Source organism: Notechis scutatus, chromosome 2, assembly GCF_049901735.1.
Source record: "Notechis scutatus isolate UNSWTSFEM ecotype Mainland chromosome 2, rNotScu1.2, whole genome shotgun sequence".
In the NCBI taxonomy this organism is placed as follows: domain Eukaryota; kingdom Metazoa; phylum Chordata; class Lepidosauria; order Squamata; family Elapidae; genus Notechis; species Notechis scutatus.
Genome location: NC_142010.1, coordinates 139,048,899 through 139,337,256, shown reverse-complemented (window position 1 = coordinate 139,337,256; position 288,358 = coordinate 139,048,899). Strand labels below are relative to the sequence as shown.

Here is a 288,358-nt window from a genome sequence, read left to right as displayed (position 1 = left end):
AATGCAGTACTTTGGTGGGTAATTCTGGAGGGGCTTTTGAATCCCCACCCAAGGTTATTGGAAGTCCAATGCAGATCTCAAATTGTGCCATGCTAGATAATGATGTGATTGTGGTTGTTTCTCTTTAAAAACTGGCTAACTGCAATCTTCTCCTTTCATTTTAGAAACACATCTCAGTATTATATAAGCAGTCAGTTTAAATGGGGCATCAGCAATGTTGAACTGACGAATGAGAAAATGCTTCTTCCAAAAGCAGAAATTTGGAACACATTATGCAATATATATGTAGTATGATCTTTCAATACCCTGGAACAATTTACTAAGCTACTATCACAAATTAAATACAAACTTCAAGCAAACTAAGACTGCAGCCATGAACCAAGCATTTCAATGAAGCAAACCAAGAGCCACCAAAATGTTTGTAGGCTGGAGAAATTTTCTAAAATATACCATAAATACATGAATGTATGTTTATTTCTGAGTGACAGAGAGAAGGGAATCTCACAATAAATTTCTGCATGCATACAGTTATGCCATTATCCCTGATTCAGCACATTTTGTGATCTTTTAAAAGTGGATTATTCTAGTTTATATTAAATAAGCAACAATTTCCAAATGCAGTTATAATATTGAGCAATCTCCCCTGTTTTGTCCTTTTCTCAGGCATGACTACATGAACATTCAAAGAACTACTTTGGTGAATGATTGATAATTTTTAAAAGCACTTAGGTAGTTTTAGACCTCCCAACCAACCTCAAAATAATCGTTTGATTGGTTCCCAATAAAACATTTGGAGCGCCAGGACAGTATTTGATTGGCTGCAGAAATGTAATCACAATCGCCAACAGCTGCAGATGTACTGCTTTGGAGCCCAATAATGGTGTCGCCCTCCCACCAAACAGTCGATCACAGTAGGCTGGTTAATCAGCAGCACCAGTCCTATGGATAAGCTTGATGCCTGGCCATCTTGGAGGGCAGACAAAAAGCAAGCAGATGTCATTTTTATCTATTGGGGTAGTAACCAATCTAGTTAATTTTCTATGAATGCAGGAAGAACAGTGCAAGGATCAGCCATGGTGGAAACGGATGCAGCCGGAAAGTAGGGAGACACATCAGTCAGTCACTGCTGCTGGAAGAGGATGAAGAGGAGGAAGAATGCTGAAAAAAAGAGAAAGTTTTCAATTATTTAAATGTGGATAATTATGACACAGAACAATTAAATTTATTTTCATTTGTGCACATTTGCTGTTTTGCTCTTCTTTTTTGTATATATTTTTAATTGTTTACAACTGTAAATATACAACAGTGCTGCCGTTTTGGTGTTACATTTACCATACATACAAAGATATTGCTGGGGTGGCATGCTTTTTTATGGTATAAAGGAACTAAAACATAGGGGTACTTTAGAAGACATTATATACGGGAGTCTCTGTGGTTAAATTGGGAGACGATTAAAAGACAATGTTATTTGAAAATTCCAGTTTGGCTATCGACTATTGAAGCATTTTCTTATCCTATAATATACAAAAAGGAACAAACAGATAGATATGGTGAAATATTGAATGAAAAGGGTGAACTTAAATCTATACAAAAACTAGAGGAACAAGGTATAAAGATGAATTGGTTTTCATATGCACAAATACATTCAGGGTATGATAAAGATTCTAAAACAGAAGGTTTCTATGATAAATTGACTCACTTAGATAAGATTTTGACAGGTACTGGTGAAAAGGTGATTAAAAAACTGTATGGATATTTATTAGAAATTAAACTAGAAGAAGAACAAGTTAAAGAAACTATGATTGCTTGGGGGAAGAATTTTGGATATGGGATTGATCTAGAGAAATGGCAAAAAATGTGGTCCCAAAATTATAAAATGACAATGTCAACAGCATATAAAGAAAATTTGTATAAGATGTTTTACAGGTGGCACTTTCCCCCGACAAGAATAGCAAGAATGTTCAAGAATAAATCCAAAAACTGTTGGAAATGTCATCAGATACCTGGCTCATATTACCATATGTGGTGGACTTGTGCGGATGCTAAAAAATACTGGACTAAAATCCACATCTGGTTGGAAAAAATGACAAAAAAGCATATAGATTTGAAACCAGAAATATTTTTATTGGGAATTTTACCTGAAATATATAGTAAAGACTTGAAATACCTGATTGTAAATGTATTAACAGCAGCTAGGATTGTATTTGCTAAAAACTGGAAAAATGAGAAAATACCATCACAGGAGGAAATCATTAAGAAAATATTGGAATGTGCTGAAATGAGTAGATTGACATTTGAAATTAGAGAACAAGATGATGAACAATTTTATAAAATTTGGGATCTATTCTATCAATGGTTAGACAATAAATATAGTAATGAAATATGTAGACTTTTAGAAAACACTAAATATATAAAGATGTACTTTTTTCTTATTATATCTACAAAATGATTCTAGGATAGATTTGGGATGATAATATGAACTGTCATAAAACAAATTAAGTAAAATATGATTATTTTGTAAAGCATGAATGAATAAAAGTATAGTCAAATGATTAATAATGATATTAATGTATTTAATATTTGATTGAAAATACGAGATTATATACAATGTAATTGTAATTGAAGACTACGAAATGGAAGCACAAAACAATTTGTAAACCAACCGGCACACTGTATGTACATATATCGAAGATGATTTGATGTTTTTATGTTTTGTTTGTTTATGTTTGTTTTAAAAACCAATATATTTAAAAAAACAAAAACAAAGATATTGCTAAACCATTAACTTTCATATTATTAATAGTGTTTGCTTTTTGGTTCTATTCATTCGGGTTATTTTTGTTCCAACCTTCCCTTCTTTTTTGTAACCACTGATAAAACTTATTCCACGTTTCATAGTAAACCGAGTCCCCCTTATTTTTCAATTCTAAGGTTACTCTATCCTATTCTGCTCAAGCCATTATTTTCTTTATCATTGAACCCATCTCTCCTTTCCTATTACCACCACTACCGCTACCCCATTCTAGATATCTCAGGGTGGGTGGGTAAGGCTGAGCACTTGAACATTGACAGCTCACTCTTTGAAGAGTGACTCTTCACTCTTCGAACATTGACAGCTCACTCTTAGAAGTAGGGCAAATTCTTTTTACAAGCAAAGATTGCAAGAGAAAAAAAAATCTAAAAAGTTTCATTTAGCGGTTAAGGCATCAGGCTAGAAACCAGGAGACTTGAGTTCTAGTTCTGCTTTAGGCATAAAAGCTGTTTGGGTGACTTTGGACTAGTCACTCTCTTCAGCCCAACTCACAGGTTCTTCTTGTGGGGAAAAGAAGACGGAGAAGTATAAGGCATGTTTGCCAGATTGAGTTATTTATACAAATAAAAATTTTAAAATCTATAAGTAAATTTTAAAATCCCATTAATTCCTTGTCAGTTCTGCAAGTCACATTAATGCTAAATAAAGTAGAACGCTATTTTGCGAGGTCTCAATCATACTTGTGGAACTGAATTCAGTCATCTATATGGCCACCCAACAATATGTTTTCTGGACGGCTTAACAGAATAGCAAAAGAATAAAGCAGTGTTTTCACAATGGTATAAGAAGCAAAGTAATTGTCATGGAATAGTTTGGTGATGGTGAAGTCTATTTCAGGTACTCTGGATTGTGTCTATTCTCTTGGTGTTTTTTTTATCCCAACAAATATCTTCTGCCAGTCCTGCATGTATTTCATATCTTTTATCTTCATTTTTTTTCCAACTCTACTAGACATCTATAGGCCAGTAGTAGCGAGAGAGCACACTTTAAACAGATACCAAATAGGAAGAATGTTTTGAACCCTGTTGCACAGTGGAGGGCCCTAGGATGTAGCATCTCCACTCTTCTCTACCACTGACTAGTATCTTCCCCTTAGAAAGACAACTCTATGTAAACAGTGCCTCCTTCTCCCTATAAAAAAAGTTGAAGACTGGATGATAGTTACCTAATATGCTGGGTCAAGCAATGGCTTCTTGGGGAGGGGGCACCATCGCCTCTTTCAAAGCAGACAGAAGCACTCCTCCTTTCAGGGATGCATTGACTACTGTCCTGACCCAGCCTTTTGGTACCTCTCTGGTAATATTCTCCACACAGCAAAGGGATGGTTAAAACCCCTGATGGCAGGACTAACGTCACAAAAAACTTTTACCAATTTCCTTAAGATTAACAAACTCCTCCCGGGTAACTTTAATTGAACAAGGTTTCAATAATCTCACTAGGAGATGCCTAGCTGGTGGTAGCAAACTCCAAGCAAATCTAAGCAATTTGATCCTCTACCGTGAACATTTCACACAGAGGCCCAAGAAATAATGTCCAAACCCATTACTCTCTTAAAAAAAAATCCGGGTGACTTTAAACAGGGCTGTCAGATAACAATTTATGTATACCATATGAACCGAAAAATTACTGATGTTTCATTGTCCTTATATCCAAGACGCAGTGATGCGGTGGCTCAGTGGCTAAGGCGCTGAGCTTGTCGATCATAAAGGTTGGCAGTTCGGCGGTTCGAATTCCCTAGCACCACGTAACGGAGTGAGCTCCCATTACTTGTCCAGTTTCTGCCAACCTAGCAGTTCGAAAGCATGTAAAAATGCAAGTAGAAAAATAGGGACCACTTTGGTGGGCAGGGAACAGTGTTCCGTGTGGCTTCGGCATTTAGTCATGCCGGCCACATGACCACGGAGATGTCTTCGGACAACGCTGGCTCTTCGGCTTTGTAACGGAGATGAGCACCGCCTCCTAGAGCCAGAAGTGACTAGCACATATGTGCAAGGGGAAACTTTACCTTTACCTTTACATCCAAGGTGTAGACTCAAACCTGACTCAAACCTGACTCAAACCTAGGTGTGACAGATCATTCTTTGTTTTTAGTCAGGACCTTTCTAGGTGTCCTCTCTGCTAATTATTAATAAATAACATAATTGCTTATCATTCTTGAAGTTTTATTCCTTTTCTAGTTTTATAGGGAACACCAACCCGGAAAGTACAGTTTTAAAACATATAGTACAGAAAGTACAGTTTTAAAACATTTAGAAAACGTTATTTGCATTCCATGGGGCTATATGGATCTGATGAGTGAACATAAATCTATTACATTTATTTTAATTTTCAAACAAGCAAAACTGTAGTCCTTTGAGTGTAGAAACGTGCTGGGGCGGTGGGGGGTCGATATCGAGTAAAATAAATGTGGGCTTTTCAAGACTGCCCCAAGTGGGGGTCTCTGGTGGAACATGGAACAAGAGACACCCATCAGTAAGACGTGAATAGCCGCCCCTCCCAATCCAAATGCTGATAACTGCACATGGAGCTCTCCTCTTCAGTCAACACCAATGGTGTTGATCCGTTGTTTGGAACACAGCCAGACCAACAAAAGCAGCCTCTGTTTCAGATTGTCACTGTGGTGCTAATTGGTCCATTGACTGTTTCTGAAACTTTCCTTCATGCATAGCTGCAGTATAAATTGAGAATCAAACCTCATTGAGCAGTGCTTCTCCTCTCCCCATCCCCCAAAACACAGCAAGTTCTTCCTCCTCCTCCTCTTCCTCCACCTCCACCCCCAAGGAGCCATGGAATGAATCCTAGATTCCAAATATGGATCCCAATCAAGTAGCCTTTGAGGTTTTCAAAAAACGCAAGGTACACAGATTTGTGACATAAAAACGTTCTTTGGCAGCAGTTGGAAATAAATGATAGTTCCCGATACAGATAGTCCTCAACTTAACCACCGTTCTTTTACTGACCGCTTGAAGTTACAACGGCACGGAAAAAAAGGGACTTAGGATTGTTTTTCACACTTACAACTTATGCAGCATCCCCAGGGTCACGTAATCAAAGTTCAAGTGCTTGGCAGCTGACTCATATTTATGATGGTTGCAGTGTGCCGGGGGGTCCCATTTTGCAGCCTTCTGACAAGCAAAATCAATGGGGGAACCAGATTCACTTAACAAATGTGTTACTAATTGCAGTGATTCACTTAACAAAGCTCGCTTAGCAACAGAAAATTTGGACTCAATTGTGGTCATAAGTCGAGGACTACCTGTACAGCCTAGGTTTGCCATCCCACTCCTCTACTGACCTTTCCATGGTGTTTGTGTGGTTTATGCATCTTGTGTGCCTTCTTCATCTTCTTCTTCATCTTTTTAGCAGCTTTCTTGTCCATCACGCAGGTGCCCACAGCAGCCCCGGGCACCAAAGGATTGAATCCTATTCCTCCTGGCATCCCAGGGACAGGTGGGGGCAAAGGACCACCAGGCAGGATAGGCTGATGACCAGGATATGGGGGCTGAATGGGATGGCCTGAGGGATAGGCAGGTTGCCCTGGGATCCCTACTGGGGGAACAGGACAGGGGCCAACAGGCATAGAGCCTGGAGGGAATGCAGGGTTCACAGGAGGTGGGTATGCAGGATTGAAGCCACCTGGGTAAGAAGGGTTGGGGGGATGTGCTGCTCCAGAGAAGGCACCTGGCTGCCCTAAAATGGAAGGTAAGAAGAAACAATAGATCTGCTACTTGGTGAAACAAATCCAGCTATAGCCATCTTTGTAGAATGCCTATCACTAATGGGCTAATTTGCTCACAAAATTCCTGGTTATATTTTGTAGCTTTAGACAAGTGCTTATTCTATACAAAACTTCATTCCTTCCTAACTTGCTACACCCGTATGCTACTAAACTGGTGTGTCCCATGACACCGTCTGACCGTTTGGATTAAGATCAGACCGGGAAAGGACAGTTATCATCCTCAACTCATGATGGATGTACATAGCACCAGCTCCTATTTTCCCACAATTTTATAGGGTGCTCAGTGATAACCATATAAAACCTCTCAATCCAGCAGCTTCTCACCCAACGGCAATCGCAAATGCTTTTGCTCTTTAAGCAACATCATAAAGATGCTTTGGCTTGGGTGGGATTTTTTTTTTTTTTTTGGTAAATAGAATTTATCCCAAAGGTAACCGAATCTGAAAGCAAGCCCCCGTTAGCAAATGAGATTATCTTAGGTTCCATCTCTTAGGGCAAATTCGGGGTGAACGTCTGGGAGACCATGACAAAGGATTCCTCCGTGTTTGTGCTGTTTCAACCTTAAGCATGTCTCTTAAAAGGAAAAAACCCGAATGAGCCAGCGGTGAAGCATATCTGGCAGGCAGCGGTAAGGAAAACACACAGGAAGTTCTTCCACAGATTACTGGAGACAGTCTAATTCAGCTGCAGGAAGTGGGCTGGCTGAAGTTAATTGCAACCGGCCATAAATGCGTACGATTTGCTTCTGGACAGATTTCCTTTCCACAGGAAATTTGCAAGACTTTTGCCACCAGTGTGCTAATGCTGTTACAACGATAATGTAGGAGACATCAACAAATTGGCACTTTAGGTATTGTTGAGGGAGGGGGGGTTGAGAAAGAGAGGGAAGGAGGGAGAGAGAGAGACAGACCATGGCCACAAATGTATTAATTCAGGAAGGATCCTGCATTCCAAACCTTTATGGGTAGCTGCCAAATGTTGGTCTCCATTAAAGCCTCCAGTCACAAGAGGCCAACTACTTGTCCAGAGAGATTTAATAGGCAATGACACACTGTACTCAGTTTGTGCTTTTAGAGAAGTATCCTTGAAAATCCCATTAAAATCTCCTTGCCTTTTTACCTGCATTGGGATTCCACATGGTCCTTCACAAGAGAACAATCTGCCAATTGAGAGGAAAAGACACAACAAGTAAGACCAACAATGTAAAATTAGAAGGCCATCAGTACTGAACAAACCAGCCATAGGGAAAGATGCAATGCAGCCCTTTTCCATTCAATCCATGGTCAGGTTGCACATGGCAGGTGTATATCTACGTATTTTAGATATACATCATTTGTTTTCATCATGGTTTGGAACAAATTATAGTGCCCTGTTTCATTTATAAAGCCAAATGATAAATCATGAGTTATAAACAAACATGGTTGATTTCACACATCTCATTAAGAACCTTCTCCCAACCACCCCCGCTCCCCCCAATACAAAAACGTGAGGTATAAATTCAGCAAGGAGTACTTTGGGAAAACAGCACAGTGTGAATTTCAGGATTCTTGACATATTTTTTCATTTTTTATTTTTGTATTTGTAGTTCTTACTCATACCGATTTAAACAATATCCTTCACAGCAGGATAGAAAATGCATCCAAACACAAGAAAGCAGTTTTTAAAAAATGAGATGAAGTTTTCTTATATTCATGTTTTATACCGTAGGTTTGAAGAATTATAAAAAAAAGAAACATTTTGAATTTTGAGAAACTACTCATGTTTTTTATGCCCTTTTGAGATAAATCATGCTATCCAAAATGCAGAAAAATATCAAGTTGTAGTGATCAAAATAGACAGTCGATAACAAAAAACAGCAATCTAAACATAGTTTTACAGACACCATTCATTATATAGCTGTTGGAAGAATTATCCTTCTGGGTTCAGTTCCAAGTAGGGGAAAAGACACTGGAAACATGGAGGCTGTTTGGAAGGTTTAATGGTGAACAGGATCACATGGCCTGAAGGAAAACGACTGATATGCTGAGAGTGCCTGGGTTTTATACCCTCTGTTGGGATTTGAATTTGAGCTTGTATTCTGATTGGTTGTCAGACTCCCATGGGGCCACGCAGGAGCAGCTCTGTAGGCTGTCCTGAGACTCAGGCTTGGTTGAGCCTTACTGGATGATGATGTCATGAAAGAGCTTTGGGCAATTCCAATAGCTCTATCTGGAGATCTTTGTTATGTAAAATAGGCTGGCCTAAGCAAGAGTAATGGCCGGGGTAGGATGCTACTGGTTCTGCCCGGCTCTATAGAACCAGTAGCTCTGAAGAGCAGCAGACACCAAACCAGTTCTGTGTTCGCTGCTGTTTGGCCCACCCGCCCACCTGGGCTCTTACCTGTCCTTTATTTTCTGCTTTTTCAACCTCAGCTGCTTTGCATGGCACAGCTGGGGTTGAAAAAGCAGGAAAAAAAAAGAGGCTTTTCAAACACTGTGCACCTGCGCGCAGCACTTTTCAGCTGTCCGGGTGGCACAGCTTAAGGTTTTTGTACATGAAGCATGCATGCATGCGCAAAACGTAGTCACCAAACCGGTACTAACACCGGTTGAATCCCACCTCTGGTAATGGCCCATTAGCAAAGGGGAGGGGGCTGAGTTTCTGATTCTGAGGTGAGTTTCTGCTTCTAAGTTTCTACTCTTTTTAGGGAAAATATTCTGCCTTTTTCATATTTCCTAGGATATTTCATTTTTCTAGGAGAGGGGTGGGTGCTAACTTCCTACATAGCCTTTTCTCCTTTTCTATCCTTGAATCATCTTTGCTTCCACTAAGTCCATGCACCACATTGCCTTTTGCTCTTTAAACTTTTCGGGGTCTCCTTCAGCCATAACTTTCTCAGTTTTCACACTTCCTTCATACACAGGCAGTCCTCGACTTACAACCACAATTAGGATCAGAATTTCTGTTGCTAAGTCAGGCGGCTTTGAGTCGTGCCCAATTTATGATCTTTTTAAACCATGTTTGTTAAGCGAATTGCTGCAGTTGTTCAATGAGTTGTGTGGTTGTTAAGCAGATCTAGCCTCCCCCATTGATGTTGCTTGTCATCTCCCCATCTTTGGCAAGTTTCCACCAAGATATAAAAATCCTCCCACTTGCTCTAGGGTTTTGCCAATTATGTTAACTTCCAATTATTCACTCCATTTTCAGTCAGACCCTGTTATTTTCTAATCCATATTCCATTTTCAACTGTTTTGTATGTTCCATAATTTAAATAAAGTCTATTCATTTTATTCTTTGACTACATTTGTTGCCATTTTTTTCTTCCTAAACACATTATATCGTATCTTTCCCTCAGCAGGATCCATTACCTTTTGGGTTTTTTTTTACCCACATCCTTTGGTGTTTTTTTTCACCCACATCTCAAGGGGCCATGAAACATTATTTCTTATGTCCGCCATTAGCGTATCTACAGACTTTTGTTTTCTTTCTCTCTCTTTTTTTTTTTTAAAAAAACACCATTTTAGAAATCCTATCTTTGGTGTGTTATCTAAATGAGATTAAACATTCAGGGCAAGAAATATATTATTTCGATGTTTAGAATTCCTTTTGGCCATGAAGGCCTTAAGGTATCCCTGAAATGATTGAAATACAAAATGCTACTTTCTTTTAACAATGTCCTTACAATTCCAGAATAAGTATTACAGCTTTTCATTTCTAATTGCGTTCATGTATACCCCCAAAAAAAAACATTTAAAAAGGACCAAATAGAATTGGCATCCTCTGGTTTTAAGGTTGTAATGTTCCAAGGCCAAATGATGGGAACACGCATCGACCAATACATCTCCATCAAAGCAAATCAATTTTGTTATTGCAATTAGACTAAAAGAATACATGACTGAAACCTGGCCAAGAAAGCTACATAAATTACTCTGCATTAGACTAAAGCAGGATGAAAAGGCCCACTCTTTTTCATTTACTGAATCCAAAGAGGTTAACAATTTTCCTGCCAAACACTGTATATTTAGATCCTCCATCACAATTGGCTTCTTATGCAGACTCCGACTGCAAATGCTATTCGAACAAATCCTCACCCTCACAGGCAGGATGATTCCCTCACTGGCAATTTCTGCATCGAAATACACTATCAACCCTGAAATGGTCATTGTGAATGTATACATTTTTTTTCTCTATGAACATTTGCACGGCTGCTATTGTAGGCATCTGGGCTCTAAAGCAGTGGTCGCCAACCACGGCCCACTGGTGATCCGCAAGAATATTTTGGTGGTCCGCAGAGAAATGCCACCTCAAAGCACCTCCCCAAAAGCAATTAATCCAGGCTGCGGGGAAAACAAGGCTGCACCGCCCACATGGCCCGCGGGAACACAAGGCTTCCGTCACTTGCATTAGGAACAACACGAGGTAGTGAGGGGAGGGGGGAAAGGGTGGGCGTGGGGAACTTGACTGGCCACCGGGTTGTTTCTTCCGCTTCTTTCTTCTTCTGCTTTTGGCTGCACGCAAGGAAAGCAGCAAAAGTCTTTCTTTCTCTCCCCCAAACTCTGCCAGAAATGAGTCTTTGAAATGAGTCCTGCAAGGCAGTGGTGGGATTCAATTTTTTTCACTACCGGTTCTGTGGGCGTGGCAGGGGAAGAATACTGTAAAATCTCCAGTCAGAGGTAGTGTTTGCCGGTTCTCCGAACTACTCAAAATTTCCGCTACTGGTTTTCCAGAACTGGTCAGAACCTGCTGAATACCACCTCTGCTGCAAGGCATTTTGCTCCAAGAGGCTGCACTGGTGAAGACTCATTTCTGACAGAGTTTGGGGGGAGAGAAAGAAAGACTTCTGCTGCTTTCCTTGCGTGCAGCCTGAGAACGGAGCTCAAAGCAGGCTAGGAATGGGGCTGCCTTGGAGGAGGTGTGCGTGTGTGTGTGAGGGATGTGTGTGTGTGTGTGTGTGTGTGTGTGTGTGTGTGTGTGAGAGAGAGAGAGAGAGAGAGAGAGAGAGAGAGAGAGAGAGAAAGAAAATGAATGAATCACCAGCCCTCCAAGGTTAGATCAGATTTTTCTCTCTCTCTCTCTCCTTCTCCCTCCCACCAATGTCAGCAAGCCACGTTAGTCAAAATTCACATTAGTGGTCCCCGGGATTTAAAATAACGAGTTTGGTTGTCCCTGAGGTCCAAAAGGTTGGCGACCCCTGCTCTAAAGGACTAAGTGCACAAACCCCCAAATGTTGCAGGTCAATTATTTGCAGCTAAGGAAGCAGTAAGTCTTATAGTGCTGAAAAAAAAAGAGAGCTTTATCTACATCGTCTCAACCGCTCTTCTGCCATTATTAAAACGAACATTATCCTTTCATGATGCAACAAGTATGTTGACAGAATGAAAGGATAGGCTTGTTTAAGGCAGGATGTTAACAAGGGAAATGCCTAGCACACAAACTAGCTCCTGTGTGTTCTGAACTGAAGGCTTTGTCTCAGACACTGTACGTTTTTAGGTATGATTTGTATCTGAAATGTTTATTAATCACATTTAAATTTTCATCACAACTCTCAATGGCATACAAATAATCAATATTCATAAAAAAAAAACATAGAATCATGGGGGTGGGAAGGTGGAGGTCTTCTAGTCCACCCCCTGCTCAAGGCAGGAGTCTTATATCATCCCAGTCAAATGGTTGTCCAAAATATTTTTGAAAACCTACAGTGATGGAGCACCCACAAACCCAGGAGATGCGCTATTCCACAGATTAATTGCTCTCATTGTCAGAAAACTTCTCTTTACTTCCAGGTTGGATCTCTTTTTGACAAGCTTCCACCCATTATTTCTTGTTCTGCCCTTTGGTACCCTAGAGAGTAAATCAATCCCCTCTTTGTGAAAGCCCCTCAAGTATTAGAAGACAACTATGATATTTCCCCCAATCCTTCTTTCGATAGGCTAGACACCTATCTCAACCATGTCATATCCAGATCCTTTATCATCTTTGTTGCTTTTCTATACACACTTTCCAGATTCTCAACATCTTTTTTGCATCGTGATGACAAGAACTGGTTGCAGTGTTCCAAGCGTGGTCTCACTAGCATGATGTAAAGCAGTATTATCACTCCTTGTCTTGATGCTATTCCACTGTTGTTGCATTCTAGGACTGCACTGGCTTTTTTTGTTTTGACAGCTACAGCACACTGCTGGTTAATACTTATGTAATAGTCCACTAGGACTCATACATCCCTCTCACAGTTACTATTGTTGAGCCAGGTACCATTTAAAATGTACTGTACCTATGCATTTGCCTTTCCCTGTCTAAGTGTAGGTTTTTCTTACTTTTCTCACCATTGAACTTATCTTGTTGGAGAGGGACCAATGTCAAGTCTGAAAAGACCCTTCTGGATCTTCTAAAGCAGGGATGTCAAACTCAAGGCCTGCGAGCTGGGTTCAAACCGCAATGTGGTCAGATCTGGCCTGCAGGGCCATCCTGGAAAATGTAAGGGGCTGGCCTGCATTGCTTCGGCCTGGTCTACCCACGTCGCTTCGGCCCAGGTACTCAAGGTGAAGAGGAAACATCGGGCCAGCGTGGCTTCGGCCCGGTGTACTTAATGCAAAAAGGAAACATGCCAGCAGTTTGGGGAGTGGCGTCAAGCTTGCCATGCCCACCTAGTCAGCCATGGGCCCTCTGAGGTCAACCACAGCCCTGATGTGGCCCTCAATGAAATTGAGTTTGACACCCCTGTTCTAAAATGATGGCTATTTCCCACCTACACATTTAATGAGTTCTCCTTCCATCCCCTCATTTACATAATTTGTGCAGATGTTGAAGAGCACTGGATCCAAGACTAAACTTTGAGGTTCTCCTCTCCGTGCTTCCCTTCATGTAGATGTAGTTCCTTTGTGGACTACACATTGACTACGGTTGGTCAGTCAATTGCGAATCCATCTGGTGGTGACATTGTCTATATCTTCTTACCAAGAAGTAGGCTGCGATCTACTTTGTCAAACTCAATATAGCAAAAGCCATAAGAAAGCAAACACTTGGGGAGTAGCAAACTAATAAAAAAAAAAGCCCAGCAGCATCTACAAGTATTTCCTAATCCAACACCTGAGGAAAGGCACAGATCTTCAAGGCTCAAAGGATGAGAGGGTTGGGGATAAGGCCCATGACAGAGAAGAGAGATTGACAGGATTCCATCAGATGATGCTGTTTTAAGGATGGGATCTGAGAACCCCAGGGATGAGCGAACTTGTGAGATGGCCCATTAGTGATATCCTTCCAACTATTATTTTCCTTTTCTTGTTTACTTCTACTTTTGTAGTTGTTAATGTTTCTTAATAACTAACTGTAATGATTTTAGGTAATCATTGTTTTATATTGATCTTGTGAGATAAATGCTGCCCAGAGTCCATTTCCATGAGATGGGCAGCCATGAAAATTTGATTAATAATAAACAAATATGCCTACTCTGTCAGATCTTACTGGAACAATAGGGGAAAGAAAGTTCTTCAAATAGCCAGAGATAGACCAACTCCCACTTTGCAGTTTTAAGTACCCACCAACATTTCCTCAACTTATGACCACAACTGAGCCTGAAATTTCTCAGTTGAGTTGAGTCACCTCATTTTACAATCTTTTTGCTACCGCGGTTAAGCAAATCATTGCAGTTGTTCAGTGAATCATGTGGCTGTTAAGCAAAGCTAACTTTCCCCATTGACTCTGCTTGTTGGAAGCCAGATAGGAAGCTTAAAAATGGTGATCACATCACCCTGGGACAACGCAACTGTCATAAATACATGCCAGTTGTTAAGTGCCCATGTGCTGATCACGTGACCATGGGGATGCTACAACGGTCTTTAAGTGTGAAAACTGATCATAAGCCACTTTTTTCAGTGCTGTTGTTCAAATGGGTCACTAAATGAATGGTTATAAATCAAGGTCTACCTGTATGTAATTAAAGAAAGCTGAAAAAAAATTCAGATGAAATGCTGCTGTTCAGTGATCAACTGGATTTTTGCAGCCTAGATATCATAATCCTAATTACAAACTAGCACTATGTTTTTGTAAATTCTCTTAAGGGTTGTTGTAAAAACACGTGTTTTAAGCTCCTTCCTGTCTGTAACAGGGAGGAACCAGACTCAACTGAACACTAGGCTTATAGTCTAGAGCAGCGGTCCCCAACCTTTGGGGCACCAGGGACTGGTTCCATGGAGAGAGGTTTTTCCCATGGACCAGAGGGGGTGTGGGTTTCGCATGCTGCCTGCATCCCACAGATGGGGCTTTGCTTGTTTGCACTGGCCGGGGTTGGGGAACTCTTGTCTAGAGCAAGGGTGGCTAAACTTGGCAACTTTAAGACTTGTGGACTTCAACTCCCACAATTCCCCTGCCAGCATTCCATTGCCAAGTTTAGAGAGCCCTGTCTAAAACTTGCAGCAGAAAGAGCTCTTGAAACTAAGACCCTAAAGGAAGTCACCTGGCAATCAGTACAAAGACTATATAATTAAACTAATGAGGCTACAGTTCTGTACTTCTTCCTTCCCTCTCAGTTGATCAGATAGAAATGTGGGATCTTTTTTTAAAAAAAAGTTGAATCAGAATTTTTTCCTACACAAATGACTATTATTGTAATTAGTATCATTGTCTCAATTTCTATAATCTACCCAAGTGTTTGGACTACATTATTTGATGTAGAAAAAACAACAACTCCATTTTATGAGATCCGAGGAAACTTTTTGCCATAATGTCCACAGCTGAGGGCTATATATAATCTTGGAATAGTGATTGTTTGGCAACTCAATGTAAGTCAACTACTGTGTGGCTAGGGGGAAAAATGCAGTTTCAGGCTGCATCCACAAAAATATAGGTTCCAAATTACAAAAAATAATTATTTTGATTGGTCAGATCCCACCTGGAGTATCTGTACACTACCAGTTTTACACTTTAAGAAAGATGCAGACAAGAAGACAAGCTCGGACAAGGGAAACAAGGATAATTAGAAGATTGGAAAGTAAAGCCAATGAAGGGAAAAGGAATAAAATAGCACCAAATACCTGAAAAGATTTCATAGAAGAAGGTAATATTTATTCTCCATGGGTCCAGAATACAGGTTCATAAATAATTGTATTAAGCTATAGGTAGATTTTGGTTGAATGTCATGAGAAAAATAAACTCTACCAATAAGAACAGTTAGACAGTGGGTTTCAGTCCTTCGTTGGAAGAACAGAGATTATACAGCTTTGGTAGGGGTGCTTTAATTGGAATTCTAGCACTTTATGGCCTCTTCCAATCTATTATTCTGCAGACCCACATCCTTCATTGTGTAATTTTAATATCTCCTTTACTTTTTTCCACTCTCTCATATCTTGCTCTTATTTGCCCAACACAGGCCCTCTATACTCTTTTACACAGGGTGTACTTACACTGTTGACATTAAACAGCAAGTGGAACTAAAAACAACACGTGACAATGTATGCCTGCTAAAGCTCAGCCAGCTGTGCCCACCCACTCCTAGGCTGTTCCATGCCATCCTTTCAATTTTCACCAGCCCCCAACAGTCAGCCAGCATCCTACATCTGCTGAACATGCTCAGCAAGGTGGGAGTGCTTTTAGGTTTCTCCAAGATTCTTCCTCCTTCACATCATTTTGGTTATATAAACTCAAGAATGAGTCTGCTTCTATGTTACATCTGGGATTTTAGTACAGGCCTCTTTAAGAATCCATAGTACTCCAAGGCAGGGATGGGGATAGACGGCCCTCTTATGACTGGCTCAGGAATTCTGGGAGTTGAAGTCCACAAGTCATAAAGGGGCCAGAGTTCAACTCTGCTCTAAGGGAAAGTAAATGAACTAGCATCCATCAGCTAAAGATCTCACTTTTAGAATGAAACTACAGTAACTCCAAGTCTCACACATCTGCATGGATTAACAAAAGGCTCATCGCCAGGATTATTAGTTAAATGCTGTGATATATTGGTGTCCTTATGACTAATAACCTGATTGTATTCCTTAGTTTAAAGACGGGTCATAGCTTTAAATCTGTGTTATTCAACCATGGTAACTTAAAGATGTGTGGACCTTCCAAGAATTCCTCAACCAGCATGCTTTTGCTGGGGAATTTTGGAAAGTGAAGTCTACACAGATTAACATTGCCAAGTTTGAAAAACACAGCTCTAAGACTCCAATTTTACTTTCTAAAAAGGTGCTGGGCTGCCAACACTTCATTTTTTGGGCGTGGCAATCCCATTACTGTAATTTAGAGATAAAAATTGGGTAAATCTAACCCGATCAGCAGATGAATTGAGGTAGGTTTTTGCCTCGGCAAGGATGTCTTGAAAACTGCATTTCCATTTAAGTGTGCAAGACCCGTTCCCAGTTATATTTACGTGGTGGTAAAATCACATCAAGTGAACAACCACCAACTCACTTCAGTCTCAACTACCTTTTTATTTAAGCCGCTTCCTGGGTGCTCAAGAGGTGCAAAGTGAATCCATGCATCATGCAATTAGTTTATGGTTCTACGTCTTGAGAACCCAGCAAAGTAGCTTAAATAAAAGGTGGTTTAAACTAGCCATGGCTAAATGTGCCGTTCCTTAAGTCCACACCCAGAGGGGAAACACCCATTTTCCTTCAGAAAAGAAGACAAACCCCCAAACAAACAATCCCACCCAAAGAAGAGTTAACTACCTTCAGCGACTCTCCCTGCAGCAGCACTCTCTGAACTGCTCCAACTATCACTTCCTGGATCCCTTGGCACCTGACACCATTTCCAAATTGCTCGGTCCCATTGGCTCAACGCGCTCCTTTCCAAACTTTCCATTGGTCGGAAGCGATGTCCGTCACAAATCGCGTCTCCATCACCCCGCCTTCTAGCTTTTCGAGCAGCAGTTACGGAAAGGAACGGCGTAATAAGGGGAGGAATTGTTGGTGATTCTCTTTGCTATATAAACCCATGGGTCTTCAAACTTGGCAACTTTAAGACTTGTGGACTTCAACTCCCAGAATTCCTGAGCTAACATGACTGGAAGAGGAATTCTGGGAGTTGAAGTCCACAAGTCTTAAACTTGCCAAGCTTGAAGACCCCCTGCTATAAACAGTTGCGGTCCGGTTTAAAAGTTTTTCAGTGGATATGCACCTCTTTTGTTTCCGTTCAAATCTTGAGATAGAACTTGCAAGTGAACGGGAAAAGGGCATTATATAAAGTGCAGAGGTTTGAGACTGCAAACGCCAACCGAGGGATGGCGGCGGAGGGACGAGAGCTACCGTGGCCTCACTTGCATCCATTGCTTATCGAAACATTAAAATCACTAACACGTGGGGAGGTCCCTGTTGGTTTCTTGACGAAGATGGCTTGTTACTGCCTCCTTCCAGGATGCTTTTCTATAGGCCAGACTTTTGTCATCTGAGGATCTCCCAAGATACCCTGCGGGGAGGGGGGGCGGTGTCCACAAAACCAAAACGACTTGCCAAATATTGAAATCTGCAAAAATTTAGAACAATATCACTTATTTTTCCTTGTTTTTAGGACTTTTTCATGAATATTTTTTATTTGTGTTGTTATCTATTCTAAGGGGTTTAATATTGCTATTTTAATGGGATTCAGTGTTTTACACACGCACCAATTGAATTGTTAATATGCTAAACATAGATAAATATAACCCGTACAGATAAAAGCTCTTCTGGAATTCTCCATAATTTTTAGACATGGGAAGCAGTCCTGAGAGCAAAGTATGAGAAACACTGGTCTAGAACAACCAGGGACAACCTTCTACCCAACTGCTGACTGAGACTAACTACAGTAGTTGACAAAATGTAAAAGGAAGACTGAATATAAATCAAATAAATTAAACTACAACTGTATACTTACTATTTCAGGAGGAAGACCTGGTGATCTTAATATAGCTTCCTTCTGATCAGACTATGAAAATCATTTGATTCCAATGGACTTTGGAAGAGTAGTGGTGAGGTGTTTTACATTAGTCTGTTTAATTTATTATGCCTTTATAGTATATTTTATACATCATGTATATGTGTGTATGTATACATATCTCTCTCACACACATATACACACACATATACACACTAGCTCTATACCAGTGCTTCGTTACAAAACTATGTGATTGGGCTTAGTTTTTGGGGAGGAAAATAAGGGGGGGGATTGTGCCTCTGCCTATCAGCATCCATCAGTATTCATCTGGCTAGCGTCTTACCAGTATTTAAGAGAGTTGAGGGGTTTTTGGAAACTGAAGCAGTATTTGCTGTGTGAGCAAGAAGGAGACAACAAGGAGCCTGGGCGTGGCTTAGCTCAATTGTTCTGTAGTAAAGCTGGTTGCTGCTGTGAAACTGAAACTCCTCTGCTTGTGTTTTTCATTTGGAACAGATTTCTTTTCAGATGGGGAGGGGGAGTAGAACTCCTTAGCATCAGAGCATGTTAATAATAATATATGAAGTACTAATGCTCTGATGGTCGTTTTGAAAAATCCTTTCTTAGTGAGCACCTAGAAGCCAAGAGGAACATACGTGCCAAATTTCAAGTTTGTAGGCTTTACGGTTCTGGAGATTTTGTGATGATGCATGACTGGTCTTTCACTTTTATATATATAGATACATATTATATCATGAAAATAATATGGCATGTTGTAAGTTGCCCAGGGTCCTAGAATTAGCATAGCCTACAAACAATATAAAGAAATTACAGGGCAGCTGGTGTTTGCAGAACATGGCCAGAAGTAAACAGACTCATCCAAAAAAAAATGTGAAAAACGGGTTGTTCCCTCTTTTTCTTCTGGTAGTGCTAACTCCATGTTTCAGAAGTTCTTTGCAAGCAAGTGGAGCGATTATTATAAAATTAAGTACATGGCTAAATCTAAGTGCAGTAGAAGACCTATTTTTCTCCACAACCAACACCAGCAGCATATAGTTTGCTCATTGAATGTGCACATGTATACATGGAATTCCCTAAAGGCCCCCTCTACTAGTGGTTGTTAAATATGGAAGTTACCGGCTTCATTTTCCATTGCGTCCTGAAATACTGTTGTGGAAAATTAAAATGGCAACTCCTAGATCCAGTCTTGCTTTGCTGATCAGGCAATGGCAGAAAGAATTATGAAGTGGAGTGGGTGCTTTAAAAGCTATTGATGGTATAACATTGATTAGGTATAACATTGATACCAAATATGGTTTGGGTGAATAAATATATAAAACTTAGATATCATGGTTTAAGTGCTTATCACTTTAAGCAAAATGCTGCAGGCAATTAGCCGATTAAGGGTGCGGTTAGAAGTTACAATATAAGGAAGCATTAGAAGCTGGAAAGCTTACTGTGACTGTAACTTACTGTGACTAACTGTGAATACTGATTGTACTGTGCCTGTGACTGAGATGATCCTGTCTGCTACTGTTTGCTGATTTACTGTGGAATTCAACTGTTCTACTGTTTGAGCGTCTTGCTGAATATCCAGCGATTGTTCCTCTGGAGAGAGGCACCGGAGGAGGAGAAGATATCTTTATCGGCTGATAAAGATATTGTAAGGACTCTTAACTTGGACTGTAATAGTGAGTCTTACTGGATGGAAATATAGTGAATGACTAATGGACTGAATGACAATGCTTTAAACTCTAAATGGATTAAAAACTATTTAAACTACAAACAGTGTTTGTGTTCAGTGTGTGTATACTCTGGGGCCCTTCCGCTCTGTTTGGCTGCCTGGCTTGACTACTGCTGCAATACTCTGCTAGGGGTTAATCCCCAAACACTAACAATGGTTATGGGCCCAGCAGCATAGTCTAACTAACCAGGTTATAGCAGAGAGAGTTGGTGTGAGTTGCACATTACTGTAAAAACAAACTGTTTTAATTAGTTTAAAATAGTCAAAATATCTGAAGAGTAATGGCACAAGTAAATTTGTCACAACTGTCCATGATATCCAGGCTGGATGGAACAAACTATGTTTCATGGTCAATGAAATGTAGTTTACTTCTACGCAGAGAAGGTTTGTGGGATATTATAGCAAACCCACCAGATGTGAGTAGCTGGGATCCTGCTGATGATGATGATAACGAAAAGTTACAAGACTTTAAACTGAAGAATGAGCAGGCTTTATGCATCATAGGACTGACTCTCTGTGATCAGCAGCTTGTCCATATTCGTGGAGAAGAAAATGCTGCAAACTGCTGGGAGAACCTCAGGAAGATTTATGTTCGGGACAGTGTAGGAGCACATATAAATCTTACACGGAAGCTTTTCGAACGCATCTTCAGAGGAACGGAGATATGTTAGTTCATTTAAACTGTATGAAGAGCATTTTTCAAGAATTGCAAGAAAAAGAGCTTATATTTAATGAACTGCAACAAGTCTACATCATATTATCTTCATTAGATCAAAGATATGATGACTATGTGACTTCGTTAGAGGTATTGCCAAAAGAAAGCCTCTCATTAACCGAGATTACAGGCGGCTACTAGAAGAAGCCAGAAGAAGGCGTGAGCGTGACGAGCTGAGAGAAGATAAGAAAGAAGAGAAATTATCTTCAAAGCTTGAAAGAAACCAGCTTAGTAAAGTAAAGCACCCGGAAGAAGAGAATTTATCTTCGACGGCATACACAATTAAAAAGTGTTTTAATTGTGGAGGCAGAGGACATTTGGCAAGATTCTGCGAGAAGAGAAAAAGCCAGAAAGTAAAAAAGCCAAAGAAAGCATTTGAACTAGCCATGTTTAGCAACTCTGATGTGAAGAATGATCTATGGGTGGTTGACAGTGGCGCATCCCACTGCATCACAAGAGATAAGACAAAATTTATAAAAATGTCTAAAAGCTCTCAACATATATCTCTTGCTAACGGCTGGAATCTGAAAGCGAAAGGTGAAGGTCTTGCACATTGTCCGTGCATAAACCAGGATATAAAAATGTTGTATGTACCGCAACTAAAGTTTAATTTGCTTTCAGTAAGGGTATTAGATAAATTAGGTTATGTAATTACTTTTAAGGATAATAATTGCATAATTGAAAAAGATAACAAAAGGGTAACTGCAGCTTTAAATGGAACATTATATGTCTTAGATAATAGTAAGAAAGGGGAAGCACAGACTGTATTTAATAATATAAAGCCTCATAATGAATGTATCCATTTATTGCATAGGCGTTTGGGGCATGTAAATTTTAAAATGCTAAAACGTACAGTTGAGTTATCTGAAGGAATAAGGTTAAAACCTTGTGATAAATATTTGCGTTGTAATGTTTGCTGTGAAGATAAGAGCAAAGTATTGCCTGCAAATAGGCTAAATGGTTTCAAAACAAAAGAACCTTTAGAAGTGGTATTTGCAGACATCATAGGTCCAAAGAAACCCAGTATGGGGGTGCTAGATATATACTGAGCATTATGGACCATTATTCTAGATATGGGTTTTGCTATTTAATGAAAAGCAAAACTGAAACATATCAACATTTTTCAATTGGCTTAAGTTTGCTGAAAGAAAGTCTAAACGGCAACTGATAACCCTGGTGACAGATAACGTGCGGAATTTATTAATAACAAATTCCAGAACAGACTTAAGGTAGCTGGAATAGAGCATAAGAAGTCTGCTCCATACAGGCCAGAACATAACGCTTTTATTGAAAGAAGAGGCCAAACACTACAGGCAATGGTTAGAACAATGTTAAATGATTCTGGGTTACCTGATTCTTTGTGGGGGAGGCTACAATGTGTGCTAATAACATATTGAACAACGTTGTTAATACAACAACAGGTGAAATACCATTCACCAGGTGGCATGGCAGGAAACCCGACCTAAGTTACCTGCACACATTTGGTGCACCAGCATGGGTGCATATTCCTGCACAACTCAGAAAAAAGGGCAACATAGAGCTAAAAGATTTTTCTTCGTTGGTTATCAGGCAAACCATAGGGCATATAGATTTTGGGAGAAAGGCACATCTAAAGTGTTATGTAGTGCTAGTGCCCAATTTCTAGAACATGAAGGATGGGAGAAATTAGAACAGGATGCCAATAAAGATGTAATTATTGAATCCTATAGAAATCCCATTAGTTATCCCTGTAACTTTAAAAATAAAGTAAAGAGACAAATACAGGATGAAATAGTGCCCATAAAGGAAGAAACAGATTCAATAGCTGAACTGGATGAGGAAGATGAACAGATAGTAGTTCAACAAAGTCCTCCTGTAAGCCCTGTAATTCCCAGAAGAACTACACGTGTATCTAGACCGCCTGATAGGTACCAGGCTAACACAGTGTGCCAGATTAATCAAGTTCCTAATTCTGTTGAAGAAATTAAAAAGTATCCTACTAAGGAAAAAGAAAGTTGGTATGCAGCAATGAATAAGGAACTGAATTCATTAAGAGATATGAAAGTGTATGAAAATGCCAAATTACCTGTAGGTAAGAAATCCATTGGCTGCAAATGGATTTTTAAGGTAAAAACAGATAAAAATGGTAATTTAATCCATAAGGCAAGGTTAGTAGCCCAAGGTTTTAAGCAGAATGCCAATGACTACGATGAGGTGTTTGCACCTAGTCTTAAGGCAGCAACCTTGAGGGCAGCTTTAGTGTGGGCAGCTAGTAAAAACTATATAGTTAACCATCTAGATGTGGAAACTGCTTACTTGCACGCCCCATTAAAACATACTATTTATATGAAAAAACCTGTTGGTATTAAAAGTGAAAATAAGGATAATAATGATTGTTGGTTGTTAAAGAAAAGCCTATATGGTCTTAAACAATCAGGCTATGAATGGAACCAGTATATTGTAAAGGAACTAAACAATATAGGATTTAAAGCTGGTTTAGCCGATCCATGTCTGTTTAAGAGGAGACAAATGGGAAAGTATCATTATTATTGTTGTTCACAGATGATATTGCATTGATAACTGAAACTAATGATGAAGCAAATAAAATAATAGCATCATTAGGAAAGAGAATAAAGATCAAGCAATTAGGGGAGATAAAGAAGTATCTCGGTTTGAATATAAAGAAAACACGGAAAGGTTTTAAGATATCTCAGGAAGATAAGATAAGCAAATTGCTAAAAGATTACAAGATGGAGCTTTGTAAGCCGGCTAAGACTCCAATGAGTCAGGAGTTTAGCAACACTGATGAACAAAGCCGGAGTTTGATAAGGTGATTTATCAATCTTTCATTGGTAGTTTGACTTATATAAGTAATTGGTCTAGACCAGATATTTCGTACTGTGTGAATCAGTTGGCTAGATTCAATTCTGCACCATGTGAAAGACACTGGATTGCAGCTAAGAGGATATTAAGATATCTTAAAAGACAATGAATTATTCATTGTATTTAGAACCAAAGGGTGATTTAATTCTGAGTGCTTATGCAGATGCTAGCTTTGCATCAGAAAGAGACACTAGAAAGTCGACTTCAGGAACAGCCATAATGCTGGGTAAGACATTAATAGGCTGGAAGTCAATAAGACAACAGCATATAAGTTTGTCTACTATGGAGGCAGAATTCTCCTGTTTATCTCTGTTATGTACAGAATTAATAATGTATAAACAAATGTTAATTGATATAGGTATAACTGTGGATTATCCTATAATTATACATGAAGATAATCAGGCAGCAATTCAAATGGCCACAAATATTGCAGTAAAAACAAGGAGCAAGCATACAGATCTAAGATACCTAAACGTGAGACAATCTGTAAGAAGTAAGATGATTCAGCTAGAGTACTGTATGTCGGAGGACAATTTAGCCGATAATTTACTAAAGCCCAAGGTGCCAGTAAACACCAGGAGAGTTGTGAAAACTATGGGGTTAGATTGTAAAGGTATTATATATTTATTTCACCCAAAAGGGGAGTATGTTAGGTATAACATTGATACCAAATATGGTTTGGGTGAATAAATATATAAAACTTAGATATCATGGTTTAAGTGCTTATCACTTTAAGCAAAATGCTGCAGGCAATTAGCCGATTAAGGGTGCGGTTAGAAGTTACAATATAAGGAAGCATTAGAAGCTGGAAAGCTTACTGTGACTGTAACTTACTGTGACTAACTGTGAATACTGATTGTACTGTGCCTGTGACTGAGATGATCCTGTCTGCTACTGTTTGCTGATTTACTGCGGAATTCAACTGTTCTACTGTTTGAGCGTCTTGCTGAATATCCAGCGATTGTTCCTCTGGAGAGAGGCACCGGAGGAGGAGAAGATATCTTTATCGGCTGATAAAGATATTGTAAGACTCTTAACTTGGACTGTAATAGTGAGTCTTACTGGATGGAAATATAGTGAATGACTAATGGACTGAATGACAATGCTTTAAACTCTAAATGGATTAAAAACTATTTAAACTACAAACAGTGTTTGTGTTCAGTGTGTGTATACTCTGGGGCCCTTCCGCTCTCGTTTGGCTGCCTGGCTTGACTACTGCTGCAATACTCTGCTAGGGGTTAATCCCCAAACACTAACAAGGCAATGGCAGAAAGAATTATGAAGTGGAGTGGGTGCTTTAAAAGTTATTGATGGATTTGTTGGGACCAAGGCTCTGTGGTGGTTGACTGAGGATAATGTGTACTAAGAGAGTGTAGGTTTGTGTTAGAAAATGTTATTATAGGATGCTTCCTTGAAAATCTCAAGAGCTTAGTAAATCATTTTTTCCCATTGTGAGCATTTTGTCCAATGTATAATGTAGGTTAAATGGGCAAACACCTTTGCATAATTCTGAAAGCAGCATATAAATCTTGCCTACTTTTCATTTGATTTGGAAAAGAAGAGAGCAGAGAGATCTTAGGTATTACCAGACAATGAAGCCTGGTGTTAGATGTAGCAATGAATAATGGGGCAGGAGAAGTAGCGCTAGCAGTGAAATAAGACGTGTAAGGCTGAGCTTCTGCAGAAGGGAAATCATAAGTGGTTAAGCCCGTACAAGCTTTTATTTAGCTGTTCCTAAGCCTAAGGAAATAAATAGATTTCTGTGCACCGTGGAGTGTACAATCAGGCTGACAAGAGATGAGCAAGCAAGGATACATTATAAACCATTGTCATCTCCCCAAATCCTAGATACACTTATTTCACTCCTGTCTGACTTATTTCTGAGTAGATGTGAATGAAACTCAAACTGGAGGCCAGAGGATGGTTTTCTAAATATTGTTTCCTATTCGAAGCCAGTTAGGAACTATGGCCTTTTTTTATGATTTGTGGACTTCAATTTGCAGAATGCCTGAGCCAGCCATCTTGATTTTCTTGCTGGCTCAGGGATTCTGGGAGTTCAAGTAGACAAGTCGTAAAGGGGGCCAAAGTTTCCCACTTCTGCTATAAGCATGAGAGGGGATTTCTGCTTGATTTTGAAGAAGGAAGGCTTTGCTTTCTATGCCTCTGTTCACACACTGAACTAAGCCAGGCTTTCTTTAACCAGAGCTTATTGCAGCAATCCCAGCTGACTGGATTCACCTAGCACACTAAGCCTTAAAACATGATTTATAACCACATATTAACTTGGACACAAACAAAGCACATTATTATAGTTTAATGTGTTGTATGAATTAGGTCTCTATGTAATGGATAAAGCTGCTCCCAGAAGCATGGATGAAATTTATAGTCATAGAAATACTGTAAGTCAATAAATAACAGATAAAACAAGCCGAAATCAGTTGATTTGCAAGAGTCTCTAGGGGTTCTGCGAGCTATCATGATGGGGGGAAAAAATAAACATTGCTTCTTGAACTTCATGGACTGCGCAATGCAAAAAGCTCACCTTGGTAAAAATTTTATGTGCTGTGACTCATATGCTCATCTGCTACTTTATTGCTGTTGTAAAGGTTATAAAACACAGAGCATATAGGTTAGAAGTGAATTGTCTTGTAAAATTGCATGTTTTATGATTTTCATGCAAGACTTTCTGAGACCTTACAATTATTCCAGCAGTTCCTATCAGCATTATTTCTCTCAGCCTAGCAACTGATGTTGGCTAGGGGATTCTGGGAGGGAATGATGTTGGCTAGGGAATTCTGGGACTTCATGTCTCTCAAAAGTTATCAAGGTTAAAAAACGCTGCTCGAGGATAAAAAGGTGAAGAAAGGCTGTTCTAACCCAAACATGTTAAAGTGTATAAACCTTGAATACATAATTACAATACAACATGTAGACTGGCTAAGCCAGCATACAGTTTCCTTGCTTGTTTGTGGCTTAGTGCATCTGATTCGCCCCAACCACTGATATTTAAAAATCATAGTTTATGGTTTATTGTGTTGCGTTTTGGAGCCAGTTGTGGGTTATTTCAGAAATTATAATTAAACAAATCACAGTTTAACATTTGGTGAATTCTCTGTCCTATGAGAAGCTGAATTAAATGATATAGAGTGAGATACCGTAGAGCAGGCAACATGAGCCCATCCAGTCAAATCAGGAGAAGGCCTGCTGAAAGTTCCCTTTACTCCTGTACTTTGTGGGATGTGAGAGAAGTTAATGCTGTTTTATGCTTATGTGCATTTAGTTGTCAGTAAGTAGGTGCATGTATTGGGTTCTTTGTTTTTCTTTCATATTTAATTTTTATTTTTAATACTGATTTAGATTTAGTTACAATGGAGTTTTTTTTCTCTTTTTGTTAGATGTGGTTCATGGGAGACTTCTGGGATTCAGACATGTTATCCAATCTGGTAAAATAAATACATTGGTATCATGGTTAAGGCACTGGAAACCAGGAAACTGTGAGTGCGTGTCTTGCCTTAGGCACAAAGCCAGTTGGGTGACACTGGGCCTCTTTCTCCCTCCCTCTGTCTCTCAATCCTAGAAAGCAAATAAAAGAAAGCCACTTCTGAAATCTTGCCAAGAAAACTGCAAGGACTTGATCAGGAAGTCGCCAGGAGTCAAAACAGGTCGGAAGGCACCTAGATAAATACATAAAAATGAAGTATAGAACCTGAGCAGATGACACCTGGGCCAGTTTAACTGTGATTGGAGGCCAAGAAGGGCATATCTGCTGAGATAGTTATTAGTTTCAAAAGAAGGAGCTTGACTGGGTGATCAAATACTACCACTTTTTTGTGTATGTGGCTTCAGAAGAGCAATTTTGATTCAATCAGAATAGCTTGAAGATCTTCTAGTATTCCATCCACCTGCTCAAGCAACAGACCCTATACCATTTCAGACAAGTTGCTGTCCAATCTCTTCTTAAAAACTTCCAGGGATGAAGCACCCACAACTTCTGAAGGGGAGCTGTCCCACTGGTTAAGTGTCCTCACTCTTAGGAAGTTTCTCCTTAATTCCAGGTTGCTTCTTCTCCTTGATTAGTTTCCATCCATCGTTTCTTGTCCTGCCTTCTGGTGCTTTGGAAAATAGGTTGAACCTCCCTTCCTTGTGGCAGCCCCTCAAATACTGGAACAGTGCTATCATGTCTCCCTTAGTCCTTCTTTTCTCCAGAGTAGCCAAATCCAGTTCCTGCAATCGTTCTTTTTGTCTGGAGACTTTTAATTGTCTTAGTTGCTCCTTTGCACTTTTTCCAAAGTCTCAACATCTTTTTCCCTTCCACATCCTGCATGATGTGTTCTGTGATCATCTCCATATGTCTCACATTTTTAAAACTGAGCTTCTAGTAGTTCAAACGTGTGCCTTCAAGGTTTTGTTTTTTTCCTGGTTTAATTCAAGGGTTTGGAGAACCCTTGAAAATCCAGTGAGGTAAAGAGTTATATTTGCACTGTGCAGCATAATCATGCAGGCACAGATTAAAGAGCAGTTTGCCTCTTACAAATCGTGGAGCAAAAATATATTTTTAGCCCCACAGCATTCTGAAACCTTGGCCAGCATTAAGGAATGGAGCCTGCTACCAACATGACATCCACGCCCGTTTCTGCTAGCAGCAATGTGACCCAAGGAGAGTATCCATTTCCTTGCTCCATATTATTGGACTGAATATAGGGAGAGGGAGGAAGGATAGAGAAAGGAGCAATAAATATACTTCCGGGGGAACGGGACTTTTAATATCAAATGTCATTTTTTAGTTATCATCTCATTTAGAGTTGCTGTTAAAAATATGCTCTATTTGGGCTTATTTCTATCATTACGCAATGGTGAAATTACTGTAAGATGGCAGGTTCAGCCTGTTCTTTCTGAGTTCTGCTTACCCTGGAGAACAGACTGGGTTCACTTGGATCGGTCATAAAATGGCCTGTTCTGGGTTTGGCTTAATGTGATTTGTATGAAAAGAATATTTATGTATTTAATGAACCTGTATGCTGTCTCAGTCACAGAGGCAAGTCTAGGCTGCTTATGTTTGTGTGTGCCTTTGAGTCGGTTTTAACTCCTGGCAACTGTCTCGACTAATCCCTGATGTTTTCTTGGCAAGGTTTTTCAGATATGGTTTGCCCTTTCCTGCTTCCTAGGGCTGAGAGAAAGTGACCGGCCCAAGGTCACCCAGCTGGTTTTGTGCTACGGTGGGACTAGAACTCCTGGTTTCCAGCCTGGTGCCTTAACCACTACACCAAAATTGGATCTAAAGTGTTTTAGATATCCTAAAAACTCGATTATTTTTAAAAATGTCAGCTTTTCCAGCATTATTTCCCCCAAGTGGTTCTATTCTAATTTTTACTCTGTTTTTATTCTATTTTTACCCTTTTTTTAAAAAAAATGGTTTCTATTGTGTGGAGTTACATTTTCAGCTTTTAAAATGTTTCCACAAATGTTCGTACAAAAATCATACATAGGATTCCACGTTCGGTGAATGCGTGCACAGGAAATGCTTCTGGTAAATCGCTATCCCCATAATCAGCAGCACATGTTCGTATAGTCCTTAAAAAATATTCAAAATACTGCTTGTGTCAGAATAACAGGTTTGCTTCTAGCAGTGATTCATTCCTCTCGCTGGCTATATAAAGAAAATCTGAGGCTCCAGTACGAAGAGCGGAGCCTGTATATGTAAGCATCTGCGTCAAGGACAGAGGCCTTGCATTTCTGGTGGCTGTTGGCGTCTGGCCAAGCAGTTTGGTGCATGATATAGTAACAAATCGGCCTTTTCTCTTCTGATGAGATGGCAAGAATGCAATTCTGTCCCACAGCTGAAGGTCAAAAGGAGAACAAAAGCTGAGCAGCTGGATCTCGTGCTCTTTATTTGTTGCTTTCATCCTGCGGTCTTGAAACGGCTCACAGGGAATCTTTTACTTTCTCCTACCTTCTTCCTGGAAGTTGAATGTGTGGCGATTCCGTTTGAAGGGAAGGAGATGAGGGGGAAGGTCATCCAAGTATACTTGTGGTGGATTCAGGGAGATTTGAACTCTGTCCGTCCTTATTCAACTCTCCTATTGTGATCCATGCTGGTTCTTTACCTTATTAGGGCAAGGTAAAGAAAGAAAACAGATGTACCACATTAAGATCTTATCGTCAAAGCAATTGAATTTCACAAGGTTGTAGTGCCATCTCTGGGGAAATAATTTTTCCTCTGGCATATTTATTGTGATTGTGATTGCTAGATGGAACAGACTTGTACGGATGACATAACCACTTTGTGGCTATGCCTCTGCCTAATCCCGACAATTCACACACACACACACACACCCCACACACAGCATGTTGCCTGCTGTCTTAAGACAGGGTAATCCAGCCCCATGCTAATGCCTCAAACTCCCACAGATGCCATCTGTCTCCCAGCCTCACTCTTGACTATCTTGCACGTTTGGTTACTACAAGGTTTACAACAAAATGCCATGCTGAGTTTACAGCTAGATGGATGATCTATATTGTATGCTAGATATGCTACAGGCAGTCCACAACTGAGCCCATCATTTCTGTTGCTAAGCGAGACAGCTGTTCATTGAGTTTTGTCCCATTTTACGACCTTTCTTGCCACTGTTGTTAAGTGAATCTGGCCTCCCTATTGACTTTATTAGGCAAAAGGGGATCCCACGACCCTGGAATGCTGCCTGCAACTGTCATAAATGCGAGCATCTGAATGTTGATCATGTGACCACGGGGATGCTGCCACGGTTGTGTGAAAAATGGTCAAAAGTCACTTTTGTTTAGTGCTGTTGTAACTTCAAAAGGTCACTAAATGAACTGTTGTAAACTGAGGACTACCTGTACTGGGTGTGCCCTCTCGTTAAATCTGCTAGATGTTTGAATTCTGTTCATTTAGTTTATTATTGCATGCCTATTCTCTCTTTTTCTCTGGATTCTCAAAGGCTCCATCACAGTTGCCCTGTTGAGTAACTCTAGTTGGTTAAACGTGTCTCCCCATCCCATCTTTAACTCATGAACCTCCCCATTCCACTGGCTCTCATGTCTTTGGCAAGGAAATGGAAGAATATTCCCAACTTAGTATATTCCCAAAAACTGGCTAGGAATTATGGAACTGGTAGTCCCAATTTATCTGGAACAAGGCTGGCTTCCTAGAGGAATTCCTTCATCCCCTTCCTACCATTCTTTCACCAGCAGGTTTATTAAATTGCTAATGCCTTAAATTTCCTAATTTTCCTAAAAATGTGTGTGGGAGGTGGTTTTCCATTATTATTATTATTATTATTATTATTATTATTATTATTATTATTATTATTATTATTTTGCGCTAAAATGGGTACGTTTAAGGTGCTGTCATTTGCTTCTGAGCATCTTAATGGCAGAGGGGGATATGCATGTTTTAAATCAATGTAAAACCTAGATTACTAGTGATATATTTGTTCAACACTGACCTCACATTACATTCTGGAGAGATAAAAATAAACTAAATACAGCCTTGGTTGTAGCTTTTAATTTTAAAACAAAGTTAGATGAAAAAGAGAAGGGACCACAAAAGAATACATGGCAAAAGAAAAGAACAATAAGGTCACCAAACAACCACATACATGTCTGCATGTGCTTCTTTATAAATCTGGATGAAAGTTAAGAAAAAAAGATTTCTAATACAAATATAAGAAGTCTCTCCACCTTGTGGTAATGGATAGGTGACTTGCTCCCCTCCCTCTGGATGGTCTGCTTGAAGACTCCCTTCCCTCCTTCTCTCCCTTTAAAACAGGTATAGACTGGACAGCCCATCAGACCAAAAATGCATCAAGTTCATGATTGAGCCTCCATCAACTACTGGGACATATAATCTCAAACAATCTTGAACAATTTTTTTGGTAACAAATTATTGCAAAGAGAAAGCATAGAGGTATTGAGTTGGATGCAGGCAGAAGAATGCATTTTTTTCCAGTGGAAGAGAAGCCCTAGTCACAGCACTTAGACTTATATACTGCTTCGCGGTGCTTCACAACCTTCTCTAAGCGATTTACAGAGTCGATATATTGCCCCCAACAATCCGGGTCCTCAGTCTTTTCCAGTTGTATGTCCTTTAGGGCTGCACCTCCATAGTTTTCAGCAATTGCAGAGAAAAGGGTTTCTTAGGAATCTGAACTCTTTGTTTAAAACTGTTTTTTGCGTTCAGATAACACATGCTATAAACTGTGCGTATAATATCTGCTCAGAAATGTTCCGTTGGGTTCACTGGGAGTTATTTTGAAGAAAGGGTGCTTAAGGTTCCAGAAATATATTGTAGGAACTGAAATAATGAAAATTCCAAAGTCAAAGGCTTGGTATAGGATGGCCCCCAGGTTAACAGTAATTAACAAATAGAATTCAAGTTGGTTTAGTGGATAGCACTTATAAAGACACATCCACTCTGACAATGGCTTGGTAGGGTCCTGTTGAGAAAATGGACCTGAATGGACGTTTCTTAAAGGCCTCTGGCTCTTCTCAGCCAAACATAAAGTTCTTCTAAGCAAAGAAGTCCAAGCAAATCTGAGTGGAAAGCCTAAAATGCTTTGACCTCAGTACTCTTTTACCAGATCCTCAGTGCCCAGCCTTTGCAGCCTTTGCAGGGCACACTCAGCTTGCAGACGAGCCTCTGGTTCAGGGTCCCAACAATCTTCTAGGAGCTCTTGCAAGGAAATAGCTACCTAGGGGACAGGAGAGAGAAGAACAGCAATTGTCAAGAAAAAACAAGAGGAACTCCTACTGGAAGACTTAGAACCTAGAATAACAGAGCTGGAAGGGACCGAAGGTCTTCTAGTGCAACCCCCTGCTTGAGCAGGGGACCCTATACCTGTGATGGCGAACCTATGGCACGCAGAGCCATATGTGCCAGCACACGAACTGCAGGCAAACTTACCTCACTGTGCATGTCCGGGCCTCACAGCTGATTTTCCACCTGTTTGAGGCCTTTTTCGGACTCCCAGAGGCTTGAGGAAGGCTTCTGCAGGCTTTTCAGGCCGAAAACTAGGCCTGTTTGGTCACTTTGTTTTTCCGGAAATACCGGAAGTGACAAAACGGGGCTAGTTTTTGGCCTGCAAAGCCTGCAGAAGCCTTCCTCAAGTCTCCGAAAAAGGCCTCAAACCGGCTGAAAATCAGCTGTGAGGCACAGTGCAGGTAAGGTGGTGGGGGGGTGGGTGGGGATTGCACGTGCATGCGTAGGGGGCGTGGGAGGCACACATTGCCTTCTGGGTGCTGGCACGCAAGCGCGAGCATGCAAGTGCGCACACAGTTTTTGGCAGAGGAGCCCCAAAAGGTTAGCCACCACGGCCTTATACCATTTCAGACAAACAGCTATCCAGTCTCTTAAAAGCCTCCAGTTATGGAGTACCCACAACTTCTGAAGGCAAGCAGTTCCACTGGTTAATTGTTGCAACTTTCAGGAACGTTCTCCATAGTTCTAGGTTGCTTTTCTCCTTGATTAGTTTCCATCCATTGTTTTTTGTCTTGCCTTCAGTTGCTTTGGAAAATAGGTTGAATCTCTGTTCTTTGTGGCAGCCCCTCAAATACTGGAACAGTGCTATCATGTCTCCCCTCGCCCTTCTTTTCACTAGACAAACCCAACTCCCACAACCATTCTTCATATGTTTTAGTCTCCAGCCCTCTAATCGTCTTTGTTGCTCTTCCTTGCACTCTTTCCAGAGTCTCAACATCTTTTTTGTGTTGTGGTGGTGACCAAAACTGGATGTAATATTAGAAGTGTGCTTTTACTAAGGCTTTATAAAGCGGTACTAGTACTCCACATGCTCTTGATTCTATCTCTCTATTAATGCAGCCTAGGATTGCATTGACTTTTTTTGGCTGCTGCCAGCGTCCTGCTGGCTCCTATTTAACTTCCTCCCTAGTGTCTTATTCTAGGTGTTTGCAGTTTGCATCCTTCCCAGCCAGTGCTGATGAAGCGCTGGGAATCCAATGCATCTGGAAGACGTAGCAAAAGCTGTTGCAGGAGATGTGACATTGGGTGCAAATAAGCCTCCTGCATCTGGAATAAGGAATGTCAACAGAGTTTTTTGCGGCTAGTCATTCTGGTGAGTCCCCATCTCCAATGCAGATGTTGGGAAACATGATTTCTCTGCACATGACTACTGTGGGCAGACTTTGGACTTGAGAAAGCTCATTCTTAAAAAGAGAATCTTGACATCCACCCAGCTGCAAAGAGACCACACTATTCTGACATCAGGCTTTCATATAGTGTATAAGAACCCTCCTTTCAAAGCAAAATCTACCGTTGGTTACTCCAAGCTGCTTCTATTTCAATCTTTTTTTTTAGCACGTCAAGGGAGTTAATTTTGTTTCTCCTGCCACTAATAAATAGGGAATAAAATTCTTAATGAGCTAATATAAAATTCCCAGAGTTCCACCAGTGGATCCAGATTTAACTTCTACTCTCCTTGCTGCTGTTAAAAGATCATGGTTCTCTGCACTGGCGCTCCCTTCTTGCCTTTAGCTTCAAAACTTTTCCCTCCATTAAAGTTCTCTAGGGAGCTTGTTCCATCTTCTCCTGCTTATAATCACCGGATGGATTTGTCCCCATGACAATTGCTCCTGCATCATTACTCTCTTTGGCTATCTTTTTTTCTTAGATTAATCCAGAGGTGGCCCTTTTATGACCTATGGACTTCAACTCCTAGAATTCATGCTGGCTTAGGAATTCCTGGAGTTGAAGTCCACATGTCATAAAAGAGCCATAGTTCCCCACCCTGGATTAATCTTCCCCCATTCCTTTTAGTGTATCTAGACTGGGTCCAAGGTTTTGTTGTGCTTCTTGCCTAGTTCCACCTCTCAATTAATAGTCCCAAACCTCCATGAGCCACGTGGTATTCTTGTTCTCCTCAGCTTCTGCCTCAAATTGGAGCCACTATCTCAGGGCAGGAAAAATATTGTCCAAGAGTCAAACACAGGCTTCTCCTATCTGTAGCCTCCAGAACTGACAGAGCCAACTTTTCAACCAGTGTTCTCTCCTTTTCCCCATTTTTGGCAGAGGGGCAGGGGCTAAGGCACAAGCTGTGTTCCCTTAGCCTTGCAGGGTTTAAGGGACCCCATTATATTTCTTAATAGAATAGAACAGAATAGAATTTCTTTATTGGCCAAGTGTGATCGGATACACAAGGAATTTGTCTTGGTGCAAATGCTCTCGGTGTACATAAAAGAAAAGATACATTAATCAAGAGTCAAGGATCATAAAGTACAACACTTAATGATAGTCATAGGGTACAATAAGCAATCGAATCATACTAGGAAACAGTCAATAAAAATCATTAGGATACAAGCAACAAGGTTACAGTCCTACAGTCATAAGTGGGAGGGAATGGGTGATAAGGAGTGATGAGAAGTAATAGTAATGCAGACTTAGTAAATAGTTGGATAGTGTTGAGGGAATTATTTGTTTAGCAGAGTGATGGCATTCAGGAAAAAACTGTTCTTGTGTTTAGTTGTTCTGGTGTGCAATGCTCTAGTCTATAGCATCATTTTGAGGGTAGGAGTTGAAACAGTTTATGTCCGGGATGTGAGGGGTCTGTAAATATTTTCACAGCCCTCTTTTTGACTTAAACTCAACTCCTGGTCCACCCTCTTTACGAGTGTGGCTGCCAACATATTGTATTCAAGTCTACGTATGTTGTGGCTTAACATACTTGCCCAAATCTTGTCCAAGCTGGTGGGACAATTGGTCTTCGCCTTTGCTCGACAGCCAACCTTCGCAGTTCACTATATGTAGGATTGCTACCTAATTCTGCTTCATAGGCAAGCTGGAACGCAGGAATGCTGTTCTCTGAGGAGACAAAAATGGCCTGTCTTATCAAATAGGGTTTGTGTGAGCGCACCTGTGGGCCAGGCATATCCAGTGCACAAACAGTGGAAGTTTTGCTTCAACTGACTTCTTCACATTTCAATGTTCCCATCCTATAGCAAAGTTTCACTTCCAAGTGATAGCTGCATTGTTGGACTGTGATTGTCCGTGGGCTCAGAGTCCTAATCTGTTAGTCCTCAGGTAGTCCTCCACTTATGGCCACGACTGAGCCCAAGATTTCTGTTGTTAAGCAAGGCAATTATGAATTTTGCTCCATTTTATGACCTTTCTTGCTATGGTTAAATAAGTCACTGCAGTTGTTAAATTAATACCACGGTTGTTAAGTGACTCTGGTTTCCAACCAGTTGCCAAGCGTCTGAATTTTGATCACGTGACTGGGGATAAGTGTGAAAAATGGACATGTCACTTTTTTTAATGCCCTTGTAACTTTGAATGGCCACTAAACAAATGGTTGTAAGTTGAGGACGACGAAGAAAGGAGACTCAGCAGGTTGCACTGCTATTTAGTGGTCATTGATACCCGGTGTACCGATATTGATTCACAAAAGGAAAGACCTTCACACAGAGACCAGCTATCCATTTACAGTTGTTGGTACTGAAAATTATCAAGGGATTGTGATTCATAGGAGTTCCTATACCAAAAGCGATCTTTAGTGTGTTGCTTCTTATTTTCATCCTATCACCCTTTTTGGGGGGGAGAGGGGGGGTTTGAGCCTAGCATGTATTCCTGAGGGCAAAGATTGCCTTTAGTCTCAAAAAATGTGCACTTCCTCACTCTTACTTGCAGAGCAAAGCAACCTTTCTCAACCTTGTCAACTTTAAGACTTGTGGATTTAAACTTCCAGTATGCTGACTGGGAAATTCTGGGAGCTAAAGTCCACATATCTTAAAGTTAACAAGGAGAAACACTGCTCTAGAGGGATAAAAACTTTCATATTGCGGACGTGTACTGCTATTAAACGTTAGTGGCCTCTCAGTAATGCATGCTCAGCCAAGGCGTACAAGTCGTTCTCAACTTACAACAGTTAATTTAGTGACCGTTCAAAGTTACAACGGCACCCGGGGGGAAAATGACCGATGGCCATTTTTCACACTTTCAAGCATTGCAGATTTGCCCCCCCTCCCGTGGTCATGTGATCAAAATTCAGACGCTTGGCAACTGGCTCCCATTTATGACGGTTTTGCAGTGTCCTGGGACCATGCGATCCCCTTTTGCGACTTTCTGAAAAGCCAAGTCCATGGAGAAGATAGATTAACTTAACTGCATTACTCACTTAGGAACTGCAGTGATTCATTTAACAATGGTGCCAACTGCATTACTCACTTAGGAACTGCATAACTGCATTACTCACTGCATAACTGCGTTACTCACTTAGGAACTGCAGTGATTCACTTAACAATGGTGCCAAGAAAAGTCGTAAAAATGAGGCAAAACTCACTTAACAAATGTTTCATTTAGCAACAGAAACCTTGGGCTCAACTGTGGTCGTAAATCAAGGGCTACCTATACTCCAATCCAGCTAATACTCTTAAGAAAAAGGGTGTTGCATGGAGGACACTGTTTACTCCCTGGATAGAAGCTTCAACTTATTGACTTGGAAAATGCCACATTTTTTCCTCCTTCAACAATCTTTTCTCTTGAGCAATGGATCTTGCTAGGAGACTAGGGGTCTGGCTGGTGCCCAGAGAGGCTGGGGCCCTTTTGCTCATGCTGCTCCATCCATGACTCCATCTCATTGTACAGAGATGAGTCACAGTACTCCTGGAAATGATGTCTCAGAGCAACAGAAGCCTCTTGTCTCCAGGGGTTTGAAAGGTCACACAAAGTCTGAAGAAGAGAAGGGGGAAGAGGAAGTGGAATGAGGCTGAGTTCAATAAGACCAAGATCATATAACCCCACCCCGGAAGTCTACAGTTCAGCTTTGTCCCTTTCAAGCTGAACATGTCTGGCATTTGTTGTTGATCAAGGGCGGGATGAGCTCCTAAATGGCCACCAGATGGCAGCATACCCCACCCTTCCTTCTTTATATCTTGGCAGAGCTGGCTAGCCAAGGTAGGAGAAATCCATCCTTCTGCAACAGAACAGGAATAACTATTTGCCGCTACCCGAAATCAGACCAAGCTACAGTGTGGTGCCTCAAACAAGCCAGGGTTGGGGCCATTCATGACTTCAGCCTCGGTTATTAGCGCAACTGGTTGAGACCATGATAAAGGACAGAAATCAGGTCTCCTCAAAGGGAGCTATGGAGATGGGTGGGAAGGGAAGAAAAGCAGGTTGAAAAAGCTCTTTGCCCACCACGCCCGTTATGGATTGGCCGCATTTGTGAAGAAACGCAGGACTATGGATCAGTTTCTCTTTACTGATCAGAACAACAGGGTACGACAAAAATAGGCTTATCGAGAATATTCGTGGCTCGGGATCGAAATGAGGGGGTCTTTGATGCTCTCTGAGATTGGTTTTCTTGCAGGTGTTTTCATTACCCAAACTAGGCAACATCACTCATGAAGTTACCTAGTTTGCGTAATGAAACATCTGCAAGAAAACTGAGCTCAGAGAGCACCAAGGACTCCTCAAAAATAGGCTTCTTTTTTTTTTTTAAAACTTGCATGCCAACGCCAGTGAAGGCAAGGGTGACTGCATCTTGGAGGCTGCCAGCACAGGGGCCTTCCCCACTCCTGTCCTTTTGCCTTAAATCTTGCAATGACAACAAAACACACACACGGTGCCTGGGAGCCTTGATAGCAGCAGCAGCAGGCAAGTAGCATGGAGGGAGGGAAGGAAGACAAACCGCTCTTCAGCCCCCACAACCAGCTGTCGCCTCAATCGGTTACACCAGCACTGTCGCCTCATCTTATCAGCTCTTTTCAGGAAGACCCGGTCAAGAAACAGACACTGTGAACTAATGGAACTCTACTGTATTATTATTATTATCACAGGGTATACTAATCAAATCTTGAAAACCCGAAGGAGATTCTCTTTTTCCCTTTTATATTAGCCAGGTGCAACTATCTTGAGGTTTTTTTCCTTCCCGCCTGCATCCCCAATCTGGGCCAAGTAAGTTGATGCTTACAAAGTGGCCCTTGGATTCCTTCGTCAAGGCCATCTCCAAAATCCTTTGTACCTCTCCTCAGTCAGGAAGGGAGACTGAGAAGTGGGGGGTAAGGGAGGGGAGATAGCTACAGGCTCAGACCTGCTACTGTAGCCATAGCAGATAAACAGAGGGTTTAGGACACCCCCCCCCCTTTCTCCTGCCCCTACTCAATGGTAGCAGTTGGGGCAGGAGGCCTGAGTTCTCTCACTCATTGGACAGTCAGTCTAAGAGGTTTGCTTTGGAGCCCACTGCCATCATGTCTGCATCAAAAGGCACATGCCCTCGAAACAATAAAGAAGATGCATTTATCCTTACTGTGCTAGATTTGCGAAATCAAAACTTGTTAGGGGTGTCACTTGTGATACAATCAGAGGGGTGAGTTCTGGATTCAAATACAAATTTAAAAAACTCCGTTTCAGTGCCAGGTCCTTTATTAGCAAAGAGAAATTCCTTCACATCCCATTGCGACAGCCTGCTATGTATAAGATTATTGACAGCCTGTAATAAATGAATCATTTTTTTACTAGAAGTAGTAATAATTGAATTGATCCTAAAAGAAAGGAAAAAAAAAAAACCCTCAAATACTCAGGGAGCCTACACCTTATTTATACACCTACTGTGAAGCGATATGTAAATCCAAATGCTATGACAATTATTTAGGCCAATTTGGCTCTCAAACTGAATCTTATCGGATGTAATTTCAGCGTCTGGTTATGGTAAGGGCTCACGACCTGGAAGAAGTGGGCAGATGCTTGTACATTCTCATTTCTTAAAAAAAAAAATCACTGGTTGAAATCAAAACTATTCTTATCCTTTGGGGGGGAGAAAGAACCAACTATACATTTCAAATTAAGAAAATTGGATATCATTAGTCTTATAAACCTAGTTAACAGTGGGAGGGAATAAACCCCAAAACAACAATCAATACATATTAAGTATTGTGACCTTTAAAGAAGACCCAATGCTTGGAAAAACTGAAGAAGATTGAAAAAGAAGCCACCAGAAGACATAAAGTAATTGAATACTACTATGCATTATACAAGCCCAGGCTTACAAAGACGGAAAGAAACAGTTATTAACAGAAAATAGCAAAATGATATCCATGAGTCATAAAGAAAGTTGGAAACCAGTGAGTAAGTCTTGAGTTTCAAAACAGGTGAGGACTGTCTAATCTGCAAGGTATCCCCATTGTCAAACCCACCAGTGGTGGGATTCATTTATTTATTTTTTACTACCGGTTCTGTGGGCGTGGCTTGGTGGGCGTGGCAGGGGAAGGATGCTGTAAACTCTCCAGTCAGAGGTGGAAATTGCCGGTTCTCCGAACTACTCAAAATTTCTGCTCCCGGTTCTCCAGAACTGGTTCAGAACCTGCTGAATACCCACCTCTGAAACCCACTCAGATGAGTGAGCTACCAAGATGTCAGAGGTAGTCCTTGACTCCAACAGTTCATTTATAGTGACCATTCAAAATTACGACAACACTGAAAAAAGGGACATGACCTTTTTTCATACTTACAACTGTTGTAGCATCCCCATGGTCACGTGATCAAAATTCAAATGCTTGGCAACCGATTCACACTGATGACGGTGGCAGTGTCCCGAGGTCATGGGATCCCCTTTTGTGACCTTTTGATAATCAAAGTCAATGGGGGGAAGCCAGATTCACTTAACAACCATGTCACTAACTTAACAGCAATGATTCACTTAACAGCGGTGGCAACAAAGGTCGTAAAATGGGGCAAAATTCATTTCACTTAGCAACACAAAAACTTTGGGCTCAATTGAGGTCGTAAGTCAACTACTTGTATATTTAATGTTAGCCTTTGGTAAGTACAGAATCTGGGAAACTATGAGAGGAATTTCTGCACCCTCAGTTGTCTGCATAAATTCAGGCAGAGTCTCTTTGAAGGGTTTGCAAGGCTTCCTCCCCCTATTTCTTGCCATCTGCAGTAAGTTGCCATTTACAAGATAAGCTGCCAACTAAATTGCCTTCTCTTTCTTGATTGTTTAGGTCTGCTTTCCAATCTTTTTCTTTCCCAGCCTCCCCACAGCCTCTCACACCCATCTGCCCCAAAATTACCCACTCTGGACCTGCTGCCTTATTTTTTCTGCTATTTTCTAGGTATTTAACTGAGCAGCAAAATTTGAACAATGTTTTTCAAACCTGGGTAACTTTAAGATGTGTGGATGACAACTCCCAGAATTCCCCAGCCTTAAGTTTGAAAAACACTAAGCTAAAAGATTGTAGGGAGAACTGTTTTTCTGCTGCTTAACTGATATTCACGGGAGATTTAAATCATTCTTTGCCAATTGTATTGCTCAGCTGAACAGCAGAAACAGCACAAGGCCCTGGATTTTCCTTTCTCCGCTGCCTATCTTTCCCTGTGACCTTGTTTCTTAAGACTCTAAGGTTGGGTTCAAACATCATGCTGCCCAGCCTCACTCTTTGTAAAGCACCGTATATATTTGGACCCAGAAATGATGCTTTATTCTAAAAAGTGTAGCTGAACAAACCATGATTTTGCACCATATATAAACTATGTGTGTCTATTTCTGTGTGCATAATGGAATTAATTAGAATTGGGAATAGAAAAGTCTAGTTCTATTCTAGTCTAGTTAGAATAGAAATAGAATAGAATAGAATAGAATAGAATAGAATAGAATAGAATAGAATAGAATAGAATAGAATGGAATGGAATGGAATGGAATGGAATGGAATGGAATGGAATGGAATAGAATAGAATAGAATAGAATAGAATAGAATAGAATAGAATAGAATAGTATTCTTTATTTGGCCAAGTGTGATTAGACATACAAGGAATGTGTCTTCAATGCACAAGCTCTCAATGTACGTGCAAAGCAGCAGAGTAATAATAATCATAATAATGATACCAATAAGGGATAGAATATGATGCAATGGTATGGCAAGAGGTAAGAGAAGAAGTTTAACTCTGGGGAATGATTCAAATGCAGCTTCATACTTAGAGTCTTGTTTTAAATTGCTTTAGTGCTAGTTCAATCCAGAAAAGTTTGGCATTCTGAGCTTTCCAAGAATAAGGGGGAAAGGGGGCTCATCCTTTCTATACTTCAAAGGACACTCCTGCATTCCTCCGTGGTCTTTCTAAATTAAGAATATACTTTACCATGATACAGAAAAATTCTCAGGTTGGATTTAATTTCTGTTTTCTACATAGATATATCTGTACAGGACTTCTTTTTACTGATGATGTGCCACATAGATAAATTTTCTCCATGTGTTTTTACTGTAATAGAAAATTCAAACACACATGCGCACGCACACACACACACACACACACCATTTTTCTATCCAAGATAACCAACAATAAGAATAAAGTGATATGGGCAAAGATAGTTTACACTCTTTCTCCCAGCTTGCACTGAAACTTTCATTATAGCGGTTTCCTCCTTTTGTTATGCAGCACACATTTACCTTTACCCTTTACCCTTTACATTTACCCTTCTCTAAAATCTAGACATGATTTCTCTTCTACATAAACCACAATGGCTTTAGGTTCCAGTTTATCTTTTCCTTACAGCCAGCCAATTGTGGGACCGGCATTCTTTGGAAGGGACCTTGGCAATTAAATGATTGCAAAGGCAAACCTACTGGACATCAACTCTTGTAAATTCTCAGCCAAGGTCTTCGGCCATGCAGGCTGGGAATTGTGGAATTCCATAATGGTTTACTGTGGGAATAAACTTTGACTTGAGTATTGGGTAATGATTAGTCTAAGAACTTATACATACATGTCTGCCTAAAGGTCACCGAGATAAAGCAAGGAAATTAAAAGCAAGGAAATTAAAAGCAAACACCAGAAACAATTAAGCAGCTCAGACAAGTATAAACAATTCTATGTACTATATCTAATTATTGTAATCCACAATGTGAATGCTTACTATGTACAAAATTCTCAATAAAAGGGAGCACTGGGATTTGCTCTAGGCTTCCATCCCGAGTACACACGTTTGTGTCTCATTCTTTCCATGGGAGACCACCACAGTTTACCTGGGAAAAGTTCAGAGCATCTCATCAGGATCTCCCACAGCACCAGTGCCAGGGAATAGACATCCGCTTGCCTCAGTGCCGAGCCCACATCCTGCAGATTCAGGTTCTCGTCCAAAATTTCGGGAGCTACGTAACGCTGAGCTCCTGCCTAGAGAAAATGCCAATGAAAGATGCAGGCAGTTTATGGATAATTCCAATGCTTGGAGCAAGAACTGGTTATGCCCAAATTGAATATGGTCCATCTCAAAACGGTACAATATCAGAGAGAAAGAGAGCCATGGTTAGAATGCAGTATTGCAGGCTAATTCTGCCGACTGCCAGCAGTTTGATCCCGACTGGTTCAAGGTTGATTCAGCCTTCCATCAGCACTGTGAAGCGGTATGTAAGTCTAAAGTGCTACCCGGATGCTGTCACATCTCAAACACCATGCTGGAATCGGACATACTGATCCTGCATCTCTACGGGAATAAATATCATAGGGTAATCTCTTGTTGTTACTATTGTCTGAACTGTGTTACGATGACTGTTGTCATTGTGTGAGTTTGGATATTAGATGCCTGGAGCTTGACGTTCAGTGTAAGCAAATGAATTTAAAAAGAATTATTGATCAGATTTTTTTTAACAATAGGCATCTCTTTGGAATTTTCTATGTCATCTATGGTATCTTGGGGGAGTGGTGTGGTGGCCTAGAGATAGAGCTCTTGCCTCACAATCAGGAAGCTGTGAGTTCGATCCTGGGTAGAGGCAGATATTTCTCTCTCTGGGCACACTTGAGAGTATATCTGCTGAACAAAACTCTGCATTGGTGACAGGCAGGGCATCCGGCCATTAAAACACTCTTAGCTCCATTCAGTTGCCCAGACTCCATCTCGCAAGGGATTATGGGGTCATTAAATGAAGAAGAAGATGATGATCTATGGTACCTTGTGCACGATGGCTTCTGCAGGACCTTTTCTTGACTGCTCGTGTCGCAGAGGGAGTGTCATAGCAAAGCCAAAATCAGTTATGGCACAAGTCCTGTCTTCCCGGACAAGCACATTCTGGCTACTGAGGTCACGATGGGCCACCCCAGGTTTATGCAGGCCTGACATCATGGAAAAAATAATAAAAAGTTTCAACAACATTGTCATCTCAACCACATGTGACCTTATTAAACCATGAACAGCACAGTTAAGAGTGGAGAAAGGAAGACTGGATTCACACATCACACCATTGTTTGTTTAAACGTGGCTTATTGAAACATGAGAAGAAACTGCACGGTAAGGAAAATTTGGTTAAAATCCATACTGCCTAGTATCACTTTGTAAGTAAAAATCTCACAAACCAGATTATGACATAGTGAACCGAGCTAAAAGGAGCCTAGGCATGTTAACTGAAGAATAGATATTTTCCATCTATAAGGTTCAAGCCCAGATATTTCCAGTTAAAAGACATGAGGCAGAATATTCTCTTTCTGCTTTGAACCCTAGAGAGCTGCTGGCAGTCAGATAACAGCCAGCATGGCAGATCTTTGGCACTATAAATATCACTGAATCTCAGTTCCCATTAACTCTGATTGTTTGCTCTGGTAATGATAGAACATCTGCATGTTACCAAAGTGGTAAATTTTAACTAGGCTCAATAGAAAGTATCAAAAAGATATTTTGCTTTCTAATCATGGTACTACATCTCAGTCACTGAAACTGATGTACCAGGCAAGTTCACCACTGACGATATTAGCTCTGGCATTATTTTATTTTAAATATTGATGTTATTTATGGAACTGGCCACTACAAAATGCAGTAGAAACTCAGGAAGGATCTCTGGATGCAATGCCAAAATGGAATTCACTCATGTCTGGCTGTAGAGCAGCTCAATTAAAAAAAACCAACCCACTGAGAACCAAATAGACTTGACTATGGCTTTCACCCAGGGGTGGGATTCTACCAGTTCGCACCTATTCTCTAGAACCTGTAGTTAACTTTCTAAGCAGTTCAGAGAACCGGTTGTTAGAAGAAATCTGCTTTTGTTCTTTTCAACTTTACAGGCCCGATCCTGTAAGGAAGGCAGGAAGGAAACATTCTGGTGTTGTTGCTTACAGAAACTGCCTCTCCGTAACTAACTGATGATAGTTATCATTGCATTTTAGCTATTTTAATTCCTCATGGTAACTCTGGCTTGCAGGTATTTTTAATCTAATGATTGGTATTTATAGGGCAGCTTTTTGCAAGCAAAGAAGCTTTTTGTATTTTTCTACAGGTAATCCTTGACTTACAACAGTTCATTTAGTGACCATTCAAAGTTACAATGGCACTGAAAAAAGTGACTTATGACCATTTTTCACAGTTATGACAATTGCAGCATCCCCACAGTCACGAGTGGCCAGGCGAGGAGAAGCGCCCCTTGATGTGAGTGATGTTGAATTGGCCACACCCACCCAGTCACATGACCACCAAGCAACGCCCATCAACTAAGTCACGCCCACATAACCGGTTGTTAAAAAATTTGAATCCCATCTCTGCTTTCACCCTGACTTCTGAATCACATCTCTTGGATGATTGTTAGATTCCTCCCTTCTTATCCAAGAGGAAAACACATTTTCCCATTTAAACTTTTCCCAGGTAAATTTAAAACTAGAGGAGGCTCTGTGCATGTTTGAAATGCAGGTGGTTATTCAGAGAAACACCTATGACAAAGCCTCTCCCTCTCTTACAGTACAGGTAGTCCTCAACCTACAATAGTTCATTTAGTGATCGTTCAAAGTTACAACGGCACTGAAAAAAAGTGACTTATGACTGTTTTTCGCACTTACAACCATTGAGGATGATCACATGATCAAAATTCGGATGCTTGGCAGTTGACTCACGTTTATGACGGTTGCAGTGTCCCGGGGGCATGGGATCACCTTTTGCGACCTGAGGAGCAAAGTCAATTGGGAAACCAGATTCACGTAACAACCGTGTTACTAATTCAACAACTGCAATGATTCACTTAACAAGAAAGATCGTAAAATGGCAAGAAAGATCGTAAAATGGGGCAAAACTCATTAAACAATTGTCTTACTTAGTAACAGAAATTTTGGGCTCAATTGTGGTCGTAAATCAAGGACTATGTGTGCTTAACAAATGCTGAAGTTTCAAAAGAGATTGGGGTTTTTTTAAATGTGAATAAAGGAGTACTGGAATATTCTTGCTTTGAATTCATATCTCTACATAAGTTTCTTTGTATAAAAATGTACACACACTTAGGGAGTGTGATCAGGGAGAAGAAATTAAATTGATAGTTCTTTTAAGATTGAAGCCAAACGTTCAATTAATATTTTACTTTTTGAGGTTCAGAAATAAAGGAACAAAACAATCAGACGAAGGCAGCGTAGGATTATCTTGAGTGCAAACATTCGCACCGAGAAAACAAATGCCTCAGGGAGATTACCACCCTTTTCCCCCTCTGGTTTAACTGAAGCGGGAACATTTTAACATGCATTCTCCCAAAGTGATCCTAAAAAGGATTTACTATCTCCACTTTTTCCCTGATTCTAGCTACTCTCCCTTTTCTTACAGGAAAAGTAATAATACATTTAGAAGGCTGGTTTCACTGCTTGCCTTAGAAGCAGATATATTTTACCCACATTCTCAGCATAGTGTCCGGAGAGATTGCAGAACTGTAGCATGCACTGAACATCATTATATATATACCCCACTCTGATTTTTTTTAAAATAAATAAATAATGGAATTTGTATATACATGTTTTCCATAAATACAATTAGGGGTGGGCTGCTGGGGGTTCGCAGGGGTTTGGGAGAGCCCCTAGCTAAGATTCTGTGCAGTTTGGAGAACCCCCAAATCCCACTCCTGGCTGACCCCACCCCTCCCCTCCCCGGAGTCCCCATGTGGCATATTTTGGATGCAGGTAAGTGCAGGGCCTGCGTGGAGGCTGGGGGAGGTCAAAAACAGGCCTCCAGGAAGTTCAGGAAGGCCGGAAATGGGCCCGTTTCTGGCTTCCAGAGAGCCTCCAGAGCCTGGGCAGGCTGTTTTCGCCCTCCCGGAGCCCGGAGAGGGCGAAAACACTCCCTCCCTGCTGCGGTGCAGGAGGCTGACTAGGCCACACCTATCATGGCCATGCAACCAGGCATCAACCAGGCAGAGAAGAACCCTTTGCTAAAGTTTTTGATACAATAATTGCAAACTCTCTCTCTTTTTTTTAGAAGAATGTGAAGCCAGGTGCTAAATGATGTTTTGGGAGTGATAGCGGGGGAACACAGTTCTTAGAATTAAGGAATAAAAAGGTGTCTGAGCATATGCTGAGTTCGGTGTTGCTTTGCTGTCCACCTTTCTCACCAGCCCAATGTTAAAAGGAGGAGGTTTTTTCTTGGTATTACTCTCTGAGTAATGTTGGCTAGTAATTTAGCCTGTGAGAATTGGATGCTCTTTGGGATCAAGCCAGATCCCCTGGATATCAATGCTGAATTCCAACATTACTTTCTGATAATTGCTGTTTTCTTATTTGATCCTACTCCCATGATGAACCCACCCCCTCCCTGAGTGGGTAGAGATAATATAACATAAACAAGAGCTCTTCCCTGCAGTCGCTATTCCCACTTTCACTATATAATCCGATATAACATTTACATATTGGATTGAGGGTTTTATAAATACAGATTGTCCTCCACTTACGACCATAATTGAGCCCAAAATTTGTGTTGCCAAGTGAGATAGCTGTTCAGTGAGTTTTGCTCCATTTTATGACTTTTCTTGCCATGGTTGCCAAATGAATTACTGCAGTTGTTAAGTTAGTAACGTGGTTGTTAAATGAATTTGGTTTCCCCATTGACTTTGCTTGTCGGAAGGCGGTAAAATTTGATCACATAACCCTGGGACACTGCAACCGTCATAAATATGAGTCAGTTGCCAAGCGCCTGAATTTTGATCACGTGACCATGGGGACGCTGCAACAGTCATAATAAGTGTGAAAAACAGTCATAAGTTACTTTTTGCAATACCTTGGTGACTTCGGACAGTCACTAAATGAATTGTTGTAAATCGAAGACTACCTGTGGATAGCAATAGCAGTAGACTTATATACCGCTTCACAGCCCTCTCTAAGCAGTTTACAAAGTCAGCATATTGTTCCCAATCATCTGAGTCCTCATTTTACCCGCCTCGGAAGGATGGAAGGCTGAGTCAACCTTGAACCAGTGAGGATTGAACCCTTGGCAGTCAGCAGAATTAGCCTGCAACACAGCATTCTAACTATTGCACCACCACAGCTCTGGTACCCAACTGGCTCAATCCCCTCCCTGATGGTGCTTCAAATTTTTTTACTACCAGTTCTGTGGGCGTGGCTTGGTGGGCGTGACAGGGGAAGGATACTGTAAAATCCCTATTTCCACCCTACTCCTGGGGGAAGGTTACTGCAAAATCCCCATTCCCTCCCCCACCCCACTAACCTGCTTTGCAGCTCTGTTCTCCTCTGCAGGGCAACCAAAGAAGACCCAGCCAATCAGCTGGGACTCGGGAGGCAGAGAATAGATGGGGGGCGGGGCCAGTCAGAGATAGTATTTGCCGGTTCTCCGAAATACTCAAAATTTCCGCTCCAGAACTGGTCAGAACCTGCTGAATGTGACCATCTTTGGTCACAAGTGGTCCATCTGGAGGTCTGCAGGACAAAAATCACCCTGTGGCTTCCTGCTGAATAGTCTGGCTGTCTTACCTTCCTTCCGTTTCTCCTCATGTAAGAAAGCAAGGCCCCCGGCAAGGGATGATCCGAGCCGGATGCTGATATCCCAGGAACAAATGTGATGGCTGAGGAAGTTCCGTAGGGATCCCTTTGAAGAAAAGGCAACTGGTTCAGTTTAGGCCCAAACACAAGATGGTTGACATCAGTGTTCATCTTTTCGTGACTACAGTGAAGGATGAGTCTGGATTAAGCAAACTGACAGAATAATTTGGGATAATAGGCTCCTCCGATGCCCAGGTATAGTTCCCCCCCCTTCCTTTTGTTTTATTGTAATCGTTATAAATCTTGATAGGTTGTATTATTTCACTGCACAGACTTCAGTGCAGCAATATTTATGTACTATGATTAAAATGTGTAAACGTACAGGTAATCCTTGACTTACGACAGTTTGTTTAGTGACTATTCAAAATTGCAATAGCATTGGAAAAAGTGTCTTATGACCATTTTTCACACTTACAACCATTGCAAGTTCCCCCGTGGTCATGTGATCAAAATTTGGACGCTTGGCAACTCGCATTTATGACAGTTGCAGTGTCCCAGGGTCATATGATCACTTTTTGCAACCAAACAAAGTCCACGGGGAAACCAAATACACTTTAACAACTGTGTTACTAACTTAACAACTGCAGTGATTCACTTAACAACTGTGTCAAGAAAGGTCGCAAAATGGGGCAAAATTCACTTAACAAATGTCTCACTTAGCAACTGAAATTTTGGGCTCAACTGTGGTCGTAAATCAAGGACTACCTGTCCTATATTCTAGAAAGCTTAAAGTATTGAGGATAAAAATTAAATCAATATTAACTGCAGTTGTGAATATCAATATTATAGATTATAGGTTTGTCTGGCTCTTCATCCAAAGTTAAGAATAACATTTTTAAAAAATGGCTTTTAAATTATTTATTTATATTCAAATTAAGGCTTTGAAGAAGGAATGGGAATGGAAGACAACTTACTGGATTGTAGGGAGAGGAACTGCAAACCATGGCATCTGCTTCTGATTGGGCAATGAGGTGATGGCTCAAATTCTCATATCTTATTTGCTTATTAAATGTACTAGTGGGATACAAGTAGTCCTCAACTTACAGCAGTTCATTTAGTGTCCATTCAAAGTTACAACGGCACTGAAAAAGTGACTTCTGGCCATTTTTCACGTTCAGGACCATGGCATCATCCCCATGGTCACGAGATTTACATTTGGATGCTTGATAACTGCTTCATAGTTATGACGGTTGCAGTGTTCCAGCATCATTAATCCGCAGTGGCACAGTGGTTAGACTGCAGTACTGCAGGCTACTTCTGCTGACTGCCAGCTGCCAGCAGTTTGGCAGTTCGAGTCTCACCAGCTCAAGGTTGACTCAGCCTTCCATCCTTCTAAGATGGGTAAAATGAGGACCTAGATTGCTGGGGACAATATGCTGACTTTGTAAACCGCTTACAGAGGGCTGTGAAGCGGTATATAAGTCTAATTGCTATTGCTCACATATGATCACCTTTTGCAATCTTCTGACAAGCAAAGTCAATGGGGAAGCCAGATTCACTTTAAAAACCGTGGTATTCATTTAACAACTGCAGTGATTCACTTAACAAATGTGGCAAGAAAAGTCATAAGATGGGGCAAAACTCACTTAACAAATTTATGGCTTAGCAGCATAAATTCTGGACTCAATTGTGGTCGTAGGTTGAGGACTACCTGTATTATACTGCTGCCTACTGTAGTTAGTTTAGCAATTAACAATTCCTTTTCATCCCCATCATCCCATGCTACTATATGACATTTTAATTTGGAAACAGAGTTGAATACATATCCTATTTTCTAATACTTCAGCAAAACCTTAAGATGTAGAATGTACTCTTTATAAAAATTTTAAAAAGCCAGTAATCTGAGAAGCCAAAAAAATCAAATTTACTCCTAGAAATTCCACCCCTATATCATCCATGACAAAAATAAATAAATTAAACATCTATTCCTGTGATTTTAATGACCATACCCATGTACCTTGGTATACACTGGTGAAAGTTGTCGTGTATAATTTTTATTTATTTATATACTGCCTTTATTGTTTTTACGAATTATTCAAGGTGGTGAACATATCCAAGGCACCCTCCTATTTTCCTCACAACAACAATCCTGTGAAGTGAGTTGAGTGAAGTGAGTTGAAAGAGTGATTGGCCCAAAATCACCCAGCTGACTTTCAGGGCTAAGACGGGACTAGAACTCCCAGTCTCCTGCCTTCTAACCTGGTGCCTTATCCAAACTAGCTCCCTGCCCATAGACACATACAAGATCCCTTTTATTTTGTAACACCTAACCCCAATCACTTTCACCCATTCTTGCCCATGGCTCTTACCAATGGGTACAGTGGCAGTACCAGGAGACCACAGTGTTCTTCACTTGGTCCTCCATATCCAGCAGTCACAAGTCGTGCCACGTTTTCGTGGTTCATCAATGGGAGGCTGTAGACGGCCCACTCAGATGCAAATTGTTGGTGGCACAAAGGAGGAAAGACCTTGATGGCCACAGGTTGCTGGCCGAAGGTTCCTTGCCACAGTTTAGAAAGCTGCCCTTCGTGGAGAAGCTATTCCAAAAAGAATTAGGGAAAATGATTAAATTCCTATCAATGCTTGAGGTAGGAGATGGTTGTTTTTCAATAGTACCAAGAAAGTACAAACTCTTTCCACACTGATCTTATTTTCTATCCCTTAGGACAGAGGTGGGCAACTATGGCCCCTTTATGACTTGTGGACTTCAACTCCCAAATTCCTGAGCTAGCATGGCTTGCTCAGGAATTCTGGGAGTTGAAGTCCATAATTCATAAAGGGGCCATAGTTGCCCACCCCTGTCTTAGGAGGTTCCGTCTGCTGGCTGGGGAATTCTGGGAGTTGAAGTCCACAACTTTTAAAGTTGCCAAGGTCAGATGCACCTGTTATAGATAAAGCTAGCTTTCCAGTGGTGGTATTCTACCGGTAGCTCTGAGGATCATCTGTGAGCGAAGGTTCGCTCTGATGATCAGCTGTTGGGCCCTCCCACCTGCCTATATATGACCTTTATTTCCTGGTTTTGAAGCTTAACTGCTTCGCGCGGCACAGCTGATTGCCAGACGTCAGCTGTTGAAGACACATGGAGAGTGCAGGTTTGCAGGAGAAGGTCAGTATCAAACCCTCTGCGCGCACACAAAGCACAGCCACCAAGCCATGCCCACAGAACTGGTGGTAAGAAAAGTTGAATCCCACCACTGTAGCCTTCATCTGATACAGGTAGCTCTTGACATACAACAGTTCATTTAGTGACTGCTCAAAGTTACAACAGCGCTGAAAAAAGTGACTTATGTCCATTTCTTATGTCCAGTTTTTCGCATTTGCAGCCATTGCAGCATCAATGCAATGATGTGATCAAAATTCAGATGCTTGGCAACTGACTCGTATTTATGATGGTTGCAGTATTCTGCAGTGTTCTGGGGGGTCATGAGGTCCCCTTTTGCGACCTTCTGACAAGCAAAGTCAATGGAGAGGCCACATTCATTTAACAACCGTGTTACTAATTTAACAACTGCAGTGATTCACTTAATAACTGTTTAAGAAGGTTGAAAAATAGGGCAAAACTCACTTAACAATTCTCACTTAGCAACAGAAATATTGGGCTCAATTGTGGTCATAAGTCAAGGACTTCCTGTACTGGCAAGCATCTCACTCTGGTCAGTAGCACATGTTTTTACGGCTGTATAATTTGGTCCCTGATTACTTCTTTAGGATCATCAGGTTGCCAAAATGAGGAACTTCCTTATTTTAGAATTGCAGACATGTAAGGAAACCTCTGACCCAGAGGTGCTATTCAGCAGGTTCTGACCAGTTCTGGAGAACCAATAGTGGAAATTTTGAGTAGTTTGGAGAACCGGCAAATACCACCTCTGACTGGCCCCGCCCCCATCTATTCTCTGCCTCCCGAGTCCCAGCTGATCGGCTGGGTCTTCTTTTGTGACCCAGCACAGGACAACGGAGCTGGAAAGCAGGTTAGTGGGATGGAGAGGGAATGGGGATTTTGTAGTATCCTCCCCCCAGGAATGGGGAGGGAATGGGGATTTTACAGTATCCTTCCCCTGCCACGCCTACCAAGCCACGCCCACCAAGCCACATCATGCCCACCAAGCCACGCCCACAGAACCGGTAGTAAAAAAAAAATTGAATCCCACCACTGCTCTGACCACCCCAACAACTGTTATCTTGGCATCCCCATTAAGATTGAGAGAAGAAGAGAAAAAAGCAAATTATGGTAGGGCTCCCACATCTGGCCTGCAGGGTTCCAGGTGACCTCTAGATGACAGTAGAGAGATACAGAAATTCCAATGCTTGCCATAGAGTGGTCATCTGTTTTTTTTTGCAGGGGATTTGGTAGGCCTAGTGCTGGCGACTCCCAGTGGCTTGGTTCCTCCCGAGATTGAATCATACCTGAATGAATTGGAGATCCGGAACCTCTAGCCTGGGCAATTTTCTCTCATCCTTTAGTTCTGAGCCTATCGTTACCTTGTTGAGTTCTCCAGTTTCTTTTGGTCTTAGTAGCACTGCATGAACTTTCCGATGCCTTAGAACTAAAAGGTCACATAAAGAGATTTGCTTCTCAATGACATACTCCATATTTTTTTACCAATATTATATCCTCCCTAAATTAGGCAAATAGTAATCTATTTGAGAGAAAATTTTTTTGCTATTTAAGGAAAAAGTAAAAGTACAGGGCAGAGAAGCTGTATCATCTGACCATCTGAGCATATAAGAAGCTCCCTTACTTTGCACTTATATGAAATTTCAACTAGAAAAACCCATTGAGCAGCTTAACTCAGTTTGCTAGCGGTCATCCAGATTTTTGCAGCCCAGTTTTTCATAGCCCTGTTTTATATTGAATCGGATCACTGGTCCATTTAGCTCAGTGGTGTCAGCACCGATTGGCAAGTTTTCTGACATTTCCATCAGGGTTTTTTCAACTCTACTTGAAAAACTTGCTGAAACTTGAATCAGGGACCTATTGCATGCCCAACAGGAGCTCCACGACTAAATGCAATTTTATACTCTACAGGTAGTCCTCGACTTTCATTTAGTGACTGTTCAAAGTTACAGCGTCCCTGAAAAAGTGACTTATGAACATTTTTCACAGTTACGACCTTTGCAGTGTCCCCTATGGTCAACCTGATCAAAATTCAGATGCTTAGCAACTGGTTCATATTTATATGATGGTTTTTGGTGTCCTGGGGTCACGTGATCAGGTTTTGCAACCTTCGGATAAGCAAAGTCCATGGGGAATCCAGATTCACTTAACGATCATGCTAGTAACTTAACAAATGCGCTGATTCACTTAACAACTGGGGCATGAAAAATCGTAAAAAAATAGGGCAAAACTCACTTAACAAATGCTTCATTTAGCAACATAAATGTTGGGCTCATGTGTGGTCATAATTCAAGGACTGTCTGTAGGCACAAAACTATGGCTTCCATGTAGTCCTGCGTTCTGCTTTTAAAAGTACATTTTCTTGCAAACAATCATGTGTATATACTCAGGATAATGTAAGATATAATGATGAGGTCCTGGTATAAGGACAGCCTGAAAACAAGGTTGCAGTTTTGTGGAAATATCTTGGGTGCTAGATTATGGTGGATCCTTGAGTAAGATTCTCTGCATTGTTGGCTACCTTTCTTATCACTGCCACCTTGCTCATTGGCCTGCTTTTTTACTTTAGAGCAGGAGGGTCAAACTCAAGGACCGGGGCTGCATCCGGACCACAGGGTGCTTAGATCTGGGCCGTGGGGCTGCTCTGGAAACAGCAAAGGACCAGCCCGTGGTGCCTCTGCCAGTGAAAACGGGCCCTCCCGAGCTCTGTTTTTGCAGGCAGAGGGTTGCCATCACAGCCAGAAACAAAGCACAGGAGCCCATTTTGGGTGATAGAGCACTCGGGCCAGCACAGGTGCCCCTGACACGAGTGATGTCGAGCTGGCCACACCCTCCCTGGCCACGCCTACCCCAGCCCCCTAAAGTCCAACACAATCCTGATGTGGCCCTCAATGAAATTGAGTTTCACACTCTTGCTTTAGAGCTACTATACTTCATCACTTACCAGAAAAGCAAGGACAAGGCCAGAGGTTGGTATTCAGCAGGTTCTGACCCGTTCTGGAGAACCGGTAAGCAGAAATTTTGAGTAGAACCGGCAAACCCCACCTTTGACTGGAGATTTTACAGTATCCTTTCCCCTGCCACGCCCACCAAGCCACGCCCACAGAACCGGTAGTAAAAAAAAATTTGAATCCCACCACTGGGCAAGGCCAGTAGAATCTCTTTTCTGAATCTTTATACAGGTAATCCTCGACTTACAAGTTCATTTAGTGACCGTTCGAAGTGACAGCATCACTGGTAAAAGTGGCTTACAGTCACTTTTAAAAGTTTTTCACACTTACCCCATGGTCACACGATCAAAATTCAGGGGCTTGGCATTCATGAGGGGTGCACCCTGGGATGATGTGATCCCCTTTTGCAACCTCCTGACCACCAAAGTCAATGGGGTAGCCAGACTCACTTAACAACTGGGTTACTAACGGTGACGAGAAATGTTGTAAAATGGGGCAAAATTCTTAGCAGCCTAAATTTCGGGCTGAACTGTGGTCGTAAGGCGAGGACTACCTGTTAAAAGTGGCGAGGAGGAGAGGAGAGGCACTCAGAAGTGGGTTCTTTGGTTTTTCTAGTGTGTCCCCCAAATTTTCACCCGATGGATCTGCTCAGTATTTATATCTTTTCCATCTCATGGAAATACTTCATCTGAACATGTTGCTAGCGTGTTTCTCAGGGGTGTCTCAGGCAGTCGGGGAGCTTTTCTTCACTTCCCCTATCTCAAAGCCAGGCTGGCTGTTGTGCAGCCAACTCTTTTTTAAAAAAAAAACGCTTTCCTTGAAATTGCCCTACCTAGAAATGCCAAGAAACACAGCAAGATCAGTAGGCAGGTTACGCTGATCCAGGTAATCCTGACGTGACTAGGCAAGGAGTCCCCTGCAGAGATAAAACAGGAGAGCATCTTATAAGGGGGGAGAAAAGGGAGGAGAACATTTCACGTTTCAGAGAAGGCAGAGCAATCCCTGGCAACTATCTGCCCTGTAATAGCTGTGTATATATTGTTCAGCATCTTGGCTCAAAGTCTCGGGCCCTCCTCCACATCTCCAGGTGCCTATGGGCCTCCGCACGTCCATCTCCAGCATCTCTGCCCATTGTCAGGTGTCGGCTTCTTGCCATCCTCTCCTAGCCCTTTCCTCTGAAGTTTTAATTAAAATTAAAGCAGGGGAAAGGACGTTTCCCTCCCTCTAAGAAACAGCCCGTTCCTCCTCATCTCCTCAGCCAACATTCCTATGTCCTCCCCATAGGTTTTGAAGTTTTGAAGGTCGCAATATGGCAGCATAACCACTACAGAAGGCTGTGCATATGGGAGTGTGTGTTTGTGTGTAAGCACGGGAGAGATGGTGAAACAGCAGAGCGGGGAGTATATTTTTGTAAAAGGGGAAGTGGAAATTATAAGGACTTTTGATTACAGAATGTAGTTCTCTCTTTTTTTTCCCCTTGAAATGGGCCCAAGCCACTAAGAAAGTGAAAAAGCCAATGACAGACAATGCTTAGGCTGCACAATGCTGAAGTGAGAGATTAATATTTCTTTTCTTGTAGGATTTGATGCAAAGCCCTAAAGAAGGTTGGAATAAGGAGAAGAAAGTCCAAGCTGAGACTTCATTTTAATCGTTGTTCTAACTTAATCATTTTTGGGAATCCGGGGCTAATTTTAATATCAGGGTGGGGGGAATGTCAAAGATGGTTGGAGATTGGTATCAGCAGCAGACAAGCAGTTTCGAAAGCACGGGGCTGTTGGAGATTGGGGGAGAGAGAGGGGATAAGAAGAAAAGCTTTAACCTTAAACTTTAACCCAAAAACTTTAACCTTAGACTGTCTACTATTGACCTCACCCCTTTCCTAAGAGGTCTGTAGGGGGCGTGCATAAGCGCACCAACGTGCCTACCGTCCCTGTCCTATTGTTTCTCCTATTCTTTTATTTTTCTTATATGTAACCATTTCATGTATTCACAACTATGTATACATTTATACTTATTATCTTGTAAACAATTGGCAAATCAAATAAATAAATAAATAAAATAAATAAATATTCTTCAAGTGATGAGGAGGGGCTACTTCCCTTTCTTTCTTTGCTAGGCTCCCTCTATCTTTCAGTTCTGTGTCAAATTAAAAACGGCAAGAAATATTACCCCGAATAAAGGAAGGTTCTGTAATTCACAAGACAAGATAGAAAGGAGGGAAATCTGGGGAATGTCATAGAATCCCTGATAAGTTGGCTTTGAGAAGTTACAGAATAGAATTCTTCGGTTGCCAGATCACGATAGTCATCTTTTTTAATATACAGACTTCCCAATCAACTCCTATGAAATGTAACCCCCTTCAGTGTCATCCTACACGAAAAGCCTAAACGTAGTGGTATCCAATCTGATGTCCTCTAGAAGTGTAGGGACTACAACTTCCAGAATTATTTTTCTTATATGTACCCATTTCATGTATTCACAACTATGTATACATTTATACTTATTATCTTGTAAACAATTGGCAAATCAAATAAATAAATAAATAAAAATAAATAAATTCCCAGTCATAACCCACAAAAAGCAGCAAATAGGAGGATTTACTCCTGTTCATAGTGCCCCCTCTTTCTTGCCTCGAAAGGGCCTACCATTCTATAAACAGGAGTTTTGCAAATGAACCGTTTTGTTGGTAGGGCTTCTGTACTTCAAGAGAAGGTATCGTCATGCCCTGTGTATCCTTCAAAGAGGAAACAAATATATCCAAACCTTCTAGCTTCACAATGGAAAAACGACCATTTCTTTCCATCCTCTCTATTGCTTCACCAAACTGATTACTTTTAGCAAAGTGATTGGATTATTATCTGGACCCTTTGGGAAATTGCAGTCGGACAAAAGCTTAATCTGAAAAGCACGCTACATTTGAATATTCCCAAGAGAATGATCTAGAGATGGAACAAAGCAAGGGTTAAATCCAAGGATCCCATTAGGAAACGGATATGAAGCAGAGAGGAGTGCCTGCCTTTAGGATGAAATTCAGGCATATACTATTATATTTGTTGCCACAAGAGAGGAAGGTAACTTTTCCGCCTCAGCTGCTAAAATCATAGTTGGACTTTGCATTTTATACAGGTAGTCCTCGACTTACAACAGTTCATTTAGTGACCATTCAAAGTTACAACGGCACTGGAAAAAGTGCCTTATGACTGTTTTTCATACTTAGCCATTGCATGATCCCATGATCAAAATTCAGATGCTTGGCAACTGACTCATATTTATGACGGTGGCAGTGTCCCAGGGTCATGTGATCACCTTTTGTGACTTTCTGACAACCAAAATCAATGAGGAAGCCAGATTCATTTAAACTAACTTAACAACTGTAGCGAGACATTTAACAACTATGTCAAGAAAAGTTTGTAAATGGGCAAAATTCACTTAACAACTATCTCTCTTAGCAACATAAATTTTGAGCTCAATTTTGATCATAAGGCAAGGACTAGTTGAAGATAGGGAAAATGAGAACATATACTGGTCAGCAAATCCACACGCTTTTAAACTAATTCAGTTAACCTATTTGTATCCTCCTTTTTAAACTTAAGTCAACATTCAAGCTGTCGCTCTCTTGAAGTCAAAACTCGGTCATTTTCCACCCTTTACATTTTTAGCTGTAAGTTTAAGAAATTAGAACGAACCTGCCTCTTATTATTGTATATGTAAAGTGGACTATGGTGATTTACAACCGGAGAAATTCAGAACAACAACATTTGATCCTAGCTTGCCTACCAGTAGATACCACTCTACTTCCAGAACTGGAAAACCCAGGAAGTCAAATGCATACCATTCTCTTCCATGTCAGCCAAACTGGAAGTCCCAAATTGGCTTAGCACATTTCTTTAAGGGGAGAAAATTTTGTTTGGGAGCAGCAATCCTCCTTTCCACCTGAGAGCAGCCAGGCAGCTTGCCTTCTTTTAGTAGGCTGTTATCAGCCTGACTCAAGAGACCTGGCGTGGGCTTTCTCTAGGCATCCTCAAGGTCTCTCCTGAGTCAAGTGCTCTTCTCAAACAAAGGCAACTCTCCTCCCTCCCACCATCTATCCACTCACACCCAGCTCTGCATCTCTTGGTGAGCTTGCAGGAAGGGGGGAAAAAAAACCCCAAAGAGTCTCAAGATTTGCAGGAGAAGATTAAAAACAGGAAGAAGGAGAAAGAACTGTGAAAGACCATCTGCATAATAGTAGGGGCAGAGATGGAGGGTGAGCACCAGGATTCTTATATACTTAATTTCCCTGCCACCTTATTTATTTTGCTGTGTCTTCCACCTGCGACCCATAAATCCTCCCCCATCTTTCTCTCCCCCTGTCCCACTCAGCATTTCCTCCCTGACCTCTGACCCCCCCAGACTTCTTACCAGGTTTCTTTCCAGGCTCGGCGTAGCTGATGTTAGCGTTGCACAGATCAGAGTGGCACCTACAGGACAAGGTGATGGCAGCCGAAGAGCGAAACTCACAAGCTGGAGAATCACAGGCTTCCTTTTCACTAATCCAGCAACCTGAATGGAGATAGATGGATGGGGGGGAGAGGGAAAGAAGCGAGGAGAGGAGGGGAATTCAGGAGGACAAAGTTTGTGAGAGCTTCTCTGCAAGGACTAAATCTTACCCCGGCAAGTGTTGGAAAGGAAAACAGAACAGAACAGACCCAAAGGTGCTTTTTCAAGAGGCAACTGGACTTGCTTGTTATTCTTTGAAGACGTTTCGCCTTTCATCCAAGAAGCTTCTCTAGAACTCGGATGAGAAGCAAAATGTCTTCAAGGAAAAAAAAAATAAAGAAAGTCCAGTTGCCTTTTGGAAAAAAAAAAAAAAAAAAAAGCACCTTTGGGACAACCATGGCCTGGATGACTGAGAATCTCCATAGTGTAGACATTTAGAACAGAACCGAATAACAGAGTTGGAGGGGGCCCTGGAGGTCTTCTAGTCCAGCCCCACTGCTCAAGCAGGAAACTCTATACCATTTCAGACAAATGGTTGTCCGGCCTCTTCTTAAAAATCTACAGTGTTGGAGCACCCACTGGAGACAAGCCATTCCATTCCAAAGAGTGTGTGAGATTTGACCTGCCTTTTATTTGAATCCCGACTTCTTCATTTCTCCAGCCTACAGTGTTAACGGTATCCACATGCCCTCCACCAAATTGTATTATTCGATAACTTTTCTATATACATTGGTGCTTTCTCTTTCCTTCTTCACTGTAGTTGCAACAAGCCCTACGTTTCTAACATACTGTATTTTTCGCGACAAATTAAATCTTACAGAAATTTTAATTTCTGTCACCATCAGGCTCAGGACCTCAAGGTTAGAGATTTGTTCAAGTCTTAAGTCTTGAATGAAGTATGTACATTGGCACATATTTATTTAGGAAAGGTTCTGAGGCAGAGAGGATGGTTGTGGCCCATCCTTAGTTTTGTTGCAAAAACATACATAGAGGTACTCCTTGACTTACAATCAGGAGTGGGATTCTACCGGTTCGCACCTATTCGCTAGAACCAGTTGTTAACATTCTAAGCAGTTCGGAGAACCGATTGTTAGAAAAAATTACTGGCCTAATCCTGTAAGGAAGGCAGGAAGGAAACATTCTGGTGTTGCTTACAGAAACTGCCTCTCCGTTAACACTTATAACATTCTTGGCGGGACTGGACTTCCTGTCTCAGGAACTTCTCTGGAGTTTTTTTCCCCCCTCCTTTGCTGGTACTTTGCTTGTGTGGAGTGACCATTCAAAGTTACAGTGGCACTGAAAAAAGTGACTTATGACCATTTTTCACACTTATGATTGTTGCAGCATCCCCACAGTCACGAGAGGCGAGGCGAGGAGATGTGTGCCTCGATGTGAGTGATATTGAGTTGGCCACACCCACCCAGTCACATGACCACCAAGCCATGCCCACCAACTAAGCCACACCCACAGAACCGGTTGTTAAAAAATTTGAATCCCACCCCTGCTTACAACCATCCATTTCAGTGACATTCAAAGCAGGAGTGGGATTCAATTTTTTTCACAACCGATTCTGCCTTCCTTACAGGATTAGGCCAGTAATTTCTTCTAACCACCGGTTCTCCAAACTGCTTAGAATGTTAACAACCGGTTCCAGCGAATAGGTGCGAACCTGTAGAATCCCACCCCTGATTCAAAGTTATAATGGCATTGAAAAAAAGATGACTTACAACGGGTACTTATGATTGTTGCAGCATCCTGCTTGCTTAAAATTCAGGCGACTGGCAACCGGCATCTATTTAAGACAGTTGCAGCATCCTAGGGTTGTGTGATTGTCATTTGCATTCTTCCCAGCTGGCTTCCACAACAAGCAAAGTCAATGGAGGAAGCCAGATTTGCTTAACGACTGCGTGATTTGTTTAACAACCGTGGCAAAATAGGTTGTAAAATCAGGCCTGACTCAGTTTAGAATTGCCTTGCTTAACAATGGAAATTCTGGTCCCAGTTGTGGTTGTAAGTTGAGGACTACCTTTACCTACATACATTTGGGAGAGGCAGTTTGGTGTAGTGGTTAAGGCAGGGCTGTCAAACTCAAGGCGCGGGGAGCCAGATCCGGCCCGTGGGGTGCTTAGATCTGGCCCATGGGGGTGTCCTGGAAATAGTGAAGAACTGGCCCACGGTGCATTTGCCAGTACTGTATGCGGCCCTCCTGAGCTCCGTTTTCACTGGCAAAGGGTTTCAGGAAGCCATCCCAGCCAAAAAGAGAGCTCGCAAAGGCCATGTGTGGCCTCTCCGAAGCTCCATTTTCACTGACAGAGGATTGTAGGAGGCCGTAGCAGCCAAAAATGGAGCTCGGGAGCCTGTTTTTGCTGGCAGAGTGCACGGGCCACCACAGGCGCCCCTGACATGAGTGATGTCATGCAGGACACGCCCCCCTGGCCACACCCTCCCTGCAACTCCCCCCCCCCAAGGTTAAACAGAACCCTGATGTGGCCCTCAATGAAATCCAGTTTGACACCCCTGAGTTAAGGCATCCAGTTAGAAACCAGGAAACTCTGCATTCTGGTCCTGTCTTAGGCATGAAGCCAGCTGGATGACCTTGGTCCAATCTCTCTCATCCCTAAGGAAGAGGCAATGGAAACCACTTCTGGAAAACCTTGCCAAGAAAACTGCAGGGAACAGTCTAAGCCAGGGGCCTCCAACCTTGGCAACTTTAAGACTCGTGGACTTCAACTCCCAGAGTTCCTCAGCCAGCTTTGCTGGCTGAGGAACTCTGGGAGTTGAAGTCCACGAGTCTTAAAATTGCCAAGATTGGAGGCCCTGGTCTAGGCAATCTCCAGGAGTCAAAAACTGACTCAAAGGCATAATATAATATACAGTTGAAAGCAGGGGTAGGCTGCTGGGGGTTCGCAGGGGTTCGGAAGAGCCCCTAACTAAGATTCTGTGCAGTTCAGAGAACCCCCAAATCCCACTCCTGGCTGGCCCCTCCCACCCCTCCCCTCCCAGGAGTCCCCACGTGGCCCTTTTTCGATGCAGGAAAGTGCAGGGCCAATATGGAGGAGGGCGAAAAATGGGCCTCCCAGAAGTTCAGGAAGGCCGGAAATGGGCCTATTTCCAGCTTCCAAAGAGCCTCCGGAGGCCGGGGAGGCCATTTTTGCCCTCCCAGAGGCTCGAAGAAAGCCTCTGGAGCTCAGGAGGGTAAAAACGCCTCCTCCCGCTGTGGTGCAGGAGGCCAACTTAGGCCACGCCCACCCAGCAACCAGGCAGAGAACCCTTCGCTAAATTTTTTTGAAGGCCACCCACGGTCATAAGTCACTTTTTTCAGTGCTGTTGTAACTTTGAGCAGTGACTAAACAAACTGTTGTATGTCGAGGACTACCTGTCCACCAGACCTGGGTATTTTACAGACCATCCTGGCCTTTTGGCTGTCCCTTTCTGGTCTGCACGAGGCCAGTCAGAAATTAGAAATCCTACGTAAATAAGATGTAATGTGCATTCTTACCAGTAGCAGCTAATCAAAACCTTTTCAGCCTATTGGTTCGGCCCTCCATAACAGTCCCAGTTTCTCAAGTGGGAAAATTAATTGCCCGCCCCAATGATATACAGTATATGTGCAAGAGAGATTTCTGTTGATAGCTTGCCCCAACGCAATATTCAGGGGGGGGGGAGACTCATACGAAGAAGAATCTACAGAGTCACTCAATGGAAAATCAACAAAAAGTTTTCCCGCCCAAAATGCCCGTGCCCTCTCAGACCTCTTCGGATGACCTTGACCTCTGTTAGTATCTCTGTTTCCTTCAAACCAGATACTCTCCTTCTCTAGAAGCATTGTGTGGCGTCCGACTTAGCATTCCTTGGGGAATCATAGTCTAATAATTGGTGAAAGGAATCCCATGGTAGAAAATAAGAGCCTCGGTCTTTACATGGAAAGATCAGGAAATGCTAAGCTCTCCCGCTCAAGTCTCTGGTAGCCAGCCCAGTGCAAGTGTGGCTGTTAGACAAAGAAGGCAGGAATGGTGGGGGGGGGGTTTGCTACACACTTGCATAGTGCGTACTCTGACCTTATCTTCCTTGCTGCTCTCCATGGTAACTGCTGCTCCCGGGCGGGATTCAGTTGGAGAACAGAGAAAGCAGTAGATATCTCTGTAAAAAGAGCCAGTTTGCAGTCTTTTTCCCAGGGAGGGATGGGCCAAAAATAGACTGGAATGTACTGGGCGAGATCTCTAGATGACTTGCAGAAGATGTGCAAAACGATTGGCTTTTCAGTTTAACTCCAAAATCTTTTGCTGGTTGCTGAAAGCAAGAGAACCTCCTTGGAAGCATGGGGAGGGGGGATTCAGGGGAAGAGGAAAATCAGGAACTTGAATATTTGGATGAAGAGGTTGAGAGTTTTGCTCTGGCTACTGTGAGAGATTCCCAAGTAGAGCAAATACTCATACTTGCCATTTAATGTGTTTACCTGTTGTGCTATGTTTATCCCATTGTTCATCTCAGTGCATATTTGCTCAGCGAGCTACTAGTCAAACACTTAAGTCCTAAGTACCACTTAAGTCCTAAGTAGTGAATCTTAAGGATTTAAAGTTGGGGATTTTTTTTTTTTTTAAAGACCATACAAATCTGGAATCTCTTTTCAGTCTGCTGCTCTGCAGATATTTTGGTGTATAACTTCCCAAATTCACAGATTAGAATTATAGCCCAACATGCTTATTGAGGAACATATTTCTAGAGATGCAAACACCCCCTCTATTTCCTAATCTCTCTTTCCTTCAAAAAGGTAAAGTTAAATATTATTAGAATAGCTGACACCTGGGTGATTGTGGTCAAAAGAATAGAAACGTGAGAGAAGCAGATTCAAATCTTCACCCAACTATGAAACTAATTGAGTGGACCTCAACCAACTAACTAGGCATTATTTTCTTAGGCTACTGTACCTTCAAGAGTTGTTAAAAGGAGAAGATGAAATAGACAAAAGTCCTGCTAAAGTGAGTTCCTTTCAGCAAGAATGGAAGTAGAACAATCTCTCCAAATAATCTCACTATGTCTAATAAAACATGATTGATGTACCGCTTAATAAGAAACTTCAATATTTGAGCAAAAGATCATAAAATGCGCCCACCTCGGAGATACAAGGTCTACTTACAACCTACCATATCTCTTAGGTTTAGGGAAGATGAGTTAAAACAAGCAGAAGTGTAAAGCTACCAATGTGAAAAGGTTCCATTTGTTGTTGGCATGCATTTGCAAAAGTAAGTGAATACTTGATGTCTACAAATTTCAAGGGAAGAACATACATTTCAGTGAGGCAACCTCAAATTTTATCTCTTTACTTCCTATACTCCAACAGGGAGTATAATTCAGCCATTCAGCTGGAATCAGCCAGAGGTGAGACATCAGTTGACCAAAATGCATGAACAGATCAATCCTCAGAAACCTTATCCACACATACAGTGTCTTTAAATTTGATGCATGTCAGACAAAGAACCACAGAAATAGCAGTTGCATCTTGAATTTTGCCCTCTAGACTCAATCCCCATTTCCAATCTGGGCTAGTATGATTGGTTAGTAAAATTTTAAGCTGATGAAACCTACTTAAAAAACATACCCTGTGCTTTATGATCTCCTGCTTTATGGCAAAAATATAAAAGATCCTGAAATGTATACTTTTGAACAGGAGCAGATGACAGAATTATTTCCCTAACTCACATATTCTTACATTAAAAAAAAATCCCACTCGCCTTTGCTAGCAAGAAACAGAAAATACTCAACGTGCTTGCTGATATTCTGCTTCCATTTCACCCTCGCTCCCTCGTTCCATCTTCCATTTGTCCTCACCTTGCACCTTGGCTTGAAGTTGTCCTTGGTTCAGGTCCCAGATGCCAAAACAGCACTGGTTGTGAGGACACTGGATCGTGCCATTGCGGCCATCTTCCAAGATTAAGCCCTGAAGATGCTCCAGTCCCTCAGTCAGAGCATTGGATCCATAGGAGACACAGCTACGGTTTTTGCTCAGGGCATCCATATACCTACTTTGCTGTTCCAGCATAAAAAGCCAAAGGAGAAAGCTGTGGAACCCCATCTATCTTCCAACAGCACCTGGTCTGGGCATATAAACCCAGCTTGCCCGCTTTGGTGTCTTTCCTCCGGGCCCAGGTGGGAAGGACTTGGCAAGCTCCGGTGTGTGGGATGGGACTGACTCCTATCAGCTAGTGACCACAAACGAACAGGGGAGGGAGGCAATGAATGTAGTCAAGGAAGGACAAAATGAACCTCTACTAGATCTGCCTTTATTCCTATGTTTCTGAGATACCATAGAAAGAAAGAAAATCACCTCCCACAAGACAGCTGCGTTCATCCTAGGAAAAACAACTCCCCTGCAAACTCAAGGAGAGAATTTGAAATGCCCTAAGTTGAGATATCAACTGTATAGGCCAAGGACATCTTTTCAGGTTTAGAGACACATGTGAATGATGCTTGTGGGAGGCAGGCAGAATAACATTTGGAGGTGGTTATCAGCAAACATTAAAACCCACTTAGATGGATGTATTTAATATGTCACAACGTGCATGTTTCCAAGACTAGAATTTGGAGGGGAAGGACAGAAGTACAGTATTATCAGTATGGGACAATCCACCTCCCATTTATTGTATCTTGGTTACGCATGTCTAGGGTATGTAGTTATTTAGCTTTGTAGAACCAGTTTATTAGCTAGAACTACAGATGACCTTGAGAAAGTATCCAGCTGCTTTGAAACACTGATTAGAATTGGGGATGTGTCCCCTCCCATTTTGACAGAGTTCTGACGATAGGAGCGCTTCAGCACTATAATAATACTGCACGTTTCCATCTTATTCTTCTTCACATTTAATTTTTTTTTCTTATTTTCTAAATTTGAGGAAGGATAATGGCTTCAAGTATGCTTGTCATTCAAGCATGACAAGGAAACAGCTTACTTAAGAATTTGGAGACCTCTCATCAGTCATAGTAGATTGTTCTGAGCTATTTGGCCAACTGTAGGCCAGCTCAGCCCAGCTGTATACAGGCAGCCTTTGAGAAGCCTAAACTTGGGTTTGACTCTCATGTATAGGCTAGGCCAGTGATAGCGAACCTTTTTGTTGTGGTGTGCCGAAAGCGTGCATGCATGCCGGTACCTACAATGCAATGCGCCCCGCCCACCCTGCGCATGCACATCCACATGCAACACCCCCACCCCGCCCTCTTACCTGCACTGCAGGTAATACCGGAAGTGCCTATTTTCAGCCTCTGGAGGGACTCAAGCCTGGGGAAGGCCATTTTCGCCCTCCCGGAGGCTCTAGGGAGGCCTCTGGAGCCCCAGGAGGCTGAAAATGGGCCTGTTTCGGCACTTTCGGTATTTCCAGAAGGCCCGTTTTTCAGCTTCCCGAGGTTGCAGAGGCTTTGCTCGAGCCTCTGGGAGGGCGAAAACGGCCTCAAACGGGCTGAAAATCAACTGGGAGGCGTGCACATGTGCAGTGCAGATAAGTTTGGCTGGGGCTCACGTGCCATAGGTTCTCCATCAAGGGGGTAGGCGAATGTCTGTCTAGAAGCTAGATTAACAGATTAACAGAATTGAAAGGGACCTTGTAAGTTATCTAGTCCAACCCCTTGCCAAAGCAGGAAACTCTACACTATTTCTGACAGGTGGCAGTCGAGTCTCTTCTTGAAAGCTTCCAGTGGTGAAGCTCCCACAACTTTCGAAGGCAAGCGGTTCCATGGGTTGATTGTTCTCACTGTCAGAAAATTTCTCCTTATTTCTAGGTTGAATCTCTCCTTGATCAATTTCCATCCATTATTCCTTGTCTGGCCTTTGGGTACTTTGGAAAACAGGTTGATCCCACTCGTCTGTGTGACAGCCCCTCAAATATCGGAAGACTGCTATCATGTTTCCCCTGGTCCTTCTCTTCACTAGACTAGCCATGGCCAGTTCTGTAACAGTTCTTCATATGCCTTAGTCTCCAGTCCCCTAATCGTCTTGGTTGCTCTTCTCTGCATTTTTTCTAGAGTCTCAACATTTTTTTTATAGTGTGGTGACCAAAACTGGATGCAGTGTTCGAGATATCCCAGTATTGCCAGAAATGCTGCCTTTACAACTCCTTGGATTCTTTTTTTTTTAAATAAAGTTTTATTTGGATTTTCACACACAAAATACAAGTAAAACATCTTTTTTGAAAATAGCATGGTCCCGGGTTGAACTTCTTTATACAGACACAAAACTCAATTTCATGTTCCTTTTTGTGTTCTATTCCATATCTATATTATTCTACATTTTCTATATAGTTTTTCCCCTCTTTTAATTTTCTCAATTTTATTTTGATTATCTCATCTCAATTCAAATAATTATATTTATACTTTTGTCTGTTCTGTTTCAATTTCATATTATCTTTTCTCATTAAACAGATTTTCTCCTGTAGTTACTAATTGGAGTATGACACCTTTATATCTTTTAATTACATCCATTCAACTCTTATTTAAACTTCAATATATACCTTCAATATAATACATAATACATAACTTCCAATCGAACTCTGCTTGGTACATTCTTATAATACACACTATATTCTTTAAAAAAAAAAAGGATTGTAAATATATGTAATTATAAACCCTCATTCCATTCCATTCAGTTCTATCATTAATAATCATTAAAATCTTAACATGTTTAACACTTCTTTTCAATTAAATATCATACTTCCATAAAGACACATATAATCTCCATAATTAATTTTTCCCTTATTTCTCTTCATGTATGTTTTGTAAATCATTAAATATTCATTTTGTTACATTTATTTATTGACAAGCATCCACTGAATTACGATAGCTATTTTATCAAACATTTTAATCATATATTGTTTCATATTTTCTAAAATTATTTCTGTTTCTAATATAACAATACTATCTTATGCCTTTGCAGAATCCCTTTTTTCATTAAATTTTCACCCATTATCTCCAAATAGGCCCTGTTTCTCTATATTTTGTTTCTGTCCTTTATAACTTCTTTTCTTTTCTTTCTTCCCTCTCATCTTCTCCCTCCCCTTTTTATCCCCTTGTCTCTCTACTTCTAATTCTCTCTTCTGCATTTCCCTCTTCTGTTGCTTTCTGATTTTGTACTTATTTTTCACTGTTTTTTTTTTTGGAGTTGTTTTTCCCAATCTTAATCTTTCCATTCTCTTCCCCCGCTTTCCTTCCCCCCCAACCTAAGATTACTTGTTCATTAAAGATGGCTTCTTCTTTGTCGCAATCTTCTTGTTCTGCAGGCATTTCTTGTTGTTTCTCATAATTCCAAATCTCCATTTCTAAAAACTGAAATACAAAGCCAAAAGTACGTCTCCCTTCTTGTGCATCTTCTTTGTACTTTTTAAGTTCCATTTTCAGTTCTTCTAAAAGTGGAGCCATTTTAAACAGTTTTAAACAACCACCCGATTGATTTTAGTCATTCAAATACAATAACCAAAAATCCAGAAATCTTCAAGTAATCCAAATAGTCCCAAGTTATATCTTCTTATTTCTTTTTCCACTTTCTCTTCCTGGGGTTTTTGTTGCGATATTTCAGTTAGAATGTATTTTTTGGAAGTCTTGTTGAGATTTTGCTGTAAGTTCTTTTTAATTCCAGGCAGTCTCCTCCCTTCCAGATCCTGCCCTTTTATTCTTTTTCTCTCCTTTCCTGTTTTCAAAAGCTTTTGATTATCCAGAAATCTTTATTATCCCTTTGACTTTTTATTTTCAGCATTAAATGCCTATTAATGTCAAAGTGGATTTTTTTCCAATTTCTTGCTTAAGTCTCTTAGCTGTCAGTACAGGAAAAGGAGAAAAAAAAACCAAATCTTTTCCCTTTTCTCTCTCCTTCGCAGCTTAAAAATCTTCTTAGGGAACAATGTTATTGTTTTTTTTTAATAGTTTCAATTCCAGGGTACCTTATTTGTTGCTTTTGCTGTTTGACCCGGTCAACCAAAACTTTCTCTTCTTATCTTCCTCCTGCACATTCTTTTCCGGTTGAGTTCTTCTTTGTGGTGGCCATTTCTGACCACCGCTACAACCACCTTCGGGAAAAGGAGTAATGGCCAGCTGGGGAGGAGAGATGCGGCTCTCCTCAACCCTGCAAGCAGTCTCCCCCCTCTTCACCACCTCTACAGGGTGGCTTAGCCCCAAAACCAGCCGGCTGGGGGCGTCCAGCGGCGAGCACAGATCGAAGCCTCGCAGAGATGAGGTTTCGGTCTGTTGCCAAAGAAGCTCAAACTGGAAGTCCACAACTCTTTGGATTCTTGACCATTGTAGAATTTGGGAGATGTAGTTGAATCTATAGGACCCCAGGTTGGAGGGGGCTGATCTGGAGAACTGAGGCACAAGTCCAATTGTGGCTCCGATGGAATTAATTTCTCTTGGGTTTTAGCTCATTTTCTGTATAACAGTTCGAATCCCTAGCGCCATGTAACAGAGTGATTTCCCGTTACTTGTCCCAGCTTCTGCCAACCTAGCAGTTCGAAAGCATCTACAAATGCAAATAGAAAAATAGGGACCTCCTTTGGTGGGAAGGTAACAGCGTTCCGTGCACCTTTGGCATTTAGTCATGCTGGCCACGTGACCATGGAGATGTCTTTGGACAGCGCTGGCTCTTCAGCTTTGTAACGGAGATGAGCACCGTCCCAGAGATGAGAGTCAGCAGGTTCTGACCAGTTCTGGAGAACCGGTAGCAGAAATTTTGAGTAGTTCGGAGAACTAGCAAATACCACCTCTGACTGGCCCTGCCCCCATCTATTCTCTGCCTCCCGAGTCCCAGCTGATTGGCTGGGTCTTTTTTTGTTGCCCTGCACAGGAGAACGGAGCTGGAAAGCAGGTTAGTGGGGTGGGGAGGGAATGGGGATTTTGCAGTATCCTTCCCCTGCCATGCCCATCAAGCCACCCCCAGAGTCAGTAGTAAAAAAATTTGAATCCCACCACTGCACCACCCCCTAGAGCTGGGAATGACTAGCACATATGTCCGAGGGGAACCTTTATCTTTACTTTTACCTGCATAACAGAAATCCCTCTGTATTGAAAAATTCAGGTACACAGACACATGCATAAAACTCTTTCATAAAATAGGCACACCACACAAATGGACAGAGAATATAATGACTGCGTTGTGACTATTACTCTGAAAAGCCACTTTCAGTTTTTAATTATTGTAGAGAGAGATGAATGTCCCTGTGTTCATTACTGTTACAATCAGAAGTTTCAAGTGATGTGGAAAAAAATTATGGTCAGTTGTTACATACACTGTCTCTGTACAGGTAGTCCTCGACTTACGACCACAGTGGAGTCCCAAATTTATGCTGCTAAGTGAGAAATTTGTTAAGTGAGTTTTGCCCCATTTTATGACTTTTCTTGCCATATTTGTTAAGTGACTCAGTTGTTAAATTAGTAATACCATTGTTAAGTGAATCTGGCTTCCCCATTGACTTTGCTTATCAGAAGATCACAAAAGATGACCCCAGAATACTCCAACAGTCATAAATATGAGTCAGTTGCCAAGCACCTAAATATTGATCATGTGACCATGAGGATACTGCAGTGGTCGTAAGTATGAAAAATGGTCATAAGTCACTTTTTTCAGTGCCGTTGTAACTTCAAATGGTCACTAAATGAACTGTTTTTAGCTGAGGACTACCTGTACACGAGGTCAGCTACAATGTAATGTCAAATGTTTTCTTATGAACAGGTTACCGAACAGATGATGATTTGAATGGGTATCTGATGGCAAGCACTATGTGCTAATCATGTACTTCCGCGAAAGGACACTTGTGTAAGAAGATAAACTATTTTTTATGAAATTTATCATTAAAAATCTGCTTTTGGGCATTGGAATACATTCCCGTGGCAACTTTTAAAAAATTAAAAAGGCAAGACAAGAGGTAACAGATGGAAACTTGTCAAGGAGAGATCCCGCCTAAAACCAAAGAGAAATTTCCTAACGGTGAGAATAATTAACCAGTGGAACAATTTCCCTCCAGAAGTTGTGGATGCTCCATCACTAGAAATCTTTAAGAAGAGATTGGACAGCTATTTGTCTGAAATGGTGTAGGGCGTCTCCTACTTGAGCAGGGCTTTGGATTAGAGGACCAACAAGGTCTCTTCCAACTTCGTTATTCTGAAAGTCTAGGAATAGACCTTTATGCCACATACTTTTCCATTGAAATTCCCAAGGTATTTAGAACTTTGTTGGAAATTCATCAACGTTGCTAGGATGGCACGGGAGAACAATTTTTATGTGAGAATTTTCCATAAGAAAGGTGTATTTCCCAAGCTTCGAGAAATATGGAATACAACTCCCAGCATTCACAGCTACTTAGCGATTTGGCTAAACATCAGAGCTGCTGTTAAGCCTACATTTAAGCAATGATGTCTGAGAGTTAAAAGTCCAAGATACCCACAAAGAGGAGGGAAGTCTGATCTATATCTGGAGATTGGACTCTGGTTTTATCCAAAGCTACAACTTAAAGAGTATATTTGTCTCAGTTACCTCAAACACCATTTCCCCATCCAATAGTACAGTATGCAAAGGTTTCTGTATTCTCCTATTTTGGCATAAATAGAGCTGAAGTAGCTTTGATTGGTGGTGTAAACATTTCTGCGGAATGCACTGATTTACCTGATAAATAACTTTTCTGTAGTCAAAGCATACTCCCTTTTCAGTACTCAGCGCTGGTCCTTCACAGGTTTGCCTGTATCTGCTCATTTTAAGAACAATAAATATTCTTCAAATGAGGACATGGGTGTTTATCTTTGCACTAGAGTTCTCGAGACCCCACAAAGTGGCATAAAATCACCAAGAATTATCTCAAAATTGCAGAGCTTAGTTATGCCAGATCAGGTGGGAAGGAAACTGGTCTCCAGGTGTTATCTTTGCTCACCCGATTGGAGCTGCTGGGACTGATGATTAATCCAGGAGGCCATAGCTATAAGTATACCCACTATAAGTAGCGGTTAAATGATCTTGATTATCTCAAGGGCATTATTATCTTGATCGACCCCCCCCCCCCAATCTTTCAATAAATCCCAGCAAGCAGCAGACAGAAAACACGGGGGAAAAACGGGCAAATGATCTCTCACTTTCAACAATATCATCTGGATTATAAAGTCAGCTGTTTTATTTACAGGACATAAGCTACAAGCAGTCACAGATTTATCCAGAAAAGCCTCAAACAGGTTTTGCCGTTGGTCTGAGCTGAAATTAACATTTTGGCCAAGGGCTTGGTCAAATTCTCCCCAAATACCTACAACTAATCTTTTTCTACAGGTTTTTAAAATACCGGTCCCCCTCTGTATGCACTTTTTTGTCCTCATTTTTATTCTAGATTTCCAAAACTCTTCACAGTGGTGAAAGGACAGCCAACTTTCCTACAGCCAACATAGCAATACTGCCCTCTTGAGTTAATTGCAGTGTAAAAACAGCCATGTTTGAATAGGGCACTCTGATTCCAATCATTACGGTATTCAGCTGGAAGTCATACCTGAAGCACTGGTCATAACTTGCTTTTAATCTTTATATTTAAAAAAAAAGATTTGTTTTTTGTCACATGAAAATTATCCTGTGTCTCCAAGTCAGAGAAATGGAGAAGGACAAATATTGCAGCATGCTAAGACACGGTGGCTCAGTGGCTAAAATGCTGAGCTTGTTGATCAGAAAGGTCGGCAGTTTGGAGGTTCAAATCCCTAGTGCCGTGTAACGGAGTGAGCTCCCATTACTTGTCCCAGCCAACCTAGTAATTCGAAAGCATATAAAAATGCAAGTAGAAAAATAGAGACCACTTTGATGGGAAGGCGTTCTGTGTGCCTTTGGTGTTTATTCATGCTGGCCACATGACCACAGAGCCGGAAACGACTAGCATGTATGTGCAAGGGGAACCTTTACCTTTTGAGAGAACTTCCATGTAAAGTACCCAGACTATCTTCTAGTATAAAAATAGCAATAACACTTAGGCTTATATACTGCTTCACAATGCTTTTACAGCCCTCTCTAAGCAGTTGACAGAGTCAGCATATTGCCCCCAACAAACTGAGTCATTTTACCGACCTTGGAAGGATGGAAGGCCGAGACAAAAATGATCCCTTCATATGCACTTGGAGGTTGGTTTCCAACCAAAACATTAAGCTAAGAGAATGATGTTGGTCTATAAAAATAAAGTCACACAATCAGAATACAAAAGGTTTGGAACTTGGAAGCAACTTGAATTCATTAGAAATCTGCACCTACAGCATTCCCAACAAATGGCCATCCAGTTTAAATAATATCCTCCAGCGAAAGATATTATTTAGAGTCTGCCAGCTTCCATAGGACTGACTCTCTTGTAGTGCTTCTATCATTAGGAATTTTTTCCTCATGACTTACCCCCAAAACAATTTTTACTACTCAGCCCTACATTTGGCATGACAACCTTCCTGTCCGCCTACACTCTTTCCCAGTTAAACATACTCATCCAACCTTCTTTCATAGCTTATTCTTTCCAGGTCCCTTCACCAGATTGCTGTCCTCCAACATGCTCCAATGTGTTAGCATTCTCCCTCAAATACAGGTCCTAAAGAGGATCCAGTGTTCTAGGTGTCCTAACTAATGCAGAACAGAGTAGAACAATGACTTCTCGACTCGGTTTCTGTTGATGCAGCCTAGGATTGCTTTTTGCAAAAAATTTTGGAGTTGTATCGCACTCTAGCTTTTGATCCACAAGGATACCACTTCCTCGGCTTCATCTCAACCCTACCCACCCACCCACCACCACCGTAGCATTCAATTTATGGCTATCTAGATGAAGGTTCCAAACACATTTTTCCCACTTCCTGTAAGATACAGCTCATCTATTGCCAGAATCTCAGAAGAATCTCTCACATATAAAATAATCCAAAACTTTAGAATGGCACCTACTGTATGGCCAGCTGTCTATTTTTAATATTGTTCTCTCTATTCCCAAGTTGACGTTATGGAATAAAGAAAACATCACTTGGGCTTCCAGGCCCTTCAGCCTCCTGCCCAGCACTTCATAAACCTTTCATATATGTTGCCACATGGATCAGGAGAAATAAATAATGGGCAATGGGGACAAAGGATGTGCCCCAATGTAAGATGAAATCAAGAGAAATTAATTGAATTTTCCATGGCACAGCATAACATGGCATCTGGAATTGTAGACAGAATTTCATGTTGAATTGTATACAAATGATAAACGTATAATTGCCAAAATATATAAACTCTTGCTGAAATTTAAAATGGGGGATGAACAAGTGAAAGAGTGAATGATAAAATGGGGTAAGCATTTTGGTCCTAACTTATTGTCGGAACAGCAGGAGAACATGTGGTTGAAAGGATTGAAATTCACATTATTTTAATCCACAAGGTAATTTTTACAAAATACATTACAAAATATCATATGCTGTTGGTATACGACTGCAGAAAAATTATCTAGAATGTAGCTCAAAATTGAAAACATGGACAACATTGAGGATTATTTTATCATCTTTGGAGAACTTGTAAAAAAGCCAGAATATTTTGGGTTCTATTACATTTATTGATTACAAACACTTTTAAAGGCAAAGATTTAACTAAAACCATAATTTTGTTTTGTTGGGATTAATGAAGAGACAAGTAGAAAAAACCTATGGAAGATTATTTTTATATATGATCATTGTTGCAAGACAACTATATATATGCAAATAATGGAGATTCTGAAACACACAGAATGAAGAAATAGTTTGTGATGTAAGTAGAGGGATGGCAAAATTGTTTACTTAGAACAAGATGATTTATTATATGTCTCTGGAAACCCTTACGGGCTTTTTGCTGAAAAAAGGAAATCAACTGATTATATATGGATTTGATGTTTAGAAAGAAAACCCTGATGTGACAATAAAATACTTATAACTGTTAATGAAGATTGGAAACCGCTTATTATTTTTCTTCTTCTTTTAATCTATTTCCTTTTCACTTTGTTTCTATCTCCTGCCTTTAACTTAAAATTTGTATTATTTTTACTCTGTGGAAAAATTATACAGGTAGTACCCGACTTATGACCACAATTGGGCCCACAATTACTGTTGCAAAGCAAGGCAGCTGTTCAGTGAGTTTTGCCCCATTTTATGACTTTTCTTGACAGTTGTTAAATGAATCACTGCAGTTAAGTTAGTAACATGGATTTTAGATGAATCTGGCTTCCCTACTGACTTTGCTTGTCAGAAGTTAGCAAACGGTGATCGCATACATGCCATCTGCCAAGCATCTGGATTTTGGTCACGTATCCACAGGGATGCCGCAATGGTTGTGTGAAAAACGGTCATCTCACTTTTTTCAATGCCATTGTAACTTCGAATGGTCATTAAATGAGTTGTTATAAGTCAAGGACCACCTACCTATATAGCGAGTAGGTCTCCCAGAAAATAGGATACTTGGCAGACTATTTTGTCAACAAATTGTTGCTTCTGTGCCTCGAAGTAGGAGGTCTCCAATCACTTATTGCCTCACTTCCTCCTCTTGGGGATGGGGGAAGAAAGCGTTTCCCTTTCCAGAGTGTGTGGAGTCCTCTTCCTCACTTTTGTAGCAACTGCTCTTCAATCAGGGCTCCATCTGAATCTCAATTCTAATTCTAATTCTTGTTATGGACTCAACCAGCAATGGATAATAATCAAATCAGCAACACAAAAAAGGGAATGGCTTTAAAAAGAAAATATTTTAATAGATTGGAAAACATAATCCGAAAAAGAGCAGAGGTGAGTGAGGGCTTCCAAAAATAAAAATTGGTACATTTAGAAGAAAATCCACACCCAAATAGAGTTATGGGGCCAGTTTGGTGTAATGATGAAGGCATCAGACTAGAAACCAGGAATTCATGATTTCTAGTTTCCAGTCCCATCTTAGGCACAAAGCTTTGCCAATAGAAGAGAATAAACATGGCTCAGAATTGAACTGTGGAGTCCTTGGTGCGCTACGAGCTTGGTTGTTTGCTTACAAACATTTCATCACCCAGCTAGGTAACACCATCAATGCTGGTTAGCGTGCGATTAGCTTCCTGTATATATGCGGTATTTACTCTGCCAGCATTGGAGGGGAAATGGCTTTCTCTTTGGTAGTTCTCAATTAGGGTATTGTTTTCCACTTAACAATTCTGCATGATTAACAATCAAACAGAAAACAAAGAAGCAGAATGAGTAACAATCAAGCAGAAAACAAATCATATGGGTTTATTTATATTCATATTGTTTCCTTTTATCAAATACACACAACTTGATTGCTGACCTAAGATATACCAGTAAAAACACTTCTAAAGGGATGTATTTTGACCACATTCCTTTGTTATATTTTTCTTACACTGTATAAATTTCTTACCCATGAAATTCTTTCGCTTTTGTAATTGTATTCGTAAGATAATGTTGCTTCAGTATCTCATTTATTTTCAACGATGACTCTGAGCCTCATGTGGATCCTAAAAGTATCCTTACAAAATTAAGGTAGAGGATACTGCAGTTCAGGCACTGTATCTAAATGTTTAAGAACACGATTAGATGCTTAATACCTGGCTGTCAGTTTCCACATTAGTAAAAAATGAACCCAGCCATATAAAATAACCAGAAACATGAAACAATACGAAATCACATTTTTTTAGTGAGTTATAGCAAAATACTAGGGCAAAGTAGAAGAGAAAAGACATACACAAGCCATATGGCCAGCCAGATTAAATACAAACTCTGTAGATACTTGTTTATTCCTTTCATTTAAAAAATGTAATCAGTATACAAAGGAGGCAAACTATTTTAATCTTTGTACAAAAATAGCACTTTTTAAAAGTGTTTCAGACATCATTACATAGGTAATTGGATTTTTTTTTTAAAAAAAGCATATACATTATTACAAGATAAAACAAACAAGTCTTTTACATAGAATAGACAAAATTATTTTATTGCCAGTGTTACAGGTTGGCTTAAGTGACTGCAGAGCTGTGCTATAAGCACCAGAAAAAAAACAAAAGTAATAATTAAAAAAAAATGCATCCACCTTAGATCACTTCTCACTTCCTGGGAAAAAATATAAAGGCAACCATGGAAGGGAATTACTATCTGTTGGAGATGATGTAAAAGCACATGCATTGTTTAATGGAATCTGAGCCGAAATTCCCTCCTGCCCAACCATCACCACAGAATATGTGAAAAGCAAGTGCTCATCCTTTTGCCAGTGGATTAAGAAAATTAAATTAATTACTGGACACTCGTGGACCATTTAAACTGGATTGTGACAAGATTTTAATATAGAAAAGTCTGGCTCAAGGCACAAAATGCTAGAGATCTCTTAAGGCTGATGGCATTGGCTTAACTATATACAATTCTTGTTTATAAAAGGAAAGGCACATTTTATTCCAAAACAGCATTGCAAGTAATTTGAAGATAATATAAAAATTAAACAAATTTTTACCATCTGGAAGAAGGAGGTTCCTTTTATGTACACATTTTATATTAAGGCCAGTTTGTATTAACAGCGGCTCAGTAAAGCTTTTCCAAGACTCAGCTTGCAACTACATGTTTAAACGATCCTCAATTAATATTCTTAGAATTGAGACACATTCACACATGCAGCATGCGTCCAATAAATGGCTTACCCTGCCCTCTCTCACTGGACAGTCATTTTCAAAATTCATGAAGCCCTTCCATCTGGGATGGGAAAGTATTCAGTAAGACAACAAACCTCACCCTAAAGAAATAGCCTCCAGAAAGGGATGCTCCTTTTATTTAAAAAAAACAAAACACAACTCAAGTCCACCAATAGTGCTGATCATACAAATAACTAAGCTTTGTTCTGAGCATATATACACACAGAAAAGGATGTTATTTTAGTTTGTGTGTGTGTGTGTGTGTGTGTCCCCTTTGTAAGCAGAGGCCATCTTTTGGAAGCAACAGACATTCTCAGCCCAGCAGTTAACCAAGGATCACGCTATCATTCTGACTGGGTCACAAGAACAGTCACTGCAAACAATGTTATAAAACAAAACTGAACAATGGAAAAATGGTGGCCCCAAATGGGGATGCCACTGCCGCTTAAAAGTGTGGACAACACTTTAAAAAAAAGAGAAAGGGGGGGGAGGGGAGAAACAGAAGGTAGGCCAGATCCTTCTGCACCAAAGACATTCCTACATGGCTGCCCATGTGGAGAGATCAAATTTCTCCAAGGGCACCATTTCAAATAGCACACATCTCTTATGCATTCAAAGCAGACGTAGTAAACAGTTGTGGTTACATTAAGACTTTAAAGATCTGAGTTCTTGTCTGCTGAGCTAAAACCAAATAATGCAACAAACCTCTTTTACGACAGAAGAAAAAACTAAGTGATGCTACAGTACTGGTGCCAATTCATGTCTCAGGACATTTAAAAACAACTAATCAGGAGTTTAAATGAAATGCAAAATTACAAATTTAATACAGTGCTATTGAAAGTGTCACAGGCTTACCAAAAAGGCAACCGAGGTGGTCTCAAGCCAATGATAATTTCCATTTCCACTTTTGATTCTGACTTTTTTTTTTTTTTTTGAGTTCCAGGAAAGGCACTTACTACATGTTCTTCTGTCAATTTTTCTGTAACTGCTATTATGTTCAGTGATAGTACATATAAGAGCCTATTTCAGACAATATTATTTACACATGAAATAAAAAAAAATGACCTGAGTTGAATATTTCTCTGCTTGGTTGAAAACCAAAACAGCATTTTTAGATCAGGGTGATGGCGGGAAGAGGGATACATACGTAAGGAATTCAATACTACTATGCAATATATAATCTTTGTAAAGACCACTTTCCGCAATACTCTGCTAAATATTTGGCATATACCATGCATAAACATTTACTTTGGACATTGCAGAAAATACGTTCAATTCTAGCAGAAACACAGAAAAAGCGTATGACCAAAAAAAAAGAGGCACAATAGTAATTGTCACCGGGTGCTGCAATGAGATATTGTTTACACTACTTAAGAGAAACAAATACTGCCATCTACCAAGGGACCTCAAATTCTGTATTATTCCCCAAACAGAATTCTTCCATGCACCCAGTTCATTTTTAAGATTTAGATTATTACAAATAAAAATGCTCACCCTCTCTCCTTATTTCTGCCCTTCGAAAGTAAAGAGATTTATAATAGCATCTTCCCTTCCCTTAAGGGTTCACGCTTCACAGATTTATTGGATTTCTATCACTAACCGGGAACCCTCCTTCTGGCTTCCTGACTTGTAGCAATAGCTGTAAACTAAATATTGCTCTTTAGAAAACAAACAGGAGGAGCTGAGAAGAGAGAGACTCATAAATCTGTGATGGGCAACCTGAGACACCAGACTCAGAAAGTCTGTTAAGACCACAAAAAAAAAAAATAATCATTTACAGATGAAAGATGGATTCCTTCCACAAGTCACACTGAACTGAGTGAGAAAGCAATGCTCAAAATAACAAAAACTATCCAGTGCATTTTTTTAAAAAAAGGATGCTGTTTCCTCAGCTGCGAAAATGTGTAAATGTGAATAGATAGGCTTTTATACAGACCAGTGTAGCACTTGAGAAAATGCTAGTGGTAATTTTCTGTAGCAGAAGAAAAATGATTAGGTCATAGCAGCATTCCATTAACACCACATCTGCTAGGAAAACAGATACTTGATAATGGATGCTATTAACAAGCACGATCTGGCATTATAGGGAAGTTTAAAGGGGAAAAGAAACAACGATTCTTTCAGAAAGTGGGAACTATCTATCCTGCAATCCGACATATTGTGTAATGTCTTAAACTTGCCAAGGTTGGAGACTCCTGATCTAGAACATCAAGCTCCCTTCGCTATGGCAAATAATGCCTTTATCCAATTATTTCAGTAATGGTATTACAGTACTTGAAGACTCTGGAACATCCAACTCCAAGACCCTAAAATATTATCTTGTTTTTGAGTTGCACTGTGTTAGAAATACAATCTGCTTTACCTCTAATCTAACAGCAATATAAGATCACAAATCCCTACTTTCTGGACAAGGAAACTCTTTCTTCATAAAATGCTCGAGTTACATACTTACTCAGTCCTCCTGGTTGTACATTCCTTTATATTTGTTGTAGGTTTCTTATGTTTGCTGTATGTTTCTTACATTACTCGTATAAGTCTGCCCTTTACAATCCAATCCATCAAAATGAATAAAGAAATCATAGAGAAAAAGGGAAAAGGCTAAGCAAGGAGTGATCATTTCATCTCAGCCAATACAAATTGGGCAAAAGCAATTCACCAGTGCAAATAATTCACAACCACTATAGAAGTCAACGATTTACACCATGGCTTTTCTGTTTTTGATACGCTTTAAGATGCTTATGCTTTTTGGTCTTGTTTCCATCCTCTCTCAGCTCAACCAGCAGCATTTGTGAAACAAGAATATTCTTGTTAAAAACTCACACAAGATCATGAAAGCGTTATCCAACTCCAGGTAAGGATCTGCAGATGCAAGCACCTGGACAATTTTGGGGACTGTTAATCTTAACTCGAATGTTGTCCTGAGGAAGGAAAAATGATGATCTTTTCTCCCTGTCCCTGATGAAAATGATGTTGTAATTCAGCTCTGCTAAACCACTGCAACATGCATACATACATATATAGATATAGATATATAAATCATATGATTCTGGTACACGGCTCCAGATGGAGGCAAGAGAGGAGGGTCAACACAATAAAAGGAAAACAGAACAGGACATGGCAAGAGGGGCATCAAAATGTTACCAACACAACACTTTATAATGAAGGCAGAGGAAAAACAACAATAAACTGGCTTTTAAGCTACTGAGGAGTGAAGCGACGAGAGAAGTTCAGAGCAAAGCAACGGAAATAATGGCCAGCTATATAATACCCCAGCAACAATTCATGGACCCTTTGTGAACTTTCTGGGGCATAGAAATTCACCATGCACATGACCAGCACTGAAGTATGCAAGAGGCAGGAGCTTCATGAAGGCTATGTAACAATTAAAAAATTTCCCTCAATACTTAATAAAACAAAATCTGTCACGCTACCTGTGGAGCTGCTTGTTTTAAGTAGCAGAGGGAAAAGGACATAGGACTGATCAACCTGGTAAGGTACTGAACAATTTGTCTAAGTGGTTCACTCTAAACAGAAGAGACTTTAGGAACAAATCCTGAACTGTCTGAAGACTTCCTGGGGTGGAGGCGAGTGTCATAAGGCCCCGTTCCTTAACAGAGATTCCACAACTACTCTCAAGCATCACTTTTTCTCCCCATCACTTTTTTTAAAATCTCCTAAGCACTGGCTTTCTTCACTTATTTCTTTGGTATCTGAACTTCCACTTTAGTTCCCTTTGTTGCAATTTCCTTATAATTGTTCTCATAAGGGTGTATGTAACCTTGGAAAGGGAGCAAGCTGGCTAGCAAGCACTAAATTGCTAAAAAGAAGTTACAAATAGGAGATACAAAAGCCAATTCATAGTTTATTCTCAATGGAGTGCCCAGCACCTGAGCCAAATATTGGATCATTTGTCAATTTGGAAAGACCTGGGCAAGTCCCTTAGTGTTTCACAGCAATGCAGTATCTCAAGCTAAAAGAACCCAGACTTCTTTTTTTCCCCTTTAGCTACATGGCCATAACATTTGTCAAGATCTTAAACAAAGCACAACAGAGTCCAATACTATAGTTCCAACTTGCACTGTAGTAAAATGGCTTGAGTTGAGCCAAAACACATACAGAGACCTCTCCAGCACTCCTGGTGTTCAGTTCCCCTGGATTGTATGCATGCACAAATATTTTTAAACAAAGAGGATTCACTGCTTTACACTGGGAACTGGAAAGAATCCCCCTTAGGCTAAAAGTTGAATTCATGCATTTGGAAGGCAAGGAACGTAAACTGTGTGTCACGTTTTCATCTTTCCTAAGGCTCATTTTCCCTTGCAAGTTCAGAACGCACAGTGGGTCATGGACCCTACCACTTTGGGTAGAAAAAAAGGCGACAGGGACTTAAATAGACACTCCTTTCTCCAAATAGAGAAAAGTGGAAATTATCAGGAAGTAACTTTTTTTTTTGTATGAGAGTCTAATCAAGTAAGGAACAGAACATTGGGGAAGGGGGGGGGAGACAAAAGTTAAGCATAAGAAAAGCTAAATTTATATTTTTATAGTTACAATTAAAATGCAATATAGCATCTGAACATAAGCCTGAGCGCCGTTTAACAGCTCAATAAGTTCCAAGTTAAGGCATCTGAACTACAACCAAAGACTTTGGTTGCAGCACTTTTTAATCTCTTTCATCCAAAAAAACATATTTTATAATTTTATATAATTACAATAATAACAATAATAATATAGATTTTTTTCTGCTAAAAAGTATTTCAATGATCATATACATTTAGAACCAAGGCATGATGGCATTGGGGTACCTAATAAAGGTGAAGAGACCTAATGGGGGAGGGGAAGAAAAAGCAAAATAAAAATTAATTAATCAGTTCTGGGCCATTCCCATTTCCCAAGTATTCATTCTAGGCATCACCAGGCTGACCTATACAGCAAGCAGACCTTATTCTGCACACAATATTCCTGGGAGACAGAAATAGTATCTGAAAGCTATATGTGGCAGCGGAGTCCCCATCTTCCGTCACACTTCTGTCGTGAAAGGCATCTCTTGGATCTTGAGACTCTCACGTTTGTACAAGATCAGACAGATCCTCAGAATCCATTGCCACTGATGTTGATCGACTGGAGATCAGCCACTTGCATGACATTGATGCCACTGCTTGCAAGGCGTGCAATGCCTTCTGGGCAGATGGCTTCCATGGCCACCATGTTGGTTGCAATGAGGGCTGAAGGTGTTGCCCCACCGGTGCTCTCGGTAGAAGCATTCGCATCAATGGCGACTGCAGAGACGTCCATAGCCACGCTGTTGGGAGCGCCTGCCTTCTTGTTTTGGTGGGTCTTGATGTGCTTGGAAAGATGGTCGCTCCTCATGAAGCGCTTGGGACACTCAGGGCAGGCAAATTTTTTCTCTCCTGAAGGAAGAAAACATTCATGAAGCCATTCACTCATTTCATTCTTAAAACATAGTCCAACATCTTCCCATCAGCAACTGTGTCTTGTTTTTAGGCAATCAGCAAAAAGTGTATCAAGCCAGCCAGAGTTGGCTATCATTCACCTCCAGTTTAAGGTTACCGAAATCGGCATATGCAGGACCCTAACTTAGCAGAAAATACCTACAAAGGGTAAACTCAATGACACCGATTTTAGCTCTATTTCTTTCTCAGAGGTGTACAAACTTTATTATTTTATACAGCCTTATTTATATCAAGAGAAGCTTTTATCTACATAAGCCCTTTTTAAAGATCTTTAGGGTAATCTACATAAAATAATAATAATGCCTAATGTGGGAGCCTATTTTGTTGTGCTTTCTTTTTGTAGACTTCCTCAGTCATCAGTCTTATGCTGTCCAGATTTACCAGTCATATCCCTACAATCACTTGCTTTTCCCCATTCTATGAAGGTATTTCAGCTTTGTTACCGTCAACAAATATTAGACATCCAAATAAGTTTTTACAAAGTAGGCCTCTAAAAATGAGACATTTTAAATGCTATGTCTTTGCATAGTTTTATTTTATTTATTTAGTCATTAAATTTATATGTTGCCCATCTCACACTGCAAAATGACTCTGGGCGGCTTACAATAAAAGTCATAAATATTATAATATAAACAATAGTATATACAAAATTAAAAACCAATTCTTAAATTTCATTTTGGAAAAAGGTCCAGTTTTATTACTGATTACTGATAATGTTGGGCATTATTTACCCATTCATATGGCTCTTTATGCCCTGATCCTCATTTTTCAATTCAAGGCTCATTTACAAGCCCTTAAAGCAGTGATCCCCAACCTTTTTGACGCCGCGGCCCGGTACCGGCATCAGCTGGGCGCCGCGGCCCGCACCGGCATCAGCTGGGCGCTGCCATCTTTTTGATGAAAAGCGTGCTTCCGGTGAGCTTTCTACCGGAAAAGCTCACCGGAAGCACTTTTTCATGAAAAAGATGGCGGCGCCCAGCAAGCTGCCCCGGTAGGAGTTGTTCCGCGGACCGGTGCCGGTCCGCGGACCGTGGTTGGGGACCCCTGCCTTAAAGCAAAAAGCAAATTAAGTAATATTTCTGTTTTGTAATCACACATATATGTTTGCCTGCTGTGTTATTTTGTTTACTTTCTATTTAACACTTTTAAATTCTCTGTTTATATTCATTTACAATTACAGTTGAGTTGTTTTGAGTAACGCAGATACATTCCGGAAACATTATTTTCAAAGCACTTTCTGTCTCCACATCCCCCCTGCATTTTTATAGCAATGTTATTTCATTTTTAAAACTTCGAAGGCAAGGAGGTCTTTGTTCCAAAATACCACTGCAATTTTTTAAAGCAGCAATGCTGCTTATAATAGCTGTAACTGTAGGCAAGCCTTGACGTTATACCCATGAAAAACTTTACGAAGTGCTTGGGAGCACTTTTACATGCAGTAAACCATGCAGGGATGTGTAACACTCTTTACTTAAATCTTCAAATTAGTTCTGAATGACTTAAGATGTCACTCGACTTATGTAGCTGTGTTAACAAAGAAGACCCCAATACAAAACTCTTTCGAAACCTCTCCTTCACCTCAAGCTACACACAGCACTTGTTGCTCAGGCCCAGGAATTCCTTGCACTTACCAGTGTGTGTTCGCTTGTGTCGTTGTAGCTCATCACTGCGTGTGAAACGCTTGCCACAATACGTCCATGAGCAAACAAATGGCCGTTCACCAGTATGCCATCGAAGGTGAGCTCGCAGATGAGATGTCTTCCCGTACACTTTCCCACAGCCTGGGATGTGGCAGATGTGCTGCTTCTTTTTGCCAGGGTCCCCGGAGCCTCTGAAAACGGTGATGTATATTAAGAATTAATCAGATGAACTGGCTGGTTTACCATTTGTTTTGCCCCGTGACAAAAAAATAGAAAAACTACTGTCGCATAGAATTATCCATCATCTTCCTGGGTGGTTGCCATGAACACTAGAATTGAAGTCACAGTCTTCCACTAAAATCTAGTACTAATCACAAACTCTCCAATAATATAATGGGGGTAAACTGGGTGCAGGTTACTTTTTAATTAAGTGACCAAAACCATCCCAAATTTTCCCAAGTCTTTTGCACAAGGAAGACACTTTGTCAAGACACACTGGACAATCTTTAAATCACATATTATTGTCTCCGCATTGTTTGTTCTCCCATACTTTGAAAACTTCTATGCATTACATATCCCAATAGCAGCTATTTGCACCTGCTAGAAAAGCACAGAAAAGCAAGGTGCAACTCTTTTCAGAAAGATAATGCTTTGCTAAGACAGAGAAAGAGAGAGCGGTGTATGCTTGCACACACTTGGTAGCTACTAAGCATGGAGCAAAGTAAATACTGAACCAATTGTTACAAGTTTCTAGACGTAATCTTTTCCCACAATCTATACAATACAGGAATTATTTAATGTTCCGTGTTTACGGATCTTATATAGGTAGCCCTCGACTTACGAGCATAATTGAGGCCAAAATTTCTGTTGGTAAAATTCACATTTATTGAAGTGAATTTTGTCACATTTTACAACCTTTCTTGCCACAGTTGTTAAGTGAATCGCTGCACTTGTTAAATCAGTAACATGCCTATTAAGTGAATTTGGCTTCATTTGGCTTTGCTCATGAGAAGATTGCAAAAGCTGATCACATGACCCCCGGGGCACCGCAACAGTTCTTCCAAGTGTGAAAAATGGTCACTTTTTCAATGAAGTTGTAATTTTGAATGGTCACTAAACGAACTGTTGTAAGTCAAGGACTATCTGTATGTTGTAAACCACTTTGAGGCTACCCTAATCAGCTGTCTATTAAGCAAGCAAATAGTGCCACTTTGTCAAAAAAATTTATTTTTGTGAATCTTTTTTCCTCGCAGGTCAATAGACACAGGAGAGCTGAACTCCATACATGTTGAGGTTTTTGACTTAAAAGTTTGTGTCCCCAACAGAACATGCTTCCCAAACTGGAAATTCTACTTCTAAAGCAGGGGTGTCCAACCTTGGCAACTTTAAGACTTGTGGACTTCAACTCCCAGAATTCCTCAGCCAGCAAAGCTGGCTGAGGAATTCTGAGAGTTGAAGTCCACAAGTCTTAAAGTTGCCAAGGTTGGACACCCCTGGTCTAATCTAAAGCACTAAACCAGGGGTATCAAACTCGATTTCATTGAGGGCCACATCAGGGTTGTGTTTGACTTTTGGTGGGCCAGGCTTGACCTCACTTGTATCGGGGAGCGTCTGTGGTGGCCCGAGCACTCTGTCAGTGAAAACAGGCTCATGAGCTCCGTTTTTGGCTGTGATGGTCTCCCGCTGCCCTCTGCCAGCGAAAATGGAGCTTGGGGGGAGAGGGGAGAGGCACCGCAGGTCGGTCCTTTGCTGTTTCCAGGGTGACTCTGCAGGCCAGATCTAAGCACTCTGCAGGCTGGATTTGGCCCGTGGGCCTTGAGTTTAAACCCCTGCAAGAGTCTGTGATAATCCCTTCCTGTATTTATTGAACTTTGCACCAGAATCCACTCAAAATGTACCGCCAGTTTTCCTTGCATAAGCTTACCTGCCATCGTTGTCTTTGCAATAAGGGCAGGTGCAGGCTTCTCTGCGCATTCTTCGGACTTGCTGTGGCTGGGCATCTGGACTACCTTCCCCTTCTTCCAGAGTGGTTCCATCATCAGCCAGCCCATCACCAGCAGTACTATGGAGGCTAAGGTGGGTATTATGATCACCTGTAGAAGAAACTGGGATTTTTACTATCTCAAAAGCCAAAAGATCATCTTTCACCAAATCAGTGATATTTAAGAGCATATATAATTTCACTACCTGAAAGCCAAAATAAAGAATGAATATATCCAAACATAAGAATATGAATATATATAAAAAAATATAAAAATAATATCTATCTATCTATCTATCTATCTATCTATCTATCTATCTATCATCTATCTATCTCAACTATATTATCATTTGTACAGAAGTTGTTCTAAGTGTTATTCCCAATTTTCCTTTCACTTCCTTTCTGACTTTTCCTAGTTTATTTTACATTTTAACTGTTAAAAAGAATGTCTTAGAATTCTCTGTATGACACGTTTACAAGCAGACAAAAGTAAAGAACACAGCCATACTTTGGGGTAAATGCTTGTGTATAATTGTTTAATTAAATTATTCTCAGTGTCTAGTGTCATGTATGAAATTAGGATTCTTAGCATTGTATTACACAGATTGCATCCTGATGCCATCATCGGCCTTATGCACACCACAGGCTTGCATACTTCATTCTTGTCTTTGCACTTCAAATGTTTGAGTAAGCACGACTCAGTTTAATGATAATACATAAAATGATAAAAGCTCAGTCTAAACACTGAAGAAGCTACTTGGATAGAAAGTAAAATATTTCAAACCAAAAAGAAAAGAAGTCTTAAAATGTAAGAAAGGGAAATAAGTCAAAGTCTTTTGAAACAAGAAACTTATTTATTAAATTTAGAACCACCCATCTTTATTGTCCAAGTGAATCTGGACAGTTTGAAGTTTACAGATACAAACTTCTTAAATCATGCTTTGAAACTGGCTTATTCACAAACTAATCAACTTTTAAATTAACCACACTTTTATAACCAGATTTTGGAGGGAAGATGGTAGACAGGAAGCAACAGCTGTAAAGAGTTCTTCCAAAAGTAAACAAGTTTTTTTTAAATTGTATTTTTAACTCACTTTTAACCCATTTTTAATCCATACCTGACTTTTTACAAAAGCGCATATAGAGAAGCTATCAATTTGTTTTAGCTACAGTTTAACAATACAATTCAGGATTTTTAAGAACGGGGAAAAGGAGAAAGAGACAGCGTACGCAGTCTGAAGCGCAGAGTTCACTCAAACCATTGAACATGGGAGATTATAATGCAAAAAGACAGTCTGCTCCAATAAGTAACTCATCTGCAGTCTCCTTACCAGATAGATCTAATTTATGTGACTCACTGGAATGCAACTTACAAACTGAACTTGAAAGCAAACAGCATATAGAATTAACCACACTTCCTCAGATTTGAATGACATTATGAATTACAATTAATATTCCAAAACTTCTCACAACTAGATATGATGGGGGTTTCTACAATCCCAATAGTTGTACAGAGCTACTGGGGTATAACCAAGGAATAGAATCTCTTCTTTGGCTTCCAGGGGAAGTAGACATTTGGGTTGTTTTTAGTATTTTGGAATTTTTAGGGGTAAAATTTGTGGCTTAATACTTGGATATACGTAATCTGCTCTTAAAATCTCAGAATTCTCCCTCCAAATGATCCAATTCCTTTCCACTTTTGAAACATGGCCACAGTGGTGCCATGCAGAGGCAGCTATGCCCTTTGGATGACAGAAGCCAGCCAATATCTTTGTCTTTTACAAAGTCTGCATGCAGACATTGCAATAGACAAAGATATCCATTATTAATAATCTGAAATGTATTTCAGCATTTACAAAATGTCAAATGTTTGATTCTTGCTGTGAGTTTCTGAAACCTTTTTCTGTTATATATGCATGTATGTATGCATGTCATATTGTTGGAGTTTATTTTGGAACTTGGAAAATGCTAGGCTTAACAAAAGCTGGAAATGATAGCAGCAAAAAACCAAGAAAGCTAATCTGCAAAGCAGATATGAACTAACCCAATGACAAAGGGAGGACGGGGAATAGTGCAGCAATACTTCTCCTAAGAAAGAGGTCCAGAGGATTTTTTTTGAAGCCTGTTAGCTGGCTTATTAAGGTGATTTCAGATAGGATATAAACTTGAGAAATCATCTGTTAACTTCTGCACCACATTCTCTCTTCTTCCTTCCTGAAAGCTAATATCCAATTTCAAAAACTATGGAAATTATAGCTCAGTGCTTATGAGTAGTCCACTGCAAGATAGAAAGCACTTCTTAAAGGGAGGGGAGCCCAGGAAGAATGGCAAGCTCTAAAGCCTGTCAATTTTTCTTCCCATTTTACTGGCCTAGGCTCAGGCTGTCATTTAATTGCTTTTTCTATAACTCCCACGTCACCTTCCCAAATTAGTTTATTCTCCTACAAGTTTCATTGCTTGATTATTTTCTTGCATGGGGGAAAAACCTGGCACATACTGTTACAGATGTAAAACTCAGCAAGCCAAGCAATCTGTTTTTTGAGGAAATTGGCATATGCCAAGTACATTTCAATTGAGCCAAGGGTTATGAACCGTCTTCAAGAGTGCTTCATAGCTCAGGCAATGTGGTTTCTATGTAAAAGAAAAAATTGTCCTTAAAGCCAATGCTGCCATGAAGATTGCACACACATTCTATGCATGCCAGTGCTCAAAATACAAGATAAACACAGAATATTCTTTAATAGGTGAGGAATTCACAAAATATGTTAGTGACAAGGAACTAAAGATTGTATTCATTGTAAGGCTTGACCCCACATAAAGCTTTTTATACTGTTGACAATATCTCATGTAATTTATTTAGAGTGACACCCACACAGGAAAGGCTAACCTATGATGATGCCAATTGCAAAAGAGATGGCCAAGGTGTGGTTTAAATTGATGACTTTACTTCCAATTGATGCTTTCTGTTGCCATACTAAACCAGCATTTAGTATAACAGGAAAACTCCAAATCACAACATTGGAAATAAAGTCTTTAAAAGCTTCACAGTCAACTGTTTGCCTCAAGGAGAGAGGGAACATACAATACCTGCACTCCCCATCTCTTCCTAAAGGAGAATTTAGATAAATCAAAAGCTTATCCTATTGTAAAGGAATAATTTTTGCTTCATTATAGCTTTGCTAAATAAACTTTGCCTCCTTGATAACAACTATGAACTTTGTATCAACAATTTAAATAAGAAACTCCTGATGCTAAACAAGCACTACAACTATATAAATTCAAACATGAATTGTAAAGTATATAAAATTTCAACTTTTATTCTAGTGATTCAGTTCTCCAGAGAAAGCTTCAGTTTTAAGCGAAACTTATAAAGAGCAAGACAGACTGTGATCTTTTTGTGCCAGATTCATAGAAATGATAAGTTTCGTGATTTTTGTGCCCAAGTGCTATTGATTTTTGACCAAATAATAGGAACAAAATCCTAGCAGCTGTCATATTTACAGATTTAATATCATGTTCACAGATACTGAAGTTTCACCTTTCTGGCCACTCTATTTTAATTTGAGACAAAAGAGACCAAATGTAAACTCAAACTAAAGATACAATTATGGGCAATATTACTGAAGTCCTACACATCCAAAATGCTTAATCTTGGTTCTGAACAAGCCATCCATTCCGAGAAGCCAAACGTAACCAAAAGGAGTAATCTAGTTCACACAGTGACATCATGCAATTTTAATTGCCTTCCCATGGGATGGAGATATCAGTCTCCAAACGAATTTCATTTCTTTTCCCAAATAGCAGAGTAAAATGGAAATAAGATGATGGACTGGATTATATTACTTCAAATGGGAAGTAAAGCAATCTATACTATTATATTATATTAACATAACCGAAATAGCTTTACAATCCCCCAAGGCACGTTGCAACTTTTGAGCACCCCCCTAATGTTTGCAAATTGAAAGTTGAAAAATTTGACGCACCAGGCTAAAGAGGCACAGCATTAACCAGAAGGTAAAACAAATGCTTCAGACAGCTTTGGAAGGTAGTAAGCTTGAGCAGGTGGGACCTGATTCAGATAATGAGAGGATAGATTCTGGCAGGGCACCTAGCCCAAGAATATACCACTGGAGCAAAGGTAAACAGCACACCTGCTATGCCAGCACCTTGGGTTATATAAGAACAGCCTGGGTCCCTTATAAATCTCTAATTCTGGACCCAAGTTCCTCTCACTCTTGGCCCTTGCCTTGCACTCAGAACCTCAGTTTGATATTCAGACCAGCTAGTATAATTCTCTGGTGCCAAGACCTTGGGCTATCATGGATAATGCTTGTGGATATTTTAATATTTGTGCTATTCTCTAAGGAGCTCAGAGAAGGCAAACGTATGAATTCTAATAATAAATATAGGAATTGTCTTTATAAAAGGAGTAAGGTCTTTGGCTAAAACCATTAAGTAAGCAAATTGATTCTAGGGTATGTCACCTGCATGCTTTGTTCAGTTTAATAGCACTGCTCACTTGCAGCATTCATTGCAGGTTGTGGAAAAGGGAAATAGACAACAATTATATAGTCTGATTTTGACAAATTCAACTAGTCAGCAGGGAGAGGGATGCAACCTCGACCCATTAGGGTGAACATGGCATGATATGTGAAAGTGCAAAACTAGTCATGCAGATTCATGTTCATCCTACGAGACACAAGCAGATCTTGAAGCAGCCCTCAAATGGCTTAGCTCAAATTCCCATCTGTTCAGTTGTTTGCTTAAATACATAAATGCTATCAATTTTTCTTTGCAAGGAGTGGCAGTAGGTATTCTGCCACTGAGACATCTTTGTTTTCAAACACAAATATGGTTGACTTGGTACAGGAATGCAATCTTTTGATTTAGTTACTGAGCATTTTACCTATGTGAAGGACTAGGTTTAGTTTTCAAGTTCTGTATTATGATATATAGCTCAGGTACAGATCTTGTGTTGTTTCTTTACAGCAAGTTTATCTTAAAAAACCTGTTTACCTTAATTTCCTGGCAGATAAAGTTGAGATGTTACTAAGAAGTAACCTATATTGCTAATACCAGCATTAAAAAAAAACTATGGTAGCTGGAATTTTAGGGTTCCTTTTATTATTAAGTTGCATTTCTATTTTTAAAAAGATTTTTAACCCACATTTTTCATAAACAATTCAAGGTGGCAAGCATACCTAGTACTCCTTCCTCTTCCTATTTTTCCCCTAGATAACATCCTGTGAGGTGGTTTGGGCTGAGAGAGTGACTGGACAAGTTCACCCAGCCAGCTTTCATGCCTAAAGTGGAATTAAAACTCTGGGTTTCTAGGTCAACACCCCCACATTATACTGGGAGACACATAATCTTTCTTACTGCAGGATATGACTTCTTGACTGCTGCACGCTTACCAAAAAACAGGGGCAAGACATAAACAACAAATAAAGTATGAACTGTGATATCTATGTAAAGCACAACGTATCTTGTTCCTGTTTGGAGTATAGGAAGTTCACACAAATGAAACTAAAGAATATTTAACCTCTTATTTGCCATTATTAAAACATGTCATACAAGTTTTTTTGACCAAACATTATGTTATTTTCCCTTTTTTTAAACATCTGTACTTCTTAGCAATAAATTATTTCACTGTTGTCAGATTGAGAATCTGGATAATCAACTTAAAGCAAAGAGCCTAACCATGGCAGAATTTATTCTTACTAGACGCTGCTCAGCCCTGAGCTAACTTCAGTGCATTCATCAATCATGGTTATTTCAAACCAATTAGTCTGAGCATTCAGGACTCATCTACATCATTTCTTGGGCATTTCAATTAGACTTTTTTACAAAGACAATATACAGCAGTAACTCAGTTACCATTTTCCTCTTAACAGTCAGTGACACTTCCTGCTTATAAAGTCCCAGGTTTTTTTTTTCTTTATAACTACTGAAGCAAGGATAGGTTGCACCCCATTTGAAGCCAATATTCAAGCATGATGACAGCCTGTATAACAGCATTGATAACAACTAGGTCAGTTAAAATCTACCTGTCTGATCACTACAAAGCCCTGACAGACTTAATTTTGCACATTTTATAAACAGTTATAAAAAGCAGGAAGCAACTAAAGGTAGTCTTTGACATAAAACCACAATTGAGACCAGAACTTCTACTGTATGCAAAGACTACCTTTGGTTGCTTCCTGCTTTTTTTAACTGTTTATAAACTGCAACTGTGTTATAAATTGTGTTTAACAAGATTAAGTAAGACACGCCTGATTTTGGGTTTTTTGCCACAATTAAAAGAATCACTGAAGTTGTTCATGGCCATTAAATGAATCTGATTTCCCCGAATGACTTTGTCAGAAACTGGCTGGGAAGTTTGCAAATGGTGACCACATAATCACAAGGTACTGCAACAGTCATAAATACATGTCAATTGCCAGGCACCTGAATTTTGATCATGATACCATAGGGATGTTGTGACAGTCATAAGTATGAGGGCCATCTGTAAAGCTACTTTTTTCCAGGTGCTGTTCTAACTTTGAATGGTCGCTAATGAATGTATGGTTTATCATTTCTCCTAATTGCCACACTGCCATATCACTGAGAGAGGTTTGGAGCCATTCATGTGCTAGTGAGGTCAGACTATAAAGTACTGACTGGTTATCTGGCCTGCAGCTGGATTAAAATGCATTGGCATAAAATAATACGAAAGCACTTTTGTAGAACAGAATGAAAATTGTAGTTCAATTGAGGAAGATCATGCTAAAAAAACACCCAGAAAAAGTGACTGAGGCTGGATAACCCAACATTTAATTAAGTAGGTACTTTATTTCTTTCTCAGCTCTTTTGTACATTGAGGAAGAAAACAAGGAATTTTGATATATGCCAATCAAAGCAGTATGATAACATAGGGCAGTTATTGTCTGAGAATTCTTAATTAACATTCATCAATAAGCTGAATGACAGATCTCTTTTAGTCATACACTCCTCCTGCTGGGAGTACTTCACTTCAAGTTTAAAAAACGGCTAAATCAATACAAAAAAATTGATTTTGTTAAGTGCTAGTATTTAGCAGGACCGTGCATGATTCAGAAGACCTCTGCTATTCATCAAAGGTTTACACCTTTGGCTACATTTCTGTGCAAGCCTGAAAAAAAACCCCTACTTTAATTAATCAAATCTTTAAAACAGCAGATATTGATTGAAAACTCTTAAAGCTACCCTTTCCCCAGGCTTGTATAGGGGAAAAAAAAAGTCTTTTAATGAATGGAGAAGAGTACTAGGCTGAAGCTTCCAAATCGTTTCCAAAGCATGGAAACACCCCCCCCCCCTAATATTTAACAAGCTGGGAGTAAACATCCAATCTTATGCTAAGACTTTTAATATTGAATACATTCGGGAAAAACTCTGTCCTCAATTTTTTGAAATAACTGTTTCTGTGCAATCATTTTATAAGTAAATTGATTAATGGGGGGGAACCATTCATAACCCTAAAGTATCAACTAGGATGTGCAGCAGTGTAGATTTGAAAGTAAAAAAGCTGAATTGGAGCACTCTGGTAGAAATGCAGCATGTCTGCAACATCTTAAATCAACAAAGCCTTTTCCCCAGGATTAGGGGCTCGCCCTCCACCTCAGCTGCACAATGTGGGAAATGGTTTGGCTCCAGGAGCTCCAAAGTCCCTTTCTGCCTTCAACTCTGAAATGTTGCACAGCTCTGTTACTGATGCCATTTGCACCCGTAATTTAAGTAACTACGACTTAAGTAACTTAAGTAACTCCAAGCCATCATCCCCTTTCATAAACCATGCTTACAAGACAAGAACCCCAAACAATGGGTACATCTGGGACACTAGGCGTTTTTCAAAAGCTAAACAACCTTTGCAAGAGGCACCCGGAAAAATGGGTGCCAGAATGGATATGACAAATCTATTTTAGTTATACACTCCCTCCTGTTGGGAGTACTTCACTTCAGGTTTAAAAAACGGGTAAGAATGGATATGGTCAACCACAAAACATCATATACCACAGGCAAAGTCAGTACTGGGACAGAGATACGCGCGCGTGCACAAACACACACAAATTTACTAAAGCTATTTTTTAATAATGACAATATAAATTTTAAAAGAGAAAGAGAAAAATAAGAGGTGAAAAAATGGCAAAGAAAAAAAAAGGCAAGGTTTCTGTATTTCTTAACAACAGCTATACTTATATTTTACCTTGAGGTTACAACATAGTTTTCTTCTCTCCATAGTCTTACCCTTTCTAATCATCAAACACATAAATCGGAAGTTTTTTTTTTTTCTTTCCAGCAAAAAAGGGGTTTCCCCATGAGGGGTTTCCAATCACAAATAAATGTAATTTTTAGATACAAATCGCTTTTAAAGAATAACATTGTTTAGGTTTAGGTATGATACAGATGAATTGCTGGAAATACAGATTATGCGCGAGGCTGAGGCTTTACTTGCTTTCCAGTAATATGTTTTGTGTTCAAAAATCATTCAAAAACATTTGAACAAACAGAGAGCTTGGTGAGTGCCAAGAATCACGCACACTGTGCTGTGATGCCACTGTGGGGAGCCAAGATATAGGCCAATGATGGCTAACCTTTTTGTTGTCGTATGTCAAAAGTGCGCATGTGCACGCACACCTGCCCCCATAATGCAATGCACGTGACACCCTGTGCTCCCCTGCCCCCCTGCGCATGCACGCGGGACCCCTCCACGCTCCCCCTGCTGGCTGGCAGGAGGCGCACATTCATGTGCAGTGATACTGAGCTGGGGCAACAGCTCGTGCGCCATAGGTTTGCCATCACAGATATAGGCTATCCTCTCAGGACAGCCTTTCATTTTTACCGCTGAAGATGGTAAAAGCCAGTCAGCTTCTTAAGAACCCACATCAGAAGTCACCAAAACGCAAGATTAACATCAACAGATATGAGGAGGATGAAACGATTAACTTATCATCCTCCTTTATTATGGAAGAACCCAGAGAGGCGATAAGGAAGAGTAGGCCACAGAAAGCTGCTGGTTTGGACAACATCCTTCTTGAACAGATAAAAGCAATCTGGACTGAAAGCAAGATAGTGGCTACTAGAAATGTTTAATGGATGCTTGGAACAGTGTAGAACAGGAGTGTCCAACCTTGGCAACTTTAAGACTTGTGAACTTCAACTCCCAGAATTCCTCAGCCAGCTTTGCTGGCTGAGGAATTCTGGGAGTTGAAATCCACAAGTCTTAAAGTTGCCAAGGTTGGACACCCCTGGTGTAGAAGATTCCTAGTGTCTGGCGAAAGGCTAAAACTGCCTAATGTAGCAGTTTTAAAATCAGGTAAAGATGCCAATACTCCTAAGAACTACCATCCAATTTGTTTCTTGTGCCATACCTACAACCTTGTTGAAAGAATGATACAATGAGAACCGACTCTTCTCATACCGCAACAGGCTGAATTTTGCCCTGAAAAAAGTTGTATCGCACAGATCTGAATTTAAACCCAGTATATCGAAGATAGTTTCCAAAAGGGCAATGTAACAGGAACTGTATTCATAGACCTCCCGGCCGCGGGATACCATCAATCTTAGAAGATGGAAGCCGAAAGTTTATAATATGACTAAAGATTTAAAACTTACAAATATCACCAGGAATCTGCTTTAGAACTATATGTTTTTGTGGAGTTCCAGGGAAGGCAAAGTAGATGGAGGAATCAAAGGAGCGGCTTGCCACAGGATAGTATAACTGGCTCAAACTCTTTTTAATATTTACACCAGAGGTCCCTAGCCCACAGCCCACTACCAGGCCGTGGCCAGTTCGGAACCAGGCAGTGGAAAGTGTTGGGCGAGTGCACCTGCACAGCTGCCCTTTGCAAGTGGCAGGCCCTTGCGTGAGGTGTGTGCTTGTGCTCACATGCAAAGCTCTGCTCACACATGGTCTCACTGCCTGCACAACATCATTCCCTTCCCCCTCCCCGGGTTGCCAAGCTGAAAAGGCTGGGGACTGCTGATTTACACCAAGGATCAGCCGCTCCCTGAAAAAGTATTAACAACTGTATGTATGCTGATGATTGAGCAGTGGCTGTACAGGGAGAAACTTTTGAGGAGGCTGAACAACAAAGCTGGATCGATACTATTGTGATAACCAGTTAAACCAAATCCAACAAAAACTCAGGTATGTGCGTTTCATCTTCGCAATAAACAGGCTGCTAGGAAGCTGCATATTATATGGAAAGGGACGTTACAGGAGCATTGCTACAGCCCTAAGTATTTAGGAGTCACTCTAGACAGGGCCCTAATCAGGGGTAGGATATGACAGGGTTAACTACCAGTTTGGAATTTACGAGCTTCACTGCACGCTGGGAAGGTGCGCCTCTGTAAATCATCAGCAGCAGTCTGCGTTCAGAGAAGCAGCCTTTGAAACAGCCCTCTTTTCCTGGTTTTTTAACAGCAGCTGTGCCTCGTTCGGCAGCTGAAGTTGAAAAATCAGGAAATAAAGATCAGGTAAGAGCCCGGATGAACGGATGAGCAAAAACATCAGCAGACATAGAACCGGTTCTATGTCTGCTGCTCTTCAGAGCTACCAATTCTACAGAGGTGGACAGAACTGGTAGAAACCCACCTCTGGCCCTAATGTATAAGCAGCAAAATAATATCCTCAGGAAATTAATGAGCTCTACGTGGGGTGCCAAACTAAGCTAGGACAATAGCTCTGGCTCTTTGATATTCAGCAGAATGCGCCTGCCCAGTCTGGTGTAAATCAGCACATGCTGGGAAAGGAGATATTGCTCTGAATGAAGCTAGCAGAATTATTACTTGATGCCTTAAATCTACCCTACTAGATAAGATCTACCACCTAGTGGCATTGCCCTACCTGCTGTTCACAGAGAAGAAGCAGCCTACACAGAGAGAGGTTTAAATCAGGTATGTCTAGGCAACATCCTCTCTATGGCCTACAACCAGTTCATCAGAGATTAAAATCCAGGAAAAACTTCCTTAGGTCAATGGAAGACTTTGAAAGCAGAGTGACCCTATGGAAAGTAACGAAGAACCAACACTGGATGAAACCAGTGGCAAAGCTGGCACCTGGGTCTGATGAAAGCTGGGAAGTATGGAAATAGCTGAATAGACTCTGCACAGATCCAAGATCCAGAGACACCCTGAACAAATGGGGTTATCTGGTGTCTTTTGCCCTTTCCAATTGTGATGACATGCAAACAACAATATACGTGCTGTTTGTGTCCTGATCAGTGTACACTTGATGGAACACAATTGATGTTGTAGGCAATATTTGTTAACATGTACATATTTTACTCTTGTATTTTATATTTTAAATGTTATGTTGTATAGTATGCCTTATTTTAATTGTGATGCTTCTGACTCGAACAAACAATTTTTACCACATAGAACCTGGTGTAAATATCAGTAAAAGGGTGATTATGGTGGGGCACAATAGTTTCATGTTTAGTTCAGTGTGTATATCAGTAGTCGGATTCAAATATTTTTACTACCGGTTCAGTGGGTGTGGCTTGGTGGCCGTGCTTTGCACGCATGCACACACTCTATGTGTGTGTGTGTGTGTGTGTGACAAACGCGCACTTTGCGCAGGCGTAGAGGCATTTGAGTAGGCGTAGAGGCGTTCTAACTTGCCTCCTACAAGCCTGCATGATCCCGGTTGCTTCAGCAGCTGCCGCACAGCACTCTTCTGTGCCCCGCAAAGCAGCTGCACTTCAAATTCAGAGGATCAAGGTGAGTATGGGAGCCCGGGCAGGTGGGCCCAACAGCAGAGCGACGGTTCGGTCTCCACTGCTCATTGCTGCTACTGGCTCGGCAGAACTGGGCTGAACTGGTAGAATACCACCACTGGTGTATATCAACAAGGAAACACAAGGATCAGCATTTTCTAACTCCTTCTCTTGATATGTTGATCTACAGCTCAAATCATTCTAAACCAGTATGACTAGGGAGCTATAGGAATTCTAGTCCAACAGAACCTGAGGACATACAGTTCAAGAAAAAACTGTGATAGATACAAATGCAGGCAAAAAACAACAACACCCCACACAACAACATTACTTGTTTTCTTTTCTTTTAGCCAAAGTGATAGCTTGCAGCTTTTTCTCACAGTCTTCTTCTCCAGAAAATCTGGACTAGCAACATTATTAGGGAACATAATTGCCTCTATTAGAGAAACGCTTAATTGCACCCAAGGTACTCATTCAAATGCCACTTTAGCTTTCAAAACCAAACTTAAAGGAAGCAAACATCCAAAATACCAACATTAAATATGCAAAAAGAGTGTGGTTTTGGCTAAGTGTTTTTGCTAGGAGCTTAATGATACAACTTCTGCTGAACTTCAATACTGAATATATTTGTACAAAGAATTGAAAGAACAAAGTTGTCTAGGAGCTTAGACTAGCTCCATACACAAATACCCTTAATTCTTTTTAAAAGCACTTTACAGTATCAAGCATCTTGTGCATTAGGGGGGGGGGGGGCAGGAACACAGCAGCTCACCCAAAAGTAAAAGAAGAAAATTGAAAATTACAATGTCTGCCCTTCAACAAACATCCCTGTATTTTCAGGTTAAATATTTTCAAACAAGACTCTCCAACTGAATTTCTACAAATTGCAGTGCTAGAAAGAATCATGAAGGGGAGTCATAACTCCTTTGCATTGCTAGACACAGGTATGCAGAAGTTACATGTTTCAACGTTTATTTCACTGAGCAAAATACTTTTTTTTAGTAAGTTATTTAGACATAAGTCAATAGTAGGAAGCAAGTACAGAACATTTATGGTCTCCCTACCCATATTTTAAATGCTTCTGCTGATAAAATACCAATTATACATTTCCAAGACCTGTAGTTAGCCAGGACCTTTGCTCATTGCTCAGTGAATGATTTTGCTTATGAACAAACTGGTCAAAAAAGACCAAACAAGTTTTTATTACTAACCATTTGTATTTGTTTATTCATTCAGTTCAGGTTTGTCTTCTGTTGAAACTGCCCCTCTTTTCATTTGTTATAGTACAAACCAAACAAGTTTAAACAGTTAAGCAGGTTGAACTCCAATTCAAAGGAAAAGCCAAAATAAGATTTATACTGGAATGAGAATCTACAAAATAGGATTCAGTCAAACTCAATTTAAAGCATCAATCATAAACTTTAAGTGCTATGAATCACAAGTAACCTAGGAACTAGATAATTTAATATAAAATTATCTAGTACTATGCTTTTAATCTCTACATTTACTCATAATTAATTTATGCAACATTGCAACAAAGTCTTGTGCATATCTCTCTGTCTTACCAATGTCTCTTTCCTAACAATTAAAAAAGACAAAAGGCAAGAAAATACCAATCTATGTAAAAAATCTTCTAGCTGTATCATTAAATCATGGTGTATCAAGCACATGGTAGCTCTTTAAAACCTTAAGCTTTTAAAACTAAGAGAATGAGCAGCCAAACTGAAAATGAAATTCAAGTTAAGTAACTGGAAACTGATGTAAATTGGGACAAAAAAACTTAACTTCACCCAAATGCTGATTGGGGCCTGTACCATAATTTAGTAAGGATACAAGATAAAGTACAGGAAAGTATAAATGCCTTCCATTAGAAAAAAAAAATACTAGTAAATTGTGGGATTCTTTAGCTTAGGAAAAAAGGTAACTATAGTAGTACTTTATTATGTGTATAAAAATCTTGACTACCATGGAAGAGGTAGACAGGAAGAACACTTTCTTTCTCAAAATATTAGAACCAGAGGTCATTCAATGCAGGAGTTTTAGAATCGACAAAATGCTTCTTTAGAGTATATAACTAGTTGCGAAATTTATTACCACAAACATTTATTATCTACTTAATTAGACCAATATCCTGCTTTTATACAGGACACCATCCCTTATCTCTTCCCACAAAAACAGCCCTGTGAGATATGTGGGCTGAAAATTACTAAGTGAGCCAAGAACACAGGTCTCCAGCCACTCCTAGGCCCCTGCCTAAACCCCAACTTTACTTTGGCTTCAAATGGTAATCAACTTTTTGCTTTAATAAATAGCCCTATACCATTAGTCAGGTAAATCAAGGATTTATTGTAACAGCTTAGAAGAGTGTCCCCTACTTCAGTTCAACTACCTCAAAGGTTCCTAATTAGTCATTGTGCAAAAAAAAAATGTGGGCCAAGTAAAGCAAAAGGCCATTCCATCCATTTTTACACAAGGGTATTTTATATATTGGGCACGTGTTCAAGGGAACTGGAGTTGTATAAACATACTGTACATGTTTTGTTTTATAATATAGTAGAAGGAAATTTATCTAAGAATATCTGAACTTGGATAGGAATTAATCCCATTCAGCACCTGAAGTTACACTTCATGTTTTTTTTATGTGAAGGAAGGTTGCAGTTGGCAAGGTAATATAAAAACATGGCACTGCGACAGATTTTTCATATTAGTAGGGTCTAGATTCTCCATTTTTGCTAGGTTTCCATTGAGAAGGGTTGTGTAAAGCTGTCTTTAATATATTTTAGTTATACATACTATAGTTTTGTTTCCCAACTCAGTACAGTAGGACATCTAATTGTAGATTTTCTTGTCAAGTCTGTCAGAATTGGCTTTAGGAACTGAGAGAAATGGATTTAAGGATTACAGGTTACAAGTTCCTACATTAACTGAAGAGCACAGCTACATGGTAAAGAGAAATGTCTGAACTCCCAATTATTCCAAGGTAACTGGAATTATGTGCCCCCACCCTGTTTTTACCCTCCCCTTAGAAAATAACAGATCTTGAGAGTTTAGGGAAGTGAGGGTTATAATGATTAAATCACTTAGTACTATAGACATACTTGAACATTTCTTAATTTTATTAAATTTTGGAATACAAAAAAGCTACTGCTACCTTCAATGAGAATTACAGAAGGAATAATTGAATGAACCATTAAAAGTTAAAATTTGGTCCATGTGGCAAGTTACAAACCCAAAATATAACATATCACACATACGTGTGTGTGTGTTTTTTGGTGTTTGTGTGTGTTTGTGTGTGTACCTGGCCTTTAGTTTGCCTTATAGGCTTAATATAAAAAGCAAAGTTCAAGGCTGCATGAATGCAAATGCTAAAGGATACAGAAGACTTTGAAAAAAATATTTTTGAAAAAAATACAAAACACAGCTTTTATATTCCATTTTTATATTTTAAACAGTAAGTTTCTAGACCTTGTGATAAGATTTCTGAAATCTTTGCTTTTAATTGTTCTTTTCTCTTATTCTTGATCTACTAGAATTAGGTCAATATTTTTTTTAATTTTAAATGTAACTAAATATAAACATGGAATTAATAGGGGCTAGAGAATTTAACTTCTCATTAAGAAACTATTTCAACCTCCAAATGAAGGTTTTTTAAAAAAATACCAAACAAATAAGTAATATAATCATATCGCTTTTAACCTTAACTTGAAAACCACCAGTGCTGTGAAAAAAAAATCAGAGTATTCATTAATCCAAAATTATTAATGAGGAAGTCTATCATCAGCTTCGTTAAGGGGTTTCAAAAACGAAAACAACTTCGATAAATAGCATACCACGAAACACAATTCTTCAAAAAAACCCAACCCCATAATTATTCTTTGTGGAGGAAACAGTAACTTAAGCCAGGCAATATTTAACCACCAACACTAAAGCTCTCAAGTGCAGTTAGAAAACATAATGTTTAAGTGTCCTCCAAAATGAATGCAAAGCAGGAATAAAAAAAAAAAAAACAGGGTTTCCAAAGATAAATATTTTCATGATCTTTTATCAAATCTCTTTCAAAAAAAACATACCAGGTTTTAAGTGCCAAGAGCTAGTTTTAGAGAACAATGACACAAATCTATTGCATCACATTCTTTATCTTCAGTGTGGAATCTTTGCAACTTAAGTATACTTTCTACTTACAAATACAGATAGTCCTCAACTTACGACTACAATTGAGCCCCAAATTGTCGTTGCTAAGTGAGGCAGTTAAGTGAATTGCCTCAGTTGCTAAGTAAATCACCAGTTATTGAGCAAGTAATACGCTTGTTAAGTGAATCGGGCTTCTCCATTGGCTTATCAGAAGGTCGCAAAAGGGGATCACATGACCCTGGGGACACAGCAACTGTCATAAATGTGTGTTACCCAGTTGTCAAGTTTTTGCATTATGTTCACATGACTATGAGGATGCTGCGACGGTCGTGTGAAAAACGGTCCTAAGTCCCTTTTTCAGTGCCGTTTTAACTTCAAATGGTCACTAACGAACTGTTGTAAGTTGAGGATTACTTGTAGCTATTTTAAAGGGTAAATCTTCACACTACTCTGAATGTTAAAGACATTTCAAAAATAAGTTTATAGCTGTACTATATTTATCCCATGTTTAAAAAAATTATGCATACCCTCCATAGCTAAATTAAAACTTATTGCAATGAGTGCTATACAGACCATCAGCATTAATACATAATATAGAATTATGAGTGGTCTTTAAGGAGTAAAACTGCAAGGCCTAGGCTGAAAACATAAAACATTCACTGTTCAAACTGAGCACTTAAATGGCACTTAAATGATATGCCATCAACCACTCTCTTCAAAATTGATAGGTCCATAATAAAATGGGTGAGATCAAACATTCCTGAAATAAAGTTAATGTGATTAAACTTACTGAATATATGGGGAATGCTCTGTGTGCTTGTGTGCACCTTCAAGTCAGTGTTGTCTCCTAGCAACTGACTGAACTAGTTGCTGTGGTTTTCTTGGCAAGGCTTTTCTGAAATAATTTGCCATTGCCTGCTTCCTAGTACTGAGAGAGAGAGGGACTGGCCCAAGACCACCAGGCTGCTTTTTTTGACCCAGTTGGTTTCTTGGTGGGTAACCTAATGCTACAAACTATTACTGATGTTACAAATGACTATTGCACCAAACTGACTTTTCTACAAAGAGTAACTCACATTAAAAATAACAATTTGGTGGCAACTTCTACAGGCATACTGGGTCTTCGGCCAAGCCTTTGTGGATGGTACAGGGAAACTGGGAAACATTACACTTCGGAAAACTTTACAAGCCAACACTTTCCGGTTTCCAATTCTAATTACAAAGTTTTATAAAAATTAGAAGGCTGAGAATATTTTTTTTCTCAGTTTTACAATTTCTGTTTGTAGAATTCACCACAAATAAAAGTTGCTGGATTCCAAAACTGTATAGTTTTATGCATAACACACACACACAAAAAATCATAACTGAAACTCATAATGTAACACCTGTAATATAATGCAAGTTTCCTGAACCTCATATTCTCAATATAAATGGGTTTTCTCATAAAGTAATTGTTATCCAGGGTGGTCGGTTTAGGAAACTGCTATAAAGTAAGCAAGAAAAAGAATGAATGACAATACACTTCATCCCTACATTCACAGAAGCAACAGAACTAGTAGCCACATCCATGCAATTCATCCAAATAAGGGGAAAAAAAGTACACTGCAATGAAAAAAAATCCAAAATCATATATGCAGTAAAAATGAAAATCTCCTATAACTTTACATTTGCTTAATTGTGTGAATCTTTGACTATCTGCTTAATAAATATCAAATACTCTAATAAATACCATAAATTAAACAAGTCTCTTCCTGCCCATAACCCCATTTTGTTCTGCAAGGCAACTTTATTCTGTTATCTTCATCCATGCAAAGTCTGCAGCATAGTGGAAGGGTGCCTAGTTTTTCCACCAACCTTCTTCAAACATTTTCAATACAACAGTTTGACCTTCCGCAAACACCACACAATGATTTAAAAGCACATTCTGTACTACTTTCATGGGCCAGTCATTCCTTAGCATTAAGAGATGTTTCCAGACATTAGAAGTTTAATCTTAATTCTCTAGCATCAGCTTGAGTTCTAATTCAGCATCATAGAATAAAAACTTAGTAAGTCCAAAACTGTCCATCCAGAAATTGCCTTGAGATCAATGGCTCTTTTGACTCAATGTGCATGCATTATTCCCCTACTTCATTTGAATTATTTCTTGCATTTTCTTATCTTTTTGCCCACTGTGCGTGATCCTCAAATTACAAGACTTTACTTGTAAATGTTTACTCTTCTACCCACATAATTATTGAATAATTAGGGAATCAGTAATGCATAAACCATTTCAAATGAATTTTGGAAACTATGAATTCAAGGATTTCTAATGGTTTAATCATCTTGTGTTACACTATGCAATCATAAAGACCTGAAGAAAAAAAGACCTCATATTAATGAACATTTTGCAGAGCCAATCACTTGGCATATGGGAGAATACAACAATAAGACCCTATGGACATAATATATTTTACTCTTTGTTCTTCATTCAATCTTCTTTACTCTGATGACCCTGGTGTTATGATTTTGACTCCACGAGATTTGCCAGGTAGGAATTCTGAAAGTTGTTAATTCCAATACATTTGGAAGGTTACTAATTAAGAAAGGCTACAGCAGAAGACCCATTTTTTCAATTTCTCACATCCACCGTACACTCAAATCTTTTAAGAGATATTCACATATGGCATGCAAATGTGTAGAAGCTGCTGCCTTATGGCCTTATTCCATATAGCCGAATGTGTGTCACAATATTTCAGCCTTAAAATTCCTTCCCTATATTTTATCCAACTAGAAAGGTGCCTGACAGCTAGATTAGCAGATTCCAATCTAGCTCTCTTTGCAGGTTACTGCATTCAGTACCGAATAGTTTTTGAGGCTCCACATAAATTGGGGTTTGGCCACACAGTACACAAAGCTGCCATAACATACTGTATGTTGTCTCTCCATCAGATGATATTGATAGGAATCTAAACATGTATGAACATGTTTAAATTTTTTCTTTGAAGTGGCAAAATCTCACAGAATTACCCCAAGGTAAGCAAAGTGGGAAAATAATGGCACATTGCCACAAGTCCCTAGTTTAAAATGGTTCTGGGATCTATTACAGTAGCTTTTCTACATACAATACTGTACCTAGTTATGCTAAATGACTAATTCTTCACAGTTGCCATTCATAGCATGAATGACCATCTAAATCCAACTTGAACATTATTTCTCAGTAAAAAATAAAAATAAAACATATGTTTTAACGGATAATTCTTGGCAGACTTTTCTATAAAAAATACAGCAGCTATTACAGCAGATACATCTCTTCACTATACTTTTAAAAGTTCTGAGGGTAGCCCCCTTCAACTTTTGACAGATGCACGTAACCTTAAAAGAAAAATGTTTTAAAAACTGTTATGTGAAAAAGAATTAGAAAAGCAGGTTGTTTCTTCATGTCCAACCTTCAGTATACTTGTTCTTCATGTTCCAATTTATTCCTTCAGTAATGAAAACTTTGTTTCAGTAACAATTTAAAATGAATAATGTACATGGAAACCAACAACATGCACTATGAGAACATGCCACTTACCAGAGGCATTGGCTATGGTGAGAGGGAGCCCTTGCAGCTGATGAACTTGGATGCCAGATCCCAGGGCCCCAAGGTTGATGGTCTGAAGGCCCGGTACAGAGGATAGCTGAGCGGCATTTACAGTGACTGTGCCACTGGGTAGAGAGGCCGAAGCTATCGGTGTGAGTGTTGTGCTGGTGCTCCCCGTCTGCCCCAGGGACACCCCCTGCACGGGAGCCAAAGCGATTGTCTGAGCTTGCGGATTTTGGACCTGAAGGTTTTGAAGTTGAATAGTTTGCCAGCTGACTTGTCCATTTGGCCCTACAGTGGGCGTTCGAATGAAGATCGGACCAGTGTTGGGGAGGGCCTGGATCTGCAGGTTCTGCAGGGCATCTTGAGGAGCAAAGGTCTGGCCGCCTTGTCCTCCTTGAACAAGTTGAGGCTGCACTAGGATCTGCTGCTGCTGCTGCTGCTGCTGCTGGTTTTGATCAATATCTTTCTGTTGTCCTTGTTGGACTGCAACTTGCACAGCATCGGCATTCTGAGTGCTGTTTGTCCTCCCTGGCGCCTGCACCTGAACGTTTGTCCCCACACTGCCGCCAGTAGAAAAATTCATGATGCCCAAATTACTGGTGGTGGTAGTGGCACTGTAGTTGTTAGCATTGGTGAAAAAACAGGCGGTATTGCCTTGAGTCGCAGCCATACTTGAGGAACTGATTGACGTGACAGAAACTGTCTGAGCGCTATTCTCCGGAGAGCTAGAATTGCTTAGAGTAACTGACTGAGATGTGGGGGCCAAACTGGCAGCAATGCTGTTGACAGGCAATAAGGTGATATTGCCGTTCAAAGCCAGGGGGACGTTAGTGACATACTGGGTTTGCCCTGAGAGAGCATTTACTCCCTGAATGGGGACAGCCTGCTGCAGAAGATTTGGCATGGCAGCCAAGATATTGCCTGTGCCAGACCTGTTTGTAATGAGCTGTTGGTTAGTTCCTGGAATTATCTGCAGTTGGCCAGAGGCATCTTGCTGGACACTCACTTGAGTGGGAGCAGTGGTAAACTGCAACTGTTGCCCATCCACAGTTTGAAACTGGGGAATCACCTGATACTGAATATTCGGCAACATCCCTGATAAGCCCGTCAGAACTTGTTGGTTCTGCATATTTGGGGTGGCAGCAACCACATACTGCCCAGTGGTGGCAGCTCGGTTTTTGGATGATGAATCGTTGTCTTCATTGCCGCTATTCCCCAAATCTTTGGGAGAATCAGACGTTCCAGGAGCAGTGGAAATTATTTGCCAGCCATTTGCACTTTGGGAGATTTGAGTTGCAGCAGCAAGGTCCAGTTCACTTGAGCCTCCCTGTTGCCCCTGTAAACCATCAGAGTTCTCATTGGGAGATTCAATCCTGCTGCATGTGGCTGCTAGCAGGGCCAGAGGAGAAGGCTGAGACTCCTGTCAGGAAATAAAGAACAAGACAGGAGGAGTCAAGTATCTGGCCATCCCAGATGACAGTAGAAAACAACAGCAATTGGGAAGGAGCATAAGAAAGAAGGCAATTAACAGAAGATTTACCAATCTCCTAAAGCAGGGACTGTACACACTGGTCTAACCAACATAAGACATTAACAACCAACATCTAATAAAATAAGCATCCCGTCACTCAGGTTAGACTATTTTACTCAAAAATATTCACTTTGAACTTGCATTAAACAATTTTACGCTCCAACAGTATTTCATGAGGAAGTACAGAAATACTTCTAAAATTTTGATGAACCCTTAACCTCCAGATGTTGTGAATGCTTCAACACTGGAAGTTTTTAAGATGGGATTGGACAACCATTTGTCTGAAATGGTATAGTCTCCTGCCTGAGCAGGAGGTTGGACTAGAAGACCTCCAAGGTCCCTTCCAACTCTGTTACTCTGTTAACCTAACCTGTCTTAAATTTACTCATCCCCTAACTCAAGGACCATAAGATTATTATCACTTTTTCAACTGTGCTTTAACTATAGAGGATTGCAAAAATATTGAAGATTTTTTAAAACTGCAAAAATGAGCAATCAACCTTTTTCAAAGAAAAAGAAGAGAATGTTCCATCACCACCTATATTAAAAAACAAAGGTATCTTTCTACTGCAAATTGAGATATTTTATCCCCCAACCCATCTCTCCTTCTTAAAACTCTTACTTACCTGGGCCTCGCAGTTTCCTCCATCATTACTGCAGCCTTCATCCACCTTCTCAGTCTTGATAACAACCATGTCTTGTGAAATATCATGATCTGCGTGGAAATTAGAGGGTAAGAAAGAAAAAAAGAATACATGAGTTAAATAAATTATATAAAGCACGAGGAAGCAGAAAGGCTCACAGCTTATTTAGAAAAAATAGCATTAGATCATCCCATGCTATGTAGCATACAGGTAGTCCTCGATTTACAACAGTTCACTCAGTGTCCATTCAAAGTTACAGTGGCACTGAAGTGTCTTATGACCATTTTTCACACTTATGACCATTGCAACATCCCCATGGTCATGCAATTTACATTCAAATGCTTGACAACTGACTCACATTTATGATAGTTGCAGTATCCCAGGGTCATGTGATCACCCTTTGCAACCTTTTGACAAGTAAAGTCAATGGGGAAATTGGTTTCGCTTAACAGCCATGTTATTGATTGTACAACTTCAGTGATTCACTTAACAAACATGGCAAATGTGGCAAAACTCACTTAACAAATTTGTCACTTAGCAACATACATTTTGGGCTCAGTTGTGGATCATAAGTTGGGGGGATTGGGCAGCAAGAAATCTCCAGCATTTTTTATTTAAAAATACAGGTTTAAAATTGAAGGCCTTTAGCAGAAGTTAAATAAAGTGGCACACTTAACAGAAAGTAAAGCATTATGACTATAGATTATGCATTTAAGTGATATACTTTGGAATACACACGTACACACTGCATTTAGAATTGTCTTTAAAATAATCTAGCACCATAATGAACTAACCATAGTTAAAGTCCTTAAGAGGAAATGTGGTAAAGAGAACATAGAAATATAAAATGTCAATAAAGACAGTGTAATCTACTGAGCAATTCAAATGTAACTACAAAAATCCTATGCTCACATTTTTAATAAACAATAAACAAGCCATTTTACATGACTGTTTAAATAATGAGAAAGGATATGATATACTACTGTATTCTCCAATCTCTTTGAATAAAGGCCAAGATGCAAGTACAACGAATAACTATGATTAAAATTTAAAGAGCAACTTTGCATTAGCATCCCGAATAAACTGTATGCACTGCTCATCAACAAGGAAAACAAAGTGGGGCAGTGTGATCATGAAGAATTGTTGTCAACAATAAGTAAGAATAAAATACCGAGAAACAGAGGCTTTTATGACCAAATCAGATTTTACTATTAATTGCTACAGTACACATTCACAAACATTCATGAAAAGAAAACATCCCAGGAAAAGGTCAGCATCAAAATTGCTAGGTGGATATCTGTATTGTGTCATATTTACAGCCTTCTCCCTCACCCCACACTGCCTCAGCCACTTCCTCAAACCGATGATGCAAAAACCAACCTGATTTGAAGCCTGGTCAACGCATATTAAATAAATACCAGAGATCTGTTTACAGCTTTTTTTTTTTTTTTTTTGGCAGTCTCTCTTAACAAGGGTTTTTCTGAGGTAAAGGCGGCTACACTCATTTAAAAAAAAAAAAAAGAACCTATCTGTCATGAAAATACTCGTTTTCTCTGAAGAGTTGCTATTATTCCTTCACCCCCCCAAAAAAAAAACAGCTCCATTTTGGCTCCACTCTTCATGCAGAGCAGGGCAAGGCCTAGGACAGGGGCTTCTCTGGGTAAAAAGGCAGGTGCAAAACGCATCTCTGAAGGCTGGGAGGAAAAGGGGGAAGTAGTTGCATGAGTCACTCCCCAAACTTCTGACTCGCAGCTGGTTCGACAAGGAGTTCTGCACCCAGCGCACACAGAAGCAAAGCCTGCCAAACGTAACGATTTCCTACTTTAAAATTCCTCTCCCAACAAAGGGCTTTTTTTTTTTTTTAAGTGGCCCGGCATCCCACACGCCAATGTTAATAATAATAATGAAGGAGGAAGGGGAGACGACGACGACGACGCCTCCCTTTGCATCGGAATCTGAGAGAGGGAGAAAAGAGGCCTAGCCTAATCGTTGTGGAGTTGCCCCTGCGGGTTTGCATTTCTTTTTTCATTTCTTTCCCCTCCCCCACCACACACCCTTTTCCCCCTCCCCCCCCCCAAGAGCAGAAGCAAAGTTTCGACCGAAAGGCGGATTTCTTCATATTTTGGGCACGGTACCAAACAAGGCCTTATCGTTTCTCAGAAGTGCCTCCGGCCTTCCTGGGAAGCCAACGCAGGGCCTCTCCGGAACTGCAAGTTTGGCCCTTTCCCCCCTCCCCCTTTCAACCGGGAGAGAGGCACTTTGCACATGGCCCGAAGCCGCCTCTCTCCCTCCAAGGATTCAAGGCAGTGGGGGATGGGATGGCGGAATAGGAAGGGAGGGCACCATATACATACACACAGAGGCTTTTTAAACGTTTCCCTTGCTACTTTCTCTCCTCCTCCCTCCTTCTCCGGCCTCGCCTGCGTCTCCCTCCCAACCTCGGACAGCAGCAGCAGCAGCACCCGAGAGAGGTAGACGGAGGCTCCATCGGGCTCTGCTGCTTCTTTCCAGCGGAGAAATTCCAGCCCCCACCTGGTCCCGCCCGATCCTCCTCCTTCCTGAGGCAGCTTGCCCTCCCTTCCCATGGCCGCTTCCTCCACCCTCCATCGCAAGCCCCGCTCCCCTTCTCGGGGCCCCTCCCCCAAAAGGCTTCCCCTACCACGGCTCCTGTGGCTGGCTTCCCCTCCCCAGAATCGTTACCCCTCCCCGTTCGGATCTCCCCCCCGCCCGGGGGGCTGGTCTGGGCGGGGCGGGAAAAAGAGAAAGAAGGCGGCGCCCCCCGCCCGGCCACGATGGTCCCTTCCTTACCGCTCATGTTGCCTGACGGGGAAGGCGAACCTAAGTGGTGCCGGAGGGGTGGGCGGGGCGGGGGCAGCGAAGTCGGTGACGAGACAGCCTAACCCCACCGGTGACCGCCAAAGGGTTGGCGAAGGGAGGGAGCTGCGCCGACACGGCCCAAGCCCAGGGACACGCCTCCTGCCGCTCTGCCCAATCACGAAGCCTGAAGGAAACTCCGGAAGGCGGTACTAGCAGTGAATGACGTGTCCTCCGACTATTCAAGCAAAGCAAGGCGGGGTTTGCCGCGGGAATGATGGTGGGGAGGGGAGGGGGGGGAAGAAAATTGAAACAGATTACGAAGAGCTCGGTGGTGGCACTCCTTCCAGGAAACGCCTCTGGGTGAGGCTCCGCCCCCTGGAGAGAGGTGGAGCTTCGACCTAGCGTTCGAGTAAGACGGGCGAGGAAAGGACGAAGAGACAGGAGTAACTGACGTCGCGGTCTGCCAATCGGCTGTCGCGCGAAGTTTCGGAAGCTTCGCGCGTATGATGAAATCGTACCACTTGACTCGTGACCGACCAGCTTGTAACCCAATCAGAGCTCGAGAAGGCCGCGAGAGGTTTTCATGAAAGGAAAAGAAGGCGGAAGCAGGACAGGAAATGACATGCGCAGCGGCTACGGAGAGCCTATTTGAGGGGAAAAAGGCCCTTCCGAGCGATTAAGCGTTGACACGAAGGGCAGCAACAACAGGGAGGCGGAAACCCGCCTACTCCAATGAGAGACGTGGACGGCCTTAAATTGGCCAATGGGGGATGACGGAGCTCGTGGGCCTTAGCAAAAAGTGACGGATGTGGTGCCATTTTAGCTCGGATGTGGAAAGAGAGGTTCCGCTTTTGCCTCCATTTAATGAAAGTCTTATGTAACGCCTAGAGACGCTTGAGCTTTCTGGGAATCGGTGAAATGGGGGTTGGCGTCAGGCCACCGATTCAGTGGTTTCGCTAGAGTTTCTCTCTCACACCTGTCAGTGCAAGGAAGGTGTTAAAAAAAAAACGGATTGGTGTGCAGAGTACTTAAGCTTTTGCTTGCTCCTGTCAGTGAAACACGCATTTTTCAAGAAAATAATAAACGAAATAAGTCTCGTTCAGGGCCACTTTTCACATGTTGAAAGATATTGTTTATACACTGATACACAACACATTCGATAACATAAGTTGCTCATGCTATAAATCAGGTTGCAGAATCTTCACAAATGTATGATCACTAGCTCAAAAATGATGCTTTATTAGATATGTGTATAATAAAAGTGAACTACAGGCAGTCATCGACTTAGTGTTCACTTAGTGACAGGCTACAAAGTTACTGTCAAAGTTACAACTGAAAAGTGACATGACCGTTTTTCACAGTTGCGACCTTGGCAAAACTCACTTAACAAATGTCACTTAACCACAGAAATGTTAGGTTCAGTTGTTTTCGTAAGTCGAGGACTACCCGTACAAAGGAAACGAACACGATAGGTCACTGAATGTTAATATATTTACATTTTAAAAAGTGTAAAAAAGATTTTTCAATCATTTAGTCTACAGCGTTTTTCATTAATCATTATTTTAATAATATTTTAATATTAGTTCTAGTAGTAGATATATAATAGTTTTCCAAATTCAGTGCCTACAAAATACTTCAAGCTACAAAAAATGATTTTGGGCTCTGCATGCAATCCCACTTGCTGTGGTTTAAGATCACTGTTCCTTTGGCCTCAGAAAAGTGCCAGCGGATACTTTTCAACCCAAATCCTCTGCCCTATGTTTATTATTATTATTGGTTAATCTTTAGTGAGATTCACAGTCTTTGGGGCTGGTTGGTAGCTCAACAGCTTGAGTCCTAACCAAGAACCTAGGAACTGTTCAGGTAGCATCGGAGGATATAAGCTGTTCCAAGTAGGGTGGTTTTTTGTAGAGTCAGGGAATTCAAGTCTGATTATTATTATTGTTTGTTATCATCATCATCATCATTATTATACGAAGACAAAGGAATCCTGCCTCAGTAAAGGAAGAGAAAAAAAAAGGCAAATTTGATTGCCTTTGAAAGCCAGCGCATAGGATATTTGAAAAGTCTCTTGCATAAAAGGGGAAGGGGGAGATTCTTGCCCCTCCCTGCAATTCAAACTGAGGCACAGAGCTTAGCCTTGCACATTCACTCCTGGCCTCAACATTACTTTGCTTTATCACAAATCCAAATTAACAGTCTTTATATTGATGGGCTTCAGGACTTCAAATAACTATCTTTTTACTATTCTGTATCCTGTACAGATGCAGATAGATAAGCTCCACAAAACATCCATAACAAAGTACTTTTATTGGTTCATCAGATATCCTCATAACTCACATTTGTGACAAAGTTCTTCTTTAATGACCAATCCTTTGCATATCTGTCTTGTAGGTAAAAAGATGGTTTATCTCCTATCCTTTTTCTCCTATCTTGTAACGATAGAAGTAGAACAGTTACCACGAGTCCATGAGTTCAGCCAAGAGAGAGGAAAACTCCCCCAACCCATCGAGGGTCAATTTAGTGACCAATTAGGATTACAGATGTGGTCACGTGACATGGACTACATTTCCCAGGATACCTTAACTACATTTACCATGATGCATTCCCTTAAGGCAGGCTTGTCCAACCCGCGGCCTGCAGGCCACATGCGGCCCAGGTCGCCTCGTAATGTGGCCCAGTGCCCACCCCAACCTTCTGGCAAGGGCCAGCGAGGAGGAGGAGGAGAGAGGCAGGCGCGAGGTGGGGCGGCGAGCGCCACGCCAAGCAGCAACAGAAAGGCGGGCGCCGCCTTTGCTGCTTCTGCCCCCGCCGCCACCGCTGCTGCTACTGCACCGAGCCTTCCGGTCCTCGCCTTCCAGTCCTCGCCTTCCAGTCCTGCCGCATCCAGCCGGGCCATTTGCAGGAGGAGAGGTAGGCGCGAGGTGGGCGAGCTTTCTTTCCCCCTCCCCCCACCCTGCAAAATTTGGCCGGAAAATTAATAAAAATACATAATTTTTAATAAATAATTAATAATAAATAATAAAAATAATTTATAATTTATTATATAATTTTATAATATAATTATTTTATAATAATATATTATATGTGCGGCCCAAACCAAATTTTCATCTTCTAATGTGGCCCAGGGAAGGTGAAAGGTTGGACATCCCTGCCTTAAGGGAACAGCTCACAATTGCTACCTAACTATCCAATTCCCATACACTGGCTGGACAGCACAACAACAACAACAATAATAATTTATTATTATTATTATTATTATTATTATTATTATTATTATTATTATTATTATTATTATTATTATTATTATTTGAATGGGAACTTAGAATACTGCAAATAAAACACTCTCCAGAAGCATATCCTGTATTTCCAATAATGTTTTTTGTGCATTTATAGATCTCGAAGGGTTTCTTAAAAATAAATGGTAGGTGGCTGCACAGGTTCAAATAAACTATACATATTTAATAGGAAAAGCAATAACCTGCCAAAGTGTCTCCCTCCACGGATCAATTGACAACTTTTCTATAATACAGTAAATGGGGAAACTTGTTGGCCTTGTGTCATATAAACTAGGATTGTATTTTCAGTGTCTTAAGTACAGTAGTTAAATGTCAGAGTGAAGCGTGGAGATCCAGGTTCAGAATTCCCTAATGAAATGTGAGACAACTTTGAATCAGTAACCATATTTCAGTTTCCCAAAGGTGCTTTTTCAAGAGGCAACTGGACTTCCTTGTTTTTCTTTGAAGACATTTCGCTTCTCATCCAAGAAGCTACTTCAGCTCTGAAATGAAATATCTCCAAAGAAAAGCAAGAAAGTCCAGTTGCCTCTTGAAAAAGCACCTTTGGGACAACCATGACCTGGATGACTGAGGATCTCCATAGACATATTTCAGTTTGTTTTTACTTGAAAAGTCAAGTATATAAAACAGAATATAAAGATCTATATATGCTTCCGGTTCTTTGAAGGAAATATGGGAAATAAAGTTTATAAATAGAGGAATATGAGACCCAATTTTCTGTAGTGGTTAAGACATCAGGCTAGAAACCAGGGGACTGAGTTCTAATGCCCTTTAGACACAAAGTCAGCTGGCTGACCTTGGGCTAGTCACTTTCTCTATTTATTTGTTTATTTGTTTACTTACTTATTTATTGAATTTACATTACCGCCTGTTTGCCATGGTGACTCAAAGCGGCTTACAGAATATAAAACTACATTTAAAACAATAAAACTAACAAAAAGAATCAAATAAATTAATATGGGTTAATATAACAAAATCACCCCCCATCTGCCACCCCCCCGCCCCAGCGATCACACAAACCATTTAATGGGCTCCATCCCGCTCTGGATTCCCCAGGCCCGCTGGGTGCCTTCCGGAAGAGTATCAGAGTGGGGGCCATTCTAATCTCTGGGGGAATGATGCTCCAGAGAGAGGGAACCACCATGGAGAAGGCCCTTCGTCTGGGTCCCACCAGGTGTATCTCCCTCAGGGATGGGACCTGCAGCATTCTCCATCTCCCTGCTCTGATGTGTTGGGTAGATGTGACTTGCAAGATATGGTCACTCACATAACCTGGTCCCAAGCCATGAAGGGCTTTAAAGGTGACAACAAGCACCTTGAATTGCACCCGGAGGTAAATCGGCAACCAATGCAGCTCCCGCAGGAGAGGTGACACATGTGCACACTGGGGCCTGCACAAAACCTTGCGGGCTGCTGCATTTAGCATCTTAGCCCTAGAAAGCAGGCAGTGGCAAACCACTTCTGAAAAGCCTTGCCAAAAAAACTTCAGGGACTTAATTAAGCAGTCTCCAAGAACCAGACATGATTGAATGGAAAAAAAATAAGAATAGAATAGAATACATCTGTGTAAATGCATAGGATCTTAATACTGATAGAAAAGGTGGGGACCTTCTGTTTAAACAATTATATTTAACAGTCTTCATTTCAAGGACTACATTATTTAGAAAATGAAGCATACCAGAGATAAAATGCTAGATTTGCTTCTTGAGAACCTGAATCTTTATTACAGTGCTTTCAGAAAGGCATACTGTTTATACAATGAATAAGAGCAAACTTATAATTATCTGAAATTAAATGTTTATTAAAAGTGTATTTCTTTAGTCTTCTAAATGTGTTTTGAATTATTGCATATGATCACATTGAAGTAAATAATACAAAGAGTAATGCATACAGTACTAATTCTAAAATTCTGTGGTGATCCTTTGACGAACAGGAATGATCAGTACTCAAAGAAAGCACAGTATGTAGTTAGGATATTGCATAGTACTTTGCATGTATATTGACATATGATTTGGATTGTGTTTATGCTTGAATTCCTTTATACACAGTATTCATTGGATACTTTTCTGAAACAATTCAACAAATACATATATGAATACTACATATTCTATATCTCTCCAGACTACTAAAGGCCTCCTGGGAGTTGGCCTGTGATTGGATCCATATGGTAATTAATGTTTCTTTGAGGGAAGGGTAGTTCTTCCTGCCTTCAGGGAGGCAGTAATGGGTCCCCTCCTCAAAAAGCCACTGCTGAACCCAACAGCACTGGACAAGTTTATCCAGTCTTCAACCTCTCTTTTGGGGAAGGAGTTGTAGCTTCAAATGGCCCAGGAGGAAGTGAATTGTCTGGACTATTCTTTGGTTAGATTTCAGACCAGAATATGGTATGGTGATGGCATTGATTGTGCTTGTTGATTACCTATAAAAGAGAAGGGATGGTGTGGTGCTATTGTCCTGATTCTTTTATCTCTCCGTTTTTAATACTATCAATCATGGTATATTTTTCTGAATGGGAAGTATAAGTTTGTAGTGGTTCACCTCCTTTTTCCCTGACTAGTTCCAGTTGGTGGTGATAGTAGGGAGAACATACTGATGATATCTAGCTATATATCTCGGCTGTTGGTCAACCAAATGATATTGATAGAAGACAATATTTGTGATCTGGTCAAGGTTTTGTCCCAGTGCTTGTCTTGATGGGAAATAACATACTTAAAGTCTACCCCATGTGACTGGCCATGTTCCTACATTTTCAGGTGGCCATGGGTCTTCCATCTTTAGTCCTGAATGGGGCACTCTCCTAGAGAATGGGACTTCTTTTGGACTTGCAAATCCTGCTTCAAGAGCAGGTGGCAGATGTGACCAGAAGGCCCTTGGCTCATATCCAATCTGGAGCACTTTGTTCCCTTTCCTTCCTGCTGTATACCTTTGTATAGACCATTGCAACACACTTTAAGTGGGGCTGCCCTTGAAGACGACTTGGAAACTATATTGGTCCAAAATGCAGCGGTTGCAGGTGTGCATTCTATATGCCAGTGCCACTTTTGTGGCTCAGCAAGCTGGACTTGTTACTAGCAAGCTGCTATGTGTGAGGCAAGATGATGGTTGTTTCCCACAAAGCTCTTTATGGTATAGTGCCTGACTGTTTGAAGGTTTGCTTTCCTCATTGTTACTTTCTACCCACCCTGTAAAACCTGACAGATTTGGCATGTTCCATGTTCCATCTATTAAGCAATGCTATCTTCTATATAAAAAGCATCAAATCCTTTCCAAAAAGAGGCAAAAATATCTTCACAGCAATTAGAGTGTGCAGAGGTGATTCCGTGTAATTTGTGGGTATATATGGATCAATAAAGTTCAGTACAATTCACCTCTGGTACCTGGCCAATGATTTTTTTCAACCTATCATCTTTTGGCTCCAGGGTTCTCCCACTGTCAAAGAGCTGCCTCTCCCATTTCTTTTTCCTCGGAACAAATCCAAAACTGCCAAGGCTTGGATGATTGACTATATATACAGTATATGTATATGTATATATTTATAGGGTGGAAGGCATCACTGTACCCCAATTCTCCTATCCGATTGATGTGCTCTGTGAGATCAGAGGATTACAGGTAGTCTTCAACTTAGAACAGTTCTCTTAGCGACAGTTTGAAGTTACAACAGCACTGAAAAAAGTAACTTATGACCATTTTTCACACTTATGACTGTTGCAGCGTCCCTATGATCACGTGATTTACATTCCAATGTTTGATAACTGACTCATATTTATGACAGCCGCAGTGTCCCGGGGTCATGTGACCCCCTTCTGACAAGCTAAGTCAATGGGGAAGCCAGATTCACTTTAACAACCATGTTACTAATTGAACAACTTCAGTGATTCACTTAACAAATGTGACAAGAAAAGTCATAAAATGGGGCAAAACCAGTGATGGGATTCAAATAATTTAACAACCGGTTCTCTGCCTTAATGACTGGCAGGGTGGGTGTGGCCATGGGGTGTGACAGGCAGCACTTGGCCTCCTGCACCCCCCTGGGAACAAAAACAAGCCGTGGGGGGACCGTTCCGCACCCTCCCTGCACCCCATTTTGGGCCTAGTATGCCTCCCTGCAGCCTCCTGGGAGCAAAAAGTGGGCGCGTGGGGACGTCTGTAAGGGGCAGGGCAGGGCGGGATGGGGGCCAGCCAGCAATTTAACAACCAGTGCAGCCAAAGTGGTGCAAACCGGTTGAATCTCACCACTGGGCAAAACCCACTTAACAAATTTCTCATTTAGCAACATTTGTGCGGCTCAATTGTGGCCGCAAATTGAGGACTATACCTGTATTGAGGGAAGTGGGGACTGGCTCTTTACCTCACTTAAGAAAACTGCTTTCCCTCAACTTTCAGGCACTGGAAGAGCTAGCACGAAAAATACTTGCTTCTCCTTTTACTGTTCCCTAACTTTCCTTGTCATGGGTGGCAGGAAGAGTTAAGAAACAGGGTTTCCTATATTCTCCACTGCTTCTTTTAGTGACAGGAGAAATGGGGGGGGGGGGGGATGCATGGGGAGGGAGAGAGCTGCAAGAGAACCACTCTTTGGCTGCCAGTTCTCTTATCCATATCTGAGTGATCATTGTGTGGGACTGGAAAAGTGACAGCAAAAAATATATAGCAATCATCTGTTTCCAGTAACTGGCACCAGAGAAAACATGCCTGGCCTGTCTTTCTCCTCCCTCCTGCCTCTTGCATGAACAGGGGCCTTCTTTTTGCTTCACTCTTGAGGCAGAACAGAGTTTGGAAATGTGGTCAGTGCACATTTAAACCAGCATACCTTTTACTGTCTCCTGCACTGGAAAGCTGTGTTTTGATGTTGCTGTTATGAACTAACAAAAAACCATGTAATAAAACTTATTAACATTATGTTAAGCAGGCTTGAAATCCTGCACTTTGGATTGGCCCTTGGATAGCAAACTGGGATTGGTCCTCACGGAGCAACCTGATTGGCTATTAGTTTAACATCTTTCATTGGCCAAAAGTTAAGCATGTGGACACAGGTCATTGGTTAACAGGTCAGTAGCTAGCTCTATAAAAGGGCTACTGCTGCACAAGGGTTTTGGCTCTCTGTTTCTGATCCTTAATAAAGAGTTGAAGTTCACTAAGTCACTGACTCGTCTCAATTACTTGCACCCATGCCCAGAATATAACACTGGCGACGAGGATGGGATGCAAGAGACAATAGAGCTGACTGAACACTAAAGAGCGCCAAACAGAGCACGTGGCTGAACACGCACCAACGACGGCAACATGGCCAGCGGTGCTATACTACCCGCTCCATTTGACCCGGCAAACGAAGACTGGGACTCATATATGGATCGGTTCCAGATGTTTCTGGAGATCAATAACTTAAAGGATGCGACAACCGGCAAGAAACGAACAATATTCCTGACCCATTGCAGGCCAGCCGTATTTAAAATGGCAAAATCACTTGCAAAACTGGCTGAAGTGAAATCAATGGACTGGGACGCCCTCGCTCCTCTCCTAAAGGCCCACTATGCACCCGCAGTGCCCACACTTGTCCGAAGACATGAATTTTACCAGAGGGACCAACGGAAAAGCGAAAGTCTCGCAGACTACATCGCTGACCTCCGGAATTTGGGAGGCCTCTGTGGGTTTTCCAACCTCGAAGAAGCTTTGCGAGACCGCATAGTTCTGGGATTAGATGACCAGACGGTGCAAAGCAAGATCATGGCCAAAGGGGACATCGATCTTGCCAATGCCATCGTAGACGCTACTGCAGCAGAAGCAACCAGGAAGTCGGCCGCTTGAATGCACCGCACCAATGCACCGCTCCGTCAACTCGCGAATGATACCTCACCTCGCCCGAGAGGCACTCAACAACGGCGCATCATGAAGACCTGGAATCCCCATCAGAAAGTGATGAGGAAGAGGTCAACTGACTCCGTCCGAATGAGACCAACAAAACCAACGATTCCCGCGACAATGCGCGGGTTGTGGGGCAAACCACCCACGATCCGATTGCAAATTCCTCGATGCACTCTGCCGTTCCTGTGGAAAAAGAGGCCACATTGCAAAGGTCTGCAGAAGCAAGCGAGGGTCCAGTCCCAAGCGCAGGGAGAATAACTGCAGCCAGTCTTCGGGATTCGCACCCGCGAATTGGAACCACCCGAACCACCAATGGAACAACCACTCCTACAGAAATAAAGCACCTGCCTCTTCAACGAGACGGGAAGAGGCACACCAAACCATTACCATCGGCCATGCTACATCCTTAGACGCAAGGAAGATCCGAGTAAAGGTCGCCATCGAGAACCAACCTTGCGTGATGGAAGTCGACTCGGGGTCGTCCCTCTCAATGGTTTCCTGGAAAACCTTCAAGCAACTAATCCCGGCCATCCGTCGACAGGACCTCAGCCCCCAAAGGATCATACTCAAGGATTACCAGGGCAACAGAATCCCAGTCGTCGGTTCCAGCCAAGTCCAAGTCTCCTTCAAGAACCGTATCGCATCACTACCGCTGACTGTCGTCGATCGTGATCGGCCTAGCTTATTAGGCCTACAATGGTTCGCCCCGCTCGGGATCGAGGTAGCCGGCGTCCACCGAGCTGAGAGCAACGACTGGGAGGAGTCTCTCGCCCAAGAATTCCAGGACGTTTTTTCAGACGGACTAGGCAAGTACAAGGGGACCCCAATATCGTTTAACCTCAACCCTGAAGTAGCTCCTATCCGCCTTAAGCCTCGTCGGGTGCCTTTTGCACTAAAACCAAAGATTGATGAGCAACTCGATAAATTAATAGCCCAGGGCGTTTTAGAACCAACCGACCACGCCCATTGGGAAACCCCAATTGTAACACCCATTAAACCAGATGGATCGTTAAGAATTTGTGGGGATTATCGGGCCACTTTGAACCACGCACTTCAACAAAGTGCTTACCCGGTACCGGTGGTTCAACACCTTCTCCACTCCCTGGGTGGTGGGAAGATATTCGCTAAATTGGATTTGGCACAAGCGTACCAACAGTTGCCCGTTGATGCGGAAACTGCGGAAGCACAAACTATCGTTACGCATAGAGGCGCTTTTAAGTCCAATTCGGAGTGAGCGTAGCTCCGGGAATTTTTCAAAGTTTAATGGAGAGACTCTTACAAGGCATAAAAGCGGTCGTACCATATTTTGATGATGTGTTAATCGCCGCCCTAATTGAGACATCTTAGAAAAGTGTCTCAGAATGGTTCTAAAGAAATTTAAAGACGCCGGCCTGAAGGTTAAAAAAAATAAATGTCAACTGTGTACTGAGAGGGTGGAGTTCCTGGGATACCTTCTCGATAGTCAAGGAATCCATCCCACTGATAACAAGCTAAAAGCGATTAAAAACGCCCCAACGGCCAAGAATAGAACAGACCTTCAAGCCTTTCTGGGGCTCATTAACTTCTACAACATTTTCTTGCCCCAGAAGGCGACTGTAGCGGAGCCCTTACACAGACTTCTTGATAAAAGAGCTACCTGGGTCTGGGGACGTCGAGAGGAATGCGCCTTCCAACAAGTGAAAGACTTGCTAACCTCCGACGCTGTTTTGATGCAGTACAACGAGACTTTACCTTTAACTATTACTTGCGACGCTTCACCGTTTGGAGTGGGAGCAATCTTAAGCCATGTACTTCCAAACGGAAACGAAGCACCTATTGCGTTTTTCTCACGAACATTATCAAAGGCCGAAAGGAACTATAGCCAACTCGATAAGGAGGCCCTTGCTGTTGTGTCTGCTGTTAAGCGTTTTCACGAGTACGTGTATGGACGAGCATTTACGATAGTTACAGATCACAAACCATTGCTTGGTATTATAGCGGGAGACAAGCCAACCTCCTATATATTATCGCCAAGAATGATGGTCTGAGTTCCTAGCTGCCTACAATTACGTGTTGCAACATTGCCCAGGGAAAGCCATTCCCCACGCTGATGCGTTGAGTCGTTCTCCACTTCCGGAAGCCGTCGACGACCCAGCTCCAACCCTCACGACGCTCCAAATTGAAACGCTGCACTCGCCGCCACTAACAGCGAGAGACATCGCGATCAAGACAAAATGGGATCCTGTCCTGGCACAAGTCCTCAGCTGGGTCGAACGAGGATGGCCAGCCGACCAAATCCACGATGATTTCGCACCATTCAAGAATCGGCAGATTGAGCTTTTCTCCCAGAGAGGTTGCGTTCTCTGGGTGGATAGAGTAGTCGTCCCAGAGAGGCTACAACAGACTGTTTTAAAAGTATTACACGAGGGACATCCGGGCATCGTGCGCATGAAGGCGCTCGCACGAAGCTACGCATGGTGGCCGGGCATTGATAAGCAGATTGCAGACTGGGTAACCACGTGCCAGAAGTGCCAAGACGTTAGCAACGCCCCACCTAAAGCGACGCCAACCGAGTGGGAAACCCCTCGAGGTCCGTGGTCCCGTATCCACGTTGATTTTGCGGGACCCACCAAAGGACACACGTTTTTATTAACAGTTGACGCCTATTCAAACTGGCTAGAAATTCAAAAGATGAAGACAACCACAACAGAGTCAGTCATTAATAAACTGAATAAATTATTCGCAACGCATGGGTTACCAGACGTTTTAGTTTCTGATAACGGGCCCCAGTTCACGGCCCTAGCTTTTGAACAGTATCTAGCGGACCGGGGCATCCGCCACGCGCTCACCTCGCCAGTGCACCCTGCGGCTAATGGAAGGGCGGAGCGAATGGTACAGTTCGTCAAGAAAACCCTACATAAAATGGACTTTGGGGACATCGACGACAAGCTCAACCGAATACTCCTGCTCCAACACATCACCCCACACAGCATCACGAATAAGACGCCTGCTGAACTGCTAATGGGGCGGAGACTTCGCTCTCACCTCGACCGCCTCCATCCCTCTTATTCACCAGAAAAACCCTGTGGATCTAGCGGGAAGTGCCGCGAATTCAAGGTAGGCGACTTGGTGTTTGCTAAAAACTTTTCAGGCGACCCATTATGGGTCCCTGCAACTATTACCCAACCCACCGGCCCCAGATCCTACCGCCTACAGACTAATGACGGGAGATTTTGGAAACGCCATATAGATCAACTTCGATCCAGAATGGCACCCACCTCCCGTGACTTCCATAATTCACAAACTAAGGGGGGAGGAGATATCGAGGAGGCCGAAAACGGGCTAGATGACGACATAATCACGGGGACCCAGCAACCTAACCAAAGAAACGCGCAACCTGAAGAAGAATCAGGGAGCGAGGTGATATCTCCGCCCAGAAATAGCACGAGGGAGGCAAGCCCACGGGACCCGGAAGTAAGCCTAGGAGACTGGGATAACAACAACGAGAGCCGTGCCGAATCCTCCCGCGTGGAAACGGAACTAGCCGCACCAGAAACCCTTAATAGCGTTCCACCGGAATCGGACTGCAGACAAAAACCGGTGGAACTGCGAAAATCAAACAGGCAGGTGAAACGACCTGCATATCTACGCGAATATGTTACCGCACCCCTCAAACGGAACCTAGGGGGGAGGGGTGTTATGAACTAACAAAAAACCATGTAATAAAACTTATTAACATTATGTTAAGCAGGCTTGAAATCCTGCACTTTGGATTGGCCCTTGGATAGCAAACTGGGATTGGTCCTCACGGAGCAACCTGATTGGCTATTAGTTTAACATCTTTCATTGGCCAAAAGTTAAGCATGTGGACACAGGTCATTGGTTAACAGGTCAGTAGCTAGCTCTATAAAAGGGCTACTGCTGCCCAAGGGTTTTGGCTCTCTGTTTCTGATCCTTAATAAAGAGTTGAAGTTCACTAAGTCACTGACTCGTCTCAATTACTTGCACCCATGCCCAGAATATAACAGTTGCCTTGTGGAAGAACTGTCTAACTGGTCTAACAGTGGCTGGAAGGATTGTATTCCTTTTTTTAAAAAAAAAATGGCTGTTCTGTGGCAATATTTACATTTCAGCCAAACCATCAGCAGATGAAGCAATTCCGGCTACTGTATTGCATCTCTTTCAGGAAATAGTTTTAGTTGTGAAGTTTATAAAGGCAGAGGTCACTCCCATAAAAACAGGGGTGGGGGGACACTTGCTCTTCCCCTTCCTTGAAAAAGAGTACTGTAGGACCGTTGCCAGTTGCATTTCAGATTCCTGGAAGTAATCTCCAGATTTTATAGTTTGGAATTGCCAAAGAGAGCTAGCAAAGAGCTTGCTAGCTAAAACTGGATTGGACATGGCAATAATTCAAAGTAACCTTAATCCAAGCTCTGTCTTGTTGATTACTGCAACAATTCTACTTCTTAAGTAGACAAGTATGAGAAAGAAGAGTTTGAGTAAGTACAAGCTGCCTCTGGAAGCATGATTTCTAGATCTGGATCTGCCAAACCATCTAGAACTGCTGCTTGTTTCAAACTCTAGATTGGCAACAGCAGGGTTTGGTTTACCACAGGTTTTCTCAATTAAATGGCAGTTCAGAAGCATTTGACTAGTCTGAAGCTATTGAGTCATAATTACAAAGAATTGCCTGTTTACTAAAAATACAGATTTTACCTAACATCTTTTACAACAATTATATCTCCCTGGGGTGATAGAACCGAGTTAAACTGCCTTCCTCTGTTATTATTGTAGTAAATAATTATAATTGGGGAGAGGGAGGATACAGTTAGTGAAAAAGGAATGGAAATAGGAGAACCGTATCCTGTTCGTTTCCATCGGGGCAAGAAAGAGACTTATTTTGTAGTCCTTCAATCCAATCAATCCAAGCAGTTGCATACAGTTATGCTAAATTACAACAAAACTATTTATGGAAGCTCATATGATGAACTAAAAAGTGTATTTTATCCCAATTTAAATTCTGTTCCCATAATGGCACTCTATACATTGTTTTTCAGAAGTAAGTCCCATTAAGATCTGTTAAGTTTGGAGAATAAGGAGACCAGACATCTGACCAGTGACTTCAACTCTTTAATAATAACAGGGATCAGAATGGAACAGAGCAAAGCTATGGGCAGCAGTAGCCCTTTTATAGGGTTAGCTGCTACCTTATTAACCAATGAACTTGCAACAGGTTCAAACTATTAACCAATGAGAAGTATTCCCAAAGTGGCCAATCAGGGTCTAGCTCTGGCCCAATCCCAAGTTGTTGTACAAGGACCAATCAAGTCTGCAGGTTTTCAACCCCTGATTTGCATTTAGAATATCAACTTTTATTGATTCACAACAAGATCATTTTGTTGTTTTCTAGTAAATGTGTAGAATTTCAGCCTAATTTTGCTGAAATTATAATATTTCAGTTTAGGTATGTTTGATTTCTCTATAGTCAATACAATTTCCCTTTTTCTCCAGTATTCTGCCTTCTCTTGAATCATTTCCATACTTTCTTCTTCCATAATATAGTTATTTAGAATTAGAATATCAGAATGAATGAAGAGTTCCTTTAAAGTATCTTCTGAGTTGCAAAATCATAACTGAATACTTTATTAGAAGTAGTGAGAATAGCTTCAGGATTTTGTTTTTATGTCTCTGGAGATTCTCAGTTATCCAGGTCATGGTTGTCCTAAAGGTGCTTTTTTCAAGAGGCAGAAACCAGAAAGTCCAGTTGCCTCTTGAAAAAAGCACCTTTGGGTCAGAGTTTTTTACTTTATTTATTTTAGGATAAATGTGTTACTTTTCTTTTTAAAGATAATCATAAAAGGTGATGAACATAGGAGATGTAGTATTTGTTAGGTTTATTTTAATTATGCATATTAATGATTCAGGGCTTGTATATTATGAATTTAAATGTATTACAAAAAACCTTGGGAAAATTCAATTTTGAAAGGCAGCATACAGGTTTTAAGATAAATAAATAAATGGATAAAATTACTTTTCCTCACTAATCTAGTTACTATTCTTTCCATTTGGAAGCCTGAGGCTAAAAGAACATGTACATGTGAATTGTAAAAACAGGGGAAGTGCTTTTGTACAAACTGTCCTTTAAAACTGCTCTAGCAATTTACTGGCTCTCAATCACGTGAGTGGAGAGCTTTTTTTAGGTTCTTACCTGGGGAAACAATCTAGGGGGGAATCAATTTTGTGATGTCATCCAATTGGCCCTATTAGGCAGTTTTACATATAAGTGTGACATATAACAACATCGTGGGAAGCTTTTCCTATCATTTTCTAGTAATGCTGTGAAAAACTCCTTCCTTCCTGAAAACAGGTAATCTTGGGAATTCCATTGTGCTCTCAGATGAGTCCACTTGGCTTCTTGTCTACCTACTTTATTTGCTTAATTTTTATTCCACACTTCTTACTTTATAAGTAAGAACTCAAGTGGTGAACATACATAATACTCCTTCTTCCTCCTATTTACTCAACAACAACCATCCTATGAGGTGGGCTGGAGTGAGAGAGAATAAGAGAAACAACAATAGGACAGGGACGGTAGGCACGTTGGTGCGCTTATGCACGCCCCTACAGACCTCTTAGGAAAGGGGTGAGGTCAATAGTAGACAGTCTAAGGTTAAAGTTTTTGGGGTTTGGGAAGAAACTACAGAGTCGGGTAGAGTATTCCAGACATTGACCACTCTATTGCTGAAGTCGTATTTCCTGCAATCAAGTTTGGTGCGGTTAACTTTGAGTTTGTATCTATTGTGTGCTCTTGTGTTGTTATGGTTGAAGCTGAAGTATTCATTGACAGGTAGGACATTGCAATGTATGATTTTATATACCATGCTTAAATCAGACCGAAGACGGCGTAATTCAAGGTTTTCTAGTTCAAGAATTTCAAGTCTGGTGGCATAAGGTATTCTACAACGAGTAGAGGAGTGGAGAACTCTTCTTGTGAAATATTTCTGGACTTTCTCAATTGTGCTAATATCAGATACGTAATGTGGGTTCCAGACTGATGAACTGTCTAGCAAATGTTTTGTATGCTCTGGTTAGTAGTGTGATATTACCAGAGAAAAAGCTACGTAGGATTAGGTTAACAACTCTTAATGCCTTAATGACTGGCCCAAAGTCACCCAGATGGCTTTCATGCCTAAGTCAGGACTAGAACTCACGGTTTCCTGGTTTCTAGGTAGCACCTTCACCACCACACCAAAGTGGTTTTGTTTAATTAAAAAACAAATGGAATAAGGGCACTGAATGCTGCAAGCAAAGCAGTTTCCAGCATAATCTTCATTTTCAAAAGTGCCCCTGAGTGTTTTGATTTCACCTACCCAGAAACATCCCCCCCACCCAAAAAAAACATGACCATTCTTGGGAATAGGGATCTTGATGGAGGGTAGGAAGTGTACTAAGCTACTGAAGTTTTGTAATTAATTATACGTTCTCCATTGCAGCCATTTTGTTAGTGGCTCCACCTATGACAAACAGTTTATGAGATTCTCCATAGTATAATATATTTTGTATAGTATATATAGCAAATGTGCTTTCCAGCGCAAAATGATTTAGTCTATGAAAGCAATACAGGTAGTCCTCAACTTACAACAGCCCATTTAGTGGCCATTCAAAGTTACAATGGCACTGGAAAAAGTGACCATTTATGACCATTTTTCACACTTATGACCATTGCAGCCTCTCCATGGTCACATGATTACATTTGGATACTTGCCACCTGACTCACATTTATGATGGTTGCAGAGTCCTGGGATCATGTGATCACCTTTTGCGACCTGACAAGCAAAGTCAATGGGGAAGCCATATTCACTTAACGACCGTGTTACCAATTTAACAACTGCAGAGATTCACTTAACAAAGGTGGCATGAAAAGTCGTAAAAAAGGGCAAAACTCAGGTAACAAATTTCTCACTAAACAACGTAAATTCTGGGGTCAATTGTGGTCATAAGTCAAGGACTACCTGTACTGAATTAGGAGCACTAATGATAATTTTCTCTGCTTCCTCTAGAACAAAAGCAGGCTGACAACATGGCAGTAAAACATGTCTTGGCTTAATACATGGGTGATTATGTACTAATCATTGCTGTTCCTTGTGCCTGAAGCAAAAGGTAGAAAGAGGCGTCATGTATTTGAATGCATGTCACCTCCCTCTGCCTACAAAGCAACATGTGGAAGCCAAGAAACAGGATCTGTTTTCAGTTTCCCTATCTCTGGATCCTTGTATAAAGAAATTCTAAAGCTGCTCTTCTCAGCCACATAATGGCACAGCAAGGGAGTGACCTCTTCCTTGCTCAGAACTAGCAGTGATCAAGTTTAATCACTGCAGTTCATTACGCATATGAGATGACTCTCTTTCTAAACCTGCTATGGAGGAAAAATGGCCTTCATGAAACAACCCCAACCTCATCTTTCTTTTGACGCAGGTTGGAGAGGGAGGAGGCCTCTTTGGGAGTGACGAGGGAAGAACTGGGTTGAGCGCTGTCTGTGGAGTGCCCACAGAGGTGTGGCTTTTGTTAGCGTGAACTGCTCCAACTTGTCCTGTGAGACTTGCAGATGTAGCTTAGCAGCTCCTGGGTGGCCTAAGAAGATATTTCAAGCAGCTGTTTGATAATATTACCTTTTCAAGCACAAGAACAGGGCGTGGACAGCACGCCATCAGAAGCAGAATGCCAGGGTAGAATATGCTTGGCAACCAAAGTTGGATTCCTCCCATAGGCACAGGCCTGTGTTTGTTCATTGGTGCTAGGGCTACCAAGTCAACAGTCTGAAATTAGAGAAGTTGTTAAGCTGTGGCCTTCTATGTCTACCAAATATTATTCGAAGGCTTAATGAAAGTTGGGGCTTAAGCTGTAATCAATTCTTAAGGATTGGGCTCAATTTTGGACATATTACTAGACAAGCCAGTGGATTGTGAATTTTAATTCTTGGGTGAGAGGGGTTATTGGCAACATATTGTCCATGCGATCACCTTTTTCTATTCATTTCCAGCTACAGGAAGAGGAATAAGCTTTAAAGAGAATATCCTGCAGTAACCTATCAAATATTACCAAGCCATTTTAGAATCTTGAGCAGAGCTCTTCCTGCAGGAGAGAATAAAAATCTAAATGGCATTTCCTATATTGCCGCATAAAATTGGAAAAAAGTGACAAGGATATTGCAGAAATTCAGCCAATGGCTTCCAAAGATGGAAGGTACTTTCTCTAATACTCAAATGTTGTCAAGTAATGACAATCGTCTCAATGTGAACACAAAGACTGCCATGCCTTTATTTTAAGTTGGCACGAGTCTGAATATTTATCCTATATTTATATTCTTTATTTATTCATTTATCTGTTCGTTTATATACCCCTGGATTCAGAAAGTGACTCCAAGCTATTCATCATAAAAGCATAAAAACCAGCATGATATTACTGCAAAATAATACACACACACACATGGGTATCTGCTGGAGGTGAAGCGACAAGGACCTTACAAGTAGTCCTTGATTTACAACCATTCATTTAGTGAACTTTTAAAGTTACAACACCACTGAAAAAAAAAGTAACTTATAACTGGTCCTTGTACTTATGACTACTGCAGCAACCCCAAGTTTATGTGATCAAAGTGTGGGTACTTGTCAAGTGGCAGGTATTTATGACGGTATTTATGATGATCATTTGTGCACTTTCCAGTCAGCCTCTGCTCTGCAAAGTCAGTGGGGTACAAGATTTGCTTAACAACCATTGCAAAAAAAGGTCATAAAATTGGATAAGAGTTAACAACCGCCCTGCTTAGCAATAGAAATTCTGGTCCCAATTGTGACAGTAAGTCAAGGTCTAGCTGTACTTCTGGTCCTGGTCTTTGCACATAAGCAGAGGGCCTTTCCTTGCATCAGAGGAAGGGAAAGGCTTCCAAGATGTGCTGTGCTTACCATTTTAATACAGAACAAGTTATGGAATATAACTCATGAATTCCTTTGATTTTGTTTCCACTCTCACAAAGTGTTACCCATCAATCTCCTTAAGTGGGATAGGCAGGTACTAAACCTGTATCCAAAAAGTACTTGATTCCCTCCTTTTAGAAATGACCAGTGTTCTGTATTAGAATACTCCAAATCCTGAAATCCGATTGGTCCTCACAAGCCGCAACCTGATTGGACAACTAAACGGCCGTGATTGGCGTGCTTAGAATCAACCGCGATTGGCTGAGCCGATCGCGGGAGATTCAAAGCGCTGTCATTGGCCGCTGCGCCACGGACAACTCCTATATGAAGAGCTGCCACGAAGCGCAGGTCTTGTACAGAACTGTATACTCAATAAAGAGCTGAATGTTCACTGTTGGTCTCGCGTCTCTATGGGGACCGATCTACCGATCTAACAACCAGGGCCAAACTCAGTTCATAACTTTGCCTAATCCTATCAGATCCAAATTGATCCTTTCTATCCCCAGACAACTCTCCCCTGCAACTCCATCTAAACCAAAGAATAAAGGCCGCCTCCCCAGCTCACAGCATGGCCCAAGGAAAGCCCTTATAATGGAACTGCAACCTAAAGAAACCCCAAGTATTCCATCCGCAATCAGCCTGATGACCTCAAAGTCTCATCGTCTTTAACAATGAATTTCCTCAGCACTGCTGCCCTCTTGAAAAGCCCAGTTTGCGTAATAATAGAAGTAACCCCATGTATAGGAAGAAGGATCAGCCTAGCTTCAGTAAATTGGCCAGCAAATCAGATCCCTAGGATATCCTGTCTTGTAACTCTCAATTTCTATAAAACATTTGCTTTTCCATTACTGGGGTCCCTGTTTGTTGTCAAGCAAGCACCCATTTCATACAATAAACACTCTGTCATGCCCCTGATGGAGACTGACTCTGAGGAAGAGGAGGAACAGCCAACAGGGAGTGGGAGTGTGGCTCCAGAGGTGGTGGAGGAGGCTGGGGAAGGGCAGAGGCCGGCTGAGCAGTCAGAGGAGGATCCAGGCCCATCCCCTATCCATCCTAGGTCATGCAGGGAGGAGAGGATCAGGGAAAAGCGAGGTCTACTCAAGAGGAGATTACCATGATCCTCCTCGTGGCTTGCAGCTGGGAGCTATGTATATAAGTTTGCAACTGCGCAGTTAGAATTTGCAGGAGTCAATTTAGTGTTCACCTTGAAAGAGGTTTATCTTTGCTGGCGTTCTTCCCATGGACTTTTCTCGGTTATTTTCCTGGAGTTTATGATTAGTTATCTTGGCTTGCTCCGGAACTCTCATCAGTGCGGTTTGTTTTGGTTTTCTGTTTGCCTCATTGTTTACTTTTGTGACTTTAAACTGTGCCTAATAAAACAGTGAAGTTAAGTTGAAGGCTTTACCGGACTTTAATATATGTTTTGGGTTATTTTGAGAGACTACGGGTCATCACACATGCCTTCCCCATGTTATGCTCCTTCTTCAGGCTGAGTCTACAACAGGTACCCAGGAAGGCCGTACATGGAAGCAATCAATATAATGAGTCTCTCAAAGGAAACAGCAATTCTGGCAGATCTTTGGAAAGCTACAGTAAGTTAGCCATTACATGGGCAGATGCCTCCATGGAAGTTTGATGTCTCCTTTCTTTTGCAGCCCAATCAAAATGGCCATGGAGGGAAATGCCCAGCAGCCAGAGACGAGTGGTCATCAGCCTAAAGTGACCAGAAGAATCAGGCAGTTCCCTGATTGTGTCACTAGCCACATGGTCAATGAAATCTGCTGAGTTGCATAGATGGCAAAAGTTGTGTTGGGAGAAAAGGAAAAATTAAAACTGGACAGCTGAAGACAACGTCAAGTTTCCTCAGGTAAGGTCTGGAGATGAAACAAATGTAACATTATAAAGGCCTGATGTATAAACAAACTTACCAGAATGTACAGTTAAGGAAATGATAGTATGAGCTTTGAATCAGCGGAGGCCTTGCTCACTGAGAAAGGCCGCTCTAGGAATATGTTCCCTCAGGAATGTAAGAGTTTGGTTCTCTAAATGAGTTCCATAAAATTTAAATCCTGAATTTATTTCTCTCATTCTTTTGTTATAAGAGACTGCAGGCAGTCCATTTTCCTTGCCAGCTGGTTGGTTTCACTTGGTGGATATTTTCAAAATGGCATATCTGGGTGCCATATGCTTGTCCCCCACCTTGCTAGCTCATCCTTTCTCCACATCCTTTCTACTACAGAGTTTGACTTTAGATTGGTCATTCTCTCACAGCTGACAGCCTACTTCATGGGTTTGTCATGGAAGGCAGGGATATTCCATATGCTACCTTAAGCCTTGAAGAGGAAAGGTAAAATATAAATGCAATAATTAATAATAAATTGTATACATTTTACAAAGGGTGATGTTGGGACTCAAATATTCCTTAGGACAACCTCTCAAGCCAGACATGTCCAAACAAGGATGTATTGTTTGTGTTAAATGTCAACACAATTCCTTGTGTTTCTTTCCCACTCTAGCTCAAATGGGATGCTGGCTTGAAACTTGCTGCCTGAGTTAAGCTGCTAATAGGAAGGTGGTATGAGAGAACTCCCCCATCCTTACTATACTTCAGGTCTGATATTGGAATTTTTGGGTTGGCAGCTTTGTTCTGGTTTAAACTGGAACACCCGATCGAAGCCAGATATCTGTGCATCTTCAAGGCACAGGCACCTTGCTAAGTTGTGGTTATGCATGAACTGTGCTGTCTTATTAATCAGTAGCAGGAAGGGAGTTTGCAAGAAAAGAACGGAAGCAGAAAAGTTTTATCTTATCCTTGCACAGAGTGACCAGGTGTGGGATGAATTTTCCTCATTTGCTGCAGTTCAGGGTTTGTCCCTCTTGGAAGGGAAAAGAATGGGGAAGCTGGGAGACAGAGAAGTCTGTTTCCACGTTAAAGTCTACAACTGTTGCTTCTGTTCTGCCTCCCACATGATAAGGCATGTTCGTAGTTGCGTCATTATTGCAAAATCTAACTATCAATCTCTCTAGTTGCTGACATTCTTCTTCCTGGTCCTGGTTGCTTAAATGACATACCTTACAATGGAAGCCGAGTGTCACAGAGAGAATTTTTAGCCTTTGTTTGCCAAGTGGGAGTTGACCTTAATAGGTGGCTAAATTTGTCTACAATTTAGAACAAAATTGTATAGCTATATTCAGTGTCTTCTTTTGAGTTTTAAAGATGGAATCATAGGATCTTAGGGAGATGCAGTAAAGGTTTACGGGCTGAGAGAGGAAGGTTAATTTAAATCGCCAGTAGTACTAATGCAACTCTTGTTTCAAGGATTCCCCAGTAAAAATTTAAACAAAGCATTGCTGTAAGATAGAGGTCAAGCAATGAGACTGAATTTTCTGATCCCAACTACTTTATCCAGCTGGTGGACTTTTAGCCCATCCATTCCAGATTCTCCTTTCAGCCCAGTTTTAGAAAGATTAGGAAAGAAACCACATTGAATTTAGTTTAATTCAAAAAATAAACCTTGTGGGAATCCTGTAGCACAAAGGGCCACTGTGCAACATACAGTTTTATATGTGGAGAATATTTTAAGGAAAAATAAAATATTCTCCATATGTAAAAATAAAATATTCTCTACATGTAAAACCCATATAGCAAAATCTCTTGATTAAAAAAAGTTTATTGGAAAAGAGAGAAAAAGAAAGAAGGCACCCACCACATACGTATATAGCATTCCAAACTAAATCAGCTATTGTAACTATCACACACTACCTGCTAGAATTAAGATACCAGACCGACAGATACCGTATGTGCAGAGTTTATTGCATCAAAGTTGGTTCAAATGATTGTCTGGGCTTCCTGCTTGAATGTTGGTAGGCAAGCCGCCTCCCAACTTCTACATGCTCCTTCCCTTTGTTGGGTACTAGTTTTATGGTTGCAGAGGCACCCAGAAAGCTAACCTGTCAGCCTGATCTGAGCTCTTTGATCTAGCCAACACAGCCTCTGATGCCAACTAATCAAAAACCTCCTGGTGGTTTGACTCACCAGGTATTGTAAAGGGTTAAACACAAAAGGGTTGCACGCCTGTGCTGTAAGGTCAAGTGACTGAGTTGCCACAGCATGACAACAAAATGTATAAATCACAGTATATTCCTCACTCAAGATTCATTGGTCGAGCCCTGTAGAAGTGCTTTATAAGGTGTGTGTGTGTGTGTGTGTGTGTGTGTGTATATATTCATTCTTAAGTTTTTGCGGGTACTTACATGTATGGCATTCAGCTTTCAACATCAACCCCCACATGCCCCAAACAAAATGTCTTATGATCAGGGGTTTTGTAATTCAAAAAATCAGGAGGGAAGTAGATTTTCCTTGGTAGTATAAAATGGCATATTATAGTACTTCTGTACCATGAGAAAAGCAGAAGAGTGGCTGTTTCTTGTTTCCCTCTGACAAATAATAAATAATATCACCCCAAGGAAAAGTTTACAGAAATCCTAAACTTTCCTAAGATTAGTTGGGCACTAACTATTGCTGAAGAACAGCCAGAAAATACAGATCTATTTTTGATCTCTGAGACTGGGCAAAGGGCAGGAGACAAAGAGGCAATTATTAACCAAAGTATCCTGCAGGGATGGTACTTGTCCAACATTCTGGGATCTGGCTGACTGTGAATCTCTTTTTAGCGTAGTAATCACTCTGTATTTGCTTTCTTCCCCTCTGTGCAGACTCTGTTTCACTAATCAGAGCACCATTGCCAATACATAGTTCTTGGGCAATGCCTTTATTGCAGTCATTTTGCAGACTTGTTTTATGAAGGCCATGTTGTTTATTGCAATTTTCCTGCATTATATTTTCTGTGGAGGACAAGCTATATTGAATTCTATTATGGTGAAAATAGTTTTAGCCCACAGTATCAGTGTACCAACATTTCTTCTCAATGTTGTCCAGGCACCAGAGATTTTCTGAGTGGGAAATAATGGTTTGTCCTTTAAAAATCTTTTATTTAAAAAAAAAAAGACAAATGGGATGAAAATTTACTTATTAATATAGTCCCCCCCTCTCCCTCCCTCCCCCCTCCTTCATTTTTACTGCTTTCCAGTAAAAGCTTTAAATCTTCCATTCTATAAAACCTCTAGATGCTAGGCTTTCCATTCCAAATCCACATCCTCTCCAAAATATTAATTATTGTTTGTAGCCTTTAGAACTTGGTGGTCCTGCAGACTTGATTCTGCAAATATCTGCCCAAGATGCCACTGGAACCACTGGAGAATTCCTGATTCCAGGCAGCAGGTAATTCCAATGAGGATCTTGCTGGATAAGAGTGAGGATAGAGGGAGGGACTGAAGTGAGAAGGGAATGATTCTCCCTCTTTGATCTCTAGCCAGAACTATAAACCAGCCTTGTCAGCTTTCTTGTCTCCTCTTATGCTGACTGCATTTTCTTCCTTCCCAGCTCTGTTCAATCTCATATTCATGGCATAGTAATGAAATAATGGTGGTGATATAAAGTGAAACAGATCAAGGGCTAACCTCTATCTCGTAGTTCTTGTAAAATAATTGTTTTCTTTAATTATGAAATCTATCTTACTTGCTTTCAAAGAGGGGTAAAGGCATTTTAAAGCATAGAGGTTTTAGGGTGAAAATGTTAAAAGTGAGGCAAATGATAACCAACAGTTATTATTTATTTTATTAATGGCCATTCACAAAACAGAACTTGGCACTTAAATGGGTTCCGTTTGATCTCTTCCCCTTCTACACTCCCCTCAAAAAACCCTTAAAAATCAAATCAACAATTTCAGCCCTGTTTCAATACTATTACGTTAAGATTATACTCTCTGCAGTCTTCAGAGGCTTAACTTAATGTGGTCTTCTAGAAAAACATTTGCTACTGCACTAAAACACATTTCATTTTAACTGTAAGACCCAGTTCAAACTGCATAGTAATCAATGAACTAATATCGCAATAGATAGGTTCAATTATTAAATACCGGTAAGACTACCAGATCTGAGTTTCAAAAATCCAGATGACAGTAGCCCTTGCAGCCAAAATCTCTTAGGCTAACAGTAAACCATAACCACATTATGGCATTAATGGATGAAGCCAACTGTCTTTCTTTTAAATTCTAATTTTCTGTACAATAGACAAAAATAGCTAGAGCAGCCACAACTAAGATAAACATGTTCTGTGTGGCCTCCTTTTTCACCAAAAAAAAAGAAGATTCCTCTAATTGAGGGCGTAGCCATGAAACATCGTTTAAATGTTCAGACACACCTTGAAACAAATTAGGTTTACCAACCCTGAAATTATTTATATTCAAGGGCAACAATATCAATGTTAAGTAGTTTGTCAGTGGGAATACAAAAGACTAATCTCTGACGTTGACATGCTTGGTGATCTACAGCCTAACCCAGGGGTGTCCAACCTTGGCAACTTTAAGACTTGTGGACTTCAACTCCCAGAATTCCTCAGCCAGCAAAGCTGGCCTAACCTATCTCTTCTTTTGCTCCTGTGTATGACTGAGGAAGTTTCAGCTCTGTTTAACCTTTAGCCACCGTAGACTCTTACTGCATTTATAAGAAGCAAGCAAGCACAATAGCCAAACTTCATCCAAAGGAGTCCTCTAAAACAGGGCTCCCCAACCACCGGTCCGCGGACCGGTACCGGTCCATGGAACAAATCCTACCGGGCCGCTGGTTTGCTGGGTGCCGCCATCTTGTTTTGATGAAAAAGTGCTTCCGATGAGCTTTTCTGGGTAGAAAGCTCACTGGAAGCACTTTTTCATCAAAACAAGATGGCGGCGCCCAGCTGATGCTGGTACCGGGCCGCGGCATAAAAAAGGTTGGGGACCACTGCTCTAAAACAGAGCTCACTACTTGAGATGAGATGTTTTGGTGCCATTTAGGTGCAGGAACATGAGCAAAGATGAGATGGTTGTTCATAGTTCCCTTATTCGTGATTTGTTCAATTAATCCAGTTGCCCAAGTGTGAACAAACAACCACTGACTGAGATCACACTGGCTGGATTCATGCGGAGCCACAAACTAGACAACAATACTTTAGCCAAATGTTCTGGGTGAACCCAGCAAGGTGGGTGGTGTGAGGCTACAAATTGTCCGTTCTATGGCTATTTTGGTTTTTCAAGGGAATGCAAAGATGTCCGACCTAGGCACGAAAGCTTCTTTGTAAAGGGGACAGCAATAAACATGACGTTGATAGATCCAAGTGGCCCGAAGGTCTACCTTATTAAAATAAGAGCAATATGTTGGTTCAGCAATACTCTTCACCAAAACTATGACTAGATAGAGCTTCAGTTCTGCAAATTGAGATAATCGATTGGTGGTGTTGGTGTTTGGTGGTTTACTTACACCAGATCATGGCTGTCAGGATTCCAGCAATCACTCTAATTAAATCATGATTCTTGAGCAAAATATCAAAGGATTCATTAGAGGCGACATACTGGTACTGCCCTGTATGAAGCCAACTCTGGCATACGTAATTTACAGTCACCTCTGACTCTGTTTCTCCCCTCCCTCCTGGGGGTCTCATAAACCAGATTCTCCAATTGAGCACATTCACAGGCTGAGTGTCATCATTCACATTGTCCAATTAAATAGATTGCAGGAAAAACTCTGGTATTTTAGTTACAATCTTTTAAAGATAAGGATTGGAATGTACTTTCGCTTTCAACTATTCTTCCAGATATCTTTCCTCCCCCTCTTCCCAGGAGTGGGATGCTACTGGTTCTGCCCGGTTCTATAGAGCCAGTTCTTCTAAGACAGGGGTGGGCAAACTTTTTGGCTCGGGGGCTGCATTGACTTTTAAAATTTGTCAGACGGGCCGGGTCAGCACAAGATTTTTTGGGAATCGCCCCCCCCCACCCTTCCCCCCCCTTTTCTCCTCCTTCCCCTCCCCTCGGAGGCCCCCTGAGTCAGGAGTTGCTACCGCCGGCGGGGCTCCGCGCGGCTCCAGTCCCGCGTTGCCTCGGGAAGGGAAAGGCAAAAAGGAAGAGCCGCGGTGGCGCTTTGCAACGGCAGCAGCGGCACTGGAGGCTCAGGCTCAGCGGCTCCTGGTTTTGCCTTTTCCTTCCCAAGGCAACGCGGGACTGGAGCCGCGTGGAGCTGCGCCGGCGGTAGCAACTCCTGACAGCCCCAGCCGGACACCTGAGCGGAGCCCGGGCGGAACTGCCTGTTGCTGCTGTGGGCGCTGCTGCGGGCATCTGGCTGCCCAAGTAAAGAACTACACCAGCTCGATTTTTTGGCGCGCGGCGCGGGGTTTCTTTTGGCCAGCCCCGATTTTTTTTTCAGAGGGGAATTTTTTTTTCCAGAGGCGGGCCGTATTAAAAAGACCAACGGGCCGGATGTGGCCCGCGGGCCGTAGTTTGCCCACCCCTGTTCTAAGAGCTGCAGACACAGAACTGGTTCTGTGTCTGCTGCTGTTTGGCCACCTGGGCTCTTTTCTGTCCTTTATTTCCTGCTTTTTCAACCTTAGCTGCTTTGTGCGGCACAGCTGAGGTTGAAAAAGCAGGGAAAAAGCAGGCAAAACATAATCACCGAAGCGGTAGTAACACCGGTTGAATCCCACCCCTGCCCCTTCCCTATGGCAACTATTAAAACAGGCATAGGAATGTTTTATGAGTTGACAATGGCTTCCTTCTATTCTGGTAGACAGGGTTTGTTCCAACAAGGAGCTCACGTCTTCTTTCTGTTGCAGTGGCAAAGTTTTGTGCACATGGAAAATTGTAGAACCCAAATAAAGCTGAATATAGGAAGCAGATATCAGTATTAACATTAATTATATTAGGAGAGCCTTCTAGGATGCATTACAGAGGTGGTATTCAGCAGGTTCTGACCAGTTCTGGAGAACCGGTAGTGGAAATTTTGAGTAGTTCGGAGAACCGGCAAATCCCACCTCTGACTGGCCCCACCCCCATCTATTCTCTGCCTCCCGAATCCCAGCTGATTGGCTGGGTCTTCTTTTGTTGCCCTGCACAGGAGAACGGAGCTGGAAAGCAGGTTAGTGGGGTGGGGAGGGAATGGGTTTTGCAGTAACCTTCCCCAGGAGTAGGAAGGGAATGGGAATTTTGCAGTAACCTTCCCCCAGGAGTGGGGTGGGAATGGAGATTTTACAGTATTCGTCACCTTCCACGCCCACCAAGCCACGGCCAAAGAACTGCTAGTAAAAAATTTTTGAATCCGACCATTGATGCATTGCAAATTCAAATTCTGGTTAGGTTTGGAGCAGATGGGAATTATCTGAATTAGAAGGGAATGGCAAGGCTGTGCCCTCAGTTGAGGTAACTGTGATTACAAAACTGCCTTTTCTCTCCTGGAGGAAGCATTGTCATTATAATATATTACTTTTCTTTTTTCTTTTTTAATTAGTGCTTGACTCTATACCTAAAGATAGGCTCTGAAGATAAGTAGCCAATTCATCTATAGTCTTTTTAAGATTATCCAGCCTAAATAATAACTATGGTCTGTATGCTGGTGGCATGACTATCCAGTGTACTACACTGACTGAACTCTAGAGAAATTGTTGAGCCTTAGTAACATATTGCCACTGACATCAGCTACTCCAAAATCAAGATTATGACTTTTTTGAAGAAAGTCTGGTACCATAAACTTTACTAACTTACACCTGAATACCTAATATAATAAATCAGGATTTTTAAATTTCACGGACAGATGGACCATTTTTCCAGATTATGAAGAAATTAGATGAACTCCTGAAAGGGCAGAAATGTATGGACTGTATTGAGTTTCTTCTGTTTATGGGGAAGGTGTTATACAGCAGAAACCATGAAGACATTTAAATTAAACATAATTTCTCATATGCTATATGATTTTCAAGTTTGCACCTTACTAAGGGAAACTCCTTCACTGTGCCTCAAACTTATCTGCATGGTGTAAAAGGTAGTGTTTGTGAACTCGGTTATTGTTAGCTAGGAATTCTTAACTGCTGTGATTCCCTTTGATAATTTCAGGTCAGCCTGGAAGATCTAGATCTAGAAGTATATTTGCTAGGGCTTTTTCAATCCAATTTTTGCTAGTACTGATTATTGATGTGACCGAAACTGACATTAGAAATGTCTCTAGATAGGTTATGAATCTTAGATACTTAAGAGTTGGAGAATAATAGAGAAGAGTTCACTCCATCAAAGTAGCTATATGTACTTAACGTACATACTTAAGCCATTGCAGAGCTTTCTCTCAAGCTCACTTCAGTGGTCTATCCTCTAGAGCAGGGGTCCCCAACCACGGTCCGCGGACCGCCACGTCCGTGGAACAAGTCCTACGGCGCTGGTTTGCAGTCTTTTGATGAAAAGTGCTTCCGGTGAGCTTTTCGGTGAAAGCTCACCGGAAGCACTTTTCATCAAAAAATGATGCCGAATAAAAAGGTTGGGGACCACTGCTCTAGAGGGAATGTACAACCTTCAGTCCCATTTCAGAGTGAATATATTATGAGAAATTTAAGAAACCGAGGCTTCTTAAATTGCCTCTTCTACAAGATTTCAGTCACTGACTTTAGAACTCCTCCTGTTTCTAATAGAAAGTAGAACAGAAGGACCTCTTGCTGTCAAACCAGCACTCTGAAATCACTAGAATTGCAAGCTTTCTGTCCTCACTGTATTGCATCAAAACCCATTAGAACAAGCCTAAGCTGTTTTATTGCTTATGTGCATATTTATACTTTCTTCTACAATTTGGTGTTTTTTTTAAATTTTTTAAAAAACAACTTGCTTTTTGTTTTTTGTTTTGCATTATATAATCTTTGGGTGAATAAATACTTCTACAAAGTAAGGCCCAGGAAATGCATCAGTACCTATGGAATTTTCTGATTGCCAATTCTCAAACAGGTGCTGGGTGTGGGTACAGGTTCTGTACTCTGCAGTGCCAACACTACTACTGACAAAACATTCATTGGATACCCAAAGCATTTTCCAGGCTGCAAAATAGAAAGTGCAAGAATGACTGTTGAAACATGGGTCAATGTAAAATCAACACTGAATTCAGAATACAGGTAGCCCTCAACTTACAACAGTTCATTTAATGACCGTCCAAAGTTACAACAGCACTGAAAAAAATAGTCCAACATTTCAACCACTGCATCTATTGTCTCTGAGCTCCTATTTCCTGATAAGACAGGCAGGCCTGAAATAGTTTATCTCTAGAACTCTTTTCAACTTATTGATGCTCCTGGGATTCAGAAAAGGAAGGACACTCTGCTCCAATATTCATACCAGTTGGAAATAAGCCAATCTTTTCTTCTTAATAGAGGGGTAAGACGTTCTAGGGACAGCAAAGGGTACACAAGCCCAACTCCTTTGGAATCCTTCATTTCTGCTAGATGGCCAGTATGAGATTTATGGATCTGGGATCACCAGGACAGGGCAAATTTTGCACACAAGGAGACTCCAGTTGTGATCATTTTCTGGCAGTGCTTTTCTAGGGGTAAGAGTTAGGTGATGCAAGCCTGTGATAGGGCAGTATTGTAACAGTTCGTGTCCCAATTATCACCCTTTCTCCTCAGCCAGCTGCTGCTTTATCATATAAGCAGTAGCAGTAGCACTTTAGTCTTATATACTGTCTCACAGTGCTGTACAGCCTTTTACAGGCAGCAGCAGCAATAGGTGACAGTGGCAATCAGCGGCAATGGTGGCGATAGGCTGCGGCGATCCCTGCCACCTAGAACAGCTGATCGGCAGCATTCCGGGAGGCCGGTCCAACCCCCAATCAGCTGCTCAACAGCGAAGGCTTCCGGCGGAGGCAACAGACACAGAGGAGGCAACAATGACAGCATTTCTGGTCGGCCAGCCCACTGATCAGCCAGGCTACAGGAGGCTGGGATCCAACTGATGTGCTCAGCTGACCAGTGGTGGGCGCAATGGAGCGGAGCCCTGTTGAGTCATGTGCTGGGGCTGCAATAATGTGCTGAAGCTGACCAGGCTGTTTGCTGTTTGCTGCAAGGATGCTAGCCAGATGAATACCGGATGGATGCTGGGAGCCAGAGGCAGATTTTCTTTTTTTCTTGATTTCCTCCTCTAAAGCGAATGTGCGTCTTATGGTCCGGAGCGACTTATAGGCTGAAAAATACGGTAGTTCTTGGAATTGAATTGAATTTGAATGCTTTATTTGGCCAAGTGTGATTAGAGACACAAGGAATTTCTCTCTGGTATAGAAGCACTCAATGTACATGCAAGCAACAAAGAGAATAATAATAGCAATAAAAGGGAGAAATAAAGAAGATAATAAAAAGGATAAATAATAATAGTGAAGTCACACTATGTGGCTTAATATACATAGAAATTAGACACAACTGCAAGAATGAGATGTTCAGCAGAGTGATGGCATGAGGGGAAAAAAATAGTCCCTCTGTCTAGTTGTCTTGGCATGCAATGCCCTATTGTGCCATCCCGAGGGAATAAGTTAAAACAGTTTATGTCCAGGATGTGAGGGGTCTACAGTTAATATCTTTTCAGCTCTCCATCTGACCCATGCAATATATAGTCCTTCTATGGAAGGGATTGTTTGTCATAAGAAGTAGCGTCCAAGTCTTTCCCCATCTTCATTGACCTTCTCTGCACTTCCTCAGGTCTTTTAACATTTCTCCTGCATTATGGTGACCAGATATAATATTCTAGCTGCAATCTGACCAATGCAGCAAGAAATACGACTATCCCTTCCCTTGATCTCACTATATCTCTGTTGATTCTATTAGCTCTTTTGGTAGCTGCAGGACCCTACTGGCTCATGTCTGATCTGCAATCTACCACGACGCCTAGATCCACCTCACACATCCTTCTGTAGATTGTTCAACCAGGCGCAAATCCATCTGTAGCAGGTCCTTCCATCCCCATTGCCTCATTTTATCAAGAAGCCTGTAATTAGCTTTATCAAATGTTTTCTGAAATCTAAACACAGTATACTACAGCATTCTCTTGGGCTAATCTAGTCACTTTATTTAAAAAAAAAAAACATTAAAAGCTAATCTGGCTTGACCTGCTTTAACAAATCCATGTTTGTTTTTAGCAATCATCTTTTTTCCTGCTTGCAGGAAGCCTTCTCTTTGATCGTCTTTTCCAGGATTTTCTCAGGCATTGAAGTTCAACTAAGAGGTTTTTTTAAAATGAAAACAACACTAGCTTCTCTCCAGTCTTCTAGCATTTTCTCAGTATGTCAAGACTATCTGACTATCTAAAAATGCCAAATGACCTTTTCCCCAACTAAGCCAAATCAAAATAAGCACTGCATTCTGTAGATTTATCCCTACTTAGTTCAGCAAGTATAGCAATATGCTCAAACCTATAATTGAAATCCGCAGGACTTAAAACTGCTTAACAGTGTGGGGTCATATGGTTTGACAGATTGTATTACCACTGTCTCAGAATAAAGGTTAGGTTGTTTTCCTTCACTTCAAACCTAACAGAATCCACCACCCCCCTCTGTTATTCTGAATAAGTGCTACTTGATTTCCAGAGCTATTCAATATCTCTTGAACCATCTCCCTCAGTATAGGTGAGTCACAAAGGAATACTTCCAAAAGTGCCTTCTTGAGACTCCAGCCACTCCTCCTTTAAGGAGGTTGCAACCATATGTCAGTGCTGAAATAGAAGCCAGTTTGCAACTGGTGAATTCAGGGATGTCTCAGCAGGACCCTAGGCCAGTGTTTATTTTTTAAAAATCCCTTATAGTCTCAAAATCCAGTTCAGAGCAGAAGTCTATACTAGCCATTCAGGTCCGTCACTGGCTCCCTTATGAGAGAGTGTTGTTAAATTTATTGTGTAACATTTGAAATGACCAAAGGAACTGGTGTTACAACTTCCTTGACAGTTTATTGACAGGAAGCAAATGAAGAGCAAGAATGGGCTTCTCTCCTTTGGAATGTGGATAATGCTCAAAAGAGTAACAAGGAAGCTATTAAAAAAAATCAGCAGATCAACTACAATGTTGCGTGTCTCATGAGAAAATAGGGCATCACCTGGGGGTACAGTTATGCAAAGACATGGCATTAATAAATCCTTAAGAATACGCAAACATATTTGTTTGCTGTGATACAGTTATAAAGAGAATCCTGCTGGGTTCCAATCAAAATCTTTGTAGCTCAAATATCTGCCTCTGGGAAATTTAGATGGTCATGTTTGTCCATAGCATCTGGTAATCTCACTATGATGGCTTTATATCATACAGTCTCTTTGAGACAATATATATAACAGACAATAATAAAAATTCATACTGGGACATCTAGATTTAAAACTTTGTTTAGTTCTAAGTAACATCCTCCCAGTCACATCCATCTAATAGACTTATGAGTCATATCCATCTAATAGTCTTGTGAGAAGTCAAAAGAGGCCAAAATCCATTATGCATGATGCTCTAAGCTTCTTGGATGCATATTTTATCATCTGTACCAAGTTGAGGATTTTACAATTAAAAAAAATCTCTGTGGCAAGAAATGACGCATAATTTTGTGGAAGCATTGAAATTTATGAAAAGAAGTCACAATGCAGTAGAAAGTTTAAAAATGAGGAGGAGGGTGTGTTTAATACCGTTTTATGTTTTCAAAAATGTTCTTCAAACGATGAGATATATAAAATTATTTGTTAAGAAATAAAAGATTTCCATAAACTATCACCAGTTACCATGGGAGTTGATGAATCTTAAACTACAGTCATTTAAAAATTCATTCTCTGTGGAAAACTTCCAGTAGAAGCAAGTCCAATAAAAGTCTTTATTATTTTGGACAAATATGGAGAGAAAATCAAACATAAGGAAAATAAAATGTAATGTTCTGTCAACAAAATCCCTAAACTCAGGACTACCATAATGAGTACTATAGAGACAGATAAGTGTGCAGCTTCCAGATTTTTCGAAGTGTTTTGTTATGGGTCTTGTATGAGATACAGATATTTACAGATTAGTAAATGTTAAATTGGTGATCAAGCATAAATCCAATCTGTGTTTGTTTCTTGTTTTGATAGCAATAAATAATACCTGATGTGCATTCAAACAATTGCGAAAATCTGTGCTGGACAGAGGAAACAATAGCACAATTTTTAATAGAGTCCAATGAAAAGAATTTGTTTTCCCAACATTTCTGAGGATCCAGTGACACTTAGTGGTGAGATTCAAGAACTTCTGGAGGTTGCGATTTTTAGAACTAGGTCATTATAGAATGAAGCAAGAACTATAATAACATTCCTAAGGTAAATTAATGTGTTACTTCCTGAATGAAAGAAACCCAGAGACAATGCTGGCGATGTTTTAGTTCTAGTTAGATTAGGCTTTTAGATAACTCAGAAATACTGTTCAGGCTTCCAAAAGAGCTGCCCTATAGCTGGATTTCTGTCTCTGAATTTCAAGTACAGGTTCTCCTCGACTTACAACTGTTCATTTAATGACCATTCAAAGTTAAAACAGCAGTGAAAAAAAGTGACTTCTGACAATTTTTCACAGTTACAACCTTTGTGGCATCCCCATGATCATGTGATCAAAATTCAGATGCTTGGCAACTGGTTCACACTTATGACCATTGCTGTGTTCCCAAGGTCATGGGGTCACCATTTGCAACCTTTTGAGAAGCAGAGTCAATGGGGAAGCCACATTCACTTAACAACCAGGTTTTTAACTTATCAACTGCAATGATTCACTTAATTACTGCAGCAAGAATGGTCATAAAATGGAGCAAAACTCACAAATATCTCACTTAACAACAGAAATTGTGGTCGCAAGTTGGGGACGACCTGTAGATTACTCAAGGGACTGGCAGCACATTGCCCATGGGCAGCTGTCTGCCAGTGAACACCTTTCTTGCTCTCTGCTGGTTTCTCCACCCCATTTGATATAAAAATAAAAAAATAAAATCAGATCAGGTGCAGCAGAAAGCCCACCAAGTCTTTTAATGAAAGAACAAAAAATGTAGACAGCTGAAAGGTTGCCAAATAAAACAACAGCTTCTACCTTCCAATTTATTTCAGAGAATGTCTCTGGATAGCCATTCATATGAAGTAAAAACATGGTGGCTAGTGGTCTTTTGGGAAAGCAACTAACCTAAAGTATTGGTAGTAAGCATCCTGGGAAATTAAAGAGCATGTCAAGAAACAGCTTTACCAGTTTACCTTTGATAAATTGCTACTTTATAATTGGCTATGGGCATCACTTATGGGTCCTTTAGTTCGAAGCACCTTGGAAGCACTAGAAAGCTTAGAATATGGATCATGGTCGAACGGATGAATATAGTGAATGGATACCAAATGGGAAATTTCCATTGCCAGAAGCAGGGAATAATGTCCTATGTTCCATTGAATATTTCTGGCAGACATCAAGAGGAAACATAAGACCAAGCAGCAGAAATGTCGCTGAAGGAGAGGAGGAAAAAGAGGTGAAAAAGAAATGAAAAAAAAATATCTTTGGTCTCTAACTTTTTAAAGAGGTTTCCAGTAAAAAAACCCACAAATAAATAAAAATGTAACCACAATTATTTAAATTTACACATTAGCATTAAGTTTTAAAACCTGACATGAAACTGGTTAATGAAAATTTGAGGATTTAGGACTTTTAATTGAACTGTGTTCAATTCTCACAGCTTTGGTTCTGAGTGTATTTAATTTTAGACAAAGGTGTAACAAAATGGAAATAACATTGAACTAATTAAAAAAAGGTCCCTCCCTCCCGCCTCCTAAACACTATAAAGATTTCTTTGTATTGTAAGGATTAAAGTTGTAAAAAAAAAAGAAAGGTAGAAATAATAGCAGCCTTTTCTTTCCCTGTCCATATACACTTTCATCCACTTAGTATCTTCCAGATTTGTGGGTTTCCAATCTTATCAGATATGTGGCGTGTCCCTATTAGTGTTTTATACCGTATCTTAGCATTACTGAGCCATCACTTACTTGACCTTGTTGCTCTTGCTTCGCCACAATGATCGTTCAACAATGTTAAAAGATGCTGTAAGTTACCAGTCTAACACAGCTTAGCTCCTTTATGCGCTACAGGCTATGAACAGGAGTTGAAAACAGACTGGTAGAAGAATAAGCCTTTGCTGCCACCTGGAGGATAAACATGATTGCTTTATGGTATTCGTATATACCATACTGATATACTACATATACATACATACTGATTAACTATCATCACACTCCATTTGTGCATGCATAACCATGATACAGATGTGCTCAGATGTCATTTTTTTCCTGAATGGTCCTATGACCTTGCTATAACCTTGCCTCCAGCCAATGGTTGAGATAGCTTTCAGTTGCCCTTATTCATGTTAAACTAGCGTTTTCCTCCTTGAGCCCACATTTCATGAAACCAATATAGGAGAACATGTGTAGCTCAGGGTCAAAATGAGTGGGGTCCTTGCTGCCCTCTGAGCTTGCTTTTTTTTCTTGCAGATGTTTCATTATACCGGGTTACCCTAACTAGGTAATATCAGCACTGATGATGTTACCTCGTTAGGGTAATGGAACATCTGCAAGAAAACAAGCCAGCTCAGAGAGCACTAAGGACCCCTCTCATTTCATGAAGCTTTCAATGAATGTGAAGCAGGAAAGAAGGAGCGCAGACTAGGGTACTTCTTGCACCAGGAAAACTGGGAGGTAAAGATGTTCCTATCCATTGAAACCCTCTCAAAGTGACTGCTAAAGCATACCCACCAACACTTAACTTGGAATTGCTCAAAGAGTCCATTCTGGACTCATACAAATTGGCATTTATACATTGAAGGTGTTAAGTTTGGAGAGTCATGGAGACCAGACATCTGACAAGTGACTTCAACTCTTTATTAACAGTAAATAGGACAGAACAGAGCAAGGCTATGGGCAACAGCAACCCTTTTATAGGGTTAGCTGCTACCTTATTAATCAATGACATGTGCAACAAGTTCAAACTTATAACCAATAAGAAGTGTCAAAATAGTGGCCAATCAGGGACTAGTTATGGACCAATCCCTAGTTGTTGTATAAGGACCAATCTGGTGTGCAGGTTTCCACACCCTGATTTGCATTTATGCCAATAACTTTTATTGATTCACAACACCCTCCCCTTGGGTTCCGTTTGAGGGGCTGTAATAAAATCCTCAAGATAGACAGGCCGTTTGGTCTGTCTGGATGATTTCTGTGGCTCCACCGGTTTTGGTCCAAGGTCCGGTTCCGTGGAGTGTTTGGACGATCTTTATTAAAGTCTGTTTCGCTGCACGGTGATTCCGTGCTGTTTTCACTGTGGTTGTCTTCACTACTCCGTGTTTCTTCGGGGTTTCCCAGCGGCGTGGTCGGTGGGCTCCAGCACGCCTTGCGCTATTAGCTTATCGAGTTGTTCGTCGATTTTAGGCTTCAAGCGAACGGCACCCGACGCGGCTTAAGGCGGATGGGTGCTACCTCGGGTTCAAGTTAAATGAGATCGGGGTCCCCTTGTACTTGCCTAGTCCGTTTGCGAAAACGTCTTGGAATTCTTGCACGAGTGCCTCCTCCCAATCGCTGCTCTCGGCCCGGTGGACTCCGCCACAGTGATTCCGAGCAGTCTGAACCATTGAAGGCCTAAAGACTAGGCCTGTCGCGGTCCACGACAGTCAGTGGTAGTGCGACGGTGCGGTCCTTGAAAGAAACCTGGAATCTGCGGGACCCGACGACAGGAATTCGGTTACCCTGATAATCTTTGAGTATAACCCTTTGAGGGTTAAGGTCTTGGCGGCGAATCGTTGGAATGAGCTGTTGGAGCGTTTTCCACGACACCATCGAGAGGGAAGATCCCGAGTCCACCTCCATCACACAAGGTTTGTTTTCGATGGCGACCTTTACTCGGATTTTCCCGCATCAAGGGATGTAGCGTGGCCTATGGTGATTGTTTGGTGGGTCTCTTCCCGCCTGGTTTCTTCACGCCTGGTGGAAGTGGTGGACGGTTTGTTTCTGTAGGAGTGGCTTCCCCATTGGTGATTCAGTTTGTCTCGGGTGTGCCAAGAATCCTGAAGACTGGTATTCAGCCTGCCGGGGTTTGGAGTTTTGTTTACTTCTGCAGACCTTTGCGATGTGACCTCTTTTCCCACACATGCGGCAGAGTGCGTCGAGGAATTTGCAGCTGGATCGTGGTGATTCGCCCCACATCCTGCACACGGTCGGGATGAGGGTTGTGTGAACTGGTCTCGTTCCGTTCGGAGTCGGTTGACCTCTTCCTCATCGCTTTCTGATGGGGATTCTAGGTCTTTGTGGTGAGTCGATACCGGTGTCTCTCTGGGCGGCGAGGTATCCTTGGCGAGTTGACGTAGCGGTGCGTTGGTGCGGCGCATTCGGGCTGCCGACTTCTTTGTCGCCTCCGCAGCCGTGGCTTCTTTAAGGGCATCGGTGAGGCTGATGTCCCCCTTAGCCATAATTTTGCTCTGGATCGTGCCGTCTTCTAGGCCCAGAACCAGGCGGTCCCGGAGGGCTTCTTCTAAGTCGGAGAATCCGCAGAGGCCTCCCAGGTTTCGGAGGTCCGCGATGTAATTGGCAAGGCTTTCGCCCTTCCGTTGGTCCCTCTGGTAATATTCGTGTCTTCTGACTAAGGTTGGCACGGTGGGCGCGTAGTGAGCCCGTAGTAAAGGCTCGAGGACGTCCCAGTCCATCGCTTTTACTTCGGCTGGCTTGGCAAGCGATTTTGCCATTTTAAACACGGTAGGCCCGCAGTGAGTTAGAAAGATAGCTCTTTTTTTCCGGTTGTTGCATCTTTCAAATTGTTGGTCTCCAGAAACATCTGGAACCTATCCATGTATGATTCCCAGTCTTCGGTTTCTGGGTTGAATGGAGCGGGTGGTACGGCACCGCTGGCCATGTTGCCGTTGATGATGCGTGTTCGACCACGTGCTCTATGTGTTGCTCTGTAGATCAGTCAGCTCTTCGGTCTCCGGATCCCATCCTCGTCGCCAGTGTTAAGTTTGGAGAGTCATGGAGACCAGACATCTGACAAGTGACTTCAACTCTTTATTAACAGTAAATAGGACAGAACAGAGCAAGGCTATGGGCAACAGCAACCCTTTTATAGGGTTAGCTGCTACCTTATTAACCAATGACATGTGCACAAGTTCAAACTTATAACCAATAAAGTGTCAAAATAGTGGCCAATCAGGGACTAGTTATGGACCAATCCCTAGTTGTTGTATAAGGACCAATCAGGTGTGCAGGTTTCCACACCCTGATTTGCATTTATGCCAATAACTTTTATTGATTCACAACAGAAGGCATCACAAACATATCTGTTACCAGATTCCATTCCATCCTGTAAAATGGGCACGTTGAATTGAGAGGCAGGACAGAAGAATGCAGGAAAACTCTTTATTTCAGGTCCGGAAGAAAAAGCGGTGAGCTGCAACAGACGCCAGCTTTTATAGCCGGCACTATCCAACACTTCAGACACTGACGTCGCTTTATTTCTCCCGCCAGTGGCTGGACCAATGAGTGGAGTCTGACATCAGACTCCACTCACGTACATAACGTATATACATATTTAACACATCCCGCTTTCCCTCCAAATCATTCATTTGGTACTCCTTGCTTACCCATCCTACAGCACATTTCGAGAAACAGGGAGGGCAGCCACGTAAAACTTGTGCAAGATGTTAAAAAGACTTGCTTCACTAACAGAATATGCTTCTATTGTTTATACAAGATTAGTTCATTTATACGGTTAGTTCATTTTTGCAGTAGTTCTGGATGAACAAACCAATTTAATTGGTTATGAGCCCAAGTCTTTGCATCCCCTGTGCACAACTTTACTTGCTGACCGGAATGAGCCTTGGATTCAACTGCAATATATCCAGGGAGATTTAATGCCCCTTTTTAATGTCCCTTTGTCCCAAAGGTGCTTTTTCAAGAGGCAAGTGGACTTTTTTGGTTTTCTTTGAAGATGTGTCACTTCTCATCTGAACTGAAGAAGCTTCTTGGATGAGAAGCAAAACACCATCAAAGAAAAACCAGAAAGTCCAGTTGGCTCTTGAAAAAGCACCTTTGCTTTGCATCCGTGACCTGGATGACTGAGAATCTCCATAGACATTTAATGCTCCTTTGTAAGATCAGCCATCTTTTTTTTTTTTTAATGTTTTCAGCCATCTCAAGCTCACATGAGGAGTAGGCTTCAGCCCATATTGGTCACTGGTTATTAGAAATTACTTTGAAATTTGTACTGCCATCATTGTTTCTCCACCATCTCCTTTAGAAAAAGAGGCATTTTCCAGAATCTTTATCCACCCACCTCAAACACCCACAGACATCTCACAGCCAGCAGTAAAACAAACTGAGTTTCAATGGAAGATAAGATGCCAAAGCTGCAAGGAAGCTGACGGGCTTTTCTGGACTGCTTTACCCCCCCCACCCCAAAGAAGTGGAGTTGGGCTCACTGCCCAGGCTGCGCTCAGTCCGAGTGTGAAGCTAGTCTGTTTCCCCCTTCTTTCTTCTCCCAATTCAGTCCTCCCTTCCTTCATACTGACGCCAGGGGAAAAACTTTTTCCAGAGCCACAATCCCTGGGCGCGTGGGGATGGGGAAAGACCAGCAGCCCAGGCCATAAGCCATCAAGAGCCCAGCAGAGGGTAGCGCCAAACAGGCCACAGTCAGCACCCTTTGCCTTTGTAACAATTTCCGATTGGGCTGCCTGAATAAATCCAAAGAGAGAAGCCACTTCCTGGAACATTTTCTACATCCGAAACCACAGAAGAGAGCCTCGTCGCCAGTGAGGAGGGGGGGAGTGATCAAAGCCAGATGGTAGCCTGGGCATGGAGACGGCAGGGAGGGGGGCAGGCGCACCCACACAACAAGGGATCGACAGACATAGGGAATTTCGGCAGGCAATAATATTTGACACAAGGACAAAGTCCCTATTGCCTAGACACCCACCAGCTGAAACAGCTACACACAGACATTGCATTGACAGAGATAAAAAAAAAAGACAGAGAATTCTCTGACCAAAGCATTATCTGCATTATTATACACAGAATGCATGTACTACATTGCAGTCAGTGGGGAAAGTCAGAAATACTAGGAATTGTGGGCCCGGGGTTTGTAACCTGGCCTTTCCTCCTCGAAGCACACCCATGTAATTTTATTTTCCCCCTTTGATAGCTGCACCCCCTTCTAACTTGAGAAAAGCAAATGTGAAATATTTTTAAGGGAAAAAACCAAAACATCCCAGCACTCATCTCAGTGGTTATCCCTATATGTTTAAGATTACAGTTTGTAGCTTTCTTGCAAGGCAGAAAACAAGACTCAGCAACATCTTTTAAAAATTTGCTTTAAAAAAAACCACACACACACAGAAAATCCTGCTGTTTTATCCCAGATATGTAGGTGGTTGGTGTGCTTCTTTACAGACCAATAAATATACTCTGTATCTGCTTAGAGGCACTCTTTAGTCATTTTTCAAATATATCTTATCATTCAGAATAGGTTCCAGTGTTGGCAAATCCTGGGGCGACTGGGTTCTTTGTGCAGGGATGCATCACCTAATGCTATTTATGCTACAAAGAGAGGGTGGCAAGGATTGTGTGTGTGTGTGTGTGTGTGCGTGTGTTTGTACACACATACACACACACACACACACACACAAATGAAATATGTAGAAATATACTTACAAATTTGTTTGTTTGTTTGTTTATTCATTTATTCCTGGCCACTCTCCTTTTGTAGCATTAGGTAGTGTATAATAGCAGCCCAATCCATGAAAAGAAGCCTTTTGAATTTCAGCAGATAGTGAACGATGGCACCTATAGGTTCACTGCTTCACAAGCTTTTCCAGGTTTGGTTTCATTTTGTTCTGAAGCCACAGATCCCAGTGGATTCATGCTATAAACAAATATCACTTTCCAGCCAGGGGTGACTCTTTCTTTTGTCATCTGAGCAAAAAGTCAAAGCAAAAAATAAATATATCTCTCATTTCAAAAAGCATCTCTGTGCATTTGGATAGAGGCAGGTTACAAATGAAAGTAAGAGAGTAATTTGATTCACATAACATGTTGAAACTTGACGTGGTTTGTTTATTTCAGCACTGTGCTGTATGAAGTTAGTTGGTTGTAATTGATTTAATAATGGTTAAAAGTCAGACCACAGGGCAATACAGGTAGTCCTCATTTAGCGACCATAAATGGGGAGAAAATTGGGACTGGCATCTCAGTCATTAAAAGAAGCAATTACTAAGTGAAATTGCTCGTGCTTATGATTTTACTTCAGCTTTCCTTTGTTTTACAGATCAGTTAGAGGTGTAAATGTGAGGACTGGTCATAAAGTTATTTTTTAAATCAGCGTTGCAACTGTGAACAGTTGCTAAACAAGGCAGTTGCTAAATGAAGATTACTTGTATGTGAATATAGTCATTGTGCAAAATAGTATGGGAAAGAAACAGAAAGAGAAAGAGCTGGAATATGAATGGGGGAAAAAGAGATGAAATGTGAGTGAAAAAAAAAATGTTCACTTGCTTTCCTAATTGTAGATGTAATGACCTAAAAAGGAGCATAGACCAGCTCCCTGCAGGGTTTGAAATAGACTTTTCCTACCTGATATATCAGAATAGGTCACACATCTCCATGAATCTTCATCAGCATGATTAGCAATGTTCAATGCTACTGGGGCATTGTAGTATTTGGAACTCCAGCGTGTCTGGAGGGCACCAGGTGAAGACAAACCGGCCTGGAATAAAAAACTCACCCATCCAGAAACTGACTTACAGATGGCTGGCCAACTTTAACTAGCCCAAAACTCCTTTCAAGTAGGACTCTCTGACTTCAGTTACCTTTATTCTGCACAGCATTATAGCTTTTATCTGAAGAAATTTAAAGAAAAACTGTATGAAATACCAGAGTTATCACCGATATATTTCCACTTATATTATTAAATTCATACTGAGATTTGAATAGTCATTACCAATCTTCCATTTGAGCCTAATTTCCTGCCACTTTATAAGCTGAATGCAGAGTGAAAATATTTAGACTTCAGAAAGATCTTCATCAAACAACATGTTATACATATGGAGGGATATTCTCTCTCAGATAAAAATGGTTGGTATAGAATAGATTAATCAGATAGAGAGTAAAATCATTCTCTGTGGAACTGCTGTCATGAAATTTAGGAATTTGTATCTGACACCTGATAAGAGGTGTGGAAATGCAGGATATTTTAATATATGGGGTATAGCTGCATCTACAGGTTGAGTCAAAACAGGCAAGATGGTGGCAGCAGCAGTGTGATTCAAGCTCCTCCCACCCTTTTGTATGTGCATTGCTGTCACATGCATGTACAAAGAGTCAGGGCTTCACTAAGAGTGCTTAATCCCACCCATCACAGATACCACTGATGTGACCAAAATAAATGCAAAAATAAAAATTATTACTTGATATGACTTTGTTGGTCAACACAAACAGTTATACTAGATAGCTCTGGAGTAGGAATTTGTCTCCCAAAAGCAGGCCATGACCATTTCAGCCTATTTCAAGCCCATCTGTTTATCTACCGACTGTAGACTTGAAATTTGCTTTAGACTTGAAGACAAAATCCTAAATTGCCACTTGAGATAATGCAGTCCTTGTAAGAAAAAAATAGGTATTCATAGATCTGCAGGGTTGCTTTTTTCTTCTTGTTTACTTAACTTGTTTTGAAAAGTTCCACCTCCATGTCAGGCATATAAGAATTATGGCTGATAAATAAGCATGGAATATTCAGACTGAAATCTGTAAATAATTTCCTCTGTAATATTTCATTTCCCCTAAAAACAAGGTGCTGCATAATTTCTTAATATGGTAAATTCCCACCTATGCTGCAACTTTTAGTTATGGCCTGATTTTCAACGATGCTGAATTCACATATTCCATTCTGAGGCCAATGGCTGATGTCTACTTGGTTTTCTTCCCAAGTCCCATGTTTGACTTTGGGTAAAAATTCCTTCCAATTACTAAACAGTGACATAGCCCCAAGTCCATGGAATTCACATTAAATCATCTTTATTTCCTAAAGAAACCCTAGTCTATTTGCTCTGAACACTGCCTGATGCCAAAGGAAGCTTAAGTTTGCTGCTGTCAAATAAAGCCTATACAGGACCTGAACTGATGCCTTAAGAGATAAGTTGAGAAATAGCTCATAAGAAACTGCTGAGATCCAGCAGTCTTGTGAAGAAAACCTCGCTTGGGCCAACAGAGAAGACCTAATGAACTGGTTATTTCTTCCTGTCCTTGGAAGAGGTTGTAGATCAGGGTGGTGGTTTTTTTCCTTCCCTTTCTTTAAATTAAGCATTTTTTTTACTGCCTCTACTTTGGTCACAGAAGCTAAATTGATGGATTTTAGCAGGTGATAAAACTTATCCCCAAAGCCTATTTAGATTGAACTGTCTTTAAAAGCTTGAAAATAGGCCAGGCTGGTTTTTGGCAGTCCAAAGCAATCCACTCTACTCTCTGTCAGGTGTAGACATGCACAGAACAGCATTCACACAATACACTTAAGCTAACTTGGTGGCACATACTACACCTAGCAAATCCAGACTATGGGTCAAAGTGTGGGTAAGGCAGTGTACTGTATCTTAATCATAGTGTACAGCTGAAGTTTCATTATTTCCTATACACATAATTAATATCCTCCTCCCCCCTTTTCCTTCTGGTTTCCAGATAGAAAGATTGGACCCTAAAGTGATAAAGCAGAATGTTCTGTCTGTGAAGGTTCTTTTTATTCTTGGGTTTTCTCTCACACAGATAATGTCCACCCATGGGCATACAGGAGGATGAAATGGGAATGAAAAGGAATTTGTGGTAATACTGCACGCACCAATTGCCCCTTTATATTGTTTATTTATTGCACTATTGAAAGAACAAACCTGGACTTCTTCTACACTTAATATTTCAGATAAGGTAATATGCATTTGTTCAGGGCACACAGAAAAGCTCTACAGACCACTCCCCTCTCAATTATATTCCACCATTGAGAACATTAGAGCTGTGTTATTTACCTCTCCTTAACCTGGAGGATAACTATACTGACATTAGATTAGCTGCTCCTATTGCCGATCCCTGTCCTGTCTCAGCTACCTCTGTTGTGGTGTGGCATCTAGCCGATCCTTTAGATCTCGGACTACAGTAAGGAACATTCAATATACTGAATACAACATACCAGTACATATACCCAATTCCAAAGCCTTCTTCAACAGGCATATTGTGAGAGCATTTCTAAAAGCCAGCAGGGTTGATCCCAAGCAGATCTCAGGAACAATGTTTTTCCAAAGAAGGAGATTGTTGGCAATAGTTGGAGTTTCAGAGGAGATATGGCAAACTAAAGACAGTTCCGAGACAACAGAGCCAATCGCCATGGCACAAATCAAGGAACCGGTGAGTAGACTGGTTCCTTGGAACCTCTCCTGACAAGGAGAGGACGGGAGATCACTCACACATGCTTCAGACAGCTGCTCCACGCAAGCAGACTGCCGGACAGTCATTTTCTGCAAGTTTTTGAATGCTGGGAGACCTTCTTGCTCACAACTGTTGCAGAGCCCTTTAAAGGACACTAAGTTGTCCTGATGTTTCACCAGAAACTGGGACTGGCATCTTCAGAGGCAAGGTAGTCTGATGTGCAGGGTTGCACTTGTACCGCTTCTCTAAGCCACTTGGGAGAGGGGATTCATGTGGAGAGAGGAGATTGCTCAAGTTCATGAAGGGTAATCACCTGGGTGATTAAAGGCTTTTACTTGATCCATTTTGTTTCTCTTGATTGTACAAGTATATACCTTTGCTCTCCTAGCACAGGTAAAACGTTTTATTTTCTAGTGGTTGCTAACGGTTCCTGGTCTTCACAATAGCATATGGATTCTTTTAAAACTCTTGGTCAAACCTATGATGCAGCATGAGAGGATGATCATATTGTCACCCTCACTCCCCCCCCAAAAGTTCAGGAGATAATCAGATATCTTGGGTTGAGTTTGGAAATGAATTTGCTGTAGAACCCAGCCATGGTGGTTTGTAAATTATTATGGGATTAACCACGCCAATGGAAGATTCAGGTAATTCTTTGTAACTGGGGATCATTAAAAAAAAAAAAAAAAACCTGTTTTATTTGGGCAACGAAGGCCATAGCACTGATATAGTAACTTTCCAAAAGAAGAGTTTGGGGACTCTTCTTCTCCATTATTATATTATTTGAGGGTTTTTTAATGTTAAAAAGGTACAGTCCAATAGAGGCTTAATACACTTATTTTGCTGTTATATTTTATTATAATTTCGCAGTTTGTCATTGAATTTGAGAGGTTTCAGTCTGGGGAGTTCTGCAGATTTACGGCCCAGTGTACTATGTGAAACCAACCTATTGCAGATCATATAACAATAATTAAGCAAATTATAGCATAACATAAAACTTGCTAAGCCATATTTAATTCATCCATCTGTGCTTTTCTGGATCATTCTGTGATTCAAATGGAGGGGAAACAACATATACTGACTGAGTTTCTTGAAGGCAGATATAAATGTGTTTTTTTTTAGTTGCATATTCATAGTTTCTAATCAGGGATCAGTTTAAAGACTATATTTGTCAATTACAACTAGTATGGCTACTTTCATACCACCAGATTCCCAGAGGAAACAGTTCATCTGGGAAAAACGGAGGGAACAAAATATATAGATTTGCTTAAAATGTGCACATGTGTAGGAAATGTGTAATGATGTCTCCATAGGTACCAAAAAAGAAGGATGCAAATTTAGAAAGAAGCACTGTGGTTTAACTAGAAAGCAATTTTTATAATAGAGAGCAAAACCGGGACTTGTTACCCCAATGCAAATTATTGATGAGCTATCTCAAAGAGACCTTGTTATCTCTTGCAGGGATTCTTCAGGTTTCAACCAAACTTGTATCAAAGGGCCCTTGAATAGAAGGCACCTTTAAATAGAAGATTTTCCTTTGTACTGTAGAACAGAGGGCAACCCTCATAGATTTTGCTGCCCATGGAAATGTAATAATCTCCGTGAAATCTATTCTACACCACAAATCTACTCTTGCTGGAAAGTTTGTTTTGGCATTACTTGATTATTAAGATTCCATCCAGAACTTTCCTCTCCCCATACCCCCACCTCAGAATAACGTAGAATAAGGGGATGGGAAGGGACCTTAGAGATCTTGTAGTCCAACCCCCTGCTCAAGCAGGAGAACCAGAGGTGGTATTCAGCAGGTTCTGACAAGGGGTGGGATTCAAATTTTTTAACAACCGGTTCTGTGGGAGTGGCTTAGTTGGTGGGCATGGCTTGGTGGTCATGTGACTGGCTGGGTGTGGCCAACTCAACATCACTCACATCATGGCACGCATCTCCTCGCCTGGCTTCTCGTGACTGTGGGGATGCTGCAATAGTTGTAAGTGGGAAAAACGTTCATAAGTCACTTTTTTCAGTGCCATTGTAACTTTGAATGGTCACTCCACACAAGTAAAGTACCAGCAAAGGAGGGGGAAAAAACTCCAGAGATGTTCCTGAGACAGGAAGTCTAGTCCTGCCAAGAATGTAATAAGGGTTAACGGAGAGGCAGTTTCTGTAAGCAACACCAGAATGTTTCCTTCCTGCCTTCCTTACGGGATTAGGCCAGTAATTTCTTCTAACAACTGGTTCTCCGAACTGCTCAGAATGTTAACAACTGGTTCTAGAGAATAGGTGCGAACCGGTAGAATCCCACCCCTGATTCTGACCAGTTCTGGAGAACTGGTAGCGGAAATTTTGAGTAGTTCAGAGAAACGGCAAATACCACCTCTGACTGGAGATTTTACAGTATCCTTCCCCCTGCCACGCCCACTAAGCCATGCCCACAGAACCAGTAGAACTTTTTTTTTAATCCCACCACTGAGGAGAACATATACCATTCCAGACAAATAGTTATTTGGAAAATACACTTTCAACCCATCTTGTAGCTTAAAAAGATGCTATACAACAATCCTCTCTCCTCCTGTCTCCAAAGCTAGAGACTTATTTCTAGGATGCTGAATTTTGCGTGCATATTATTTTCTGGAGAAGAGGCCCAACTGTCAATAACAGGAGTTTATAGAGTTAGTTCATTGTCAGAAATGGTGGAACATTGCCAAAGAAATAATATCTGGAAGAAAAGTTGCTAACCTAGGATTAATTTGCTGGAATGGGGCATGCGCTGGAGTCCCGGCCTGTCAGCATGTGGTTTATAATTGCAGGCTTCACTCTTATTATGACATCAGCGCTTTTATTAGCATAATTCTTCAGACTCCTCTGCTAACCTGTTGTGTACAATACAAGCATGCCTGGACTGACAGGCTGTGGGGTAAGGCAGCTTTGGATACAAAAGGCGTCAAATTTTTGATTGCTGGCATGATGATCATAAATAAATACTTGTATGAAGGAAGTCCAATAATTCTCTTTGTCTTGGTGTTCTGTTGGATCTATGCATCTGGGAAGTTACATATGAAATCAAGTAAAGTCGTTATGCCCATTTTCCAACTCTTTGCAAATATGTTAAGGAACAAACTAGGCTCAACAATTATTCTTTTTTACGATCATCCTGACAAAATTAGCCTCTTTGAGGCTATAGCCCTCTCTGAGAGATTTCCTCCAATCCAGATAGAAGTTCCAGGAGAGTAAAGGATTTTTATTTTATTTTTCTTCCCTGCCTATTCTTATTTTAGTCATTACTGTATATCTATAGCAGTGATTTGTACTTCCTTTTATTCATTCTGTAGTTCTCTCTGGATCTCTTTTTTACTTTCAAACAAACCATGAGAAGGTGAAGCTGAGAGATCGTTACAGCTTGTGTTACATTAAGACATGATAAATTCTTTTAAATTGCAATGGGCATACACTGATGGAATAAATGATGTCTCCAGTGATTGGCTGTTATGGATTTAAGGACCATCTACAAATGCTAGAAAGACAGACATGTATTGTTTGCACTGCCTGGAAACAGTGAGTGCCTCCATTTGCAAAGTTCTCAACAAGAAGGATTTCGAGTACCTATTGGAGTGAGTTAAATCCCATGTCATGAATAAAGGTAACCATAAAAAGAAGTCTATAATGCAATATGCATTATCACTGTAGTTATTTTCCATTTCACAGAGCACAATTTACAACAAGGTGCAATGTTCCAAAGGTGCTTTTTCAAAAGCCAAGTGGACTTCGTTTTTCCTTGAAGACATTTTGCTTCTCATCCAAGAGAACTGAAGAAGCATCTTGGATGCTTGAAACGTCTTCAAGGATAAAAAAAAGTCCAGTTGCCTTTTGAAAAAGCAACCATGACCTGGATGACTGAGAATCTCCAGAGACAAAAGATACAATAAAATATCTACAGCAAAGTAATAAAAGCTCCTAAAATACACCAAAATGAAACACCAAATGCAGAACACAAATACCTTCAATCAGTGCAAATGTACAAAAAACATCTATCATACATTGGTTTCATCTGAGTTCCTTCAGGTCCTGGGTTTGAGTCTTTAATGGTTTGGGACTAGATCATTACATGACATGACATGGGCGCAGTTACGGAAGGACAATGGCAGAATACTGTCTTGCTGCAGGAGTGGGGCACAAGAAGGATTTTCCTATTTATTTACTTACTAAATTCATATCCCTATTTTATTTTGTGCAAAGTAAGGCAGTGTATGTAATGCTTCATCCTCCCATTTTCTTCACAAACCTTGGGAAGTGGGTTGGACTGAATGAGAATGACTGGCCCATAGTCACCCAGCTGGCTTTGATGCTTAACAAGAGACCAAAATTACAGTCTCCCAGATATTTTTAATAAATATTAATAAAATGTTTTATTCACCTCTTTTTAGGGATGTGCAAATGTGTACTCCTTTGGAAACGAAAACTTTCATTGTTCCAGGGTTGTTCTGTTTTCTTTTGGAATATATCAATCTGGCCATTCCAGGAGTGGTTTGGTAGTTGTACAGAAATAAATATTCTGGAACAGAAAGATCTTGTCCCAGAGTGGTGAGTTTTAAACACAACTATATTTAATTATGTCAACAAGGGAATTCCTAAAAGTTTACCTCTGTATATACAAATGTCTTTTTGATAGAAGTATTGAATATAGATGTTTTAAATTTCATGTCTCTCCTTAACATTACAAATCTCTCTATATATATATGCCAGGTTTTAAAAAACATTTACATTTTCTAATTTTTGATGGGGTGGGGGGTGGGGTTTCTCGTGTTGTTTATTTCAATGCTTATTGAACATTGTGTTTGATAATGAAAAATAAATTTGTAAGATAAGTAAGAATGTTACCACCATATCTATTTGTATGTAGTATTGATTTGTCTTATGCTATAGATCATCATTTTAAAACAATTTACCAAATGCATTTATTTTGAATTGTAAGCTGCCCAGAGTCACTGACTGAGATAGAAACTGAATAAATAAAGTGCCTACCACATAGCAACCTATATGTAACCCTATATGTTTACATCCTACGACAAAATCTTTAACGCCATCAAACAACAATATCTGCCTGTCTCAGGTCCTTGGGAAGGACTTAATAGGTGAATAAAAATGCCAAATCAGTTTAAACATCTGGCTTACTGTGTAACCATAATAATCATAGAAGGTGGCAGAATGTTTCTATGTTACAAATCACATTATTTGTTAAATAAATGAATAGTTGCCAAGAAAATGCATGCATATTCCTATAGCAATAGCAATAGCACTTAGACTTATATACCGCTTCACTGTGCTTTACAGCCCACTCTAAGCAGAGTCAGTATATTGCCCCCAACAATCTGGGTCCTCATTTTACCCACCTCGGAAGGATGGAAGGCTGAGTCAACCTTCAGCCTGGTGAGATTCAATCTGCCAAATTGCAGGCAGCTGGCAGTAAGCAGAAGTAGCTTGCAATACAGCATTCCAACCACTGCGCCAACGAGGCTCTTATAGAGGTGAATGCCACTTAAGGTTTATTATTTGTTTGCTATTTCCTGAACAACTCTGCTTTTTAGATTCTGCCCAGGACTCTTAAAAAGAACTGAAATTCTCATTTATTATTAAAGTGGCTGGAACAGTCAGTGAGCAGACTCTACTAATATCCTCCAATGATAGCAGCTGAAACCACAATGACATCATGTCATAGTATTATTGCACAACTGACACAAATTGGCAGCGATCGGGCATAATACATTAATTCTGCCATCTGAACATGTCATGACTCCCATCTGCCTCTTTCTATGTCAGTTTTCCTTTCCTAGATCCCAACTTAGGATCCAGCCTAAGTTCTTTGCACTCCTACTTCTTTGCACTTCAGCCCTCTGGACTCACCCTTCCTGATCCCCTACTCTTTTTTCTCATCCCTCCTTCCCAGCTTCCTTCCTATCTCTTATTGTTGTTTTTAATACAGGATGGGAAGGAGAGCAGATGTGCGATGAGGAATATGTATCAGTATATGTTGTGTTTTCATCAACTAAAGAAGTGAGCTTATTTAGTGAATTTGGGCTAATCACAATTTTTCACTTCATCCTATCTCACCAGGTTGCTGTAGTGCAAGGGAAATCCCCATGTAAGCTGACTTGAATTCTCAGAAAAAAGTAGACTATAAATGCAAATACAAATACATTTCCTATGCTGTATTAGGTTAAAGGAACTATCCCTGACAACATGCCTTTTTTTTAAGAAAGTAGAAATATACTAGCTCTAGAACTTCCAGCAGAATGGACTGTAATTACTGTATGGGCTTTTCATGCCTTACAATGTTATGAAGAGGGGGCTTTTCCTTCTACCCCTTATAATTTTGAAGCTGTATGAAGTAAATGAGTTTGATAGCAGAAGACATTTACAAACAGTACATCAAAAGGTATTCTATTCAGACCCAATTTGAGCATTTGGATAATATTAATTAGAGATCAGTTTTGATAAGCCTGTGGTACTAATGGATCTAAAGCATGTTATTATAGATACAGACACAGTCCCTGATTTTGGAAAGATCTGCCCATGAATTTAAAACATTTAATGCACATTTTACGTGCACTACTGCCCTCTACAGGAAAAGTGTTATTTTTAGTGAATTCAACAGCACAGAGAAGCAAGTTTAAGTAGTTAAGAAAAATAAAATTTTAACACACTGGAGATTGCATAAAAATGCCGGTGTAGCTGTGAGCAAATGATGAGGATACAAATTATTATTTTATAGGTTGCTTTCTTTTGTGAATGAGTATTTGCTGAATAGTTTTATATATTTACATACATGTGGAGAGGAAATGTTGGTGCCTGTCCCACAGGCAGACATGCAAAAGTTAGCAGGGAATGGAGGGCTAACAGCATGAGACATGGCTAGGGCAATCTTATGTCATGACTCAAGTAAAAAAAATATGGAATTGCAAGGCAGGAAGAATGAGGGTAGGTTTGAATTCACAAGCAGTGCCAAGAAAACGTGCTGCAAATTGCATGTCCATTTGTTATGCCTTTTGTGCAATATTGTGCCTCTGTCCTCTTGCATAAATGCTGTAAGTGTTGAGTTCTGGAAAAGAGGCATGGAACATTATTTTTAAAATGTGAATATGCAGATTGGTTCCCCCCCCCCCTTTCAGGGACAGCATGCTCAGAAGCTCTTCATAACCACATGTTCCTATCAATGGCATTTAGTATTTGTTGAATTGTCAACAATGTATAAAGGTGTTTCAAATGTATGTTGGAAATAAAGAACTTTTTATCATCTTCTTTGTGAAAGAGCAAAGAAATATTCGGGCAATATTCATATTTTAATACAGAAAATTCTCAAAATGAATATAAAAATCAAATCTTTTAAGACTTTGTTTTAGATTTAATGGACAAAGAACTTGAAGAAAAAATCCAGAACTTTGTTGTTATTCATGTCAACAGCAGCGAGAAACTCTGTGCATAAAAATGGGGAAAATGCCCTAATTTCCACAACTGGAAAAACTGATGGAATTAGCAGAGATGGCCAAATTAAGTGTTTTAATAAAAGAAAAACACATCCAACTTTGTCTCTATTTGGGAAGCGTTTCTGAATTTTTTTGCTTGAGATAGAAAAAAAAAAACATTGACTCTGGGCTTTGCTGATTAGACAAGTCTGTTGTTATAGAAATGGCTAGCGCATATTAAATATGAAAAGTAAAAAGTTGAGGCTGTAATGTTATTTGTATTTTACTGCACTGAAATGAGTCAGAAGTTAATGCTTTACTTTTTCCTCTTTATCCTACATTATCCCGCTTTTTTATCCTCATTTCCCCACTATTTTCATTTGTATTTTATATTTTGTTAGGTTCGATAAAACTATATTTCTAAAAAAAGGTAATTCACATGTTCCAAGGCTGAGCATTAAATTAAATTAAAACTTACATTACATTGTACTTGAGTAAGTGAAATATCTGCATCTCCCCCTTAAATACTATCTAGTGTATTGATTTCCTCCATACCTACTTAGTCAAGGTTTTTTTGCTTATTTCACTTGTTTTGTGCTTTGTGAAAATCACAGTTGCTAAAATGGGAATGGATGAGGAGAAAGCCACTGCAACATCATTCTAGATAGAATGAGGAATGGTAATATGTTTGCATCAGTGGTGGGATTCAAATTTTTTTACTACCGGTTCTGTGGGCATGGCTTGGTGGGCATGGCGGGGGAGGATACTGTAAAATCTCCAGTCAGAGATGGTATTTGCTGGTTCTCCAAACCAGTGGTCCCCAACCTTTTTTGTACCACGGACCGGTACAATCCATGGACCAATCCACGGACCGGTACTGGCATCAGCACGCACGACCAAGGTAAGGCGAGCCAAGCGACCGGCCAGCCAGCCGTCCCCCGCTTCTCCCCGCCACCTTCAACTCCTCCTTTGTACCTTCTCACGGTCGATGGGCTTTTCGGGCTCTTTCTTAATCTCCTCCTGAGTAACGCGAGACTCCACTGCCATCGGGACGACTCTTCGTTTGAAGCCATCCCCCCTCTTCGACGAAACTAAGGTGCGAGGATTCCTTCAGCACCCAAACGCCGCTTTCCAACCGACGACCGACAAGCTCACCCGGAAGCACTTTCTCAAGCGCCGTTGAAACAAGATGGCGCCCAAGCAAAGTAGGCGGCCTGGTACAAAATCATCCATGGACCGGTACCGGTCCGGGGCCCGGTGGTTGGGGACCCCTGCTCCAAACTACTCAAAATTTCCACTACCGGTTCTCCAGAACTGGTCAGAACTTGCTGAATTGGTTTGCATGATTCCAGTGGGGCTGAATCTCTGCAAGGAAGGAAAAGGCTGAGGAATTAGGATTTTGGCTTTGACCCCCAGGCTCTGTGGAATTTCTGCTTTTCAGCGGGAAAACCAGACTTTCAGAACAACACAGTAGGATCACAAGGATGCAGAGCTAATGCAAATACTGCATGTTGAGGAATCCATACTGTACTTTTTTTAAAAAATAGATCTGATAATGCTGGGTTTGTAAATCGGATCCCTCTAGAAAACAAGAAATCAGATTAGACAATGCGAGGATAGAAGGTGTACTAATATAAGGTAATTTTTTTTTGCTCCCTGTGCATTTAAAATAGTTTTATCCTTCTCTTTATAAGTCTTTGCTTCCTCATACAAACAGTGCAAAGAATAGGATCTAGCACATGTGATTATATGTGGAGTCTCTTTATGCTAGTCATTTACAAAAATAAAAATAAAAGTCAACATCCCTCCGCAGCCCCCAACAGAAGTAGCAGCAGCAACAGCAAAGAATCCCTGAGTAGCAAATTAAAATGCTGGGACCCCTTAACCCTTTAAGACAGCGTCCTTTCCCTCCCATCTCCTTCTGCTTATGGCATTTGTTGTGCAGTGGAGCCCTGGCTTTGATGAGGTCTTGCAACCACAGCTCAATCACTGCCACATGATGTCTGGGGTTGGGGTGGGGGTGGGGGCTCAGAGCCAGCACAGCCTCCCCTTACCCTGATGTCGCTTCTCATGTGGCTTGCAGCAGCCTGGCCTAGCCTCCTCTCCCTGGAGCCTGCAATTAGGGAACCATTCTCAGCATGCGGTCAGAGCCGGGATGGAGCTGAAGGAGTGTGGTTTGGAAGCATTGGGGTGGGATAGGGGGAACAGAGATAGTCCCAGACTTTACATGATCTCACTTTGCTTCTGCTCCCCTGTGCATCATTCACACATTCTGCAGGCTGAGTAAAGTCATGTTTCCTTCCCAAGTTGGATACATACAGACAGGAGCCATTGCAACCAACATCATCTTCAAAGGCTAGCTAATCTTGGATATTAAATCAGAAATGTATTTCTTTCAAAACAAGGGGTTCTTAGGTTGAATTTGTATCTGTGGTCAGCCATATACAGTCTGTGGAGTCTATTTTGGTTCTCTGAAGGCTGCCCATTGCCCTGCCACCTAATTATGCTCACATATGTTGACACAGAACTCAAACGCATTACTTCCTCCCAATGCCCTTTTCAAAAGGTACCCTGCAGAATACTCAGGACACAAAGTACAATATAATGGTGCAGTGCAAAACCTTTTAAAGAGAAAATATTGCTTTTGATTAGCTAAGCTATGTTCTTTCTATCCTTCTGTCCATCCATCCGTCTATTCGTCTATCCATCCATCTGATTGTATTGCATAATATTTTTGGAAACTTGGCTAATTTAAAGAACACGAAAGAATTAAATTTTCTTGAGACACTATTGAAGTCAGAACTACCTCTATATTATTTTAATGGTATGATTATCAGACGTATGTTTTCCCCGAAAATTAATTACCTAACGTGTGGAAGGATTAATAGGAGAACCATAGTACATGGGGAATTTCCTAGGGGCAGCCTTAGTAAAAATGGCTTCCTCTACAGAATAACAGGCAAGAAAAAGAGCAGCCTCCCTTTAAGTGCCTGTGGGAAGGGTTGGGAAGTTTGTTTTTGTTTGCTTTTGGTTTTACTGACTGTCCATTTTGTTTATTATATTTTTATCCTGCCTTTATTATTTCATAAGCAACTCAAGGTGACAAATATAAGCAATGCTCCTTTCTCTTCCTATTTTCTCCACATCAATAACCATGTGAGGTGGGCTGATCTGAGAGAGATAATAACTGTCCTAAAATCACCCAGCTGATTCGCATACCTAAGGTACGATTAGAACTCAGAATCCTGGTTACTAGGCTAGATTTTCATCACTGCATCAAACTGGCACTTTCTGGGTCAATGACCAAGAAACCTGACCATTGCTAGATTCACCAAAATCATTCCCTGGAAGGGAGATTTTTCGTGGCTCCTCCCTGTGCTCTAAAGTTCTGCTTCAACTCCTCTTGCGATCATGATTTAGTTTTTAATATCTGCAATGAAATACTAATTAAATTGTTCATGCTACATGTTACATTAGAAAAAGAAATTAGGGGAAGGATGTAGGGGTTTGCATGTAACATGTAACATGGGTTTTATAGGCAAGAGAGCTTTAGTTTCCCCTCCACTTGAGTACCTTTTGTGAATGATGCCTGTATCTGGGAAATGTCTCCATGATGCAAAATCTCTCTCTGTGAAACGATAAAAAATCTCTCTCTGTGATGATCTGAGAACATCCTTTGAGTTAGATGAATCCTAAGTATACAACAGTAACAGTAACTAAGGGGCGTGCATTAGTGCACAATCGTGCCTACTGTCCCTGTCCTATTGTCCCCATTTATTCGTACCTATTTCCTGTATTCACACTCATGTTTATTCTTATACATATTATCTTGTAAGCGATTGACAAGTCAAACAAACAAAAAAGCAAACAAACAAGACCTATTCCGGATCCAACCAAAGCTCTAGGAGGAGTTTTCTAATTTTGTAGTATCATATCAGATGACTCTAGAATAGTGTTTCCCAGCTTTGGCGACTTAAAGTTGTGTGGACTTCAACTCCCAGAATTCCCCAGCCAGCATGCCAGCTGGGGGATTCTGGGAGTTGAAGTCCATACATCTTCAAGTTGCCAAGGTTGAGAAATACTGCTTTAGGAGGTGTAGCAAGACGTGAAAGCAATGGCTTCATTTTGAAATATTTGGAGGCTTAAAAGAGAGGGAGAATACAGGCAGGGATTCCAATCTGAGGCAAATTCAATATTAGAATTATTCTTCAAATGAATAAATATGCCCCCTCATTTTTATGGCACCTCCCAAGCTTATATCGCTCCAGTCTTTGCTGAGGTAAATATTTGACCATTTTTTTCCTGCTGCCTCCTTTTTGTGCTCCCTGAAGGCCTGAAAGCTGGGACAGGCTCTGTGAAGAGCTCCTGTTTCTCCTCTGAGGAAAAAAGTCTGGTCCCACAGCAGCTTCCCTAAGCAGCTGAGCATCTTCTCCTGAACCTCCACCTCTCCCCTGCCTCGATGTCCCATAAATCTCCCCGAGTTTTATTAAAATAACTGGAAAGTGAGGCCCTTTGTTCAGAAAATAGCTGTGTGGAGCAGCCCGGGTGCAGATAATGAGCCAGGGAGCTATATTGGTCAGTAACATTCGCCGAACTTTCCATATTTATATTCCAAAGCTAATTATGGTTTGCGTGTTCACTCAAAATGATGATTCATCTAAACCAAGCCTGGGCCACAAAAAGATGGAAGGCCCCGGCACAGAAAAGGGACTGCCTGGCTGTTCCTCACAAAAAGAAACATGCCCCCTGCTTCTCTCCCCCACCCCATCCTGCACAATAAACACCCCACCCCACTTCAACACATCCTGCTTGCCACACAGCTTCCTTGCACTGAAAGTGACTTGTTGGCAGTGCCAGTTAGGAAAGGCTGAGGCATTAGAGAAGCATGCTTGATAGCAGGAAGATCGTCAAAGACAGTTCATAACAATAGTAATAGCAATGTTTGCAGAGTGTGTGTTTTTTTCCTCTGTAATACATCATGTACATTACTTCAGTACCCCATGCATGCAACAACAATCCTGGTAAGTCAGCATTTATAAAAACCAAATGGTAGATCTGGAATTGAGGGGATTTTTTTTAGATTACCACCATTTCCAACATATAAGATCTCAGATTGCATCCTTGATAAATATTGGAAGCCCAACATGTCAATACTTTCATCAAAGGTGCTAATTGTGGACAGCAGATGTGGTAGAATAGGAAAAAAAAGTGTGTGTGGGAGTAGACAAATCATAATACTTGTCAACTCTCAGTGGCACCTTCTTGTTGCTATTGGAGGTCCGCACCAGAGCTAAATGCAATCTTGATTTGATCTAAAAATGTCAAACTTAGCGCAACAAGGGAATTTAACTGGAATCACTGGTCTCAATGGTATTTCCTCATGAGTGTATCTTAGACTTTGGCTACTGGTCCATATTCAAAGGTTCAAGGCTAAGAAGTAGGAAAATGGGTGGAGAAATACTTTTTTCATTGTTGTCACTGGGAGATTTTCTCCAGTTTGCACTGCGAAAGACACCCCATTGTTTCCCCAAGTTGCACTGTGAACAAATTATCTGTTAAAAAAAAAAGAAAACGAATTACTGGTCCTAGCTTCTGTAGAATCAGTTATGGAGGAGCAAAACCTTAATTCATGTCCCAATGGAATAGTTGAGTCCATTGTTACCAGAGTGGGGCAGTATATTTCCACTGCCGGTACTAAGTAAATTTTTATGTTTTTTTTCTTCCCTACAAGCAAATGGATTTACATGATTTCCCAAATCACTTTAAATGTGGAAAATAAAGTTCCTTCTTTGTGTGAGTACTCAATATCAAGAACTTTCAAAAAGGAAGATAAGGCAGATTACTAAATTTATTTATATTTTATAGCAAGAAGCAAAGAAAAAGCTTTATTCCCATCAGCACTTCCCAGATATCTCTGTGACTTCTGAACTTCTTTAAATGTGTTTTCTGAACCTGAGGCTGCAGGCTAGAACCCCACAAATAATCCACACAAAAGGATAGGAAAAAGAAAAACAATCAGTGCAGAAGGACAGAAATAGATTCAGCAGCGCAGCCTTGTGGGCAGTGTTTGCAATCTGCCAGGTTGGCATGGGAAGGTCTCACCCATTCCTCATGGTGACCACACAGCCTGCAAAACAAGCCTGCCCAGCCCTGCACTGAAAAGGTATTTTTAGCCCTAGGCCTTGGTGCTAATTAGATAGTAGGTCAGAGGAAACCAGGGAAGGGGAGCAAGCCATAAACTGTGAAGCCCAGTTTCCAGAACTTCAGGAACTTTGTCCAAGCTATTACTGAACAAATGTGCCAACCCATGAGAACCCGCTTATTTGCTAATGACTGCAACTTAATTACTGTGATAGCTAATGGTATAAGCTAAGGTTCAAAGATGGTTTGTCTTGTGCTCATGGTTTGAGCTTGTATATAAGAATTGCTCCTGCGTATTTTCTGACTCTGGCACATGGCTGAGATGTTGCAGCTGAATTATACACAAAGCATTAAGTTTGTTACCCAAAAGGAAGGTATCAGAAGTCCTCTATCACAGGGGTCCCCAACCACCAGTCCGCAGACCGGTACCGGTCCGCGGAACAAGTCCTACCGGGCGCTGGCTTGCTGGGTGCCGCCATCTTTTTGATGAAAAAGTGCTTCGGTGAGCTTTTCCGGTAGAAAGCTCACCGGAGCACGTTTTCATCAAAAAAATGATGCGGCGCCAGCTGATGCCGGTACTGGGCGCGGCGCCCAGCTGATGCCGGTACCGGGCCGCGGCATAAAAAAGGTTGGGGATCACTGCTCTATCATCTATCATCTAAGCAGGGATGAGTTATGACGCCTGTCTTATGTGCTGACTGTAGAATGGTTGCCTCTAGAAAAGAAGCTATTCAGGGCATATCAACTCCCATGATTCTACTTTAATTTTCAGGTGTTATATGGGAAAATAAAGGCTATGCAAAAAGGGAATGCTTTTTTAAAAAAGCTACAGTGTTCTGTCTGTTAATTAAAGAGGGAGTTGAGCCAGAGGTTTTGGAGAAAGATCTGAGCCATCTCTGGCTAAACCCTCTGTGGATAAGCCATGGGAGAGGCAAAAAAGGGATCCAGTACAAAACACACAATGTGGTCTAGTGGCGAGCTCCTGGTCCTGGCTCCAGAAGCTGTGTACTTTTACCCCTTATCCTTCTAGATGATTTGGGGGCTACCTGTTCTGTCCTCTGAGTCCAGGGTAGGATAAACTTGTGGTTCCTATACCACGTGCATCTCTACTGCATGATCTTAATAAGTTCTCTGCTGTTAGTAGATAAAGTGATTGCAGCGCAGCTTAAGGAGTAGCATCAATTCAAACTATGTTGCATGTCTTTTGTGAGGTATGCATGTTCTCAGAAGCAGATGGGTCAATGGCAAGGCCAATAAGAAGGGTGGAAAGGGGGTGCGCAAGAACAAGAACATTTCTTCAGAGATTTAACTGCTGGGGACCACTCCCTTTCTCTCAGCTCTAGGAATAAGGCAATGGTGGACCGCTTTAGAAAATGTTGCCAGGAAAACCACATGACATCAACTCAACCATGTTGTCACCAGGAGTCACAACTAATTCAAAAGCACATGCTTACCTTTGAACATTTATATTATTCTTGTTCAGGCATCAAAATAATGGATAAATGGAATGACTCGTGAGCTAGATTTCTCAGTCATAGGACTACTGTTTAAACAATGGTCCAAGGGACATGGCTGAAGTTCCTTGAGCTTCTCCCCAAATGCTTTAATGTGTGCACAATTGTAGGAAGCCTTCTATGAACCAATGTTATTCTTCCCTTTCTCCCTGGCTTTCTATCCCATTCCCCCCTGCTCCCTGCTGTCCGAGTATTTCTGTCCTTGGTCCAGCAGGAAAGCGATGGAAGGAAGGTTCCACATGCTTGTGGCCTCCCCGATCCTCCTTGCTGCTGAGCTGTCTGGAGCCCAGTGGCAGCTGGCAAAAAAGAGTTGGGCTTCGGGTGGAGTGAGTGGCAGCCACAGCCCACACACCCATTAGAGAAACTTATTTCAGGGCCTCTGACCACAAAGGAAACATCCGGGGCTGAGGGAGGCTTTTTGCATGTTGAGGATTGCTCTTTTTTCATGGAGGGAAAGAGCACAAGGGGTAAGGACAGACTGTAAGCCAAGCAAAAGGCAAAATAAAATAGATGAAACAAGATGGAGGTAGTTTTCATCTTATATAGCTCAAGCACTTAGAACTGATTCATGCTGTTTAGACGTTCCTTTACTCTAAGGGCCAAGTGAGAAGGGTGTTAATTGCAGCTTTGTTATTGTACCAGTTAAAAATGCATCAACTTACAGAGGGAGAGACTCTTAATTAAGGGGTCAGTGAAGAAAAAGGCAATGTAACTCATATCCCCCTGCTTTTCTGATGAGGAATATATTTTTCTAAATGCAGTTTTTGTACCAGGAGGATATTTTGCCCCTTAAAACACAAAAGAGCTCCATGCCCTATGTTAGAATAATATCTCAGTGGCAGAGATTGAGGGAAGTGATTCAGAATATTCCAACTTTCACTACTCTATTAGTTGTTAAATTAATGGGCACATTTCAGAAGTTGTGCTGTTTGCCCAATTAAATAATATCTGATAACTGTCAGTGTTAAATACTGTTATAGAAAAGCTTCCTTCTTGTTGAGCTTGACTGCTTGTGGCTCTATGGATATGTCCATGTGAAGGTTTTTTTGTTGCAACAATAGAACAGTAATTCAAGAATAAGGCTAACAAGGCAAGAGATGGAGATTGTGTGGGCTTCTAATGACAGTGACGAGTCTAGGAGTACTTGGAAATTATGGACAGGTATTTCTTAATGAATGCAACCCCACTGAGAACATGCTAACTGTCCAATTTTTTAACTCAGAAATCACTCATTTGCATTGTCTCCTGACAAAATACACCATGATAGCCCGTATCCAGATGCAAGTTCAGAACAATTATTTACATGTTATGGAAAAGTAGAGCTCAGTGTCATAAGCATATTACTGACACCCAATTCCCAATCCCCTTGGTTCTTTCCTATAAATTTTAAATCGCATTGAAACCCATTGTGCCTTATTAAATACCGTAAGACCCACAGGAACAGCCATTTAATACTTTCTGTGAAAATCCCAGCAGATTAGGACTGGAATTACTATAACATAATAATCCCCAATTCTTGAAAATGTTCCAGAAGTATATTATGGTTAATACAATAGTGTAAAAGAATCGTTAAATGATCAAGCAAGATCAACAGAGTCACAGTTGCTCTGATTCTGTCTTGAAGTAAGTCATTGAACAATTTTAATATAAACAAACCAACCAACAAATAAATCTAAAGGGGACATCATGGCTAATTCTGTCTTACAACCATTTAGTGTTAAGTTAACTGGTGCCCTTAAGACTGTGTGTAGCTCCATAGACATTCCTCTTTCAGGTCCTTTGTGGAAGGAAGGAAGGAAGGAAGGAAGGAAGGAAGGAAGGAAGGAAGGAAGGAAGGAAGGAAGGAAGGAAGGAAGGAAGGAAGGAAGGAAGGAAGGAAGGAAGGGAGTGAGTTATATTTGTGATTCAGTTGTAGTTGGTAAAATGCTCTTGATTCAGGGAGGGATTCTTCAGGACCTCTCTTTTCTTTACAAGTGCTGGTACCATTCCATAATGTAAAGACACATTCACCACTCCCTGCATTCACCCAGTCATCTTCTCTCAACTAAAAGAATAAGAGAGTGTTGTAGGCTGGACAGCTACAACTCGCCCATGTCCTCAAATCTCATAAACTGAAAGCAAACCTATGCAATTAGACTAGACAACATACAGGACACGTCAGCATCATCTGTATCGAAAGCAGTGTTCAAGTCAGCAAAAGACAAGTGATGTTATCCTCAAATGTTTCGCAGAGGTTGCCTTCTGAGATAATGAAAGAAGTGAGAAATATTGTATAACTTAAAATGAGTAGCCACTTATTGTAGGAAAAGCCGTTTTTAAACATTTTCTTTCCCGTTCTATGTAAGCATTGTGTGCTTCAGACAACTTCTTTAAACGATTCATTAACTCCATAATGATGGTTTTTTTTCTTTACTGATAGGTCCTAAAATTGGGCACTCTAATCCTGCCTTAGGAATGGAAGCTGGCTGACTTTGTGCCAATCACACTCTCTTTCAGCCCAATCCATCTCACAAGGTTGTTGTTGCAAAGGAAGGAGTATTAGGTATGTTCACTATCTTGAGTTATTTACAAAAAATAATAAAGATGGGATAAATATCTAATAAATAAAGTGAGAATGCCAATTCTGATGGTTTTTTTACATTTTCCTTTTATTTTTTTATTGTATAAAATACAAACAAGAAAAGAAAAGAAAACAGGAAATTAAGGGAAGGAAAGAAAACAGGAAAAGGGGGTGCGAAATACAAGGGGGAAAAGAAAAAGAAAGAAAAGGGGGCATTGACTTCCAACTCTTCCTAGCACAATACAAGATAAATACACTCCAACCTCAACTTTTTGCTTTTACATATTAATATATAACTAGCCATTTCTATAACACCAAATCTTTCTAATCAACAAAACCAATGTTTCATATTTTTGCCTTCACAAGCACAAATTCCAGAAATGATATCCAAATAAAAACATATTTCCTCTTCAAATAAAGTATTCAATTTAACCATTCCTGCTTTATCTTCCTTGCTATAGAAATAGTATGTATTTCTATTTACACCTAGTAATCTTTGTGAACGATTAAAGCTGAGGTAGATAATACAGACAGTACTAAAGATGATTGGAGTAGTAGCCCCAAACCACTAGAAACCACTAGAAAATATCAAATATCAATATCAAGTATAAATACTTCTGAGTTAAAGAATCTGTATTATAAGAAAGAAAAGATATGCTAATAAAATACACAGCTTGGAAAGGTAGTTGTAAGTATATTGAACATACTAAAACCATACATTTAAAAAGAGAATGCTGGCCTTTTGTAAAAAGACATTGAAGACCTGGATATGTTCCACAACTACCCGATCAGGAGGTTAGGTTAGATGGCCTGTTCAGAGATTTTGTTGAAGTCTGGGTTTACCCTCGGTGACCACTACAGGTTTTTATTTGTTTGTTAATGTTTTTTTACACCAGGGTTGTTTTCATGTCCATTTTCCAATGGATGGCCATATACATTGAAATAATAATAATAAATAAATAAATAAATAAATAAATAAATAAATAAATAATAATAATAATAATAATAATAATAATAATAATAATAATAATAATAATAATAATAATAATAATAATAATAATAATAATAATAATAATAGTCCAACAGAATGCAGAGATGTTGCCACATTTCCTTTTCTGTCTTTTGATACATATAATAGTGTTATACATAAAAATGAAGGCATTTCAAAATGGAATGTTCCTAATGCTATCACTCAAAAGTTCTTATGGAATTAGGGTCACTCTTTTTCATATATATAGATGAAAGAAAGAAAGAAAGAAAGAAAGAAAGAAAGAAAGAAAGAAAGAAAGAAAGAAAGAAAGAAAGAAAGAAAGAAAGAAAGAAAGAAAGATAGATTAGATAGATATCCTTGAGTTAGGCAAAAAATAAAAGTGCTGGTGGTGGATAGGAAAACATGAGAGGATTAGAAATAGAAAATGATAACACCCAGTGCAATTTTGTGAATGAAGGAAAGGGATCACATAATAAACGTTTTGCCTGGAAATAAGCCTGGCAGTTCACGAGAAAAACTAGGGAAATAAACACTCTTACAGTACTTAGCGTCCTATCCTTTTTCCCAGTACAGTATACATTTATTATGTAACAATGCTAGTAAAATCATTCTGGCAAATGTGCCATGAGTCAAATCCAAAGAATAAGATTTGCAAAAGTTCCAAAAAAATAAATGTTTCATTTGCCCCATTTAATTTCTGGTTTGACTTAAAATACTTGGAACATGTATACTTTAGGATATTATATATTTAGCTGGTTTAATATATTACTGACTACCACTCCCTGAGTGGTTTACAGTATCAAATGAAATTTATTCCCTATTTACACTTCCCAATAAAATGTGTGTCTGTCTATTTATTTTGCTACTTTCTATGACAGTCATCTGGAAAAACAAGTTAATTACAAATTTGAAACAGATTGCATAAATCTACATGCTGTCTTTTAATTGAATTGTTAATTACTTCAGTGCAACAGTAGATTTTTAGTAAAAGAAACATTAATGTCAAAAACAAATATAGTCTGCTTGCAAACATAATCTCAGATAATCCTGTGTTTGGCTCTTGTCTTGTTTCATTTTTGTTTTGCTTTTTTCTACCCATCCAAGGAGTTTTTCCTATTTCCCCGTTTATGCTATTTCCTGCTCACACAGAGGCATAAACATATATGCCCATATGTGCACATGCACACATATAGAGCTACCTCAGCACACGGAACTCATTCCACAGTTTATTTTGATTCCCCTTTGAAGGAAAAGTGCCTGTTCTGTTAGGAATTCTCTCAGATCTCCAGTTCCTGGGGGTAAACTGATTGGCAGTAGCCCCTCTACACACAGAGATGAGCACACAGACACACGGATGCAGAGAGGGGGGGGGGAGGGAGAGGGAGAGAGAATAGAAAAAGACAGGAAAAAGGAAACCCCAATCCCCATTATACGGCCTCTCGACTCTGGTTCCTGAGCTTTCTTTGAGTGTATAGGTTTAGAGACGTGTTTTCAAAAGATACAGAGAGGAGATAATTTTGTAAAGAATCGTGGAATCTTAACCATAGATACATTGATTATGATGTAAACCTTTCTTGAGGAATAATAGAGTCTTGAGATAGACTCATTGAGGAATAATAGAGTCTTGAGATAGACTCATTGGCGTTCAGGCATGGTGAAAGACAAAATATTAAACAGCGAGTCCAGAAGGAAATGAATTTCAGAAAATGCCAATGCTGTCAATTACCTTTTTTAAAAGTGGCCATTCATAAAACTAACATTAGGAGTAGTGAAAGCACTCTTGCATTAGTGAGATGATTAACATATGAAGCCCTGTAAGACATGTGGTACACCCTGCATTTGCACTAGGATGTGTCCAGATACTTCTACATTGCTGCCTAGGGATTAGTGGTGCAATACAAGAAATTAAAAAAAATCTGGCTACACTGCCATTATCAGTTATGAATTTTTCCTCTTGCATGTCTTTGTCTGGAGAAACATGCAAAAGCACACATGTGCTCAGTTAATACTCCCTCTGACTATCAGAAAAAAGCTTTCTTCTGCTTAAGAGCAACAGCAGTGGGAATAGGAGCTCAAATAGTCAAACTTTGCTGGTGGTAGATTGATAGCAAAATTAGTCTTCCAAATTTCTTAATCAGAAGTCATATGAAGAAACACAAAGTGTATTAAGATTTAATCAAAACTGGATTGATAAATATGTGGGACCTAAATTCTTAGGACAAAAAAAATTAATTATTGATTAAGGATGAACAAAGGAAGTAGAACCATCTTATATAGCTCCAAATATTGCCTCATCTCCTATGTTCTTCTGTGGTGCCTGACAAAAATTGGCAGTGTAGTTTGCCACTTTTTGCAATGTTTGTGTGCTCTCACTTCTCAACACTTTAATACATGTCTTAAAAGTATCACATTCCTAATTGTTTGAGAAACTGACAGGGTTTAGAATGGAAAACTACTAGAATCTCACACATAATTATAAATTTTCTAGAAAAAGGGGCTTTTTTCTAAAGATATTGTTTTTGCTAAATATTTTGCACATTCCAACTCTAGAAAAAAAAGCTTTAAACTCCATACTTATATAACTGAGTGGGGAGTGGCTTGTCATAGAGTTGGAAGATAGAAAAATATTTTATTAATTAATTCATTGGACAAATGGCTATTTAATGTCTGAAGACCTCAAATGACCTCCTAGAACTTCATGAGGTGACCTATTCCACTGTCAGGAAACTTCTCTTAATATCTAGCCTGAATCGCCTTCCCTATAACTTGTATCCTCTGATTCCAGGGTGACAGTGAACCAAATCCACTCCCATTTTTGTTCAGGTTGCCAAGATTTTTGTGAATCTTCTTTCTCTCTTCTAAAGTGTTAAATCATTCCACTTAATTTTGTGTTATCTGAAACTCTGATACTTATCCCCTCAATTCTTTCACCCAATGATGTTGACCTATCAGCATTATTATTAAAGATGTTGAACAGCACAAGGACCAAATGAACTCTGGCACGCCATTCAATACCTACTTACAAACTGACATGGACCTATTAGTTAAACAACTGTTACATGATTTGTGACTGGATAAATGACTGTACTCTGAGACTATTCGAAGAGTATGTAGCCCATATTTTACCTTTTGTTTTAAAAAAATGAGGCCACCCTGACAGTCTTTGTCAAACGCTAAGATGCACAGCCACATGGCACTGGAACAGAACCTTTCCAAGTGAGGCTGTGGAAGTTCTGTTCCAGTGCCATGAGACAGTGCAGATTTGGATGGGGAAGAACTGTCTCCTACCAAGATGAGTAGCTAAAAACGTTAGGGCACCTAGATCTGGGGATATTCCATGTTTAACCATGGATAGGGTAGCACTTTCCCATTCATTGGGATGCTGTGCAATCTTCCTAGATTCGTAGCATCTATTAGATGAGTAAATGCTAAATGCTAAATGCTATGGTGGCACAGTGGCTAGAATGCTGAATTGCAGGCTAACTTACTGCCCAGTGCCAGGAGTTCGATCCTGACTGGCTCAAGATTGACTCAGCCTTCTATTCTTCCGAGGTCAATAAAATGAGAGCCCAGATTGTTGGGATCAATACGCTGACTCTACAAACCACTTAGAGAGCTCTGTAAAGCACTATGAAGCCAGAGGTGGTATTCAGCAGGTTCTGACCAGTTCTGGAGAACCACTGGTGGAAATTTTGAGTAATTCAGAGAACCGGCTAATACCACCTCTGACTGGCCCCACCCCCATCTATTCTCTGCCTCCCGAGTCCCAGCTGATCGGCTGGGTCTTCTTTTGTTGCCCTGCACAGGAGAACGGAGCTGGAAAGCAGGTTAGTGGGGTGGGGAGGGAATGGGGATTTTGCAGTATCCTTCCCCTGCCACACCCACCAAGCCATGGCATGCGCACTAAGCCATGCCCACAGAACCGGTAGTAAAAGTTTTTGAATCCCACCACTGTGTGAAGCGTTATATAAGTCTGAATGCTATTGCTATTGCTAAATGGTAGCTGTGGCCGTAGGAGGCCTTTACAAAGTGTCATCTGTTGTGCCAGTTGCACCATTTCCTACATCCAAAAGCCCTTCTGATGACTATGTCCTATAAAGTCTTACATGGTATAAAGCCTGGTCACTTGAGGTCTCCCCCATGGGATCAGTCTGGCCAATTCAATCCAGCTGGTGTGTTCCAGGTCAAGAAGTGCCATCTATCAGAAGCATGCCTTCTCTGTAGGGGTCTGTATTGGTACCTGCCCTCTGGAATGAGGCTCCCCCCTGAGATCCCGATGGCTTCCACTCTCATGGCATTCTAGAAGGCTTTAAAGATCTGGCATTTCTCCCACACATTGGGCTAGAGTAGCTGTAGAGTACGTGGGCTAGAGTACTTCTTGTGAGTATAAGACATGCTTGTCTTGTTGAATATTTTTGGCATCTGATTACTGCTAATGTCACATGCTTTTTGAATGTTTGTTTGTTGTTGTTGTGAACCCCCCCAGAGTCAGATGGGGGTCAAGTTGAATTAATTAACTAAATAATGAACAGGAGAGGCAGTTCATTAACATTCACTAATATAGCCCAGTATTTATTTAGATTGGCAACTTCTGCCCATGCCACTTGGAAAAAAGATTTTCTCATGACCTGTTACCTGGTCTCTTTTACTCCCATTGAGAAGAATCACAATTGCCATCTACGTGTGGTAACTTTCTCCGGGGTTGTAAACAGGATATCCTGTGAACATTACCATCCTCATGTGGAGCCTGAGCAGGTGGAAATGATTTTTGGTGGAAGTGATTATCGGCAGTAGCTATGCGGTTGAGATAACATTTGGATTTCCCTTCAGCTGCTTTTAATTTCATGCACGCATATAAAACATTTCATAGTCATCTACTACTGTGTGTGTCTTTAGTCATTATAGTGTCCCCAGAGAGGGCATACAAGCCTCTAACACCTTATTTTGCTCTGCTTGTCTATAACAGCATGCAAAGCAGTGCCTTAAATCAGGGGTCCCCAACCCCCGATCTGTGGACCGGCATCGGGCCATGGCATGCCAGAAATCGGGCTGTGCAAGCAAGCGAAGGCCCACCAAGGGGTTGCAGGTAGCATGCAAAACCACGTACCCTCTGGTCCATGGAAAACCCTCTCTCCTCGGAACCAGAGGTGGCATTCAGCCAGTTCTGACAGGTTCTGGAGAACCATTAGCGGAAATTTTGAGTAGTTTGGAGAACTGGTAAATACCACCTCTGGTTGGCCCTGCCCTCATTTATTCGCTGCCTGCCAAGTCCCAGCTGATCGTCTGGGTCTTCTTTTGTTGCCCTGCCCAGGAGAAGGGAGCTAGAAAGCAGGTTAGTGCAGGGGTCCCCAACCACCGGTCCGTGGACCGGTCCCGGTCCGTGGAACAAGTCCTACCGGGCCGCTGGTTTGCTGGGTGCTGCCATCTTTTTGATGAAAAAGTGCTGGCTCGGTGAGCTTTTCCGGTAGAAAGCCATTTCTACCTCAAAAGCTCACGAAGCGCTAGCGCCGCCATCTTTTTGATTAAAAGTGCTTCCAGTGAAGTCACCGGAAGCACTTTTTCAGCAAAAAAAGATGGCGGTGCCCAGCTAATGCCGGTTCCTGGCCGTGCCATAAAAAAGTTGGGGATACCGGGCCGCGGTATAAGAAAGGTTGGGAATCACTGGGTTAGTGGGTTGGGGAGGGAATGGGGATTTTGCAGTAACCTTTCCCCAGGAGTGGGGGAGGAATGCAGTATATCCTTCCCGTAGAGTAGGGCGGAAATGGGGATTTTACATATCCTTCCCCTGCCATGCCCACCAAGCCATGCCCACCAAGCCACACCACACCCACCAGGCCACACTATGCCCACCAAGCCATGCCCACAGAACAGGTAGTAAAAAAAATTGAATACCATCACTGCCTCAGAAATGGTCCCTGGTGCCCAAAGGGTTGGGGTCTGCTGCCTTAAATGATCCCCTCTGTCCCCTGCAGTGAGGCATGCAACTTTGAACTGCACAGAATACCGCTACATCTGACTATGGAGAAGTTACCTTGGCTGTGTAAAAACAGGTTTCAAGGACTCAACGCTTAGCAGTAGTTTAAAGAAATCTGGCTCCATTTGAATTTGATTTGTGGTGGCTTCATGGACACATTCATGTATTTTTTTAAGCAACAATCCAGTAATACAGTGACTGCCTTCTACTGGGATTTTTTTTTAAAAACTTTCTAGCCTATTCTCTAGCCCTAGGATTTCCTGGTGATCTCTCAGTCAAGTACAGGTAGTCCTCTATTTATGACTGTAATGGAGCCTGTCCATTACAGTCATAAATCATGAGGGTCATAAAGTGGGCTATCCATGTTACCAATGTGATTTTACAACCTTTTTTGCAGTGCAGTTGTCATTAAGTGAATGCCCTGGTTACTAAGTGAACCAAATGTTTATTCTAGGCTGGTTTTGCAGAAAACTGAAAGTAAATGCTGTTTTTTGGCCAAAATGTTGTAAAACACATTTACGTGACCATGGGATACTAAAAACAGGTTAAGATTGTTGAAGGGAGGTATTTGTTTTTCTATTTTACAAGTAGTTCTTATTTAGTGACTGCCTCCTACAGTGACTGCATGCATTTTTACCTTGATGATGAAAAAAAGATAACACCGTGACCAGTCCTAACATTTATCACTTTTGCAGGTCTGTAAAGCAAAGGAAAGCTGAAATAAGATCTTAAGCTCAGTAGTGGTTTCATTTAGTGGCCATTTTGTTTAATGACCGAATTGCTAGTCCTAACTGTGGTTGCTAATGAGGACTACCTGCATTTTATGTTTTACATCTAAAGAATGGGATTTTCTGCCTTGGATGTTAAAGTGGATTGAATGCTGAGAGGAAACAGTGCATTTTGATGGGTTGTGGGCAGAAGGATAATAGCATATGAGAAAAGGACACTGTGGAAGTACTCCAGGTCAAGATTCCAGAAACTTTATTCCACTGACCCACTTCAAAGTTTAACAATAATTCTCAGCTGTGAAACATGCTTATTCCCCTTGGCTGCTCCCAACCTTTCCTGATATGTGTGAATAATAGCGCTGCTTCAGCTATCCTAAAGACTAGGGCGCAAGTTATTAGGTTAAATGTAAAATGGGCTGAAATGAAGTATGGATCCGGGCATTAAAGAAAAGAAACTGTATGGTGGTTTGAAACAAGAGAAAAGGAGGCTGTGGAGGATACCAGTATGAAGAGGAATTACATCATTTTCCAAGGAGGCTATCCTAGGTGAGATTGAAAACAGGCGCAAGATAGAGAAATGGGATATCAAGAATTCTATTCATGTCTGGGTTTAATCATACTTTACATAGCTGGTAAACTGTGTTTGGTTTGGAGGGTCAAAAGTTACATAGGAATGTTTTAGGCATATGCAATACTTCGTTAGTGGCAGATCAAGTTGCTAACAATCCACCGGGATTATCCTGGAGCCTCCAAGGATTAACAATTTATTTCCAACCTCAATTCAACAAGAAACCCAGAATTAAAAGCAGAGGGAATTATCAAAATGTGTGCTGAATGGAGAATTGGAATGATTTTTGTTATCAGCTTTTCTCACTGAATTTTTATACAGTTCTAGAGGTGTAACCAAACTACTGATTATACTATATAATCTGATACATGAACTGGTCCACCCTTTTCCACTGTGGGCAAAAAATCCAATTGCTCCACAGCAAATTAGTTTCAGAATAGCTCAGTCCTTAAAGACATTTCTTCATGATATGAAACCCCCAGGAACACATCCAGTAATAACATTGCCAAGAACCCAATGGCAAGGCTGGGGATAAAACCCAGAAATCTTCCAAATTCCTCTCCTATTCTAAGCATCTAAACCTCACTTCCTTTTCAGGGCTTTATACCATTCTACTCTAATGCATTAGCTCAGAGCTGGAAATATAACCCAAAAATCTCCAACCACCAACTTCCACTGCAATGATATTCCAGTTTTGAAAATATTAGATGGAAGTTTCACTGATTTCATACCACTTTCTTCCAAGTAAATGTTCTTCAGATGGTAAACCTATTTCCAGTAATGAGGGTTTTTTTTTAGTTCTAATATTTACACTTGGGATTTTGCATAAATGGTTTTCATTTGATATATTCCCTAGTCAGTCCTGCTACATTAATTTTCAATATTTCATTCTAAACAATTTGACAACTTGAAAATGGGAAGGTTTGCAAAATTCTGTGACAACTCAATCAGTAGCTGTGGAGAATGGTAACTAAATGTTTAGAACATCCACAAGCTTCTACATTTGGTTGCATCTTATAAGTTAGGGACAGAGGACATTTTTATATACCAAACTGTACCAAAGGTACAGTTAAAAGGGATTTTTAAAAACCCAAAGAATACACTTTGCTTTACTTGAGGTCTTGGAGTGTAGAGGTCAAAGTAAACAGTAGAGTACAGTACATACAGCTTCCTAGTCTGACTAAGAAGTAGAGTACATTGTGTTACACCTTTGAGAAACAATAAGAAAAGGACTTTACATTTTACGGTTCGGTTACATATTTTTGCACATGAAATTATGATTTTTCTGATGGGAGTGATGTGAAATTCTTCCTACATTTGTGAATTAAATCAATTAAATGAGTCATCTGATCATTTTGAATGGATAAACTGGTCTGAAGAATAATAAGGACTTGCCTAGTCTGAGATTGGAAAAAGAATGCTGGGAAATTTTAGTTTGAAGAATGAAATTGAAATGAGCTATTAAATCACAGAAACTTCCAAATGAGAATGTGTTGCTATTACCGGCAGTATCATGTGTGAATTTATCCATCCCTTCTTACTGACTGGTTCTCATTAAGTCAAAGAGGCTTCCACTCTTGTGGCATTCTAGAAGGCTTTAAAGATCTGGCATTTAAGATATTTTCAATTACTGTATTCTTGTAAAGTTAAGAATAGAATTGAACAAAGGATCCAATCTGGGTCAGTCACCAGGACCAGAGGTTTAATTTTCTGAGCTTTCAGACTTGTGCTGGAGCCTATCCATGAATGCTTACCTCAGCCAACTCAAACAAAACCAACAGTATAACGGAGAAGGAATGATGGAAAATGAGAGGAATAGATGCCTCTCATGTGAGATTCCATGGACACCCCAAGATACACAAAATAGGAGTCCCCCTTAGAGCTATCATAGTGCTACGAGACATCCCTATGTTTAACTTAAATAGCTGGCATTAAATAGCTGGCATAACATAAAAGAGCCTCAGTGGTGCAGAGGTTAGAGTGCAGTACTGCAGGCTACTTCTGCTGATTGCTGGCTGCCTGCAATTTGGCAGTTCAAATCTCACCAGGCTCAAGGTTGACTCAGCCTTCCATCCTTCCAAGGTGGGTAAAATGAGGACCCAGATTGTTGGGGCTATCTGCTGACTCTGTAAACCGCTTAGAGAGGGCTGTAAAACACTGTAAAGCGGTATATAAGTCTAAGTGCTATTGCTATAACGCTTAAGCTTCCTGACCCAACCCTCGAACAGCATGATCACATCACACAATTTCTGAAAGAATTGACCAAAGATCAGGCAAATCTGGACTTATGGTTCCCAAGGCCTTGTACAAAATGTGAGTATTTTTAAACTGTCTGGAAATTGGGTTTACCCATGCCATCAAATTTAATTTAACTATAAGTGGAAAAATTGCCAATGGGAGGGAGCAGGGGAAGTCCACAAGAATCACATATGACTTTACAAGGACAAACTGCAAAAACGATTGCCAAAAAAGAAGATAAAAGAAGATCAAATCTCTCTCTCAAAAAAGCCTGGGGATTAAACCGCAGTGATAGAAGCTCAGCTGGAATGGAACTTCACAATAAGTCGACTTCAGCAGATTGGAAAAGATACTATCCTATCCAGGAGGTTACCTGCATGATTAATCAGCAATATTAAGGGTTGCATTAAAGAAAAAAAAATCTTCCTTCAGAAAAAGAAGCTTTGAATAAGCAAGGAGAATGAAAAGGTACAAAAATTAAAACAAACGATTAGTGGTGCCATGGGGTGGGAGCAGAGGTTTTGAGAAGCACATTGCTAATTATATTAAAATTGACAATTTTAAAAAAAAAAAAAAATAGCAGGAACAGAGAAACAGATATGGAGATAGTGATACTTGTGGATAATAAAGGAATAAAGGAAGTCCTTGAGTGAAATAAAAAGGTCATTGAAAAGCTGGCTGAAGTTATGTAGAAGTGATGAAGCAGATATCAATGCCCGAACTAATATTTCATCCCAACTGATATCCTTACGAAGGGAGTTAGTGAAAATAGTAGCAAGAAGAAATGAAATTCTGGAGCTTATTGATAAATTGAAAACAAATCACTTGAGCTAGAGGGCATCTCTTTATTTCATCATTTAACTTGTGAATCAAAATAAAACAGGCCCACTGTTGCATCAATGAACAAATAAAATATTAAAATATCAGTTTTTCACCATTCTACTAGTGAAATTGTAAAAACAATGTGGGGAGAGTAGCAGGAACCATTGACTAGAGGGGAAGGGGTCATTGCTATGACATAATATTGTAACCCATGTCTGCATGCAAAGCAGTGACTTGAAGCAGATGAACTGGACAGTGCTGCTTGAACTGGCACAAGACATAAAACGCAATTTGTTGATGTGGAATAGAAAAAAAAGATATATAGAGGTTGCCTTCCCTGAAGCCTAGAAGTAGATAAAGGATGACATCATACATTCCTGCTCTTTAGAAATAGTGACCTGTACTAGCTCCAGGCAGGCTACACATGTGGGTGATCTCTAACTACTGTATATAGATATGAGGGATCCAGGAGCCACAATTTTTGGATCTTAAGAAGCTCTGTATGAAATCCCTCACCAAAGATTTTACAGCTAATTCAACTGTAACTGGATAAGTAAAGAACTCCTTAGGAACTGATAGCTGTCCAGACTTTAAAGATACTTGCCTTAACCCTTACCAATACCTAATAATGAAGCTGCAGCATGAATTGCTTCATACCTTCCAGAGCTGTGCAGTCCAGTCTCCTCGCCTTGAGCAATGGAAGATTTACATTTACAGCAGAGGGAACTGAAATGGCTTCACATCTAAACAAGACTCAGTCCCTTCTTCCCCTGACGAACAAATGACCTACCAAGGCCATTGCTAAATCAAACCCATCCTCCCTGCAAACTGAGCTGGCTGGCATTTCCCACAGAATGAACATTAGAAGGTGAAGATAATCAAGTTAGTAGCTGTCAACCCGGCGCTGTCTGCTCCAAATTGGATTCCAGTAGAAATCTAATTTACAAAGTCTACCCCAAACAGCATACTCCCTTCAATTATATTCTCTTTCCCCCACACTGGGCCTTCTGCCACCCAAAGATGTACCCTCCACACAGCTCCTACCTCCCCTGGAGAGACCGGAAGCGGCCAAAGAAGGAGGAGGAAATGTCCATTCATGCTTGAAACGGAAAAAGTAGCATTCTAAAAGGGAACACGCTGAAGAGAGATCAGATATACATACATCCTTTATTGGGGAGATCAAATGTTGGAAAATATGGAATATACTCAAGGGGATGCAGGCATCTGAAATAAGAGAGACTTTTATGCAATAATGCATATCTGATATAATCAACCAACCAGGGATTTCTCTTACAATAGCTGACTAACTGCAGAAGCTTTGAGAATTTTCTCTGAAACTTAAGTGGAAGAGAAATAGCATTTTTAGATCACTTTGATATGGTCTTAGTAAAACAAGTCCTGATTTGGCCTGTCATAATGTATCCCTCGTTCCTTTTCTGTACAAATGTAAGGTTTTCATTAAAGCACTGAGACAGTAATTCACTGCTGTATATGTATACTTTTTTCTGGCTATTATGGGCTCTGATCAAACTGGTTTCCTAGATTTTTGGCATGCTTCAGTCTAAACCTGAAAAATACCACTTTTCTGTTCATGAAAGGAGACGGTCGTACTGCAGATGTATGTACAAGCTATCATTTTCTCTTGATCACACGCATTATTGGAACAAAATCCCATTTGCCCTAGCAGTTGTGAGATTTCTTGAAGCATTTAAAGTTTTGTTCTGATCTTGAGAATGAACGGGTCACTTATTAATCAGAGAGAGAGAGAGAGAGAGAGAGAGAGAGAGAGAGAGAGAGGATGGACAATATATGCAGTAGCTGAAATAGAATTGTGATACCTTTTTCCCTAATCATCATCATCATTTATTCAATATATATGCCGCCTGATTCCTAGTGATTCTAAGTGGCTTACAAAACTGTTTTTTAAAAAAGCATTAGAATAAGGAAAAAACAGAAAACAAAAAAGAATGAAGATGGCAGAGATAACAAATCCAGATGGGAAACAAAGAAAAGGGGGGGTGGGAAATCACCTTTGCCAAAGGCCAGGTCTTAGGACCTTTTGAAGTATCAGTAGGGTGGGGGCCATTTGAATTTGAGGGGGGGAAGCCTCCCTCCAGAGGGCTGGCAGAGAAGGCACACTTCCGAGGTCCCTATAAATGGCATTGTTTAATGAAAAGGAAACCACAGTACACATAACTTCTGCCAATTCAGATCAGCTGGAGAGATACCAGGGGAGATAGGCAGTCCCTCAAATAACCAGGCCCATAATGTGGTAGATTGTCACTATATAACTTTTGAGTTACTAATAACCATCTCAAGGCTGCCCCTATTATCTTTGACCTAAGGCACTTCCAATCAGTCACTGGACTTATCCCTCTTATTATTCCCTACAGTAGCTTTGTGCTGCTTAGCCTGTGGCCTTAATCCTGTCCCCTTGTGTTGTGAAGAATGAAATGGGAGAACAGAGACAAATTCTCCTGGGCCAATGGGAAGTAGAAAAATGGAGCTCCGGCCACTGCCCAGCGCCTGGCTGTGTTTCCTCAATATATTTACAGCATGGAAAATTAAAAATAGTGATTGCGAAGGAGAGGGCAAGGCTGTTCTTAAATAAAGCTCCTAAACAGTGGGAGGAGAATGGTCAACTTGTTTTTGAAGAAGCTGGGAGGTGGTTCAAGGTGGGAATTCCTGAGAATGAACTGCCTGCCCTGCAGCACGAAAGGAATTGTAGCTTGTTCCTTAGTCGTGTTTCCTCTGGTCTAGACTCAGTAGCATTTGTAGCATACCATGATGATGCTAAAACTGGGACATGCATATGATGGGGTAATCATGTAACTGTCCCATTTATTTAACTGAAGCAAGTATGTGAGTAGCAGCATTTGTGTGATTATATCACACAAATATCATGTGTATTGTCCCCCTCCCCTTCTTGTTTGGGCAGCAGCTGATCTGGAAATTAATAATCTCAGCATGCAGATTATGTAGAGTTCTACTTTGGAACCCTCACAAAGTTATAAAATCCCAGGGGTGCAGATTGGTACTGCCTTATATATGAAAGAAGACTTCCTTCTCCAAAATTCTTTGTAATTCTTGGGATGTACTCTCATGAAACAGATCTCCCTTCCACCCCAATTGAATTTCCTTATCAAAGTGGAAATTAGAATGAATAGAATAGAATAGAATATTCTTTATTGGCTAAATGTGAATAGACACACAACGAATTTGTCTCCGGTGCATAAACTCTCAGTGTACATACTGTACTAGCAATGGATAAATCATAAGATACAATCATAAATCATAAGATACAACCAACAAAGTGATAGTCATAAGATACCCAAAAGAGCAGGTAGTAGGAAAGACGAGAAGGAGAATAGTAATACATAGTAGAATAGCCCTACTACATGGGTAGATATCCTTAGGCATAAGACAGTGCTGTGAGAATTAGATGTTAAGCAGAGTGATGGCACAAGGGGAAAAACTGTGTTTAGTTGTTTTGGCATGCAATGTCCTATAGCGATGTCCTGAGGGAGAATTTGAAACAGTTTATGTCAGGGATGTGAGGGTTTCTGGATATTTTCTCAGCCCTCTTTCTGGTTTGTGCAGTATATAGCAATGCTTTCAGTTATTTTGGGAGAAAAAAAATGTTCTGTTTCTAACCTTGAATTTCCACCTATAAATTAATAAACCATATTGGAGAAATGTGCCTGGACATATCATAGACTGGGCAGGATGGATCGGAAAAAGCTACGAGGCCAGCACATTGTTGCTATTGTTGAGTTATATCAAACTTTGTACTTCTACCGGTTTCAAGTCCATCCTTTCCCTCCCCCATAAGCATATAGATCCCACTCACTGACAAGGAATAAGAAAATCTTGATAACAGAGACTGCCTTCACTTGTGGCCCTGAGAGTCAGGTCACCCAAAACACAAGCTGCTAAAATAAGAGAGCAAGTTTCCTGCACAGCCAGACTGCGGCTCTGCCCTGTAATCAGCAAAAGGACCTAAATGTTGTGTTTATTTATAACCCTTTCATTTCTTCCAAGCTCACTCCCTTTGGTTGGGTGACCACAAAACTTTGAATGGACCAAAGGATCCCATGGGCCAGTGTAGCTCTTGCAATCACTGCTTCCATCTTGGTTAAAAATGGAGATATAAGAAGAAATAAGGTGCTGATGGATTTCTATGTTGATTGCTCCAAGGGTTTGTTGGCCCTTTGGACCATATGGAATAAAACTGGAATTTAATGTTTGGCAACCAAGATGGAATACTAAACTCCATGCTTGATACTGATTTTCAGAGCAGTGTGAGGCATCTGGACAAAAGGGAGAGAGAAGTAGGAGGGATTCTTAACTTGTTCTCTGCATGCTGCTAACTTTTGCTGAGATGGTATTTCTCCAGACTAGGGGTCTCAAATTCATGTCGTCACGGTGGCATCATGTGACATATCAGGACTTCCCCCCCCCTTTGCTAAATCAGGCGTGGGCATGGCCAGCACGTGAAGCATACAGCCCGCAGGCCAGGAGTTTGACAGCCCTGTTCCAGACAGTGGAGAAAAAGCCTTGAGAAGTTGAAGTACTTGTGAGGGAAGTATGTATTAAGCACCCTTTCTCAACCACTAATTCTGTCTAGCAAATACTCTCTCCTCCAACCACTTCAACCACTTAGAGTTAAGGGTATTGGAAATCCATCTTTCTTGTTGAACATGTACATCCATGTCTTTTTTTTTTTACCATCACAGCAATATGAAGTACAATGAGTTGCAACTTGCAAAGAGTGGTGTTGAGGCACCCTAGAATTGCCTAGAATGGCTCCATGTGAACCACGATGTAAGCCATAATTCTTGTACTTCGCAACTACATACGTTCTCCCATACAATTTGACAGGCAAAAAAAAAAAAGGCTCTAACACTCTCCCTTTTAATATGAACTACTAAGTACAATATACTTATGGAGATCCGCTGCTCGTTGTCACATATAAGCAGAATTCCCAGCTGAAGTGCAATTGGAAAGAGTTGGGCCAAATGTCCATTCTACTCTCATTGGAAAGACGAGAAGGAAATTATTTTACTTGTGTCTTGGCATATTGAAAACTGAGTAAGAGAAGCCATAGCCAATATTACAGGTATAATGATTACAGTAACTGTAATGTTTTCAACTACTGGAACAGTAGATTTTCATCCCCTGATATGGGCAGAGGACAACTCTTGTAACCAGCAGACAAATTTGCTCTTCTTTCAGAGTTAGGGATAAAGTCTAGGGCAATGTATGGTTTCAATCATGCTGCAAATACTTAACATGAACTTTCAAAGGAGATTTGGGTAGCTGCTGTGGAATCCTGAGAATTTAAGCTTTGAGATTTAATATTTTTTGACAGAGTAAAATTTCAGGCCCTGATTGCTTCAGGGGTGGTAGAGAGAAAGCTTGAAAGCATATGTGCAGGGTTTTGTTTGTTTGTTTTCTTTTGGCTAAACATTAATAATGGAGGATTGGTTTGGGGCTTCTTGTGAATCCATAGTAATGCCAGTCATCACATATAGGTTTCACTTTCTCCCCAAATTCCCAATCCAATATGAAGTTGTCTCTTGATATTTTGGATTCCCAGTGGAACTTTCTCAGCCTACTACATTTGTATGCAAGTGAACATTATTTATTTAATCAATTGGTTGGCTCCCTCAATTGCTGAAGCAATCTTGACAGTCCCATCAGCAGATAAACCAAAATAACTTCAGTAATGTTGATTAAGAACAAAAACAGCAATGTGCCTTGTTATTCCCCTTCCTCTTATACCTGCAATTAATTCATAAGAACACTGAAATTTCTGCCATTTTGATTGCAATATTATTGTGCACCTTGGGCCAGCTTAAAGAAGTACCTAATTATTCCAGATCCCCTTGTTAGACTAATTCTAGCATGGACACTTTGGGGTTTTCTAGAAGTCTTCATCAGTTAGTAAAATAAAACAAAGAAAAAGAAAAGAGGGAATTATTTAGTGATTTTTAAATCCTGGAATTTACATTTAGTCTTAAAGCTGAATGTATTCAGGCTGAAATTTTAAATTAGGCATTATCTGGTACTGAGAATCTTCAAGCTGCATCTAGAAATATCAAGAAATATTATGGTGATGAAACAGATTTCACCCATTTTTGAAAATAAAAAAGCTAATTGCTACTCATAATCACCCCTGTGTTGTTAGATAAGACAAATGAGTTCTTTGGTTACATCTCACCTGTTGGAAAATTTCTGTATTTGTATAATTAGGAGATGAGCAACCAATCACCTCCAGGACATCCACTGAAGACGGGAGAATATTTGTGTTGGGGATTTTGTTCCCCACTCTCTCCCCGCTTGTAGGACTGTATCACATCTGCACTAAGTTTTGCAGAAGATATCAAAGGCACATTCAAAAAAGAAATTAAGAGAACGGGGGAGCTGTTCAGGTATTTACTGGTAAAAGGTTTAGTGCATTAATTTTGGCCTTCAATCTCCCCTCCCCAAAATGCAAGAGAGAGAAAAAGAGAGAATGAGAGAGTCAGTGTAAAATAAGATAGCCACTGATGATGTATGCTGCCCAGAATCCCTTTTTGAGATGGGTGGCTATGGAAATCAGAGAAACAAATAAACAAGAGTTAAATAAAGAGCACCTAACCCAAGTTAATTTGTTCTGAGCCTTAAAACTAGAGTACTAATTGAAATGTATTTTCCTGAGAGAGGCAATCTTATTTTGGGAATAGATATGATGTAGGGATGATCAATATATGGATCATCAACATCTTCTGCAATTGTGCCCGAGTGCCCTTGGGCCACTCAGGGAACATCCTTTATTTGTGGTTATGTCCTATATGGCCTCTGATCCTTCCTTTTATTAAGCAGGAATGTGGGGTGTTTTTCCCCCCCTCATGCATCTTTCCCCATGGCCTCTTTCATCTCTGAAGTCTTTGTCTCCTGCCTCCAAAAATAGCAATCTGGCCCAAGATTTTCTCATTCAGGACCTTGTTGCCATGGTGTTGGCATAATGAAACAGGACCTGAGGAGAGAAAGCATTCAAGCAGAATGGTTCCATAACAAGCAATCCTACAAGGTGCCTCTCTAATGCAAATGAGGATTATAGCAAGGGATACCTGCTTCTGTCTCTGGTAGGACACCTGAAGGGTTACAATCTCAACCAAGTGTAGGACATTTACAGTTATGACTTCATTTGCCTAGATTCATCATGGTGAAAGGTTGATTTTTCTGAACCAAAAAACAAATCAAAGTTACCATGGAGGTTTTAATGATCAAGTAGATTTAAAAAGTTATCTTCATTTAACCACAACCATTTAGCATAACTTCCTATCATATGTGAGACTTTTAACATAACATTAACATTATGGTTTAACTAAATTATTATATTTATTAAGTCTAAATCAGAGATGAGATAATCTTTCACTTCCTTCAAACTACACATAAAATATGAAAATGGTAAAAGGACACCTGTGAAAAATCTAATCCCACCTCAGAAAATATTTAAAATGCCTCCAAAAAATGTAGATCCTACTTTCAGCACCAAACAATACTGGTAATATAAGTCAGAAAGAAATAGATGAACTAAGTCAGATAGAAATAGATGAAATAATAATAATAAAATGGAATAAGAGTAAAGAGAAATAAAGAGAAAATGGATAAGAGGTTTTTGTATGTTTATATGGAAATGGTTTAAAACAGAATTATAGTTCATCTGACTTGTTAAATTTATAATGGAAAAAGGTTTAAATATGTAATGGATAATGATGACTTGTGTGTTTTGAAAATTAATAAAACTTGTTTTAATAAAAAAAACACAAATGTAGATCCTACCTTCAACACCAAACAATACTGATTCTTTCAGTCTCATGGATTTTTATGGTAGATATCATTTGGAAGCTACATGAAGAACATGAAAGCTGCAAATATATGAGAAAAACCATGTGTCCCTCCATAAATTTCTGTGACTGAAGCTGGGACTACTATAAAAATCAATCCATAATTGCCCTTAGAAACTGGATCATAATGAACCTGCTCAATCATTATGAGAAACAATTTCTGTCCCAAATGATAAGTACAATTTTGTAATATTATTATTAGTGCTATACATCTGACTATAACTACTTGTTTTCACTGTATTTGCTCCATACAGTAGTTGCCTCTAACTAGCATTTCATGTAGCCCATTCCTACAAATGTCTCTAATTCATAGCAGAATCTTATATTCATTATCTGTCTTTATGCTCTTGACAGGGAAAAGAAATAACAGATAACAGATAATCAGAGTTGGAAGGGACCTTGTAGGTCATCTAGTCCACCCACCCCCCACCCAAGCAGGAGACCCTACACCATTTCTGTCCAATCTCTTCTTGAAGGTCTCAAGTGATGGCGTTCCCACAACTTCCGAAGGCAAGCTGTTCCATTGCTTGATTCCATTCCATTCTCATTGTCAGAAAGTTTCTCCTTATTTCCAGGTTAAATTTCTCCTTGTTCAGTTTCCATCCATTATTCCTTGTCTGGCCTACAGGGGCTTTAGAAAATAGCTTGACTCCTTCCTCCCTGTGGCAGCCCCTCAAATATTGGAAGACCGCTATCAAGTCTCCCCTGGTCCTTCTCTTTACTAGACTAGCCAAGCCCAGTTCCTGCAACCATTCATTGTATGTTTCAGCCTCCAGTCCCCTAATCATCCTGGTTGCTCTTCTCTGTACTTTTTCTAGAGTCTCAACATCTTTTTTGTAATGTGGTGACCAAAACTGGATGCAGTACTCTAGGTGTGGTCTTACTAAGGCCACACCTTAGAGTATAAAAATAATATCCTTTCAAGCTAAATCAGTTTATAGCTTTTATATTAAAGTGCAAGAAGCTAATTGCATGCTTCAAGCAAATGGGTCAATCAGAGTGAAGAAAGAATTATCAGTTTTATAAAAGAATGCTTCTTCTTTGACTTTATTAAGCCTATAAAATGCTATGGGGCTGAGGACAGAGACTTAGGAAAGTCTACCATTTACAATTTTCTTGGCATTCTTTATAAAAAAAGCTGTCTAATTTTTGGGGTTACTATTTTGACTTCCCATAATGCACCAAATGTGAAGGCATTGTGGGGATATGTGAGAACATTGTGGGAAATGAAAATGATGGTTCCATCTTGGCCTCCTACTGTCGCACCCACTATACTTCTTCTAGGATCCATAAGGTGCATCTTGTTTCTCAACAGATTTTATCCCTATCTCCTTATGTCTGTAAACCATTGCTTGGCTGATTATACCAGATGGATGCTGGCTAAGATGGGGGAGGATTGAGGGGGAATTAAACAGTTTGAATCTCTCCCAGTACCACAGCAGTTGCTCTAGAGTCAGATTGGTAGATGAAAAATAGTTCCTCAGCCTGTTTCTTCTTATATATGAGAAAAATGTATATTAAATAAAATTCACTCAATGCAATTATGCAGGGAAAAATAATAAAAGTAAAGTATATTATTCCACTTAAATGATACAAAATAGCTGCATATATTGCATTGTGGAAAATTTTATTATTTATATTCTCCAAATTCCAGTCTTTATAGAATATAATAATACGAGATCATGATTTTATTAAGCATAGAGCACATTTTCTGCCTGTTTAAAATAATGTGTAAGCATCCTGTGAGTTTTGCTATTTCAGCAACTTCTAAAACCTTTTATATCTGTTGTTTAATACCAGAAGTTTTTGAGGGCACAAATTGTTTGAGATGCTATTAATAACTTCTAAATCTGCTGTAGTAACTCTTCTTAGTTTTTACTATTTCATTGCAAAGCCCTAGAGCAAAGATCCACAAACTCTAGCCTCAGGATTACATTCTAGAATAGGATCTATTTTTCCCTTTCTCTAACATGCCTTTGGCTTTTTTCCTTTTCCTGCATTTTATATATAGGATGTCTTAAAGCTCTGCCTGAATCTCTTTTAAAGAATAATATAAATAATTATTAAGGAAAGATGGGGAAAGACAGCAGACTAATTAGGTACACAGGGTGCCTTATCATTATTCTTCCTCATAAAGTATGCTATATTAATTATTGCACATCAATCAATCAATAGATCTTTATTTAATGTAGTTCAAGACCAGTACAATTATTGTATATTTTATGAAAATCAGTGCCTTCTATTTGATGATACATTTTCCTTGTTTGGCGATGCCTCAAATCTTAATTAAAATACATTATCTTACATCAAATATTAGTTAAAATACATTCCTGATATAGTGTGAAAACAAAAAGACAATTAAAAGGAAAAAGGAGGGGAAAGAGCATTATAATTTTTACATTATTTGTTTTGGATATGATTATACAATTACACAATGTGTTCAACTGGATGATTACACAACGTGTTCAACTGGATTCTGGCAGAATCCCCCAAATTTGGATTCCACAGGTCTTTCCCAGCCCTGGACTTAGAAACTGAGAACATTGACATGAAAATGTGTCCCACCACTGACTTGTGACTGTGGCCCTTCAGCACTAGGTGGAGAGAATAACAATCTTCGGAAAACGAATTGGTATATGTAACTGCAGAGACCATTTATTTTGAGGAACTATGCGCTACATATAAATTCCTAAATAAAAATCAACCACACATTCACGTCTGGAACACCAATACCCTGCTGCTGCATGTTCTTAAACTGTTGATAAAGAGTGCAAAAAAACATGTGGGTCAATGACACACATGCAGTGTGGTTTTTTTCCCTGATACTCAGAGCACTCTATAGTGGCAGGAGTTAATATTTGACCTATTTTCTCCATTTTACTGAAGGTTTGGCAGGATTCTAAGGGACAATAAGCATGCCTTAAGTCTTGCAAAGGCACCATTTCACCTCTCAAGTCAACAGGGACTATGCACCCTGAAGCATCAATTATTCAGAAGTACCTTGCAGCCCATAAGTAGATCTGCATTACACAACAAAGTAATTAGAATCTAGAATTAAAATCATGGTTCTTTAACATAAACAATGTTATCAGCCTAGTTTTAAAAGGAGCGGTTTAAACTAGGAATAGCCTCTGTTCATTACTCTTCTCTCTTCATTTTGCTTTCAGGATAGATATGTACTAGATGGATGAGCAGATAGATCTGAAGAAAAACCAGTTTACTACTTCTTTCTTTGATGGAAGGAGGAGAGAGAAAAGGGAAAGGCGTTCTTTTAGGTCGGGCTACGTAGCAACTTTTCTGTGCTCTTCTGAATCTGTCCTTCCCAGCAGTTGACTTTAAGTGCTTGTGCTTCATTCCAGGATTTTCCTTGTTGCCACTCCAAATAGAAGCCCACTACCCCAAGTTTAGTTCTTACCACATGCCCTGCCCACTGGATTTATGCTGAAACAAATAACAATGGTGAGATGCCCAGGAACATCCTTAGCTGTTTTTCTAAAAAGTTCTATTTGCCCTATTTTAAGAAGTCTAGTAATAATCTTGATGCTAATTTTGGAACAAGCCACATGTTTATAAGAGCACTTCTATTATGATAGACTCTATGTTTTATGAGCATAGAGATTATTAAAACAGAACAGAGGCTGGTTTGTTCCATTAAGGAATAGGCATGCTAATTCTCTTCTCTTCCAAGGTCAAGGAGGCATAAAATCAAAACATTATTTCTCCGATCTTTCCAACTTCAATTTTGAATCCTCATTCCATTCTGGAAAATACACAAGTACTTTGAACAGAGAAGATACTTTTAAATTTAGAATGGTTTAGAAATGAAGAAAGTGGATTTATTCAATGTTGGTTTGAATATGAATCTCTCCTGAGCCATGAAACTCAACAGGGACTTGAAACCAGCTAGAATCATTGCTCTGGGAGAGATTGTGGAGGAATATCAGGATTAGTTTACAGTACACAAAACAACCAAAATATGTGTTGCTGTCAATGGCCAAAGAGCCCAAACTCTCCCTCTTCCCCCCAATCCTTTATTATCCATATAATAGAAAACTCTTTTATCTAGAAAATGTTGAGTGGGCTGTGTACCTTCAGTTCCTGAACTCTAGTAGCAAAGATTGCATTAGCAGTGGCAGTAAAGATTAGAACTTAAAGAGAATATATCCCTTGTGCATCAGTTCATTTTGTAAATGTGTTCCTGGGCTGAGAGTCCCCATTTTTGCCTTTCTGGCTTGTGTGTGTGTGTGTGTGTGTGTTTTAAGGTCTTTAATGTCATGCTGGAAAATCAATTTGAGGTCAGGAGCACATGCCACTATGATCTTTGATTTTTTTTTCTTCCACCAATCACTGTTCTCTCTCCCGCCCTCCCCCTTCAACTTCAGATGCACAAAAAACTAAACACTTCCAAATGTTAGTAAAGCGCAGACTCCAAATGACCACAAGAACTGCCGTATCTTTAATTAGTGGCTTTTTCTTTTCCTAACTAAGGAGAAAATCCAAGCAAAGGGAAGGCTCATTGGCTCCACAGCAAGGTCTCCTATGTCAGGCATAGAGGATGAGGGTGATCATAAAAATGAGAGGGAAGAAACTTTATATCGGTCGGTGATGCCGATACATAGCAACTCTCATAGGCAGATGAATATGGCTTTTGGTTCACACTGAAGTGACAGAACTTACTCTGACTACATATTCTATGATTTTTTTAAAATAAAAATAATCAGCCCTAGACACATCTGGAAGATAGTGATTATTTGGACCTATTTCATTCATACATAGTTTTCAAGGGTACTTACATGTATGGTATTCAGCTTTGTTTGGGTATTTTCCCACATCATTATAGTTGTGCTTTTAAAGTTGTAGCAACGCTTCGCATAATCTCATCTGCCATCATCAGGCTTCTGTATTGTGTTCGCCTGTGTTGCTGCAACTTTAAAAGCACAACTACAATGACGTGGGAAAATATCCGATATATATATATATATATATATATATATATATATATATATATATATATATATATATATATTCATTCTTAAGTTTTCGTGGTATTATGATATATTAAAGTTGTAGATTTTCCACGCAAGTTGTTCTTTAAGTTGTAGCAACGTTTAGCAGATCTCATCTGCCATCATCAGGCTTCTGATGATGGCAGATGAGATTCTGCTGAAATGTTGCTACAACTTTAAAAGAACAACTACAATGACGTGGGAAAATACCCTAACAAAGCCGAATGCCATATATATATATATATATATATATATATATATATATATATATATATATATATATATATATATATATATATATATATATATATATTTGAAGAAATGAAGAAATCCAGCAAAGAATCATACCCAGAGAGAAATCATCCAAATGCCCTAAGCTTTATGGTCTCCCCAAGATACACAAAGAAGGAACCCCACTTAGACCAATAGTCAGCTCCATAGGCTCACCTCTACAAAACCTAGCCAAATTTCTCACCAAACAACTACAGCCCTATGCAGAATCCATCAACTCACATGTCAGAAACTCATTCCAGTTCATCGAGATCATAAAGAAACAAAACTTACAACCCAGTGACCTACTAATGAGCTTCGATGTCATATCCTCTTCACCCAAGTGCTAATAAAAGAAGCCTTGACAGCCATCCAAAACAAATACAACCCCCAAGCACATCCTAGATCTGACCAACCACTGCCTATCCAATACATACTTCACCTACAACGGACAAAAATACAAACAAATAGAAGGAGCACCCATGGGATCACCCTCTCACCTGTCATCGCAAACCTCTACATGGAACACTTTGAAACACAAGCTCTAGAAAAATATGATCACAAACCCAAACTCTGGCTCAGATACGTAGATGACACCTTCATAATCTGGCCACACGGGAAAGAAAAACTGAACAACTTTCTCACACACCTCAACAGCCTACACCCCAAAATACAATTCACCATGGAAACAGAAGCTAACAATCAACTTCCCTTCCTAGATGTCTTGGTATACAAAAATCCAATGGCTCCCTAGGACACACCATCTACCAGAAGAAAACACATACAAACCGCTATCTACACGCACTCTCACACCACCACCCAGCACAGATCAATTCCGTAGCTGAAACACTCATCTCCAGAACAAAATGCTTAGCCGACGAACAACACCTAAAAACCGAACTACACCTCTCACCAACGTACTAACAGCCAATGGATTCCAAAGAAAGAAGATTACCCACCTAATCCAAAAAGAAACCCCAACCAAAATCCAAGACAGAGAACAAGAGAATGGCAAAGCCCTCCTCCCATATATAAAAGGCACTACAGACAAAATCAGCAAGATCCTCCAAAAACACAACATTAAAACAGCATTCTGCACAAAAAGAAAAATATCCACCATCCTAAGAAACCCTAAAGACAAAATCGAGTTAGAAAACCAAGGAGTATACTAAATCCCGTGCACCGCCTGCCCCACCACATACATTGGACAAACTAACAGAAGAATAAGTGCACGCATTGAAGAACATAAGAACTCAATCAAAAAGAAGAACCGACCTCTTCCCTGGTCCAACACCTCAAAGCCACAGGACATGAGATTGACTTTAAAAATACCAGAACTATCGCCAAAACCGAACACTTCAACAACAGAATAATCAGAGAAGCCATAGAGATAGAAAACGCCCACACAGCATGAATAAAAGAGATGACACCTCCGCCTACCAGCCATTTGGAAACCCGCCTCATGAACAGACGAGTACCTAACAAGAAGAATGACACCAGACCCACACCCACCAGGGCCACACAAGATGCCACCACCACACTTCCACGTAAAAAGCAGACTCACACCCACACAGAAGATGAGACACGACCACGGACCAGAAGCCGCACTGCAGCTGCATCACTACCCACTTCAAACCCCTCTGAGCCATACATGAGCGAACTGACCCCACCATGAAGATGCGGCACGACCACGAACTCGAAGCCAAACAGCAAGATCACAGCTCACCAGCTCAAATCTCCCAGCAACTAAGACTAACCTGAGCACAACCAAGCCCCCACCTGAACAGAACACACCTCCAGCCAATCAGAACACGGCCAACCCCCAACCAATCAGAACACAGCCAAACCCCAACCAATGAGAACACACCCCCACCCAATCAGAACACAGCCAAGCCCCCACCCAATCAAGTCACACCCCCACTAGCAGTTAAAAGGAAGAAGCAGCTGCAAGCTCACATCACTCTAAGAAGCACAGAGCGGAAGACACAAGCCTGAAGATGATGAATGAGACTTCATCGAAACGTTGCCTAGATACTTCCATTCTTACGCGGAGAAAACCCGAATAACCAAAGATGTATGTATGTATGTATGTATGTATGTATGTATGTATGTATGGCCTTCAGCTTTGTTCAGGTATTTTCCCATGTCATAGTAGTGGTGCTTTTAAAGTTGTAGCAACGTTTCAGCAGAATCTCATCTGCCATCATCAGGCTTCTGTATTGTGTCCTTCTGTGAGTCAGACTTTACAGTGGTTTCAGATTTAAATTTGGGGCAGCCTATTGTTGTGCCAGAATGGTTTTTTCTTCATCCTGATTGGTTGGGAGTCTTGGTCTGTGTTTATTGGTCTCGGAGTCTCTGAGAAGCACAGAGCTGAAGACAGAAGCCTGAAGATGATGAATGAGACTTCATCGAAACGTTGCCTAGATACTTCCAATCTTACGCGGAGAAAACCCGAATAACCAAAGATATATATATATATATATATATATATATATATATATATATATATATATATATATATATATATATATATATATATACACACACACACACACACATCACACATACATATATATACATATATATACATACACATACACATACACACACACACACACACACACATACACACACACACACACACACACACACACATATATATATATATATATATATATATATATATATATATATATATATATATATATATATGGTGGCACAGTAGCTCAGCAGTGAAGTTAATAGGCTTGTTGGCTGGAAAACTGGCAGCCCAGGTTCGAGACCCAAGCGCCATGCGACAGGGTGAGTTCCTGTCTTTGTCCCAGTTCCTGCAAACCTAGCAGTTCGAAAGCATGCAAATATGAGTAGATAAATAGATCCCACTTCAGTGAGAAGGTAACAGTGCTCTCTGATGTCATGCTGGCCACATGACTGTAGAAATGTCTTCGGATAGCGTTGGCTCAATGGCCTTGAAACGGAAATGAGCATTTCTTCCCTACAGTCAGCAATGACAAGCAGAGTAAAATCCACTTACTACCCTTGAAAAGAACCAAAATTTGCAGTTGGTGTATACTGCAGAAATTAGTCTATTAAGAAGTACTGTTATATAGGCCACCTGAGATCTGAACAATTTAGAAGTACTGTAAGATCTCCCCTGGTTGTTAATTGGTTGTCAGGAATAATTATTAGGGTTCATATTGACTCTTGAACATTCTAGGCATAGAGCCAGTTTAATGTAAATGAGGGTGCTGGCCTAGAAACCAGGAGATTGTGTACTTTTAATCCCACCTTAGATATGAAAACAAGCTGGGTAACCTTTGGCCAGTCACTTTCCCTTAGCTCAACTTACCTCACAAGGTTGATGTTGTGAGGAAAACAGGAGGAGAAGGAGTATCAGGTTCACTAAGTTTTCTGCCTTGAGTTATTTATAAAAATAATAAAGGTGGGATATAACTAACTGAATAACTTCCCAATATGAGCCTGAAAGAGTAGCCCTCCTGAAAGATACTCCTGCTGAGTTTGTCTCACTCATACTATAGGAGACAATCCCTTGGATTCTTTCCAGATTATGAAATTCATAGCTGCATTTGGCCTTCATTCTCTCAACATTTAGAAATCCATGAAGACCCATAAATTTTTCCAGGCTTTTATCTATGAAAATAATATAATTTAGATTATTAGCTTTTAATTTTGCTAACTGATTTGAATGCTCATCTGAGCATAAAGAAAAGAGCATGATTTGAATAAATAACTAAAGCTGTCCCCAAATATAATTGCATTACAGTTTATAGTAATTATACCCAAACTCTGAGAACCAACATGTGCAATGATAGGTACCTTACTATTGGACAAGGTTCCGGTTCTACTCTTTGTTTACTATTTATCCTCATTAGGTCATGTGGATTCAATCATTTTTCTTCAGCCTAATCTACCTCAAGGGCTGTTGCAAAGGCTAAAGGGATAACTGCATATCCTGGGATAAAGTTAATCCCTCATTACACACTAAGTCCAATTCCACTACATCAAATGAAGGTGGATTTTAGCCTGGCTTTGTGATATTTTTGTTTTATGTAGCCAGTCTGGTGCAGTAGTTAAGGCATCAGGCCAGAAACTGGGAAATTGTGAGTTTTAGTCTTGCTATAGGCATGAAATCAGCTAAGTGGCCTTGGTCCCATTCTCTTAACCCTAGGAAGGGAGCAATGACAAACTACTTGCCAAGATTGCAGGGATTGGTCCAGACCCTCACCACTGACTTGAAGACACACACACACAAACACAAATCTCTAATATCCACTTAGTAGAGTCAGGTGAAATCTGGTGTCTGAGGATCTGAGCCCAACTTTCTGCCGCATTCACATGTACAAGTGAACCAGGGGTGGGATTCAAATTTTTTAACAACCATGGCTTGGTTGGTGGGCGTGGCTTGGTGGTCATGTGACTGGCTGGGCTTGATCAACTCAACATCACTCACATCGAGGCATGCATCTCCTCACCTGGCCTCTCATGACTGTGGGGATGCTGCAACAGTCGTAAGTGTGAAAAATGGTCATAAGTCACTTTTTTCAGTGCCATTGTAACTTTGAATGGTCACTCCACACAAGCAAAGTACCAGCAAAGGAAGGGGAAAAAAACTCCAGAGAAGGTCCAGAGACAGGAAGTCTAGTCCTGCCAAGAATGTAATAAGGGTTAATGGAGAGGCAGTTTCTGTAAGCAACACCAGAATGTTTCCTTCCTGCCTTCCTTACAGGATTAGGCCAGTAATTTCTTCTAACAACCAGTTCTCCGAACTGCTTAGAATGTTAACAATTGGTTTTAGCGAATAGGTGCGAACTGGTAGAATCCCACCCCTGAAGTGAACATCATGAGTTATTTTCTAATGGAGGAGAAATACACTTTTCATTGTTAATCATTTGGTAGTAGGAAAGAAACTGATCTAGCTACAAATCATCCACTATAAATAATTGACAGATCCAGCAGTAGATCTACTATCCCACAAATTATATAAAGGAAAGTTATTTCTGGACTAAAATCTACCTTCTTCTAATTTGAATGTATTCCTCTAAAATATATATTTTTTCCAAGATAGATATATTTAATACTACATTATCCATGCCACACACTGGCTTCTAGATAAAGATAATAGGTCTGGCTGCTTTCTGAATCTTTCCTTATAACTTGTAATGCTGAAGCAGTAAAAATGGCAAAGCTCTAGAGCCGGGGTCTCCAACCTTGGCAACTTGAAGACTTGTGAACTTCAACTCCCAGAATTGCTTTGCTTTGCTTTGCTTTGCTTTGCTTTGCTTTGCTTTGCTTTGCTTTGCTTTGCTTTGCTTTGCTTTGCTTTGCTTTGCTTTGCTTTGCTTTGCTTTGCTTTGCTTTGCTGGCTGAGGAATTCTGGGAGCTGAAGTCCACAAGTCTTCAAGTTGCCAAGATTGGAGACCCCGGCTCTAGAGCTCTACTATTGCCAGCTTTTGAATTGACTTGGCTTTCCACCATCTTAAACAGTTGTCTGACTAAAAATTGCATCTTATGAATCTATTTTATACTTTGGGTCAGCTTAGTTGAAAAGCAACTTAGCAGAAGTCCTCTGAGATCTCTGGGGAATTCCACTACAAGATTTTAATGAGAGATACCTACAGTCTTTTTGAAAGAACTCAGATGTTGCACTATGACTCATAAGAAATTGTGACATTCTGTGGAGTCCTTGGTCCTTTCTGAGCTTGACTGTTTTCTTGCAGATGTTTCATTACCTAACTAATTAAGATCTTCAGTGCTAGAAGGGAGTGGGGCTTGCACCAGCAACGAACATTCAGATAAGCAGAGAATAGCACCAGACCAAGAATAAAGCAATAATAATGCCCCAATGAAAGAACTGCCAACTCAGACATACAATCAAACAAACAAGCAGGAAACAATATCCTAATCAAAGAACAGCCAAGAAGAAAACAACACTCCCACAAACACTGACAGTGCAAGCCACTGTATAAAAGCAGAAAGTAAACACCACTCTCTTCTAGCTCTGAAGATGTTACCTAGAGGGGTAATGAAATGTCTGCAAGAAAACAACCCAGCTCAAAGAGCACCAAGGACTTCACAGTTCAACCCTGAACTACAAAGACACTGTTGGTATTGTGAGATTCCTCAGAAATGATGGAGGAAACTTCACTAGAAAAATAACTACAATAGATGAGTAAGATGACAATCCCATAGATGAAAATCTTCAAATGCGTAGGAAGACAATACCATCCCTCCTCAGATTTTCCAAACTGGCTTTCCCGATTTGCTCTTTTCTAGACATGTTCCTTCATTCCTCTAAACTACTGTATATTGGGATGGGTGGGGGTGCAATGTTCTCACTGAAAATAGTTGGCAGAATTTTATCCAAGATCTCTGAGAGCAGCATTATGTGCCTTACTGCAATTTAAAGATGTTGAATAACAACTTTTCGTCATACTGCCTGGAGATATTGGGAATTGTGTAATCCAAAGCATCTGGAGGGCCGCCAGTTCGCAGGCCTACATATTTGTTATTGACTATGGTATCTTCATAGATTTGTATGATGATGCCATTAACACTTATCAAATATTCTTTACAGGTAGTCCTCAAGTTACAACCACAATTTAGCCACAAATTAATATTGCTAAGTGAGACATTTGTTAAGTGAGTTTTGCCCCATTTTACAATCTTTCTTGCCCCAGTTAAATGTTGTTAACAACTTAACAGTTGCTAAGTTAGTAATATGGTTGTTAAGTGAATCTGGCTTCCCCATTGACTTTGCTTGTCAGAAGTTCGCAAAAGGGGATCATGTGACCTCAGGACACTGCAACCGTCATAAATATGGATCATTTGGCAAATGTCTGAATTTTAATCACATGACCATGAAGGTGCTGTAGCGGTCGTTAAGTGAAAAACAGTCATAAGTAGCTTTTTTCAGGGCCAATGTAACTTTGAACAGTCACTAAATGAATGTTTAAGTCAAGGACTACTTGTAGTATGTAGTGCAATCAATTATTCTTTACCGTATGTTTTGTCCTTGTTGAATTTTATTTGGTTTGTATGTACTCTACTGAACAGGAATGATTAAACTGGATAATTGCTGGGATAGAGCCCACTATTTCAATTATCTGAAGCGTACAAGCATTTTTCAGCTTTGCAAATTCCTAGTTCTGTAAATATCTCGTTTGAAAGATTTGGTTTTAGTTTAGAATAAAAGGACTGAGAAAATTCAGTCTTAGACAAACTTTGAAGAATTGCTACCATCCATTATCTGTAAACAGGTTTCATGATAGGCCATCATTTTGTTTTTGCTCAAAGATTATTCGGGTGGTTAAGAGATAGAGAAGATGTACTCAGGAGAAATGGAAAAATTTCTGACTAAGCAGTATTTCTCAGATGTTTGAAATCTCAAGTTTTTTTTTTCTTAATTAAATTAGAAAATAGAGACAGAGAATGCTGGAGACCCAAACAAATTACAGTCTCAAGTGTGCGTATGTATGTTAGCTGTGTATGTTTCTTAATCTGTTTTTCAAATAATAAGTAAGTATCTTAATGGCAATTAAGGGGTAGCCAAACTAATAGTGATATCCCCATCCAAGTTTCCTAGGTAGTGGATGTTGCTAGAATGTCCCTTGGACTATCAGCTATAAGCAGGTTATGTCAGGGATTTTCCATCCTTAATTCTTCCCTTGGAGAATTGCCATTGGCCACAAACAAAGGGATCAATGCTAGGAGATGCTCAGAAATCCTACAAGAGAGAGGAAGTTGGGGATTTAGATCCTCACCAAAAAAACCCCCCCCCAACCAACCAACAAAAACAAAAAAAAAAAAAAAAAAAAAAAAAACCATAAAAAAAAAAATAATTTTTTCCCCCAAATAAAAAATAATTAAAATTTTTATTTTAAAAAAAAAAAACAACAACCCCCCCCCCCATAAAAAAAAAAAAAATTATTATTTAAAAAAAATAAAAAAATTAAATATAAAAAAAAAAAAAAAAAAAAAAAAAACCAAAAATTATAAAAAAAAAAAAAATTTATAAAAATTATTAAAAAAAAAAAAAAAAAAAAAAAAAAAAAAAAAAAACCCCCCCACCCTTTTTTTTTACTTTTACCAAAATAAAAAAAAAAAAAACAAAGATAGATGAGGGAACAGAAGCAGCACTGAGAAAACTTGGAAGAGATGCTGATGGATTCTATATTTTATGAAACTTTGGTAAAATCTAAGCGAAACAGCTAGAACAGTTTCTCAATATTGTCACTGACAGATAACACCCGCATGGTCTATTTACTACAAGAGGTTTATATCAATAGAAATAAAAAAGTGTCCATGTATTGTTTTGTTTAGTCTTATGCAGAATAAGCAAATACTTCCCTGGCAGTAAGCCTAATGAACGCATGGGATTTAGTTTTCTATTCATCTGCATCTAGGATTATGTCATTGGTTTCATGGAAGATGCACCCAGCAGTAGGATCTTTGAATTGTCATTTTTTAAAAAGCAGTTCCCAGAACCAACATAGGTATAGACACCAGGAAAGATGTAGCTTGACCTAACACCAGGAAAGATGTAGCTTGACCTAGAGTAAATCTCAGAAGACCACTTTAAAATTCCTTACTGGGTGAGCAACATGTAACCTTTCAGATATTGTTGGACTGGTTTCAAGTCCCTCCCCATGCTGGCTACTGCTGATGGGGCTTGGCGTTGAATAATATCTCCTAAGACACAAGTTATTGTTTGTGGCCATGTTTTTTTAAAATTTCCTCCCAGTAAGCCCACCAAGGAGTTCCAAGCAAGCCTGATTTGGTGCTGGACAAGAAAATCAAATGGTGTCCTGTCCACTCATCTATATTGCTCACTTTGGGTCAGCTCAGCCTACTTCCCAGGTTTTTTTGTGCTGGGGATAACAGATAATCAGAGTTGGAAGGGACCTTATAGGTCATCTAGTCCAACCCCCCCCACACAAGCAGGAGACCCTACACCATTTCTGATAAATGGCAGTCCAATCTCTTCTTGAAGGTCTCAAGTGATGGCGCTCCTACAAGGGCAAGCTGTTCCATTGGTAAAAATTACGACTTCCCTCACATATAAGCCACCTTGAGCTTTCAGAGAATGGCAGGGCATAAGTTGCAGTATGTCTCTTATACTTTCTGATCACTGATCATACTCGGAGGGGGAGTTATAGTCCCAAACCACTGAGGGCTCCAGATTAGAACACCCGCTTCTTCCAAGAAGGGCATTTTGCTTGGTGCCACGTGGATTTAATGTCACCCGTTGCTAAAGCTGCCTTACCTGACTTCCTACTACACTTAGATCTTGAAATATCCAGTGTACCAGCTGGCCACTGGACCAGCCTATGAAGGGCTATGTATGTATGTCTCTGTGTGTATGTGTCACAGAGATCTTGTTTTTTTTCCTTCCAGGGAGTTCCTTCTTAAATTTCTACACCCCCCCCCTCTTGGCTTCCTTTTTATTCCTTCCTGTGCTTTGTTTTTTTCCCCTTTCTTCTTTTTAATCTCTTTCTATCCCTGTTCCCCTCCTCTTTTCACCCTCCAAAGTCTGAGAAGGGGGGGAGAATAGGAGAAGCCACTCATTCTTGAAGATGTTGACTGTTTCCCCCCCATACCACCACCACCACTACCACAGTCCCTCCTCCTTTACTGGATACTAGCGGGTCCTCAAAGGCTCCCAGGCTGTAATTAGAGGGTGGATCCTGTAAAGCAGAGGAGCTCTCTCTCTCTCTTCTCTTCCCCCCACAGTCTCTTCTAACTACAGACCAACCCGTTCTCTCTCTCTTTTTTTTTTGCTTGTCTCTCTCCTTCCTCCTAAAAAAAAAAAACCTGCAGCAAACCCCTCAGGCTGGGACAGAGATGGCAACGCCACTGCTCGAGGTAACCTTCTTGCTGGGTGCGATCAGGGGCCCTAGTGAGTCTTGACTTGAAGCAATCTGGAGTTTTCCTCAGACCAGGTGGGAAGTAAAGTCCAAACCTCAAGGACCTGGGAAAAGTAAGCAGCTATTACTTTATTTGCCTTCTTCTCTTTTCCTCCTCATTTCTTTTTTTAATGAAAGAACCATGGCAGGCAGGCTTTTAAATTTCAGAAGTTGGAAAGCTGCAATTTAAAGCTGGGGGAATGTGGACAACTCGAAGAGGCTGTATCAAAGGTTAGCAGCAGACTGATCAAGGTTATTTCGTCCCAACTTTTGAAAAAAGTCTGTTTGATGTTTGAATGTCTCCTTTCGGAACTGCCTGAGTGTCATCTGTATTTAGTTTGTCATGAAGGCAGATTTTATTTTTATTTTTAAAACAATTATTCAATTTCCTAATGTAATGGATGTGCATAACTCCCCCCCACCCCCATTGATTAGAGAAACTGCAAATGTTTCTCCAATCTGATTTTGAAAGAGTAATGTTGTATCCAGAAAAAAAATATTTCATTCTGAAAGATCACCACACCCCTGCTTCTGGAGAGAGTAGTAAAAACCTCCCGGAGAAAACCAACTTCTCAACCACCGTATTCACAAATATTTAGGTTTCATCTGAGGACAAAAATCCTAGTTCAGGGCTATTTTCAGATTTTACTGGCTGTAGGTATTTTCTTTCTCTCGTTTAGCTGTTCTGTTTACAGCCTTGTTTTTAACTTAAAAATATACTAAAAGCTAGGAGCTGATATAACCTAAAAGTGTAAAGTTTGAAGATTTGAAAGGTTAAGTTGATAGCAACCTTTTTAAAATTAAAAATGTGACTAAGAATTGACTCTAAAATAAAACCAGCATCAAGCATAGAGGTTGCTGTTGTTTTTTATCACAAGTTCTTTGAAGTTTGGTTTTTTTTAAAAGAGTTGAGTAATACAGACTGGAAATAGGTGCAGTAGTAAGGTTATGTTTCACATTTTAACAAATCTAGATACAGACTTCCCTTCCTTCAAGGCTTAAATGTGTAATCTTGGAAAAATGAAATATAGAGGCAAAATAGTGACATTTCATTAGTCAGGGTTGCATTCTTGACATTAGACTTAGGTGTTCCAAGGGAGAGAAAAAAGTTTATTTGCTTTGTTGAACAAAAAATTATTAGAAGTATTGGGGCTTAGTCAACCACTGAAAAAAATTGAAAATCAGCTAAATACATACCACAGGGAAACACACACATACACATTTTAAAACAGTGTGATTCTAGCTAGCTGTCACATAAAGTGTTCAGGAAGTTTTTTCGGTTATTAAATAGGATTGTGTTAATTACAAGGATACTGCATAGTTGATTCATTTGGCTAAAACACCTTCTTTCCTAGCAGAAGCTATTTTTGTCCATCTAAGGTAGTATTAAGTAATACCGGTTATATTAAGCATATCTCTAATACAGCGGCTGTATAGATCCATTTTATTTCATCCCACATTGCAGAAATGGAAGTAAATCTGAAAGTCAATGACTTGTCTAACCCAAAGGATTTCAGCTGATTATTTTGGTTCACGACTCAGCCTAGGTCTCAAACAAACTAATTCTTGATTTTTCAGTTGACTGAAAAATGACATTGGGTTAATTTGATTAACTGAATGGTCTAAAATATGTAGACTGGTACCAGTAATATTCTTAAAACGTAATTGGCTGGCTGTGATCCAGGGACCGTGGCGCATAGTAGGTCTTTATTACAATCTGCAACACCAGATTATTGGGGAAAAATTGCAGTTGTTCCACTGATCTCAACTAATCATTAAGTCATCTTTAATCTATGAGTTGTCATGCAGTTGCCTTGTAAAGTCAGGCCATTGATCTCCCTAGTGTTGTGCTCTCTAATCACAGGATGGCTCTCAAATGCAACTGTCTTTGAGCACCTGGAAACAGAGTTGCTGGAAGACTGCACCTGAGAACTTCTATAAAGCAAATGCTCTTTAACTTAGCTTTAACAGATACCCTTGCAAAAACATTTCATTTAATATGAGATGAAAGAGTGCGCTGTAGCTAAATTCTTAGATAGCATTCATGAACAATGTTCAGTTTGATCCTAGTAAGTTTTGCTGTACTGGCATTTATAGCAGTAAATTTGTCATTGACCAATAAAAAGTTTGTTAAATTTGGAAACTATAAAATAAAACCTTTAATTAAAGTCTGTGTGAAATAGTTGTTCTCTCCGTGGCAGTATGCTAGGTCACATTTTCAGTAGTTCCAAATCAAGAATGTTCTGATAGAATCCTCAGAAGCGTTGGCCAAGAATTCTGGGATTTGAAGTCCAACATGAAGGGAAACACTAGTTGGGGATGCTGGTCTGTATGTTGGGGACTAATTGACATTCTTCTAATCTTTCATTTTAGACTGTGGTTTTAAAAACAGGATAAGTAGCAAAATAAGAATAGAAATGGAGCAAATCGCACAATCAAAGTATCTCACTAAAAGTTAGCTTAATTTTTTTTTGCTCCAAAGATGGTCTAAACCCAAATATCTAAAATGGAAACACACTTCTTCTTTTTTTTGCAATATGAAGAACACATTGATTGGTAGGGCTATTATCAACTTTTCTGTGTGTATCCATGGAAGGAAAGAGGATGTAGCATGTCTTAGAAGGAAAGAAAGAGGCCGACCCATTTAAGCTCCTCAAAAATGCTCCTGTGAATTGTGCCTTTCAGTAACTAAGAGCAACTGATTTCAGAAACTATGGCGTATCCATGTAAAAACAGAGAAGCTTTTCAGGTATTTAAAGAGATACTGCCAGCAGCTGGCATTGTTTTGATCACTGGGATCATCTGCCTGGGAGTTCCTGTACTGGCATTTCCTTTGCGATACTAACTTTCCTTTGCTTAGCAATCTCTTAACATTTTTGAACGGATCTCTCTCTTGCTTTGGAGACTTTGCACCTTTTTAGAAGGAAAAAGAAACTATCTGGAGGGGGCACATTGAATTCAAAATGTAACCCCACCCATTTTATGGCCATTTCTTTCCTCAGAAGGAAGTCTCAGCCCAAGAGGATAAATAAGAAAAAAAAAAACTAATCAGAGAGTTTTGTTCTTGAACAACAAATAAATATAGTGGATAAACTAAAAATGAATATAACAGTTGACATGATTAAATTCACAAAAGCTTGTGCCATAATACATTTATTAGTTTTTAATTTTCAGAAATATAAGTGTATTAGGGAATTTCAGCAGCCTTGCGACTGAAAAAGTATATGCATGATGCACCAAAGTGTATTTATTGTATATCTAATAATAAATTTGTTGGTCTTTAAGGAGCTGCAAGATTTTTTTATTGGTAATCTTTTAAGTTTGAGGAACGGAACTATTCTATGTTGAATAAAATAAAATAAAAGAAGCAGAACAATTGACAAATCCCTCCACCATCATTGCCATCACCACCCGCTTTTCAGAATGTTTCCCTTTTGGAAAATGTTGTTTATATATTTCATTTTGGACTTTTATGACCTGTCCTGGAAAATATTTAAAGGGAAGAAAGTGTTTTAAATTAATATTGGCAAATATGTACAAAAGGAGGACTGGATTACTGCTAGTGTTCAATTTCTTTTTAAGAGAAAGAGAAAGTTATTATTTATATATTTGTTGGCCCTTGTACTCTATGAAAAAGTAAATTTTGTAATCAACTAGTTTTCAGAAATGATTGGAATGCAGGAATAGTTACGATTTTGGATACAATATCAATCAGAATGAATGTGGATGTAAGAGACTCTGATTATTCAACGGTGATATGGAATTAGAGATTACTGTATTATATAACCTGTTATCACTTGCAGAACAGAAAAGAAAGATTCTTGGGTTCTTTGCCTTTGGTTTGGAAAAGGAGTTGGATTTAGAGGCAAAAGCCAAGAGCCATTTATTTTCCATCCAGTTTTGGACTGAAAATATTAGGCTAGCCCAGTCATTCCCAAACTATGTTTCTGAGACACAGACGCATGATGTAAGAGACAGCCAGTAGTATGGGGGCCGGCATTAAAGCATCTCCCTTTAGAAACTTTTTTATAAAATATCTGAATAATCTATAACCTTAATGCATTCCAATCAGCCTATTTGGGGGTGGGGGTAGGATCTGTATCCTAGGCTGCCTATAGCATCTCTGCATGAATCACTGCCCTGGGATTCTTCCTTCTAAATACCTTTTGGAGTATAATCTACTTCTATTACCAAATGTCCAAGAAAGGTGCTATTTTTCTTTCTGATGCTTTGCCAATGAGTGAATCATTTGCTACTTCAGTACACTATGATGTTGATCATATAGATTCCATTGTACTAAGTTGCTGCCCTGTTTGTCAAGAAGCGAAGGGAGAAACAAAAATACAGTAGTTTCTATTTCTGCACTCTGATGATTGAATTTAATCAAGTCTTTGTTAAACACAGTGGAGCTTACTTACAAGTAAATACTATCCGTTATTTATCTATTTGTTATCCCAACACAGTGTTTAATATCGTGCAAAAGCTAAGCTTGACTGGAACCCGTTCAAAAAAAAAATCTTAATTTATGTGGGTTCTTGTAGCCAAGCTTGAGGCTTTAGAGCATTTATTGAATTTCCCAGAAGATGTCGCCCCTGCTTATGATCCTAAAGTGTGACTGTTTATCGACGCTGAATCTATTAATCAATGTGGTTTGTTACGCTGTGATTCCTGCACTTCTCAACAATGCTATAATGGACTAGTTTGTAATGATGATCACATCACAGATCTCTCTCCCCATTTCATATGCTATTTTAAATCCACTACAAATCTCATTTATTTTTCCACCCTCCCTTCTTTGACACCTTGTGTTTGACTCCCTGTGCTGCCCAGCAGTTAAGTATGTATCTTCTAGAAACAATACTTTTTAAAAAACCCATATCGAAGCTAATTCTCTCCTTTTTTGAAATTATATTTTTATTGGTTTTCTCTTTATATACAATACATGCTTAGTGAATAGCATACTGTCTGAGTCCATTCATTTACATAGTAATGCTTCTTAGGTGCCTAATTTCTACCCCTGTTGTCCAGGGGTAAAACCTGTAGCCAAGCTAATTCTCTCCTTTTTTAAAATACAGGAACAAATTGCTGATTGGAACCAGTATTAACACACTAATATTACCAGCATTACCTAATGAAAAGAGGGTCTTTGTTTTGAATGGGTGAAATGTAGAATTAATGGGAAGCAGCTATAGAGAAACTATGCTAGCTATCAGCACATTGACTGAAAGACCCAAGAGTGTAGAACATTTTAAGCTTCAAGGGAGGAATAGCAATAGCACTTAGACATATATATTGTTTCACAGGGCTTTACAGCCCTCTCTAAGCAGTTTTACAGAATCAGCATATTGCCCCCCAGCAATCTGGGTCCTCATTTTACTGACCTCGGAAGGATGGAAGGCTGAGTCAACCTTGAGCCTGGTGAGATTCGAACTGAGCAGTGAGTTAGCCTGCAGTACTGCATTCTAACCACTGTGCCACTACCACTCTTTTGTACGCAAAATAAATGGTATGCAGTAAGTGGAAAGGGAGAAATCCAATGGTGGGATTGAGCCAATTCGCACAGGTTCTATGAACTGGTTGTTAAATTACCCCCCTCCCCCCTCTATCAAAGTGGATCCTGGGCGCTGGGCTGCAATGGAGAAATAGGCAACGGAGCAGCCAGTGCAAGGGAAGGAGAAGGCTGCTTTCCCTCTTTCTTCTCCCTGCTCCTCCTTCTTCCCTCATGCCGGCTGCTCCATTGCCCGTTTCTCAATTGCAACACAGTGCAGCGCCCAGGGTCCACTTTGATAGTGGGGTGGGTGGGTGTAATTTAACAACCGGTTCACCCAGGGTCAGGTTGGCTGTTGGAGGAAGCTCGTCCTGCTTGTGCAGTGGAGCTGGAGGACATGCCTTCCACGACAGCCAACCTGACCCTGGGCGAACCAATTGTTAAATTATTTGAATCCTACCACTGGAGAAATCTCTTTTTCTCTGAACTCTGTTTCACCCAATCACAGTGATTGACAGTAGCAGTGGCACAGCTAGGTCATATTTAATTCTTTTGTGTTAATAGGTGTACATAGGTGTTCATAGTTGATCAGCGGTGGGAGTTCCATCTAGCTTCGTTTGTTAGCTTGGCTTACAGATCATGTATGGACACATTTTTCCTACTGGTCTAAGACTACAATAAACTGCTGGCTGATTGTTCTTATTCAGCCTGCTGAATAGCACCCTAGACTGCTCCTCCATTCCTTAAGGGTGCCATGATAAAGTAAATTCAAAACTAATTAAGAAATTAAAAATGTGGCAGGCTAAGGATCAGGAGTAGGGACAACAAATGTTTTGCTGTTAAAGAGTTTTTTCCCCCAGCTCAAGGGCCCATGAATAGCACTTTAATTCAGTTATGAGGAACAATCCAAAGTGTAATTTGTGTGGGACAATTATCCTCACTGAACCCCCTCCAAACTGAATTGGGTGCATCATTGAATGAAAAAAGATTGCGACATCGTAAAGTCTCATATTAATAGACTAATAAGGGAAGGGGAAGCTGTTATTTAAGGTTAGACTTTAATTTTGCAGTGCTTTATGTTATTCGCATAATGATGTCATTATACAAATGAAGCATATTGTGTTATTTGTGTTATTCATTTATTTTTGCATCATTTTTATGATGACATATGTGCAAAGATAAAAATTGAAACAAATGATGTAATTTGTGTGATATTGTTCAGGCACAAACGATATAAATCCCAATAGAGATTGGGCCCTTTGCATGAGGCTTATTTCTGTTAGATGCCATTCCTTGTTACATAAGATTAATTCCAAATATTGGAGCCTGATTTGAACATAACTACAATCTAATGAGCCGCCTGTGTTTCTGTGTATGTTAAGATTTGTCATTCAGCAAAACAATTGTTGGTAGAATCCTGACATGATGGTATTATTACTTCAGATAGTAGGCAATGTATCGTTTAAAAATATCCTTCTGCATTTAAAAATAAGCACAGTTCTTTCAGGCTGAAAGAAGATGCTTCAGAAAAAGCAGGTCAAGTCCAGCCTACTCTTGTGCATTTTCCATTTCTAAGTATTTAATTGTGTGCTGCAGAATTTGGTGACCATTTCTGCCCCATCACCTCAGGAGAATTCCACCCACCTTATTTTGCTGCAAGAATAGAGTGGGCCTGTATTATTAATGTTGTTGTTGTTTTGTTGTTAATAATATTGATATTGATATTTTATTTTGCCTTATTATATACAATGCAAGATGGGAAACATACCTAATACTTTCTGCCTCCTTTACTTTGAAACTTTTTCAAGAAAAGATGGTGGCTATGTCTCTTTGGATGTTTTGTCTAGATAAAGGATGTATAGTTAGGTTCTACATTATGCGATTACCCAGCCAAAAATTCTTCAGTCAAAAGATAGAAATGTAATATTGTAGTGCAAAGTAACTAGACATTCCCAACATTTCAGGGGGTTATATAGTAAATAAATTACAGGACAAAGAAACTCACCCATCTTCATTATCATGTCCCTTGAATGTTTAGCTCAGATGTGTCCAGCCCACCACCTACAGGCTGTATGTGGCTCTGGACAGCTAGTAATGTGGTCCTACAACATCAAAAAAAGTTTAATATTATGTGATTTATGCATGTTAACTATATTATGCATTTTATATCCGGCCCAAGAGCATTCCTCTTCTCTCAGGGTAGCCCAGGCAAGCTAAAATGTTGGACACCCATGGTTTAATACTGGTTTTGCAAAACCAAAGGGGACACAAACTTTCTAGAATTAGCAGGAGTCCAATTTTTTATTTTATTTTTTACAACTCATGAACAGAATCTGGCCAACCTAAAGCTATCAACTTTTTAACATACTAGATGTATCCTGAGAGATTCTAGACTACCCCCAAACCTCGTCCCCCCTCAGTTCTGAGTTGCTAAAACTCCTATCCACTGATTCTCCAAGTGCACAATCCATCAAAGATAAGTTGCATTTAATGTGGGTGCTTGAGTTATATTACCCAACATGGATACCATTTTATCATTTTTTTGCTGTTTTTCCTCCTCTCCTTCCGAACTGACAGAAGTGTGTATGTGGGGGAGGGGGGATATGAAATCTAAAGAAATGTGACATTACAAACTCCTCCAAATATCCACTTTGAAAGTAATTGTAGCTCAGCAGAGTGGCAACAAAATGGTTGCATCTCATCACAATGATTGTGTCTAAAAGATAATCATTAAAAATTATAAGAGCTGAATTTCACAGCATGTAGAGCAGAAAGATGCTCCAAATCAGCAGTTCTTGAAACATTTTTACCTCAGGACCCTTTTACATTCTTAAAAATGATAGAGGATCCCAAAGAGTTCAAGTGGGTTATATCTATTGATATGTACTATATTAGAAATTAAAATTGAGAAATGTTGTAATATTTATTTGACTTCATGGACTCCCTCAAGAAATGTTTCAAATGTTTCCATGAAGTAGTTGATGTAATATTTATTTTAGTTTTTAATCCTGGCTTTATTATTTTTACAAATACCTCAAGGCGGTGAATATATCCAACACACCTTCCTCCTCCTATTTTTCCCACAACAACAACCCTATGAGGTGAATAGGGCTGAGAGAGAGTGACTGGCCCAAGGCCACCCGGTTAGCTTTCATGGCTAAGGCGGGCTTGAACTTACATTAAATGGAACAGAAAGATGGCATTTTCTTTCATAAAATATTTCCCCTTGCAGCCACTATTTAACTCTGTTTAACCACCTGAGATCAGGTAGAATTACCTACTTGCCTTCACTTAGTTGGGCATTATGTATGGTTGGTTGTGTTTAGTTCAATTTTTTTCTTTTAGTGGTGTTTGTCCAGGAAAGGACTTGGTAACATACATTTCCTAAGAAGCTACATTGAATAATATGGATTTTTCCTACTAAGGGCCCATATCACATGGAAATATCAATAGAAGCCACAGCAGGTGAAAGCTGGAGCTACAACAAAAAGTGAGCAGAGATTCCCAGCTCAAACGTACAAGATTGCAATTTTTGTCTGATTTACGTCTATACGTCTATACTTGCACAATGGAAACCGTTTTTGGGTGTATTTTGGGTATAATATAACTTTAGCTGCGGGAGAAGCATTTCTGATTGATAGTTTCTGTTCCTCTGTTTAAGTCTCTTGGAAAGAGTCTATGATTTCTTGGCAGTAACTTTTTATAATAAATTTGCTGACATCTTTTATATACTATGGTCTGCATTTGTAGATTGCAATAACTGCATTTGAGAGTGGGGGGAGGGAGGGAGAGAGAGGGAGAGAGGGAGGGAGAGGGAGAGAGAGAGAGATGTTCTCTAATTTGTTGAGAAGGCTTACTTAGCCATTATTTTTAATCTGTCATCCCTCATGGGATGTTGATCAGTGAAAGTTAAAATCCTTAACATGTTTACCAAGAAGCAAAGACCACTGAATTTCCTAAGATTACTTCCCAAGGGAATACATTTGGCATGGAAAAGGAAACAAATTGGGTATTGGCAGAAAATATGGTCTTGGGAACCTGGCCTGCTGCTGCTTTGTTGCAAAATGAGGGTGAGACAGAGGAAAAAATCTGGAGGAAAAAGTGCATATAGGTGAGTAATAATTACTCATCTAGAATGAATATTTATCTGTAATCATCTTTAGCAAGTCTTCCAAGCAAAAGGGAAAGCAAATAGATAAAGAGGAAAGGGGAAAGTGAAAGTTGTGAAAGAGTTATGCTTTGGAAAAAGAAGTTAAAGAGCAGCACCACGAAAGAAACCCTTTTCTAGAGGTTATGTTTAGAGTTTATCTCCTCTTTGAGTTAACTTTGCCTTAACGCAATCTGATGAATTCTGGATATACCATAGAATTTATCAGGAGCATACAAACTTAAGGAAAGTAGATTAATTTATTTTGGGTTTTCTCTTCTCTATGGCCAAGCTCCTTACATCTCACAGCACAAGTTGAAAGGCTCCTAGATCATCTTTTTTTGTGCTATTCCAAATGGCCAAATTAAACTGTTTCCACCAATCCTTGGAACAGCAGGAAAGCATGCCATCATCAACTGTGCTGTTCCATTACCAATCCCTCTTCTGTCATAGTATCAAAGCTGACTAATAGTTTTGTCTTTACTTATTTATTGTGGGCTGAGAAAAGAGATTAGTGGAGTCTCTTGACTTTATTTAGTTCCAATGAGATGCCAGCTAGTGGCAAGGAAACTAACCAGTCACCTTGGTATAGTGATTAAGGCACCAGGCTAGAAACCAGGAGACTGTGAGTTCTAGTCCTACCTTAGGTACAAAGCCAGCTGGGTTGACTTGGGGACAGTCACTATCTCTCAGCTTTGGGAAGCAGGTAATGCCAAACCACTTTTGAAAAGGTTTTGAAGAAGACTGCAGGGTCTTGTCCAGTCATCCCCCAAGAGTCAAAATTGATCTGAAGCAACCCAAAAACTAAACAAAGACACCCCACTCTCCTTAAAATGGAATTGGGAGCAGTGGGCCAAGTTTAGATTGAAGCTTAGAGTGGCAGATTGAGCTATCCTTCAAGTTGCCCAACTAATAAATGGCAGGCACTGAGGTTGGGACTAAGAAACTAAGATAGGAAAAATTATCCTGGGATAAAAAAAATACTTCTGATGTCCCTCATAATGTCTCTTTTTTTTCTAAGGAGTTAACTGACATTAATGAACCTCTGCACAGAGGAAGGACCTAATGGATCTGGTCTTGTACACAGTGAAAGGACCTGTTGACTTCTAAGGAACACTTGGGGAGCTTCTGGAAGTCCCAGCTGACAATTGTATTTGGTATCTGGTCATCTTCTACAATAAGATATCAGTGGTGTCTCTTGATGGGATTGTTCCAAGCAGCCTCACTCTACTTGTTGATCCATGGGAACTCCTTAGCTTATTGAAAATCTCTAGCAGATTAAGCTATAGAGGTGATATGGTCCCACAAAAACATGATAGAGTTCCTTGAGAAAGTAAAGGCAAAAAAAAAAAAAAATCACTTGAATGCAGCCAATTTTCTGTCACTAGAGCTTTGCCTCTTGATCAGGAATTCCAGGATTTTTAAGAACCTTAAAAGTCTAGAATGTTACTGGAGTTGGACCCTGACTGGGTAAATGCACCTGAGATGCCAGTAGCTTTGTCTTTTGGAATTATCTGCATGCAGGCAGGGTCCTCTGTGCTATTAGCTCTGCAACCTATGGATAAGATTTCTGCCATACCTGATTGGTGAAAGTGGCAGGTAAGTGACAAGAAACTAAGCACAGGTAGTGGAAAGTGTACCCTTCAGTAATAAAAGCAGTGCCTCTCACTTTAAAAGAGGTGTTTGTATGTCCCCTTCTTAAGATTCCTTCAGTTTATCCAGCTGTTTTAGGGTTAGGGTTAGGCTTAGGGTTTTTATTGTTGACTAGTATAAATCTTCCCTTTTAGGAAACATGGTTACAAAGAAACCTAAAAGAAACGGATGAACTAGACTCAAAATGACTTAAAATAAGTCAAGATTCAGACCTGGTTTTAGATCTGAAACAATATCAGTCAATGTTGTTGTTGACTTTTGACAGTACAATGCTATCTTGGTACTCATTGTTAATTGGCTCCAGGAGGCATGATGAGAACCAAAACCAATGAGTACCAAACAAAATTTTCCCATAAGGAATAATGTACTGAGTCCCAAGACAGCTGACACAACTTCTAGCTTGTGGATTGAATATTAAACAAACAATGAGTACCATGACAATTGTTTTACATCAAAATGTGTTGAGTACCAAATACAATGAATTTCAAAGCACTTGAGTCCAAGGTACCACTGTATTGGGATGCATAGAGGACTGTCTTGCTAGACTTCCTGGTGGCTTTCGCTGTCATTAACCCTGATATCCACTGGCTACAAGGTCTGAGGGTGGGGGTTATTGTTTTAGAGTGGTTCTTTTCCAGAGCAACCAATTCTAACATGGGTATGAGCAATCACTTGGACTGGGGTTGGTCCTCACCTAATAACCAGTGGAATTAATTTGGCAGTGGGGAATGCTTGAATTGCCATCACAAAGTAATGCTGTCACATGACATTATACATTGTGACCAATTCAAGGCCACGCTTGTTGGTGGCAGACCATCCAACCTTGGGTAGCATTGCTAGTCATCTTGCCACTATCACTTCACCTTCAGGACTAGGGTTTAACATGGAGCTCTACAGAGATCCCAAAAGATTAAATGACCCCAACTGACCACAACTGACCACAACTGACCTTCCATCATTTAGGGATCACCTATTTAAGGACCACCTATTTAGGAACCACCACAGATATTTACTTGACATCGGGTTTTACCTCTAGTCATTTATCAGCTCCTTGGATAATCCATTGACCTTTAGGAGCCGATATTGACTGCTTTAGGGAACTCTGACCTAGTTTCTGACATGAAGAGATATTTCATGGAGAAGCATTTGTCATGAGATTATATATGTCTCTACAAAAAGAAAACTGAAGTGTCTGGAAAGTATTTAGGCAGAATTTCTAACTTTCTACCTATTGAGCAATTGAACTCTCTCTCTCTCTCTCTCTCTCTCTCTCTCTCTCTCTCTCTCTCTCTCTCTCTGAGTGAGAGAGGGAGAGAGAGAAAATTTGCATGATATGGATCCCAAGGGAGCAATTTTATAGGACTTTTGCTGTGGATAATTTTGTCTAAATCAATTCAGTCTTATTAGTTGTTCACGAGGTCACTGCATAGGCCTAACCATTGCCAATGCCAGCTAGGATTGATAGGAGATGGAAATCAATAAAATCTGAAGGGCCACACATTAAATAATTGTGTGCTACATAAACTGTGGCTTTCCCCCTCCCCATGTGAGGATGATCTTTTTAGGCACACTCTTTATGCTTTTGCTTTTTTGCACAAACCATGATCAGCTCCTTCCATCTTTCATTATACAGTGGCATTTTGACTTTTTTTTAAAAAAAATGTATGTCTATCTAAATGGACTTATGGATTTGTGTTTTTATTCAAGAGAATTCACTAGCTGGTCTTGACTTTAGAGCTGTAGCAACATATCTACAAGATAAGATGAGAGGTGGAAAAAAAGTCAAGATAATATGGTGGTCATGTAATCAAAACCCCTTTTTATGTGTGCCAAACATTCAATGTACGTAAGATGGGGACTGATTTTTGATGGCATAGATGTTGACTTTTTTTTGACACTTCCCCCACCCCCAAGACTCCTGTCTTTGGCTTGTTGGTTAGTGGTCTAACCAGCACATCTTCCAAATTTCAGGCATATATTTTTCCAGGTCTTGGTGAGATACCAAGAATCAAATTGAAGACCCTTTGGATTGCTTTTTATCAGGTCTGCTTTCTAGAAATTGTACTAAACAAACAGCTGGATAGACCTCATAACTATCTTTCTAGTTTGATGGACCTGTTCATCCTACAAAATTAGAATGGGATAAATACAGCATAATTGCCTCAACGTGTATCCTAGAAACACCTTTTTTTTAAAAAATAACCAGCCCCTTCACTGCCCTCAAAACACAATATCCACAGCAAAATTTTGACAGAGGAGAGTTGTTGTGATATGACACAGGTATTCAAAATTACTAATAATATAAAACTTCCAGTAAGGAAGGTAGAGCACAAGATCCTCATAATCATATAATGATTGGAAAGATGCAAACTAGTCTAATTCTGGGCCAGATCAAGGGTAATAGTATTCCCTAAGTTCTAATGAGCAGCAACTAAGAGTTCCCCCCTACTCCTTTCTTTGGTGCATCTTCATATTTGCCTTTCTTTTGATTTCTCGAGGTAGAAAGCTCAAGGCTATTTATAAGGTCAAAAGTCAAAATGCAGGTGTGATTCTATTGTCTTCATCCCACACCCTCTTCTCTCGATGCCTTTCTTTGATCTTTCTAGTGAATATCCCAGCTCAAAGATTCCAAGGAATTTCCCAAAGAGCAAAGATACTAACTGTTCCAAGCTGAATATGTGGCGTTTTAAGATCAGGGTTTCAGACCAAACATGAGTCAACAGGATGTGAAACCAAATGACAACTATTGTATTTTGTTTTCAGCTCTTTGGATTGTGAGAATTCAACACAATTAGTTCTTAATTTTTTTTAAAATCAACAATAATTCATCTAGATTGTAGAGTAAGTTAATGGCTGTAGAATTAGAGTTGATGAAATAATACAAGTTTGAATTACTGTCAATATATGCAGATTAAACAGAAAAGCCTCCACTGTTTTTGAAGGCTATTATTCTTTTAGCAAGACAGATATGAGAAATTTGTGGTCTGACTTTTCTGTCATGTTTTCTGTTTCCCAACATCCCATACTGCAAAATGCTATTCTTGCCAGAAATGTGTAATAATCATCTTATAGTCACTGGGAAGCAATGGCCAGGCTGAAAAGAATGAAAGAAAGTTTTAGGTGAAAACCAACAGAATCCTAATTTGAGTAGACCAGCAGAAATGAATGAAACTTAATTAATTCTAACAAATGTAAGATCATTTTTTCAGTAAGCCTGGATTCTACCCACACTTTCCATTTTTCTTTTTATGCCTGTGTGGGTTTTGGTATAATCAGAAACGGGGAGCACCTGGCAATTTGAATTAGATATAGGCAGAGAATGGTTATGTGGTAAATGTCTGTCCATGGTTAATTTGCAGTTTACTCAACCCACTTTTTGAATTCACATAACACATTAGATGATGGATTCTCAAATTATGAAACTCAGGGGAAAGGGTTTTCGCACATCTTTTGGTGCTTACAATTTTTTTAAGCTGATCAGATTATATAGGCAAAGCAGAGTACTAACAAAATGTGCTTCCATTGTTTATGTAAAGTGAGCTCACAGGTAAGAACAAAGTCTAAACTGAAATTTGAGAAAAGGCTAAACCCTTGGTTCCTCTGTCAAAAATTTCCACCCCGTCCCAGTTTTAATCATTACTTTTATTCAGAGTTTTAGTAATTATTTAATTGAGTGTCACACAAATGTATTTATTACTTTAGGAAGTTGAAGGATCACAAACTTTGACAAGCCCAGCATTAAATTAAAATGGGGCTGGCTGCTTTGTGATTCAGAGTGTTGAGTTAACCCAGTGAGTATGTCCACAAAAGGGCTGGCAATTTGATTTTTGGAAGCAGATTTGAAAACAGGGCAAAATATTTCAACAACTTTTCCAAATAATTTGAATAAATTGAATGGCTGAATCAGATGTAAAGTTTTTACAGAGTAAGATTAATTTGTGGGAATCTGTGGCTGGGCACTGCGTCTAGATTTAATACCAATGTTCACACAAATTTAAAGGATATCGTTGAGTTGCAAAATTTAGCTTGACTGATATGCTAAAATTTTGGAGATAAAACACAAGGGATCAAATGTTCCAGGCTTGGTTTGAGATGCTTTTCCTGATGCCATAACCAACAGCAACCCTTTCTTAGGAAAATGGAAAACCATCACAAATATTCTCCCATCCTGGGGTAGTTTTCATTAGATACGAAGATTTGTAGTTTGTCCATGAGTGGTTGGATAGGAGATATCCATGTTCAGGTTTGTTTCTCACGAGGTGGCTGAGGCAGAGCTAGAGGCAGGCTCTGACACTGTCAGATAATGTTGAGTTACAACTCCCAGCGATATTTCAGCCAATATGAAGATTTATCAGTTATAGTTATCGATTGGAGTAGAAAGTGACAGTAATGAACACAGACAAGTACCTGGTTACCCATTCTGAAACAAATAGCTCCTTCTCTGTTTCATACAGTATTTTTCTGGTACCAAAAAAAAAACAAAAAAAAAAAATCACATAGGTTGAAACATAGATTGAAAAAACCAGTTTGTCTGTGTTAGAAACATTTACCAAATGCTTACTTTAACGCTGTCTTATACCAATTGTATTGCTTGTTATGATTCCTATTATAGACAATAGTCAAAAGGAGTACCTCCAGATGATGGAGCCTCTTGAACAAAACTGAGTCCTATTTTACCTTTTCCTCCATAATAGATTTTTTAAAAAATTTGAAGAAAAAATATCGTAAGAACACATGGGAGGAATAAAATGGAAGACAACTCATGGAATCTCTGTAACATTCCTTGACTGCTTGATTTAAAAAAAAAAAAACTCCGTCTGGGAGTACTCTAGATCAGGGGTCCCCAACCACCGGGCCGCGGACCGGTACCGGGCCGTGGAGCACTCTTTACCGGGCCGCAAAGAAAATTTTTTTTAAAAAAATGGCGGCTTTCTTCGCCTTCGGTGAATGCTGCTGGGATCGGGGATCAAGGACACAAATGAAAGAAGGGGAGGGAGGAAGCAACCGAAGCCTGTCCTGCTCTCTGGCTCAGCTCTCTCAGTCGCTTTCTCGCTCCTCCTTCTTCCTCCAGGAAGAAACTGCTTCAAAGAAGCCGGGGGGGGTGTGGCTTTTCCTGTCGCCGCAGCTTCCCCGAAGCGCCCGTTTCACCCCCACCCCGCCCACCCGCTCGCTCGCGGTTCAATCCAGTGCTCCGTTCTGCCTGCCTGCCTGTCTGGTTGTTTGGGAGCAGCTTCGGCTGAGAATAATAACTATTCGCCTCTTTTTATCAGCCGAAGCTGCTCCGAAACGAAGAAGGCAGACAGGCAGGCAGGTAGAATGGAGCACTGTGGATTGAACTGCGAGCGGGCGGGCGGGCGGGTGGGGTGAACGGGCGCTTCGGGAAGCTGTGGCGACAGGAAAAGCCACCCCACCCGGCTTCTTGGGCTGCTGGAGGAGCGATAGAGTGACTGAGAGAGGAACGAGGCAGACACCTGAGGGAGGGAGGGAGGGAGACACCTGAGGGATGGGGCTGAGGGAGGCAGGGCCGAGGCGCTCCCTGAACTTGGTGGTTTGCTGGCAGACGTTTTATTACCCGACTAGGTAACAACATCAGATGTTACCTAGTCAGGTAATGAAACATCTGCAAGCAAACTACCAAACTCGGATTCTTCCCCGGTCCTTGAAAAAATGTTTCTGCTTGAAACCGGTCCCTGGTACAAAAAAGGTTGGGGACCACTGCTCTAGATGCTTGCCATGCCTTCCCCATTCCAACATATATACCTTTATTTATTTATTTTATTTATTGGCTGCCCATCTTATCACAGGATAACCCTGGGCAGCTTGCAAAACCATCTAACCAATCATGAGGGGAAAATGCATCTCCTGGTGTCAGAATTGCTCCTTCTAATCCCAGAGATCCATACAACCAAATGGCTGAATCAAGATGTCCTCTTAAAGCTGGATTTGATAAAAAATTTAAATCTGGCCCATTTTCCTGTTTTGAGTTTTTCATCCAGGATATGTCACCCCTTTGGTTACAGAATCAAAGCAAATTTACCTGAAATCGTTGGAAAAGCTTTTCCATTACTTCCCTGAAGTGTAATATTTTATTATTCAGTTGCCGATCCGAATGTCATTATGACATTTGTGTGGGATACAAATTAAGATATGTAAGTCGGTAAACATGCACTCAAACCAGAAAGGGTACCTTTGGTTTTATTAATAGAATTCAGTAGCAATATCAGGTCAATGTATTTAAAGTAGCAACATTGCCTCAATAAACATTTATGTTCTACTGATGGTAAGACATTATTATCAGAGTGTGCCTATATCATTAAGCAGTATGACATGTCCTGTCTTGGATTGCTGTTTGTAGGGACTATAATTAGCAGATCTGGATTTATTTGATAAACATTTAGCTTGTACATGGATTCTCATCACTAAAAATTCCATTATATTCAGCAAAATTCTTAATTTTGTCCAAGATTGCTGGATTATTACAATTATTGGGAAGCCACCATATGCTTTCTGCCTTAGGCACTAAGGTTTTGTGGGCTGCCTCCCTCAAGTACAGGTAGTCCTCAACTTACAAGAGTTCATTTAGTGACCATTCAAAGTTAAAAGGAGCACTGGAAAAGTGACTTATGGCCATTTTTTATACTTACAACCGTTGCTGTATCCCCATAGTGCTGGGATCAAAATTCAGATGCTTGGCAACTGACTCATATTTATGAGGTCATGTGACCACCTTTTGTGATCTTCTGACAAGCAAAGTCAATGGGGAAGCCAGATTCACTTAACAGTGGTATGTTGCTAACTTAACTACTGCGGTAATTCACTTAACAGCTTTGGCAAGAAAGGTTGTAAAGTGGGACAAAATTCATGCAACAACCGTCTTGCTTTGCAAATGAAATGCCCTATTAGTGGTCGTAAATTGAGGACTACCTGTATATACCGTGGCCGGTCGCCAAGTAAAATTAAGCCCAAGAATTTAGTTAAAGAATTAGTGAAACAGTTGATACACATTCCAGAGCAAAATATGTCCTAATCTTCGTGGCTTTGGGAAATCTGCCATTACATAAACTGGCTACATGGTAGTCAAGAAGATCATCAAGAGCAACATAAACATACATTAATTTTTAATCACATGCAGGTACAAATGACTGAATATCCGGTTTCGTGATCAGGACCTGCAGAATCGTTGATTGAGAATCCTCATATATCTATGAAGAGGGACATGTGGTGGGCTGCATGTAACAACAAGAATATACTAATAACAGGATCTGTTGCATTCAATAAATGAACATTTGGGGATGGGAGCTTTATGGAATGCCTACAGATCGCTGCCAGTGCACCACTGAGGCAGCCAAAAGTTGGGTTTAGATTTTCCATTGAAAAAGTGGTGTTTTCTCTCCTATCTGACTCCAAAATACCCTACGTGAACTACCTGGGACCCATGGAAAGGAGCCTTGGGGGTGACATGGATTTTTTTCATGGCTTCAACTGGCCTAGCAGATCTTCTATGGGACCAGCCCCTCGTGTTCATTTGCTGAGTGCTGTCCCCATTACGTACTGTTGTTTTGCCTGCAAGAGAGATCAGAACACTGGCTCTGGAGCTACAGCTGTATTTTGAATGGAAGGTCACCTACTGATATACAGATGTACAGCTACACGTTTCTCAAACATTGGCTCTCTGACATTTTTATTTTTTTAATTCTATTTTTTTTTAAAGTTAAGATACAAAATACAAATACAAAACTTCAATTTTTTTTATTTCAACAGACCAGACAAAAAAATAGAAAACAAAAATGCACATTTAAAAAGTGCACTGAAAAAACTGTCACACATATACACATATTATCTCCGCTGGCTGAATACTGATTAATATGTGACAAAAATATTAAAGCAGGACCTGTAACAGGCAGTTGTTAAGTGAGTGCCCCCCCATGTTACAACCTTTCTTGCCATAGTTGTTAAGTGAATCACTGCAGTTGTTAAGTTAGTAACACAGTTGTTAAATTAATCCAGGTCCCCATTGACTTTGTTGTCACAAAAGGTTATCACATGACCCTGGGACTTTGCACCATCATAACTATGAGCCAGTTCTCAACTGTTTGAATTTTGATCTTGGGTCCATGGCAGAGGTGGTATTTATGAGGTTCTGACCAGTTCTGGAGAACCAGTAGCGGAAATTTTGAGTAGTTTCGAGAACGGGCAAATACCACCTCTGACTGGCCCCGCCCCCATCTATTCTCTGCCTCCCAAGTCCCGGATGATTGGCTGGGTCTTCTTTTGTTGCCCTGTACAGGAGAACGGAGCTGAAAAGCAAGTTAGTGGGGTGGGGAGGGAATGGGGATTTTGCAGTAACCTTCCCCCTGGAGTGGGGAGGGAATGGAGATTTTACAGTATCCTTTCCCTGCCGTGCCCACCAAGCCACGCCCACAGAACTGGTAGTAAAAAAATTTGAATCCCACCACTGGTCCATGGGGATGCTGCAATGGTTGTGTGAAAAACAGTCATAAGTCACCTTTTTCAGTGCTGTCATAACTTTGAATGGTCACTAAATAAGTCAAGGACTACTTGTACTAGCTTTGTTGATAGATAGGTCCTGTTTTAGTTTCTCGATCAAGGCCTGGTGTTAACTGCCTGTCTGCCTGTGGGTCCCACGCAGTTGGGAAGATGATGAGGCTGAGTGGGGTATGCACACAGTGAACAGGGCAGTATCACATAGATGCTGTGGTTTGGTGCTTTCTTTGTATTTCACAGTGTATAAAGTCTAAAATAATGGGAAATTGCCTTTCTGGTTTCGGGCAATTACAACAATGAGATTTGGTGACATAGACAAAGGGGCCTCCAAAGATTGCAAAAAAGGAAGTTTAGAAAGGATTCCTTCTTTCTCTGTTGGATCATGTGCTTAGGAGAGAATATCCCTACGTACCATTTTCCATTCTATATGACTAGCTTGTGATCATTGGCATCTCCTATTAGATAATATTTTGGATTTGTTTTAAAGTACTGAGATCATTTCCAAATAATATTTTCATAGCACTGTAAGGACATATTCTCCAGTTCTAGTACGATCTTGATACCTATCGCTGTGAACAAAATCCCAGAGTTCCTCTCTGTAATTCTTGTGTGATATTTTGGCCAAAACAGGCATTCTATTTGACTGGTTTGGGCCAGAAATACCTGGAAACTCTTTTGATCTAAAAGAGGCAGAGTTTATATGTTTTATTTAAACTAACCATAGTTCCTAGTGACATCTAAGTTTAAAATGTTATGATTTGGTTAAAACACAGTTTCAAAACAAATCTGAATTTGAAACCACATCTGGAATTTAGTTCCAGTAGTTTTCACTATCTTGTTTAAAGTTCATATCTTATGGGGAAAAAATCTGGGCAACTAAAACCAAAAGCCACAGCTTCCAATTTGTTCTTCACTGTTACACAACAGCAAGGGAGATAGTTTAGGATAGTATGAACCCGATGTACAATTCATACTTACAACAGGAAATTATAATGCATTTTAGTTATTTATCGTGCTTCCCTGTTTATGGTAATGTCCTAGAATATCAGTTAATATCATTATGGGTAACGTATATGTTAGGAAACCCAATTTTGACTAAATTGCAAGCTCATTTTCTGGGTCAGTACATTTCTTCTCCGAAGGACTCATGCTGAACCAAGAAGTTGAACGTTGGTTGGTAAGCAGGCTGTGAATTGCTTGTGCCCACTCCAACTCTCATCCCCATAGACTTCCTTTCCTAAAGGAATTCAGGGTTCAACCGTTTTATCTGTACAGATGCAGGCAAATATATTCTTGATTCTCTGTGCTCCAGGCAACAACACCTCTGTGCTCCAGTGGTGAGATTGGTGCCTTTTTGGTATAGCTCAACTTTTTCTTTTTCTTCAAATACTCAAGGCTCTTGCAGTGCCTTTCTTAATTTTTGCTTCTCCTTTTAGAAACAAAGACAGAAGAGCTTTTCCTTACTTGATTCTTTGCCAGGAAGTTACCATAAATTAATCAACTTCTCCAAAGCCAGTTTCACTCCTTCTCCAGTTCCACAGTCTTGCCTATGACTTGAGTGCCTTGTGCTTATGTTGCAAAACCAATAAGAATCACAAATCTGCTTCAACGGGTCACATTTGACCCCCCCCCCCCCCCAAAAAAACCCCAACAACCCTCTGACATTTTGGGAGTATAGGAGAAGAATGTTCCTATAGAATCCTGAGCTGACAAAAGCAACTAACTCAGCAAATTAACTCAGCTCTGCCAAAATTGTGGCATGGAGCTTGTATGAGTAAGCCTAACACTAAACTGACAAAAACGGTCATGTTCCAAGAGAGTCTGTAGTCAGGCCAGCTTTATTGATCTTGCCTGTGGTAAAAGCAAATGGACTTTGTTCCACTCCCCTCTCCTGCAGAGTCCTGTCTCCTCTTGCTGGTGGTCTTGAGTCTGGGATGGATTCACTGTCTCCTCTTTTGGTTGTCTCAGAGTCCAGGAATGTCTTTAGGACACGGCAGAACCCACAAGCTGAAACCAAATAACAAAAGTGAAAGTGACCTTGTTAGAAATCGGGCTAGCTTTAACACTGTAGGGCTTTGAAAGAGCAGCATAAGGTGCCTTTCCCAAACGTGGTGCCTTCCAATGAAATAGACCCTATTTACCACCATCTTAGTCTACTGGCTCTCTGGATGGAGAAGATGGGAGCTGCAGTCCAGCATGCCAGGAGGACACCTCGATGATAGAAAGTGGAATGGAGAGCTCCCTAAAAAAGGAGCAAACGTTGCCAGGTAGATCCTCATACACAAGAAGGTATACATAAGGTTAAGAAATATGAAGTATAAATAAATAACTAAGCATGTTCTCTCTATATCTGACCACTAAGTGGTCAGCAATAAGGGGCACTCCCACACAAGGATTCTGCAACACTTAACAAAAAAAATTTTTTTTTGACTTCTGTGTTCCTATGACATCAATGGTATTGAATAACTGGGCTGGTTTATTTCCAGTTCTGGGTTCATAATGAAAACTTCAGCAAAGCTAGGTTTGTTTGTTTATTTGTTTGAGATACGTCAAAAATGTATGAAACACAAAAATGTGTCAAAAATGTGTGAGACCAGAGGATAAGACAATGATTTTTGTTCTTGGTTCTCAATATTGCAAGTTAGCAGAAGTGAAAGAAAGCTTGGGTATTCTTCGGACTGCTTCTGTGGATTAAGGGAGGGAAGAGAAACAATGCTGATGGACAAGTGCCCAAACTAATGTCTAAGGAGATTTTCAGTCATCCAGGTCATGATTGCCCCCAAAAGTGCTTTTTCAAAAGACAACTGGACTTTCCTTGTTTTTGCTCTTGATGGTATTTCACTTCTCATCCAAGAAGCATCCTCAGCTCTGACTGAATGGAAGATTTATGCCATCATCTGGTTGTCAGTCATTAGCTGCCTGAGAGCCCTTGAGGCCCATTGTGTGCCCTCAGGGTCACCTGAATCAGAGTGCAGATGGGTGTGGAACCTTCTTGGAACTGCTGAAAGGACTGTGTTGTAAACAGGAGATAGGTGGTGTGGTATCCTCCCTCCACCCCTCTGCTGAGAGAGGGTTGTTCAATTTTAACATAGGTGGCCTCTTTTATTCCTCTTTCGAACTGGTGGTCCTCTCTGTCCAGAATGTTTGAAGACTTTGAAGACAAAGCGGGGGAGGGACTCAATGACTTTCAGAGAGATAACAACCAGATGACTGCAAGGAATATAAAAACCTTCCATTTCCCATCATTCGGTCATCTTGGATGAGAAGTGAAATGTCTTCAAGAGAAGAAACACAGAAAGCCCAGCTGCCTTTTGGAAAAGCACCTTTGGGATGCCCAAACTAATGCATCATAGAATTTGGCAGGGATCCTGGAAGTCATCTGGAACTGAGATGAGGAACCTTTCACTCTTCAAATCTTGTTGAACTGTATAGCTGTTAGAACTTTTACTGTGGGTCAGGAAAGATGGGGCTTTGGGAGTTGATTTTCAGCAACATTTGGAGGACTAGAGATTCCTCAACCCTGATCTTTGATCAGTGTGTTCATCCCAGTAACACCAACATAAGAAATGTTTGCAATATCTAAAGGGACACAAATTCTCCTGTCTTAAAAGAGATACTTGCAGCTGTTCCACTGTCAAACAGTTGTTGCTGTTAGGAAGTTTTCTTCTGATGTTTAGCGAACATTTGCCTCCCAGCTATTTTTCACCCATCAGTTTTAGCTGTGTTACCTGAAACAACAGGGAACAACTCTTCTATATGATAATCGTCTTGCTATTTGAAAGCTTTAATCTCCTCTTCCCAAGGTAACCATTCATTTTAATTTGCATGTAGTGATTTTGGAACTGATTCTTGTTTTTAAATTTCCATTATATCAGTATCGCAGACCTAAAAAAATGCTCAGTGTATTAAGCCATATACCACATTTGCATGGTTGAATTTATAATTGATTTTGTTCGCGTTTTGCATTGCTTCTCAAAATAGAAGCAACAGTGTACTGTTCTTCATTGGTTTTCAAATGTCAACAGTGATGTTATTGTTCAGCATGGACTTAAAAAAGGCTTTGGGGTAAAGGTTAAATCTAAAATTAATTTGCCCTCCAAGTTTCATCAGCACTGGTTCATCAAATAATATATGGTTATATAGGCATTGAAGGAACTGGCACTGGCCAACATGTTTGCCATCTTTGGACTTAACTTCGATGCAAAAATGTCTCTTTAAGTGTAGGCAGATTTTGATCAACTAGGCCAAAAACATATTGTTGTGAATCAATAAAAGTGAATAACCTAAATGCAAATTAGGGGTTGAAAACCTGCACACTTGATTGGTCCTTATACAACAACTTGGGATTGGGCCAGAACCAGTCCTTGATTGGCCACTTTTGGGACTGTCCTTATTGGTCAGTAGTTTGAACCTGTTGCACATTTTCATTGGTTAATAAGGCAGCAGCTAACCCTATAAAAGGGTTACTGCTGCCCATAGCATTGCTCTGTTATGTTCTATCACTTTATTAAAGAGTTGAAGTCACTGGACAGATGTCTGGTCTCCCTTATTCTCCATACTTAACACTGGCGACAAAGGTGGGATCCGGAGACCGAAGAGCTGACTAACCTACAGAGCACGTGGTCGAACACGCACCATCAACGGCAACATGGCCAGCGGTGCCGTACCACCCGCTCCATTCAACCCAGAAACCGAAGACTGGGAGGCCTACATGGATCGGTTCCAGATGTTTCTGGAAACCAACAATTTGAAAGATGCGACAACCGGCAAAAAAAGAGCTACCTTTCTAACTCATTGCGGACCAACCGTGTTTAAAATGGCAAAGTCGCTTGCCAAGCCAGCAGAGGTAAAAGAAATGGACTGGGACGTCCTCGAGCCGTTACTACGGGCTCACTACGCGCCCACCGTGCCAACCCTAGTAAGAAGACATGAATATTACCAGAGGGACCAACGGAAGGGCGAAAGCCTTGCCAATTACATCGCGGACCTCCGGAACCTAGGAGGCCTCTGCGCGTTCGCAGACTTAGAAGAAGCCCTCCGGGACCGCCTGGTTCTGGGCCTAGAAGACGGCGCTATCCAGAGCAAAATTATGGCTAAGGGGGACATCAGCCTCACCGACGCCCTTAAAGAAGCCTCGGCGGTGGAGGCGACAAAGAAGTCGGCAGCCCAAATGCGCCGCACCAACGCACCGCTACGTAAACTCGCCACTGATACCTCGCCTCGCTCAGAGAGACACCCGGTATCAACTCACCACGAAGACCTAGAGTCCCCATCCGACAGCGATGAGGAAGAGGTCAACCGACTTGAACGGAGAGAGACCAGTCCACACAACACTCATTTCGACCGTGTGCCGGCTGTGGAGCAAATCACCCACGATCCGGCTGCAAATTCCTTGATGCACTTTGCCGCCATTGCGGGAGACGCGGTCACATCGCAAAGGTTTGCAGAAGCAAACAGAACTCCAAACCCCGACAGGCCGAATTCCAGTCTTCAGGATTCTTCGGCACACACCGAGAAAAATTGAACCACTCCTACAGAAACAAGCCGTCCACCACTTCCACCAGGCGTGAAGAAACCAGGCGGGAAGAGACCCACCAAGCAATCACCATAGGCCACGCTACATCCCTTGATGCCGGGAAAATCCGAGTAAAAGTCGCCATCGAAAACAAACCTTGCGTGATGGAGGTAGACTCGGGATCTTCCCTCTCAATGGTGTCGTGGAAAACGCTCCAACAGCTTATTCCAACGATTCGCCGCCAAGACCTTAACCCACAAAGGGTTATACTCAAAGACTATCAGGGCAACCGAATCCCCGTCGTCGGGTCCCGCAGATTCCAGGTCTCATTCAAGGACCGCACCGTCGCACTACCACTGACTGTCGTGGATCGAGATAGGCCTAGTCTTCTAGGCCTTCAATGGTTCAGACCGCTCGGAATCACTGTAGCCGGAGTCCACAAGGCCGAAAGCGTCGATTGGGAAGAAGCACTCGTGCAAGAATTCCAAGACGTTTTCGCGAACGGACTAGGCAAGTATAAGGGGACCCCAATCTCGTTTAACTTGAACCCTGAAATAGCACCCATCCACCTTAAGCGCGTCGGGTGCCGTTGCCTTAAAACCTAAAATCGACAAACAACTCGATAAGCTGATAGCGCAGGGCGTACTGGAACCCACCGACCACGCCCGTTGGGAAACCCCGATAGTGACGCCTATCAAGCCTGATGGGTCCCTAAGAATTTGTGGAGACTACCGGACCACATTAAACCACGCACTGCAGCAAAGTGCTTATCCAGTACCGGTAGTGCAACATTTACTCCATTCCCTGGGCGGCGGGAAAGTTTTCGCCAAACTAGATCTAGCCCAGGCATATCAACAATTGCCTGTAGACCCAACCACAGCCGAGGCGCAAATGATCGTAACACATAGGGGCGCATTTAAATGCAACCGGCTCCAATTCGAGTAAGCGTCGCCCTGGAATCTTCCAGAGTTTAATGGAAAGGTTGTTACAAGGGATAAAAGGCATTGTCCCATATTTCGACGATGTACTCATCGCCGCACCTAACAAAGACATCCTAGAAAGACGACTCAGAGAGGTTTTATGAAGATTCCAAAATGCAGGCCTCAGAGTAAAAAAAGATAAATGCCACTTATGTACCGAAAAAGTAGAATTTTTGGGATACCTCCTGGACAGCCAAGGAATTCATCCCACCGAAGACAAATTACGAGCAATTAAAAAGGCACCCACTCCGAGGAACAAGGCAGACCTACAGGCGTTCCTTGGACTTATCAATTTCTATAATGTGTTTTTACCCCAAAAAGCAACAGTAGCTAAACCATTGCATAGACTATTAGACAAAAAAGCAACGTGGGTTTGGGGACAACGGGAACAACATGCTTTCCAACAAGTAAAGAAATTGCTAACTCCTGATTCAGTACTTATGCAGTACAACGAGACTCTGCCGCTCACTATCACGTGTGATGCATCACCATTTGGGGTTGGGGCAATTCTGGCCCACGTGTTACCAAACGGAGCGGAGGCCCCCATCGCGTTTTTTTCGCGAACCTTAGCTAAAGCTGAACGAAATTATAGTCAGCTGGATAAAGAAGCTTTAGCTATTGTTGCTGCAGTTAAAAGATTTCACGAATATGTTTATGGCCGTGCGTTTACAATAATCACTGATCATAAACCGCTACTGGGGATCATTGCGGGTAATAAACCAACCCCGTATATATTATCCCCCAGAATGACCCGTTGGTCTGAATTCCTGGCGGCCTACAACTACACCTTGCAACACCGCCCAGGGAAATCAATTCTCCACGCCGATGCATTGAGCAGAACACCGCTCCCAGACGCTGTTGTGGATCCAGCCCCAACCCTCTCAACACTACAGATTGAAGCTCTACAGGCACCACCCTTGACGGCTAGAGACATTGCTTTTGAAACGAAACGTGACCCAGTTCTACAACACATACTACGCTGGGTTGAACGGGGGTGGCCGACGGACCAAATCGCACCTGAATGGGCGCCCTTCAAAGCCCGCCAAACCGAACTGTTTTCCCAAAAAGGCTGTATCTTGTGGGGCGATCGAGTCGTAATCCCTGGCAAATTGCAACAGACTGTGTTGGCGGTATTGCATGAGGGACATCCGGGCATTGTGCGGATGAAATCACTCGCACGCAGCTATGCTTGGTGGCCGGGAATCGACAAAAGAATTGAGGCCTGGGTCGCTACGTGCCAACGTTGCCAGGACGTCAGCAACACCCCACCTAAAGCAAGCCCAACCGAATGGGAAACGCCGAGGGGACCGTGGTCCCGTATTCATATTGACTTTGCGGGGCCTACCAAAGGTCACACTTTCCTGATTACTGTCGACGCCTATTCTAACTGGCTTGAGATTCATCGAATGCACACAACTACAACTGACTTAGTTATTAATAAATTAAACAGACTATTTGCCACACACGGGTTTCCGGACGTGTTGGTCTCGGACAACGGCCCACAGTTCACTGCATTGCCCTTTGAACAATATCTTGCTGATCGGGGCATCCGCCATGCGCTGACCTCGCCCGTGCACCCTGCGGCGAATGGACGTGCAGAACGCATGGTACAATTTGTGAAAAAGACCCTGCACAAAATGGAATTTGGCAACATCGACGAGAAAATCAATCGAATTCTCTTATTGCAGCACATCACGCCCCACAGCGTGACCAACAAAACACCCGCTGAACTTCTTATGGGCCGGAAAATACGATCGCACCTTGACCGGCTCCACCCCGCTTTCGCACCGGAAAAACCTTTCGGCTCCAGCAGCAAATGCCGGGAATTTAAGGTAGGCGATTTAATCTTTGCCAAAAACTTTTCCGGCGACCCGTTATGGATACCCGCAACCGTTACCCACCTCACCGGGCCTAGATCTTACCGCCTGCTAACAGACGATGGGAGGGTGTGGAAACGCCACATAGACCAACTCCGATCGAGATTACCACCCAGCGGCCATGACTTCCCCGGTTCACCAACTCAAGGGGGAGGGAGTATCGAGGGAATTGACTTTGATACAACTAATAGCAGGTCAACGGGAGCCCTACAGCCCAGCGAAGCACCGGAACGTGAAGCGGGGAGGGAGTTGATGTCTTCAGGGAACTTTAATACGGGGGAAAACGAACTGCAAAACCCCGAAGAAACACGCAGTAGCAGAGACAACCACAGTGAATGCAGCACGGAATCGCCGTGCAGCGAAATAGAATTTAACAAAGGTCATCCAAACGCTCCACTGGAACCGGACATTAGACAAAACCCAGTGGAGCCTCGGAAATCATCCAGGCAGACCAAACGGCCTGCCTATCTTGAGGATTTTATCACAGCTCCCCTCAAACGGAACCCAAGGGGGAGGGGTGTTGTGAATCAATAAAAGTGAATAACCTAAATGCAAATTAGGGGTTGAAAACCTGCACACTTGATTGGTCCTTATACAACAACTTGGGATTGGGCCAGAACCAGTCCTTGATTGGCCACTTTTGGGACTGTCCTTATTGGTCAGTAGTTTGAACCTGTTGCACATTTTCATTGGTTAATAAGGCAGCAGCTAACCCTATAAAAGGGTTACTGCTGCCCATAGCATTGCTCTGTTATGTTCTATCACTTTATTAAAGAGTTGAAGTCACTGGTCAGATGTCTGGTCTCCCTTATTCTCCATACTTAACACTTATAATAAGCCAGGAAACAATAATTCAATAGTTAATAAAAGTGAATAAACATAATTTATTTCTATATGCATTTACCTTGCAATGTAACATTGGAATGGGACAACTCTGTGTGGCCAGCTGCAAATAGCCAGCTAGGAGTGCCCCCACCACCACCACTGCAAGTTGCCTCTGCCAACTCTCTGCTAACAAATCATTGCAGGACAATTCAACATGGGCAATTCACTGCAGGGCCAACTCACTCTGGGCACCCAGATGGAGAGCCAGAGGGCGAATGGGCGGGCAAGTGAGGAGAGGGGGGCAGAGTGCACAGAAGAGATGGCAGCAACCGGGGCAGATTCTGTCTGAGATGAAGCGAGATCAGAGTTTTTAGCACATTGGAAAGCCAGCAGCTGCTTGTAGGTACACGGTGTTTGCAAAGCCGGACAGAAAGGAAGAGAAAAGGGGCGGGGGGAACTCTCCGAGAGTGAGCAAATAAAGATACGCCAAAACATCTGTACAAACGTAATGTAACACCCCCATCTCTTTGCTCCCTGGCACAATTGACCAAGGTTCCTCAATCTCTCTCCCTTCCCCTCTCTCTCTTTCTCTTTCCCCCACCCCAATGGCTCAAAGTTGATAATAAAAATTACATATGTATCTTATATATAATATATCTTATATATAATATGTGTGTGTATGTACACACACACATACTCACACAAACATATTACATATAAAACATATATTCACCAAAGAAATTATATTATACAATAAATGTATATTTACCTCTCCCCAAACTTTTCCAATAGAGTTGTCTCCTCCTGCAAATGCTGAACTGTCCGTCTTGTTCATTCTCCTTTAATGACATAGATTTGTGATATCATCTTAGGTATCTTAAGCCTGTGTTTGATGTCTAATAAATAATATTGCTTATTGAACTAAACCAAGGATTATCATGTATAATCACATACAGCCATTAAAATCAGTATAACTTTAAATAGTGTAATAATTTTGATTTGAATATTTCTAAAATTTACAGTTTGAAATCAGTTGAAATCAGTTTTGCTCAAAAACATCACCCATTATTTTTAATTTGATGCACCTTGTTGAGTCTCCTTGGTGTTAGGGGTTTTCCGTCCCCAAACTGCTACCTTTAAATAAAAATGTTAGGAAAATCTCTTCAGCAGCAAACACAGACAACATATTTCTTTGGTTCACTTGTGGGTCCCACCAATTTGTTATATTTGGAAAGGACATCACATACTATTGGAATGATTGGAATTCTCATAAAAACACTTCCAGTACACAGAAATAAAAAATAGAGAGAAAAAGAGATGGTAACAACCACAAATAATGCAATATGAAACATAAAAATGGAGCTTTTAAAATAACAAACTCTCTCTGGTAGCAAACAGATTTAGAGCCAGTTACAGAACAAACAGGATCAGAAAAATTACACACTGCTGCTCCAGCTGGATATGGTCAATTTGCCACAGGACAACTCACCATGGCCAACTCGCCACAGGATAACTCGACGTGGAACAATTCAACAATTCAATTTAATTATTTTAAATTATTTAAAAAATTGTTTTAATTTTTGTCACTCCTAATACATTGTGTCCCTCTTTTGGCATTCTTTAATGATTATATTCCACCATTTCTTTGATATTAGTGTAACTCTTGTTCCACGACAAATTGTCCTGTGGAAAATTGGCCATGGCAAGCTGTCCCGCAGTGAATTGGCTGTGGCACATTGGCTGTGGCACGTTGGCCACGGTGAATTGACCTAGCTGAGCTCCAAATCCCAACTGTTTCCCTAGCTTTGCAGAGGGAAGTTAACATTGTCTGGTGGAAATGGGGCAAATGAATAGAATAAGAACATCAAAACATTACAAAAATAATTGAAAAATATTTATTACAAAAAAATGGACTGTAATATTCTTAACTTGGGAATTTTGGAATGTCTTGCTCTCATAGCCAAGGTTAAGACTTCTAGTCTATATCATTATGCACCCCATATATAACCTGCCTTGTGTGTGTTATAAGCTCAAGGATGCAGAAAGGGCTTCCGGAGAGAAGACCTATAGTGCTATGAGTCAAAAGCTATAGTATATTGATTAAAATATAGAAGAGGCAGTGTGTGAACACATAAAGGCTCTAAATGAAAGCATATGCCTTGTAAATGTTTATGTCACAATGCAAACCCCTACAAATGAGTCAGGGTGATGCCACAATGAAAGCTATACTTGGAAGAACCCTCAATCACAGGGGAGAGCAATATGAATCCAACAGTAGATTTCTTGAAAGGAACAGCTTTTAAAAGGCACTTGTTGGATTAGTTCCATAATGGTAACTCTATAGACTAAAAATACCGTCAACATACCACACCAAAGTATATCTTCTCTTATTCTTGTGGTAACCATTTGGATGTCTGCTTTCAGCCGCAGAAATATCCCCAAAGTAATGGAATGTGCGGATGACCTTAGGGAATGAGGGGAAGAGATGCTGCCTAAGAAACAATCACACATGAGAGTCAGGAACCTCCAGCGGCTTAATGGTCAGAAAAAGAAACGTAGGAAGGACCCTTCCTAGTGGATCAAGCAGTTAAAAGGGATCTATGGGTAGGGATGCGTGCATATGAGTGTGCACAGCATGCTGAAGGAGAGGTTCTTCTCCCTAATCTCGGGTGCAATTGGCAGCTTGCTAGCTTGGATGTGGACAAAAATGTGTGTGGGGGGTGTAACAGTGACTCCTGATTAGCCTATCTTTCTTGTTTGGGGGAGCGGCTGGATAAGAGACATGTAATATACAAATGTATAGGTCCTACATTTGTATATTAAACAGTCCCATTCAAGTCAAAAATTGATTTCCCCCACAACTGAAAAACCAGTAGGGCAGGGATGGGGCTCACTCAGGAATTCTGGCAGTTGAAGTCCATAAGTAATAAAAGAGCCAAGTTTCCCTACCCCTGGCCAAGGATGAGGTATCCCACAGCCAGGTGGCCAAGTGGCCAGGGTGAGTTGTCCCTTTTCCGATTTAAAAGTGCCGGTGGGAGGTTTGTACCTGCAAACTTGCAAGAACCTATTAGTAACATTACAGGTAAAGTAGAATGAATGCATCCAGGTATATTTCCTATCTGTTTACCAGCTGACACTCAAATTCTAGGCCTTGAATCTTCAGTGTGATGCCTGAGTGCCTACAGCTATCTTCCTGGGACCAGGCTCCCTGTTTTATCTGATTTACTTAAAAATAAATATTTTCACAATAAAAAAAAAACAGTCATTTTGGATTCTGACACACTGTAGCTCTAGCATTATTGCTTTTTCTAATAATATCTTTGGATCGTATATATCTTCTTGATAAATAAAAATGAAGATTAGCTGCAGTCCAGAGCTTTGTTTGAAAATTTTTCCTACTTGCCTGGTGGGGGGTAGAGGAGAGGATAGATAAATGCAAATTAGAGAGAGAGAGGAATTGTTCTCATGTGTCTATTTTTGGGTATATTGTTGTGTTGTGACTTGTGGTATTCCCTTTAACAGCCATTTTGTGAGAGCATTTATAACATGCTTTGAATTCTAGATATGTTCATGGCTGAAAATGATTGGAAATTTCTCTCCTGGGAAAGTAAATATTTTCCAAACATGATAGACAGGATAGCTGAAGCCAAAGTAGATGTAACAATAGAATGGGATATTGTATATTGTACCTTTCTCACTCTGAAGCAATATTATATCCCACATTACTGCATATAGAGGAAAATGAATAGAAAGGCTAGGAGAATAGCATATAGGGATGCAGTATTAACACTGTATGTATGTTCAGTATTACAAAAACTCTCATTGTATTTGTCTGTTTGTACCCTCAAATTAACCCCAAAAGTGCATTGCACCACAGCAATTTTGAATCAGGATACCAAAAATTTGCTAACGTAAAAAATGTTTTTAAAAAAACTCCAGGAGACCTTATTCCCCTAGAAATGATATTTTCACAATGTTCAGACTAGTCTTATTCACAGTTTATGGCCGTTGTAGCATCCACACAGTCACGTGATCATGATTTCCAATGCTCCCCTGCCAGCTTCTCACAAGCAAAGTCAATGGGGAAGCCAGCAGGAAGTCAGAGGTTGCTCCCACTCCCACTGTTTTTGCCTGTGGTCATTCTGTTTATCTGTTTAGATAAGAAAGTACAGACTTATTATTGAAGTACAATTGCCACTACAATTATTTTTCTATTTATGATACATGCTCTTCTTAGACAATCACGGGACCATCCAGCATAGGGATAAATTTAATGTCACATCAGACTATACTACCTTTATGCAGCAAAGGATGACCCAATAGGTCTCAGGCTTGTCTAGTTAACCTTAAGAGTTCAGTCAGTTTCCTTAGGCTGTGACCTGGCAGCCATACAAATAAAATCAATCAGTTCTCATTTGAAATAAATATGCTTCTTCTTCCCCCTTGCCATTTATCATTAGCTTCCAGCTAATAATATAAATACAAGGGGAAGAGGAGGTATGGAAATATCACAAGATAGTCTTGAGAAGAATGTGGGTTGATTTAAAAGGCTGTTTAAGAATTATTCCATCATTTAAATATTCTGATTCTTAGGAGGCATCTCCTGTATTCAATACAGATTGGTTTTTATTACAGGTTTTGGAAGATATAAATCTGAGGTATGAGCAGGGGTGGGATTCAAAGTTTTTAACAACCGGTTCTGTGGGCATGGCTTAGGTGGTAGCTGTGGCTTGGTGGTCATGTGACTGGATGGACATGGCTTGGTGGTCATGTTATTAGCTGGGCGTGGCCAATTCAATATCACTCACATCGTGGCACGCATTTCCTCGCCTGGCCTCTCATGACTGTGGGGATGCTGCAACAGTCATAAGTGTGAAAAATGGTCATAAGTCACATTTTCAGTGCCATTGTAACTTTAAATGGTCACTCCACACAAGCAAAATACCAGCAAAGGAGGGGAAAAAAAACTCCAGAGAAATTACTGAGACAGGAAGTCTAGTCCTGCCAAGAATGTAATAAAGTTTAAAGAAGAGGCAGTTTCTGTAAGCAACACCAGAATGTTTCCTTCCTGCCTTTCTTACAGGTTTAGGACTGTAATTTCTTCTAACAACTAGTTCTCCGAACTGTTTAGAATGTTAACAACCAGTTCTAGTGAATAGGCGCGAACTGGTAATCGCACCCCTGGTTATGAGTCTGAGTGACTAGCTGGAACAGGATTCATTTGATGGTGGATATGCAGGGGTGGGATTCAAAATTTTTAACAACCGGTTCTGTGGCGTGGCTTAGTTGGTGGGCATGGCTTGGTGGTCATGTTATTGGCTGGGTGTGGCCAACTCAATATCACTCACATCGAGGCACACATCTCCTCGCCTGGCCTCTCATGACTGTGGGGATGCTGCAACAGTCGTAAGTGTGAAAAATGGTCATGAGTCACTTTTTTCAGTGCCATTGTAACTTTGAATGGTCACTCCACACAAGCAAAGTACCAGAAAAGGAGGGGGGGAAAACTCCACAAATGTTCCAGAGACAGGAAGTCTAGTTTGGCCAAGAATGTAAAAAGGGTTAACGGAGAGGCAGTTTCTGTAAGCAACACCAGAATGTTTCCTTCCTGCCTTCCTTACAGGATTAGGCCAGTAATTTCTTCTAACAACCGGTTCTCCAAACTGCTTAGAATGTTAACAACCAGTTCTAGCGAATAGGTGCGAACTGGTAGAATCCCACCCCTGTGGATATGTCTGTGTGCTTATGTCTCTCTCTTTGTGTGTGTGTATGCATGTGTGCATGTGTGCTTTTAACATAGCATTTAATGTCAGGATTGACGAACCTAGTGCTGTTAAAGGACCAGATTAAAAACATAAAAGGAGCAAATGAAAAGGAAGTCATTCAGGGAAGGGAAAAGAGATGCTATAAAATGCCACAATGTAATTCAAAGACCTGTTTAAAAAAATAACGAGATTGAAAACATGAGTTGTTCAGAAGCCACAATTGGTTCCTGCTTATGCTTTGCCAGCCTTTGTTAGATGTGCAATTATGATACACTGAGAAGCAAGCTTTGAATAGGGCTAAAGATTAAGCTGCAAATATGCATCCTCAACCCCCTCCCCATTGTGTGTGGTAGCACAGAAATATGTCTATTAATAGAGAGAAACTTTCCCTGGGACTTTTAATATTTTAAATTGGTAAATTTCAATGAATCATTTAAACTGATCCATTTGCTGCTTATATTTTATATATGTATACTATATTATTTTTATTATATACCATGAGGTGGTTGTTTTGTGTGCCCCCAAGTTATTATTGTCTGCTCATGACTGCCTTGACCAGACCCCACAGTTTTCTTGGCAAGGTTTTTTCTGAAGTGGTTTGCTCTTCCCTCTTTCCTAGAGAATGAATGACTGGCCCAAGGTCACCCAACTGGCTTTATGCCTAAAATGGGACTAGAACTCCCAGTCTCCCAGTTTTAGTCTGATACCTTTAACCACTATACCAAACTAGCTTCCATCCTGTAAGTTTAGGATCCTGGAAAAGTCTATTTTGAAGAATTTATTATGTTTCTATACAGCCTTTCTTTTGCAAATTTGAGACAGTATTCTTAGGTCCAGTTTCTTTCCATGATTGGCTGAAGAATATGCTTGACCAGGGGAGACATGATAGCAGTCTTCCAATATTTGAGGGGCTGCCACAGAAAGGAAGAGGTCAAGCTATTTTCTAAAGCGCCTGTAGGCCAGACAAGGAATAATGGATGGAAACTGAACAAGGAGAGATTTAACCTGGAAATAAGGAGAAACTTTCTGACAGTGAGAACAATCAACCAATGGAACAGCTTGCCCTCGGAAGTTGTGGGAGCGCCATCAGTTGAGACTTTCAAGAAGAGATTGGACTGCCATTTGTCAGAAATGGTGTAGGGTCTCCCGCTTGGGCGGGGGGTTGGACTAGATGACCTACAAGGTCCCTTCCGACTCTGATTTTCTGTTATCTGACCACAAATCACATAGTGAGCTTTCATGGCTAAGAGTGAACTTGAACTTGAACCTGGTCTGACAGGTTAAACTCTACAAATTTGCTCTTGCTCTAGGAGAAAATGACTGGCCCACCATCCCTCATGATATTCCATGGTTGAGTGAGGGATTAAAAGATGAGTTCCTGGCTCCCAGCCTAGCATTTTAACTACTACACCACACAGGATGGCATTTAAACAAAAATAAAAACAGTATTAAGTGAAAAGATTAATTTGTTTTATATTGAGAGCATCACACTGCTGATTTAAGCTGTTACTCATCAGCACACTTCCAATTTTTGAAGAAAGAACAAAGCAATTTAAAGCCTTAGTTTGGGATGAATAAAAGAAAATGGGCAAGTTTCCCAGTGTAATATTTTCATATAAAAAGGTAACTCCCAACTACATTTTATATACTGATAAACAAGCATAACATCGGGAACTGGTAAATGTTGTCAGTTGTAACTTGGCTACTTCTTTTGTGGCTTAGTATATTTTGTGAACTATTTGATTTTTATGTGTTATATCAACCCATAAAATGGGTAAATTGATTAACCAAATTAAGCACTTTATTCTGAGTCATCATGTGAACATCATAACAGATGTGGACTAGAGCCAAATCCAACATTGGACCAAACCTCTTGATCCAAATCCAATACTCAATTATTACAACATAATCCAGTGTATGGTTAATTTGAAAGCAAATCCATTTACTTTCTCCCAGATTAATGTATTTAGATTTGCACCTAATTTCCCTCTTATATAACAGTTCAATTGTTAGGCTAATTTGCTAATGCTTAGAAAGGAACATTTTTAATTAGCAGTGGTAAAGGTTAGTTGGAACTACAATTTAAGGGTACATTGATTTATACTTTGAGACTATTTTGATTGCAATGAAAACAATGCAGCCTACAATAAATAAAAATGGCCATAATTTCAAAAATAAAGCAGTAGTGTTTTTTGTTAATTTAGCATAATATTTTGTTGTTTTAGAAAGATACTGACATGACCGTTTGGGGTATATATGTACAATTATTTCACTGTTATAAATCCAAAGTTATAAATTAGAGAGTTAAAAGATAGGGGGTAAACAGTTCATCTTAAGCTTGCTAACTCAAAAGTAAGCCTTTATACATATTTTGAAATAAAGTCAGGGTTATTTCAAAATATGTATAAATAGAATTTCGCAACCTTCAGCTTAAATACAAGAACTGGAGAAAGAGTTTTTGTGTTTACATATTACATGCAAGAGGAATGTGCGACTTCAGTAAGCCTTTGGAGAAGAGATAATGCCAGCAGCTGCAAGCAGCACTGAACTCAGTTTTCTTTTATAGATAGTCTTTGACTTACGACCATAATTGAGACAGGAATTATGGTCATAAATCGTGCCAGTCATTAAGCAGGTCATCATATAGCTGACCAGGGGTGGGATTCAAAAATCCAAGCAACCGGTTTGCTGCCTAGTTGCTGGGTGGACGTGGCCATGGTGGGTGTTGCCTACTGGAACTTCCGGGAGGGCCGTTTTTCATCTTCCCAAGGGTCCAGAGGCTTCCCTCAGGCCTCTAGGAGGATGAAAACAGCACACACACCCCAGCTCTGGAGGCCCTCCAGAAGCTGGAAACAGGCCCGTTTCCGGACATCCATACTTCCGGGAGGGCCGTTTTTCACCTTCCCAAGGGTCCAGAGGCTTCCCTTGGGCCTCTAGGAGGGTGAAAACAGCCTCCCCCAGGCTCTGGAGGCCCTCCAGAAGCTGGAAACAGGCCCATTTCCAGACATCCATACTTCCGGGAGGTCCGTTTTCACCTTCCCAAGGGTCCAGAGGCTTCCCTTGGGCCTCTAGGAGGGTGAAAACAGCCTCCCCCAGGCTCTGGAGGCCCTCCAGAAGCTGGAAACAGGCCCGCTTCCGGACATCCATACTTCCGGGAGGGCCGTTTTCATCTTCCCAAGGGTCCAGAGGCTTCCCTTGGGCCTCTAGGAGGGTGAAAACAGCCTCCCCCAGGCTCTGGAGGCCCTCCAGAAGCTGGAAACAGGCCCATTTCCAGACATCCATCCTTCCGGGAGGGCCGTTTTTCATCTTCCCAAGGGTCCAGAGGCTTCCCTCAGGCCTCTAGGAGGGCAAAAACAGCCTCCCCCAGGCTCTGGAGACCCTCCGGAAGCCGGAAACAAGCCTGTTTCCGGCTTCCGGTACTTCTGGAAGGCCCTTTTTTCCCCCTCCAAGAGCCTCTGTGCAGACCCTGCACTTACCTGTATTGAAAATGGGCCATGTGGAGACTCCTGGGAGGGATGGGACAGGGTGGGCCGGGTCGGTTCAAATACCGGTTCAGTGAACCAAATGCAAATTTAACATCCGGTTCGCCGGAACCGGTCTGAACCAATAGAATCCCACCCCTGTGGCTGACCCAATTTTACAACGTTTTTTCAGTGGTCCTAAAGCAAATCACCATGGTCATTAAGTAAAATCCATTATCTGCAATGGGAGTTTTTTGCCAGAAACTGGAAGCAAATACTGGTTTTCGGCAAAAAAAAATGGCATAAATCATGGTCACATACACTGCAAATGGTCGTAAAGGTGAACAGGTTGCCAAGCACCGAAAAGTGCAATCATGTGATCAGGGAAGCAGCAGAACTTCAAATCCGTCATAAGTACCTTTTAGGGGACTTGTTGTAACTTCAAACAGTCGCAACCAGCCGTAAATCAAGAACCATCTACAGGTGAAAGTCGAAAAATTAGAATATCGTGCAAAAGTTCATTTATTTCAGTAATGCAACTTGAAAGGTGAACCTAATATATGAGATAGACTCATTACATGCAAAGCAAGATAGTTCAAGCCGTGATTTGTCATAATTGAGATGATTATGGCTTACAGCTCATGAAAACCCCAAATCCACAATCTCAGAAAATTAGAATATTATATGCAATCAATAAAACAAGGATTGTACATGGAACAATATCGGAGCTCTGAAAAATATAAGCATGCATATGTACTCAGTACTTGGTTTGGGCCCCTTTTGCAGCAATTACTGCCTCAATGCGGCGTGGCATGGAAGCTATCAGCCTGTGGCACTGCTGAGGTGTTATGGAAGACAAGGGTGCTTCAATAGCGGCCTTCAGCTCTTCTGCATTGTTCGGTCTCATGTCTCTCATCTTTCTCTTGGCAATGCCCCATAGATTCTCTATGGGGCTCTAGTCAGGCAAGTTTGCTGGCCAATCAAGCACAGTAATCCCACAGTCATTGAACCAGGTTTTGGTGCTTTTGGCAGTGTGGGCAGGTGCCAAGTCTTGCTGGAAAATGAAGTCAGCATCCCCATAAAGCTCATCTGCAGAAGGAAGCATGAAGTGCTCCAAAATCTCCTGGTAGACGGCTGCGTTGACCCTGGACTTAATGAAGCACAGTGGACCAACACCAGCAGATGACATGGCTCCCCAAATCAACACAGACTGTGGAAACTTCACTCTGGACTTCAAGCATCTTGCAGTATGTGCCTCTCCATTCTTCCTCCAGACTCTGGGTCCTTGGTTTCCAAATGAGATGTAAAAGTTGCTCTCATCAGAAAAGAGGACTTTGGACCACTGAGCAACAGACCAGTTCTGTTTTTCTTTAGCCCAGGTAAGACGCTTCTGACATTGTTTGTTGTTCAGGAGTGACTTGACAAGAGGAATACGACATTTGAAGCCCATGTCCAGGATCCGTCTGTGTGTGGTGGCTCTTGATGCACTGACTCCAGCCTCAGTCCACTCCTTGTGAAAGTCCCCAACACTTTTGAATGGACTTTTCCTGACAATCCTCTCCAGGTTGCGGTCATCCCTGCTGCTTGTGCACCTTTTTCTTCCACACTTTTCCTTCCACATAATTTTTTATTAATGTGCCTTGATACAGCACTTTGGGAACATCCAACTTCTTTTGCAATTACCTTTTGGGGCTTTCCCTCCATATGGAGGGTGTCAATGATGGTTTTCTGCACAACTGTCAGGGCAGCAGTCTTTCTCATGATTGTGATTCCTACTGAACCAGACTGAGAGACCATTTAAAGGCTCAGGAATCCTTTGCAGGTGTATGGCTTAATTAGCTGATCAGAGTAGGACACTTTGAGCCTAGAATATTGAACCTTTTCACAATATTCTAATTTTCTGAGATTGTGGATTTAGGGTTTTCATGAGCTGTAAGCCATAATCATCTCAATTATGACACATCACGGGTTGAACTATCTTGCTTTGCATGTAATGAGTCTATCTCATATATTAGGTTCACCTTTTAAGTTGCATTACTGAAATAAATGAACTTTTGCACGATATTCTAATTTTTCGAGTTTCATCTGTATATATGCATATGGGCGCTTCCTGTTGGTACCTTCGTTTCTCCCAGTGGCTCACCAAAATGAGCAGAGCTTTCTCTCTTGGTCTTCTGCCTGCACTGAGTTCTTATACATTTTCTGTTCATTCCTATTGTGCGCTTTCAATTGTATTTTGTGGCACACTTTGCATAACTTTACAGATGCAATTCCCAATACTATTTTTAATCTACAAAGTCATCTATCGCTTGTTCTCTAGTTGTTGGCTGAGCTGCTTACTCTGTACAGAAATGGCTGCCTGTTCCTCCCAGTGCACTCATCTCACCAACATTTTTTAACGGTCCTCTGCTCCGGGCTTTTTAAGTCAAAGGGGAGTGGGTTCATGGGCTATGTTTTTCAGCTATGGCCCTCGAACTAAGGAATACCCTCTTTTTGGTACCCTCAGTATTGGCTTTCCAGATTTAAAGACTGAATTGTTCTGGAAGGCATTTAGTGAACAAATGATCACTATTGTGCTAACTCTATTAGTGTACTTTTAGCCAATTAATTATTTTAGTGCTGTGTCCTTTTGCTGCTCATGCTTTCATAATGTAAATCACTGGAAGTGTTATAAAATTATAATGAATAAATTGCACTTTTGCGGTGTGGCTCCTTTTACTATGTGGTTGGGATTGAAAATATATAATGACATTAAAAAGTGAGTAGAACATCTGTAAAGCTGCCTGTTAACTATTTTGCGTAACATCTGTCAAAGAGTTCCTAGATCACAAACACATTTCTGTTTGCTGTTTAAATATAAAATTAAGTTCTTGAGATGCTGAATTCAGTATTATATGCCACACTCTGAACCTGAATCGATGGATGTGATCCTGCTAGATAATTCCCCATTGTTGTCTAATATATCTCTGCTATATTGCTATATGCAAAATAGCTTCTTTTTACAAATAACAGGTTTAAATGTTTTTAGTCTGATAAACAGGGTCTGAGCTATATCTACTGTAGTAGTTTTCATTTGATACTGATGAAATTGGAGTTAGGAATACGGATCAACTCCCACATAAATCCACCAAAAGAAACTATCACAGCACTAAACATGGGTGTTCAGTGTCAGGATGTACTTGGTTTCCGTTTCAACATTTTATGTCTTTTTGAAGTCTGAGTGTTTTGAAGTAGGATATTTCAATTAGCCTCAACTCTATTCTGGAACATCATTAAGCAATTACAATTGCAGCTATATCAACTGTAAGGTTTACAGCATAGGACAAATGAATGCAAGAAGTTTTAAAAACCATCAATATATTCTAAGGATTATATAAAATATGATTAAGACACTAGGAGAGTAAAAACATTTTTATTAGGTACCAAAAAGAGTAAAATGCTTAGAGAAGGTGATTTACCATGAGAAAATACTGTATTTCATAAAAATCAGTATCATAGTAACTAGTCTGTTCTTCTGAGCTGATAGAACCTCCGGTTGAACTTAAAATGTGAAGAAGATAACAATTCTTCAGATATGATTCCAAAAAAGATGGACACGGCTGTTTTAAAGAATTGCAGGCAAGTGCTACATTCATGGTCTTATGCATAGCAAAGCCACTTTGGGACTCAGATCTGAAATGTTGCATGGCCCTAATTGGAAGATACATATGTATGTGTGACTGGTCCATTGTTTGCAAGAGCATTATAGGACAAAAATAGGACTTTGAAATGTATACTAGAAAGTTATGCTCTCAGTTAACCTGTAATAGGCATATGAATGTTCTTATTATCACAGCTATTAATCAGTGGTGGGATTCAAATTTTTTTACTACCGGTTCTGTGGGCGTGGCTTGGTGGGCGTGGCAGGGGAAGGATACTATAAAATCTCCAGTCAGAGGTGGTATTTGCCGGTTCTCTGAACTGCTCAAAATTTCCGCTACTGGTTCTCCAGAACTGGTCAGAACCTGCTGAATACCACCTCTGCTATTAATGATGAAGACAAACATTTGATGCAATGGTAGTGAAAATAATGCATTGCCTGAAGAAACCCTGTCCTTCCTCAATCAAACAGGCCTTCGATATCTCCATGATTTCCAAAGGGACTGAATGTTTCTCTCTATTTTCTCTATTCCTTGTTCCATTTGCAACCATTCAGCAGCACCATCGTCATTCGTCTTCCCATGCTATGTGACAGGAACATTGCTGCGCACTTATTAAAGGTAGTCCTCAACTTACAATCATTCATTTAGTGACTGTTGAAGTTACTGAAAAAAAGTGACTAACAATTGTTTTTTGTATTTATGACTGTTATAGCATTCCAGGGGTGGGATTCAACCGGTGTTACTACCAGTTAGGTGACTACGTTTTGCTGCGCGTGCGTGTAAAAAAACATCAGCTGTGCTGCCTGGGCAGCTGAAAAGCACTACGCGTGGGTGCACAGTGTTTGAAAAGCCCTTTTTTTCCCCCTGCTTTTTCAACCTCAGCTGTGCTGTGCAAAGCAGCTGAGGTTGAAAAAGCAGGAAATAAAGGAGAAGTAAGAGCCTGGGTGGGCCAAACAGCAGCAAACACAGAACCAGTTCAGGGTCTGTTGCTCTTCAGAGCTACTGGTTCTTTAGAACGGGGCAGAACCAGTAGCATCCCACCCCTGTAGCATTCCCATGATCACGTGATCAGAATTTAGACACTTTGCAATTGCTATGCAGCATCCCAGGGTCATGTGATCGCCATTTGCAAGCTTCCCAGCTGGCTTCTGGCAAGCAAAGTCAATGGAGAAGCCAAATTCACTTAACAACTGTGTGATTCACTTAACAACTGCAATGATTTGCTTAACATGACAAAAAAGATTACAAAATTGAGTGTGACTTACTTAACAGCTGTCTTGCTTAGTAACAGAAATTCTGGTCCCAATTATGGCTGTATATAGCTTAGGCCAGTGTAATCTGTGTTTGATAGATTGTCTTACTGGAGTTGTATGAATGAGATTATCATTGTAGGTAAATTGCCAATCTGCAATTAATCATTTCTGAAAAATTATATTCATGTATTGGCCCTAACCCTTTCTTTTCAGAACTTGTTCCTATAGAGTGAACAACTATAGTCACCATGATGGTAATTTTCCTTGCTTGTAGAAGAAAATTTTGAATTTCACCTCTGGCTGTCATACCACAAGGTGAGATTTGTGAAACAGCTAGAGTGAAATGCAAAGCTACTTGAATTTCAAGTTTTTTCACATTTTTCTTCCTGGCTTTGAAATGGGGACCTTTTCCATGATTTAAGACATGAATTTTTCCAGTTATGTAGCCATGATGCAGTCTACCACAAAATACAGATTCTAAATTAACTACCGTGTTTCTCATATAATAAGGTCGGGTCTTTTTTTTTTTTTTGAGCCCTGAAAAAATGGCTAGGCCGTCTTTTCAGGGGCGACTTAATTCCCCCCTTGCATCTTCGGGCGGGTGGCAATGGCTTGGATGTTGACCTCGGCGTTGGTGGGGCACTTCGTATCGGGATCAACGCAGGCAGCACCATATCCGGGTGTTCAACAAAAGTACTTCCTAACGGCAAGCCCTCCCACCATTCCCCCCCATTTTGCATGTTTTAATTTGGGGGAGGGGCTTAATTTCATTTCATGCCTATAAAACATGCTGGGACTTCCTATTGGGGGAGGCCATATTGTTGGAGAAACAGGGTACTTAACAGAATAACGGAGTTGGAAGGAACCTTAGAGGTCTTCTGGTCCAACCCCCTGCACAAGCAGGAGACCCTATACCATTTTGGATCAATGGGTGTCCAATCTCGTTTGAAAAACCTCCAGTGACAGAGCATTCACAACTTCTGAAGGCAAGCTCTTCCACTGGTTCCACTTAACTGAAACTGATAAGGAAAATGTAAAATTGAGAACAGGTTTTATGTGGTGTGCAGTCATTAATTATATTAATGGGAATTATCTCATAAGAATATATAGCATTCACTTTGTGATAGTTAGATTACTTTGTGATCCTTATACCATAGGAAAAAAAGATCCCTAGGCAAATAAGGCTGGCAGCTCACCTCAGAAAAGGTGACAAAGGAAAACTATGGTATCAGCAAGTGCCCAAACTTTGTAGCTAATTTAACCCAAGAAAACTTTTTAAAAATGTCTGGACAGGCAGAAAAATAGAGTTATCTATTCTTTGGGATCCAATCCTATGGTTTTCACTTTAACTGCTATATAGTCCCTGCTTAAGATATCTGCAGCTTCTCTCTTAAGATTGTTAAAAATGTGTTTTCCCTTTTTACCATGGCAGGACTTTGGGTGTTTTACATGAAACCTTGATAATTCCAAAATGCATTCGCACATCCTACCTATTAATTTCTTAGCAGTAGGAACTAGAGTAGATGAAGTTCTGGTCCAATCTGTCAAGGTTTTCCCTATCTGTTTAACTCTACAGATAGTCCTTAAGTTATGACCACCCTTTTTCCGTTGCCAAATAAGGCAATTATTAAGTGAATCACACCCAATTTTATGACCTTTTCTTGCCATGGTTATTAAGTAAATCACTGCACTGCACTGACAAGTAAATCAATTAAGTGAATTGTGTTGATATTAAGCAAGTTTATCTTCTCCCATTGACTTTACTTGTTGGGAGCTGGCTGGGAAGGTGTGAAATAATCACATGACCTCAGGACACTGCAATCATAAATACATGCTCATTGCCAAGTGCTCAAATTTTGATGCTGTGGTGATTGTGTGAAGAACAGCCCTAAGTCACTTTTTCCAGTGTTGTTGTAACTTTGAACAGTCACTAAACAAATGTTTATAAGTTGAGAATTACCTGTACATGTGCTATAACAGTGCTGAGGATGTAACATGACAAGTGGTAATGGTTATAGATATAGACAACTTTTTTACATGTTGCTTGCCCCTTTGTTGAAAGAGGCATTGATCTGCAAGCTATGCTCTTCAGTGTTTAATTTCAATTCATTAACCTACTTTATGGTTAATTCAGTGCAAAAACAAAGTCAAGCGATACTTCTTGTAATAACCTACTTTATGGTTAATTCAGTGCAAAAACAAAGGCAAGTGATACTTCTTGTAACAACATGTTTTCTGTGGTGGCACAGTGGTTATAACGCAATACTGCAGGCTAATTCTGCTGACTACCAACTGCCAGCAATTCGGCAGTTTGAGTATCACCAGGTTCAAGGTTGACTCAGCCTTCCATCCTTCCGAGGTGGGTAAAATGAAGACCCAGATTATTGGGGGCAATAGTCTGACTCTGTAAACCGCTTAGAGAGGGCTGTAAAGCACTGTGAAGCGGTATGTAAGTAAGCGCTATTGCTAGCTGGAAAGATTAATTATTAATTGAACTGTCTGTAATTATTTTTTCATAGAGTGAATTTCATTGGATGTAATCTATATTTTTGCCAAACCTCTTTTGTCACCCTATTGGTTGAAAGTATACTTAAGAATGTAAGGTATAGATAAGTGAAGCAACAAAGAGATGAAAGAAAAAGCAATGTATTGAACACAATTAGGGAACTTCTATAGAAATAGGTGCAAGTTGTACATTTTATTCTTGTGCAGCTCCCATTCAGTGTGCCTTGCACCTTGCCCAGAACCTTGTGCCAAAAGACTCTTCAATGCCCCATAGAGACTAGATTACAATGGTCTACATTTAGCAATGTCCTCAAATTCAAAATGGATTCTTGTGTCACAATCACTATTGTGATTATAATAAGAAGGTAACGTATCTTTGCAACTCATCTTTTCAGACCGGTTTCTTTGGACAACTTTGACTCAGCTATTTGAAAAGGTCAACATATGAAGAAGCAGAAAAAATATACAGTACATAACATGATCATGAAAATAGAAAGGAAGACTAATTCTTTTCAGAAGTGGCTCTTTCCCTGAGCTAGTATATCTCATTAAAGGAGATTTGTCATATGAAGCTATATCAGAATAACAGAGTTGTAGGGGACCTTGGAGGTCTTCTAGTCCAACCCCCAGCTCAATCAGGAGATCCTATACCATTCCAGACAAGGGGCTGTCCAGTCTTTTTTTAAAAAGCCTTCAGCCTACAACTTCTGTGTTGTACAACAGTGTTGTATTATATACATCAGTGTTGTACATTTTTGTACATTCAGTGTTGTAATTTCTGGGTTGTACATCTGTGTTGCAGCAATAATATATATCATTTTAAGGATAATGGTGTGACTTTTTCATACATATAGTTTATAATTCATATTATAATATAATTATAATTTTACCGTGAAACCCATCCATGCCAATAACTAAAGAATTGTCTCAGTGGCAAATATTATAACTCTGTTGCCTTCACATTTTTGTTGCACTAAAACCCATCTCCATAGAAAAATGTTTAAATTCTGTTTTTCTTGTTCTGAGGACAAATGGGCAAATGTTCATACCGGTAGTAGTCCAATGATTAGGAGGTTCCATGATCTCTTATAAAAGTATTTCATTATTGTAGAAAGGAAGGGTTGTTGTTTTCTTCTTCTAATGAGCAAAATACTTATTATTCTTGAGAAAATAGTCCACTGTTTCTATAAGTAGGATGGAGTTTATGGATCAGTTTATGGATATGCCTGTATTTCTTCTGCCCCAATTGATAGCATTCCTAAATTTCCTTTTGCCTTTTTTGCTTTTTCTCTCTTTTCCCACCCCTAGGAAGAAGGACAGCATGGCTCCAGTTCCCTGGCTATGTTGATGGGAACTTGGGATAAATTTGGAAATTCTAATCCAGTTCAAGAATCAGCCTCTCCCAGAAGCACTGAGAACAATTTGGGAAGAAAACCTTACTTTTGGGGAGTAGAGTCTCTTGCTCCAAAACTCTGGAGCACTGAAGGCATGGGAGATTCCTATGCAGCCACTTTCCCCAATGGGAATGGATTGATGTCTCCCTCAGCAAGCCCACAAGCGTCCACTACTTACAGCAATGATTACAGTCCTTTCCCCCATTCCTTCCCAGCCTCACCCACAACTCAAGACCCTTCTTCGTTGCTGGTGCCTAAGGGGCATCCATCCCCTGATTGTCTCCCCAGTGTCTATACCTCCTTGGACATGGCACACCCTTATGGCTCCTGGTACAAAGCTGGCATCCACCCAGGCATCTCTACCAGTTCTAGCAACCCTACAGCTTCTTGGTGGGATATGCATTCCAACAGCAACTGGTTGAGTTCTCAGCCACAATCAGATGGACTCCAGGGTTCCTTACAGTCCATGCCAAGTCAGGCGCCCATCAGCCCCCAGCTACCCAGTTACACTTCTGAGTTCACAACTTTGAATCCTGCTCCGTACCCTGCAGTAGGCATTACTTCTTCATCACACCTTCTCCCTTCAGGACAACATGTGCTGCCCCAAGAAATGTATAAACCCAAGCCAGTGGCCAATAATTCCCTGATGGAAGGTGGGATTGCCTTGAAGTCTGGAAGAGGGGGCTCCTTTGGCAGCACAGCCGGCAGATCCACTTGTGACTGCCCTAATTGCCAAGAACTAGAGCGGCTTGGGGCCTCGGCAGCCAGCCTGCGGAAGAAGCCGATCCACAGCTGCCATATCCCAGGCTGCGGGAAGGTCTACGGGAAAGCTTCACATCTCAAAGCCCACCTGCGATGGCATACTGGGGAACGTCCTTTTGTCTGCAACTGGCTTTTCTGCGGCAAGCGTTTTACGCGCTCGGATGAGCTGGAACGCCACGTCCGCACCCATACCCGAGAGAAGAAATTTACCTGTTTACTCTGCAACAAGCGCTTCACTCGTAGTGACCATCTCAGCAAGCATCAGAAGACCCATAATGAAATGGGAGTGGGCAAACCCCCAGAAGGTGAAGCTGAGAGAGAAGAGGTTGCTACTGTGGCTAGTTCTCCCAGCGCTGCAGCTCTTCAAGATGGCCTGGCTGGAGAGGAAAAAGATGCCGTCAGCCCTGAGCAAAGCAGTCTCCTGGAAATCTAATGGGTACTGTGTGTGCTCCAGCTTGCTTACTTTGTACCATCTCCACCATTCTTCTTTGAGTGCTTCCTGCTAAATAATTTATTTGTGGATGAAACACAACCGCTGTTGCTGTTAGCTGTTCCTCTAGCTAAGATGGTACCTTATGTAAAGCTTCCCTAACCCCAATCCAGAAGCCAAATTCAGCTGGGACCTCAGAAAGTCTATGACTTTGTGGCTAAAGACTCAGAGGCAAAATCTGAAGCTACATCCTCTATTCTCTATGGTCTTAAGCTGTTAAAACCAAAATGGCTACCCGCTGAGGTCTCTATGTGATCACTTGGATAATGGCCGAAACGTTGAACTCGTAATATCATGTGTAGGACTAGCCAAGTAGCAGGCTGGGCAGGACTGAAATAAATTTTTCTCAGGGTATGTATAGGAATCACTTTCCATCTCATGTAAACCCACTGAACATATGATTCTGAGCACCTCTCCTAACTTCTGGCACCAGTAGGTGATGGGGGCAGAAAGGGGCCTTCTTTGAGATTGGAATACTGTATCTGCACCATTGAACATGCCCTTGTTCCCAGATTCTAGTGCAATCTCTTACTCAGAAGATAATAGTCAAATAGTCATCTAGCAATGAGATGGGCAGCAAGCAGATTTGATAAATATATAAATTAATAAGTTGGTTAGCTTCAGATGCTGAACGAGTGCTTATTATAACTTTAAGAGCTGCAAGAAAAAAGGTTTTACAAGGAATGGCTCTTCAAGTGACATAGCATTGAAGAGAAAAGCCACAGCTGGTAAAACTGTGCCTATTTGTCAAGCTCTTCAAGATTTATAAGCCCTGGCAGGATCCAGATATGGAATTTTATTACTAAGCCTCCACCCTTTCTTTAAATAAACTTGGAAGCTACTGGTTAGAAATTGTTGCTTCAGTAAATATAAAGGGATTTTTTGCTATTAAAATCCCATCCTACGGTATTTAAAATTAAAAGGCTTGGTTCTGGACAGTGGTAGGCCTTAGGTAATAATTTGGAAAGACAAATTAGCAGCCAATTATACAGCCATCCCTCTACCATCAGTATAAACTGGGCTTCTATTTTCCGTTGACCTCTGTCCATATTTTTTTGATGCAAGGATTGTGCAGTTGCTTGGGTCATGCAATGATTCCTCCAAAGAAGATTTTGGCATTTTGTGGGTGTGCCAAAAGCTAATTTGGGCCATATTCAGAATATTAGGGACATGACCTTATACAGTATAAATATTCAACTGAAGTGCAGAAATAGAGAAAATTAGTGTTCATTACTTTACCAAAGTAAAGGAAGTTGAAGAGGAAAACCAATAATTTCATAGGAGAAATAAGAATAGCCCACAAGATGTCCCATATAGGTGCTACAAGGCTGTTTTGAACCTTTCTCTTCCCATATATTTAATCTAGAAATATATTTATCTTTAAATTATGATGAAAAATAAATAGAGGTGAGGAGGTGGCTGGATTCTCCAAAAAGCCTCTAAGCAAAGACATCTATTTTCTGATCAGAATTGTCTCTCTGTTAATTGGGAAAGGGCTTTCCTTGTGCAAAACAGTGCCATCTGCAACTTGCTCTGTTCTTTTTAGTTGTAGCTTCATATTTTGGGGGAGAAATGGAATATTTATCATCTAAAATGCTTTTTGTTTTAAGTTCTGTTCATTTTTGATAGAAAGATTCAGGTGGATTGGGAAACACTCATTAATATTGAATATTTTGAGAAGCAAACTCTCAATATTTGAGTGTTCTCATTTTTGGTAGGGATCTACTCGGTTTAGCAAACCAACTATCAGCAGCTTAAGCGTTAGAGAAGGAAATCCCTGGCACAACCCTCTATTGTTTTGGGGCATTATTCCTTTTCAAAAGTCTAATGTCTGTGGACCTATGTGATTAAATGCTTTCCATGTTGCTTTGATCTGTTTGCTTTTGAGCTCAGGTAAAGGCCACTGGATAAAAGAACAAAACTCACATGGTTAAAAAATATTCTTGTGTCGAGTTCTCCCCTTCCATTTTGCAGTATTCAGGCACACGATTTCTACCGAGTTTCTGTGTGCTGCCCCTGCTTCCAACATCATTAATTGGCTTTGCAAAGGGAACCTCAAATGTGATTACCTCACAACATGGAGAAATTCTAAAGGTTTTGAGAGAGGGGAGTTACTATTAACTAGTTAATACAAAATGTAGTCCAGTACATTGCTTCAGAAGTGCAAATCATCACTCTGTTGTTTGCCTGCTCAGGCAGCTCACGTGGAAACTCAATTTTTGCTTTGGATTTTGCTTATTTTTAATTTAAAAAAAATAAATAAAAATATAAGCTATGTTGTGGGGAGGGGGGGAAAGAATGCTGAAAGAAACTGGATCCTTATGTATGGAAGTACAATCCAATCTGGTGCTACCACATTTCTAATAAAGTGGCACTTTTACTGCCTGCAAAATTACCGCTTTTCTGTAGCCTTTGTAGCTGCTCACAAGCATGCAAGCTGGGGGAAGCTGGGGTCTACATCAACACCCCTCTCCCCAATATTCAAATACACTCACATTTCCCTTCTGCAACTCACAAGAATTGCAGGAGTCAAAAAGTGGGTAAAACAACAAAATATATCCTCCTTCTTCTGCAATGTCCAGTCCATCCATCCAGAACAGGGTTTCTCAAACTTCACAACTCTTAAGTCTGTGAGGACTTCAACTCCCAGAATTCTCCAACCAGGACTTAAATGTTCTTAAGATTGAGAAATGCTGATCCCTAGAGCAGGGGTCTCCAACCTTGGCAACTTTAAGACTTGTGAATTTCAACTCCCAGAATTCCTCAACCAGCCAAGGTTGGAGACTCCTACCCTAGAGTGTCCCCGACTTACTTGAGAAAGGCAAACCTGGACGACCCTTTTAAAGAATGGGCTGATTGAACTGTGGGGTGAGGCAGTTTTGTCTTGTCTTTGTAGTGGTAGCATCTTTGCCCTTGAAGTCGGTTATCTTAGAATTGGCCAGGGAGGCAAGCATTGCCTCTAGGGGTCACCGAGAGGCTGAGTGGGAGTCCCCTGCTTTTAGTTCCCATGGCCAGGGAGGAATTGCACTCCACAGGACAATTGCCACAAGCTGTCCTTCGGGAAATGGTGACTACTGCAGCTCCCAGCCTCCCTCCCAGTTCACCCCTTTGGAACAAAGACCTTCTGTCAGCTGGTCTTTCACAAGAGCACAATAGACTTTTGTGAGGAGACAAACTCTCATCAGAAGGAAGGGCAATTACAGTCAACACCAGCCAGACTGGACTTTAATTCCTTGAGGTTCACTATATTGCCATGGTTCATATTTGAGAATGAGATGCCCCTTGGAAGCTTTCTTCCTGTCTAGGCTTACTCATAATCTCAATACCAGTCTAAGGCAGGTCACAAAATGGCCCCTCCACCCACTTTTAAGAAACCCCAGTTACTGTGCAGATACACCTGTTCCACTGTCTGAGGTAGGCTGCTTCATCTTATCATAAAGCTGGGGCAGCCCCTTTGTTATTTTCTCAAGTATTAAGCCTCTCTGGCTAATAAGCACCCCCAATGCTGGTGGAAGATTGTTTTTCTAGCAGTACAAGAAAGAGCATTGGAATATTGGAAGTGGGGAGTGGAATCTCCTTTAGGAGGGCAGCTAAATGTCACTGGGTAAGTAAGTGCAATGGAAAATCCGTTTTCAAACAGGACATTTTTTTTGAAATATAAAATTCTGGGAACAAACAAGTAGCCTTCGCTTCCTGCCTGTCAGTTTTTCAAAACCTGGCATGCAGGGGTGGGATTCAAATTTTTTAGCAACCAGTTCTGTGGGCGTGGCTTAGGTGGTGGGCGTGGCTTCGTGGTCATATGACTGGGTGGACATGGCTTGGTGGTCATGTTATTGGCTGGGTGTGGCCAACTCAATATCACTCACATCAAGGCATGCATCTCCTCACCTGGCCTCTCATGACTGTGGAGATGCTGCAACAGTCGTAAGTGTGAAAAATGGTCATAAGTCACTTTTTTCAGTGTAACTTTGAATGGTCACTCCACATAAGCAAAATACCAGCAAAGGAGGGGAAAAAACTCCAGAGATGTTCCTGAGACAGGAGGTCTAGTCCTGCCAAGAATGTAATAAGAGTTAATGGAGAGGCAGTTTCTGTAAGCAACACCAGAATGTTTCCTTCCTGCCTTCCTTACAGGATTAGGCCAGTAATTTCTTCTAACAACCGGTTCTCCGAATTGCTTAGAATGTTAACAACTGGTCCTATCGAATAGGTGCGAACTGGTAGAATCCCACCCCTGCTGGCATGTCACAGTTAGCAAGTGAATACTTTGCTTAACTGATTGTTGGCCTTGACCGGCAGGATACTAAGTAAGCAACAACCCACATCGTTCAAAGCTGTTTCAACTATTTGGTATGTTTCTTTGACTTACAAAATAATAAAATACCATTTACAGGTAGTCTTCGACTTACAACAGTTTGTTTAGTGGCTGTTCAAACTTACTACAACATTGAAAGGGACTGTTTTTCACACAACCATTGTAGAGTCCCCGAGGACATGTGATCAAAATTCAGACATTTAATAATTGGTTCATTTCCCAAAGTCAGTGGAAAAGTCCGATTCATTTAATAACTGTGTCACTAACATAACAATTGCAGGGATCCATTTAACAACTGGTGCAAGAAAAGTCGCCAGATGGGGCAAAATTCACTTAACAACATAAATTTTGGGCTCAACTGTGGTTGTAAGTCAAGGACTAACTGTATATGAGACTAGGAATGTTTCACATATATTGCCACTGTGAAGCTGCACTCAAGTAGAACGCCTCTGTTATACAGGCATGTAAGTCTCTTGGAAAGGAAATGCAGGATGAAAATTTAATAAGAGTATAACACCAGTGTGAGCATCATCATGGTTTTATGAATTACATCTGGGAAACGAAAATGGACTTTATACAAAGAATTCTGTAGTAATTCCTGCTTCCTTTCTGCAGAGTGACATTGTTCCAAGATTTCCTAGGAATAAATCTGTGATTCTCCATACTACTACCCCAGTTAATGGGTACCATCACCACCTACTTATACAGAGCTGCATTCTAAAAGTTGCATAATTTAGTCAGCCACCAACTAGGCATAATTCTCACTTGTTGGATCTTGCAGCACATAATAAGGCTCATCGGCACTGGACTCAAAGAGGAAAAGCACCGAGAGAGCTAATTGAACAACTCTCAGCTACCCCTTCAACCAGCTGCATCTTTTCTCAAAATTATATGGTTGATCACATCTGAAGCACAATCTTGGGGAAAGCTATGTTTGATTTCAGGAATCACCAACTGGCAATATAAAAGACCCTAAGGTATTCCAAAACACCTTCTTCTGTTTGAGTCTGAAGCTGTCAGCAGGAACAAAAATCAAATTCAAACAAATAAAAATTCACACATATAAACTAGTTACTTTATTGCTCAAGCCTATTTTATATCAGTCTTCTCAGACTGGCAGCTTGACCTTGGCAAGACTAGATAAGGTTCAATGGCATTCAGGGGGAGGGGGGAGCAGAGTCAGACATTCCCTCTTGTGTCTACAGAAGAAGGATTCTAGACTGATCCCCTGCTTGATCGCTCCTCCCAAATAGGGCAGCCTGTCTTTAACAGAAGCACTGCACAGCCAAATGTCATGGGCCACCATTTTAGAAAGCATCTAAGCATCCCTGCTTAGTTTTTTCAATCCTGCATAATATCCCATGACCCGCTGAGACAAGAGAATGCTGGCAAGACTTCATTACATCAATATTCCTCTGTTTGACCAAGCTGGCAATAGTAGATGAATGACCAGCTGAAATTGTAAAAGGGATACTTTTGTTTTCAGCCATGTTTTTACGGTTGATGTGAACCTCCTAGAGTCATTTATATGAGATTGATGACCAGAGAAGGCCTCTAAATAAATAATCACTTGCAAAAGTAGCTTCTAAATTTGCAACTTCTAAAGCTACATAGCAAGAAACCCACCAAACTAAAATGAACTTTCCATAGTTTGAGGGTAAAATGCCCTTGCATGGATATGATCCTAATTCACTGCATCCACTCTACCAAACAAGATACATCCATATAGATGGCAATGATCTAATTCAGGAGGATAGCTTACCTTGCCACTTTTTTTCTTTTAAAACTACACTTTTTATCCATTGTTTACGCAAAGTTAACTATTATTGAACTCAAGAAATGTTTATGACAGATTGAAGAATTTGACAGCTATTTTGCAGATGTTTTGCAGGGTGCCAGTAAAAAATAACAAGTTTTTAAAAGCATTTTAAAATTAGCACTGAAACACACATTTCTTAGTATTGTGTAATAACTCCAAAATAGTTTTAATACTTGGAAACAGATATGCTTGTTCCAGAAGCATATGTGCTGAAAAATAGAGAAGAAAAACAAGTTGAGTGCTCTGTCCCAGATTGTAAAGATTAAATGCTGCAGATGAAAAGACATCTACCAAAACAGTAAGTTCCTCCGGATGCATCACTGCCCAGCTCAAAAGTTAACATCTTTTTATATTGCAAAGGCAATTATGTTTGTGGATTAGGTTGAAAAAAGCCGAGGTGTTGTTTGTTTTCTTTTGCCTCTGTTGTGTTGGCAGTGCCTAGTGCTTCCAGGCAAGGCTTTTATTGTACAAGTGCCCAACCTCATTCACTAAATGTTATGCAGACAGAAGTTCAGCTTAAGGATCTCTTGAGTGATCCCATGTTTTCTCAGATTTTATGTCAGAAAGGTGGCTAACTTCACACATTGCACTAAATCTTAATATGGCTTATTTGAGTTGAGCTCACTATGTTGTACCAATCCAGCAACAGTAATTTATTCATACATAGTAGCTTAGTGTGAATACTGTTGGTAACTGCACAGTATCTTGCGAATCAGTACACCAGGAATGCTCTATTTCTCTGAAAAATGGTAGAAAAAGGAAAGCAATGATTGGGCATTGAGATCTTGAAAACTCCTCTTAAAAAGGGGGATGAGCAAAGCACAATAATTACATTTCTATATTGATCATTTATTTTATTCCTTGTTGAATAAGCCATTAAGGCCACATCGATGCATACTCAAGTCTGTTAACTAAGCCAAGCCCAAACTACATTATGGCTTAGTATGATATATGAACTCATCCTTTGTCATTGCAATGCCACATGTGGAGGCACCCAATGTTAAATATTATATTGCATCAGCTCTAGACCAAACATGTATTTTTTTTTTCATTGAAAGCACACTGACCTCACTTTGTTTCTTGAATACAGGAAGAGCAGGGATTGATTAAAATGCTGGCAATACTAGACATAACTACGTGGGCAATCTTTTGGTGACCAAGGGCTATTTTAATATTCAGGGAGGCAATTACCACAAAGTGACAAGGCCACATCATACACATGGGTGGGACAAGATTTAAGGGGGAGAAATTTGGAGGTTTTCTGCTTTTTAACTGTGAAATGCCTATTAGAAGTTACACTATAGTTTTTATTATGTTTTCCACCTTAGAATGGCAGAAGATGGGCCTTGTTTTCCACAATCAGGGCCAGAGGACTTCAAGGACCTTAAAAAAAAAAAAAAAAAAGCAAAGGTATATTTTGGATCCAATGATTAACCCATCCCAGCTAAGTATAAACAAACCATTGAAAAAACTCCTTCCAAACATCAACTTTTTCTGCTTTTTCTTCTTCTTTTTGCTTTTTAATTGGGCAGCAAGATGAAAAAATAGAATATAGCGTTAGTTGACATTAAAAAAATCAAGGAAAAATGCAAAACGGAAAAAAAAAACCTTTGAGAACATACATATACTATATGGATGCATTCTGTAGGTAAGGAAATAAAGATTTTTTTTAAAAAAAAATCAGTGTTCTATTTCTATCCAGAACAATATTATTAGAACCATTATTAATGTAACTTAATGATATTCAGATATAAATCATTGTATCCCTAATTTGTACGGTTTTTCCATTTTTTGTTATTTTTTTTAGCCGAAGCAACTTCCCATACATTAAAACACCACTCATCCAATAATAGAAGTATTTTTAATTTTCCATTGTTTTGCAAAAAAAGATACATAACAGCTAGTAAAGGGAATAATATACCTTTACTGTATTATTTTTTTATAAATAACTCTACTACTTCCTCCTCCTATTTTCTTACAGCAGTTTCCTATGCTGTATCAGTTTATGTTTTAGTAAATATGGATAATTAGGCCAGTTATTATTTTCAGAGGATTTTTGAAATGACTTCAAAGACTCAAGGGAATACAAGTTGCAATGTTACTCTGTTAATTAATAAAAGATGTTATATATGTACTAATTAACTTAACACATGTTGCATTCCTACTTTCAAACCATTATTCAGTGATATTCAGCCACTTTTGATTTGCTACCAACAAATCTACAGCACGGATGGCAAACCTTTCAAGCTTAACATGTCAAATTTGGAAACTGCCTAACTTAACTCTGCTGGTGTGTCACTTGCATCCCAACAAAACAAAAGAGAAACAAATCTCGTATCTCCCCTTCCAGGCCACCCTTAACCATGGCACTTGGCAGCAGCACTGAGGCTGTGCCTAAAATAGAGAACCAGGCCTTGAATTCACCCTGGTCCCATCCCTGCCATCAAAAAGGCCGCCTCACGCCAAAGTGTGCAAGCCTGGGGAACAGCATGATCGTCCCCTCGGCCCAGCGCTTTCCTGGATCTGCCACACACCGCTTACTGTCAGGCAGTGTTATCTTTCTGTTGACAGGCCCCAGAGGCTTACCAGGCTGCTCCAGGTCACATGAGGCCTTCTGTCAGGCACAGGAAGTCAAGAACGACCGGAGTAAGAGCAAAAAGCAGTTTCTTATTGTATATTTGTCCATAAACAAAATATTGCCAGACTAAAGCATGCTCTGCATAAGTATCTGAAAAATGCAAGAAGAAATTAGAGAGGTTCCCTTCTGGGCCGCTTCTTGGATAGCAACGATTCAAGGCTGATGTTTCTCTTTGCTCACTCTCCCTCTTGTAAATTCAGTGCCAGATTCAACCACACTTTTTGTTCTTGAAGCAGCTTCAGAGAATAGTCTTCTGCAGCCTCCGCAGCCTTAAAAAAAATCATGCAAGAACAGGTCGTACTTTCAAAAATAGTTATTGTCAGACGTTGGTGAATGCTGGTGTGTCACCCAAACCGCGTGTCTTAGATTTCTCATCACTGATCTAGAGATTTGTCATGCATCACCTATTCAAAAATTACTTGTCCCTTGTCTACTTGAACTTAACAATGTTTAATTTAGAAGAAGGCAACTTTTAGTAGACAAGGAGTCAGATCTACTGGCTTTAACATTAACAGAGCACACATATCACACACATTATTGGAGGGAGCTGTTTAAATCTCTTTGCGTTTTTCTACTATGATCAGGGTTACCATCTTTCCAGGTCTGTCCAAGAGATTCTGGTTTGTAGCTTGTTGATCCAGGCTGAACCACAGAACTCCATCTACAGTGTGATGAAGTCTTCTCATAACATGCAAACTTCCCCCCCTAAAAACTCTCCGTACATATATGTATCGGCTGAGAATCACAGGGGTGTTGTGCAGGAGGAAAACCCCTGTGTATTGCCCAAATCCGTATGCCAGTTGGATTGTATGATGCAGTGTGGAGGAGGCTCCCAGTATGCCATATGCTTTCCACCACCACCACCAGTGCAACTCACAACAACACACATCTTCCTTTCCTCATGAGGTTGTATTGTGAGCAGAAGGAAGACTCCCTCTGCACTGCAAAAAAAATTGGTTTGAACACTAAGCCAATATTTAAAAATAGTCTTCCTAGAAACTGATGGGATGGAGAGGTTGTGTGGTCTCCCAAGTATACCAAATAGACCCTTTTTGCACAGATCAGTTTTTAAGAAGCCTAACTGTAAATACAGCTTTAATGTTGTCAAGTCTCCAATCAAACCCAGGAGAGATCTTAACTGGGATATGCCCACAGAGGATTTACCCTCCAGTTTTCCATCTCAAAATAGTAAAACACTATGCTGTCAGTTTTCAACAATCACGGACAGAAGTGGCTCCAGGAGCTATTAAAATACATTCTGTCAAGATTTCAAAATTAAAAACAGAAACGTAACTCCAATAGTACAATGCAGTTTTTGGCTCCTGCCCCTCATCTTAGTGAATATTCTGTCTTTCAAGTTCAGAATACCCTACCCTAACAAAAGACAATAAAAATGATAACATTGTTGAAGTGCTTTCCTGAATCCCAATATCGGGCAGTGAGTTATACCACCATAAACTGCACTGCCCTTACTGCCAATCGCTATTAGCAGCAGGCTGATTTTCACACAGGACAAGTTAATGGTTGGTTGATTGATTTTCACTTGGCAAATATGAATTGCTTCCTGAAAGTATGATGGGGTGGGTTGGAGAGATAGATGAATGCAATGGAGTACTTTAGAACAGTGGCCCCCAACCTTTTTTGTACCACGGACCGGTACAATCCATGGATCGATCCACGGACCGGTACCGGCATCAGCACGCACGACCAAGGCAAGGCGAGCCGAGCGACCGGCCAGCCAGCCGTCCCCCGCTTCTCCCCGCCACCTTCAACTCCTCCTTTGTACCTTCTCGTGGTCGATGGGCTTTTCGGGCTCTTTCTTAATCTCCTCCTGAGTAACGCGAGACTCCACCGCCATTGGGACGGCTCTTCGTTCAAAGCCGCCCCCCCCTCTTCAACAAAACTAAGGCGCGAGGATTCCTTCAGCACCCAAACGCCGCTTTCCAACCGACGACCGACAAGCTCACCCGGAAGCACTTTCTCAAGCGCCGTCGAAACAAGATGGCGCCCAAGCAAAGTAGGCGGCCCGGTACAAAATCATCCACGCACCGGCACCAGTCCGGGGCCCGGTGATTGGGGACCCCTGCTTTAGAATGTCTGAGTTAGAGGTTTGTCAAGTTGTCTGATTAACAAGACAAAGTGCTTGTTACTGGAGTGCTTTTTCTGAGTAGAATCGCTTCTGAAGGACCATTAACCCTGTGTTCAAAAACAGCCTGGCTAAAAGATCATAGTTATGAAGGAGGAATGCTCCATATGCAACAAGATTGCAGAGACTGCCAGTGCCACCTCACTATCTTGTACTAAAATAATAAAAACAGTGAAACCCCTCTTCAATAGAAACAATGGAAAATCTGTAATATAGGTGACACAACTAGCTAAACACAGCTGACAGAGCCCTGCTTCAATTTACCTTCTGTGCATCATCTCTGCACAGATGTTTTTTAAACCCTGGCCTGGAACTCTTTTAAAAGAGAGGGGTATGCTGGTAACAGCCTAAAAATGAGCAATAGAAACTGAACACTTCAGCAACTACATGACAAGGGAAGTTTGCCATATCATTCATCCTATAATAGGATAAGAAGGAAAATACTACCTTAAAGCTGGATCAGCTAAAGAGAACTTTAGGTAACATCAAGATAACATATTTAAAAATAATCATCAGGATATGTTCTGTTGTCGTTCATATATAGAGGAGCCCATTATGTTTAGTTAATGATGAGAATTCCAGAAGAGGGCCCTCAGCTATTAGATTTTTCCAAAACCACCTCTATAACCTGTTTAGGGTAAAAGGTTGTGTATAGAGTTTGATCAAATGCACGCAAGAGAGTTTGACGAGGCTTTCATCCAAAGAAATGCATAGTAAGATTGCATCCTTAAATGAAATAACAGAAGCACACAGCACATATTCTGCTCGCAAATTGGCATCAGTTTAGAGGAAAAAAATGAATTCTTTCATCAACTCACCCACATTTTAACCATTGGCATGTAATAATGTCATTAGATATTATCAGGAAAATACATTCATAATTTCTTCCTTGTGATTACATAGAGAACTTGACCAAAGTTAGCTAAGTTTGGTCCAGTGAATCACTCTGATGCCAAAGGTTTTACACAAATGCAATGACATAATCACACAAATGACACTATTATATTCTTGCTTCCTGACATCTGATGCAAGTAGATCAGTTGTGGCATTTCTAGAATAGTGTTGTCACACATGTTTTAGTTATTGGCCTCTCAATGATGCCCAGTGCTTTCCTTCTAAGTATTGCTCAAGAAATAATAAATCTCTCAATTTCTGGATATACAGGAAAAACATAACCAAAGAAGAGAACTGAACTTTCCTGTTTTACTATTAACAGCAGGGGTATCAAACTCAAGGGTTAGGGTTAACCCTAACCCGGATCCGGCCCATGGGGTGCTTAGATCTGGTCCGTGGGGCTACCCTGGAAACAGTGAAGGACTGGCCCATGGTGTAGCCCTCCCAAGTTCCATTTTCACTGGCAGAGCACTCGAGCCACCACAGGCGCCCCCCCCCGACACCAGTGACGTTGAGCTGGCCACACCCACCCTGGCCACGCCTACCCCAGCCCCCTAAGGTCAAACAACCCTGATGCAGCCCTCAATAAAATCGAGTTTGACACCCTTGATTAACAGGATTGTTTGCTCTTTGCTCTTAAATGATTGCAAAAAGCAAATGCTTCCAGAATTGGAGGAAATTAAATTTTCCATTGATAAAAATTGATATAAAATGAACATGTCCAGAAGAAGCTCCCTACAGGGGAAGAAAATAAAACCACAGTCTGGATAAACAGCTGTTTAAATTCATTAATTTCAGAGGATCCTGGATTTTTCTCCAGGGTGGAATCTGCTGTGTTATGGCACTGTGAAAAATGGTGAGTTCTGAGAAATTCACTGCAATTGATAGGCTTGGGGTTTAAAAGCTATATTCAGCATTTGTGCTACCAGTTGCCACTTACGCTTTAAGCCATCATGTGCCTTCAAAGGGGGAAGGATTTTTTTTTTTTAAAGGAGCTGAAAATTTACCCAGAATAGATTGGGTGCTCTTCCTGGTATTTGTGGATTTCAGTGGTTCCATGGACAAGGTAGAGTAAAGAAATTGCAAAAGTATGCAGAAGAAAATATTTTTTTAAATGATCTTCTATCTCATTATAAATGTGGCTTTGGTCAAGATTTACATAGGCCCAGAGCCTGGAGCTGTCTCTAGCTGTCAAGAGCAATGCTCAAGCCAGATCTCAGTCTGGAATCTTAAAGGAGAAGTGATTAGTCTCACAGGTTGAAAGTCCTGAGAGATACCTCCATGGACTCCAATTTCCTGATTTTGGTAGGTTCATTTCAACCATCCTGAAAAGTGACTCCTTGCAATTAATAACCGAGGAGAAAGCACACTCTGGAGAGTTGGGTGTGCTCACAGTTTAAGAGCCTTTAGATATGGTAATGGAACAAACCAAACACGTTTAAACGCTGAAGAATTTCATAGGGTATCAAAAAGTAAGAGAAGCTGCAGCTAAAATGTTTTGGATGAGGGCAAATCAAGGACAGAGTCATGGCCAGTCGTGACACTACTATGGTTTGATTCAAAATATGTCAGTTACCTTGGATGTAAAGCCTAGAGCACTGCTGAAAGATATGCTCAAAGGCTCAAGTACTCAGACAGCACGCTATTCTGCAAAAAAAACAACCGGATGTGAAGATGTTTAGTTAGCCTTCAATATGTATCTTTCAGTAGCTTTCAACCGTGGGATATTCTGCACATTTTGTTTCAAATGTCTCTCCTTTTGTTTATTTTTTATTTTTTAAATAAGATTGGGATATGAAACAGGATCTGGACACAGCATGTGCGGAGTTGCTTTTTTTTTTTTTTGAACTCACCTCCATATGCCATGTTACCAACAAAAATATCGCACACTATGCTCAAAAGCTGTTTTTGGCATCAACAGAGGCTTTTTGGAACAAATGCCAGCTTCTGAGATGGGGAGGGGGGAAAATGACAGTTTTCATTTAAGTGAGGGAATATTTAAAAACACTTTTCACAAACACACCATGATTTAAAGACAGGTCAAATTTTTTTTTTTCCAAATTTCATAAAAGTGGAAGGCTGGATCCCTTACTGTGTTACAAGGGTTTTCAAACTTGGCAAGTTTAAGACTTATGGACTTCAACTCCCAGAATTCCTGAATTAACATGACTGGAGGAAGAATTCTAGGAGTTGGAAGTCCACAAGTCTTAAAGCTGTCAAGTTTGAAGACTCCTGCGTGTGTTGGAATCTACCCTGTTAGGATGTTTGCTGATGTGACTAGAGAGAAGGGTTCTAAAAGTCTTGGTTGCTGATATTTTTTGGAGGGGGCGGAGTGTTAACATTCTGAAATGATGTAGGGTCTCCTGCTTGGGCAGGGGGTTGGATTAGATGACCTACAAAGTCCCTTCCAACTCTGTTAATCTAATGCCTTTCTTTTAAAAAATATGCAGCACAGATTTGGCAGGTGATATTTTTCTGGCATGGAGAACTCATATTAAATTCTTTGTTCATCAGCTTTAAAGACACCAGAGCCTTGCTTGGACAAAAGGTGACACGAAGGACCATAATAAAATGCACAATTAGAACAAATGCTTATAATATGCTGTACAACAATGCAGGAGGCTTCCTTCCCTGCAGGAACTCATTAAGCTAATTCTGCTTTGTGTGAAAATCTTATGTCTTTCCTGCATGTATTAGCACCCGTCTTAAAAGGATGATATTGCATTCATGTTGCAGATGTTCAGAGCTGTTTGTTATTCTTCCCCAAACCCCCAAAACAAAAACAAAGACAAGTTATTCTTCCCCAAACCCCAAAAACTTTAACCTTTTGACTTTCTACTATTGACCTCACCCCTTTCCTAAGAGGTCTGTAGGGGACGTGCATAAGCGCACCAACGTGCCTACAGTCCCTGTCCTATTGATTCTTTTTTTATATATGTATCCATTTCATGTATTCATAACTATGTTTATACTTATACCTGTTATCTTATAATCGCTTGACAAAATAAAATAAATAAATAAATATTTGGAGGCATCATGTGGACATTTTATTACCTTCTCTACACTTAACAACAAACAGAAACAAAACTTATGAATGGCTTTTTACAGAGAAGAAAAATTAAGGATTGAGAAATTTAACATTGTCATCCCCTGCATTAGGACTAGAGAGTGGCCACGCTCCCTTTTTTAACCATGATACTTGACAATTTAACAGCATTTCCATGATCTAAGACTGCATGCGCCCCCATGTGTTAAATTCAAGAATAATAAAATCCCTTTCAGACGTTTTAGAGATACTAGAAAAATCTCCAGGCATTAAACTAAGTAAAATTTACTCTGGCTAGGTAATTAGAGCAGTGGTGAGATTCAATTTTTTTTTACTACTGGTTCTGTGGGTGTGGCTTGTTGGGCGTGGCAGGGGAAGGATGTAAAATCTCCAGTCAGAAGTGGTATTTGCCAGTTCTCCGAACTACTCAAAATTTCCACTACCGGTTTTCCAGAACTGGTCAGAACCTGCTGAATACCACCTCTGACTTAGAGGATGCAACTTAATTATTCCTTTTACATGATGTTTGTTTTAATCCATTGGCCTTCAACTAAACAGGTATTAATTTGAATTGTGCATTCACTCTTTCATTAGGGCAACCATGTCTGGCTGAACCATCTATTCAGATACCAGTAGTTGACACAGAAAAGAGCTATAAAAACATTTTGTTGTCACCTAAATGTCTTTAGGATTTTTTTGATAATCCAAATGTGGAAACCTGAACTGTACATCTTTTGAAGAAGGAAGTAGGAAGATAGAGAGGGAAAAAGAGAGAAAATGCACCGGCAGGCAGACAGTGAATTGCAACAATTGAACCCATGAAACTCAATGGCTATTAGCCTTGATGGCAAATGTGACTGCTTCTAAGACCATCTGTTGGGACAGTGATGGGCTTCATTGTGCAGTTGATTGACCACTGTGAGAACAAACGCTCGACTACATGGGTCCAATCCTACTTGTGATCTTATGTTCTTTGTGCAGGAGAGAGAGAAATAGAAGAATCAGGTGGGCCGAGGTGGTCTAGATCAACTTTCACCAATCCAGTATTCTTCCAGCATAGGAGCACTTGTAACACTCCCAGTGTAGTGGGGTGGTTGGACAATCGCCACAATCCCCATTTGTTATTGTTGGGGGTGGGCGGGGCATGTGAGAGGTGTTCAGGGGTGGGGTTCTACAGGTTCTCACCTATTCACTAGAACCAGATGTTAACTTTCTAAGCAGTTCAGAGAACCGGTTGTTGGAAGAAATCTTTTTTTTTCCCCCCCACCCTTCTTACATTCTGAGCAGTATGCCTAGATTTACTATCTCCAAAGGAGGTTTTATTTTTCTCTGCAGGTACTTTCTTAAAGGGGAAGGGTTGTTTTAAGTTTTTTACACTGCTGTTGGGAGGAAATACTCCCCAGTTGGAGTTAGCACTTTGAAGAAGTAATTGAATAATGAAGCAGAGCTGCCAGAAAGAAGCTTTTAATGACAAGGAACCAAGATGAGTGACATTCAGCAAGGCTTCTTGGCTAGCTAGAAAGATTGACATTCAAACGTGGGTTTACATACCCTTTCTGAGTTTTGGTCTAAAACTGGTGACCATTCAAAGTTATAATGGCACTGGAAAATAAAAGACTTATGACCATTTTTCACACTTACGACCATTGCAGCATCCCCACTGTCATGAGAGGCCAGGTGAGGAGAAGCGCCCCTTGATGTGAGTGACGTTAAGTTGGCCATGCCCACCCAGTGACATGACCAGCAAGCCACACCCACCAACTAAGCCACACCCACAGAACCGGTTGTTAAAAAAATTGAATCCCACCCCTGGAGGTGTTGCAACCGAGCACAACTGAAAGGTAAGATATTTGCACAAGCCAATACAGAGAAACAGTAGGAATGCAAATAAAATGTAGGTCCTGTATAGGGAAATTATGAATTTCACTCCTTCAGACTCCACACCAGGGGTGGGCAAACTACGGCCCGCGGGCCACATCCGGCCCATGGGTCTGTCCAATCCGGCCCGCCCCTGAAATAAAATCGCTGGGCGTGGCGTGTTGCCCTGCGCCGCGTGGCCCCCAAAGCTGCAAAACAGTGCGGAGCGCTCTTGGGGTAGGAAAGAAAAGAAGAACTTTGCAAAGGCCTCGGCTGGGAGTTTGAAATCACCTTCAAGTGCGACCTCTCCGAAGGTGAGTCCCCGCCGATCCCCTTTTTTTTCCAGGGCTTCCAGGCTTAAACTTTGCAAAGGCAAAGTTTGCAGACGGGAGCGTCTTCTGGCCGAGGAGCGGAAGGGTTCCGCCCGGCGGGCGGGCGGGCTGCTTGGAGCGGGCTGCTTGGAGCCACCTAAAGCTAGGGCGCTGCTGGTGGAGCCTTGCCCTGCCTTGGTGCCCTGTTTCCCGGCTCGGCGGTCCTGCTCGGGCGGCACTTTAAAAGCCTGCTCCCAGCACCCGAGCAACTTCCCAGCAACTTGCGGCTTCCTTTTTCCTCGCGGGCGCTTGCATCTGGCCCCGAGCCGCGCGGCGGAGGGGAAACCCGGAGCACCGCCGGTCGCCTCCTCCAAGCAGCCCACCCGCCCGCCCGCGGGTGGAACCCTTCCCGCTCCTCAGCGGGAAGATGCTCCCGCCTGCAAACTTTGCCTGTGCAAAGTTTAAGCCTGGAAGCCCCGAAACCCGAGCAACTTCCCAGCAACTTTCAGCTTCCTTTTATCTCGCGGGCGCTCGTGCCTGGCCCCGAGCCGCGGCAGAGGGGAAGCCCGGCGGGCGGGCGGGCTGCTTGGAGGAGCGACCGGCGGTGCTCTGGCAGCAGCAACAGGCAGTTCCGCCCGGGCTCCGCTCAGGTGTCCGGCTGGGGCTGTCAGGAGTTGCTACCGCCGGCGCAGCTCCGCGGCTCCAGTCCCACGTTGCCTTGGGAAGGAAAAGGCAAAACCAGGAGCCGCTGAGCCTGAGCCTCGGTGCCGCTGCTGCCGTTGCAAAGCACCGCCGCAGCTCTTCCTTTTTGCCTTTCCCTTCCCGAGGCAACGCGGGACTGGAGCCGCGCGGAGCGCGCCCGGCGGTAGCAACTCCTGACTCAGGGGCCTCCGAGGGGAGGGGAAGGAGGTGAAGAGGGGGAAAGGGTGGGGGGCGATTCCCAAAATCTTGTGCTGACCCGGCCCGTCTGTCAAATTTTAAAAGTCAACGCGGCCCCCAAGCCAAAAAGTTTGCCCACCCCTGCTCCACACAGTTATGTTTTTTCTCTGTCCTGATTGTCCTTTCTAGCCTATCCTTTATATTTGGTATATTCACTTGAGCAGGAAATACCCTTTTGGTTCAAATTACTTCTTAAGATAAAATGAAAAACGCAACTCACCTTTTCAACAGCTTAGCCCACGCTACATAACATCCTTTCTCCCTGTGCTTTTGAGGCAGCTTGAGTAAAGTTTTAAATTTGCAGACTGATCTGTAGAAACCTAACTCTTTAAAATCATTATCTCCATGCCGGAAATATTTTCCCAGCTCAGTTTTTGCAGAAGAAGCTGCACTGCACTTAGTTCAAGGCATATAAAAGTAAACTTCCATTGACATACATTAAAGGGTGGAGGTAGATAAAATAGCTAATTTAAATGAAGCTAGAGGGGGGGGGAATATCTGTTTATGCAGGTAGAGCAAAGGATTGACAAAAGAGAAAAGAACGAATAACAACAATAGTAATAATGGAAAAAACTTTGTTCTAAAAGTTATGAGTTATAAAACTTTGGCATCCTTAAAAATAGGCTTTTATTTATGGCAGAAACAGGCACATTTACCGCTCTTCCTAGGTAATTGCAGGCAACTGATTCACATGTTCATTTCCAGAAGTTTAACAGTAGCAGGGACAAATACAAATGTCAATGCATATAAAATTAAACTACAGAAATAAAGAAAACTTTGGGTAAACAGAAAGGGTTTTTGGTATGAAAAGAATGTGAGCCATTTTCTGTTCTGGAACTCAGGGTGGATAAGGTTTTCATTCTAAGGATTTCCCTTTAATAACCAGGTCAGGCTTATCTCAGGTTTCCTGGGGGGGAAACAAACCCCTAACTCAAAGTAGCTGTCGCATGTTTGAAATCTGTCCATTTCTGGTTTAATGCATTGCTACTTGCGAACACCAGGGGGCCCCCCACGCCCCCCTCTGGATGATGTCTCCCACAGCGGTTCCAGCAGCAGCCTTCAAAGCGCTCACCAGAACGACCTCTGTGGACCACACACCGTCAAGCATACAGTAGCCAGGCACAGCTGGGAGCACATCTGTTCTCCCTTTGCCTTATGCAAACACACATGGCTGCGTGCAGTCTGTGCCTCTAACCCCCCTGGAGCCTTAAGCTCAGAGGAAAGCAGTGCATCATGGCACAATCCAACCCACGGCCTTAAGACAGGATATCCTCTATCTTGCTAGGCATTCCAGACGGATGCTTATCCAATTCTCTCTCTCTCTCTCTCTCTCTGTCACACACACACACACACACACACACACACACACGCACGAGGAAAGAAAGGCCCCGGGTAACTCTTCTAAGCATCCTCTGAAATGTGTCAGCTTCAGCTAGGTTCCCCAAATGCCTCTCTGCCATATTGTTTAGGCCAGGGCTGTCCAACCTTGGCAACTTTAAGACTTGTGGACTTCAACTCCCAGAATTCCTCAGCCAGCTTTGCTGGCTGAGGAATTCTGGGAGTTGAAGTCCACAAGTCTTAAAGTTGCCAAGGTTGGACAGCCCTGGTTTAGGCAAAATGAAAAGGAGGCCTTAATTCCTGCTTTACTTCTTCTTTTCTTTTAATAGTTCAGGAAACCTTGAGCTTCCCTTCCACGCAGAGATGTGAGAGGCTCTTATTTCAGAAGCCTGGGGAGGTAATGGCAACAGCCAGCTAGAAAGGGAGAAATCATCTGATTTGGCATTAAGTGGCTGCCTAATTTCAGTGGGAGATGTTATCTTTTGTGGCGTACCTCTTTTTTTGCTGGGCCGTGACTCAAGGATCTTCAACGGGTTCCTTCCTTGACTCCTGCCGCTCCTCGAGATACAGCTAGTCCTCCTCGACTTATGGTTCCAATTAGGACCAGAATGTCTGCTGCTAAGTAAGGCTGCTGCTAAATTGAGCGAGTCGCGCCCAATTTTATGACCGGTTTTGCCACAGTGAAATAAATAATGGCAATTGTTAAGTGAATCAGGTAGTTGCTAAATAGATTTGATTTCCCCCCATTGACTCTGCTTGTCAGAAGCTGGCTGGGAAGGGCTCAAAGTCTGCATTACGTGACCCCAGGACACTGCAAATGTTATAAATACATGCTTGGTTATCAAAGAGCCCAGATTTTGATCGTGTAACTGTGGGGTGCTATAATGATCATAAGTTTGAGGACTGGCTGTCAGTCACTTTTTTTTCAGTGCCATTGTAATTTCAAGCGGTCATTAAATGAATGGATGTACGTCAAGGACTACCTGTAAAGTGGAGGACAGGAAAGATCTGGTGGGTGTTTACACCATCTTGTAGGATACTCTTCCAAAACACACTCACTGGGAACTTATTGGAATGTCCTCCTGCGGTGGTGGGATTCAATTTTTTTTACTACCGGTTCTGTGGGCGTGGCTTGGTGGGCGTGGCAGGGGAAGGATACTGTAAATCTCCAGTCAGAGGGGGTACTTGCCGGTTCTCTGAACCAGGGGTCCCCAACCACCGGGCCCCAACCACCGGGCCCCAGACCGGTACCGATCCATGGATGATTTTGTACTGGGCCGCCTACTTTGCTTGGGCACCATCTTGTTTCGACGGCGCTTGAGAAAGTGCTTCCGGGTGAGCTTGTCGGTCGTCGGTTGGAAAGCGGTGTTGGGTGCTGAAGGAATCCTCGCGCCTTAGTTTCTTCGAAGAGGGGGGGGCGGCTTCGAACGAAGAGCCGTCCCAATGGCGGTGGAGTCTCGCGTTACTCAGGAGGAGATTAAGAAAGAGCCCGAAAAGCCCATCGACCACGAGAAGGTACAAAGGAGGAGTTGAAGGTGGCGGGGAGAAGCGGGGGACGGCTGGCTGGCCGGTCGCTCGGCTCGCCTTGCCTTGGTCGTGCGTGCTGATGCTGGTACCGGTCCGTGGATTGGTCTGTGGATTGTGTTCTGTCCCACCTGTATCCACAGATGAAAATCTCAAGTTACAGAGTTCAAATACTTTACACAAACAAAACCAGAGACAGAAGATTCAATTGCTCTGTTTTCACAGTCCTTTGGCAATCCTCCCAGAATCTGTCTGGCAATTCTGTATATTTCGTAAATCACAACGCTGTAGTCAGACGCACTTCTTTCCAAGGCAAAATCCACTTTGTTTCCAGCAAAGATTACGAACTCGTACGCTCCCTTATATCCTCTGAGAGGGGGCGTGTCAGTCTCATTAATTAATCCTTTGCTGGACGTCTCTTTTCTAATTGAGATTGACGTCTCAATCTTCTCCTAGTTCTGGCATCCAGCCAGCATCCGGCAGTTTCATCACCGCTTGAAGCCTCTGACACACTTTCCTGATTAACAGTTAACACCTGAGGTGCAATCAGGGAAGTAGATTCAGGGGAGGGAGTGGACTCTGAAACCTCCAATAAATCAGGCTCATATCTCAGATCCAACTCCTCTCCCTCTACTTGACTCTCCTCTAAGTCACTTAATAATGCAGGCTCGAATCTCAGTGCCAGATCTTCTTCCTCGCTCGAACCCACATCTGCTGACTGATCAGGTTCAAATCTCGGAGTCACAACAGATTGTACGGGTCCGTGGTACAAAAAAGGTTGGGGACCACTGCTCTGAACTACTCAAAATTTCTCCAGAACTGGTCAGAACCTGCTGAATACCCACCTCTGTCCTCCTGGCACCTTCAAACATTTAATGAATCAGAATAGAGCTGGAAGTGACCTCCCATCTAGTCCAATCCCTTGCTCAAGCAGGAGACCCTATACCATTTCAGACAAGTGACTGTCCAGTCTCTTCTTTAAATCCTGATGAAGCACCCACAACTTCTGAAGGCAACTTCTTTCCCACTGGTTAATTGTCCTCATTGCTAGGAAGTTCCTGCTTAATTACAGATTGATTAGTTCCCATCCATTGTTTCTTCAGGTGCCTTGGAAAATAAGTTGACCCCCTCTTCTTTGCGGCAGACCCTCAAATACTGCTATCATGTAGTCCTTCTTTTCTCTAGACTAGCCATACCCAGCTCCTACAACCAGGGGTGGGATTCAAATTTTTTAACAACCAGTTCTGTGGGCGTGGCTTAGTTGGTGGGAGTGGCTTGGTGGTCATGTGACTGGCTGGGTGTGGCCAACACAACATCACTAACATCGAGGCATGCACCTCCTCGCCTGGCCTCTCATGACTGTGGGGATGCTGCAACAGTTGTAAGTGTGAAAAACGGTCATTAAGTCACTTTTTTCAGTGCCATTATAACTTTGAATGGTCCCTTCACACAAGCTAAGTACCAGCAAAGGAGGAAAAAAGACTCCAGAGAAGTTCCTGAGATAGGAAGTCCAGTCCTGCCAAGAATGTAATAAGGGTTAACGGAGAGGCAGTTTCTGTAAGCAACACCAGAATGTTTCCTTCCTTCCTTCCTTACAGGATTAGGCCAGTAATTTCTTCTAACAACCGGTTCTCCAAACTGCTTAGAATGTTAACAACAGGTTCTAGAGAATAGATGCGAACCTGTAGAATCCCACCCCTTCCTACAACCATTCTTTATATGTTTTAGTCTTCAAGCTCTTAATCATCTTAGTTGCTCTTCCCTGCACTTTATATACTATTATAAAAATAGTGTTGTCTGATGGTTTGTAGTTCTTTAGATTGGACTAACAGGGATATCACTCCTATTTGTTTTTTATTTTTCAGAAAGTCTCGTCTTCTTCCAATCTTTTACATGCCACCTCAGTCCCTCTGAATTCAGTGAGATGTACATAGCAGGGTGGTGCACATTTTGGAAATAATTTAGATGTCCTTCTGACCTCACACAAGCACAGCACTTCTCTGTTATTCATTAAAGCAGCCTGTCCTTCCTCCCTCCCCCCAATCACACAATGGCTGATTGTGTTATTTTCTGTGTTTTAGACTTGATTATATTACATGTAGTTATGATCTAACCAGATTCATTATAGGAAAAGGGCTTGGTTACAGAATAAATAATAAACAAAGAAACATTTCCTTTTGAAAAACAACCCCTACTCCACCCCGGTTTTGGGATTCTGCATGAAATAGAAAGCCAGTTTTGTTTTGAATCGGAAAGATGATTGCACGCTGGAAGTTCTGCCAAACTGTTTCCGATGATCTGGGGTTCAGCAAAAACAAAATCCATCCCACTAATGTGGTTGGATTGTTCTGGGTTGGGACTGATTTAACAGGCTGAATAGGCCAGAGAAGGAGGCAGCGTTCCCTCTTGCTTCGCGTGGCCTTTTTGCCAGCTTGCTCACTCTCCAAGCTTCCCTTCGTCCTCTTCTCATAGCTTTGGAGGTCAATGCTTACTTCTGCTGGATTCTGCTAATTTTTATTTATTTACTTTTATGTGTCCATTTAGTTATATCCTGCCTTTATTATTTTCACAAACAACTCAAGGTGGTGAACATTTCCAATAGACCTTCCTCCTCTTGTTTTCCCCAAAACAACCCTTTGAGAGAAGGACTGACCCAAAGTCACCCAGATGGCTTTCATGGCTAAGGTAGGACTTGAATTCACAACTTCGCACTTTGTAGCCTGGTGCCTTGACTACTGTGCCAAACTGGCTCTCTGTTGTTGTTGCTGCTGCTGCTGGCACCTTGGTTTTTTCCTCCATTTTAAAACCACCAATTCTTCCCAGAAACGATGATGTTTTGATCCCTATTAGTATTCACACAGGGAATGATTCAAGTCAACTGTACAGAACATTTTACAGGATATACAGAAAAACTGATGGCCTTGTCACTGATACATGTGCAAATGTTGACACACAAGGAAGAGACCTTCAGAATGAGATTCAACAAAGGGTTTGTTCAGAATTAGCACCGGCGGCGGGGGGGAGGGGGCGGGCAGTGAGGGAATCGGGTGAGAGCAGGGGTGGGATTCAATTTTTTTAACAACCGGTTCTGTGGACGTGGCTTAGTTGGTGGGTGTGGCTTGGTGGTCATGTGACCGGGTGAATGTGGCTTGGTGGTCATGTGATTGGCTGGGCGTGGCCAACTCAATATCACTCACATCAAGGCACGCATCTCCTCGCCTGGCCTCTCATGACTGTGGGGATGCTGCAACAGTCGTAAGTGTGAAAAGTGGTCATAAGTCACTTTTTTCAGTGCCATTGTAACTTTGAATGGTCACTCCACACAAGCAAAGTACTGCAAAGGAGGAAAAAAACTCCAGAGATGTTCCTGAGACAGGAAGTCTAGTCCTGCCAAGAATGTAATCAGGGTTAACAGAGAGGCAGTTTCTGTAAGCAACACCAAAATGTTTCCTTCCTGCCTTCCTTACAGGATTAGGCCAGTAATTTCTTCTAACAACGGCTCTCCAAACTGCTTAGAACAGGGGTGGGCAAACTAGGCCACATCCGGCCCGTTGGTCTGTCCAATCTGGCCCGCCCTGAAAAAAAATCGCTGGGCGTGGCGTTTGCCCTTCGCCGCATGGCCCAAAGCTGCAAAACAGTGCGGGCGCTCTGGGGTAGGAAAGAAAGAAGAACTTTGCAAAGGCCTCGGCTGGGAGTTCAAAATCACCTTTGAGTGCGACCTCTCGAAGGTGAGTCCCTGCCGATCCCCTTTTTTCCAGGGCTTCAGGCTTAAACTTTGCCCGTCTGTCAAATTTTAAAAGTCAATGCGGCCCCGAGCCAAAAGTTTGCCCACCCTGGCTTTAGAATGTTAACAACCAGTTCTAGCAAATAGGTGCGAACTGGTAGAATCCCACCCCTGGGTGAGAGAAAGAGAAAGGGAGAGTTGAAAAGAGAAGTTAAAAACACAACTGTAAATAGTTCTATTTCTGCACAGATATCTCACTGTCCCGTGTCTTATGAATATATAATTAAACTATACAATTCATTCACTAGGGATTGCAAGAATTCTGCCCTGTAACTGATAACTTTAATGAAATATGTGATAAATCATACAAAATAATTCCACCAACGTCAATCTATTACATATTTTTACTAGTGATCAAATCATCAGTACCAGCAGCTGAGGAAAAAACTCTCGTGGGTGGCCCTCATCTTCATTCCCATCATATGAATTTATTGGTACTTCCATGCCTCTCCCAAAAATACTAGGAAAACATCAACTGTGGGTTAATCTTGCAAGATAATTCTCAATTCTCTCTTATCATAAATTCAGGCAATGCCATACTCTAGTTGCACCAGGTACCACAGAGATCAAACCTAGAGCATTTCACTTCATGTACGAGTTCCTTTCTTGCTTCATCAATTGTTCCTTTAGGCAGAAAATGGAAACAGGAACATTAATAAAGAAATAAATATGTATGCTGCCTTGAGTTGTACTACTTGCTTAACTAACTAGTTTTTTCTCTCCAATCCCTGAAACCCAAGGCTTTTTCTCAAGCCAATGAAAGCTCACTCCCTGCCCCCGCCCCCATCTGTCCCATTCCAGTTCTACTTAATGCCAATGTTGATAGACAAACCTCAGTCATCCAAAATCAGACTGACTGTGTTAAAATCAGGCTGGCAGAGACGCAAATACTTTCATAGAGTGGACTATACTGGGCCATCTTGTTCTAAAACAGGGGTCGCCAACCTTTTGGACCTCAGGGACCACCAAACTCATAATTTTAAATCCCACGGACCAGAGACCCTGGGAAAATCCTCCCAAAAAATCTGCAGGAAAATCCACCACCCTGTTTTCCTACCGATCGATCATTCTTTATTTGGGATCACAGGATACCATCTCCAGCTCCATTCTCAGGGGGAGAGAGAGAGAGAGACTTTTGGCTTCATGTCAGGAAAGCATCACAAGCAGCAGAAGTCTCTCTTTCTCTCCCCCAAACTCTGCCAGAAATTAGTCTTTGCCGGCACAGCCTCTTGGAGCAGGATGCCTTGCAGGGTCCCAAAGACTCATTTCTGGCGGAGTTTGGGGGAGAGAAAGAAAGACTTTTGTTGTTTTCCTTGCGTGCAGCCAAAAGCAGAAGAAGAAAGAAGCGGAAAAAAGCAGCCCGGTGGTCAGGCGAGGCACGTGGGGCAAGTGGGGCAAGTTCCCCCTCTCCACCCTTTCCGCCCTCACCTCACTACCTCATGTTGTTCGCAATGCAAGCGACGCAAGCCTTGTGTTCCCATGGGCCATGAGGGTGGCGCAGCCTTGTGTTCCCGCGCAGCCTGGATTAATTGCTTGGGGGGGGGTGCTTTGGGGGTGACATTTCTCTGCGGACAAACAAAATGTTCTCGCAGACCACCAGTGGTCCTCGGCCCACTGGTTGGAGACCACTGTTCCAAAAGCCTTGATAAAGTTCTTGGAGTGAATGTTTGATACTTTTATTTGTTCATTATCTGCCAAAGAAATTCCCAATTTAAATCACGTACCACTGAATGAACTGTGTGAGGTAGCTTTCAGCAAATCATTATTTTTGATTCTCATTGTCCCATCTCTCACCTAATAATGTTTACGTCTATTTTGCTGGATTATGGATAATGGTCACCTAATTGTCTTTCTTCTGTGACAAGGCCGTATTGTACAAATGTAATCTATGGTACCTATTCCATAGTTACTTTATGGTAGGCCAGGCTGAAGCCAAACATGGATATGGCATACATTCTTTTTCTAAGAAACACGCCTCTTTTGTCTTTTTGTTGGAAACGAATGGGAGATTAGTTTTGTCAAAATTGCTTGCTTATAAGGGATTTTAGAAATTAGAAAGAAGGTTGTAAGGAGGATCAAAAGCAGAATGAATCCACAGGACTTATAGCATCTTCAAGTGCTATATAAATGGTAGACCTTAGATACTGAAGAGATGCACTCTTGAAAGTACAGGAAGTAGTAGTTCTGTTCTGGTATTCAGCAGGTTCTGATGAGTTCTGGAGAACCGGTAGCGGAAATTTTGAGTAGTTCGGAGAACCAGCAAATACCACCTCTGACTGGTCCCGCCCCCATCTATTCTCTGCCTCCCGAGTCCCAGCTGATTGGCTGGGTCTTCTTTGGTTGCCCTGCACAGGAGAAGGGAGCTGGAAAGCAGGTTAGTGGGGTGGGGAGGGAATGGGGATTTTGCAGTAACCTTCCCCCAGGAGTGAGAGGGAATGGAGATTTTATAGTATCCTTCCCCTGCCATGCCCACCAAGCCATACCACACCCACCAAGCCACGCCCACAGAACCAGTAGTAAAAAAATTTAATCCCACTACTGGGGCACATGTGGAATTCTGTATCCAATTCTAGTTTCTATAGTACATAAAGGAATCTAAAGAACTGGAATGAGAAGAGTGAACGCAATGGTGTGGGGGCTTCATAAATTTTATAAACAACAGTGAAAGGAACTAGGTATGTTTAGCCTAAACAAGACCAGGCTAAACAGAAAATGATAGTGCAGGGGTGTCAAACTGGTGGTCCGCAGGCCAGATGCATCACGCGGAGGCCGTGCCCACCCCAGCTCTGCCAATGGGGAAAACGCCGCAAAACATACGTGACGGCAATGTGAGGCGGCGAGTTTGACACTCGTGTGATAGTGGTTTCTAATTCTCTGCAGATTTTCCTAGGGAAAAGATTTCAGGTCTGTACTCCATTGAGCCCCCAAAATAGGATCAGAACCATTCGGTGGAAGCTTTACAGAGAGTGATACAAACTTGAAATCAGGCCTGATTTCCTAACCATGGGAGCTATTTTCATGTCATCTCAGGCCAACGGCTGTCCAAACTTTCCTTCATCAAATGATGATACATCAAAGTGAGGAAAAACCTATGACTCCAGGAGGCAGCGAGTGGACCCTGCCTCCTGGAGTCCTGGGCTCTTCGTGACGGGATGTTTTCAAGCAAAATCTGGACAGCCATTGGCCTGAGATGGCATGGAAATTGTTGTCATGAGCCGGGGGGGTTGAACTAGAAGATCTCCCGGCTTCCTTGCAACCCTATAATTTTATAATCTATGATAAGATGCTAGACTCTAACTCACACCTGGCAGCTGGGCGTAGCATCTCCTAGTGACTTGCCCTCCCCTTCCTCTTCCTTGGCTGAGGTTTTAGAGGCCTCCTCCAAAGTCAAGCTTGTGGTGGTGGGTGGCTCCACGAAGGCTGAACTGTGCCAAGTGTAACTTGCCACAGGCCGACTCTTCACAACGCCTTGGGCTCCAGCCAGCCCTTTGATCTCCTGGAGTTTCAGTTTGGGGCTTTTTTGGTTTCTGGAAGGTTCCTCTCCCCCCCCCCCATTCTTTTAACAAGAGGCCTTCAATTCATCTGCATCTTTCTGCCAGTACAAACACAGAAGAGGAGGGGCAGAAGAGGAGCAATTGCAACCCTGGCTAAGCTGCAAGGGGGACACGTGCAAACGGTTACACTGTTTATGAAAAAAATTCCTAGCAATAGGGTTCTCTGAGGAAGTGCCCCCTTGCTCATGACGGCATCCATTCCTTGTTTACTAGGCCATGGCATTGCCAAGCCAGCTCTGTCAATAGCAGCTAATAATCTGAGGAAGGCGACAGGGCATGGATACTGCCACCACTCAGACCTTGCCCAGCTTCGAGTCGTCTTTGGGGCGAGAGGAGAAACTTGCTTTTCTGCTTTACGCTGCTTCCAGAAGTGTGATGGCTGCCCACGAGTGGTTCTAGTTCTCAGGGTTACTGCAAGCAGGTGTGCAAGTTGTGTACTGCACAAAGACAACATGACACAGGGATTGCCAAACGATGGGGATGGTGTTAGTGCCGCACTGCAAGGCACCAGGTTGGGGGCGGGGGCAGGGGTGGGATTCAAATTTTTTAACAACCGGTTCTGTGGGCATGGCTTAGTTGGTGGGCATGACTTGGTCATGTGACTGGCTGGGCGTGGCCAACTCAATATCACTCACATCGAGGCACGCATCTCCTCGCCTGGCCTCTCATCGCTGTGGGGATGCTGCAACAGTCATAAGTGTGAAAAACGGTCATGAGTCACTTTTTTCAGTGCCATTGTAACTTTGAATGGTCACTCCACACAAGCAAAGTACCAGCAAAGGAGGGGGGGAAAACTCCAGAGACGTTCCTGAGACAGGAAGTCTAGTCCTGCCAAGAATATAATAAGGGTTAACGGAGAGGCAGTTTCTGTAAGCAACACCAGAATGTTTCCTTCCTTCCTTCCTTACAGGATTAGGCAGTAATTTCTTCTAACAAGCGGTTCTCCAAACGGCTCAGAATGTTAACAACCGGTTCTAGAGAATAGATGTGAACTGGTAGAATCCCACCCCTGGGGGGGAAGGGGCCTAGCCAGTAACTGTTCCACACTTCTGAATATGTGCTGCAGAACAGCGGTTCTCAACCTGCATTCCGTGGACTCTTGGCGGATGTGTGTGATGCAGAGGTGGTATTCAGCAGGTTCTGACCAGTTCTGGAGAACCGGTAGCAGAAATATTGAATAGTTCAGAGAACCAGCAAACGCCACTTCTGACTGGCCCCACCCCCATCTATTCTCTGCCTCCCGAGTCCCAGCTGATTGGCTGGGTCTTCTTTTGTTGCCCTGCACAGGAAAACGGAGCTGGAAAGCAGGTTAGTGGGGTGGGGAGGAAATGGGACTTTGCAGTAACCTTCCCCCAGGAGTGGGGTTGAAATGGAGATTTTACAGTACTCTTCCCCTGCCATGCCCACCAAGCCACGCCCACCAAGCCACACCACGCCCACCAAGCCACGTCCACAGAACCGGTAGTAAGAAAGTTTGAATCCCACCACTGCCGTGATGTCATCACAGGAGGTCCGTGAAGGCTTGAAGAAATGTTATGATTTAAATCTTGAGTTCAGTCTTGGCATTCTGTGGCCACAAAAGGTATTCAAAGGGACTCTGTGGTAACGAAAAGGCTGAGCACCACTGCTGTAGAAGTAAAAAGGAGAATGAAGCATATGGAAATCGTTGCCGCCACGTGACATAACAAAGGTGCCTTACAGGTGAGCGGCAACCCTGCTTGTTCTGAATACAGGTAATCCTCGACCACAATTGACCCCAACATTGATGTTGCTAAGTGAAATATTTGTTAAGTGAGTTTGCCCCATTTTATGACTTTCCTTGCCACATTTGTTAAGTGAATCACTGCTGCAGCTATTAAGTTAGTAGCGAATCGTTGCATTTGTTCAGTTTGTAACATGGTTGTTAAGGGAATTTGGCTTCACCATCGACTTTGCTTGTCAGAAGGTCACAAATGCTGATCACGTGACCCGAGGACACTGCAATCGTCATAAATACGAACCATTTTCCAAGCATCTGAATTTTGATCAAGTGACCCTGCAACATTCATAAGTGTGAAAAACGGTCATGTCACATTTTTCAGCGCTTTTGTAACTTTGAACGGTCACTAAATGAACTGTTGTAAGTCAAGGACTACCTGTATTTTTTCGAAATAAAAACTCACCCTATTCCATTTACTGTATACTACTGAACAAGAACATCATAGTAGGGTGGATGGATTTCTCTCTGTATGTCCCACCCACTGTCTTCCTTCCCTGTTGCTCTTTTCTTGAGATAACAATAGTTGGAAGCATGCACACAACTGCTTTGCTCACCTTGCGCATGCAGCCTCTTTCTCTTTTACTTGGTTTTATGTCAACATTAGGAGCAAAATTCCAGGTGGACAATTATGGGAATCACAAGCCTACAAGCGGGGAGACTCCAACGTCCACGGGTGAATTCTGCTGATGCAACGGAACCGCACTCTCCCCTCTGACCACAACATCTTCTCTAAAGAGTTGAAAAACCCATTGAGTACATGGGCTCAAAGCAAGAAGGCTATTCTCCCAGTGTGGTCAAAGAAGCCACAAGCAGAGAAAATGAGAATCCAGCCATGGATGCCATGTTGTTTGCTTGCTTGCTTATACATATTAGAATTCTAGCTAGTAAAATGACCACTGACTAAGAGAAGCAAAAAAGCCTTTCTATATTAAACCCTGAAATTCTAGCACTTAGACTTGTATACCGCTTCATAGTGCTTGACAACCCTCTCTAAGCAGTTTACAAAGGTTAGCCTATTGCTCCCAACGATCTGGCCCGTCATTTTACCGACCTCGGAAGGATGGAAGGATGAGTTAACCTTGAGCCTAGTCAGGATCGAACTCCTGGCAGTGGGCAGTCAGCCTGCATTACTGGATTCTAACCACTGCGCCACCCGGGCTCTTAAGAAAGGAGGTTATACGTGTAGTGGACAATGGATGTACTTTTCAAGAAAATGGCTTTTTAAAATGATTTATGGAGAAGTATGTGTGTAAATCAGGGGTCTGGGGAGAGAGAAGGAAACAGAGGATGTGTATTACTGTTCTTGTCAAAGCCACTCCTCCAACCCAAACAGCAACAGTAATTAGGCTTAATGAAACAATCCCAACTTTGGAAATGCTCCATTCTTGTGCTTAAGCAAATTGTCACTGTACAGAGGAAGAAAAAAAAAAAGATAGATTAAAGATAATAAAGATGGTGCAGCCAAAGGATAATAATGTCAACTGGATTTCCTGTGAAATTACTATAATCAACTGTGCACATTCTGTTTATTAAAAGTCTC

At 41.0% G+C, this 288,358-nt stretch overlaps 4 protein-coding genes across 10 annotated transcripts; 1 reads left to right on the top strand and 3 right to left on the bottom strand.

Annotated features, from left to right (window-relative positions):
* Window positions 1-456: 456 nt before the first annotated feature.
* On the bottom strand, window positions 457-17,228 carry PRR13 (proline rich 13). The gene is made up of 4 exons (XM_026677305.2): window positions 17,192-17,228; window positions 7,671-7,710; window positions 6,108-6,502; window positions 457-1,158 (listed from the first exon to the last, which is right to left on the bottom strand). Exons 2-4 carry the CDS (start codon window positions 7,687-7,689, stop codon window positions 1,117-1,119), a joined length of 456 nt encoding a protein of 151 aa, XP_026533090.1. The 5' UTR covers window positions 7,690-7,710; window positions 17,192-17,228; the 3' UTR covers window positions 457-1,116.
* A 14,053-nt stretch (window positions 17,229-31,281) lies between these two features.
* AMHR2 (anti-Mullerian hormone receptor type 2) lies at window positions 31,282-65,025 on the bottom strand. Its single transcript, XM_026677311.2, has 10 exons — window positions 64,809-65,025; window positions 58,902-59,042; window positions 55,333-55,416; window positions 52,839-52,978; window positions 50,744-50,971; window positions 48,366-48,480; window positions 43,600-43,760; window positions 42,677-42,824; window positions 35,383-35,519; window positions 31,282-32,397 (listed from the first exon to the last, which is right to left on the bottom strand). The coding sequence occupies exons 1-10, from the start codon at window positions 65,017-65,019 to the stop codon at window positions 32,269-32,271; spliced, it is 1,494 nt and encodes a 497-aa protein (XP_026533096.2). The 5' UTR covers window positions 65,020-65,025; the 3' UTR covers window positions 31,282-32,268.
* An 11,656-nt stretch (window positions 65,026-76,681) lies between these two features.
* SP1 (Sp1 transcription factor) lies at window positions 76,682-111,292 on the bottom strand. 5 transcript variants are annotated; one of them, XM_026677306.2, is made up of 6 exons: window positions 111,103-111,292; window positions 108,277-108,365; window positions 106,108-107,539; window positions 86,629-86,797; window positions 84,696-84,895; window positions 76,682-83,001 (listed from the first exon to the last, which is right to left on the bottom strand). In XM_026677306.2, the coding sequence occupies exons 1-6, from the start codon at window positions 111,107-111,109 to the stop codon at window positions 82,682-82,684; spliced, it is 2,217 nt and encodes a 738-aa protein (XP_026533091.1). In that variant the 5' UTR covers window positions 111,110-111,292; the 3' UTR covers window positions 76,682-82,681. The 5 variants fall into 5 exon arrangements, with proteins under 5 accessions (XP_026533091.1, XP_087812504.1, XP_087812503.1 ...); XM_087956378.1 differs by lacking the exon at window positions 111,103-111,292 and adding an exon at window positions 110,954-111,000; XM_087956377.1 differs by lacking the exon at window positions 111,103-111,292 and adding an exon at window positions 110,651-110,906.
* A 20,296-nt stretch (window positions 111,293-131,588) lies between these two features.
* Window positions 131,589-259,289, top strand: SP7 (Sp7 transcription factor). 3 transcript variants are annotated; one of them, XM_087956375.1, is made up of 7 exons: window positions 131,589-131,726; window positions 131,878-132,089; window positions 160,968-161,124; window positions 161,889-162,068; window positions 174,078-174,200; window positions 208,125-208,707; window positions 255,557-259,289. In XM_087956375.1, the coding sequence occupies exon 7, from the start codon at window positions 255,590-255,592 to the stop codon at window positions 256,835-256,837; it is 1,248 nt and encodes a 415-aa protein (XP_087812501.1). In that variant the 5' UTR covers window positions 131,589-131,726; window positions 131,878-132,089; window positions 160,968-161,124; window positions 161,889-162,068; window positions 174,078-174,200; window positions 208,125-208,707; window positions 255,557-255,589; the 3' UTR covers window positions 256,838-259,289. The 3 variants fall into 3 exon arrangements, with proteins under 3 accessions (XP_087812501.1, XP_087812500.1, XP_087812502.1); XM_087956376.1 differs by lacking the exon at window positions 208,125-208,707 and having other exon boundaries at window positions 131,622-131,726; XM_087956374.1 differs by lacking the exon at window positions 208,125-208,707 and having other exon boundaries at window positions 131,612-132,089.
* The last annotated feature ends 29,069 nt before the right edge of the window (window positions 259,290-288,358 follow it).

Bases quoted from the DNA above. Each gene is read 5' to 3' on its own strand.
- PRR13 (XM_026677305.2), bottom strand. The intron at 1,159-6,107 runs GTCAGTAGAGGA...TCTTTTTTTCAG, and splicing joins CACACAAACACCATGGAAAG to CATTCTTCCTCCTCTTCATC.
- SP1 (XM_087956377.1), bottom strand. From the start codon at position 110,879: ATGGGAAGGGAGGGCAAGCTGCCTCAGGAAGGAGGAGGATCGGGCGGG. The intron at 84,896-86,628 runs GTAAGCTTATGC...CACCGTTTTCAG, and splicing joins TGCAAAGACAACGATGGCAG to AGGCTCCGGGGACCCTGGCA. The intron at 83,002-84,695 runs GTAAGTGCAAGG...TTCTTCCTTCAG, and splicing joins ACACAAGCGAACACACACTG to GAGAGAAAAAATTTGCCTGC.
- AMHR2 (XM_026677311.2), bottom strand. From the start codon at position 65,019: ATGCTGGAACAGCAAAGTAGGTATATGGATGCCCTGAGCAAAAACCGT. The intron at 50,972-52,838 runs GTATGATTCAAT...TTTTTGGAATAG, and splicing joins CGGATCTCCAATTCATTCAG to CTTCTCCACGAAGGGCAGCT. The intron at 48,481-50,743 runs GTAAGAGCCATG...TTTTCTTCAAAG, and splicing joins TACTGCCACTGTACCCATTG to GGATCCCTACGGAACTTCCT.
- SP7 (XM_087956375.1), top strand. From the start codon at position 255,590: ATGTTGATGGGAACTTGGGATAAATTTGGAAATTCTAATCCAGTTCAA.